This window comes from Saimiri boliviensis, chromosome 6 (assembly GCF_048565385.1).
Source record: "Saimiri boliviensis isolate mSaiBol1 chromosome 6, mSaiBol1.pri, whole genome shotgun sequence".
Taxonomy (NCBI): Eukaryota; Metazoa; Chordata; class Mammalia; order Primates; family Cebidae; genus Saimiri; species Saimiri boliviensis.
The window spans coordinates 98,486,798-98,767,762 of record NC_133454.1 but is presented as its reverse complement, the minus strand read 5'-3'; the positions used below and the strand labels follow the sequence as shown (position 1 = coordinate 98,767,762).

Here is a 280,965-nt window from a genome sequence, read left to right as displayed (position 1 = left end):
GTCAAAGATCAGGAAATTTATGACGATTATCTGCGGTTACAGTGTAGAGTGTTTAAGGATGGTTTAAGCCAAAGAGTCCAGTGCCTGTAAATCTTCAGAGTGATATTAATACCTCCGTGAACGTGTGTGTACAACGTTTCTGAAAAGATTGATTGCAAAGGCCAGTTCCCAGGAAAGACAAGCAGGTAATTGGCATTTAATTAATGAGAATAAGTTATATTAAATTAAAGACTTATAATCCTTGATTATTTATCTTCCTGTAGCTAGTGTGACAATCTACTCTTAGATTATTAACTCACCACTGTCTTTTTAAGCGGCCAAATGAAGCCTTCTGTTCAGACTGTATAAATAGGAATATGTTTGCATCTCAACCATGGGAACAAAATATCCTTTGGGAACCCATGAGAGATTTTTCTTTTAATATAAATGATTTTTGAAAAATTGAATCCATGCAGAGCATCCAAGATATTCTTAGGCCTACTCCATACCTCCAGAATCCAGAAGAATTGACACAATGAACCATTGTGTAGTAGGAAGGGTGTGAACTTGAGAGTCAGCCTGACCTGATATAGGATTGAGTCCTAACTCTGACTTATATTAACTAGGTAGCCTTAGGTATGTTATTAAAATTCTCTAGGGTTCAGCTCTTTTATCTGCAAAAATGAAAAAATAGAACTGACCTGGAATACATTATTTTAAAAACTAAATGATACTGTAAATCCCCATGGTCCATTGGCTATCACATATACAGTGATAAGTATATCACTTATACAGTAAAAGTTTGTTTTTTCTCTTCACATTCTCCTTCTCCTTTTGTAGCACAGGATGATAATGGTTAGAAAATAATTCTGAAACAAAGTTGAAGGGATCATGCTACTTGAACAATTATAATAAATACACATTAATCAAGATACTATGGTACTGGTGAAGGGATAGACACATACTACAATGGAGTAGAATAGAAATTCCAGAAATAGAGCCACACAAGTATGATGAATTGATTTTTGAAAAAGGTGCAGACAATTCAAAGAAAGGCTAATTTTTTAAACAAATGGGCACTGAACAGTTTAACTTCACATGTCGAAAAAAGTAAGTTGTCTCAAAAGAGATTATCTAAATGTAAAGCATAAATCTAGAAAACAGGAGAAAATATTCATAACTTGGAGGTAGAGTTCTTATACATGATACCAATAATATAACACATGATAGAAAAAAAAACTTGTAAGTTGAACTTAATTGAAATGTAAAACTTGCCTGTCAAAGATGCTATTTAGAAAATAAAAATACAAATTACAGAGTGGGAGAAAATATTTGCACATCACATATCAAAGATTTTGTAGCTAGACTATATAAAGAAGTCTTAAAATTCAACCAAATTAAAAATGGGTAAAAAGTTGAATCAACACATTGCCAAAGAGGATATATGGATGGCAAATAAACATAAGAAAAGATTTTTTTACCTTATTAGCTATTAAGAAAATGCAAATTAAAACCATAATGAGATAACATTACATTTCTATTAAAACGGCCATTTAAAAAAGCCTGAGAATGTCAAGTGCTGACAAGGATGCAGAGCAACTGGAATCCCCATGCATTACAGATAGAAATGCAAAATGGCACTGCCTCCTGGAACACAGCTTAGCAGTGTCTTATGAATTTAAAAATACATCTGCAGGTGATATAGCAATCTCACTTCTTTTTTTTTTTTTTTGAGACGGAGTTTCACTCTTGTTACCGAGGCTGGAGTGCAATGGAGCAATCTCGGCTCAACGCAACCTCCGTCTCCTGGGTTCAGGCAATTCTCCTGCCTCAGCCTCCTGAATAGCTGGGATTACAGGCACACACCACCATGCCCAGCTAATGTTTTGTATTTTTAGTAGAGACAGGGTTTCACCATGTTGACCAGGATGGTCTCGATCTCTTGACCTTGTGATCCACCCGCCTCAGCCTCCCAAAGTGCTGGGATTACAGGCTTGAGCCACTGCACCTGGCACAATCTCACTTCTTAATATTTACCCTAGAGAGATGATGTCTCCAAGTTCACTCAAAAACCTGCATTCAAATGCTTTTAATCTCTACTTGTAATCACCAAAATCCGGAAGAACCTAAATATCCTTCAGGAGGTGAAGGGATAAACTGTTACACATCCATAAAGTGGAATACTACTTGGTAATAAAAAAGAACAAATTACTGGTACACACAACAGCCTGGATGAAGCTCAAAAACATGCTGAGTGAAAGAAGACAGTCTCAAAAGGGTACACATTGTATGTTCCACTTGTATGATATTCTCAAGAAAACAAAACTATACTCATCAGTGGTTGCCAGGGATTAGGATAGGGGCAAAGCTTAACTTTAAAGGGGCAGCACAGGGGAGTTTTGGGGGGTGATAAAATTGTTTTGTATCCTGATGATTGTGATAGTGGCTACACAAATCTGTACTGTGTTAAAACTCAGAACTGCATACCAAAAACAAGTCAAATTAATTGTATGTTAACTTTAAAAACAGGATAAAATGAAACAGATTTTTAAAAATGATCCCACCAAGAAGCCATTCTAACTTATGATAAACAAGGCCTAACACCCCAGATCTCTGGGACTCTTTAAATATAATTTATTCATTTATTATTTATTGGAGAAATGTTTATTGAGCTATGTGTCCACGTTGTTTTAGCACAAGGGATGAAGTTCTAAACCTAACAAAAACTCCTGGGAGCTGACATTGTAAATGATAACTATATGGTGTGTCAGATGGTATACATACTACGGTAAGCAGGATAGGAATTGCAGGAGATTGTGCCAAACCATCCCCAGACAGAGATGATGTGGTTTGAGCTGAAGAAAAGGGGCTTTTCTATGGAAAATCTCTTACCCAAGGCCAAGATGGAACTCTGGTCTGGAAATCCTATGAGTTGGAAGTGTGCTTTAGGCCTGAATGATAAAGCCAAAGTCACTTAAAGATCAGAGACTGTCTAGGATCTACTGAGAACAGAGATAGGGTTGTCTATTAGGAAGGACACAGAGGGTGGAACACTGGCTGTGGGCTTCCAGTGATGCCATGAGTGCCCAGAAGGTGTGGTGGAGAGGCAAGACTCTGACCCACATGACCCAGAGTTAATTTGAGAAAAACAACTGTCAGTGGGAGGTGATCTCCAGATTGGTCGCAAATTGGAGGTTCCCAAATACAAGGAGTGAATGTTCAGGGAAGTGGTGACTGCAACGAACCCTAGGATGGAAAGAGGCCAGCAAGAGGAACCGACGTAGGATCAGGACCCAAGCATAGATGGCAAGATACCAGGTAAAGTGTTTGGAAAGAAGCTAGTGGACATGCTTTGCCTTAAACCTTGAGCACAGTTTATAAGAGGCACCACTTCCTCAGATTTTGCTGCTTTCTTCCTCCTGGCTCAATGACTGCTCCTTGAGTCTCTCTTGGAGGTGAGCAAACCTTAAGTGGGGAGCATGAACACTTCCTTCCATCTCTCTGCCCATTACTATCTCACACTCCTGAGCTCCAGCTCAGGGAAATCCAACGGAACCCGTCCCTTTAAGAACCAGTGGCTTACAGGGACTGGCTTCCTGCCAGCTTAGAAAAGTAGAGCAGGAGACATTTAAAGCCCTGTTTGAAAACTGTCATTTTTCCAACGACCTCAGATGGGGTGATTAATCAAGAAGCAATTCCAGAGAGAAGCCATCTTCTTTACCTACTTAAATCTCCCAGGTTAAGTTGTATTTTAAGCCCTGGCTTATTTTTAGACAAGTTTGTTGCTGTTGCCTAACCCTATGTTAAAGTAATTATTGTCTGCAAAGGTCACACAGAGTTCAGTGGAACTGAAAAACTCACAGCCTTTAGTATTAATGGGGTGAGCAGCCTGTTCAGGGTCTTTTCCTTAAAGAGACAGATCGGTGAGAACAGTCAATAAGGACAAAAACGCATTTGACATTTCAAGAAAGAGGAGGCTTATTTTTTTGTGTGGCTTCTGGCAAAGACCCCAAAACCAAACAAAGAAACAGTTAGAGAGGAATCAATCACTATCTTCTATGTGCCAGTGCTCAAAAAAATATTGTAGAATTTGTTATTTGAACTGAAGTGGAAAGTTAGGTATTCAAAGTGGAAGGAAGAGAAATAGTGTAGTTTGAACACCTACCATATAACAGGTGCTTTACATAATTACCTTAATTCTCACATCTACTTATTTGAAGTAGTTATATGTACTATTATTATATGTATCATTGTAGATGAGGAAACTGAGGCTTAGAGAGGTAATTTGCCCCAGATTACACACTTAGTAACTGGCAGAGCCAGGATTAGCATCAAGGTTGATGTGACTAGAAAATGCAGACCTTTTTCATGTAACTTCCTGAATCACATTAATTTAAAACCTAATGTTAGGACTTTAGATGTCAAGGTAACTGGGGAGGTTGAACTTTTTTTAATGTTTGTATTGATATTAGATTCTATAAACATACATTATGAAATTCATTTCAAACAACACTTTTCAGTTTGGCTTCTGTGTTGATTGGAAAATAACAAGAACTAATAGTTCAGACATTGAAGCAAAATGACATGATCTTATTGAATCCACACCTATACACGTATGATTAAAAATTTTAAAACATGCACAATCATCCCATTTTACAGAGAAGAAAGTTGAGGCTTAGAGAATTCTCATTCCTATATCACAGACAATATGTGGTAGAGCCAGGATCTGAACCCAGGCATCTCGATTTGAGAGCCCACTATCTTACCAACTGTTTCAGAGACCATGGCTTCTCCTGCCTGCCCCATTAACTGATAAAGTTGGGTACCTGTCTCAGATTTCCTCAGTGAGTAACCTGAGGCCTGGCCTACAGTCACTTCCACAGTACAGAGTGTATAAGCAGTGCAGGACAAAGGCTGAAATGGCCACACCAAAACACAATTAGCCTAGGTCTTTTAGGCCGTTCGCAAAAATTCTGTTGAGCTTCCCAGCGGGAAGCCACTTTTTAAAGGGAGTGGGGCCCAAAGCCACTGGGCCCACAGTTCAGAATCAATCCCCTCACTTTTTTGAAGTCCCTAGACCGTCCCATCTCTCACTTCTGGGATCTGCAATCGATCTGTGGCCTGGTTGTGGTATGTTGTTTTATGGCTGCAGATTTCTTCCATTCCAGGATCCAGGACCCTGAGCACTATAATTTTGCCACTTCTCTCGTCCGGGTCTAAAGTCTATTTCTCCACACCTTTGAATCTGGGCTAGTGGTGTGACTTGCTTTGATCAGTTCACTTCCACCCTCTTTGAATACTGCCCTGAAACCACCCTACAAAGAAACTGATCTCATTGACTAGAAGATAAGAGGCCCCACGGAAGAGAAGTGAGGTGCCTTAACCAACAAGCAACACCACTGCTGAACAAGTGAGGAGCGGCCATCTCAACCTTTGGACCCAGCTGACCTTGCAGCGGAATGCAGCTGCCAGGCAAAACTGGCACAGCAACCTTGGAGCCAAACCAAAGAATCCTAAAAGATATAACAATAAGTTGTTGTTTTAGGCCACTAGGTTTGGGGTTACTTTGTTACACAGCAAAGGCTAGCTGAAACAGTCTTCCTTTGAAGTTCGGAGTAGTGTAATGGTGCACTTTTGGTTGACGTACCTCCAGATGCCTGTCTCCATTACCATAAACTCCTCCAGGGACCAGAGGATGGTTTAGGGCTTTTCTATACTTTGGTCATCATAGGGGGACACCAAGAATTAGGCTGACAACATTTCAGACCTAGGAAAAGTAATGTCCAGGTATTTAAAAAATATTTTAAAAGAAAGCCGAGTATCAAAGTTAATAAATATCTAGTTGAATGTCTGTAAAACATAATAAATGCCAATTGGTTGCCTGCATTTAAAAATTTACATACTAAATATATTTAGTGTGGACCATTATTCTTGAATAGATGATATAAGAAGCTTTTTCCCAAAAGGCAGATTATCTGGGCCCATGAAGATATTGAGAGTCTGTGGGCACTTTGTGTGTTGATGGGCTTGGGAACTCTGTGTATTTGGCCATTAACTTACACTCTGATGCCCCGAATTATTGCTGTGTTATGTTATCTGGTCTTTAGGGAGAAAATTGGTTGCGAGGTTCCAAAAACTAAGGATTCCCTATCTACGCAAGTCAGTTTCTGAAAAGGCAAACACCTTCCTCAGCCTCTCAGAGACTCCTTGATCCAGAGTCAAGGCAACAAAATTGGGCAGAGTGGCTATAGAAAAGTAATAATATATTTTCTAGAGAAGCAGAGGATTATGGTGGCACAGTGTATGATAGGATACGTAAATGAAACTATTCGGGATTATTAAATTTTTCATTGGTTAGTTGAGAATTATTTTAAACCTAAATACCACCTGAAGAAAGGAAGTAGGGAGTGCCTGAATTTCTGCCCCTCAGAATCATAACCACCGGCACACGTTTTATGAAAACAGCAGCAAAAGCTGGCATAGCAGTTCAGCAGGAGGACCACAAAGAATTCCTATTTTACATTAACCCTCAGTGAATAGACAGTCCCCAGGGCATCATTTTCAAATATGAGGATTGTCCACTTTTGCCTGGGTGGAGCTCTTCGTTTAGTTCTGTGGGTGACCACACACACATTGTTCTACCTCATATTCAATGTCTTATAACTGGGAATATACCCAACCTCAGTCAAGGCTCCCAAATTCAGTCTAAGCAGCCAAAAGGCTCTATTGGAGGAAGAGGTCAGCCTTCATTGCTAGAGGCTGCTAGGATCATAAACTAAACTCATGAATCACTTTTGCAAGACAACTGCTTGGTGGAGGGGTACCCTGTTAAAATCCAAGATTGCTCTTAATCTAGCATGGTCAGTCTTCTAGAGAGGTGATGAGGGGTTGTTTATGAGAATGGGAAAGTAATCAAGACACCATCAGAGACAGAACCGAATAATTTAGATCATGTTCATCTCTCTCTCCCCTTTGGGCATCTCCAAGGCACTGAGGACAAAAATATGTTCTCTGCTTTCCAAAACTTCCTAGTTTAGAGGAAACTGGCATGGACACAATTAATTGATGATCTGATAAATTAGCATCGTGTGGGCTACAGTTTTGATGTGAATCAAGAACTAGAGAGGCACACAAGAAGGAAGAAAGATGCCTCTCCTTGGTGAGGACAGAGGAGGCATGAGGAGGAGGGGACAAGGAAGCTCACCTGGTGATCAGCAGGCAAGGCAGCAGGGAAGGGGTTCTGCTAGAAGAGGAAACAGACTGGGGAGGTGGGGGCAGTGCATAGGAGCCACTGCAAGAAGAAGTTATAGGTGAAAAGGAAAGACAGATCAGCCACCGATCGACTCTCTCACACCCCACCCCAGGTCTGCAGACAGAGCTGATCCCTTCTCTAAGCCTCAGCATCCCCTACCAACAAAGAGTCCCTCCTGCTCCTTTTCTCCCAAGTCCTCAGGACAGCTTCATACCCAAACCACAGAGAGAACATTCCCAGGCCTAAGGCAGGCCTTCCCAACACAGAATGTTTGGAGCCCTCAGTAGGAGAGCGGCTGTCCCCCTTAGCTGTCCCCCTTCCCTCTGAGAGCCAAGACGGGCACTATGCACCTGCCCCTGAATTGTGTGTGGCAGTTGCCGGCCTGGAGCTGAGTGACACAGCAGGTGCCTCCAGCCTGAAGACAATTCCATATTTCAATGGAGCGTCGCCACCAAAGCTTATTATCTAGGGCAATAAAGTTTGGGATTAGGGGGATTCAGGATGATTGTGTGATTCTCCACAAAGCTTATCTTCTAATAGACCAGCTGCTTTATTAGGCCGCCCCCACCCGCACCAGGCCCTTCCCAAAGCATCCCCAGTCCCAGGCAGCCGAGGGGGGCCTTGAAGGCGGCAGTGGTAGACAGCTGGGGGGTATCATATCACCCTCAGTCTCCATCTGTGAGTGTTAAATTACGGGCGGCTTCCAGCTGGGCACACCCCAGCTCCCACCTTCCTCCCACAAAGCCAGCGTCATCGTCGGGCATCTGCCAAGGACACTATGTGGCCACCCCTCCCCCACTGGTCCCCACCTCTGAACTCTGAAAGGGCCAGGTCTGGGTATTTACTTGCTATTAGGGCTGTCACTGTCAGAGTGTGGAACACAGCAGAGTGGAGGGGTGGAGAAAGGGGGAAACCATGGAAATTTCTCTTGCAAATGGGGCTTTCCGGGAACTGTTCACTATAAACAATAAAAAAGAAGATGGAATCATGCACCACAGAACCTCAAGGAAACTGGCATGCTTACCAGACTCTCACATATTTCTCCAAAAATGAAATTCATTAACCCTGGGGTGTTCTGGGGGCCACCCCCACACAATCCCTGATCCCATTGCTCTGTTCCTTTTCGGATGGGAGCAGAGCATGGGACGATGTCTCTCCAGCCCAGTGTGGTCAGCAGCACTGAGGCCACTCTCCTTTCCTGTCCCTCCCTGAGGGCCTCCTGTATCCTCAGCCCCTGACAGACTATCTGTGCAGAGTAGGAATTTATCACTAAGTACTGACAAACATGCAAAGAGGAATATGGGGGACTGGGAATATGCCTGAAACATGATGAATATTTCAAAGAGATGAAATGTTCTGAAAATTGAATTTTCGAAGATTCTGACAAGCACACAGCATCTGCTTGTGGATTTTAGGAAAACTTAGTCATAGAATTATTCAGAGTTCACATTTCAGTCATAGGGATATTGTGTGCCTGTTGACAGCAGAGGTCCCTGTACAAGTTTGTTTTTTACTGTGCCTGTGTGTCATTCAATAAAGAGAGAGTGTGGCATGGATGCTCAGAGTAATTAACTATAGTATTGAGATAATAGTGGCTTTGAAATCCAGCTGTACTTAAATACATGCAGACTGTGCAGTTAGATGCTCCCGGGTTCAGATCTGCTTCCAACGCTACAAGCTATGTGGCCTTGTTTTCTGATCTGCAAGCCATAAATTGAATTGCTTGTTTTGCAGGACTGTGGTGAAGGTGAGGCATATATATATGAGGCAAGTGCAGTGCACATTTGGCAGGTGCTTAATATGTGTTGGCTATTATTATTATTACTACTACTATTGCTTTTGCTATTGCTATGATGTGTGATCTATACAATAATCCTACTAATATGAGTGAGGACAAGAATTATGGACTATGCATCTAGCATAATCAAAAGGGTTTGACTGTTGTGAATGAATTCAAGTGCAGGACTGAGTACTCAAACAGCAACAAGAGTTACAGAAGTTCATCTGATCTGAGTTCTGTTCATTTATTTATTCAGTATCCAAATTCTCAACCCCAACCCTGCTAGACAAGGTTCTAGGTGTTGGGAAAACAGCAGTGTGTTAGTCTATTTGCATCGCTATAAAGGAACTCCTGAGACTGGATATTTTATAAAGAAAAGAGGTTTATTTAGATCACAGTTCTGCAAGTTTAACTCGAGGCTTAAAGTTTACAGCCTCTGAAGCAGCAGCCTAAGCTATACTTTGAGCCAAGGCTGGAACTGGAGCTATCAGGATGCAGGAAGCAGTGTCCCAAGGATGTGCAGAGCAGTGGGGCCCTGAAAGTGGCCCCCAAAACCTTTCTTTTCTCCTAGGCCTCTGGAACTGTGATGGGAGGGGTTGCCTCAAAAATCTCTAAAATATCTTCAAGGCCTTTTTCCCCATGGTCTTGGCTATTAGCACTTGTCTTCTCTTTAGTCATGCTAATCTGTCTAGCAAGTGGTTGCTCCACAGCCAGTTCATATTCCTCTCCTGAAAATGTTCGTTACTTCGCCACCATACAACCAGTCTGTGAATTTTCCAAACTTTTATTCTCTGCTTCCCTTTTAATTATAAATTTCCCAGCCTCGAATGTTCCTTTATAGCAATGCAAATGGTCTAACAGAAGCAACAAATAAGAATTTAAGGGTCCTTGCCCTTCTACAACTCATCTTCCATTGAGAAAGAAAGAAGATAAAATGAAAATAAGTCAAAACAATCAAATTTGATAAACCCTATGAAGAAAATAATTGAGTAATGAGATGGAAGTTAGCTGGCAGGGCAGCGTGGAGTGGATGAGTGACATTAAGGAGAGTGACTACAGAGAAAGTTTCTGATAAGAAACCCTGTAAGTAAAGGTCTAAGTGATGTGGATGAAGCAGCCACAGGAAGACCTGGGAGAAAAGTGTTCAGGCAGAGAAACAGCAGGTACAGAATGTTTTGTATAAGAAGGTAGCAAAAAGGCCAATATGGCTAGAGAATAGAGGAGATAAGGAGAAAGATAGGGGATGAGGCAGGTGCTAACTCATTAACATCCTTGCAGGTTGTGGTGAGAGTTAGGATTTCATTCTAACTGCAATAGGAAGACAGTGGAAGGTTTTAGGGGGCAAATGACATGATTGGATTGATATATTGAAAAAGTCCATGTGACAACTGTGTTCAGTAACAGTCCACTTGCATGAAGACCCCTCACAGCAGCAGACAACACAAGTGCTACCACCCAGCCCGTCATGAAAATGTGGAAAGCCAGGCCAATAGGAAACAAGTTACAAAGACCCAGCCCCTAGAAGGAAATAGAAACAAGACCAGAAAAAGCAGGCGTTGAGGACAAGTTCACGTGGAAGTGAAGCCATATTGACATTGATTGCATTCCCTGCCTGCTTAGGGGTTTTGCTTCACCTAAACTAGTACCCTGAGACAGTGTAAAAGCTTAAGATTTGAGAAAAGCAAGAGACACCCGATTATCCTTTAAATTGGCTTCCGTGTCTGTTGCTGTTTTCCCTAAGTTTCTGTCCCTTACACACACATTACAAAACTTTGTCTCAATCCGTTGCTTTTAAAGGATTTGACTTTAACAAACTCACATTGGGCATTTGCTTAGTAGCAAGGGAAATAAGTGACTCTCACCCCTTATGTTGTAAACCTTTTAGGAGTATTATACGGAGATGCATAAAGGGCACACTGGTATAGCTTGTCGTTTTGTGACAAACTTTTGTCAGTTTGTAGCCTAGTGAAAAACATATGGTATTAGCAATCAAGAAAGGTGAGATTTGGGGTCCTGGCTCTGCTTCAAACTATCAATGCAAGCTTGAACAAAGATTTATTTTTTTAAGGTCTCAGTTTCATTTTATCATGTGGATATAGAGAGTAATACTTTGTTTAAAAAGAACTTGGATATCCTGGCCAGGCATGGTGGCTCATGCCTGTAATCCCAGCACTTTGGGAGGCTGAGGTGGGCAGATCATGAGGTCAGGAGACTGAGACCATCCTGGCCAACATGGTGAAAATCCATCTCTACTGAAAATACAAATATTATCTGGGCATAGTGGCATGTGCCTGTAGTCCCAGCTACTCTGGAGGCTGAGGCAGGAGAATCACTTGAACCCGGGAGGCGGAGGTTGCAGTGAGCCAAGATTGTGTCACTGCACTCCAGCCTGGCGGCAGAGGAAGACTCTGTCTTAAAAAAAAAAAAAAATTAACAAAAAGAACTTGGGTATCCTAAACATGGTTGAGAATAAAAAAAATCCTCCTCAAAGACCAAACTAGATATTATCCAATCCACATTTTAAAATTTCCTAACGGTACATATAGGAGAGGTCTTACCTCTATACCTGCTTTGTCATACATTACACATGCTGCTAGCAGACTTGGTTGATTCCTGAACTCACTACATAACATTACAAAATAGACGCAGATTCAAAGTGAGAAAGATTCTTGTGCACTAACTAATATCAAAAAAGTAAGATTACATGTCTCTGTGAATTGAGACTGTCTTTGTTTTATTGTAATCAGTATGATATCTAACATGTAATAGGCACTCAATGTAGATGTTTGCTGAAATAAAATTGATACTATCAATTGTCACTATTTTCTTAAGGCAAAAATCTCAAGGATTCAAATAGAATTAAATGAATGTATAGATCAGTAGGGCAAGAGCAAAGAAACTTAAATGTCTTGTCTCCTAAAATTGTGGTAGTAAAATACACAACCAAGTATTAATCTTGTATCCCAGAGAAATAGATTACTAACAATATGCTCTATTTTAAAAGACAAGAAAGTCTTTTATATGTCTCAGCAATAAACTCATTTAGATTTTTAAAACGTAAACTGCCAATCATCCAGAAAATAGAGTTATTTAGAATAAATTATTGTTTATTTATACACAAATATTGATTGATACATACTCTATATTGGGGAAAACAGACATTGCATAGACAAACAAAATCCCTTGCCCTCATAAAATCCATTCAATTGGTATAGCTACAAACTAAGCAAGTAAACATGGAAATGCATAAGAAATTTACCTCAGAATCTTGGTGAATGAGGGTGTCTTTTAATAAAACCTCGTAAGTCCATATGAGGAATAATTAGAAAATTAAATGTAAATGTAGTTAAAAGTTAAATGTACTCTAAAAATGTAAAGGTTTATTAAGTAATAAAATGTATAAAGAAAACTGTCAGTTACTAATGTTCTTCTGATTTACTATACATTGTTTGTGCAAAAGTAATTGCAGTTTTTGCCATTACACTGATTTTAAAAGCAAAGTGAAAAAACTAAATTGCAGAAGTATGTAGTATAGTGTACATACATACAGTATGACTTCACTCTTGATTATGTATTGAGCATCTCTTCAAGGGCTCTTATTTAAAAAAACCATATATAATTTATTTTATAAGGGATTCGTATTGCTATTGTAATTTAAATGTTTCTAATGCAAAAAAAAAAAAAAAAAAACTAGTCAATGGAATGTTCATGGGTCTCCATAAATAGCCATGTGTGCATTCAAAAGAATCAGAACGTGTGTAAGATGGCAGCCATTAAACATGAAAAGTCTGCTGTATCCAGCTTGGGTAATGAGGTAGAGAGAAAAATTCATCAAGATGGACTTGGAGATAATTCCTTTAGCACAGAAGGCAGAAACGTTAATTGATGGATGTGATGCCCACGCAGGACAACACATTTAGCTCCCAAACATGACAGCTTCAGATGGCCAATGTAAAAATGAAATGAAATGAAATGAAAGCCTCCTGAATTGAGGTATTGGAGAAGAAGAGAGAGATGACTTTACTGGATACCACATATCTATTTTTCATTCATACGAGAGCCTCAATCAATTAGGAAAAAATCATAGTCATGATCCTTGGGACAAAAATCAAGACAGGATCTCTCTTTTCCTTCTTTCCTTTGTATCTTTTTAAAAACTACTATTATTAAACAACTTCGGGCCGGGCACAGTGCCTCACGCGTATAATCCCAGTGCTTTGGGAGGCTGCAGCAGGAGGATTGCTTGAGGCCAGGAGTTCAACATCAGCTTGGGCAACATAGTGAGACCTCCTCTCTACAAAAAGAAAAGGAACTTTTAAAAAATAGCCAGGAGTGTTCGTACATGCCTATAGTCCAAGCTACTTGGGAGGCTGAGGCTAGAGTATTGCTTGAGAATGAGAGTGGACGGTTATCATGAGTTATTATTATGCCACTGCACTCCAACCTGGGTGACAGAACAAGATCTTGTGTTCTGAAAAAGATTAATGAATTTAAATAAATAAATAAATAACTTCACTCAAGATGAAGTATAAAAAGGAAAAACAAATATTCTCTTTTCATGAGAAGCTTTTTCCTTTGGAAGAAGCTACAAAAATCTATACTTGTGTTTTCTTAGGTGGGTGACTTGAGAAGCATGGTCATGATTTTAAAGATCATAGTCAAGGTGAATAAATCTTACACTGAACTCGCCCTGAGCCTCATATTACTACAGAAGAAAACAAATCTTGCTGATCCTGACAAATCCAAATTGAAGACTGCCTGCCTAGACAAATCCCAGCTTATCAATCAGGCTCCTGGGAGGACGCTAGTCCAAGTGCTGGACCCTTGCTCCCCAGCCTGCTGGCATTCACTGCTCCCTCTTTTGCTTTGTTTCTCTCCTCTGAGAACACAAGTTTTTGAAATGGTGTGCCCATTTTAGACTAACAAACAACCCAAATGACCAGGAAAAAAAAAAAAAAAACAAAACAGGCAGAGGTAAGACGACTGCTTACAGTCTTTATGAACAAAATTCAAGATCTTTTCCTCTCAACAAGTTGCATTTGCATGGAGCAAAAAATCTGACTCTAGAGAATAAAAGGGAGGCAGAGGCTTGAAGTTAAACAGAGCTGGGTTTAAGCTCTGACTTGGCTCTATGCTACCTGTGCAATGATGGGCAAGTTACTTCATCTCCTGAGGCCTCAGCTTTCTCGTCTGTGTATTGGAGGTAATCATACCTACCTGGGCATTATGCGAAGGTTAAATGAGAAAATGCAAGTCACAGGATTGGCACAGCTTGTCACATAGTAAGCACTCAATGTATGAAAGTATTATTACTGAGAGAAAAGCAATTCAATTCTGAGTTGAAATTCTGAAGGAAATTTCTATAATTGACCAAAGAACATCCTGGAATGTGCGATTGTTCCAGAATGGCATGGGTAGGAATGTAAAAATGGGTAGTTTTGTCCCTGTTGCTAAATCATAGTTCCACAGATGTACTGAAAGCTTTGAGTGAATTATATAATTTCTCTGGGTTTAGATATCATTGTCTTTAAATAGATAATATTTATAACTTAATCCTAATGAACTCAGAAATCATGTAGCTCTGCCTTAGAGTAATGTCACCTATCATAAGCACTGATTTCAATAGCCCAAAAGTTGTTGAAAAGATATTCTGGTTTTTGCTGGCATCCTGCCGACTTTATAGAGTATTTAAATACTTGGTTTGCAGCAATATTAAATCAATCTCTGCACTCTCCCATCCATTTAATTTACTCCCTGCAGCTGCTCCAAAACCTCTCCCCTCAAATACTATGAAAAACTAAACCCATCCTCCACCACCATCTCCATGTCATTCTTCCACTCTTTATCCCTCTCTTCTCTCTGTCAGCATCTTATTAATTATCTCAATACGTGGCCTCTCTCCCAGCAAGAAGAAGAAGAATCCTTCTTCTTCAAAGGGAAGGAATACAAGAAAAGTTGAGGTAGCTATTACAGATGTCTCTTCGTTGGGCTAAAAGTCTGTGAACAGTAAAAATGTTTATGCTCTCATAGCTGCCTCATAAGGTTGTTGCGATTAAATGAGATAATGTATACAGAATTTAAGCAAAGTACTTGAACATAGTAAGTGCTCAACAAATTGTATTTTTTATTACTATTACCTTTGGGCTGATGATGGTTCATGCTCAGCAAATTGTATACATTAGAAGAAACGAGCAGCAAAGTCATAAAGCAGAGACCAGGCTTCAACTCTGTTCATAGACATATAGACCTTGTGATCCTTATATTTGACATCTTACCTGACTATACTATTGTAGCTACTTGCTCCTTCTTGTCTTAGCTGACCTCCTTAGAAATGACCTCTTGTTTTCCTGGAGAATGAATGAGGGTTTTAACTGCCCTGGTCCTCCCTGTCAGTACTATCTAATTGTGACCCTTATCCTGGAATTCATAATGTTTTACATTATATCAGCATATGTTAATTAATATCTTTAGCCATGAGTATTCTCATTTATGATAGTCACTAGATTATCCTGACATAAGAATAAGAAATATTTCCTACCAAATCATTTGGCTAGCTTCCTGTTAATCTAAGCTGCTGTTTTCCATGTTTAGTAGAAACATGTTTAGTAGTAGAGAAAGTTCCAGGTTATTGCAATCTTAACTGGTATCCTCAAACAATGAGGTGTTGATTCAGGTCTTCTTGTAGACGAACTTCAGAATAAACAAGTAAAACGCTTGTTTATCTGCCATGTTTTCCTGTGATCATTTTCTGGTAATATTCTTGGGAACTGGTCTTGTAGTAACTGATACACTTGATTGAAGAGACTCCCACCCCTTGCCTACACACATAATTTTAAAAATCAAGCTTTAATTTTGGTAAAGTTTTATTGATATTGTTCAGTTCTGACAGCCCCAGTTCTACTGCAAGACCTGTCCAGAGGTGAAATGGACTTAGTAATGCCTTCAACTTTCATTACTCAGCCAGATCGTGGAGTCTATCAATTATCCCAGCATTGGCAGTTAGGTGAATTAATTGGTACATTTGACAAGGACAGCTATTACCCTGTGTTGTTCTGACAGCTGGTTTTGATATCAGGAATTTGTCAACCTCCCCTTCATAGGAGCGATGGGAGGGATGCTTGAGTGAATTAAGAGAGGACATTCAGAATTTTCTCCCTAACTTCAGCAGCTGCAGCTAGCCCTCCTCCTAAATGGAATTGCTGACATTCTTAACCTGAGCATCCTAGCACGTGACAAACTTTCATAGTACAATAATCTATACCAAATGGGCTGACAAAATAAGAAAAAAAAAAAACAGAAAAGTTGGTAAAATTATTAACACCAAACTGGGAATATTTTAGCAATGATTTTAGTGAGCTTCAGAGACTAGCTATACTCACCATACTCCACTTTCCTATGTTCATTCATCTGACAGGAGTGGATTTTTCATTTCCATCAGTAGATAAGGTGGCTTCAACTGGAAGTCATACATGTAGCAAGTTGTAGTCAACTTTATCTTAGAAGATGCTCGAAACATAAAGATGCAAACAATAAATCTCTTAGGATCCTTTTCAGCTTTACGATTCTTATGATTCAAAAGCCATTTCTATTTTCTATGACCACTTTTTGGAATTATTATAGCCAAGAGACTTGGGCTAGTGAAAAAATAATAATAAGACAAAAGAAGCGGCAAGACAATGTACTGACTTTCTGTGTGACTTTGAAGAAGGTACAATCTTTTCTGTGGTATTCTACAACATGCCTGTAAGATGGGGAAACTAGCCATTCTACAGCTTTCGAATACAATTTTCCAAGATCAGGAAGGTAGTATGACTGGGATAGAAATGTGAACTCTTTGGAAGACAAGCACAGTTAACCCAAGTCATTACTTTCACATTTCTACATTCCTCCTGGGTTTTTGCTAGGCACAAAAGAAGAACCAAAGTGCTGATTTCATTGGGATGTTGTAAGGCCAGGTGTTAATTGTGCTATGCTACAGTCATTTGCTGTAACTCGTCCCAGACATTAATGCTGACCAGGTGAATTAACAACCCAGTAGGTCTGGGATTGTCCAGGGTTGACCAAGAAGTGCTGAGCAGTAAATGTAATCCACAATCCATAAAATTAAGCCTACTGGAGAAATGCAGTTCAAGGACATTTAAAACAGTTAAGCAAGAGGAAAAGCAAAACTGATGTTCAGTTACATTTTCTGGGTGGCATGTTGGGCTCATGGTGTGGAAGTGACCCTTTGAAAAGGTTAATGTCAAAACAACTGCCTCCACCGTTAGTGAGACACTGAGCCTCTCCCTTAGGACGTGATTAGGTCTTTGAGAAGCTTGTAGAGGTGTTTCTGGAAGCTGTCTGCTGTGGATTCCCTCTCAACTGCTGAATGTGCCATGCTATTAATCTCACTTCTGTGCCCTCAGTTCCTCTTCGTAAAAAGATTGTTGTTTCTTGTTTTCTGCTCTCATTATTTCCACCTCTCTCCACCCCCCTTCCCAAGATTCTACTGTGAGAACAAAGTTGAGAGTACCACAGACAGGTAGAAGCAGAGACTGCAGCGTGGTATCTCTGAAAGCTCATTAACACCCAGTCTTCCAAGCTTGAGCCTAGGAGACAATGGCCATGTGTAATGGCTGTGCAGCCTCTACTTAAGTAGCTCCACTGTCATGGAACTCATTGCTCCTATAGCTTCCCTCTGCATCTTTGGAAGCCTCTGAATATAAGAATATATTTTTTAAAGTGACCTGAAATCTGTCCTCCTATAACTCTCACCATTAAAATCTAGCCTTCTGGAACTGTATAAAACAAACCTAACCATCTTTGTTTAGCAGCACTATGAAAATAGCTAACCCAGGCCTCATGAACAGGAATGAATTCGAGTTTTATGAGACCTCCCATTTATCCAATTTGAGAGCCTCTCTTTAAGAAAACTAACATAAAAGTATTTATGAAGTTAGATGCAAAAGTAATTTTATTTTCAATAGAAAAACATAATAAAGTATAGATTTTAAAAAGCTAACAATAATCCAGACATCACAAAAGTCAGAAAAAAATAATTTTATTAATTGCCCAGTAAATCTCATTATTTTTTATTCCCTACATTTTTTTAATCAACTCTTACTTAATAATCATTTTGTAGTCTTATTTTTTAAAGGAGAAATAAAAAGATAATTCAATCTTGTCTCTATCATCAGAATTTTTTTTTTTTACTTTTGATAGTTTAGAATTTTTTTTTTTTTTTTTTTTTTTTAGCTATACCAGTTGTGATGGGTAGTATCAGTAATTTTTAGGATTGTTGCCAAATTTGGGCAAGCCTCCACATGTTTCTTTTATATATGAGCTCTAAGATTTGGAAGAATTTTTTCATAGACCAACTTCTGTCTCTAAACATTGCACACCTTGCTTCTCTACACTAGCCATAAACATCCAGTGCCAGGCACTCTGTGATACTTTGGTAGTGCCACACAGCTTCTGGTCTTGCATTTTCATGACACAATTGATGACGGGTGAGCCAGCCCAGTCAAGGAAAGAAATATTCCTGGAAGACATTTTTACTCCAGGACAGCTAAACCTACTCTGTGTGCAGAAGTGAATGCAAACCACAAAAATATATCCTGCTGCACTCAAACTCAATGTATCTTCATCTCAAGTTCTTCCTAGCTGGAGCTGAAAATATGGCTGCTCCATTGTCCCCTAAAACAAAAGGGCATGTGAAGGAGGAAGAGCCCAAGTGGAAAGAGACAGTAGCCTTAACCTGTTGTAGTGACAATATCTTACTTTTGAAATGCTATTAAAACTGGTGACCATGTGAACTTATTGTTGGCCTTCTCCCTAGGTCTTCGGAGGGACCTGTGTACATGAGAAGTTCTGAATCTTAAGGTTCATTGGCTTTACAGACATCTGCCTTTGCCTGTGAATCCTTGAAACAAAAAAACTACCCACCTGGACAAAGAGACTCCAGTTCCCCTTACAATAAGTCATAGGGATTGGTAAAGAGTGAGAAAGTCAGCAGCTTCATAGGATCAGGAAGTGAGCCAGTCATGTGCAGAGTGATAGCTGTGACATTTGGACGTGGTACAAAGCGTGATATGCATTTACTGGCAAATTGACTGATCTGCACTTTGGGGCTGTTGTATTTTCTTCTAGTAAAAGTCACTACATCCTCAAGATATTAACTATGGAATGGGAAAACTAGTGTTAAATTGTGTCTTATAAAGCCAGAATCAACCATGGTTTCAGGAACCAATATTACTTAGGAGGGAAAAATGTGTGTGCTAGTCACATGTTTCCATTGAGCACATAACCATTCAGCTTCCCATTTCTTGTCTATGGCATGAGAAGGGAAAGGCTATCTAGAAACGAGATACATTTAGATGAATAGATGATGTTACCTCTCTCTTTTTGCACTTAATGGATCTTGGCCCATATTGTTACTCATTTATTTATCTAAAATATAATATATTCTATTGTCCCAACTCAGCTTCAAATTTCTCAGGGACAGGAATGTGTCATACTCTTAAAAATTATTTTTGTATTCTCAGCATTTTTAATATGCCTCTTATATAGGAGGCATGTGACATTATTGAGAACTTTTTACGTATATTTATATTACTCAATAGAGTTTAACAATTGAAACAAAAATTAATTTGTATATTTTTCCTATTCTCATACTGTTTCTCTTTTTTCCCTTTCTCCTCTTTCTTCCTCTATCCTTATTCCTTAATCCATCCCTCTGTCTTTTGTCCTTTTATCTTCACCAAGTTAAGGGCTTTGGAAACAGGAACAGTTTGATTCCTGGCTTTGCCACTTTACTGGTTGTGTGGCTTTGGGCAAGAGACTTAACCATTTGAGCTAGAGTTCATGCACCTACAAGATGGGGCTAATAAGAGATCTTCTCAAAATTGTTGTGTTCAATTGATAAAATAATACAGCATGTCTCAACCCTTTTGAAACAAATGCTATAATTTTATTGCAAATATTTTGCAAATATCTCATTTGTTATCTTGAGATAAAATTCATAAATTATGTAACCTACATACACACACAGTACAAAAATCTATATAATGCCCACATGTGATGTAAAGATGATATAAACGAAATCTATCTATCTATCTATCTATCTATCTATCTATCTATCTATCTATCTATTGAGACAGAGTCTAGCTCTATCGCCCAGGCTGGAGTGCAGTGGTGTGATCTCGGCTCACTGCAACCTAATGATTCTCCTACCTCAGCCTCCTGAGTAGCTGGGATTACAGGCACCTGCCACTGCACCCAGCTAATTTTTGTATTTTTAGTAGAGACGGGGTTTCACCATCTTGGCCAGGGTGATCTCAAACTCCTGATCTCAGGATCCACCCACCTCGGCCTCCCAAACTGCTGAGGTTACAGGCATGAGCCACAGCACTGAGCCAATATAAAATATATTTATAGTGAAATAACTTATAAATGCCGAGGCATAACTACACTAGATGACATAATGAAGCAATGTGATTTTGCACCTACATTTTTCACCATATGTGTGACAGGTGCAAATGCAGACCAGCATGGGTATGGAGGATTAACACCGAAGTACCACGGAGCGCACAATAAAGTGCAGTCTTCCTTCAGTTTACATCATAGTTGCAATCCTGGAAAGTTATATGTATGTAAAAAATATGCATGTAAAATCTAGGCAAAACATACTTCCTAAGTAAAATGAATGCAGATTCTAGGCCTGGATAGTCGCCAACAAGTTTTTATCTCTATAGCTGTTCCATTGGCCCCTTTGAAATTCAGGTAGGATGCAGGATAATTCTTCCTTATGCAGAGTTGTTCCAGGCATTGCAGGTTATAGAGCATAATGCATCCTCGGTTCCCACTTGCATGGTTATTTTTCCAACACCAGCTGGGTGTCCAACAATTCAATTCAATTCTGACACTCTCTGGAGTTAGTGCAGATGCCACAAATTAAGGACTTAGTCCCACAAAACTGCCCCATTTCAGATGGCTGCTGCAAATGGGGTGCTCCAGCTACCCAGACTTCTGTTCAACCGACTACAAATGTAGGGGTTGCCACACTCACCCCCAGGTTTGATAATTCACCAGAACAACTCACAGAACTCAGGAAAGTGCTATACTTAACTATTACAAGTTTATTATAAAGAATATATTGAGAAATAGCCAAATGGAGGAAATGTATAGGGCAAGGTTTGGGGTGGGAAGGAGGGAGGGGCAGAGCGTTCATGCCCTCTCTGGCCTGGCACACCTCCTTCCTGGCACATTGATGTGTTCACCAACCAGGAAGCTCTCCAAACCCTGTTGTTTAGAGACTTTTACGGAGGTTTTATAACATAGGCACAATTGATTAGATCATTGCCTAATGGCGATTGAACACAAATCTCTTAGCTTCTCTCTCTTTCCCAGAGGTTAGAGAGGGCTGGTGCAGAGGTGTGGGGTAGGCTGAAAGCTCCAACCCTCTAATGATGGCTTGGTCTTTGTGGTGACCAGCCCCCATCCTGAAGCTTTCTAGCCCTGACACCTCACCCCAAGAAACATCTCACTCATGTACGAAAGGTAATTATCACTCAGGAGACTAAGAGTTTTAGAAGCTGTGTGCCAAAAACAGGGGACAGAAAACAATTTTTTTATTATATAATACATCAACCCATCAGTGGTGGCAGAACTCTTCAATTTTCATGACAACAAAAAAGTGGTTCCACAAATTTTCAAAATGGTGGATGTGGCATAGCCTTGACTGAGAGCCACTAAAATAACAAACCTCTGGGGCTCAGTCCTGTAATCTCAACACTCGGAGGCTAAGGCAGGAGGATTGCTTGAGGCCAGGAGTTTGAGACACCTTGGGCAAATAAAGAGATCTCCATCGCTACAAAAAAATTAAAAATTAGCTGGGCATGGTAGCGCATGTGCCAGTAGCCCCAGCTCCTCGGGATGCTGAGATGGGAGGATCACTGGAGCACAAGAGCTCAAGATTACCCTGAACAGTGATCATGCCACTGTACTCCAGCCTGTGTGACAGAGGGAGACTTTGTCACTAATAATAGTGATAATAAAGTCCCTAAGCAGCTGGTGTAGTGCATAGATTATAGGAGAAGTGCAATCCAAATTAACTGCTTTCCCTTTTTCCCTTCCTGTCTTTTTCCTCCCCATCCACTGCATGTGCCCTGAAGCTCTGAGGACTTGCAAAATGTATAAAGACAACTGTTTCGAAATCGCTCCACTGGGGATAAAACAATGAGAAAAACAAACAAAAGTTAACTAGAAAAAAAGAATCTATTCCCATCCATGTACCCATAGACGTTCTTTCTGTCCGGCAAGACATCTCTACTGTATCAGGGTACATACCCACCTGATTAACTTATTGGTAGATGGGAACTTCATTATGTTCAAATAATTTAGAAGTGACTGCCAAAAGATTAAGGAAATAGTCTTGGTTGTGTTTGCTTCGAATGGTATTGAAAACAAAAGTGACATCAGACTTCCCTACGGGCTTCTGTTTAGTTTCACAGGGAAACTGAAAAGAAATGGCCTGTTAAGGGAAGAACACATTTGGCAAGAGGAATTCTAGTGGGTACCTTTGTGGTACTGACAATAACCAGTATCAGCTGATTCCTTGTTCAAAGGAGTATGTGTCCTTTGGGGAATGACCACAAAACTTTCAACTTGAGGTTGGGGGCAGTAAGGGGCTTTGGAGAGATAAGGTGATAATAAATTGGGTTAATTAGAATTCTTTCTGAAACTCATTTTGATGCTCTTATCTGCCAGCTCAGTATGCATTATGGACGTTAACTCCTTTATCCTCATAACTTTTCTCTGAATTCATTATAGAACAAGAGACACGATAGTATTTCAAAAGACAAAGTATTTCAGAGGGCAAAAAGAACAACTGTGATGAATATACAGGTGGATTGGTGAAAATCTCTCAGATTCTTTGTTCTTACAGAAGTGGTGGTGCCTTGATGAGATAATGTTGAGAAAAAAAAATCAGATACTTCTCAAGGTTTTCATTAAATTATCACTTGGCATTTGATGTATCATGAATACAATAATAATAATAAAAGGTCTCATTAGTGCCACGTACTGAAACAAGCATTTCAAATCCTCATAGCAGTGCAAGGTAGGTTTTATCGTCTCATTTTGCAGATGAGAAAAAACAGGCTCTGGGAGGTTAAATATTTTACCAGAGGTCCCACAGCTAAACAGAAGACACTGAAACTAGGTGCGAATGGAATCCACCTGACTTCAAAGCCTTTGGGGTTTCCACTTCCCTACTTTCTCTGGTTTAAAATCTCCTAGATAAGCTCTTTCTCTCTTTTGTGCTGCAGTAATGACTAAGACTTTCAGGGATGGGACAGGCACATTTTTTGAAGTATACATAAAATTATAGACAAAAGAAAAGTTTAATCAATCTGACCACATAAAATTAAGAAAAAGTTTGCAGGATGAGAAACACCATTTTAAAAAGACCAAAAGATAACCAAAACTAGGGGGAAAGTATCTGTGATGTATAAGACAGACAAAAGTTGATCTACTTACTACATAAAGAACTCTTGAAAATTGAGGGATAAAGTACCAAAAGCATGATAGGAAAATGAAAAAAAAAAAAAGACATGAACAGATAATTCACACAAAAATATAAAAACTGGTCCTTAAACATACAAAAAAAATGGGCCAACCTGGCTAACACAGTGAAACACTGTCTCTACTAAAAATACAAAAAATTGGCTGGGCATGATGTCATGCACTTGTAGTCCCAGCTACTTGGGAGGTTGAGACAGGAGAATTGCTTGAACCTGGGAGGCGAGGTTGCAGTGAGCTGAGATCACGCCACTGTACTCCAGCCTGGGTGACAGAGCGAGACTTCATCGCAAAAACTAAAAATAAAAAAATAAAAAAAGTTCAGATCACCAATGATTATTAGATAAATGCAAATTAAACCAATGCTTAACTTACATGCCTTTTCTCACTGTGGGGAACACTCCCGTGTGAGACCCCTAAAAGGCGTGAGTCTCACTATACTGTGAGTTTGATCCCAAACACAGTTTCCTACTGGAGGCAGTCGAGCTATCCGGAAATATAGGAACTGAAAGATGAATGATCAGTTTCTAATATCAACCACAATATCGTTTTGGGCCTAAAACTATGCATTGCTGCTAGACCGAGTAACCCCCTACCAGCAACCAGTTCCTGCTTTTAACCTTTTTATGACTTTAAGAATAAGTTTTAACCTTTACTTACCGGAATGCCTTGTACCCTAGATAATGGTTTAACTGTCGATATTTGCAAAGAAAAATGCCACCATAAGGGATGGCTTTGATTCCTGACTCAGAGATTCCCGAATGGGGAAGTTGAGTTAAGTTGAGTCAGGAGTAGACAAAGGAGAATCTGATTAAAAGATATTCTGATGAGCAAAACCAAAAACCTTTTCACACCTCAGTTCTAAAACAAGGTCAAACCAGAGATACCTGCAGCCAGGAGGAATGATGTTTGGATGTAAACAAGCCTTGTGAACAATGTTTGGATATAAACAAGCCTTGTGAATAATGTTTGGATATGAACAAGCTTTGTGAATAATGTTTGGATGCAAACAAACTTTGTGATTGTAGAAAATTTTGTTACTTTTTACAACCATTGATCACATATCTGACTTCTCTATTGTATAGGCAATGTGAGGCGTACATTTGCATTCCTCTTACTATGACGTAAACCAGAGCCAAGAAAGTGTATTTATTCCTGGCCTTCGAAAAATAAAATTTGCTGTTTAGGCACAGCCTATCAGCCCTCCAGACGCCTTGCTTTTTCTCTCTGTCTTTATTATTTTTCCAGGCGCACTCCCTCTTCCAGGTATTGGGACCCTCTTGCAGGTCGAGAGACCCCCGGGCAGACGTGCCTACCCATCCCGGATGGTCCACGACATCTCACCTATTAGATTGGTGAAAACAAGCAGACAACATGTTCTGTTGGCAAGGCTGTAGAGAAACAAGCATTCTTCTGCATTGCTGATGAGGATGTAAACTGGCACAGCCATTCTTGATAATTTAGCAGTGCTTGACAAAACTGCATACATACTTACTATGAACCATGAATTTCAGTTTTAGGAACGTACGCTGAAGATATATGTTCAGTAATCTGTAAATATATAAGTGAAAGGTTATTCATTTCAGCATTGGTTGTAACTGCAAAATATTAGGAAGAAAAATGCTCATGTAAGACAGTCGTTGTGGTTGAATCAACTATGGCTCATTCGCTCAGATTACCATGTAACTGTAAAAAAACACTTGGAGTAATTTTTATATATCCTGTTACATTTAAAAAACCCCATAAAGTGTATTTATAGCAGGCTAACCTTCATGTAAGAAAGGCAGAGATACTGAAAAATATATTGGTATTTGCTAATTTGTGCAAAAGAAATACAGGAAGAATAAACTAGAAACTACTGGCAATAGTTACTGAAAGGTGCTGGGTGCAAACAGGGTGGAAAGAACGGGGCAGTGGGTGTGAGGTAGCAGGGATGATGGAAAATGACTCTTCTCTAAGTATATCATTTTTAATGTCTAGCTCTGACTCAGTATATTTAGCATATCACCAGAACCAATTTAAAAAGTTAAAATCAACCAAGATGTGAGGAGATTCCCAATGGAATACAAACAATAAACATGATCCCAATATATGACAAATTAATAATATATATGACAAATTAATAATATAGGAGAAGAACTAACCTAAGTATCTTTGTCAAACAGTATTTTGACTATATATTATTAGGCTAAAAACAAAATGAATTCTCTACAAACATTGTATTCAAGTTGGCAAATTAAGTGTTTTTTCCATAGAGGTAAAGGCTAGCAATCCTGAAACTCTTCATGTGTGCTCCAGGACCGAGCAAATAAGCAAATATATTGAGGATAACGAATATCAGGTCCCTCACTGTCAGAGAAAGGGTTACAAGTAAGACAATGGAGAAGGCTAGAATGAACATTGCAGTTTAATTGAACTTAGAGGAATTAGTGTAAAATCACGGTTTTTAGATAGAACAGGTAGACTATCAGATTAGATAGATAGAGAGATAGATGACAGATAGATAGATACATAGATAATGGTTAATTTTATGTGTTGGCTTGGCAGGGCCACAGAGTGCCCAGATATTTGATTAAAAATTATTTAGCATACATTTTTAAATGTTTCTGTATGAGATTAACATTTGAATTGGTGAACTGAGTAAAGCCGATTGCACTCGCCAAAGTAGGTAGGCTTCATTCAATGTTTTGGAGGCTTGAATAGACCAAACAGTAGCAAAAAAGAGAATTAGCTCTCTTTGCCAGACTGGGACATCAATCTTCTTCTGCACTTGGACTTACATCATCAGTTCTCCTGGCTCTCAGACTTTGGGACTCAGATTAGAACTATGCCACTGGTTTTCCTACAGACAACAGGTTGTAGAACTTCTTAGTCTCCATAATTGTTTGAGCCAATTCCATATAAGTCTCTCTCTATATCTACACACACACACACACGCACACACACACACACATATATATATACATAAATATATCTATAACATATATTTATATAAGGAATTGGCTCACACAATTATCTATATCTATATAGATATAGATGTCTAGGTATAATAGATATCTATATACCTGTAGACATCCATATACATAGATTTATTGTATGTATCATATGTAGATTTATTATATATTATAATAGATTGGATATATTGTCTATATGTATTATTTATCTCTATATATAGATATGTAATTCCTACTGTTTATAGATATAGCTTTGCTACTGATTCTATATACATAGATACATATTTCCTATTGATTCTGTTTCTCTGAAGAACTCTGACAGATAGATAAAAGATAGATTTATAGATATATATAGTAGATAGTATAAAATATCTATAAAGTAGATATAAAATAAATAGATAAGAGATATTTTAAAAAACCATAAAAACAAAGATACTCCCATGTGAATGTGTGTGAGTATACATAATCTATTTCCTAGCTCTGTCCACTGAGAAGGCCTAGAACAATGATGCCCTGGTAGCAAAGAGCACACATAGTGCCTAGATACTGGTTTATGCAATAAAAGGAACCAGAACTCCTCGGACAAATATTTGATGACAGGGCTGAGAAAGGGAAAGTACAAGATGACTTGTAATATCTCATGTGCCAGCAAGAAAAGAAGTGCTCATAAAAAGGAGGGGGCATGTTATAAGGAAGCGGGAATGAACTTGAAGGGGTTCTGATGGCCAAATCTGGGATGGTTAAAGGAAAAAAAAATCAAAACTCATGAGAAAATAAACAACCATTAGCTTATACCTACATAAAAATATTTGAATAAATAAATATTCCTTACAGTAAATTTCCACTCAATCAATGTGGAAAAAATGATGAAAATAGAAAATCACCGTTAGGAAAGTAGAATAGTGATAACTTTTGCAGACAGGAATTATCGATGGATGCTAAAATTAGTAGGTTACAAAAAGTGTGATAAGAAACAGAAATAGTTTCAAAATATCTTCCCATGGGACACTTATTAGGTGATGGAAGTTAATCAGACCAGTAAGGAAATATACTGACATCATGTAACCCAGATATGATGCACTTAGAAGAACACACTATGCCTTCTGTGACATTTTCCTCAAAATGTCAAAAATGCATGAACCTAACATGAGAACACATCAGACAAATTCAAACTGAGGAACATTCTACAAATAACTAGCCAGAATTCTTTAAAAGTGCCGAGGCCATTAAAGAAAAGGAAAAACAGAAACTGCCACAGCTTGTAGCAGGCTAAGGAGACACAACGAAGTATAATGTGAGACACTGGACTGGATCCTGAACCAGAACAAAAGACAGTGGGAAAATTGGTGAAATTCAAATGAATATCCTGCCAATGCTTTATTAGTTCATTCTCGCATTGCTAAAAGAAAATACCCAAGACAGGGAAATTTATAAAGGAAAGAGGTTTAATTAACTCACAGTTCAGCGTGGCTGGGGAGGCCTCAGGAAACTTACAATCATAGCAGAAGGCAGAAGAGAAGAAGGGTACCCTCTTCACAAGGCAGCAGGAAGGAGAATTGCAAGCAGGGGAAATGCCAGACACTTATAAAACCACCAGATCTCATGAGAGCTCACTCACTATCATGAGAACACCTTGGGGGAACCGCCCCCATAATCCAATCACTTCCCACTGGTTTGCTTCCACAACACATGTGGATTATGGGAACTACAATTCAACTTGAGATTTGGGTGGGGACACAGTCAAACTGTATCAAAGTCTAATTTCTTACTTTCAATAATTGTAATGTGGTTTTGCAAGATGTGAATAAGAGGGGAAATTGAGGAAGAAGTGTATGAAAACTGCTATTTTGTGTACCTTTTCTGCAACTCTAAAATTTTTTTAAAATAAAAAGTTAAAAATATATAGTATTTTTTCTTAACCCTTCCAGTCACCAATTGCCTCTGTGATGTCATCACCAAATTTTATTTTTTGCACACAAACCCAATCTTGTGTGGTCAATCTTCGGGCCAGCACAGATGTGGCACAAACTTCACCCCTGGTGCACCTCAGATATACAACTTTGATCTTGGTGGAGTTGAACTTCGGTGGAAGCCGCTGGTGTCAGATAAACCTGGATTCAGGACAACCAAAGAAAGTTGCACCTTGGCCTCCTCCGAGCCAAAAGCTGAAAGCAGATACATAAATTTATTTAACCCAGTACTTCTTGAAGTATATTTTGTAGAGCCTGTTTTTCATAGTATATTAAGAAGTATTATGTAATAAAGGGGTTCAGTGACCAAAGGAATTTGAGAAGCACTGAGTTAACTGAGGTTAAATAACAGATTTCTTTTTTGCAAAAATTCTTTGAAGAAGATTCTTGCTAATATGCTTTGTGATTTCTCAAAATATGCATATAGTATGTATATCCTAAATTTGTTTCATCACACAACACTCTGTGTGTGTGTGTGTCTGTGTGTGTGTGTGTGTGTCCAGCCCCAAATCTTATGAAGTTTGTTTCTGCAGAACACATTTTCGGAGATTCCAATCTGTTTTAGATAATTTGCAATATTTCACTATCATATGTAATACTGCTGTAACTCTCTTGCCATATACATCTTGCAGTATAACTCTTACAAGTATCTCTAATTTCCTTATGACCAAATCTCAAAAATATAATTGTTGAGTCAATGACTTCACAGTTTGTAGAGTTTCTTGACACCCACTAGCCAACTCATGCTCAATGACTGATTTATATTCTCACCAGCAGTATAAGAAAAGAGAGAAACTAATTGGAGAGAAGATAGGGGACGCTGAATGAGAGGCATTTTGTTGGAGGTAGTGCAGAGGGGGCTGAGTTCATTTTTCTGAACTTCTTAACTAAAAGGGTATTTTGATATCAAACCTAGTCACACTCTTTCTTGGAATTTTTTAACAACGGTGTTCGGTTCTAGTACAGTGTTGATTAGTTATACAGTAGTGGCTGGAATTAGCTCATTCTTTGCCAGTTTATAGCTACCAAAAATACTTCACTCACTTCTCTCCAATTATTTTCTGATGTTTTAGAAACTTTGGTTTCATCAGCTCAAGAACTTCCCACACTTAGTCAAAATCAAGGCTGCTGTCAGTTCACTTGTTTGGTAGCCAGAGGGACACGTGGAAGGTGGTATTGTGGAGGCCATTGTTAGTCTTCTTGACACAGGCATCCAAAGCTGGGAGTCCATCTGTCCTAATGGCAGGCCCCAGCAGAGGCAGGTGAGGATCCAAAACTGATTATAGTTTCAGATCTCAATGTTCAGCCCAGAGGAGACAGTGGACAGTGTTGCTTGATTTTCCTTAGAGGTGAGAGATTTTAGCTCACCGCTAGCTACATCAATCTCTGAAGAAATCAGGAGTCCTGAGCTAGATATTTAACAGAAGTTTGTAAAAGCTGAAAACCGTGTAATGATAGTGTGTCTCTGGACCATAATAGCATATGGAACCAGACACCAGACTTATTTTCAAGACAAAATGACCTTTGTTAAATTACATGAAAATAATAGGGAAGCAGAATGGTGCAAGAATACCACCTTGCAAATGCAGAAGGCAGGGCTTCCCTTTAATCCATCCACTAAACTAATATAATAACAAGCTGTGTGACCTTGAGTAAACTACCTAACATCTCTGGACTTAGGTCTTAAATGGCTTCAGTTTGCATATCAAGATTTTAACAAAAAGTTAAAATTATTGCAATGAAATAAAACACTTAATTTGTAGTCACCATCACCGCTCATAGCATATCAATCATTTGGGCAGCAGCATGGACAATTTAAGTTTCTTCCTGACAGAGCATATCAGATGCCACATGACCTACTTGCTCTCCTTTCAACCCACCAAGTTCTTTCTAGCCTCAGGGTATTTGCACTTGATACTGGATTTGCCCGCAAATATTTCCCTTTAACCTGCAGCTATTTCTCACTTCTCCATCTCAGCTACAATCTCCCCAAAGAGGCCTTGCTTGGACATCCATCAGTCACACTCTAGTCACCCTCATCACTTCATTCTAATTGCTTCAAAACACTTGAAATGATCAAACTTAGGGATTTCTTCATATGCCTAATGCCTGTTTCCCTCCACGGAATATAAGATCCACAAAAGATAGATCTTGTGGTCTTGTTCAGCCTGTGCCTAGAACATTGCCCAGCACTGCAAATACCCCAAGGCAGGAAAAAACTCAGTGGGCTGAAAATCAGAAAGGAGGCCATGTGACTAAAGCTTATAGAATTGAGGAGAAAGTGGTGAGAGGTGTTATCAGGAGGTAGGCAGGGGCTAGATCACGTACGTCTTATTGGCTATAGTGACTAAGTGAGAGTGATTTGTTATTGGTAAACCTTTGAATCTTCTCAGATTATACTTCTGAAAGTAAATCATTTGCAAAACAGCTATAGTTGACCTGTTATTAGTTAGCAGTTACTTGAGACATACATCACAGTTGATCACTGCATCCCAGTGTGTCATGAATTTATAGTTTTACAAGATAACCTCAAAAGCATGGGCTCCAGGGAGGGGCTTCAGAGAGTTTGTGAGTCCTTGAAGAAAAAGGAAAAATTTTGCTTCGAAGTGCAAGTGTGCATGTGTGCTCCTGGAGAGAGGTTCCATCAGCTCCAGCCTATTCTCTATGGGGCCCTATAACCTCCCAATATAAGAATCATTGATCCCTACTCTCAGCTTTCTCTGAACACCTTGACTCTTCCAGCATCTTGTTTTAGGCTGGGAAATATGCTTGCTGTCTATTTAAATTACAACTTAAATTTGTGAACTATACTTTCTTCAGTAAGCAGGCAGAGAAGTAAACATGGGAAACATTTACTTTAAAAAAAAGATCAATTAGCAAATGATAACCCATGATAAATCAGTGTCCATGTGTTAAGTAACCCGAGTGCAGGTGGCAAGGGCTGATTTTCCTCCCAATGACAGTCGCTGAAATATCCACATAAGATGATCTTTAAATATTTGACTGTTGCCTTAAAATAGCTACCCTGGTTTTTTAAAAAGAACATAATTTTAAAACCCTTAGCTTATTTTTAATTTATAGCCCTTGAAAAAAAATCAGTGGCTGGCCCAATCATTTATATGCCTGGCAAAAGCAATACATCTATATAAAAGTACAGTGATATATTTCTGTTGCTACTTTAATGTGCTGCTCCTCGCCCTGTATGTTCTGATTCATTGGAGAGTAGCAATCATGTCGACAGGCGCTGTTCTTCAGTTCCCATCAGCGACAACTAAAGGCCAATTCAAGGTTGTGGTGGGGTCATGAATCTAACACAGTTGCTGATAGAACAATTTCCCTTCCACACAGCATTGTCAGTGGGACACACTGGGAATAGACAGGGAGGCTGGCTGTGTGCATCTCTATCTTCTTGCTTTTCCTTTTGTTTCAGAGCCGGTGTCTGCGGTGTGTGCCAATCCAGCACCATTAGGGAATAGAGGGCCGTCCGTGGAAAATTGATAAGGGAGAAAATTCCTAACGCCTTAAGAATTTGGGACGGGGGTGGGAAATAAGCCTGTTCCTCTGTGCAAACAAGTCATCCAACAATGTATTACAGGAGGGTCAAGAGCAGAGAAACAGAAGGAGAGGCAGAAATAAAGGCCTGCCGGTTGGAAACAAGAGAGGTCTCAGAGCTTTACAAAAGAAAATGTTTACATTCCAGAGACTCAGAGGGTTAATTAAATAACTGAGTTCTCTGTTCTTTCATTGCCCAAATAGTGTCTGAATGAGTAAAGATGCTGTCTCTGCAGCTGCTTTTTGTGTTCCTTCCTCATTCTAGGCTGCAGTCCACAGCTGACCAGAAAATCAACCTTATCTCTGTTAGTCTGGAGGGTGAAGGCAGGTTTAATTTAAAACCAAGTCCAAAGATAGGGCATCTTGGATGAGGCTTTCATAGTTAGTGTCCTAACTTTTGTGGGCTAAGCCTCAAGTTTTGTTGAGATAAAGGCATCTGGAAAGTGGGGGAAGGATGAGTACCAAGGACTAGCCTGGTTGTGGGGGCAGGTTCTGCAAGTGAATGGTCCCAGGTCACAGTGTGCAAAGAGCAAGGAGTCTTTCAAGCATGAACAGCATTCCACAGCGGTTTTAAACATGGACTTCGAGTTCAGCGAGCACACAAAGGGGTTAAGAACTCACTCAAAGACATGGCGGTGGGGGTGCAGTTGTGATTCGATCCAAGTTCTGTTGGAGAACAGAGCCCACACTCTTAGTCCTAGACTTGTGGCTCCTTGTTCTGGACGCCCATGTGAAGGAGATTGACCGTGGCACCCACCTTTCACGTGTCCCTCTGGGTCCCAAACCCCAAATCACTGATGGCAGTCCTGGATGTAATTGAGAGGATTCTTTGCCTTAATAGAATCAAACGTTTTTTAAATATTAGGAAAACACTTAAGATGAGTGAGCAACATGTTTTTGGTAGGTATAAACTGGCAAAGATGGAGTGAGTTCCACCTACTACTACGTAACTAAGCGTTTCTTACTTCCTGTAACAAAGGCAGTTACTTGGGAGGAATAATAAGCATGAAAGAAATAGTTACTTAACCCACATAAGAGGCAAATCCATCATACAGTTGCTGTATTTACCATCTTTTTTTCAGAGACGGGGTATTGCTCTGTTGCCCAGGCTGCAGTGCCGTGGTGTGATCATAGCTCACTGTAACCTTGAACTCACCAAGCCCAGTCTCTTTCTCTTTACTTCCTTTTTTAGGAGAAAAAATCCCCTGATCTTCTAAATGATATTTTCCCCATTATAAAATGAATACATTGTTGCTATATTTTTTACATTATCATAATATTGTTTTGGAAGTACAGTACGGAAAAATAAGAGAAAGAAATTAACTAGCCTTAGTGCTACCGCACTATTAATATTTTAATGTATTTCTGCTTCACTTATTTTGTATGTATAATTTTTGTCCGTTGTTTAATGGTCATACTACTTAAATACTTTTGAAAACAATTTTTAAAATTTAACATTTCTATGTAAGCACTTTCTCATGTTATTATGAACTCTTAATAAATATCATTTTAATGGCTGCTTAATGTTCCAGCAAGTGGATATTCCAGAATTTACTTAATGGTTCCTTTATTACCAGACATTAGCTGGTTTCTAATTTTTAGTATCACAAACAATGTCATGATAAATATTTGGGGGCATTTTCCACATTTCAGATTATTTCCTTAGGCTAGATTTATAGAAGTAGGACTGCAGAGTCAAAAGGTATGAAAACATTCAACACTCTCAAGAAATATTGTCATATTGCTTTATAAAAGGCTTGATGTAGTTTGCACTGCCACTAGCAGCTAATCGAGCAAGACTGCAATGTGACTAAAAACAGTTTATGGAGTTAGACCAGGGTTTCTCAACCTCAGCACAATTGACCTTTTGGGCAGGATAATTCTTTGTTTTGGGAGGTTGTCCTATGTATTGGAGGAAGGTTTAGCAGCATCCCTGCTATCTATCCACTAGAATTCAGTAGCAACCCTCAGTTATGACAATAAAAAATGTCTCCAGACATTGCCACATGTATCCCTGGGGGCAAAATCATCCCTGGTTAAGACCTAATGTGTTAGACAAACTTTAACGTTCATTTGAGCTCCACCACATACTAGTCAGTCAGTGTGGGCAGGTTACTTGATCTCTCTGGCTCATCATTTATTCATTGTAAACTGGGGATGATTATACACAGCTCAGGAGTTGGTTGTGAAGATTAAATAAGATAGTGTGTGTAACGTGTTTCATACAATGCTTGGAGCCTGATAACAGCTAGTAACTATTTGCAATTAAGATCATGGTGGCAATGCTTCCAGTGCCCTGTGAAAGGACCTGGCTTTTATGTGAATGAAGGAGAGATGGGTTTGGTGAATCATCGATAGTCAATTATTATATTTATGCACTCATTCAATTAATATTTGTTGGGCCATTACTACATATCATGAATTGTTCCAGGCACAAGGGATACAGCAGCGTATAAAATACTGTCTTCATGGAGCTTACATTTGAGTGGAGAGATAGGCAATAAATTGAGACTGGAAAAGTGAATTATATGATATGGTAGGAAAGAGGATAGAAATTGTTTGGGAGGTGAGAGAGATTAAAATTTTAGATAGGATAGATCAGGAAGTCTCTATCAAAAAAGCAACAGTTAAGACTTGACTTTGCCAGGTAGGCACTGCAGTAAGGGCCGTTCAGACGGGGGAAGAGCAAGTGCGAAGGCCCTGGAACAGAACGTGCCTAGAATGCTCAAGGACTCACAAGGAAACCAGTGTGCCTGGAGGAGGCTGGAGAAGTAATTAAGACATTGAGTGAGTGGTTGGCTGATTGGCCTGGTGATGAGGACCTTATGGAAACTTTGCTTTTACTCTAAGTGAGATGAGAAGCCATTAGATATCATTGTGTTGTACATTTTAAAGTAGTTTTTTGATAAGAAATCATGGAAAGTGAAATAGGAAAGGTAAGAGTGTCTATCTAGGGGGTACAGAGTTGAGAGTGGAAAAATGTAAAAACTTGCTTTACCATGTCAACAAAGCTTACCCAGCCAAGTTCCATATTATTTCCATCTTATTTTGAAACAATTCTATCTTATTTGCACTGAAAGGTCTAACTTGGCTGAAGGCAAAGCTTCAAGGTTAGTAAGGAGAGCTGATTGCCAAACTGCATTACCATCTGAGTACCTGGGTGTGCTTCATGCTCTCGTGTGTGTGTGACATCAGGAATGCAATGTTCTCCTCAGAACATGGAGTTCAACCTGCTGTCTTCTCTCTGTACCAACACTGAAGCTTTTAAAGCATCCCTGGAAGGTATGTCCATTTCTTTTTCTCCTTAAATATGATTGGGAAGTGAATAATTAGAGCAAAAAACAAACTAACTCGAAAAACAAAGTGGTGTGGGCAAAGGCCATAGTTTGGTCTTACAGAGTGATTGATCGGACAGTTTATTGAAACAAATTTCTCTGTCTTTTAGGAAATTTGGAATGTTAACTTTCTCGGTGAGACTATGTCAGTGGTATGCATTTCTTAATCATCTTTTATTCCAGTATTATGACTCAGATTTAAGGTGTATCTTTCATGCATGTCAACAAGTATAAACACATGCTTGAATGTTTTTCTCCTTTCGTCCAAGGTGATATTAATCAGAATTCATTTCAGATAAAAATCTCAACATGCACTTGAACTCAAAGGTGAGAGTGCATTCCATTCTGTTCTCATTTTGTGGAGCAACTCTTCTGCTAGCTCTGGCTTGGCAACTTGGCTTTTTTGCAAGTCAGTTCTCAGGATCTCCTGCAGAGGGGGAAAAATCTCTGAGCCCAGTCTTAAAGACAAGAGGGATTAGCTCCTCGGTACTTTAATAAAGTTTGCAACATTTGAGGCGATTTTGTGAATTTCAAGGTTTGAAATCTTTTTATATTTTGTGAAACTAAAATTTAAAACTGTTTAATCCAATTCTGCTCCTCCTATTCATTTCAGAGTTGTCGTGGAAGGAGTTGCTAAAGGACCAAAGACAACTGCCAGCCTCTTAAAAGTCAATTTTCCTGCATCAGCGTCACAGAGGCAGATTGCGTGAGACTGCATGTATTCATTTTCCATTTATTTATTTTATTTTTTACCATACTTCACCTTGGATTAATTGCTTGGCAATGTCGGTCCATTTCTCTGTGGGATCCCCAAATGGGAATTCAGTCACTGCCTTTGGCCAAGTGGGGAGCCTTCATCTGCTTGGGATGGCAGAGATCTGTGGTCTCCTCACCCAGCCACCTGTTCATCAGTGAGTCCCGTTGGCAGAATCATCTATGTCACCGGAGCACTTGCAGATAGCCTGATACCCTGTTTGATGACTTACATTTTTCTTTGTCACTTAGTGAGCCTGCATTGTCCAATTTTATAACTTTGAATGTGAAGAAAAACTGGCTGTGTGAACATAAATGCCTCTTCACAACTGAACACTTTCCACCCTTGTATTAGGACAGTGTGTGTTTCTACTTTTTGCCTGTTATTGTCAGACCACAGTTGCTCTGGGAAGCAGTGCAGGAGATTCCCTCCCTGAGTTCTCCAACCACAGTGGATAATTCCAGTGGCTTCAAGAAACATGCACGACAATACCGGGGATCATTTGTTGGTTTCACAGTGTAGAGGCTGGTTTGTGATTCTCTCTAATGGCAGACCAGGCCTCTGGACCAGAAATGAGGCCAGGGAAAGTGGCACAAAGGATCCCAGCAACAGGAATAAACAGATGTGGTTCTAGCAGTGCTTGTTTCATTAGATTAGATATTTCTGCCTGCTTGAGTGGACAAACAGTAGACTTGAACCAACTGAAAAATCCAGAGCAATCCACACCAATTTGCTGAGTCCTGAAAAGAATGCAATTTCAAATATATTTATCTACTGAAACCATGAACCAAACCAATATCACCACCAAACCTATCCACCCCACCAAACACACACTCAGGGAAGGGAGAGAGGGTGCAGAGTAAGGACCAAAGGATTAAAAAAAAAAAAAATCAAATAATTCTGCATAGTAAATCTGAACTAAAGCAAAATTCTATCAATCCTGCTTTTCCCGTCAAAGACTAAGCATTTTAGAAAAGAAAAGAAAATAATTTAAGGTACAGTAATTTGCTTTCACCGAAATACAATTTTCCAACTTAAAAGTCACTTACATTTACGGTAGGATTCAAAGTATCCCTTCAGTCTTTAATAAGCCAAGCATTATAATGAAGATATTGTCTAAACAGCTTTCTGCTTTTAGTGGTCCACACCAAAGAAGATGAATAGATGGGCTTAGCTACAGAAAAGCAGCCTCCATGGACAAGAGGTGAATGCATCCTTCTTCTGCATATGGTGCTGAGAATCCAGAGGGATTGCAAACTTAATGGGATAGGTGTATCCTTCTTTTGCTCTTCACAGTTAATGATCTGGAACATCCCAGCTATGTTCAGGACTGGCAGCAAGGAAGGCAACCAGATGTAAAAGAATACAAAGTGTATCTCTCGAGAAGAAAAGTCTTTCAGGCTCTTGGGATTCTTTGGCCCCTTGTTCGAAATTGTGTGTACCCCACTCTCCTGGCCTAAGGAAGCACTGGTGCTTGGTGAAGGCTGAGGTTTAGAAGTATGGCCACAGTGGCTTTGCAGCTGGTTTTCTGAACCAGTCCAATTAAGAGGCAGATTGAGATTAAGCTCAAAGAGAAGATTTTTAGTCATGAGGTAAAACTTAATTTTCCTGATGAGAGAAACGAGAGCTAAGGCGAGAAAGTGCTAATGAAAGATTCCAGGCAAAGAAAGCAGGGCCAGCTGCCAGTTCACAGACTGAACTTGGCAGACAGACAGTGGAACTCTGACAGGGAGTTTCTCCGTGCATTTTAGAAGAAGGCAGAATAGATCTAAATGCAGCCAACCTATTGATTTATTCTCTTTGTACTGGACATGGCTTTTTATTAAAGAAAGCAGATATTCAATAGTGTTAACTAGTAATGGGAATTGACTTTTCACTAATTGCACAGACCTTGGCATTAATACACTTTAATGGAACCTGGGCTCTGTGTCCCTCAGATCAATCCTGAAGTTTTTCTCTAACTCTTTATGGTCAAAGGATATGAATGGCATTGTAATCGAGGAGACCATTTTTAATTTTTTATTTTTAATTCATGGAATGAATAGGCTGAGGAACTTTCTTTTATTCCAGGATACCAGAGAGAGGGGTATCCTGGAATAAAAGGATAGTGACCTCTAAAGGATAGTTTTGTGACCTCTAAAATACATAGAAACTTTGTGGGTCTGAACCGACTTTGGAGTTTGGTGTTGACTGTTTAAAATTTGGTTGTGAAGGCTGGAAAAGAGTTCAGCTTCCCATGTACCCATTGCTGGATTTTCTGAGGCAGAAGATTCATCACTTATTTATCATTCACTCATTCGATTTATTAAAAGTAAATAGGATCCCTGACAGCTGCTGGACTTACATACAGAGCTGGAACCAAGGATATGAGAATATATGCTGCCCTGGCAAACTTCTACAGCAGAATTTGACCTCACTCAAAGGCAAAGTTGCATGGAATACTGGATCCTGCCATGGACAAGGACATTCCTGAAGACCCCAGGATGGCAAATGTCCCACATCCTGTCCTCCAGAATTTATTGCCAGATTCTTTCTCCAACCACAGAAGACTGGGAGGACCCTGTACGTCAATGATGCTTCATATCCAAAGCATGAGACTTTGAGGTTCTCAGGGAGGATGTTAGTCTCTTATTTATCTTTGAACATAACAATGCCTGGAGTAGGAGCCAGACAAACCCAGTTTAATTTACAGTTTTACCTCTTTCTAACTTGGTGTTATTACGTCAGTCTCTGAGATCCTCTGTGTCCTTATTTGCAAGAAAATAGAAACATATGCTTCAAAGGGTTGTGGAAGGATTCCAATAAAATACCGTATGTAAAGCTTTTAGCTCATCGAGGGCTTCTTCAGTGAATGGTAGTTATGATTATCATCATCTTTGAATTCTTTGCACTTAGACATTGGGCAAATGCAAGTTCAGTGAATGGGTTCATTCTTTGATTCAACTACTTTTGTGCCTGTTACATCCCAGATACTATTCTGCAGTGCACAGACACATCTTCTGATCTCATGGAGTGTACAGTTTGGTGGGGATACAGGAACAGAGAAGTAAATGAATGGATAAACTGTCTGAAATTTAATTTTGGATAGTAATAAGTTTCATCAAAAATATCAAGCAAGAGGATAGAAAGTGACTGTGTGTGTGTGTGTGTGTGTGTGTGTGTGCATGTGTGTGTGTGAGAGAGAGAGAGAGAGAGAATGAGAGAGAGAGAGAGAATAGAAAGTGAAGGTCTATTCTGCAGTGCACAGACACATCTTCTGATCTCATGGAGTGTACAGTTTGGTGGGGATACAGGAACAGAGAAGTAAATGAATGGATAAACTGAAATTTAATTTTGGATAGTAATAAGTTTCATCAAAAATATCAAGCAAGAGGATAGAAAGTGACTGTGTGTGTGTGTGTGTATGTGTGCATGTGTGTGTGTGAGAGAGAGAGAGAGAGACAGAGAGAATGAGAGAGAGAGAGAGAGAGAGAGAGAATAGAAAGTGAAGGTCTATGGAGGAGACAAATGAATAAATATAAACAGGGATTTCTTCAGGTACTTATAATGCACCCTGCCCTACTTGTTTTAATCCCTCTGACCAGGTGTTCATTCAACAACCTCTCTCTTTACTTGATAAACTCTTGTGCTATAGTTTCTTGTTACATAGAGAGGTGAGATCGCTTCCATTACGTGAGCACCTTTATTCTTTTCCATCCTAGGCCTTGGATCCTTTTTCCTAAAGTGTCCCCCACCTCCATCCCAGGACTTCATCTCAAAAATGAACATTACAACCTGGAGATTTTTCTACAATAAGGGAGGCAAGAAAACGCTTCCCTTTTCATATCTGACTTCTGTACTTCCAGGCTTCCTTCCACAAGTGGCCAGCCATGGATTCGAGATGTCTCAAAGTTTGAAGGAGTCTTTGCTTTCTATCTGGTCCTGCAAAGTGTTCCACAAATGGACTGCCATATGGAATTACTTTCAGCAGTAGAAATTCTTCAATGGCCCATTTCAGACCAGGCTGTAATTTGAAAGTAATAACATTTGGGCAAAGCTTAGATGCACTAAGTTGCTGCCGAGGGCTTGGTGGGCTTGGAGGTAATTGGTTTTACTCAGTTGCTGATGTTTCACTTGGACAAATGAGAAGTCAAACTACAGCTCAGTTTGCAGAAAAGCCCGTGTCAGCAGTTTAGTCTGACTACTATTTCAGAGCTTGTTATGTTATTGGCAATAAAATGCAACTAATATACTGTTAATTAATATTGCATCCTACAGCTAATTTATCACATTATTAATCAGAGTGATAAAGCCAAGGAAAATGCAGTTCACCTTTTATGTCCCTTCATTTCTTTTAAACACTTGTATTTCTGCAGAAATAGGTGTTTTGGTCAACACTGCCAAGTGTTTGGGTGGTCCTGGATGAGTGTATTCCATTTTCAAATAGTAACTTGCCCCTCAGGAATATTTTATTTAGCAAGACAGGACTTAAAGTGAAAGGGTAACCATTTCTGAACATAACCTTGGCTTTGTGCTTCTAGTAATTATCCTTTAATTGCATTACCCTATTTGAAATAGAGTTGTAATTGGAAAAAAACAATTTGACATTCCCTGATGCTTACTCTGACATGCACTATTTGCTTTTTATTCAAATGTAAATTTTTGCCATAATACTATCAAAGAAAGAAAAAAAATTAAGCAAAATTGAAATGTCAGTTGCAATTTCTGACATGCAGGCAGTGTCATTCACTGGTCTTGTCTGGAAGGCAAGACTTTCACTTCAGATGGAAAAAAATATCAAACTATGAAATTAGCATGCTCTGAGGAGAGGGAGAGACGGACAGCAGAATCACAGATCTACCCCTTTGGGATACGTGTCCACTTTGCACAATGGCTTCGAAATATCAAACAAGCATCCAGCTATGATTTTTGGATGAATAATCCTTTATGCTTAATATAAAAAACATTTTTCCTTAAAATCAGAAGAGTCACAAACTTACCTCTGTTTTACCTTAGGCATCTTGACGGTGTAATTTTCATTTGGAGTATGTGATAGGCAGTCTCTAAAATGGCTCTAATGAATTCTGTCCCCTGATATCACACTTCTGTAAACCCTTCCCTTTTGGTTGTGGGCTGGACCTTTTGACTTGCTTCTAATAAACAGAACACAGCGAAAGTAATAGCATGTCACTTCCAAGACTAGATTACACAGAGTAGTGTTGCTTCTGCTTTGGGCTTCTCTGTTTTGCTTTCTCACATGCTCACCCTGAGGGCAGCCAGCCGCCATCTTGTGAGCTGCCCTATGGAGAGGGCTTGTGGTAACTGAGGGAGTCTCTGGCCAGTATTCAGTTAAGAATTGAGGCCTCAGGCCCAGTAACCGATGAGAAGCTGAATCTTGCCAACAGTTTGAAAGTGAATCATCTCTCCGTTGAGCCTTCAGATGAGCCCAAAGCCCCAGCTGATACCTATTACCTCATGAGAGACCTTCAGCCAGCTAAGTGGCACCTTGATTCCTGACCCACAGAAACTGTGAGATGGTAAGTGCTTATTGTTTCAAGTTGCTCAGTTTTGGGGTAATTTATTACGTGGCAATAAATAATTAATACAGGGTAGGAGAGAATAAATATTAAACAGATAAATAATTCCAGATATGTTTGGCTCGTCACATAGGAAAAATCATAAATGATGGTGGATGACAACAGCTGTGTCTCTGCCTCAGTATGTTTCCTTAGATAAGTCACATGCCCTTTCTGTGCCTCAGTTTTCTTACCTTGGTCACAGATATAATTTACTCACAGAAGTTCTGTGAATAAATTACTCAAAAAATTTCTAAGTATTGTACATATATGAAATGATTGGTATTAAAGCTACGAAATAACTGTTTCAGTCCAGGACCCAGTGTAGCACTGACAGTGTAGTAGAATGAGCACTGTGCCTCAGTAGACCTGAATTCCAACCCAGGCCCTTTCAATAACCAGCTGGGTGACCTTGAGAAAGCCACTTAAGTTCTATCAGCTTCAATTTTCTGATCTGATAAACCTTTAGACACTGAAAGGAAAGAAAACAGGACAAGTAAGTTTTGATTGATGAAAGCAGCTTAGGAGCATGGGTATAGTAATAGGGACCCTTTGGTTAAAAGTGACAGAAATCCAAGTTGAAACAGATTATCTCTCGGATCTACTTTAGGGTTAAAAATAATGATTTTATTTTTTTTATTTTTGTTTTGGCATTTCTTTTGCTTTCACTAGGTTTCCAATAGAATGTGATTATAATTTTCTTTTACTTCAAAGTCTACTTTTAAGGACATTTGTGTGTTAGAGTGAAAGAAAAAAATACATTTTTGAGAGCATGGTTAGTCAAGTGACTCCATAATACAGGCAGGCACTGAGCAAAGGGATTGAGACAATGACGTCTGGATGCTAGGTGTGGTAGAGTTGACCACCAGCGCCTGTTTCTGGTCTTCTGATTTTTCCATCCCACTTTCTTTCTATGACTAAATCAGCATAGAAGAGGTGTATTTATTTCAGGAAGAATCTCACACACTTCCAGAGTCTGAATTTTGCAGCTATGGCTTTAACGATGTTATGAGGCCAGGGCGGGCCCTTGCCCAACTCTGAGATAAGCATCTCCTTGAATCATTTGCCCCAGGCACTTCACTTGCCTCATTCCAGTTCTGGCCCTGTATTATTTCCTCGGATCCACTGAGCATAAGCCTCAGGACTACTCTCTTCCTGGAAGGCAGAGCAGACAGCTGCTCTACCAGAGCTCTGAGGATCCTCTGAAGGTCCCCTTGACCACATCATCTTTCTCATTGGCCTTCGCCAGTATCCAAAAGTCTAAGCCTGGAGTTACTTCCTAAAGCAAAAGGGCATTGGGAAAAGTACACAGGATTTGGAGGCAAGAGAAAGGGGTTGAAACTCAGGCTCTGGCAAAAAATAACTGGGGGAACTTGGGCAAGTCACTTAATTTATCTGGACCTAATTTTCTATTCCATAAAATGAGGACGGTATTATCTGCTCTCCTTTCCTCTGCATCTTTATGTGGATCAGCTGAAATACTGATTGAAAAATCATTTTGAAAATGGAAAAGCAGTATATAAGTGCGTACTGTGATTGTTGAGGGTTAATATATTATTCTCTATGTTAGAAGGAATAAAATTATCTGTTCAACGCTTGGAACACTGTAAAGAAAGGAGACAGGTTGAGTAAACGTTGATTGATGAGCAAGGGGTGACAGCCTATGAGTCAGGTCCCTTTGTTCAAGAGAAATCCAACTTCGAATAGTTTAGGTGAAAAAAAGAAGGAAATTTCTGAAAGGGCATCACACTTAACCTAAAGCAGAACAAGGTGGGAGATGGTCCTCAGAGAAAGTTGGAAAAGGAACTCAAATCCAACTAAGACTTCATTTTCCTCATGGCAGATCTTCCTTTTCTCTTACGTAGACTGTCTTCTTCCCTGTGCTGGGAACTTGGCTGATGTGTGCTCGCCTCATTCAAATCCTGTTGTGTAAACCAACCAGAGGAGCTGATTCTCTGTTGCTTCAGTTTTGAAGGCTCCAGGGAAGGATGCTGATTGGCTTGGCTAAAGTCAAATGTCCACTTCTGGACCAACTGGAACCAAGGAGGCAGAATCTTTGTGGGGACACATAGCAACTGCCTTTCCCAGAGGAGTGGGAATACCTGGGAGCAGATGTCAAATGTTGTCCTCTATAGTAGGCCCTGACCAGGTCACTGGCTGCCACATACAGTTGTTCAGGTTGTGCAGTGTGCTGTACGCAGCAGCCCCACCTGGCTGGGGAGACAGCTAACATGCAAGGTTCCCAAAAGAAATATACCCCACAGTGTGGCAGCTAAGGAAGTTTTCCAAATGTTAGTCCAAATGAGAGAAGATGGCAAAAATTTCCATTGGAGGAAAAGATCAGCCTGTGCCGGAGAAGCCTTCGTCGGCCCTTTGCTCAGAGCCCATGAGTGCCAGGCAGTGGCCTGGGATGGATGACAGCTCCGTTCTCAGAGGTGTGGCCTCTGCACATTTTATATTGATGCGATGAAATGGGAAATTAAACTCTGACACCAATACGAATAGGGAAAAAAAGCAAAAGCTACAGAGAGACAGTTCTTGCTTCAGACTTCAAAGACATGATTGCCCTGCCCAGTGTTTTTGGCAGCATGTTCCGAATTGTTTGGGTTGTTAATGTGGAGGAATGCCAGTCACCTTTGTCCTCTCCTGCCAGGATGAGTAGGTGTCACTGAACCCACCGTCCCTCCTGCTGATGCTGCCGGGCTCATTTTCTTCCAGCCCACATGTGCTAATACTGACTTTGTCCTGCTCGAAAGCCAAATGTACTCTCACCACTGCCTGCCAGCCAACTCCTTACACAGGCTCCCAAGGCGCTTTACCCTATGGCTCCAATCTGCCTTTCCAGGTTCCTCTCCCACTTCCTCTTTAAGTCCATAAATATAGACTTTCGTTGCCCCCAGATATGCCAAACCAAGTCTCACCTTCGAGCCTGTGCTTGGGTTATTTTTTTTCTGCCTGGAATGTGCTGCCTTTTGAAAACTTCCCTATTCATCCTTTACAAAGCATTTCCTGGTTCCCCTGCAAGTAAATGTGGCTTCTTGTTTTGATCCCCAGAACGCATGGTTTGTGTTTCTTTATAGCACTCACCACACTCTGTCTTAAGTCATGATTGCACTTGGTATATTTCATTCTTTCAGATGAGAAGATCCTTGAAAGGAGATTTTTTTTTTTAATGGTCATGATAAACACATATATTTCTTACTCTGCGCCAGGCCTGCTACATATTTTAAGTTATTTAATCCTCATGACAGACTTTTTCCAAATGAAAAACAGAAGCACAGAGAGGTTTAGTAATTTGCCAAAGGTTACACAGCTAACCTAGGATTGAATCCTGGGTAGTGTGCGTCCCTGAGTCCATGCTATTGACCACAATTATAATCTCCTTTTGTGGAGCCAGTGGAGTATTTACTGGGAAGCCAACGAAAGTTTTTTCAAAGCAGCAATTTATAATTTTGTATACTTGTTCTAAAAGAAGCATTCAAATTTATATTAACTTCAGATCCTAAAAGAACCCTGGATGGATGCACTTGCTTGTGTTTGAATCCTCTTAAACCTCATTTGGTAATAATAATTGCCGTGATGGTGATGATGACGATCATTCCAACCCTTGTACAGAGCTTTTGCAAGACACTCAACTATCTCCCTGGATTCTCAGAACAACCCAAAAGTTAAGCACGATCCTTGTCACTTTTACAGAAGATGTACTAACCTCAAAGAGACGGCGATTTTGCCTAAGGTCCAATAATGGAGCTGGGATTGAATCTCAGAGCCTCTGATCCCATATGCCGTGCCTCCTCCACTCAGACATTTGCTGCCTGTGGGTTCTGGGAGCCTTTGCAGTACTTAGTAGATGGTGCTGCTCCCCGCCCCAGACCCATGCAGACCCATTTGCAGAGAGCACCCCGTCACAACCAACAATTATCGAAATTGAAGTTGTCCATCCTGCCTTTTAAGTTCTTTTCCGGCTAATGAATCTTTTCAACCAACACAGGGCGCTTGATGTTAATCACATAGAGAAATGCAAGCTCAATCTGTTCACCTTCGAATAGATAGCACCTAAAAGGTATAGAAATTGCATTTAACATCTCAAGCCCTAATCTTAAGAATTTCTTAGGGGAAACTTCTTCAACTGCCTGTTTTCAAGAGACTTTCAAAACCCTCAAGCAATTGCTAAAGTGATACTAGAAATACATTTGCCTTTATCTAGAGACTTGGTGAGGACTAGCCTGTAATTTATCATTCTGTATAACAGAAAGCCTGGAGAATCATATTATAAAGAAGTCTTCAGCTTTCATAGCTGATATGTAAACATATTCCTAAGGCAGAAAAGTACTGGATTATTAGTGATGCCTAAACACAGACCCTGGGGAAAGCACTCCTCATACAGTTATTTTTAAGGACATATTATCTCTGTGTCACGCAGGAAAGTACCTGCACCAGAAAGGCCTTGTCTTTCTTCCCAGACTCACATAGTCTGTGGTAAAGAGGTCACTGGAGATAGTGACTGAGAAGTCAAGCTCTGGAGTTAGGCCAGCCCGCATGTGACCTGTATATTTCTGCATAAATATGGGTACGTGCACATATGCATAAACCTGGGCGCAGTTTATTTATACTATTTAACTTTATTCATTGATACAACAAATATGTACTGAGCACCTACTAAATGCCCGACAGTTTGGGAGGTACTGAAGAAAAAGGAGTGAACAAAACTACCTTGGGGTGCTTCCATTCATCTGCAAAACAGGAGTAATTGTAGCACCTTGCCCATAAGGCTGTTTAAAGATTACAACTGAGCCTAGTACCTGACACATACTTAGTAGTATAAAAACAAAATAATGTTTTATCTCATTTCTAGGTTTAAAAAACCTCATGGTTCTTTTGTTTATATTTTGAGCCATTTCAAACCCTGTTTTTCAGAAAATTATTGAGGGGTTTCCTTTGATGGTGCCTGGCAGATATGATATATAGTACCCGGCTCTTTGGGCTAAGTGAGCAGGAGTTGCGGTAGAAGGCAGGGCAGCAGGTCACATGAGTGCATTTGGTAAATCTAGTCATGGTCAGAACGTGTTCAGGTGGCCTTGGCATAGATAATCACAGAAGCTCTTCATTTTCGGTTTTGAAGCATTCAACAGAAATTCCTGATGTTGTGGCTCAAATTCATTTTCTTCCCTCTTGCCCTCCAGGTATTGGTGGTGGAGGGTTGAGTTGGACAAACCAGTCTACTTCTGCCCAGTCTTCCGGGTACTTGTGTGTTATTCCTTGGGCTTCTCTGTGATGCATCAGAACACAAGGCCGATCTTTGTGTGTGGGCCCATCTTTCCCTGGTACACAGATACAGAGACCCTCTGTCTCTGATAGACAAGTGGCCTTTCCTTTCCTCCCACTTCTGGAGTATCACGCTTTCCTGTTTTATTTCCTTTGTCTTTTTATCCTTTGGAATTTGTTTCCCAATAGGGTCTGGGGTCCATTTCTTTGCCCAAAAATTTTGAGATGGGAGGTGAAATAAGAAGCAAAGTCAAATCTTAGGAAATGGCCAATGTCAATTATTTCTGACCTAAAGGAAGAAAGCAAAGGAGGAAGGAAGCAAGGAAGCAAAGGAGGAGGGAAAGAATGAAGGAAAAATTTTGAGGGAGGGAGGGCTAGAATCAGGTGACTACTTAGGTATTCTGTTCTTTAACGACAATTACGGTTTATTGAATGCTTCCTCTGCACGAAGCACTGGCTAAACAAAGTTTTACTTATATCACGTCACTTAATCATCACATCAACTTCATGAGCTTTCCTTCACCCCTAAATTATTTGCATTTTAAGGATGAAGAAACGGAGGGTAAGAGTTAAAGTATTCACCCAAGGTACCGCAACATTTAACCATAAAAGTCATGGCACATCTGCTATGTGAGCAGAAAGAGATACAAATCCTTTGCACCAGCAGCTTCCACTACCTTTTTAATAAAATTATGTACATTTCCATGTTTATAAGAGTAATTATGTTCAGTATAGGAAATTTGAAAATTATAAATATTTGATGGAGAAAATGAAAATCATATGAAGTCAAAGATAACTATTATTATATTATTATTATAGAGTTTCTGTCACTTTGTTTTTCTGCTTTTTGACAAATTTGGAATTGTTTTATTTTCTTATTTTATACTCTGCCTTAAAATAATTAGCATCGTTATGAATTTTGCCCGATTATTTAAAAAATTCTCCAAAAAACTTATTTGGATATATTACATTGGTACATAATATAATATAATAATATACCTTTATTCAATTGTTTTTCTCATGTTAGAAAATTAAGCAATTACCGGATTCTGCTGCTATAAATGTGATGAGCATCATTGTACAAAATCACTACTTTTGATACCAGAGGCAGCTGTGTTTGTCATTTAAAGGTGATTTCTTTTCCACAAGAAGTGCCATCGCTTACATTTTCTGGTTGTTCGTTCACAATGACCTCCATGGCGTGACTACGTCGATGGAACTGATACACTGCATTTGTTGGGAGCTGACCCAGCCAGCCCTGGGGTATGAGTCCAAACCAATGCCAACTCCAGCCAGTGAGAGGACGTGCAGCTATTTCCCTTCTTTGGTGCTGTCCTGGGTTCAGCCTGGAGAGGATTTCCTAGAGGAGGCAGGGATGAGCAGGGTAGACAGCTGTGTTGCTCTGAGAGCTTACTCCTGGCTGCCACACAGAGGGCAGCACCTGCCCTAGCCCCTTTTTCACCTGGTGGGGCCTGAGCTATGGATACTGCACTTCCTGAGACCCCAAAGTGTGGCCTCTGGCACAGTTCTAACCTACTGAAGAGGAAAGAGGAAATAAAAAACAGCAAAACACTTCCTTTTATTTCTTCTTCCTTCTTTCATTCCCAAATTTTATTCTTACTTGGTTAAACTCACTTCGCCTGCCCAAGAAGAAAGGAGGTGGCTCATGCCTGTAATCCCAGCACTTTGGGAGGCAAAGGCCAGCAGATCACCTGAGGTCCGGAGTTCGAGACCAGCATGGCCAACATGGTGAAACTCCGTCTCTACTAAAAATAGAAGTTAGCCGGGTGTGGTGGCAGGTGCCTTTGATCCCACTGTAATCCCAGCTACTCGGGGTGGGGCTGAGGCAAAAGAATTGCTTGAACCTGGGAGTTGGAGGCTGCAGTGAGCTGAGATCCCACCATTGCACTCCAGCCTGTGCAACAAGAATGAAACTCCTTCTTAAAAAAAAAAAGAAAAGAAAAGAAAAGAAGGGCATACCTTCTTTTATTGGGGCAAAGAGAAGAGAATAAAGGGAGGAAAGTAGAAACATACAAATTAGACTGCACTGCCAGTTTTACCTCTTGTTTTGTGCTTTTTTTCTTAAAGTATGACTTTTCTCCATATTCTAAAATATTTTATTAAACAAAATTCATTGAATGTATATTATGTGCAAAGCGCTGTGTTTAATGAAATAGGAAATGGAAATGACTAAGGCTCTACTTAAAGAAAAATATTACATAACTTTGCTTAGATTGGGTGCTTATTCAGAAGTTTAGAATATTGTCTATATTAATTTTTCTATCTACTAGAAATGTCAAGCCCTTTATTAATAAATTCTAAGTTTCTTCAAGTCTCTTCCTTTTTTATTTTAGTTTTCCCCTCTGTGCCAAAGAGCTTTCTGTTTAACATTGTTAAATTTAGCAAATAGAAACACAGGACATGCAATTAATACTGGATTTCAAGTGAACAAATACCTTTAAGTATATTTCATTAAACATCTATACGTGTGTTCCAAGTATTGCATGAGACATACTTAAACTAAAACATTATTTGTTCCTTATCTAAAATTCAAATGTAACTGGATGTCTTATATTTTATCTGGAAACTCTATTTCTATTGAGAGAGATTGCCATTTATTGAGTCTCTGCATTGGGCACTTTTTTTTTTTTTTTTTTTTTTTGAGACAGAGTCTTGCTGTGTCGCCCAGGCTGGAGTGCAGTAGCACGATCTCTGCTCACTTCAACCTCTCTGTCTGCCAGTTCAAGCGACTCTCATTCCAGTCTCCTGAGTAACTGGGATTACAGGTATCCACCATCACACCTAATTTTTGCACTTTTAGTAGAGATGGGGTTTTGCCATGTTGGCTAGGCTGGTCTCAAACTCCTAACCTCAGGTGATCCACCTGCCTCTGCCTACCAAAGTGCTGGGATTGCAGGCATGAGCCACCATGCCTGGCCTGCATTGTGCTCTTAACCTGACACATTTAATGTTTATACATCTCTATAATGTAGGTATTGCTATCCACATTTTATATGCAAGGGAATGGAGGCCTCTAGAAAACAGGTAACTTGTCTGAAGTCCCCAAACAAGCAAGTAGTGGAGATGGCATTCAGACTCAGGTTCATCTGACACCCGGGCCCATGTTCTTGCCCCTGGATTATAAGTACTTATAGTTGAAATACGGACTAGTTCTGGAATACTCCACTTTAACTGTGTTTTAGTAGAATATTTGATTTTCAATTGAAAGAACAATCTATGTAAGAATGAGGTGGGCAAGAAGGTGGACATTTTGCTCTTCTTCCCACATTATTTAGAAGAATCATTTTGTCCCCAAAGCGCTTGAACAAATGACACTTCTCCAACTCCACCTTAAGATACTCATCTTCTGTATCTATATTGTTTTCAGTGGTTGAGCATTTCATTGGAAGTTTGTAGTAAAATATCGCCCTCTTCTGGACACATGTATATCATACAACGCAGATGGATACAAAGGACTTTTTTTAGTTTTTATTTTTTCCTTCCAACTTTTTGATGCATGGGGTACATGTGCAAGTTTGTTATATGGGTAAATTGTGTGTTGCTGGGGCTTGGTGTACAAATTTTTTATCAACCGGGTAGTGAGCCTATAATAGTACCTGACAGGTAGTTTTTCTATTGTCATCCTCCTCCCACCCTCCACCCTCAAGTAGGTTCCCGTGTCTGTTGTTCCCTTTTTTGTGTCCGTGTGTACTCAATGTTTAGCTCCCACTTATAAGTGAAATCATATGGTATTTGGTTTTCTGTTCCTGTGTTAATTCACTTAGGATAACGGCCACCAGCTGCATCCATGATGCTGCAAAGACATGATTTTTTCGTTTTTATGGCTACATAGTATTCCATGGTATGTACGTCCCACATCTTTATCCAGTCCACTGTTGATGGGCATCTAGATTTAGTCCATGTCTTTCTTAATGTGAATAGTGCTGCAATGAACATACACATGCATGTGTTGTGTCTTTTTGGTAGAACAATGATACAAAGGCTTTTTAAGAGTTAGAACAAAATTACAATTCGATTATGTATCCAATCACACAATAATCAGTGTACCTTAAATCGGTACACTGACCAGGTGTACACCTTCTTTGCTGTGACTTCTCAGAATGAAAACAGAAAGACATTTTAGAATTGGCTGAGCAACAAATTCCACCCATGTTTATGGAGCTGGCTGAGTGGTGGGGATGGAGTGGGCAAAATCTTTACTTCCGGGACACACATTAAGTGACCAAACTGCAATAATACCCAAGTCTTAGAATCACATAGCTTCAGAGAATCCTGAATAGGAAGAATTTCACATGTATAAGATGAATGGTGAAAGAAGAATAGAAAAATATCCACCAGCATTGACACTTTGGCGTCAAACAATCTATTCTGATTTCTTCTCTTCCTCTTATAAACTATGTAACCTTAGGCAAGTTATTGAAACTTTTTAGCTCTCAGTTTCCTCATCTGTGAAATGATAAAAATAGCCATTTATTAGGACAGGTGGAATCCATAAATGTGGTAATATCTGCTAGGATCCAAAGGTTTTCATCCCCCCGAAATTCATATATTGAAATCCTCACCCCGACAGCAATGGTATTAGGAGGTGGGGCCTTGGGAGATGGTGAGGTTATGGTGACAGAGCCTGACAAATGGGATTAGTGTCTTTATAAAAGAGGCTCCTGAAAGATCTCCTGCCCCTCCCACCATAAGACGTTTACAACAAAGAAACATTGTTTACGAGCCAGGAAACCTGGCTCACCAGACCCTGAATCTGGAGGTACCTTGAAATTGGACTTCTCAGCCTCCAGAGCTGTAGGGAACAAGTTTCTGTGGATTGTATACTATCAAGTCTATGACATTTTATTATAGCAGCCTAAAAGGACTGATACAAAGTATAAAAACGGGCCGGGTGCGGTGGCTCAAGCCTGTAATCCCAGCACTTTGGGAGGCCGAGGCGGGTGGATCACGAGGTCGAGAGATTGAGACCATCCTGGTCAACATGGTGAAACCCCGTCTCTACTAAAAATACAAAAAAAAATTAGCTGGGCATGGTGGCACGTGCCTGTAATCCCAGCTACTCAGGAGGCTGAGGCAGGAGAATTGCCTGAACCCAGGAGGCGGAGGTTGCGGTGAGCCGAGATCGTGCCGTTGCACTCCAGCCTGGGTAACAAGAGCAAAACTCTGTCTCAAAAAAAAAAAAGTATAAAAACGGTTTCATTTTCTAAAGTGTCCTATTTTCATCCAAATTTTGGCTAATAGCCAAGGTTTAGCAAACCATATTAGTTCTCCAAATGTATCCAATTTTAGAGCTGTATATTTTTTCAAGAAAGTCAATGATATCACCATAAAGATGTTTTGAAGCGGGAACCTCAGGAATATATGAACCTATGAAATTCAAACCAAATATAATCTATCCTTTGTTTTATATCATTTCAAAACTGAAAAAAAGTTTAAAAATACACCAATATACTAAAATATCAAAAAGATGAAAACCTCTTAAATATCCCTGTATCACAAATGATTAAGAATATCCAGCTTTATAAAAGATACTATCAAGTATCAGAAAGTCATTATGCATTTATTTTGGGCAACGTTATTTCTGGAAATGACATAGAGAAAACGTTGAGGTGTGTGCTGGGTTCCCTTTTGTTTGGCAGAAACCAGTTTCACATTTCCTTCTTTCACACCACAGAACTGAGAATCCTGTGAGGGTAAAAGGGAAGAACAGGAGCTGCTGATGGTCTAACTTTATTTTGCTAGCACTGTGTTATAAAGTTAATGATATGCCTTTAACTGCCTGACAAGTTATTTAATTCAGCTACAGCTATTAAAAATTCCTATTCATTTGACCTAGGATGGAGTTCTAGCTATGAAACAAAGAACGACAGAAAAAATCATTCAAATATTCTCTGTGTAGCTTATAAAAAACAGAAATTTAGTTCTTACAGTTCTGGAGGATGAGAAGTCCAAGGACCAATTTTCAAACATACTAAGCTCTTTAAAAACAAATAACACAAATTGGTAACTTAATTACAAGTGCCTTATTGTTATTACAGAATGTTGGCCCCTCATGGTAAATTACCACACACAGGCCATGCTACATTTGTCTAAAGGAGGTTGACATCCATGAGAATGGTATGGAAGATTCTCCAGGGAATGAAGATGTGGCTGTAAGTCACAGCTGTTTGTTCTCCTTTAAAGATATGAAAGTTCCCAAGGGCATGAGTTTCAAACAGGCCATTCTACCCTTGACCTTTTATCCTCAGATGAGTAGAGCTAACTTCCCATCTAGTCACTACCTGGTATTCACTTCATGGTCAATCAAGTGCAAAAAGAGAAAATAACTCATATAACTTAACAGTCCAGGTTTGACTTCAGGCATAACTGGATCGAGATGCCCAAATTCTATCTATCTTGGTCTCTGGCTTCCACGTTCATCTGTTTTCATTCTAAGGCAGATTCTCATTTAATACCAAGATTAGCCACCAGTAGGCCCAGTCTTAAACCTATAAACTTAGCAACCCTCACTAAAAAAAGCATTACTTTTTCCCTAGTCTCAGTGACTGAAGTTGATTGGCTTTGATTGACCTGGCTAGTCATACGCCCACCCTTATAACATTCACTAAGGCTAGTGAGATGCTACACTCTCAAAGGCTAGGACTTGGTGATACAACCACCCTACAACCACAAAGTAAAGCCAACTGCATCTGAACCACATGGGCTGAGTACAAGGGCAGTTTCTCAATGGGAAACTGCAGAGTGCTACTTCCAGAAGGGAAAATGATACTGGGCATGCAAAACACTACCAAACTTTAACTGATGTGGTGGAAAGAAAAATAAAAACAAAAACTCAAAGCAAATTCAATAATTTTTCAAGCAGTGACCAAATGGATTTGATAATATGAACAAGAGAAAGGAGTAAAAAATAACTGACTATATATCTTATTGACTCATCTAAGGCTAGATACAGCAAACAATCTAATAAAGTGTTTATAATTTCTTTGATTTTTAGAGCCAAGACCTAAGAACGAAGTTGAAATAGAAATTAATTAGGTCACTGTATTAGTTGGGGTTTTCCAAGGAAAAAGAATCAATTGCATGTGTCTGCCTGCCTGCCTGTCAATCTATCGATCTATCCATTCATCCATCCATCCATCTATTCATCCATCCATCCGTCATCTATCAATCAAGAGGTCTAAGGAGCCTCTGAACATGGGTTGTGGGTATGTCACACAGTGTAAAGCTTGGTTTGTCAAGGATTTGTAGCTGTGCACTGACCCTAAAATCTGTGTGTAGTTGACACAAAAAGATACAAGGAAGAAAATAAGCATGTTTTTTCAATTATAGCTTTTGGGGATGAGCTGGAAACTTTTACTGAAAAAAGTTAGAAAATCTTTCCTTTTCAACATTTTCTATAGGAAAGTCTATTGTCCAATTTAGAGATATCATGAGCTATTTTGGAATAATAAATTTATTTTCATACACTAAACTCTAAGGCCTAAATTTTATAGAGAATTTTTCTTTGCAGACTCATTCACTAAGCTACAAATGACTAGATGCTTGCTGGCATTTTTTAAAAACCTCAATGATACCAAAATTCACTAAGCAATCCCGAATATCTCTCTTAATGCCAAAATTCAATTTGTATTTTATCCAGAATCTCGTAGTCTCCATTTACATGGTACCAGTACTACCACTACTGCTTACTTTATCTTATGTGACACAATAACCAATTAAATTTTCAATTCAAGCCCAAATCTTAACTTTGGTGTGCGAGAATATAGCAAAAACCAATGATTTAAATTACATTTTTCAAATTCTTCAATGTAACTGATTGTTTATTGTTAACAAAGGGAAATTTGTTAAGTTTAGCAGTGTTTGCAAACATTAGTTTTTTTTTTGTTTGTTTGTTTTTGTTTTTTTTTTTTTGAGACAGAGTTTCGCTCTTATTACCCAGGCTTGAGTGCAATGGCGCGATCTCGGCTCACCGCAACCTCCGCCTCCTGGGCTCAGGCAATTCTCCTGCCTCAGCCTCCTAAGCAGCTGGGATTACAGGCACGTGCCACCATGCCCAGCTAGTTTTTTGTATTTTTAGTAGAGACGGGGTTTCACCATGTTGACCAGGATGGTCTCGATCTCTCGACCTCGGGATCCACCCGCCTCGGCCTCCCAAAGTGCTGGGATTACAGGCTTGAGCCACCACACCCGGCTCGCAAACATTAGTTTTAATAAGTCCATTTACTTCAAAACCATAGGGTAGATAGATTATGGCAAGTTTTTTTTTTTTTTTTTTTTTTTTTTTTGAGAGTGTCTCACTCTGTCACCCAGGCTGGAGTGCAGTGGTGCAATCTCAGGTCACCACAACCTCCACTTCCCGGGTTCAAGTGTTCTCCTGCCTCAGCCGCCCCAGTAGTTGGGACTACAGGCATGCAACACCATGCCTAGCTAATTTTTGAATTTTTAGTAGAGACAGGATTTCACTATGTTGGCCAGGCTGGTCTTGAACTCCTGACCTTGTGATCTGCCCACCTCTGCGTCCCAAAGTGATGGGATTACAGGCATGAGCCACTACGCCTTGCCAGAAACTCTTTAAAAAATAAAATGTTTGTTTGCTTGTAATGACATGAAATCAAGTTTCTAATCACTGTATGTTTAACAAGAAACCATTCCCTCATAATTTCAAGGGGGAAAAAACACGCTTTAGTTGTGGCATTTCAGAACTGTAATACTTCCAAATTTAAACATCTTTTGTATTTGAAGGTGTTTTATTACTATCCCAATTGAGTTAATAATCTCCTTTATCTAGTAAATCTCCTGTATTTCTCTAAAAGTTAAATAAACTTGATAAGAATAGTCAATCCTCAGAAATATACCATTAAAAACACATACTGGGACATATACTTTGCTGAAAGCTATTACCTTTCAAACTAAGTGTTCAGTTGTGTTTCATGATTTTAAAAAAAGTAGATAAAAGCATTACTTCCCAAGTACCTCCACTTTATAAAAATAAGTGGAGACTCAGAATTGCCTGTGTTTATTTCTGTATTCTCACTCATATTCGTGAAACTTAACAGCCAATATGGTTGACTGCTGTTGGTCAAGACCTAAGAATGATAGAGAAACCATTTGATTTTCAAAAACATCCACTTCAGCAGGCTATTACATAACTACATGTTCACAGTTAAATTCATAAGAGATTAAGGGAAACTAGTAATAGCTGAGGGCAGTTTGTTTTCATGAAGATAACAGATGTCAGCAAAAACTTAGGCAGTGTCATGAATTTTGCACAAGAATGTTAAGCTATAAGCAGGGCAACCATAGCGGAGGTAGAAAATCTCTACCAAAATCAAGTCCAGATAACCATCAGTTTTCTATACTGTGACTCAATGTGTAATCACCTTTTGGAGGTGGAGTGAGTCTATGAGGCCAGTGGGATCTGATGTTTCAGGGCAGTCATAGCTCTTCTCAAGGACTGAACTGTTCTGGTTTTGTTTTTCTTTAAAAGAGCCATCCACAAGACTATTTAACAAACCAATCGACACTTTAGCCAACCTCGACTGAAAAAATAAAATGGTTTACAGAATATTTCATACTACCTAGGCACTCTAACGCATGTTCAGGAATTCTGAACATGGATATTTGTGAGTACATGAATGCAGGTATTTTTCTGGGAAGTTAGTTCAGAGTCTTCATCACCTTCTCACAGGCGTCTTTAACTTCCAAAAAGTTAAGACCATAATAAAACTCACTACAATTATTTTCTTATTAATAAATCATTATGGGTATTTCAAAATTCACTTGCTAAAAATTACTTGCTTGAAACCATGCCAGGTAAGCAGTTTTAGAATAGACTGTCAGGTTGTAGAACAGCATGTTATATAGAACTAAACACAGTATTTTAAAAATAGAAGAATCCTGTATATGTTACAAGGTAAATAGCTATTTCCATATTTGTAAAAAAAAAAAAAAAAAAATCTAACATTTTATTCAAATATATACATGCATTTCTACCTTAATATTTGTGATCAACATTGTGTGAGACCAACATATGTAATCTAACTTCTCTACTAGCATCTATATACAAGAGAAACTGTTTATAAAACCTTGCTTTTTAGATTAATAGAATTTTAAAATAATTTAGTCACTTGGAATATTTAGGCACAATATAAGGAAGCTCTAAATGATTTTATTTATATTGGTTATTTCTGTAATTTTATATTACAAAATAGTAAGTAGGCTCATTAATTTTTCCAAAACATAGCTTTATTACAGCTTTACTGTAAATCAGATATATTTTTCTCTGTACACATTTTGTATGCTCATTAAAAGTTTGGTTCCCTAAATGGGTATGAACAAATATTGGCAAAATTGTTCAAGAATATTTTCCTTTGAAAAACTTATTACTATGCCTTTGAAAAATAACAGGTCTACGAAATACTGCAATATGGCAATTTTAAAGTCACTTATTCCATAACAAATATTCCTATTTTAAGTAAAAAACCTAAGATTTTAATTTGTCCCTATGAAAAGCCTAAGCAATGTCATACTTAGAAAAACTGAAAGATGGCAGAACTAATGAAGATCTAACGATCCTGATGTTCAGATAAAACTGGAGTGTTTATATTCTCAATAACAAAATATTTCCTTAGAGAAAAGAAATCTAGCATCTGACTTAAGTGAATAAAGCTGAAACAGTATTTTTGCCAGTGCTCAGGTAAATCACACAGATCAAGGAAGCTAACTGTACTTCTGATAACAGGTGAGTGAACAGGTGAATGTACAATCAAAACTTAAAAATGATATGTAATTCCAAAGTTGAACATGCCATTCCCTCAAACTAAAAGCAATCATTTAAAAAACATAAAAACAAACAAACAAAAACTCTCTAATGGTCAATTCAAACTGGCTGTATAAACTGAGTTTTAATGGCTACAAAATCTTTCAAATTGCTAACAGCACAACTGATTAAACTGAAGGACTGTATTTGGGGTGGGAAAAAAACCCCAAAACCTAGTTCAGTGGCAATGTCCTATGGGACAAAAAGCTTTTAGACAAAATGACAGCTGTCTTTAAAAAAGGGCAAAGAGGCCGGGCGCGGTGGCTCAAGCCTGTAATCCCAGCACTTTGGGAGGCCGAGGCGGGTGGATCACGAGGTCGAGAGATCGAGACCATCCTGGTCAACATGGTGAAACCCCATCTCTACTAAAAATACAAAAAACTAGCTGGGCGTGGTGGCGCGTGCCTGTAATCCCAGCTACTCAGGAGGCTGAGGCAGGAGAATTGCCTGAGCCCAGGAGGCAGAGGTTGCGGGTGAGCTGAGATCATGCCATTGCACTCCAGCCTGGGTAACGAGAGCAAAACTCCGTCTCAAAAAAAAAAAAAAAAAAAAAAGGGCAAAGAGATGATACCATTTCCTCATCTTCCAAACAGCATCCAAGCAAATTCCATCAAGATGCAATCAATTTCCAAGTCATTTATTTATACTCTATATTAACCAGTGCATCTTTTTCATCATCACTCCCTAAGGAGTCTTTTCATAATCCTAATCAACCACCTCCCAAATTTTAATACCAGGTATATTATCTGTTTATGTACAGTGTGTATATTCATGCTTTGTAGATTTTTTTTTGTCCCCCAGAACCATTTTGACAAGGAGCGCGTGGTGCAAACAATGAAAGGTTTATAGTATTAACATGTTTTTATTTGACTAAGTGGGGAGAAGAGAAATATATTTCAGCACTTAGATATGTAGATTATTTCCAAAATAGTTTAACACTCAACTAGTCAGTTCTGTCGAATCAGTTTTCCCCGAAGCAGGCATTGTTCCCAGGTACAAGCAGTCCTCATTTTGCAGGGTATTGTGGGACCATAAAAATGGCCATGCAAAACAATCTTAATAATCAGTGGGGAAAATGACTGTTCCGTGACCTTTAAACTTCTGCTAAAACATTAAAAACTCTTAAGATCACTTGTAAATGTAGGAAAAAAATGCAAAAAAGTTTAAAACTATTTATGTAGTACACTGTAATTTAAAACATTAGAAATAGAATTAAACTGTTTTATTTCATTGTAGAAACTAAGTAGTTTGAATAGGGCTTGCCTTTTCTTCTGCCAAGTAACTTAATGGTACTGAGTAAGCATCCCGTCTATTCATGGCAAACTGTCATACCACCTTTTTTAAGTTTGGGTCAGCTTCCCCCCTTTTACTGCTTGTGCTTTTGAAATATTTCTGTATTCACATTAAATATTCCTTAATGCATTTTTCCTCTTCCTTTGGGACATATTTTTTTTTTCCTGTTGCCGAGGCTGGAGTGCAGTGGTGCGATCTCGGCTCACTTCAAGTTCTGCCTCCTAGGTTCAAGCGAATCTCTTGCCTCAGCCTCCGAGTGCTGGGATTACAGGCATATGCCACTATGTCAAGCTAACTTTTTGTATTTTTAGTAGAGACGGAGTTTCACCATGTTGGCCAAGCTGGTCTCCAACTCCTGACCTTGTGATTTGCCCACCTCAGCCTCCCAATTATGTGGCCCACCTGTAATCCTTGGCTCATGGATTACAGGTGTGAGTCACCGCGCTGGGACACATTTATCTTTATTGCAACCACTTTTCTTACATGTACTGGTAAGTTTGCCTTCACTAAGCTCCTATGAATGCACAGCAGCAGGAACAACATTCCCATGATCAGTGACTTCTACAAATCCATTTATGTTTGATTCAAATTTCACTTCCAGTGTTACCATTTTTCGTTGCTTTGCTGCACTTTGATCTTTGTTGGCTGATTGTTCCCTTCTATAAAATGTCAAGTGGATGACAAAAAGACAGCATAACTACATGCTCTGCTGTGAGTGAACTGAGTACCAGATGCACAGGGACCAGCCACTGGAAGAATTTGAAAAAAGTAACATGACTGGTCACTGATCATGAAAAATATCTGTTATTTACATAGTGATCTGTAGACTGAAGAACTAGCAGAGAAGTTTGTAACTCATGTAATTACTCATAGTTATACTGTGCTAACTAAAATTTTAACTTAGATTTAAACACCACCAGTTTCCTTTCCTTCCTGGTAAGGAAACTGGTGGTGTTTAAATCTAGGTCATTGAAATCTGTGCCCATGGGAACCATGCAAAGTGAGGACTGCCTACATCCTACTTGTTTATACTGATCCAGACAGGCTTAACACTGACTACTGAGAAACAGCCTATCTAAATTTATATCATATAATGAATCTTAAAGCATCCAAGATGAAAAATTACTGCACATTGAGGTGGTTTAAAAATCTCTGTCATTTGACAATGAAGCTTAAAATGTATCTTAGAGTAACAGAATTTTAGAAATAAGGACCTTCAAAGGCCCCATAGTTTGATACCACAGGTTATCCAGCATGTTTATTATGAATTATTTCTCCTCCTTCAATTTCAATTTGCTCATACAGCCACTTGCGGTCACAGCGGCATTCAGCTCCACACTTGGTAGAACCACAGGCAGGACAAGCGTAGAAACATCCTAAGCAATCTTCATCGAGGCAGTCACAGAGGTCCATCCCACTAAAAATGAGGAGCCCCTGGCTATCATAGACCTTACTCTTCGCTGGTATCACCTGTCTGTAAAATAAAACACAATGAATTATACCTCATAAATACGTTATTTTTTATTTAATTGAAAATACGGTACAAAAAAATTAAAGGAGATAAAATATTTTGAGAGGAAGTCCTGCCAAAATGATCTATCATTTATCAGGCTCAAGCCTTATTCTATCATCAGCAGTAAATGAACTCCATGTGAGAAAAGGAGACGTAACTCTAGAGTGTTGAGATAAATCCAAAAAGTCTAACGTGCCTCCTGAAGTCCATTTAAAAGTCACCTCAGCAAAGGAATGAACAAAAGCTTTGTCCAAAAAGTAAGTATAATTTCCCCTTTACTTTAAACAAATGAAAAAGAATGATGGGTTAATAGTGGTTCATTTTATTGGCCACCAATCTCTTCACTGTTTTATCAACGTAGTTTTATTTGTATTACAGTATGCTGCCCCTATAGATTTTTACAGTGCAATTAATGTTTTTTTGTTCTTTAATGGACTCTAGTAAATTTGGCCTAAAAATTTTATATGACTCTATGGTAAGGCATATACAGAAATGTTGACTGAACTTAAAAATAATTCAGATTATGCTAACATTTGTTTTAAAGAGTCATTTATAAACAATTAAATTCTCCATTCATTCTGCTGACTACACAGAACTGCATTTCTATCTCAGACATGTAAAAACTAAAAACCTTGCATTCTCATAAAATAATTACCTTTAGCTAGCACCCACAGAACAGAGATACATGAATTACAGGCACACTTCAGAGGTATTGTGGGTTTGGTTCCAGACCACCACCAATAAAGTGAGTCACATTTTTTTTTTTTTGGCTTTTCCAGTGCATATAAAAGTTAAACTTACACTATAGAGTAGTCTATTAAGTATGTAACAGCCTTCTATCTAAAAAAAAAAGGTACGTACCTTAACTTAAAAATCTCTATTGCTAAAAAATGCTAACAGTCATCTGAGCCTTCAATGAATTGTAGTTATTTCTGCTGGCGGATGATCTTGCCCCAATGAGGACAGCTGACTGATCAGGGTGGTAGTTGCTGAAGGCTGGGGTAGCTGCGGCAATTTCTTAAAATAAGACTACAGTAAGGTTTGCTGCATCAGTGGACTCTTCTTTTACAAAAGGTTTTTCTGTAGCATCTGATGGGTGTTTGATAGCATTTTACCTACAGTAAAATGTTCAAAATTGGAGTCATCCTCTCAAATTCTGCTTCTGCTTTATCTACTAAGTTTATGTAATCTAAATCCTTTGTCATTTCATTAATGTTAACAGCATCTTTACCAGTAGATTCCACCTCAAGAATTCACTTTCTTTGCTCATCTAAGAAGAAACTCCTCATCCATTCAAGTTTTATCACAAGATTGCAATAACTTAGTCATATCTCCAGGTTCCACTTCTAAATCTACTTATCTTGCTATTTCCACCACAATTACTTCCTCCACTGAAATCTTAAACCCCTCAAAGTCATCCGCAAAGATTGGAATCAACTTCTTCCAAAATCTTGGATGGTGAATACTTTCCACAAGGTGTTCAATTTACTTTGCCCAAATCTATTGGAAGAATCACTCACTGTCTATGGCAGCTCTGGCCTCCCAAAACGTATTTTGTAAATAACAAGACTTGAAAGTCAAAGTCCTTCTTGATCATGAGCTGCAGAATGAATGTCACGTTACCAGGCACGAAACATTTATCTCCTGGGACATCTCCATCAGAGCTCTTGAGATCCGGAACATTTTCAATGAGTAGCAATATTTTGAAAGGAATCCTTTCTTCTTCTAGTCAGGAGGTCTGTCAAGTGGGCTTAAAATATTCAGTGAACCATGCTGTAAACAGATATGCTGCCATCCAGGTTTTTCTGTTCCATTTATACAGCAGAGGTAGAGTACATTTAGCATCATTAGGACTCTCGGATTTCTGAAGAGGTAAATAATTGGCTTCAACTTAAAGTCACCAGCTGCATTAGTCCCTACCAAGAGAGTAGGCCTGTCCTTTGAAGACTTGAAGCCAGGTATAGACTTCCACTGTCTAGCTATGAAAGACAGCATCTTCTTCCATTGGAAGGCTGTTTGTTGGTCTGTAATCCCAGCACTTTGAGAGGCCGAGGCAGGCAGATCATGAAGTCAGGAGATGGAGACCATCCTGGCTAACTGATGAAACTCTGCCTCTACTAAAAAGACAAAAAGTTAGCTGGGTGTGGTGGGCACATGCCTATAGTCCCAGCCACTCAGGAGGCTAAGGCAGAAGAATACCTTGAACCCAGGAGGTGGAGGTTGCAGTGTGCTGAGATCGTGCCACTGCACTCCAGCCTGGGCAAACAGAGCAAGACTGTCTTAAAAAAAAAAAAAAAAAAAAAAAAAAGGCAGCTGTTTGTCTACACTGAAAATCTGTTGGGTAGTGTAGCCAGCCACCTTCATCAATTACCTTAGCTAGATCTTCTGGATAACGTGCTGCTTCACCTTGCATTTTTATGTTACGGAGATGGTTTCTTTCCTTGCCCTACTCATAAACGAACCTCTGCTAGCTTCAAACTTTTCTTCTGAAGCTCCCTCACTTCTCTCGGCCTTCTGAGAACTAAAGAGGGTTAGAACCTTGCTTTGGATTAGGCTTTTGCTTAAGGGAATGTGTTATAGCTGGTTTGATCTCCTATCCAGACCATTTAAAGTTTCTCCATATTAGCAATAGAGCTGTCTTGCTTTCTTATCATTTGTGTTCACTGGAATTGTACTTTTAATTTCCTTCTTGAACTTTTTATTTGCATTCACAACTCTGCTGTTTAGTGCAAGAGGCTCTGCTTTTGGCCTGTCTCAGCTTTTGACATGCCTTCCTCCCAAGCTTAATCATTTCTAGCTTATTTAATAAAATGACACACTTGACTCTTCATTTCACTTGAACACTTAAGAGGCCACTGCAGTGTTATTAGTTGGACTAATTTCAATATATTTGTTTCTCAGGACATAGGGACACCAGAGAAGAGAGAGAGAGAGTCTAGGGAACAGCCAGCAGGTGGAGCAGTAACACACACAGCATTTATCAACTAAGTTCACCACCTTACATCGGTGTGGTTCCTAGTGACTCGAAACAATGATAATACTAACACCAAAGATCACCATAACAGATATAGTAATGAAACAGTTGGAAATATTGCAAGAATTATCAAAATGTGACAGAGATAGAGAGTACATGCTGTTAGAAAAATGACACCAGTAGACTTGCTTACCACAGAGTTGCCATAAACTTTCAATTTGTTAAAAAAAAGAAAAAGCACCTTGTAGACAGCAATAAAGTGAAGCACCAATAAAATGAGGCATGCCCATATATAGTAACAATGCTTTTCAAATAAGTGAATTATCTTAATTGTAATTATTTTAACTCTCGTGCCAAAATTATTGTCTTCAGTTTATTGCTACCTTCTTAGAAACAAAGTTTTGGAGTTGACAGGGATACCTTAATTTTATACGAATAAAAACAAAGTCCTTCATAGGTTTTTACTAATTCCAAATTATCCAATTTAAAATATAAACCCAGAAAATTCAAAATTTAAGAGAAAAATAGGGGAATAATACAGATGTGAAGCAGCAAGCTAACACGTCTTCAGTAACAGCCTACCTGTCTGAACCAGCGGTCACATTTTTTGTAAGTCTTCTTTTTTCTCTTTTACCAGTTTCTGGAGCAAATTCAGTTTGCCTTCCTGGATTTGTAAATTGTAACGACCTCAAGGCTTTTGCAGTTCTTCCCTGAAGAAACGTTAACAAATTATCAACTCAAGTCTGGACATCAGATGATAGATTAATGTTTTATTTAATGTTAAAACAAGATAACTCCCTAACCTGGAAGACAGTCTGGGAACACACAAAAAAGAAAACAAGGGCAAGAAAATTCACATGGTCCTAGACCATCTTCAAAACGTACTGGTTAATGTATTCGTAACGTTTCCATTATTTGATTTTAGTCTCTGGTGTATTAGAAGCAGAGGAGGAAGGTATTTTGAAAACTACAATGGCTGCTGCCAACAGAGGCGAAAAGGCACGAAACAGGCTGTATATCCCTGTGGCACATAACAGATTTCCTAAAATTCTTGGGTCCTTATTATTGTATTTTATATATTTCTAAGAGCAGAGAATATGATTTCAAGTTCTAGAATAATATTATAATATTTTAAAAAATCTTTGGCAAAAGGAAATTTTGGTGTTTACGGGTTTATGTTTGTTATTTGGGGAGGAAAGACCCTCAGTTGATACATTCTACAAGAACGTTGGGTAGATAAGGTGAAGACATCTACAGTGACACTATCAGCCAAGTATCTAGTATGAATTGCAGATAAATTGGGCCCTAAAGATGTGCCACTAAAAAGAGAACAACAGGAAAACAGTATCATTTCAAATTTCAACTATCTTTTAACTTGTTTTAATAAGAAGGAGAAAACTGAGAAAAGTATTCCAGCAGTAAGAATTATGAAATCATTAAAAGTAAAAATTCTGAGAAGTGCTTCTTTGACATACTTTTCCCAAACAAAACATGGCTTTATGAAATCTTAAGTTGTTCTGATACGTTTAAATATGCATATAGGCATGTAAATAAGGAATACACGTAAAATATTTAATACTTTACAATGTAAAAATGTATTTTTTTTTTTTAACCACAGGGAGTCCTAAAATTAGCCTTGACCATATCAAGTAGGAATTCAGAGCTAGAAGCAAAGGAAACTCACAAGCATTTAAAAATCTCAAAAATGGCATCGTGTCAAAGGAGAAAGAGTGAAATAAAAAACAATTACTGTGAAATCACCTCTCCAATGTTCCTTTTAAAGGAATGATTTTCAAGTCCTTCATAAAAAGGGGAATTCATCCTGCTACAAAGACCCTTGCTGGTTGCCATGTCCCATGTAGTTATACTTTGGTATCAGAAAAGAAACTAAATCTTGGCTTTGCCAGAATGCTCTCAAACCTACTCCTAAAGTCTTAGCACTAAAAGTTGTAGCTTAGAGTCTAAGGCATATTTTATTATTCCTTTTACAGGCCTACTTCCTTCACTCCCCAGTCTTGACCTTCAGTATATGTAAACCACATTTAGAAACATCATCCACTTTCCCCCTCCTTTTAATTCACTGTACGCTAACAAATACAGTAATACTGTAAATATAGCTTCCTCACAGTTAAGCAAAATCTTACATGGTAGAAATCACATAGTAGAAAAAATAACTGCTATACATACATCTGACTCAGGTTTCCTTCTCTGGCGGTCTTCAGTATCAACATCCACACTTCCGTTGATTATCTGTGTGCATTTTGGACAAAGCTTCCAACCAGGTACAAGCTGTCTTCCGAATTTCGCACTCAGAAAAGTGGCATCATCTAAGTCAATTACATGCAAATTCTTTTTTGCTAGTTTTTTGTGTATGTTAAATGGGTCACAACATGACTTCTGTAAATCCTCAAATCTGTCAATGTAAATTTTTACATGATGAAAGCAAATTGTATTGTTCCCAGAAAGTGTCATTCCAGTTCTAAGTTGAAGTAAAAGCATATCATTTGATGACAATTCTTGCAAAGTCTTAAAACCTGTGTGACGAGTATAGTATGTTTTATGGCACTCATTTGTAGTACGAAGCTGGACTCCAACTGAACATGGATCCATCATTCTTGATTCTAGCAAATTTTCCCTGCTTTATTTTGTCTAGAGGTCTAGGTCATGGGCTGATCACCCTAGAGAAAATATTAAAGAGAATCAAATTTGCACTGCAAGTTTATCTAGGAAACTGAAAAAGCATTTGATAAAATTCAACACTCATCTAAAAGAAAATAAGGGGAAAAAAGAGTTATTTACCAAAGTCCTATTATAAACATTTAATAATCAAACAGAAGCATTCCCCATAAAGTCAGAACTTCACTAGAACACCTGCTATTACAGATATTTAGGACCATATTAGAATTAAACAGGAGGAAATAAGAAATATTATCCAAAGATGATATCAACATCTACATGAGAAATATAAGAGGTTTAACAAACTATTTGAACTAGTAAGAGAATTCACCAGGGATGCTACAAACCAAAAAACACTGTATCTTACAAAATATGTGAATCTTACAAAAGACACACAACAAGACCTTCGTGGAGAAAATTATCAAACTGAAAGATAAAAATCAATACCCTAATAAATGCAGCTATATATAATGGAGTGCTTCACTACAAGAAATACATCAATTCTCCAGGAATTCATCTATAAACTCAGTGCTATTCCAATCAAAGTTCCATCAGATATTCTACTCCCACCCCCTTGGAATTTAGTAAGCTGGTCTAAATGAAAGAATAAAGTTCTAAGAAAGCCAAGATAATGTTGTAGGAAAATACAGTAAGATACTGTACTATAAACCTATTCTAATTCAAACTGTGGATTGGTATAGTATAGACAAACAGATCCATGAATAGATGAGGGCTAGGTAAATGACACGTGATACTGTTTAATCAATAGGTATCACACATTAATGTAGAAGGGAATTTAACCAGTTAACTATATGGAAAAAGATCTCTTCTGCACAAACAAAAATCAATTACAGGTAGATTAAAGAATTAAACATGAAAAGAAAAACTAAACATGTTTATGAGAAAATAAAGAATGTTTTGTGACATGGGAGAGGGAAGAATTTCAAACAAGCAAGCAAGTACCAAAAAGAAAAAAAAGACGGATACATTTGATTATATGTACAATTTACACATTTCTGTATAACTAAAGGAGAAAACAATGACACTTGAAAGGCATTGTTAGGATTATTATTGCAAATATTCAAGTAACTCCTCACTTCTAAAAATCAATTAGAAAATGACAGTCCACTGGAAAACTAGACAAATATAGCTATGCAATTCACAGAGAAAGAGAACAAAAGCCAATACATGCATACAAACTCTTTCCATCATAGTTCCTAGGAAAATGCAAATTAAATATCATTTCTTAAACATTTGCTTGAAATCAATTTAAAAATCTGATATCTGGTTAAGATGTGGCAAACTCTTAGGTGCTCCTTATAATAACTTTGGTAGGAATGTAAATTGCTGCAACTGTTTTAGAATGTTTTTGGCAATTTCTTATAACACTGAGGAAGCACGTACCTTGGGACTGAGCTCTTTTCAGTTTTGGGTGTCAGTTGGAGAAAAATACCTCCAATGTGAGCACAAGTTATAACTTTCAGCACTCACTAAGAAAGATGACAACTTAATTGCAAAGGATGTGAAGTTGTTACTCATACAAAGGACTCCTACATGTTACAACAGTTAAAATGAATAAACTACATGAATTACATGAATAAATCTCAAAGACAATCTTAAGTGAAAAAAGTTGCAAAGGTTATATAGTATCATCATTAAAGGTAAAATTTTTAAAAATAAGATAGTATGTAAGATTTATAGATGAAATGTGAATACATACTAAAATAAACATGAGTGATACTTCTTAGGGGAAAAAACATTCCCCCCTCCTCACAAAATTTACAGAAAATAAGGCTTGGTGACATGTACATAGTGCCTCACTACTGTCCACAGTTTCTATTTGAAATTTTTCATAAATATTTTTCAAAGTAAATAAACAAAACTAATTTGAATTCTCAAGAAAAGATGCAATCAATGCAAGTCATTAGGAAAAAAACTGCTATTGAGAAAAGATGTGAACCACTGAAATCTGAGTGGTACTACTGTGAAATCTGGGATTCAGCAATTTCACAAGTGTTTTTAAGCTTGGAGCCAAATTAAAAAAAAAAAAAAAAAACTGGAGAGAAATCTTAAACACTTTTTGATATGGTTTCTTCAGAGAATAACAATCAGCAAAATTATATAAAAAGACCCTGGCCTCAGGTAACAAAAAATGGTGAATAAATGTCTGCGTTTTAAGTCAAAATACTATATTTAGAAAGTTAAAAAATAAAATACACTTCGCAGTGTTAAAAAATGTTATGGAACATTTTAACTGAAAAAATGTTTTAAAGCTGATTAAAACAGAGTATATTTATATTCATTTATTCTGTTTTAGCCAGATTTTTACAGTGAACAATATAGGCCCCAGTCAAATCAGATAAAATGGCTTCTATCACAGTATTAGAAAATTTTTTTCTAGCCAGGAGCTGTGGCTCCGCCTATAATTCCAGCACTTTGGGAGGCTGATATGGGTGGATCACTTGAGGGCAGGAGTTCTAGGCCAGACTGGCTAATACAGGGAAACCCCATCTCTACTAAAAATACAAAAATATTAGTCGGGTGTGGTAGTGCAGCTACATAGGAAGCTAAGGCATAAGAATCTCTTGAACCCAGGAGGCGAAGGTTGTGGTGAGCCAAGATTGCATCACTGCGCTCCAGCCTGGGCAACAAAGTAAGACACTTGTCTCAAAAAAAAAAAAAAAAAAAGGTTTTTTTTCTTCAAATAGATAATTGAGTTAAGATAAATTAAGGAGGAAAAAAAAGCAAACCAGAGGTAAAGTTGCAAAACAACAAATTGTGGGAATGTATCTTAGCAAATAAGAGATACAATCTGGCTCTGACTTTTCTTAATAGTCAATACAAGGGAAACTAGATCAACTATTCCTCAGCACTGTACAGAAAATGCTTAGTATCTTGTTAATGCCACAGATTCTTTATGTTTGTAGGTAACTATCACCAATTTTTAGCCACAGATCTATAATGGAATTTTTTTTTATCATAAAGCTATTTCCTAGTATTCACAACTTGGGCTACTTCAGCCATAACTGATAGGAAAAGCATCTTGGATTCAGGAATATAATTACTTTAGAAACCGTATCTGTCCATAGTAGTAATACACTGTGACCCTTTAGGCTAATTTCATTTACCCTATTAATTTTAATTTTAGGTAAAAAATTCTTTTCCTTAGTTATTAGGGAGTCTCTGTTCCATTAGTTTCCTTTAATCCTGACTAAATTACTACAAAATTCACAAGAATTCATCATGATTAAAGGAAGCTAATGGAACAGACTCTGTAACTTGTGTCAGTGAAGTTGAATACCTATTTCTGAAATTCCTGGCCTCAAGTGATCCTCTCACTTCAGCCTTCTGAGCAGGTGGGTCCTGTGATTTGTTTACAGGAAGTTCAGGTTTTTCTTAGTAACAGGCAGGACACTGAGCTGGCACCAAAGAAAGATCTCTACTTACTAGATGTAGAAAATGGGGTCACCAGATTTGGCAAATAAAAAACTCAGGATGTCCTGTTAAATTTGAATTTCAGACAATGAATTACTCCTTTACAGGATCAGCTCATTTTAAAATTAAAATATCCTATCAGATAAAAGACATTGTCAACCGTGATAAAAACTAAATTTTACACAGATTAAAACATAGCAGCAAACTAATCCCACTCGCTTGAGTAAAAGTGCTCACACCTAAGTCAAGGTAGTTCTATATTTAGTCTTCCATAGGTCAGCTTTCTGATCTACAATTAGGCAATTCATTCAGGTACTGTGGAAGAGTCCAAGTCCAGCCAGCTCAAGGCACACTAAATTTCAGACACTGATCATAAGTGGTCACTGTCTGCCTTCTAAAAATTACACCGTCTGGTTGCTGCTCCTCTGTTATATTCCTCAATGTCCTCATTTCTAGCTCTTTCTGTCTCCCTCCTATAAGCTAAAGTTCTGCTGAAGAGCTCTTTGGGTCTGTTTCCTAGCAACTGTTTTTGCTCATTTTGGTCTGTGTTCTGGCAATGTGGCCTACAATTTATATTTTATTTTCTTCAAATGAGAGTCCAGCAACTTCATGTTGTTCCTTTTACCTACAGTACAGTGCTAAGTTCCTCCATAAGGATGATTTACCTGGCCCCTTCCTTAATTAACATAGCCGGAAATGCATTACTATTTACTACCCCTGAATCAGCACTGGCATCAGCTGAGACCTCAGTAGAAATGCAGAATCTCAGTATCAGCCCCAGACCCAAAGAATCAGGATTTGCATTTCAAAAAAGATCCCCAGGTGATTTTTAAGCACATTACAGTTTGTCAGGTACTGCTTCAGATAATTCAATTTAAAAAATTTAAATTTGAAATGTTTTGATATCTTCTATATTTTATAGGCAATGAATTACTTCTGTTTTTTTGTTTTTTTTTTTTTTTTGAGGAGGAGTTTCGCTCTTGTTACCCAGGCTGGAGTGCAATGGCACGATCTCAGCTCACCGCAACCTCCACCTCCTGGGTTCAGGCAATTCTCCTGCCTCAGCCTCCTGAGTAGCTGGGATTACAGGCACACACCACCATGCCCAGCTAATTTTTTGTATTTTTAGTAGAGACGGGGTTTCACCATGTTGACCAGGATGGTCTCGATCTCTTGACCTTGTGATCCACCCGCCTCGGCCTCCCAAAGTGCTGGGATTACAGGCTTGAGCCACCGCGCCCGGCTACTTCTGTATTTTATAGAAGATATCAAAAAAGAATAAGAAAAACACAGATATGTATCTGCGCTACAGGAACTCTAACCTAGGGAAGATTATTGGGAGACAGGAGGTTTAAACTGGATGCACTAAGGACAGACAAAAACATGTGCCTCAATAGAAAACTGCACTGTTGAGAGCACAGCCTTTCAGGTTTTCACATTCCGATTATATGGAAGTCTGATTCTTTCAGCATCTTGGAGCAATTTTACAACTGTCAACTGTAGATAACCAACAGCAGTGCAAAATACTTGTGTGTATTCTTGTGAATTCTATCTGGTGAAGGTTCAATGGACTTCCGTCTCACCGTGGAAACAGCCAATTTTGCCTTTACTTGCACATTTATTTCAATATTCATGCTCTATAAGCATGTCTACCTTTTATTGTCAGTTAAACTGGTTATAGCATCTTACCAGTTCCTATGTTAATAATCTTTTAACACAAGAAAAGATTTACTTGCTCCAGTCAATCATTTTGGTCAGTATAAAACCTAGTATTCGTCATAGGAGAAGAAAAAAAATCCAGCTTCTTATAACAATCAAATCAATAACCAAAACCCCAGTCTTCGAAATTCACCGTGGTATAAATAAAATCCAAGTGTTCAATACTTTTCAATGCAAATAACAAAGATGCTTTTTGACAAGCTGAATTTGCTTGAGTCCTGTGCTGGTTCTTTATTAGTCATAATTTAAAAAATCCTCCCACCCTTGAGTTAGGTAAGACTCAAGGATACCTCCTTGTTTACCTATGACCAGGCAAGAGAAAGGCCCTCCGAATTCCCATTTTTTGCTTCAATTATGAATTTATGAATAATATGCTAAGCTGCTTGGCCCTACAGATCAAATGGAACAAAATACTTGTTAATCGAACTTTAGTTTCTCTCCCTCCCCCAGGTCGCTGAAGTTTGGCCAACTCTCAGCCAGAGCCAGCGAATAAGTTTCTCAGATCTACTATTAGATTAAGCCACCCTTATATCCTACTTCCTCACACCAATTCTTTCTAGCAAGTTCACTCCTTGAAGACTCTTGCAGATCTTTTGGTTCTACCCATTGCAAAAGTCCCTTTTCTCCTCCTGCAATAACCCTTTTGAATAAAGTTTCTCCTAAGTCTGGATTTCTTATTTGACATTGTATTTTAAAAATTCTGCATAGGAGAAAATTCAGACTTTCCCCTGCCTTAGGATTGACATCACTTTAGTGCTTAAATATAGGATGTTTTGTAATTCTAGGATTAACATTTAATATTTTTGTAGACTAGCAAAGAGTCAAAAGAGAATGAAATAAATGTAGAATAGATTTATTAGACCTGTTCTATTACCTTAGGTAGCAAACAATAGTATTTGTTTCTCATACAATCTGAATGCTGCCAGCTCAGGGAATTATCCAGCTTTACTTTATAACATCTGCAGTTTTAATGAGTTCTTAAGAATTACCTCCTGCTACCCATTACCAAACGGTAAGGAAGGTAGGTTAGGTTAATTAAGGAAGATGAGAAAACTCATACGTGGCCATGATGCTTGCAAGACTTCCCAATAATGCAAGGTCTAGGACATTATCACAGGGGTTTCGAGGTGTTAAAGCAGAACACCCTCACCACCACTAACAAAACAGCAGAACAGTCACTAACAAAACAACAGCAGAGGGAATTTAGGATTAATCAGGGAACTCACTTTTTCTCCCTAAATTTGTAGGGAGATGTGGCAATACCTGTTCCAATATGTTTTTTTTTTTTTTTTTTTTTGAGACGGAGTTTCGCTCTTGTTACCCAGGCTGGAGTGCAATGGCTCGATCTCGGCTCACCGCAACCTCTGCCTCCTGGGTTCAAGCAATTCTCCTGCCTCAGCCTCCTGAGTAGCTGGGATTACAGGCACGCGCCATCATGCCCAGCTAATTTTTTGTATTTTTAGTAGAGACGGGGTTTCACCATGTTGACCAGGATGGTCTCGATCTCTCGACCTCGTGATCCACCGGCCTCGGCCTCCCAAAGTGCTGGGATTACAGGCTTGAGCCACCGCGCCCGGCCACCTGTTCCAATATGTTAATTTCCCTTCACATAGTTTTTTAGTTTGTTACCAGTCTCCTTATTAGTGGGAAAAGTTACATTTAGAAGAAATTTAACCAAACAAAAAATTACTTCATTTTTAGGTCAACTGATGTCTCTTTTAGGAAAAACACGAAAAAAAAGTTTTCATGAAATGTTTTATGAAAAAAATTAAAGGCTTTTTTTGGCATAGGGTCTTATGACTTATAAAGCATCTTCCCAGACGATCTCTTATTTAATAAAAATATAATTTATATCTACCCCTACCCTCCAAATTAGCTTTAGCAATGGACACATACATCAGTCACACATCTTGCAACTGAACTTTTTGTGCCTGTCATCTTCAAATACTGACTACTTACATGAGAACTGACATTAATCAAAGGGCCCAAAGGAGAAGAGGACAGTCTCAATCCTCAAGATCTTGGCCCAATAATAAAGGTAAAGACAATGTGGCTGGCGCCGTGGCTCATGCCTATAATCCCAGCACTTAAGAATGCCGAAGAAGACGGATCACGAGGTCAAGAAATCCAGACCATCCTGGCCAACATGCGAAACCCCTTCTCCACTGAAAATACAAAAATTAACCGGGCGTGGTGGTGCGCACCTGTAGTCCCAGCTACTCGGGAGGCTGAGGCAGGAGAATCGCTTGAACCCAGAGGCTGAGGTTGCGACAGAGCGAGACTCCGTCTCAAAAAAAAAAAAAAAAAAAAAAAAGGTAGACAATTTAAAACAAAAACATAATCCATAACATCATTCATTGAAAAGATTTGGTTCAAGTGCTGGTAGTTAGGACGTGCCAGGTACAGTGCTTAGGACAAACATCATTTCAGGAACCTTCAAAACCATCCTGAGGTTAAGTACTGTCGTTCTCATTTACAGACGAAGAAACTGAAGCCCTCGGCTGTTGTCATCGTGCCTGACACAGTGCCCAAACCCTACAGCGACTCCCACCCCAACCGTGTAAGAGGCCACATACATTTCGTCCTTAGTCCACGGCTATTTACAAACGACTGAAACCAGCAGATCGGTCCAATGGGCATCTACGCAGGTCACGGTACCGGGATGGAAAAATAACCATGAGCCTCTGGCCTCCAACGGCCGGGGTTCAGAGGATTCGGATCTGACAAATGAAAAACAGAAACAGCAGAGAGATAGGCCGTCTACGGGGTTCAAGGCCACAATCACCCTAAGCAGTTCAACTCGAAATCCTAGCTTCGAGGGCCCTGGGCCTACCCGACAGGTGACAACAACCCTCGGAGAGGGCAGAGGCGGCGGGACCCGCGCTGGGCTTTGACCCAGGGCTCCGCGGGGCAGGGGCAGAGGCGGGGTGAGCGGGCCCGGCCAGCAATGGAAATCCCCTACACGTGCGGGCCTCCGCTCCCACTTCTCCCCCGGGATCCCAGTGACGCCGCCGGGCTCCGTCGCCACCCGGGGGCCCGTGTCGATTCTCCCGCTCCTCCCCCACTCTCCTTCCACCTTAACTCCAGCTCTCCTCCGCCCGGCGGGGCAGGATCCGCGTCCTCGGAGGCTACGCTCGCCAGCCGGCTTCCCAGCCTTTCCCCGCGCTACCACTGAGAGGACGGCAAGCGCGGGCTAGAGAGGCTCAGCGCCACCACAGAGAGATGGCCGGGAGAAGCCTAGAGCGAACCCGAGACTGGCGGCCTCCGGGGGCGGAAGGGGCGGGGCAGCGTGCACCGGTTTGTGATTCAAGGTCAGGCAGGATTTGCTTCAGGTGCTGTCTTTCGCAGTCCTCTCGTAGGTTAGGGTTTGCGGAGGTCCTTGGGGGCCGTCTCTGACAAGGCACGGTTCCCACGGCGTTGGATCGCATTTGTAAATTTCTACACCTGTGCGTCATAGTAAACTTTTGCACCCAAATACCCCTGCCCGTGAAGGAGAGTGAGTTAAAAGGATCTGAAGAACGGACCCTTTGTTTAAGGTCTCACATTTTATTTCTTTCATTCAAACGAAATATCTTCCAAAATGCATCTTTCATTGTAAGCTATAAAAATAACTCTTCGAGTAAAATGGAGGTTCCAGGAAGTTGCTTGTAAATTTTCTTGGGACAGAAACAGTATCTTTTCTTTTTTTCATCTAGAATCCCGTAGAACTGAAAGTCAGGTAGATTGAACATTCTTGGCCTTTTAAATATCTTAAGGTCGGGATGTGGGGAAAAAAAACGGTGAAAAATGTGGAGCAGGCAAGCAAGACAAGCTCCGCTAAGGCCCAAGCTTGCTAGTAAGTCTCTGCATCTACTGTAGGCTGTTTTCTGCAGCGAGTCTGTGATCCTCCCACCACTTTCGTGCTGCTCCCAGACTAGGCAGGCGATGGATGCCTAGGAGGGAATGACAGAAAGGAAAAAACAATGGATAATATCTTCAGCTGTGTCTGCAGGAGGTTGCATTCTGTAATTCTTAGTTTATTTTGTGGTTGCTACCTGGTTAATGACTAGACAAAAGGAATAAAATTTATGTCTGCTTACAAGGAGCTCACAGACTAGTGAGAGCAGAATAAACAATCACAGTGTGGTGTGAAAAGTGTCATAACAGAAACACATGAATATAAACAGGATAAAATGAGAGGGGCTAAAGCAGGAGGGCTCTGGGAGGAGATTAACGCCTGCACGGGACTCCTGTGGGAAACGCATTCGATGCAATGGTGGCTTCCTGGTAAACTAGGCAAGCTATTCTAAAGGTAATGAAACAGAAGGCTCACAGATTACATTAAGATTATTAAATAATATAGCCTATTCAATTTAAGTATCCAGTGAAAAGGTGAAAGAGTTGTGGTAAGTAGACACACTTAGGATAAGGTGCAAGCAAGTGGAAGGACACCTTCACCTGAATCATGGATTAGGTTCGTCTATCCTATCTGCCACAACAGCCTTCTCGACTGATGGTATACTTAAGAGATGAGGTGTCAGCAAAGAGGTCCACAGGTGCAAAGTGCTTTGGGCCAATGGTACACACCTGCTTTGTTGGATAGACGCAGGGAAGTATGCCTGGTCACAGCCAGAGCTTCCTAGGTAAGTTGTTGAACAGATACAGGTTTTATTTGCATTTCCTTGGCAGAGCACATATATTACTATTCTAGATGTGACCAGTGGGTGGCTGATTTAGGGGTGACAGTTAATAGCCCAGAGATGTCATGATTGCTCAAAGTTTAGTTTTTCCATCCCTTTTTGGCTATCAGTGACTCTCTATTCCTTCATATTGCTATTTAACTTTGGCATGTCTTATAGTTTACTAACTTACTATATATATTTTACATAATCCTGCCTATGTTTCACAAAGTACATGCTTACTCATATTCTATATTTAAAATATGCTAGGAGTTTTGCATTTATCTCATAAGCTACTAGCTTACTTACTGTCTATAGTTAACACCTCTCATGACTTTCATCCATCCCTGAAGAAACTGTAAAGCCTTTCAGTATGGCTAGAGTGGAAAGCTGAAAGGAGTGTAGATAACAAATAATGCCCTTTTTATGCCATGTTAGAGATACTGAATTTTAACCTGTGAAAACTGTAAAACTATCAGGAGTGTAGAGAATAGAAGAGAGGTGCAGTCCTAGGCAAGATAGCCAGGTGGAAACGCTTGCCCTAATGCAGATGATTAAGAAGATGGCCTCCGTCAACTAAGGCAGTGGTTCTTTGGAATGAAATGTGATTCCCTCCCACTCACCTACTTCCACTGGATTTGGTAATGTATAGACACATTGTTGTTGTACTAGTTTGGGTTGCTACTAGTATCTCGTAGGGTAAAGGACAGGGTAACCACTAAACATCTAACAATGCACATGACAGCCCCCTCCTCCAACAACAAAGAACTAACTGGCTCAAGATTTCAGTAGGGCCAAGATTGATAAACCCTAAATGAAGGACATTTAAAAGGCAGAGAGGATAGAAGTTAAGCAAGCAGAATTGGTCAGATTTTTTTTTTTTTCTTTTTTTTAACTGATTAGATGTAGAGGTTAGGAAGAAGTAATGAATTATTTCAGGTTTCTAGCTTGGATAACTGGGAAGTCCAAAGAAGGAATGGGCTAGCAAGACTAGAGATAAGAATTTAAGTATTGAATACATTAAGTTTTCTCAAACTTAGCAAGTGTACCTACAAATGAAAATAGGGAGTTGGAAGAAGGGAGCAGGATATGAGAAAGATCTGGCCTGGAAAATAAGAATTTTGGGAAATGTTAGTCTGTGACTGGTAGTTCTATCCTTGGAGGTAGACGGGGTAGGGAAGATGAGTTACCGGTAGAATATATAGGGTATGGTTAAGTGAGAAAGAATGAGGCTAAGGATTAATCTAAATTTCTGGACTCTCATTCTATTTTACTGAATCAGAATCTCTGTTCTCCAAGCCAGTCTACCAGATCATATTCTCTGCAGATAAGATTCAATAATATGCATTTTTGGCAAGGAACCCAGGTGATTTTTGCAGGACACTATGATTTTGGAACAACAGAATTAGGCCTCAGAAGAGAAGTCTAAGAAGGAGCAGACAGTGAGGTAGCAAGAAAACTAGGGAAGCATAGAGACCCACAAACCAAGAAAGGAGAGAGTTTAAAGCCAGACCCTGTCAGTGCAAGAGGTTGCTAGAAAGCAGTACTGGCTAATAGAAATAGAATGTGAGTCAATTGTACGTTTTCTAGTAGTGATATAAAAAGTAAATGGAAGCAGGTGAAATTAATTTTAGAGATACAGCTTGTTTAACCCCATCATTCAAACATTAGCATTTTAACATGTAATTAACATAAAAACTAATGAGGTATGTCACATTCTTTTACTCATATTATGTCTTGGAAACCTGTTGTGTGTTTTACACCTCCAGCCCCTCTCAATAAACTTAAAAGAAGTGTAGTCATTATTCGAACTACTGTCTTCTAACCTCACACCTGCCTTGTCCCTTCCTTCCTTATAACAATAGTTAAGAGTCAGTTGATATAAAGAAACGTAATATAGGGGATTTAACTGATGACTGGACAGAGGGATAGATTGAAACTAGCTACACTTCAAATACTCAGTAGCTGCGTGTGCCTCGTGGCTACCACGGTGGATAGCACAGCTGTAGAAGGTCAAGTAAGAAAAGAGCTCTTATCTTCCAACTCAGACTAAAATCAACTAGAAGGAAAATAAAAAGAACTAAATATATTCCTTAGCTGTACTAAAAAGATAGTCATGGATGGTGTGTAAGACCTGTTTCAGTGATGTGGTGATGGTAGAAGCCAGAATATACACAGTTAAAGAGGGAGAAGTTAGAGATGCTAACAGCTACCTGAGAAAACATTTTCAACAAGCTTTACTGTTAAGTATAAAGAGGCCTCCTTTTTTCACCTCTGAATATGAATTTTAAAAAGAACACAATCCAGTTTTTAATTTCGGTTTTAACAATTGCATTTGGAGCCGGGCGCGGTGGCTCAAGCCTGTAATCCCAGCACTTTGGGAGGCCGAGGCAGGTGGATCACGAGGTCGAAAGATCGAGACCATCCTGGTCAACATGGTGAAACCCCGTCTCTACTAAAAATACAAAAAATTAGCTGGGCATGGTGGCGCGTGCCTGTAATCCCAGCTACTCAGGAGGCTGAGGCAGGAGAATTGCCTGAACCCAGGAGGTGGAGGTTGCGGTGAGCCGAGATCGCGCCATTGCACTCCAGCCTGGGCAACAAGAGCAAAACTCCGTCTCAAAAAAAAAAAAAAAAAAAAAAAATTACGTTTGGATTTCTGCTTCTACAAAATTACCCTATCATTAGAAACACCTGGAAAATTGGGCATACTATATGAAATAAATTGGGCACGGTGGCTCACATCCGTAGTCCCAGCTACTGGAGAAGCTGAGATGGGAGGATTACTTGGAAAAAATATATATATTTTATACGTTATATAAAATATGTAATATGTATATAAAATATAATTTATATAATATACAATATTTACATGTAATATGTATAATATATAATATGTACTATATAAAATATTTATATTTTAGATAGAATATGCATAAAATATATACATGTAATTATATAAATCATAAGTGTATATATACTTATATGTATTTAGGAAGGGGTCGTATATATACGTATACACATTTATGTATGTATATATGAAATCATTGTTTTCAGACATTAGACAACAGGCAGTGCAGGATTGTGATCCCTGAAAGAAGGGAAACAAATGAATTAAGTTCCATGATGACCCCATCTTACTATCTGGAGGCAGTGTCCAGAGCCTAGAACAGGGAGGGGAGCCCAAACAAAAACCAGGGATTTCACTGAATGGAGGCAACAGAGATGGGAATTTGGAGAGGCTGATGGGCACAGTATCCAAGAGGAGGACATGGCTGGCACACAAGAGGGTCTTGGACATCTATGGGAGTGTTCCTTTGTATTGAGTACTTCCCTTTGGGGCCCAATACTTACTTCTGCAATTGAAGGGTGAAACTCTATGAGGCTGGGGAAAAGACACCAAAAAGCAGTGGGCCAAACAATTTCTAGTACTTACACAGGGCTGGGAATAGTTTGTGTTCCCATAAGCTAGAGCAGATTGACAGATCTTGTAAGAAGCACTCATTTGTTTCTACCAATCAAAGTATCAGTAGGAGCCAGGCCACCAGGCTCGTTGCTCTCTCTCTGTCTTTCTGTCTCTCTCTTTCTGTCTCTCTCTCTCTTTTCCTCTTTCTCCGTCTTCCTTTCTCTTCCTGTCTGCATATGGGCTCTTTGCTTAGATTAGTTTGGTCTTCCTCACAGCATGGCAATCATAGGGTAGCTGGATTTATTACATGGTGTCTTAGAGCTCCCAGGTTTTGTACTCTAGGAAGGAAGGTGAAAGTCTCTTTGCCTTTTATGACTTAGCCTCTGAAGCATGTTAACATCACTTCCACTGCATTCTCTTGGTTCTGTGGGAGTCATTAAGCTTGCCCCAGATTCACAGGAAAGGAACGTAACCTCTACTTCTTGATGGCAGGAGTGTCAAAAAACACATATTTCAAAAAAATGCTGCAATACTTACACTAATGCATACAATAGCATGGTCTGGTGTCAAATCTAATAACTACCATAATTGCCAAGTATTAATGAATATGAATATCTCCTGAGATACCTGTAACACTATAATATGATACAAAATATATGTGATTTCTGTTGGTGACAAAGTTGCAGTCACTGTAGACAAAGTTATTAGTACTGTAGCAGTACTAATAGGCACTGCTAATACTATTATTTGTTGCCTATCATTTGTAAGTAAATGAAATGCCGAATTTCAATTCGAGGTTAGGAAAAACAGAGATAGCTCACTAGAGACATAGAGCAGCATTTAGGACCTAGATGAAGTTAGAGATCATGATTATGCAGAGACATAAATTAGTGATGTGAAAATTTCAATTTTTCTTCTGGTGTATAAGTTTCCTTCTGTGGGACCAGTGAAGGCAGACAACAGAATTAATTTAAGGGAGAGCATTTGATGGCTAGATGTGTAAGAAGTATAAGAGAGTTTAGGATTTTGTCCTGGAAGTCACTAGATGGTGAGAATCATCAGGTAAGACATAATGTCGGTTTAATTTACTGTGGTATTCCAAGAGCCTAGCACTGTTAGTTGAGTAAGTGGAATGGTTGAGGTAATAAATCTCTTCAAATAAACAAATGAATGAAAGAGGGAAAGCTTATTAAGAATGAAGAGAAGTGGGGCTTTCAAAATCAAAATTGAAGGCAAGGAGGTGAATCTGTGATCGTATTGAAAGAATCAACAGTTGTAGTCAGAGAGTGGAACTGGAGTTTAGGATATTAGCTGGTGAGGTAGTTTCCTGTGAAAAATTCACAGCTTCTCATTAAAGGCACTTGGGAATGCGCATAGTAACCAAGAATTAGGAAAAATGAAAAACATTTCCATGCAAGAATCCCAAATTTGGGATGAGATGACATGTACTCTGAAAAGGAATAAAGGGGAATGAATTCTTAGTAATTGTTTTCATTTTCTTTGTGTAAGCTTTCATAATAAATTTTGACATACCACAAAGAAGTACAGAAGTTCTAAGTCTATAGCTTGATACATTTTTATATCTGTATAACCACCACCCAGGTCAAGAAATTATGAGCTTCCCAGAAGTCTCTCATATGCTGTCTCCCAGTTAAGAGCACCTTTTGCCAAAGGTAACCACCATTCTAGCTTCTTTGGCCATAGATTGGTTTTGGTTGTTTCTGGACTTTGAGCGTTGGAATTGTAGCACATATGTTATTTTGGTTCTGGCATCTTGTGGTCAATATTATGTCCGTGAAATTCATCCATGTTGTATGTAACAATTAATGCTTTGTCATTGCTGAGTGATATTTCTATTACATGAAAGTGACAACATTTTCTTTTATCTGTTTCAATGTTGATGGACATTGAGTTCATTCAATTTGGGGCTTCCACAAATAATGCTGCAACAAACATTTGAACATTCTGTCTTTTGGTCCACATACGTTTTACACTTTGATTTGGATATGTAGTAGAGAGTGGGGTTGTTGGATTATAGGCAATGTGTAGGTTCAGTTTGAATGGATACTGCTGAAGAGTTTTTCAAAGTGGCTGCATCAATTTACATTCCTTCCAGCACCAATTTACACTCATAAACATACTTACCACCACTTGGAGTTCTTAGTTGTTGTTGTTGGTTTTCATTTTAGTTATTCTTGAGGGTGCATAACTAATTGCTTTCTAAAGTTTCAATATCCTCCTTGGGGCATGAAACAAAACTCTAAGTGGGCTCTGGAATCAGACTGCCTGGTTCAAACCCTGGCTCAGCCACTAGTAGCATAACATGTGGAAATGACATTAATTCTCTAAGCTTCAAATTCTTATCTGTAAAACAGAGAAAGTAGCATCTGCCCTATAGGATTTTTGTGGGGAATAAATGAATGTGTGTGTGTGTATGTGTGTATAACTTTTTATATAAAGAGTTTAGCATAGTGCCTGGCACATAGTGAGTTCCCAATGACTGAATAACAATAGCTATAATTATTCTTGCTACTATTTATGTACCTCCAGTGTTATGTCTGAAAACACTGGAATGATGAGCTCACACATGTTATCTCACTCATGACATGGTATATTTCAATCTTGAAAGATGGATATTAAACTTAAAAGAAGTGGAGTCATTATTTGAACTAGTGTCTTCTAACATCACACTTACCTTGTCATTTCCTTCCTTATAACAATATTTAAGAGTCAGTTGATTTTTTAAAAATGTGATATAGGGGACAGAAGGACAGATTGAAACTGCATTTTTCAGCAGTTCTTCTGATTTGTCTCATTTGAAGTAAAGATCTCAGACTGTTGTGGGGGTGACATAGGGGAAGGAAATACAGATTTGTTCACAGCTGCTACTCAAAATACTAGCCATATAACTAGGAAAGAATTTGGCTCAAATAAAAATTCCAGGGCTCTTTATTGCCATCATGATCATTATTGTACCATTAGGATTCATCTGAGTGTCCACAGTGTGTTTGGCACAACATCAAGGAAGGAAGCTGATGATTACAGGAACCATTTTGGTTACATCTTCAAATGATCCAAATGGTGTGAATTAAATGCAGAAATTAATTTTTTTTTTTTTTTTTTTTTTTTTTTTGAGACGGAGTTTCGCTCTTGTTACCCAGGCTGGAGTGCAATGGCGCGATCTCGGCTCACCGCAACCTCCGCCTCCTGGGTTCAGGCAATTCTCCTGCCTCAGCCTCCTGAGTAGCTGGGATTACAGGCACGTGCCACCATGCCCAGCTAATGTTTTGTATTTTTAGTAGAGACGGGGTTTCACCAAGTTGACCAGGATGGTCTCGATCTCTTGACCTCGTGATCCACCCGCCTCGGCCTCCCAAAGTGCTGGGATTACAGGCTTGAGCCACCGCGCCTGGCCAGAAATTAATTATTAAAAATTAGTAATTCAACAGCACTGGGAATCAAAAAATATTAGAACTGGAAAAGGATCCAACAATTCTGTTGTGTAGCTTCCTCATTTAGAGGTTAATGAAACTTAATTCCATAAATGGTAATGTTATGCAACCAGCATATAAGTGACAATTTGCAAAGGTTACACAACCAGTAGGTAATAGGGACAGTCAAGACACACGCCCAGGTTGTCTAACTAAAAATGCAGTGTTTTTCCTACTCAATCAGGATGCATCGCAATCTGTAAGAATCATTCTTAGAAAACCAGAAAATGCAATCTATATTTGTAATATTGATATCAATTACTTCTTTTGAATTGCTCTCTTGAAAAATTGGTCAAGCCATCAGATTCTACGTGTTCTGCCTTTTCTGTATTCGTCATTATCTGTGATAAGGAGAGAAAATAATGACGGCTTTGGTGGGGATGCTCTAGCTTTGGTGGAACTTATTTAGATAAACATTATGAGCATTTTAAATATTTTTGGAAAAAAATATTACAAAAGCATTATAGATATTTTTGACATTCCTTGAAACAATTTCATTTGGGCCTTTGGACAGACCTGTGAAGAGCAATACTGCCTAAAAGCCAGCAGAGGGAGAACAGAGCATTGCTTTGCTAATTTTCACCAAGTTTCTCCTCATTCTCTTTTACATTTTATTCTTTCACATATTTAATATGTTTCTTAACCATGAGAAAATATTATTCTCTCCTGTACTTTTGGAAAGGGAAGAGGATGCTGCTATCATTGAATTAGAGTTTTATTTAACTTACTTGTCAATAGGTTATCAAATGAGCTGGGTTGGACAGTTTTTAAGCATAGTTGGAGTTTATTTATGTGGCTTTCACATACTTTTCTCTATAATATTGTGTTAATTAGGTGATTTTAAATATTATATGTAATCAAGTCAATTATATAGATTCTCTCACCTCCAATAATTACTGCTAAGAGAAAGTTACAATGTAATCATAAGGTTTGGAATTATTTCATTGGTGACTTGATTTTGCTCTGTAAGAGGATAAAGGTATATTGACTCCAAAGAAATTTGAAAATGATGACTTTTTATAATTAGAGTTTTAGAAATAAAATTCAAATGCCAGTTAGTTGAAGTAATTACCTACTCATTCTTCCAAAAATCTTTTACATTTCCACATTCACTATTGCTTTGTTTTCCATATCTTCAAAGTTTGGGGTACAAAACTGAATATACTGCATACTTGTCCTCAAAGAATTCATGAGACAGACACAGAAACAGATGATCAAAAATGTGAACAGTAGTGTTAGATGTGTTCATGAGGCAGTAAGTGTGCATAGGTCACAGGCACCCACGCCAATAAAGGGACCTGGCGTGCTTCCTGGAGGAGGATCATCTGAGCTGAGATTCCTTATATGCTTAATTTATGCTTTTCTGGGTGATTCCTTTCCCCATCCACATGGTTAAGGTGAGAGCAGCTATTCTGTATATCATCACACTGCATCTCTGAGTTTGAGCTGTGAGTGGGCACATAAAACATGCTGAGCCAATCACTTTCCCTCCCTAAGATTTTTCCACATGGGACTCACTGAAGCTTGAGAGCTGTCAGGGGCTATGTTTTCTGCCATTTGACAGAGGAAAACCAATAATAACAACAATGTGAGTTACACTTACATGCACGAAGAGAAGCAGAGACAAGCTGTGAAGAGAGTGCATCTTCCAGAGAATGCATTCTCCTGTTACCTACAATAGATATGCAATCACTTTGTTGCCCTCCATTTCAGGAAACATCCCAGTTTCCTTAGAGTAAATTTCTCTTTTTTTCTCAAGTTAATTTGAACTGGCTTGCTTTCTTCTGCAGCCATGAGAATCCAAGCTGATATGAAGAGTTACCAAGGCAGAGAAAGGGTGAAGGATGTTTCATGGAGTGCATGAGCAAAGCCACAGAGACATAAAAAAGCAGGGCATGTGTAGATAAATAGAAATAGTTCAGTTCTGTTGAAACAAAATGAAAGACAAAGAGTGCTAAGAGTGTTGGTGAGAGATCTGTCATTTAAAGAGTTTAACTCTACCCTGAAGGCAGTGAAGAGCCACACACTGGTTAAGATAGGGAATGACATAGTCAGATGTGTCATTTTGATAGATCACTCTGGGAGGAGTTTCTTCAATAGTTCTCTCTTATCTCTGGGCTTATCCTATGTTCTCTCACCCAGGACCCTGTGGGGAGAAGATGGGACATAGAAAATGTATTCTTTCACTAGCCAGAGAAAAGTCCAGGGTCATGACTTTTTATTGTTTCCATTTTAAGTGCTATTTAACAGTCTGTCTTTTCTTGCATTTTGAAAGTCCCACTGGAGCACATGCCATGTCTGCTTTGTTTATCATTGAATTCCCAATGCCTGTCTTAGTACCTGGAACACATGGTGATTCAATAAAAAGTTGTTAAGTGAATAAACGACTGAATGAGTAAATAAATAGTGATGAGGTGGAGGAGACAAATTCAAGGTATATTTTGCAAGTAAATAGTCAGGACTTGATGAGTTTTATACAATAGCCACCTTTACTGAGCACTTAGGTGCTTTGCAGGGGACGGAGTGCTTTGCATGCATTAATCTTATTTAAACGTCACAACAGTCATCTGTGTAGTACATACCATAGCACTCTCTGTCTTTTCATACGGGGGAAAAAGAAGCTTAAAGAGACTAAATGCTAGTTTGAACCATATGAAATTGCCACCTAATAATGTGCCCATTATAGTTAATGAGTCAATAATACTCTACAAACTGAATGTGTGTTTCTTCACCAAATTTATATGTTGAAACCTAATCCCAAGTGTGATGATATTAGGAAGTGGAGCCTTTGGGAGGTAATTAGGTTGCACATGTGGAACCCTAATAAATGGAACCATTGCCCTCATAAGGGGCTGAAGAGGTCAAAGTTCTTCCTTCTACCATGTGAGAATACACACCATATCTGCCAGCTCCTGAGTCTTAAACTTTCTAGCCTCAAGAACTGTGAGATATAAATATCTTTTGTTTATAAGCCACCAATTTATGGTTCTTTATTATAGCAGTCTAAATGGACTAAGAAAAAAGTGATACTGAAACAGTCGAATATCCAGACACAAAAAAGTAAAATGTGATTTTTATGCCATACCATATACAAAAATTAATACAAAATAGATCACATATCCAAATATATCTAAACTATAAAAGTTCTAGAATCAAGCCTGTAAGATAAATCTTTGTAGTTTTGGGTAGACAAAAATTTTTTTATATACAACCAAAAAAGCCAGAACCATAAAAGAAAAAAGTGGTAAATTTGATTTCATCAAAATGAAAAACTCTCTTGCTCTTCAAAAGACACTAATGGAAATGAAAAGAAAAGCAACACACTGATAAAATACTTGTAGATATATATCTGATAAAGAACTTGTTTCTAGAATATATCTAGAACTCTTATAATTCAATAATATTAAGACAAATAACACAATTTAAAACAAAATTGGCCACAGAAGTGAAGATATACTTTGTTGAAGAAAGTACATCAGTGGGAATGGTATGTGAAAAGATGTTCAATATCATTTATCATTAATAAAATGAAATGAAAGCCACAATGAGCTGGCACTATGCATCTAATATATGGCTAAATTTAAAAAAAGATTGATAAAACTAAGGCTTGAGAGGAGGTATGTAGCAAATGACATTCTCATACATTTCAGGTGAAAATGCAGAAGGGTACAGCCACTTTGGAAATGCCATATGACAATTCTTACAAGTTAATCAGATCACTTAGAAATCCCACTCTCAGGCATTTATCAGGGACAAGTTTAAGCACCTACCTAATCAATAATTTATATCTGAATGCTCATAGCAGAATTATTCATAATGGTTGAAAAAATGAAAGAACAAAAGTGTCAATTGAATTATGAATGGGTACATAAATAATAGTATGTCCATACAATGGAATACCACTCAGCAATAAAAAAAAGCTAAACTACTGATAAGCATAACATGTATGAATCTCAGAAGCATTATGCTATGAAAAGAAGCCAGATACAATATGTAGTCTTTTCATGATTCCATTTATGTGAAATTTTAGAAAAAGTACAAGTATAGAGATAGAAAGAGGATCAGTCATTACCAGGAGCCAAAGAGGATTGACAGCAATGTGAATGAGGAAACTTTTGAGATGAAACAAATGTTCCATATTATCATTGTAGTGACATTCAAATGACTGAATTTATTTGTCAAAACTTATCAATTGTATACTTAAAAACTGGTAAATATTACTGTCTGTAAGTTGCATTTAAATCCCAGTGGCTAGTGAGGGAGAGAAAAGGAGAGGTGAGAAAGAAAATAGAAGCTAACCTATCCCATTTCACAAGCCCAAGTGGCCCGCTACCCACCTACCTTAAACAGAGGAAAGGAGGAAAAAACTTTACTTTTGAATGAAAGCTGAAGAGGTGTTTAATATTGTGGACTTTGCAGTTCTACTTTCTGAACTGAGACTATGGTTTGTAACTAGAGTGACCATAGAGCCAACAGTTACCTAAACTGAGAAAGTTATGAGATCCATGAAGTCCTCTTTTCAGTCAGAGAGAAAGATCCTCCTCTGAATAACTTTAAAGTGCCATTAGGAGGCAAAGACAAAGTTGAATCCCATAAATCATGCTTGTCTAATGGACTCAGTACATTGACCAGAAAGTATTTCAGAAAGGTAGCCATGAGTGTCAGGACGGGCAGACAAGGAAACAAAGCCAGGGGAGGAGAAAACGACGGAGAGAAAGTTAAGGAAACTAATGAGCAGAGGTTATCAAGATCCTGCTAATAGGAAAAGTAGCCGACTTGAGTGAACTGAAAGGACAGCGCTTGGTGTCTTTTTAAGTATATATCTGCAGGTTTAAGGACCAATTTCATATCATTTTCCTTTTACGTTTTCATCTTTGCAACAAGACTCATTCATGTATTAATATAATCAGTCATTTATGTATTCAACAGATATTGTTACATGCCAGCACACTGCTAAGCACTTGGATCTTGAGGTAAATAAGTAAAACACAGCCCCACCCTCCTAGGGTTTACAGTTTAACAGGAAAGGGGAAGCAAGTAAATACTGGAAGCAATTAGTACATGCGTTGTGTAACAATATTTTGGTCAGTGACACAGTGTATATACAACAGTGGTCTGAAAAGATTATTCCTGCATTTTTACTGTACCCTTTCTATGTTTAGGTAGGTTTAGGTACACAAATACTTACCATTGTGTTATAATTGTATATAGTATTCCATACAGTAACATGTTCTACAGCTTTACAGTTTAGGAGCAATAGGCTACATTATATAGCTTAGGTGTATAGTAGGCTAAACCATCTAGGTTTGTGTAAGTACCTTTTACGATGTTCACACAATGATGAAATCACCTAACAATGCATTTCTCAGACTGCATCCCCATCATTAAGTGATGGATAACTGTAGTTTTGTTTTAATTATATCCATGAAATCTAGCATACTGCTTATTATGTGCTTAATCAATATTGTTAAATTAAAAGACACATTTTATAATGTGTGTATGTGTGTGCATGAATATCAAAACAATCCTTAAAGCTGTTGAAACTTATTTTCTCTATGGTGTATAGATTAACTTGCAGTTTTCTCAATTAAAGAAAAGTCTCTAGCAATGTTTGGTCTTGCCACTGTTCTCTGCATGACTTTTGTGAGTCTAAATGTATAGAGAAATTCTTATTCACCAAAATGTTCATGGCATTGGAGAACACAGATGTGCTTTTGTGAAGTGAGGTCTATTTTCCATTAGGAGAATTCGGCTTCCTATGTATGCTAAAGAAGAAGACATGTAGGAGCATGAGCTTTTGGAAAAGTCAGAGCCTAAGGGGTCTGGCTGAGAAGAAGAAAGAAGGAAGGTTGGAGCAGCAAGATGCCAGATGGCAATGCACACCACAATGAGATTCTCTTACCTCTGTGACTCCACAGAACCTTGGAAAATCTATAAAGAATATAAATGTGATTGGAAATGTTGTGTAAGATAGTGAAGCTTCTAGATCTGAGGGGCATGGGAGCAGGATAACCTGAATAAATTCAGAAGTAGAGGCAGAAAGAGGAGAAAATGTGGTCTAAAAATCATGGCATAATTCTGGGAGTTTGATAGGCTGAGTCTAAGCAGAGCTACTCATCTCTTTAACCACATAGAAGTTATCAATTAAAAAAATAACAAAAGACTGACTTGTCATAAGATAGATGTTAGTGGGTGCAAGAAAAGGAAAATTAAAGCCAGAGCAATAAACTTACCAGCTGATGCTGTGGAGGCTAGGGAAGCTGATGATTGGATCTAGCCACTAGGAACTAGGGGCTGTAGTTTTGATGGTCTCCTGGAGGCAGAAGATAAGGCTTTGACTTGTGTGAGGCAGTAAGTTGGAACTGAGAACCCAGCATAAAGACAGAATCTTAGAATTGTTATCTCTCAGTGAAAGGGGAATTAGAAAAATGAAACACTAAAACTAAAAAAAGAATTTCCCTGATAAATCAAAGCTCCAAAGTTTTTCCATATTCAAATGTGAAGTCTCAATTGACATTCTCCTAGGATTTTATAATAAATAATAATCCTTCACACCAATGAAATTCTGGGGCATCTAGCAGAAGCAAAACTGTATAGCTATACTTCTGACAGTCCAGGGCGATAAAGAACTACCAACAAGAGCTTGGGAATAAAATTTATAAATCACAGAAGAAAATAATTCAGAGGACTGTTACAACTTTAAGGACTTGAGAAACTAGAACAATATGGAAGATATTACAGAATAGTTATGCCTAACATAATTAAAGTGATAAATGGAGTAAAAAACCACAAGGAAAGAATAAGATATTATATAAGAATATGTAAACTTGAAAAACAGGAAAAAACTCCAAAAAATGAATTTAAAAAAAATTTTGAAATTAAAAATTCAAGCCTGGCGCGGTGGCTCAAGCCTGTAATCCCAGCACTTTGGGAGGCCGAGGCGGGTGGATCACGAGGTCAAGAGATCGAGACCATCCTGGTCAACATGGTGAAACCTCGTCTCTACTAAAAATACAAAAAAAAAATTAGCTGGGCATGGTGGCGCGTGCCTGTAATCCCAACTACTCAGGAGGCTGAGGCAGGAGAATTGCCTGAGCCCAGGAGGTGGAGGTTGTGGTGAGCCGAGATTGCGCCATTGCACTCCAGTCTGGGTAACAAGAGCGAAACTCCGTCTCAAAAAAAAAAAAAAAAAAAAAAAAAAAAAATTCAGTCAAAGAGTTAAACAATAGGTAGATCATAGGTAAAATGAGAATTACTGAACTGGAAGCCAGAGGTGGAAAAGCTAACCAAAATGCAGCAAAGATTAAAAAAAATGGAAAACATGGGAAAAAAGGTTAAGACATAGAAGCAGACTGAATGGGCTGAACATGTGTCTAATATAATAAGAGTTGTAGAGAATGAGAAATTAGATTGGAGAAGAGGCAATATCTAAAGAAATGCTTATAATCAAATTTGTGATTGTTATAAGCAGCATATAGTTAAGGTTTGTTTCTCTTTTCAGTATGACAATCTTTGTTTTTCTATTGGAATATATATTCTTTTCTTGTGATTAACATAGTTACTGTTATATTTGGGTAGATGCTGACCATTATACTACAATAGCTGTTTTCTTTTGGTCTCGTTTGTTGTATGTTTCCTTTTTCTTCCTTTGATGAATTAATCAAATATTTCTATTTATTATATTCTACCTTTATCAGCATGAGAATCATGCATTCCTATGGCTACAGCTGTGCTATCCAGGACTGTGACCATTAGGTACACGTGGCTCTTTAAATGTAAATCAATTAAAATAAAAAAGAAAATTCAGTTCCTCACGTCAAGTACTCAATAGCCACATGTGTGCAGTGACTCATATATTGGATTGCACATACATAGAACATTTCTACCATTGTAGAAAGTTCTATTAGATAACATTGATTTTGATAATCTGTGAGTCTTTTGATGTCGTGGACCGTCCGGGACGGGTAGGCACGTCTGCCCGGGGGTCTCTCGACCTGTAAGAGGGTCCCAATACCTGGAAGAGGGAGTGCGCCTGGAAAAATAATAAAGACAGAGAGAGAGAAAGCGAGGCGTCTGGAGGGCTGATAGGCTGTGCCTAAACAGCAAATTTTATTTTTCAAAGGCCAGGAATAAATACACTTTCTTGGCTCTGGTTTACTTCATAGCAAGAGGAAATGCAAATGTACACCTTACATGGCCTGTACAAGAGAGAAATCAGATACACAATGGTTTCAAGAGGAAATGCAAATGTATACCTTACATGGCCTATACAATAGAGAAGTCAGATATGCAATCAGTGGTTGTAAAAAGTCACAGAATTTCCTGTGATCACAAAGCTTGTTTACATCCAGACATTATTCCTCCTGGCTGCAGGTATCTCTGGTTTGATCTTGTTTTAGAACTGAGATGTGAAAAAGTTTTCTGGTTTTGCTTATCAGAATATCTTTTAACCGGATTCTCCTTTGTCTACTCCTAACTCAACTTAACTCAACTTCCCCATTCAGGAATCTCTGAGTCAGGAATCAAAGCCATCCCTTATGGTGGCATTTGCTTTGCAAATATTGACAGTTAAACCATTATCTAGGGTACAAGGCAGTCTGGTAAGTAAGGTTTAAGGATTATTCTTAAAGTCATAAAAAGGTTAAAAGCAGGAACCAGGAACCGGTTGCCGGCAGGGGGTCACTCTGTCTAGCAGCAACACATAGTTTTAGGCCCAAAACGATATTGTGGTTGATATTAGAAACTGATCATTCATCTTTCAGTTCCTATATATTTCCGGATAGCTCGACTGCCTCCAGTAGGAAACTGTGTTTGGGATCAAACTCACCGTATAGTGAGACTCACACCTTTTAGGGGTCTCACACGGGAATGTTCCCCACATTTTTATGTCATCTGGGCTTTATTTTTGTCTTGTTTCTCCATCTGCCTTTGTAGGGAATAAAAGATTTCTCATCCGTCTCAAATTTCACGGCTGAGGCACTTATAATTAAAGACAGATTAAAATGAAGAAAGCATACAAATTTACTTAATGTAAGTTTTCTGTGACACAGGAGCCTTCAGAAATAATGACCCAAAGAAATAAGGAGAACTGTATTTTTATGCTTAGGTTTGCTGAAGAGTGGATAGTCACACGGAAGTGTGAACAAAAGTGGGTATGATCTAAAGGTTACATGCTGGGGGTGGAGGGTAGACTTAGTAAGCGTTGTTTATTCAGATTCTTCTTGGCATGTCTGTATGTTTGAGGATAAGAGGGTTCTTTTCTTCCAGATATAGGGATGGTGCCTATGGAACTAAGGTCTTATGACCTGCTTCAGGGAAAGATCAGCTAAGTTTTTATGGCCTGCTTCAGGGGAGAAGCAGAAAGGGAAAGGTGAGAGTGATCTTATTGCTTTTGTTGTTTCTGCAAATCCAAGGTGCCATATTTTGGTGTACTGCGTCCTGAACTCTATCCCCTTGGCATCTTTTTATTAAATGATGAATATTTTATATGAAAAAATTACATGTGTTCAGATGATTTTGTCAGTCCCCAGCAAGGGTTCACCTTGTTCTCTGTGAGGAAACTACAGTGAGGAAACTACACTTTAATTTAATCAACAACTGATTTTAACATCAGGTGTCTGAGTTACAATTGTTATGAATTCAAATACAGATCTTGTTTAACCTCATTCTTGGGGACATAGCCTCAGATGGTCTTAACTGAGAGGCTGGGGTATTTATCTATTAGGGCCCTTTTTAATACTCTGTTCATATGCTCTAACTTGGCTCTTTTTCACTGTCACACTATGGAAAATGACTTTTTCTTTAAGTGCATTCTGCTTAGATTCTTAGCTGGTTGCTTTGTTTATCTTAAAAATGTGACTGTGTGTCAGGCGTGTTTCTTCCTCTGTCCTTCCTTCCTTGGCAGCTCTGGATTTCACTTTTTGTCTTTTCTGTCCTGCAAAATTACCAGACCCTTTTTCAGCTACTCTGCTTCTCAGCAACTATGCTCTTCCTTAGATACACAGCCTTTCACACAGCATCAAAAATTAGGAAATTCTCCAAGTGGACACTTACTGGCTCACATTTTTCTGCTTCACTTCTCTTTAGGGTGTTGGGCCTTTAAGTGCACTTAAAGGGACTAACTGCCTAATTAGCTCTCAATGCTTTTGAATAGAGAGTTTAAAAAAATCTCTTATTTTTTTTTTTTGGTGGGGGGAGCTGCTATTGTTTGAATGTGAGTCCCTCCAAAATTCACATGTTGGAATTTAACTCAACAAAGTGATGATCTTAAGAGGAGAGGTACTTGACAAGTGATTGTCATGAGGGGTCCTGTCTGGTGAATGGGATTAAGGTCCTTATGAAGGTGCTGGAGGGAACTAGCTGGGCCCCCCCCTTTTTTTTTTTTTTTTTTGCCCATTGCCTTTCACCATGTGAGGATGAAGCAACAAGATGCCATTTGGAATGTGGAGAGCAAGACTTCACCAGACATGGAATCTGTCTGCACCTTGATTTTGAACTTTCCAGCCTCTAAAACATGAGAAAGTAAATTCTATTATTTACAAATTACCTATTCTGTGGTATTTTGTTATAGTGGTACAGATGAACTAAGACAGAAGTATCTTGGTTTGCTACAAGCTATGCTGTTATAGCTGGAAATAAAAGCCCTTCCACTTCATTTCCAGTCACGGTTAATTCTGGTCCAAGTTACCAATATTGACAGGAGAGTCATTTTATTATTATCAATGTTTCTGTGTAGTTATATCTTTTTCTGTGGCATCAATATGACTACTACTATGCTTCTATCTGTAAATTCTCAATGAAATATTGGGAATGTGTTGGAAAAATTCATAAGATTTAATGACCCTTATTTTGGGCAAACTTCTGAGAGCTAGAATAACAGGTAGCATTTATCAACCATCTATCATATGCCTTGTGTGTTAGCTATAAGTTGCTTCCAATTATTAATCATAATTCTGCAACATATATATTATTGCCCTAACTTTACTGATAAGAAAGCCACAACTAAGAATGGTTAGATAACTTCCTTTTGGAGAGGATCCAGGGCTGACTAACTTTTAAGTATTCATAGCCATTTTCCGCCTATTCTTGAGAAGGTAGCAAAACCTTAGGCATACTCTATTCTTCACAGCCCCTCAAGTTTAACTGCAGAGTCATTTGCTGTAATTCAATTCAGTCTTTCTAGGTGATATCCCAAAGGAATAAAAATAGAAATAGTGACAACAGGCCATGCTTATTGCACTGAGAGGCTCTAAAATCATTTTAATGAGCGAAATCTACTAGTATTAGTAATAGTCTAGTGACCACCAGCATGTTGTCTGCTTCAGGCAAACTTTAGTTGGCTGGGCAAAAATACGAAAATCACAGATGAGGACTTTTTCATTTAAATAAATTAGCAGTGCCATAGCATTCATTATTTAGAGTAGCTATTTTTAGCTCAGAGTACCATGCAGAGAAGATGTCAGGCAGAATCTTTGTCTTACTTGCTGGCTTGGAAGAAAGTTCTGTGACCCCAACACTGAAAGGAAGATAGGACCTGAAAACCTCTCATCTCCCTCCCTAGCTCCATGCTAAAGTAAAGATGCTGAACTGCTCATCAGTGCTTGTGACTTCTTACTCCGTAGTCGCCTTCTACAGTTCCCTATATATGTATCCCATTCTTTGTGATGTTTTATTCTAATGTGCAATAGAATGATGAGAACCTAAATTATAATGGTAGATATTCTGCAGTGGCTAAGTCAGATCTTAGCAAAGTAATAGTTGAGGAATAATTCGAATTAAAAGGGAGCCATAAGATGTGTTTGGGACTGTAACTTTACCTAGAAACATCTAGAAAGTGAGAGTCCAGATATTACCAAAAGGAAATCTAATCCTACGAATGGCTTACTTCAATATTTTCATTGTTCAGAGAATGATGCAATACAATTTTTTCTGTTGCCATGGGGTAATCTTTTACTCCAAAATGAGTATGGTACCCATGAGATGGGCACCAATACATACTTTCTTTGTTTTTAGTCTGTTACTTTCTGTTGTTCTATTGCCTCTATTTCTCCACGTTCTATCTTCTGTTAGGTTCTGGTAAATTTTGCTACTCCAGGAAACCTATTCTAGATTTCATCTTTGGATAGCAGTGGTGAATTCCTGTTTTCTTAAGTGGACCACCTATAAGGCAAACAAATTTTTCTTTTGCATCATAAGGCAGCCTTAGAGCATTCACATAGTTGCATTTTTATGAGAAAAGGACTTTGCATCAGAGATGAGAATAGAAAGTGACAGAATAAAGGAGACAGAAACCCCTATGCTCCAAAATTATTAATGAAGAGAGCAAGATGGCATGACTAATGGGAGAAGATTTTAAGAAGTGTTTTCTTTTTATGTTACAAATGTGAATTGTTGTACAACTCCAGGGCTTTAATTTATTTATTCATCCATTCAAAAATGTTTATTAATTGTATACTCTGTACCAGGAACTACATCAGACACAAGTAGATATATATTTGGAAAATAAACAAGATAGGACTCCTGTATTGGCTAATATACAACCTAGTTTGGAAGTCAAACCGCCAACATGTTTAAAAAACAAATAGTAACAAGTGCAAAGAAGAAAAGGTAAAGGGTATGGTCACAGGGATTATGTGCAGTGTGGGTGTGTGCATGAATTAATTATATATCAAAATAAAAGTCATAAGCCTATAGATAGCTTTTAAGCTGTAGTAATTTGAGATCAACAAGGGAAAGATGAGAGAGAGAGATAAGAAAAGAGATTCCTAGACTAAGCCTTTAAGAAGCAATTTTTATTTTTTTGGTCTAAATAAGGCTAAATCTGGTTTGATCCACTAAGATTGCTTGAAAGTTTGTTATCAGGCATTTTACTTTACAGACTCCTTCCCCTTGCTTGGGTTTTATAAGAACCCTGGGGACCTAAAGGTCCTCAAAGGCAGACACAACAATTCATTTGAGGTTAATCTTTCCAGTCTGTGATTTGTTTCCACTGTACCAAATTTAAACAGATGGACCCTCACTTAGACTTCAAGGAGTATAGCACTTCTTACCTAATTATAGCCTTCTGCAGTCCTTGCACTACACAGGCAGTTTAGGTGGGATCAGTCCTCACACCCATGGCAAGTAGGTATACATTAAGAGAATCAATAGCTATCAACTTGTCAGATAGCACTATAAAGCCTCCAATTCTTCTCTCCTTTCCAAATCTTTGGTTCACTAAATAGACCTAGGTCTTTGAAGCACAAAGACCTATTCAGGGTTGTCTTCAGTGGCAGTGGTTCTCTGCCTTGCAATTCCTCCTTCTGGCTCTAAAGCACAATATCATTGTTTATTTATTTATTTTTTTGAACTTAAAAAGAGCCCATACCTTAGAAATCAAGACTGAGCTACCTCCCTGGGTGGTGAAATGAATGATATATTTTTCTTCTTTATGAATACAGAGTAGCCAGAAACAAGACAAAAGTATTACTTCTTCCTTATGAATGTATAGAATCCAGAAACAAAATGAAATCTATTATATTGTAATCTGCCACTTTAGGTGGCAGAATATATTTTAAATGAGCCTAACTTTAAAATACACAATGCATCACTAGTGGGAATAGAAACTAGTATAATATTTCTGGAAATTAATCTAATGGTATAAGTGTCACCATACCCTGTGAACCAGCAATGCCATTTCTGGGTGTGTATTACATGGGAAACTTCCCATGTGGATCTATGATATTCATCACTGATAGTATTCGAAGGTAACCTAGGTGTTTATCACTAGGGAAATTGATACACAAAATATGAGAGACACATGCTGTAGAAATTTATGCTGCAGAGAATATAGCATTAGAAGCAGCCGAGTAGATCTATATATAGCCACATGGATAGACCTGAAAATATAGTGATAAATGGGAAAAATACATACATTAAAAATACAAACATAGAGCATATTTTATAGGCTGTATAATTATAATCAGTACCTTATTTAAAATGCTCAACTGTTATCTAGTTGGGTGTGTGGGGAAAACCTGTTCATCTAGGATGAAGGGAGAAAATAAGTAATAAAATAAGAGAGGGAACCTGCAAAGACAGCCTGGTAATCTTCCATGAATTAACTAGTATATAATACTTATTTTCTTTGTGCCTGAGAGAACAAACTAGCTTCAGACATCAAAAATGATAACCCAAATTCTTAGAAGAAAAGAAGTTACATTTTCTTTCTTTTTTTAAACTTTTATTTTAGGTTCAGGGGAACATATGCAGGTTAGTTATATAGGAAAATTACATGCCACAGGGATTTGGTGCACAGATTATTTCATCACCCAGATAACAAGTATAGTACCTGATATGTGGTATTTCAGTCTTCACCTTCCTGCCATTCTCCACCCTAGAGTAGGCCTGGATTGTCTGTTGTTCTCTTCTTTGTGTCCATATGTACTCAATGATTAGCTCCCACTTATAAGTGAGAACACATGGTATTTGGTTTCCTGTTCCTGTGTTAGTTTGCTTAGGACAGTGTTCTCTGGCACTGTCCATATTGCTGCAAAGGATATAATCTCATTATTTTTTAAGGCTGATTATTATTTCGTGGTGTATATATATCACATTTTCTTTATCTAGTCTATCATTGATGGGCATTTAGGTTGATTCCATATCTGTGTTATTGTTAATAGTGCTGTGATGAACATACATGTGTGTGTGCCTTTATGGTAGAGTGATTTATATTCCTTTGGGTATAGACCCAATAATGGGATTCCTGGGTCAAATGAAAATTTTGTTTTAAATTCTTTGAGAAATTGCCAAACTGTTTTCCACAATGGCTGAACTATCTTACATTCTCGTCAACAGTGTATAAGTGTTCCCTTTTCTCCATAACCTTGCCAGCATATGCAATTTTTAAACTTTTTAATAATAGACATTCTTGACTAATGTTAGATGGTATCTCATTGTGGTTTTGATTTGCACTTCTTTAATGATTAGTGATGTTGAGCATTTTTTCATATGCTTCTTGGCCACCTGTATGTCTTCTTTTGAAAAGTGCTCATGTCCTTTGCCCACTTCTTAATGGGGTTGTTTCTTCTTGGCTTGTTAACTTGTTTAAGTCCCTATGGATTCTAGATATTAGATCTTTGTTGGATGTATAGATTGTAAATATTTTCTCCCGTTCTGTAGATTATCTGTTTACCCTGTTGATAGTTTATTTTGCCGTACAGAGCTCTTTAGATCACACTTGTACACTTTTGCTTTTGTCACAGTTGCTTTGGCATCTTCATCATGAAATCTTTGCTAGGTCCTATGTCCAGAATGATAATTCCTAAGTTTAAAATAGTTTTAAAAAATTCTGGGAAGAATTCCATTGGTAGTTTGATAGGAATAGCATTGAATCTGTAAATTGCCTTGGGCGGTATGGCCATTTTAACAACATTAATTCTTCCTATCAATGAGTATGAAATGTTTTTCATTTGTTTGTGTAAATTCTAATTTCTTTCACTAGTGTTTTATAATTCTCCTTGTAGAGATCTTTCACCTCCCTGATTAGCTGTATTCCTAGGTATTCTTTTTTCTTTTTGTGGGTATCATGAACAGAATTAAGTTTCTGATTTGCCTCACAGCTTGGATGTTGTTGGTGTATAGGCATGCTACCAGTTTTTGTACATTGATTTTGTATCCTGAAACTTTGCAAAAGTTGTTTGTTCACTTAAGGAACTTTTGGACAAAGACTGTGAGGTTTTCTAGTTATAAAATATCATCTGCAAATAGAAATAGTTTGACATCCTCACTTACTGTTTGGGTGCCTTTTATTTCTTTCTCTTGCCTAATTGTTCTGGCTAGGACTTCCAGGACTATGTCGAATAGGAGTGGTAATAGAGGGCACCCTTGTCTTGTTCCAATTGCCAAGGGGAATGCATCCAGCTTTTGCCTATTTAGTATGATGTTGGCTGTGGGTTGGCATAGATGGCTTTTATTAATTTGAAGTATGTTCCTTCAATGCCTAGTTTGTTGAGGTTTTTGTTTGTTTATTTGTTTTTTCAACATGAAGGGATGTTGAATTTTATTAAAACCCTTTTCTGCAGCTATTGAGACAATCATGCGTTTTTTGTTTTTAGCTCTGTTTAGGCAATGAATTACATTTATTGATTTGTGTATATTGAGTCAACCTTGCATCCCAGGGATAAAGCCTGCCTGATTGTGGTGGATTAGCTTTTTGATATGCTGCTGAATTCAGTTTGCTAGTATTTTGTTGAGTATTTTTGTATCTAAATTTGGTTAAGAATTCAGGTCAAGAATAATGTCCTGGAGTTTTCCTTTTTGGCCATGTTTCTGCCAGGTTTTGGTATCAGGATGAAGCTGGCCTCATAGAATGAGTTAGGGAGGAGTCCTTTCTTCTTAGTTTTTAAAAATAGCTTCAGTAGAAATGGTACCAACTCTTCTTTATGTATCTGGTAGAATTCAACTGTGAATTTTTCTGGTCCTGGGCCTTTTCTGGTTAATAGGCTTTTTATTACTTATTCAATTTTGAAACTTGTTATTGGTCTGTTCAGGGATTCAATTTCTTCCTAGTTCAGTATTGGGAGATTATGTGTTTCCAGAAATTTATTCATTACATCTAGATTTTCTAGTCTGATTGCATGATGACATTCATAGTATCTCTGAGGGTTGTTTTGTATTTCTGTGGGTTTGGTGGTAACAACTCCTTTGTCATCTCTGATTGTGTTTATTTGGATCTTCTTTTCTATTAGTATAGCTAGTGATCTATCTGTCTTCTTTATTCTTTCAAAAATTAAGGATTCATTGATCTTTTTTATATTGTTAGAGGGAGAGTCTCAAATTTTGTCAGTTCTGCTCTAATTTTGGTTAATTTTTTGTCTTCTGCTAGCCTTGTGGTTGGTTTGCTCTTGTTTCTTTAGTTTCTCAAAGGGTGATAGAAGATTGTTAATTTGAGATTTTTCTAACTTTTCAATGTGGACATTTAGTGCTATAAAATTCCCTCCTAACATTGCCTTAGCTGTGTCCCAGAGATTTTTTTTTGTTCTCCTTAATTTCAAAGGATTTCTTGATTTCTACCTTAATTTTGTTGTTTACCCAAAGTCATTCAGGAGTAGGCTAATTTTCATGTGACTGGTTTTGAGTGATTTTCTTAGCATTGATTTCTATTTTAATTGCTCTGTGGTCCCAGAGTGTGGTTGGCATAATTTCATATTTTTAGATTTGCTGAGGATTTTTAATGGCCAATTGGGTGGTTGACTGATTTAGAGTATTGCCATGTGCAGATGAGAAGAATGTATATTCTGTTGTTTTAGGGTGGAGAGTTTTGTAGATGTGTTATTTAATCAAGTGTTGTGTTGTGGTCTTGAATATCCTAGTTAGTTTTCTGCCTTGATGATCTGCCTAGTACTGTCAGTAGCTATTGAAGTCTCACTCTATTATTGTGCTGTTATCTAAGTCTCTCTGTAGGCCTGTAAGAACTTGTTTTATAAATCTGGATGCTCCTGTGTTGGGTGCATATATATTTAGAATAGGTAAGTCTTCTTGTTAAATTGAACTCTTTACCATTATGTAATGCTCTTGTCTTTTTTGGTCTTTGTTGATTTGCATTCTGCTTTGTCCGAAATCAGTATAGTAGCTCCTGCTCTCTTTTGTTTTCTGTTCGCTTGGTAGATTTTATTCCATCCCTTTACTTTGAACCTATGGATGTCATTGAATGTGAGATGGATCTCTTGAAGACAGCATACCATTGGATCTTGCTTCTTTATCCAACTTGCCACTCTGTGCCTTTAAACTGGGACATTTATCCTGTTTATATTCAAGGTTAATATGGTTATGCGTAGACTTGATCCTGTCATCATCTTTTTAGTTGGTCGTTATGCAGACTTGTTTGCGTGGTTACTTAATAGTATCAAAGGTCTATGTACTTTAGTGTGCTTCTGTAGTGGCCAGTAACAGTCGTTCCTTTTCATATTTAGTGCTTTCTTCAGGACCTCTTGTAAGACAGGTCTGGTGGTAACAGTTCCCTTGGCCTTTGCTTGTCTGAAAATAATCTTATTTCTCTGCTTATGAAGCTTAGTTTGTCTGGATATGAAATTCTTGTTTGGAGATTTTTTTCTGAGATGTAGTTTAACTCTTTGTTGCCCAAGCTTGAGTATAGTGGTGCGATCTTGGCTCACTGCAACCTCTGCCTCCAGGGTTCAAGCAATTCTTCTGTCTCAGCCTTCTGAGTAGCTGGGATTACAGGCACTTACCAACACACCCAGCTAATTTTTGTATTTTTAGTAGAAATGGGGTTTCACCATGTTGGCAAGGCTGATCTTGAACTCCTGACCTCAGGTGATCCACCTGCCTTGGCTTCCCAATGTGGTGGTATTACAGGCATAAGCCAGCATTCTCAGCCTGTAATTATTATTATTATTTTTTAAGAATGCCAAGGCCAGGTGTGATGGCTGACACCTGTAATCCCAGCACTTTGGGAGGCCAAGGCAGGCAGATCACGTGAGGTCAGGAGTTCAAGACCAGCCTGGCCAACACGGCAAAACCCCATCTCTACTTAAAATAGAAAACTTAGCTAGGCATGTTGGCGGGTGCCTCTAATCCCAGCTACTCAGGAGTCTGAAGCAGAATAGCTTGAATCCAGGAGGCAGAGGTTCAGTGAGCTGAGATCATGCCATTGCACTCCAGCCTGGGTGACAGAGCAAGACTCTGTCTCAAAAAAAACAAACAAAAAAAGAATGCTGAATACAGGCTCCCAGTCTCTTCCAGCATGTAGGGTTTCTGCTGAAATGTCCACTGTTAGCCTGATGGAGTTGCCTATGTAGGTGACCTGCCTCTTCTCTCTAGCTGGCTTTAATATTTTCTCTTTCATTTTGTCATTGGAGAAACTGATGACTCTGTGTCTTGAGGACAGTCATCTGTGTACTATCTCATAAGGGTTTTCTGCATTTCCTGAGTTTGAATGTTGGTTTCTCCAGTGAGGTTGGGGAAAGTTTCATGAATGATATCCTGAAATATGTTTTCCAAGTCACTTGCATTCTCTCTCTGTCTTTCAGAGATGCTAATGAATAGCAGATTTGGTCCTTTATATAATCTCACATTTCTTGGATGTTCTGTTCATTCTTCTGTCTTTATTTTTGTTGTACTGAATTACCTCAGATAACTGATCTTTGAGCTCTGAGACTTTTTCCTCATCTTGGTCAATTTTGCTGTTAATACCTGAGATTTTATTCTGAAATTCTTGAGTTTTTCAGCTCGATCAGATCAATTCAGTTCTTTCTTAAAATGGCCATGTTGTCTTTCATCTCTTGTATTGTTCCATTGTATTCCTTAGAATCCTTGGATTAGGTTTCGACTTCCTTCCAAATCTCTTGATGATCTTCATTTCTAACCATATTCTGAGTTATATTTTGATAATTTCAGCCATTTTAGACTGGTTAAGAGACACTGCTGGAGAACTAGTGTAGTTGTTTGGAGGTAAGAAGAAACTCTGGCTTTTGGAATCAGCAGAGTTCTTGTTCTCCTTCTTTCTTATCTGTGTGGGCTGACGTTCCTTTAATGTTCAAAGTTGCTTTCCTATTGATTTTTTTTTTCTATTATCTTCCTTGATGCCCTTGGGGGTTTCATTGTGATATTAGGTTTGTGCAGTCTACTGGCTTCATTTCTAAAATATATTAGAGGTCAAGTCTCAGCTTTGCACTCCTGGGCTACATGTTCTAACCCTGGGTAGCTGGTATAGGACCCCTGGCTTTGTTCTCTGGACCCTTGAGGTTAGGAACTTGCTGTGCTGAGGGACTGTATTCCCAGACCACTGACACACACTCTGATGGATGACACCAACCAAAGTGCTTTGTCAGGGCAGTTACAGCAGAATCTGTGTTTGTTCACATGTGCCAGCAGTGGCCATGCAGTGGGGTGAATACTTGTCAGCTGAGATAGGGTGCTGGTGGGCACCAGGCTGCTTGGCTCCAGGTGTGCATTCACAGTGAATGGAACAGTGAAACTGGGGCAAGGGAACAAGGCCGCTGGCATCAGTGTGCATGTTTGCACTGGTGGTGATTGGTGTTGGGGTGGGGCAGAACTGCTGGCCTCCATGGAAGGCAATTGTGCCAGTGGTGGTGGTGATGCAGTTCGGTGGGGGGAGTGGTGTGGGACCACTGGCCTTTGTTTGCATGTTGGTGCTGGCAATGGTGGTGTGGGGGTGGGGTACGCTCATGCCAGCAGCAGTAGTGCAGTGGGGTGCACTGCATGCCAATGGAAAAAGGAAGGCAAGGTCTACCCTTGTGTAGACAAAGAAGTGGGGGTGTGGCTGTGGGTGAGCGTGTACTGGCAAAGCAGCTCAGGAGAGGCTGTGGTGGTAGGAGATTGAGGGTGGGCTGGTACATGTCTATCTGCAGTCTGCCATTGGTGGATCTAGGAGGCAGCACCCTAGGAGGCACCATGGTTGGGCATCTGAGGCTGCACTGCAGATGGGTGTGGCCAGGCTGGGACCCTGGAAGAGGCCAGCAGACAGGGTGGTGCTTAGATTTGATTGGCCCCATCTCATGGGCAAGACCACCCTACTCTGTTTTGGGTTGGACAACTCTTCCATGCTAAAGTCTCCTAGAGGAGCATGGCAAGCATTGGGAGATAGGCATCCTGACCATACTCCACTGCGGATGGTCTTGCACCAAACACTCTGGGCTCTGCACATGCAAGAGTTGTGTCCCTACCACCTTTCTAAGCAGCTCTCTCTGCTAACTCAGGTATCTGTGGGTATTATGGGGCCTCCTGCTGCCAGGGTTCCAGACGCCCATGACAATTATGAATGTCTCTTCACCTGTTCAACTTTTTCCCAGTAGTCGTTGGGGGCCAGGAATGAATCCTGGTGGATGTTAGCCCTGTGTAGTGTGCCCAGCTTACTCTCCTTCTGTAGAAGTTATATTTTCTAATCTTGATACACAGAAGAAATTCTTTGGCCATGTTCCTTAGATGAGGGCTATATTACTTCATTGGGTTTAATCACATTTCAGTTTATTTGCAAATCTTGAATTCTGAGAAAGTATACTAGAATGGTTTCTTCAGAGATATGTATTAGCAGGTATTTTATAAAAATCAACTTTGTTTATATATAATTTACATGGAATAAATTTTATCCACTTTTAAGTTCAGTGGCTCTTGACAAATGTATTCCTCTTTGTAATAGCCTCCCCTACTGGGATATAGAACGTCTCTGTTATCCCCAGACAATTTTCCTGAGGCTTTTGCCGGGCAATTTCCCACTCCAATTTGCAGCCCAGAAAACAATCACTATACATCAGTTTTACCTATCTTAGAATTTTATATAAATTGAATCATACGTATTATTTTTGTCTGCCTTTGTTGGCTTAGTATAACGTTTTTGAGAGTCATACATGTTGGCCCTTGAATTGTATGTATTAGTGGTTTATAGCTTTTTACTATTTAGTGGTATGTCAATGTATAAAAATGCCACACTTTGTTAATCCTGATGTAACCTGTGGATTTATATTTAAGTTGCTTGTAGCTTTTGGCTACTATAAATAAATCTTTAAAAATATTTTTGTACAAGCCTTTGTGCTGACATATGCTTATAAATATATTTTTCTATTTGATGTTAGATAGCAGAGATTATGATGATTATTTTGATTATTATGATTATTATTTTGGACCTAGATATTCAAATTTTCCAACATCATTTGTTGAAAAGGCTATTTTTCCCCAATGCATTACCTTGAGATATTTGTTTAAAACAGTTACGTTTTAACAATATGCCTATGTGGGTTTATTTCTGGATTTTTGTTCCACTGATCTGTAAGTAGCATATTGTCCTTATTAATATAGTTTTGGAATAAGTCTTCGCATTAACTGTGCAAGACCTACCAAAATTGTTCCTTGTTTTTAAAACTGTTTTTGCTATTCTGGCTCTTTTGCATTTCTATATAAATTTTAGGATTCCCTTGTCAATTTCTTTAAAAATCTTCCTGGAACTTTGCTTGGTATTGTTTTGACTCTATGTGTCTACAGAGAATTGATATCTTAAAAATATTAAATCCTCCAACTGCAAACATGGCATATCTATTTTTCTATTTATATATTTCCTTTAATTTCTCTCAACATTGTTTTACAGTTTCAGTGCCCAATTTTTTTTTTTTTTTTTGGAGATGGAGTTTTGCTTTTTCACCCAGGCTAGAGTGAAGTGGCACAATCTTGGCTTACTGCAACCTCTGCCCCCCAGGTTCAAGCGATTCTCCTACCTGAGCCTCCGAGTAGCTGGGATTATAGGCACCCGCCACTACGCCGAGCTCATTTTTGTATTTTTAGTAGAGATGGGGTTTCACCACATTGACCCTTATTTCTATTACCTAAGTAATTTTTATTTTCTTGATATTTTCATAAGGTATATATTTTATTACATTTATTTTAAAAATTATTTTGTTTTTAGCATATAGAACTACAGTTGATTTTTAAATCTTGGCTTTGCATCCTACACTGTTGCTATATTCACGCATTAGTTCTAGTAGTTTTCTGTACATTCTGTAGAATTTTCTATTTATGTAATAATAACTATCTATAACTAAGGACAGTTTACTTATTTGTTTGCAATTGTTTTATTGCCAATTGTACTAGCTAGGACACTTATTAATTATGATGTTACATAGAAGGTGACTTAATTTCTTCCTGATCTTAGAGACAGCATCCTTGCTTATTCTGCATTAAGAATTATGTAGTAGTAGGGTTTGTACTAAATGTTGGCAAAGGTTATTATTTTTACTATTATTTTGCATATGTATATTCATTTTTTTCCAGCATCATTTGTTGAAAAGATTATCTTTTCCCCATTTTATTATGTTGAGATATTTGTTTAAAACAATCGTGTTTTCTGCATACTTCTTTTACCTTCTCTCTGGTGATCTGCCTTACAAATTTGAGCTGCTTAGCCTCCAAAACTCTGATCTCCACCTCAGCAGTTCTGTAGATGAGTCTTCCCTGCTTGGCTTGCACTTCTCCATTTTGTGATCCAGACAGTTCTTCAGGGTAGAAACTGGGGGTAAGTAAAGGGATCACAGTCCTACACTGCCTGTTGTCTAAAGTCTGAAAATCGTTCTTTCACAAGTTTTGTTCACTTTTTGTTTGTTTACGATGAAATACCTAGTCCAGCATTAGTTACTCTGTCAGACCAGAGAGGATGGTTTTTCTGTCCTAGAAGTCTATAGTCATCGTCTCTTAAGCCAGAATTACTTATATTTTCATATTAATTCCTGAACCAATCACCAGCAAGTGGCATGAGATGATTATTACTATTATTTTGCCATTTTTGGTGGAAGTCTAACAGTAATCGGAGTCCACTCATGCAGTTGAGGATGGCAAAGGCTACATTCTATTTTTATTTATTTATTTATTGTTGAGATGGAGTCTTACTCTGTCGCCAAGGCTGGAGTGCAGTGGTGCAATCTTGGCTCACTGCAACCTCCACCTCCTGGGTTCAAGTGATTCTCGTGCCTCGGCCTCCTAGGTAGCTGGGACTACAGGAGTGTACCACCACTCCCAGCTAATTTTAGCATTTTTTTTGGTTTTGCCATATTGGCCAGGCTGGGCTTAAACTCCTGACCTCAAGTGATCCGCCAGCCTTGGCCTTTCAAAGTGCTGGATTACAGGTGTGAACCACCATGCCCAGCCAAAGGCTAAACTTTAAAATAGTGCTTAGCAAAGGGATACAAGGGAAATTTTTTGGCCAAGTGAAATGTTTTGTGTCTTGGTGGTAGTGCTGAATACACAACTTTATATTTTCAAAATTCATCAAATTATAAACCTAAAATTGGTGAATTTTATCACAGTTAAATTATACCTTAATAAAGCCATTTAAAAAATATATTATCACCTGCTTTTGTTGTATATGCAGAAAACTGTATTTTAAAAGGTAGAGATATCAATAGAAAAAAGAGCCTTAGCCTGTCTCTCAGCCTCACTGTGAGCCTTATACAGGGTAATATTTTAACTATAGAATGCCTAGTAGCCAAAAATACTCTAGAGGAGTTTCTTAGGCCAGAAGCCTTGAACGCTTTTTTCTTGCATTCTATCTCTTATTTTATTTTATTTTTATTTTTTGTTACTCTCATCTCTCAGGTAGGCAAGTTCTTTCTCTCTCATACCCCACTTGGAGAGAAAGTGCTTTCTTCTCTCTCTAATGGAATGGCCTCTTTTTTTTCTTAAGAGGGGTCTACCCTTCTTAGCCTCCCTTAATAGCCTGCAGACTTAAACAACATAGTGTAGTTTATCTTCCTAGATAAATAGTCTTTTGTTTAGTATCAGAAGTGTCTTACCTTGTTTTACTCGGGATCATTGGTGAAAGAAGTCCATTACGACTTTGAAGTTACTGCCCTGTAGTGGACTGATGGCCTGCAGTGCATCACCTCCTCTTTTTCCTGCTTAGTAGAACTCTGAATGTTTTCCAGTGTCTCCTATATACTTTCATGCAGCCTATGTGACTCAAGAGAAATTGACCTCTTTCCATGTAATATGAACTCAATGAATCTTTGCTGAATAAATTGCATTTATTAAACTTTATTTTAATTTTTCATTTGATCTCCTGTTTCCCCTAGTGTGGCATGATTTGGATGTTTGTTTCCTCCAAATCTTATGTTGAAATGTGATTCTCATTGTTGTTGGAGGTGGGGGCCTGGTGGGAGGTGATTAGATCATGGTGGTGGATCCTTCATGTATAGTTTAGCACTATCCCCTTGGTGATAATGGAGATCTCATTCAGTTCAAGCAAGATCTTGTTGTTTAGAAGTCTGGGGTTCCTCCACCCGACCTAGCTCCCTTGATCCCACTCCTGCCATGACGAGCTTGTTCTCCCTCTGCCCTCTGCCATGATCTGAAGCTTCCTAAGGCTCTCACCAGGAGCAGATGCTGTAGCCATGTACAGCCTGCAGAACTAAAAGCCAATTAAACCTTTTTTTCTTTATAAGTTACTCAGTCTCAGGTATTCCTTTATAGCAATGTAAGAATGGTCTAACTCACTTATGACTGTCTTACTGTTAACATAGTGTATAAAGCCAAGAGACAGAGGCTCTGAAGATGTGAGAGACTGAAAAAGAAAAACCCAAAACCAGAAATGAGGCTTTGTGTTCATAGCATTGGTTAGGTTGTGCTGCAGTCACAATTATTTCCCAGGTATTGGCAGCTTTAAAAAAGGTTTATTTCTAGTATTTACATATTCCTTGGAGGTTAATGATGAGGGGTTGAGGGTTCTGGGCTTTACAAAGTCACTGAAGAACCCAGGCTGATAGAAACTCTGCCATGTCTTATTTGCACCATCTAGAAAACACAGCTTTCCTGATTGCCAAGGCAATTGGGGAAAAGAAAGCCTGAAGACTGGGCACAGACTTTTCTCTTACTCAATATTTACCTTTCACCAGACAGGACTAATCATATAGCCTTTCAGCTGAAACATGCAGCTTTCTATTTGCCCAGAGGAGAGGAGGGCTAGTGACTGGTAGATATTATTTTGTCTACCAAAATATAAAAATAAAACTGAAAAGTCAAATTAATACATTCAAATTAATAAAAATACAAAATAAAATGAAATAAAATCCATATTAATAGTTCATTAAATGTTACTTCATCATTAAATGGGGGCATTCATAAATACTTCTTCGCATTTCAAAAGTTTTTTATTTCAAAAACTTCAGTATGTGTAATGCTATGAAATCATAATTATAAATTATATGTTACTTATATCCGATACTGTCAAACACAAAATTGTAAAACTTTTATAACTTTCTGATACATTTAAAAATGTTTAATATGATGTGTGGTATGGCCTCCAAAATTAAAACAGCCCAATAAAGTATTTTAATACTGTTAGTAGGCAGTAAATGCCATGAAGGCTTGATCTTTTTCTTTTGTTACTTATTCCAGGGAAAATTCTGACATGGTGGAGAAGCTCATCAATATATGTTGGTACAGAAGGAGCAGGATTGAAAAAAAAAAGTTGTTGAACTACTGCACAAAACCATAAAATAATTTAGTCTTCACTTTTGAGGAAAGTATAATCCCAATGAAGAAACTGATGAGTTCAATACATTTCCGTAAATGTTAGCTGTCAAAGTCCCAGTAGAAAAAAGCTGGCAAACACATAAATTGAGCAGTTTGAGGAGAACTTAATGATGATATAGACAGATCTGATGTGGGGAGGAGAAAAAGCAGGTGCTGGAAAGAAGGACGCTTACAGCAAAGGTGACTTTGAGTTGAGGAACTCAGCCAGCCTGCAGACATTCTCCAATTCAGATAGAAAAGGTGAGGTGGAAAAGTCTATGCCAGGCAGAGGGAGTAAGATTTCACATGGCAGAGAGGGGTGAAAATCCCGAATGTGCTGAATTGATGGTGAAGTGCAGAACTGGAAGCAGGCAGAGGTGGCTGGGCGCAGCGGCTCACACCTGTAATTTCGGCACTTTGGGAGACTGAGTGGGCAGATCACTTGAGGTCAGGAGTTTGAGACCAGCCTGGCCAACATGGTGAAACCCCATCTCTACTGAAAATTCAAAAATTACCTGAGTGTGGTAGTGCATTCCTGTAATCCCAGCTACTCGAGAGGCTGAGGCAGGGGAATTGTTTGAACCTGGGAAGCCGCAGTTGCAGTGAAATTATGCCATTTCACTCCGGCCTGGGCAACAGAGCGAGACTCCATCTCAAATAAAACAAAACAAAGAAGTAGGCAGAGCCAGAAGGTTCTGGAGTAGGGTGGAGAAGCAGATAGGAGCTGTGGTGTGAAGCATCTTTGGAAACAGATGTCCCGCTGTAGGTATGGCCTATTGACTGATTAGGAAACCAGACCCTTCAAAACATTCCTGAACAATGTAAACTTCTCCCTAGGAAAAACAGAAATATAACCACAAAGGCTGATAACCAGAGAGATTTTACAGGTTACCTTTTACCTTCTTTTTCAAAATATAGTTCAAAGGTATTTTTTCCTCAGTCCAGTTTCAAAAATTCCCTCCTCATAAATTGAGAGTCTGAGCCAGGCATATGTCTGAATGTAGCCCTCACTATATGATGGCAAGAGAATATCTGGGTGGAGGGTAGTTGATAAAGGATCTATTTGGAGAAGAACGTAGGGGAAGAAACAAGAGTCTGACAGATGAATCTTGAGTCTCTGGACCCAATATCCTGGAACTAGTGCTACAGTTTATCATGGTCCCATCCATTTTCCAGAGTTGCCTTGACTTGTGGTGCCCTGCCTTAGTTTAAGGCTCTGATTCAGTCACTACGGTTTGTTAGGTAGGGCTTCCCAGAAATTGATGCTGCTTGTCTGTGGTTTCCACTCCAGCCAGGTGCAGGCAATTGCCAGTCCCATCAGTTGGTAGAAGAGCCGTAATAGGAAGTTTATGAGTTTGCTCCCTAGTGTCCATCCAAAGGACAGGAAGCCAAATGCAAGCATCCTAGACATGAGCGGGTCACAGGAGGGTAAATGTGTAGACAAGCTAACTTGGAATTGCTCTTTTTAGTGTCTGCAGACTTCAGCTCCCTACTGGACTTACATTGTTGGGCTATTCACATCAGGCCCGTCTCTCTCTTCCAGAGCCTTTCTAGTTCTTCCATGTTCCTGTTTATCTGTTACATGGCAGATTCTCAGCTTGTTTACTGTTCAGCCTTATCATGGTTACTATTTGGAAAGTTCTTTGGTTCAACAAAACTACCGTAGGCCAGACTTGAAATAAGCTTCACCTCGAAGGGGATAAGCCAGGAAAAACAGCATGCCAGGAGGACAGTGAAATGTTTCTGTTTGGTGGGAGAAGTCTTCACAGCAACACAGTCTTTCAGGAGCCAGCCTTTTTTCCCCTACCCCCAGCCCAAGTTTTAGCTCATTTATGAAGAGAGGAGATCCAACTGGGTAAGTACCATATTCAACCTAGCTTCAAGACCTTGCATCACAAATATGACCTACTCTCATATATTACTGTCTTAGGCACAGTTTCCGGGATTCTTGCAAGGAACATGTTTGGTTATAAAAACTATCACTTTTAGAGAAGTCTGAAGATGTGGATTCCAATAAAGTATTTATAGTTCATGCACATAACCTCCACTCCTAATTTTATTGTATATGAATCAGGGTTGTTTTTTTTTTTTCTTTTTACCGAAAGCACGTTGCTTGGTAACAGAGTTGCTCTTCTGCCTTTATTACGTTTCCAGGGGAACAGTGCTAAAATGTTAACCCCAGGTCAAATTTCTGGAAAAAGAGAAAGGGTGTTATTAACCATGTATCCATAAATGGATAGGATAGGATATCATTTGAGAAATGACTTGAAGGAGAGGGAGTTAGCCATGTGGCTTTCTGAGAAAACTCTCTAGGCAGAAGGAACAATCAGTTTAATTACCCAAGGTGGAGGCATGTCTGTGAAGGCTGAGGAACACCAGGGATGTCAGTGCCTCTTGAGTAGAGTCAATGAGAAGAGTGGTAGGAGCTGGTGAGAGGTAAGTGGCGAGGATATAGGCTAAGTAGTGCTTCTTAGGACATTGTAAGAAACTGGATATTTCTTTGAGTAAAATAGAAAGATATTAGAGAGTTTTGAAAAGAAGAGTGATGAAATCTGTCTGATATTTTAAAAGGTCCATTCTAGCTATTGTCTTGAAAATAGATTGTAGCAAAGGGTAGAAGCATGATGACTTGTAGAAGGTTGTTGTAATAATTTGGTATGGGCAGTGACTTGGATTCCTGTAATAGCAGTTGAAGTGAGGGGATACTAACTAGTCACTCTTAATATATCATAGACAAAACATGTACTTTAGCTATTAATTCTCTATCAAATACAATCTTTAAAGCTTATTCAGTTGTCTGTATAAAAGAATGTAGTGCATAAATAACATCAGCAGTGCATCCCGAGAAATTGGAAAAATGGCCTGTAAACATTCAGGCTTTGAGAGTGAAGCAAGTAAAAATAGTAAACCCATACAGCCCAAACTAAAACATGAAAATCGCAGAGAGCTTCATTGTCATCTGAGAGGTCAATGCTGGTGTCTCCGAATGTATGGAAAGTTTATTATGTTTCTTTGATGAAAATTGTGGCCAAACCCAGGTATTTACATGTCCTCTCACCTTTGTTCAACTGCTGCATTCCCTTTCTGTTCACGTTCTTTAAAACTGCAAACTGACCAGGCACGGTGGCAGATGCCTACAGTCCTAGCTGCACAGGAGGCTAAGATGGGAGGATTGCTAGAGCCTAGGAGTTTGAGTCCAGGCTGGGCAACATAGCGAGGCTCCATCTTAAAATAATTATTATTATCATGATAATAATATCAAGCAAACTGCAAACTACCTTCTCCTAACTCCCAGTATTCTCAACCCCGCTTCCCTATTTTTCTCTATAGCTCGATCACTATCTGATATATTCTATATTTTACTTGTTAATTTATTGTCTGTAAACAGGAATGTAAGTTACTTGATGGCGAGTACTTTTGCCTGTTTTGTTCACTTTTATATCACCAATGCTTGACAAGTATTAGGCACACCCACAGTTTTTGAAAGACTAAAGAGTATGTTTTATATAAACTGGTTATTTTTTAACTAGCCTGTTTTTTCCCTCTTTTTTTCTTTTTACTGCATTTTAGATTTTGGGGTGCATGTGAAGAACATGCAAGATTGTTGCATAGGTACACACATGGCAGTGTGATTTACTGCCTTCCTCCCCATCACCTATATCTGGCATTTCTCCCCATGCTATCTCTCCCCAACTCCCCACCCCCTGCTGTTCCTCCGCTATTTCCCCCCAACAGTCCCCAGTGTGTGATGCTCCCCTCCCTGTGTCCATGTGTGCTCATTGTAAACACCCACCTATGAGTGAGAACATGCGGTGTTTGATTTTTTGTTCTTGTGTCAGTTTGCTAAGAATGATGGTTTCCAGGTTCATACATGTCCCTACAAAGGACATGAACTCATCGTTTTTGATGGCTGCATAATATTCCATGGTGTATATGTGCCACATTTTCCCTGTCTAGTCTATCATCGATGGGCATTTGGGTTGGTTCCAAGTCTTTGCTATTGTAAACAGTGCTGCAATGAACATTCGTGTGCATGTGTCCTTATAGTAGAATGATTTGTAATCCTTTGCATATATACCCAGTAATGGGATTGCTGGGCCAAATGGAATTTCTATTTCTAGGTTCTTGAGGAATCGCCACACTGTCTTCCACAATGGTTGAACTAATTTACACTCCCACCAACAATGTAAAGTGTTCCTGTTTTATCACATCCTCTCTAGCATCTGTTGTTTCCAGATTTTTTGATGATCGCCATTCTAACTGGCAGGAGATGGTATCTCAATGTAGTTTTGATTTGCATTTCTCTAATGACCAGTGATGATAAGCATTTTTAAATATGTTTGTTGGCCTCATATATGTCTTCTTTTGAAAACTGTTTGTTCATATCCTTCACCCACTTTTGAATGGGTTTGTTCTTTGTAGATTCTGGATATTAGCCCTTTGTCAGATGGGTAGATTGCAAAAATTTTTTCCCATTCTGTTGGTTGCTGGTTTGCTCTAATGATTGTTACTTTTGCTTTGCAGAAGCTCTGGAGTTTAATTAAATCCCATTTGTCTATTTTGGCTTTTGTTGCCAACGTTTTTGGTGTTTTAGTCATGAAGTCCTTGCCTATGCCTATGTCCTGAATGATTTTGCTTAGGTTTTCTTCTTTATGGTGTTAGGTCTTATGTTTAAGTCTTTAATCCATCAGGAGTTAATTTTAGTGTAAGGTGTGAGGAAAAGGTCCAGTTTCTGCTTTCTGCACATGGCTAGCCAGTTTTGCCAACACCATTTATTAAACAGGGAATATTTTCCCCATTGCTTGTTTTTGTTAGGTTTGTCAAAGATGAGATGGTTGTAGATGTGTGGCATTGCCTCTTAGGCCTCTGTTCTGTTCCATTGGTCTACATCTCTGTTTTGGTACCAGTACCATGCTGTTTTAATTGCTGTAGCCTTGTAGTATAGTTTGAAGTTGGGTAGCGTGATGCCTCTAGCTTTGTTCTTTTTGCTTAGAATTGACTTGGCTATGTGGGCTCTCTTTTGGTTCCATATGACATTTAAGGTGGTTTTCTCCAGTTCTGTGAAGAAGGTCATTGGTAGCTTGATGGGGATGGCGTTGAATCTATAAATTACTTTGGGCAGTATGGCCATTTTCATGATATTGATTCTTCCTAATCATGAGCATGGAATGTTTCTCCATCTGTTTGTGTCCTCTCTTATTTCATTCAGCAGTGGTTTGTAGTTCTCCTTGAAGAGGTCCTTTACATCCTTTGTTAGTTGTATTTCTAGTTATTTTATTCTCTTTATAACAATTGTGAATGGCGGTTTGTTCTTGATTTCTCTCTCTTTAAGTCTGTTATTTGTGTATAGGAATGCTTGTGATTTTTGCACATTGATTTTGTGTCCTGAGACTTTGCTGAAGTTGTGTGTCAGTTTCAGGAGCTTTTGGGCTGAGACAATGGGGTCTTCTAGATATACAATCATGTCATCTGCAAATAGAGACAATTTGACTTCCTCCTTTCCTATTTGAATACACTTTATTTCTTTTTCTTGCCTGATTGCTCTGGCTAGAACTTCCAATACCATATTGAATAGGAGTGGTGACAGAGGGCATCCTTGTCTAGTATCAGATGTCAAAGGCAATGCTTCCAGTTTTTGCCCATTCAGTATGATATTGGCTGTTGGTTTGTCATAAATAGCTTTTATTATTTTGAGATACGTTCTATCAATACCTAGTTTACTGAGGGTTTTTAGCAAAAAGGCTCTTGAATATTGTCAAAGGCCTTCTCTGCATCAATTGAGATAATCATGTGGATTTTGTCTTTGGTTCTGTTTATGTGGTGAATTACGTTTACAGACTTGCATCTGTTGAACCAGCCTTGCATCCCTGGGATGAAGCCTACTTGATTGTGATGGATAAGCTTTTTGATGTCCTGTTGCAATCGGTTTGCCAGTATTTTATTGAAGATTTTGCATCTATGTTCATCATGATATTGGCCTGAAGTTTACTTTTCTTGTTAAGTCTCTGCCGGGTTTTGGTGTCAGGATGATGTTGGTCTCATAAAATGATTTGGGAAGGATTCCCTCTTTTTGGATTGTTTGCAATAGTTTCAGAAGGAATGGTACCAGCTCCTCTTTGTATGTCTGGTATAATTCAGTTGTGATCCCATCTGGACCTGGGCTTCTTTTGGTTGGTAGGCTATTAATTGCTGCCTCAACTTCAGCCCTTGTTATTGGTCTATCCAGGGTTTCAACTTCTTCCTGGTGTAGGCTTGGGAGGGTGCAAGTGTCCAGGAATTTAGCCATTTCTTCTAGGCTTACTGGATTATGTGCATAGTAATCTCTGATTGTAGTTTGTATTTCTGTGGAATCGGTGGTGATTTCCCCTTTATTGTTTTTTATTGCATCTATTTGATTATTCTCTTTTCTTTTTTATTAATCTGGCTAGTGGTCTGTCTATTTTGTTGATCTTTTCAAAAAACCAGCTCTTGGATTTATTGATTTTTGAAGGGTATTTTGTGTTTCTATCTCCTTCTGTTCTGCTCTGATCTTAGTTATTTCTTGTCTTCTGCTAGCTTTTGAGTTTTTTTGATCTTGCTCCTCTAGCTCTTTCAATTTTGCAGATAGGGAGTTGATTTTAGATCTTTCTTTGCTTCTCATGTGGTAATTTATTGCTGTAAATTTTCCTCTAGACACTACTTTAAATGTGTCCCAGAGATTCTGGTATGTTGTGTCTTCATTCTCACTGGTTTCAAAGAAAATCTTTATTTCTGCCTTCATTTCATTGATTATCCAATCAACATTCAAGAGCCGGTTGTTCAGTTTCCATAAAGTTATGTAGTTCTGAGTTAGTTTCTGAATTCTGAGTTCTAATTTGATTGCACTTGTGGTCTGAGAGAGTGTTTGTTATGATTTCCATTCTTTTGCATTTGCTGAGGAGTGATTTACTTCCAATTATGTGGTCAGTTTCAGAGTAGGTGTGATGCGGTGCTGAGAAGAAAGTATATTCTGTGGGTTTGGGGTGGAGAGTTCTGTAAATGTCTATTAGATTTGCTTGGTCCAGGTCTGAGTTCAAGTCTTGGATATTGTTGTTAATTTTCTGTCTCGTTGATCTGTTTAATATTGACAGTGGAGTGTTAAAGTATCCCACTATTATTGTGTGGGAGCCTAAGTCTCTTTGTAGGTCATTAAGAACTTGCTTTATATATCTGGGTGTCCCTGTATTGGGTGTGTATATATTTATGAACATTAGCTCTTCTTGTTGCATTTATCCTTTTACCATTATGTAATGCCCTTCTTTGTCTCTTTTGATCGTTGTTGGTTTAAAGTCTATTTTATCAGAGACTAGGATTGCAACTCCTGCTTTTTTTTTACTTTCCATTTGCTTGGTAAATCTTCCTCCATCACTTTATTTTGAGCCAATGTGTATCTATGCATGTGAGATGGGTTTCCTGAATACAGCACACTGATGGGTCTTGACTTTTTATCCAATTTGCCAATCTGCGTCTTTTGATTGGGCCATTTAGTTCATTTACATTTTAGGTTAATATTGTTATATATGAATTTGATCCTGCCATTTTGATGCTAGCTGGTTGTTTTGCCCATTAGTTGATGCAGTTTCTTCATTGTATCAATGCTGTTTACCATTTGGTACATTTTTGGAGTGGCTGGTACTGGTTGTTCCTTTCTATGTTCAGTGCTTCTTTCAGGAGCTCTTGTAAAGCAGGCCTGGTGGTGATGAAACTTCTGAGCAATTGCTTGTTTGTAAAGGATTTTATTTCTCCTTCACTTATGAAGCTTAGTTTGGGTGGATATGAAATTCTAGGTTGAAAGTTCTTTTCTTTAAGGATGTTGAATATTGGCCCCACTCTTCTGGCTTGTAGGGTTTCTTCTGAGAGGTCTGCTGTGAGTCTGATGGGCTTCCCTTTGTGGGTAACCAAATCTTTCTCTCTGGCTGCCCTTAGCAATTTTTCCTTCATTTCAACCCTGGTGAAGCTGACAATTATGTGCCTTGGGGTTGCTCTGCTTGAGGAATATCTTTGTGCTGTTCTTTGTATTTCCTGGACTTGAATATTGGCCTGCTTTGCTAGTTTGGGGAAAAAAATTCTACTGGATAATATCCTGAAGAGTGTTTTCCAGCTTGTATTCATTCTCTCTTTCACATTCAAATACACATATCAAACTTAGATTAGGTCCTTTTACATAATCCCATATTTCTTTGAGGCTTTGTTCATTTCTTTTTACTCTTTTTTCTCTAATCTTTCCTTCTCATTATATTTCATTGAGTTGATCTTCAATCTCTGATATCCTTTCTTTTGCTTGGTCGATTCAGCTATTGAAACTTCTGTATATTTCATGAAGTTATTGTGTTCTGTTTTTCAGCTCCATCAATTCATTTATATTCCTCCCTAAGCTGTTTATTCTCATTAGCAGTTCGTCAAACCTTTTTTTCAAGGTCCTTAGTTTCTTTGCATTGTATTAGAACATGTTCTTTTAGCTCAGAGAAGTTTGTTATTACCCACCTTCTGAAGCCTGTTTCTCTCGATTCATCAGACTCCTTATCCATCTAGCCTTGTTCCTTTGCTGGTGAGGAGTTTTGATCCCTTTGAGGAGGAGAGGCATTCTGGTTTTGGGTGTTTTCATCCTTTTTGTGCTTGTTTCTTCCCATCTTTGTGGATTTATCTCCCTGTGGTCTTGGTAGTTGGTGGCTATCTGATGGGGTTTCTGGATATCCTTTTTGTTGATGATGAAGTTATTTCTTTCTGTTTCTTAGTTTTCCTTCTCACAGTCAGGCCCTTCTGCTGTAGGACTGCTGGAGATCCACTGCAGACCTTGCTTGCCTTGGGATCACCTGCAGCAGCTGCAGAATAGTAAGGGTTGCTGCCAGTTTCTTCTTCTGTTATCTTTGTCCCAGAGGGATACCTGCCAGATGTCAGGCTGAGTTCTCCTTTATTAGGTGTCTCTGGATATATCAGGGTCAGGGAGCTGCTTGAGGAGACAGTCTGTTCCTTATAGGAGCTCCAGTGCTGAGCTGTGAGCTCCATTGTTCCATTCAGAGCTGCTGGGCAGGTACATTTAAGTCTGCTGCAGTGGAACACATAACCGCCTTATTTTCCCAGGCACTCTGTCCTGGGAAGGTGGGGCTTTATTTATAAGTTGTTGTTGTGCTTCTGCCTCTTTTCAGAGGTGTCATGCTCAGCAAGAAGGTAGCCTAGTCACAGTCTGCCATCAGAGGTGTTGCTGAGCTGCCGTGGGCTCTGCCCAGCTGCTGTGTGAACTTTCTTGCAGTTTTGTTTATAGGGGCATAGTTAGAACTGCCTTGGTAATGATGGTCTACCTCAGTAATGGCAGACTGTCTCTGTAATGGCAGATTGCCTCAGTAATGGCAGACTGCCTCAGTAGTGGTGGACTGCCTCAGTAATGGCAGACACCCTTCCTCTGACTCCTGAGTCCAGCTGTGCTTGCTGTGAAACTCAATCCAGAGCATTTCAGATTGCTGGTCTTTGTGGGGGTGGGACTGACCGAGCCACATCATGTGGCTCCCTGTTTCAGCCCCCTTTTTTTTTTTCAGTTGAATGGGCAACTCTGTCTCCCAGGCATTCCAGCCAACAATTAAAACAGCTCCTTGATTTGTGTGAGTTTTTGTGTAGAGACCCTGCACTGGCTGAAACAGCTGTGCTGGAGACTCGTGACACTTTTCCCCCCAGGAATCTCCTGGTCTGTGGGCAGTAAAAATTCATTTGGAAATGCGGTGATCACTTACCCTCTGCGTTTTTGCTGGGAACTGCAATCCAGAGCTGTTCCTATTTGGCCATCTTGGATCATCCCCCGTGACTCACATTTTTAAAAACAAATTGTTTAAATCAAAATACAAGCAAGGCTTCTATACTGCAATTCAGTGGATGTATTATTTATCTATTGTTATAGTAATATAATGCTTAATCACAAAGCCCACAATACTTCTGAGGTTAAACAATTAGGCATTTTTATTGCTAATATATCCAGAGTCAGTGTGCAGCTTTTTGATTCTGTCTGGGATCATTCATTCACATTCGATATGGCTGGCTATTAGCTACATATGTAGGTATGACTTGGCCTTGATCTAAATGTCTCTCATCATCCACAGACCAACTCTGGCATGTTCTCATATTGATGTCAAAGGAACCAGAGTATGATATGTAGCTTTGAAGTGATTCCAAATATTTACATAGTTTGCTACATGAGTGACATGTTTTGCTGTGATAAGAACATCAAGTCTAATCCCTCTCCATGCAAGAACATTACACCACACCGTATTGTATCACATGTGTGAGTTACTGTCCTCACTGGACTCCAACACATATATAAGCCCAGGGTTTTGACAAACACACTGGCAGCTTAGTCTGCAGCAGGGCTACTCTCTGTCAGACTTCAAATGATTCTCCAAAGCCTTGCTCACCAATACTGGCACCTCTTGCTAGCATAGAGTGACCTTGTGTGTCCAAATCTCTGCTGTATAGGTCAAACCAGTTTCTTGTGAGAACCTCTTATAGAAAGGTATGCCTCAAACTTTGATTAGACTTTACATCTACAGAGGTCTGTTTTCATCCCAGCTGAGCAACTAGACTTTAATAACTGGACTCTAAATAAAACTAGAACTCACTCACTGTGTGGTTACAATATCTCATCTATCAAGTTTATTCCTCATGATATCTATTCTTGTTATTCTTTTGCTTTTAAAACATCATAAAAAAGAAAAAATGTTGTGTGGTAATGAACCATATGATTTGTGAAATCATAATTTGATCATCTCCTTATTTTAGCCATACAAAACAGAAAGCAAGAAGTAGAATGTAAGTCTCTTGAGTTTTGGGCTTAGAAGCAGCCACTCATCACTTCTGATCCATTCTTTTGGACAAAGAATGTCACATTGCCAAGTCAGAGTCAGATTGAGAGGCATTAAAAAGAAACATGGCATAAAGATGGATGAGGAATCGGTGACTTTTGTGATCATCCACAGTGAATACACCAGTCATGTTTTGTAATCTATTGGTTTTCCTCTGTCTCGTTCTTCCTATTTTTCTTCCTGCAAATTATTTGTTGAAAAAGATACAGCTGTGTTTTGTTTTATTCTAAAGAGTTTGATTTTTTCTGATTTTATTCTTTTTTTTTTTTTTTTTTGAGACCGAGTTTCGCTCTTGTTACCCAGGCTGGAGTGCAATGGCGCGATCTCGGCTCACCGCAACCTCCGCCTCCTGGGTTCAAGCAATTCTCCTGCCTCAGCCTCCTGAGTAGCTGGGATTACAGGCACGTGCCACCATGCCCAGCTAATTTTTTGTATTTTTAGTGGAGACGGGGTTTCACCATGTTGACCAGGATGGTCTCGATCTCTCAACCTCGTGATCCACCCGCCTCGGCCACCCAAAGTGCTGGGATTACAGGCTTGAGCCACCGCGCCCGGCCCTGATTTTATTCTTAACACGTTATTTAACATGTACCTATACCTCTCTATTTCCTAGAGATTCTAGTTAAAAGCTAATCAAGCTTAGAATTGGTTTGGTTATTTGTTTTCCTGAAAACATGTTATAGACTGTGCCATGTACTTTTAATAGAAGGCACACAGTGTGTGGTTGTCTCTTTTTGTGAGATTAGAGGCCATCCGTGATCTTTGCCTAAGTCCATCATTTTATTAAGAGTATCCAAATGGTGATCCTCTAATACTGTACCATTGCTCCTGCAGTTCTAGCTGGAATGCCTCTATAAAGGAAAGGGTTTTCCCTCATCAATTATTAATTTTCTCTGAGACATAGATATAATAGGAAAGGCAGAGCAAATGATTTCCCTTTCCCTTCATTCATCAGTTTTCAGAATGGTAAGTTAGTTTGCTAACATTGTCCAAAGATGATAAAAAAGATGATTGTTTATTTTGGACCATCATTATAAATGATGAACTGAAACATATTTGACTCATTTTAATCCTTGTACTTGTCTTTATTATTGCTTATATTTTTCTATATTTGGCCCTGAAAAATTTTTTCATGTTGATCCTTGAATTCTTTTGACCTCATTGTTCTTGAATAGCTTTTTGCTTTCCGACACGACAAAATATACCAGGCTTATCTTATATTTTTCCTGTCCCAGGCAGAGATACATTATTTCTCTAAAAAGCCTGGGTTCTATTTAGTGGAAAGTATGTATTTTGAGAACATACTATAATAACTATGCTTATTATAGCTGGTTTTCTGGCAGAAATCAAAAAACAAATTAGGATTTTATTTAACTTAACTGACTGTATTGTATCTGTATCTTCCTGATCTCATATTGCCCCATCCCTAAATCTCAATCTTGAGTGAAATCAGCATAAAATTTCATTTTCTCTACTCTACAATACATATACACCAGTCTCAAGTAACAATGCCAACGTTACCAGTAACCGTATGATTACTGAAACAAGTTTGGCTTTTTTTGACAGTTCATTTTATCCTTTAGTTATATCCCAGAGTGAACTGACAAATTGCCATGTTTTAAAGTCATTTGAAATAGTTCCTTTCTATGCAGTTAAAGTCATCAACTCAGAATACAGTTAAGTTCACTTGTTTCTGGTTTCAGTATCATTTTTAAAATTAAATTTTATAGAAAATCAGATAAATAAAACTGTATATTTTCAGAGAAGCTGAGTTTTTATTCTATTCTTTCTGCCCTATGTTCTATTTCCTCCTATAGATAACATATTTTTTTTTGTTTTTCATTATATTTCATTTGGTTTTCCTCTTTTTCCATTTTAAACATTGTTTTAAATACTAGCAAATGAACATATATTTTTGTATGTCCTCTTTCTTAGATAAATGGTGACATACTTTACATGCTTTTTAGTAACTTACATTTTCAATTTCCCCCGTAGAAATGTATCTAAGATATATTAAATTAAAAAGCAAGGTGCAGAATAATATGTAGAATACAATAAACAGTTTTGTGAAATTAAAAAAGAGAAATATTTATATATGCTACAGTGTACATGATTTTGAGTACAAGGCAGCACCAGAAGATTAATTGTGAGTATTTGGAGTGAGAGGAACTTGAGGTGGGCTAGGCAGAGGATGAGACTGTCACAATTCATTTTGACGCTTTCTACACTGTTTTTAGATTTATATTGTTTATGGATTCAGACTCCTTGGTTTAAGGGCTGACACAACATTAATAGAGTACAGTGTCACCTCTCCATCCCTTACCTCTTATGTGTGCTTACATTCTCAGCAGCAGGAAGCCAATTCCTTAATTGCTTAGCAAATTTAGAGATGTAAAACATGCCTCTAACCAACTCCTGGATTTCCTTGATTTTTCTCAATAATGACACATCCATTCCTGAACCATTCAGTGTGAGATGTTGATAGAGAGATGGTATGTTGATAGAGAGATGGTATACTCTCTGTTGTCACATCCTTACTCTTCGAATTAAGGGTGTAGACAGAGGGGAGGATATTGTGCAATGAATTTCAGTACACCTTTATCACAAGTTGAAAGAGGTGCGAGTAAGGATAAAATTAGCAGTTGTCCACTCTGCCAGAAGAGGGAGTTATTTGGTTCAAAATCAATTTGTCTGGCTACTCTGGCAGGGATGCCTATTAAATACATCACTGAACATAAGAATCATGTAACCAGTACATTTTTTGAAAATCCCATTTTCACCAAATAACTATATGATTATAATTTGATTTCTCATATTATCTACTGAATTTTTAGTTATGCTTGTCTTGCAAATAAACAACTTCATTCTAGCTCATTTAGGTATATTTTGAATGTGATTAGTGACAGCCTTCTCAAGTCAAATCTACTTTAGGAGTTTTATATTATGTTGCTACAAAGGTGATTGTGGTTTTTTGCCATGATTTTTAATGCAAAATTGCAATTACTTTTTCACCAACCTAATATTAGGGAAGATAAGGACTAGAATCTGCACTATGGTAAATCGCTCAAGGTAGTATGATCCTGGGAGGGCTCTTTTCACTAATGGCAAGCAGATTCTGCCTTTCCATTTAGCTCCTTCCACCTTCACTTGTCTTAAAATGGTGTATTTCCTAATATAAATTGATAAACTGGTTTTTAAGTAACAAGTCAGACTTCACTTAAACTGGCAACTTTTTAAGGGCAAGTTAGTTCTCTAGAGTCTAAACATTTCTAAGTAAACTGATAAAATATAATTCAGAGGACAACAAAACCAAGGATCTTCTTCATCTACCAATATATTATTTTTCTTTTCCAACTTTTATTTTAGAGTGAGAGGGTATATGTGCAGGTTTGTTGCATGGATATTTTGCATGATGCTGAGGTTTGGGGTGTGATTGATCCCATCATCCAGGTAGTATAATAGTAATAGCATAATACTAATAGACAGTTTTTCATCCTTTGCCTCCATCCCTCTTTCCATCGTTCAGTAGTCCCCAGTGTCTGTTGTTCCCATCTTTATGTCTATGTGTACCCAATGTTTAGTTCCCACTTATAAGTGAAAACATACGGTATTTGGTTTTCTATTCCTGTGTTAGTTTGTTTAGGATAATGGCCTCCAAATGCAACCCTGTTGCTGCAAAGGACATTACTTCATTCTTTTTTTGTGGCTGCATAGTATTCCATGGTGCACATGTTCAACACAGTCTTTATCCAATCCACTGTTGATGGGTCCCTAGGTTGATTCCATGTTCTTGCTATTGTGAGCAGCACTGTGATATATACATATGAGTACATGTGTCCTTTTGGTAGGATAATATATTTTCCTTTGGGTATATATCCCGTAACGGGATTGCTGGGCCAAATGGTGGTTCAATTCTTAGTTTTTGGAAAAATCTCTGAACTGCTCTCAACAGTATATAAGTACCCCGTTTCTTCAACTACCTCACCAAAATCTGTTTTTGTGTGTGTGTGTTTTTAACAAAGACCACTCTGGCTGGTGTGAGATGATATCTCACTGGGGTATTGATTTGCATTTCTCAGATGATTAATGATGATGAATATTTTTTTTCATATCTTTGTTGGCCGCCTGTATGCCTTCTTTTGAGAAGTGTCTGTTTACGTCCTTTGCTCACTTTTTAATGGGATTCTTGTTTCTGCTTGTTTAAGTTCCTTATAGATTCTGAGTATTATACCTTTGCTGGATGCATGGTTTGTTAATATTTGTTTTTCCATTCTGCATGTTATCTCTATACTTTGTTGATAGTTTCTATTGCTGTGCAGAAGCTCTTTAGTTTAATTAGGTCCAACTTACCATTTTTGTTGTTGTTATAATTGCTTTTGAAAACTTAGCCATAAATTCTTTGCCAAGACCAATGTCAGCAAAGATATTTCCTAGGTTTTCTTCTAGGATTTTTATAGTTTCAAGTCTTCCGTGTAAGTTTTTAATCTATCTTGAGATAATTTTTGCTTATGGTGATATATAGGGGTCCAGTTTCATTCTTCTGCATTTGGATAGCCAGTTATTCCAACACCATTTATTGAATATGGAACTTCCCCCCCATTGCTTGTTTCTGTTTTTGTGGTTGTAATGTAATCTTTGTTGTTTCTGATTGCGCCATTTGGATCTTCTGTCTTTTTTTCTTTGTTTAGCTGGCAGTCTATCAATCTTGTTTATTGCTTCAAAGTGACAACTGTTGGTTTAATTTGCTTTTATTTGTACATTTTCATCTCAGTTTCATTCAGTTATTCCTTGGTTTTTGTTATTTCTTTTCTTCTGCTAGCTTTTTTTTTTTTTTTCCAGTTCCTCCAGCTGCGATGTTAGATTGTCAATTTGAGATCTTTCTAACTTCCTGATATGGTGTTTAGCACTGTTAACTTTCCTCCTAACACTGCTTTAGCCACATTCCAGGGATTTTGTCATGTTGTATCTTTGTTTTCATTAATTTCAGAGAATTTTTTGATTTCTCTTTTAATTTTATTGTTTACCTAAAAGTCAATCAGGAGCAAATTGCTTAATTTTCCTGAGAGATCTTCTTTGTATTGATTTCTGCTTTCATTGCCCTGTGGTCCAAGAGTGTGTTTTGGTATACCTTCAGTTTTTTTGAATGTACTGAGACTTGCTTTATAGTCAAACATGTGGTCTGTCTTAGAGTATGTTGCATGTGTAGATGAGAAGAATGTATATTCCATGGTTGTTGGATAGAGTATTCTGTCAATATCTATTAGATCCAGTTGGTTGAATGTTGAGTCCAGAATTTATTTTTAGTTTTTCACTTTGATATCTGTCAAATGCTGTCAATGGAGTGTTGAGATCTCCTACTGTTATTATAATATGGCTGCCTAAATCTTCTTATAGGTCAGGAAGAACTTGTTTTATAAATCTGGATGCCCTAGTATTGGATGCTCCAGTGTTGGATGCATATATACATATGATAGTTAAGTTTTCTGGTTGAATTGAAACCTTTATCATGATGAAATGTCCTAGTTTGTTCTTATTGATTGTTGTTGGTTTAAAGTCTGTTTTATCTGATATGAAAATTACTACTTCTATTCTTTTTTGTTTTCCATTTGCATGATAGATCTTTCTCGATCTCTTTACTTTGAGCCTGTGGATGTTATTACATGTGAGATGGGTCTCTTGAAGACAGCAGACAGTTGAATCTTACCTTTTTTATCCAACCTTGCCTCTCTACGCCTTTTAAGTGAATGATTTAGCCTGTTTATATTCAAGGTTAATATTGACATATGAGATTTTGATCATGTCATCATGTTGTTAGCTGCTTGATTTATAGACTTGATTGTGTAGTTGCTGTATAGTGTCTGTGGGCTATGTGTTTAAGTGTGTTTTTGTGGTAACAGGTATCATTCCTCCATTTCCATGTTAACATTTCCTTAAGAACCTCTTGTGAGGCTGGTCTAGTGGTAAGAAATTTACTTAACCTTTGCTTGTCTGAAAAGGATTTTATTTCTTTTTTGCTTATGAAGCTTAGTTTGGCAGACATAAAATTCTTAATTGAAATTTATTTTCCTTAAAGATGCTGAAATTAGGTCCCCAGTCTCACCCAGCTTATAAGGTTTCTGCTGAGAAGTCTCCTGCTTGTCTAATGCAGCTTTCATTGTAAGTTATCTGACCCTTCATCTTGCTGCCTTTAAGATTTTTTATTTTCTGTTAACCTTGATGAATCTGATAACTATGTTTCTTTGGAACGGTTATCTTGTACAGTATCTTGCAGGGGCTTTCTGTATTTTTTCCATTTTTTCATCTACCTATCTAGTGAGATTAGGGAAATTTTTGTGAACTACATCCTCAAATATGTTTTCCAAGTTGCTTAATCTCTCTTCTCTCTCAGGAATCCCAATGAGTCATAGGTTTGGTTTCTTTACACAATCCTGCATTTCTCTGAGGTTTTGTTGATTTATGAAAAAATCATTTTTCTTTATTTTTCTCTAAGTTGATTTGAAGAACTGGTCTTTGAAATCTGAGATTCTTTCCTCAGCTTGGTGTATTTTGTCGTTAATGCTTTGAATTGTATCATAAAATTCTTGTAGCAAGTTTTTCAATTCCAGAAGTTCAGTTTGGTGTTTTCTATTTTGTCTCTAAATTCTTGGGATCATTTTACTGGAGTACTTGGATTAGGTTTCAGATTTCCTCTGGATCTCAATGAGCTTCCTTGCCATGCAGATTCTGAATTATGTTTGTCTCATATTAGTCGTTTCAATCTGGTTAAGAACCACTGCTAGAGAGCTAATGTGTTTGTTTGGAGATAAGGGGGTACTCTGACGTTTTAAATTGCCAGAGCACTTGCTCTGATTCTTTCTCATCTAAGAGGGCTGGTGTTCATTTGTCTTTTTGGGTTTGCTGTTGTTTGGATGGGGACTTTTGTTTTTATAATCCTTATTAATATTTTCATTGAGGGTTTAACTGTGATGTAAGTTGAGTAGAGTAAATTTTATTTGTGGCTAGATTCTTGCCTTGGGTTTCACAAGTGATATATATTGGAAGAATATTTTTGGTGTTGTGATTTGGGCTACAGTCCAGTAGATGAATCTTAACATTAATGAATGGCAGATAGGCCTTTACTCAGCTGTGTGCTTCTTTCGTATTTCAGAGCAGTCGCAGCAGTGGTCTGTGATGGGGTCGAGGGGAGAGATGACCGCCATACCATATGTCCTTTCCTATGCCTTAGGGGAGCCCCCTTCAATTACTGATGCTGCACCTGCATTTCTTTTGTTACGGGCTCCAGGATGCAGGGCTTCCTCAGGCAGAGGCTGTGGCTGGCAGATTGACCACATCTTTTTTGGACCAGCTTTATGGAAGGAGGCGTGTTCTGCTGCCATGCCAGTCCACAAACCCATGTCTCATTCTTAGTATTCTGAGAGTGAGGGCTCTTCCTCTGCTTAAGTGCTGGTAATAGGTCTCAGCTTGGTACTCCTGAGCTATATGCTCTAAGCCTGGGGCACTGGGATTGGATCTATGGCTTTGTCCTTTGGCTCTTGGGGTTAGGTACTGGCTGTGCTGAGGGAGCCAAAGTGCTCCCAGGCTGCTGGGAAAGCACTCAGACAGGGCTGCTGGCAAAGCATTCATGCTGGGCAGTGGAGGCTATGCACATTCTCGCAGGAGCAGTCATGCAGGGGCCTTGGGAGGGGCAGGTAGAGATGAGCTAAAGAGGCATAAGCCAGTCCTTTGGGAGAGATGGCCCTACTCTTTCCTGGCCTGGTGATCAAATGGGGTTAGAGCTACTTGGAGGAAGATGGAGAGCCTTGGGAGATGGATGCCTATTACTGTATTTTGCTGCAGCTGCCTGTCACATAAATCCTCCTAGGCTCTGTACAGGCTGGAACTCTGTCTCTGTCCACTCTCTGGGCAGATGCCCCTGCCAAATCTAATGTCTGTGAGGGTTGTGGGATCTCTGGTAGTTAAGATCACAGAGGTCCGCAGTGAACATGGGTTTCTTTACCATTACTTCACTCGTCCCTTCCCCTTCAGAGCTCTTCAGGGCCGAGAACAAGTCCTAGCATTCGGCAACCCCATGCAGGGTCCCTAGCGTCTTCCCTCTTCAGCCTCAGTGTCTGCATCACCTCTCTGTTGACTCTCAGTGTTTCTTCTCTGAAGATCTTTTAAAAAATATATTGGTTTACTCAACATTTTTATCTATCTCAGTGGTGGAGGCCCTTTCTGGTTGCATCTAATCAGCCATCTTGTCCTCTCTCTTCCCAATAAACTATTATGAGGACTTTCTGAGTGGCCAGTCCGCTCTTCTTCTTTATATATAAAAATAAAAACAGAACAAACAAAACTGTGTGGTTTTCTTCTATTTATAGATTGTCTAAAAGAAAGAAATATAAACTTTATGATAAAATTTATTGAAGCTATGATACATTTTATATGATATGCAATATTCCTCAATTAAAATTGTAAATTTTTTTTGCTACGATGCCCAAGAACTCTAGGTTACAGATGCAGTGGTCACTCCCATCAGTCTCTTAGCATTTGATACAAGTGGTCTCTTTCTTGGAACATGTGACCTCTAGGATGATCCATGCTCATGGTTTTGCTTCTGCTTGAAGTATTGTTGGCTCTTGGTTGCCTTTGTGGGATCATCTTCATCTTTCTGACCTCTAACTGTTGGGGTTCCCTAAGCTGTGTCTCTCTACCTTTTTTCTTCTCTATGTTTACTTCCCAGGTGACTGAATTCAATCCTTTAGCTTTAATTACCATGTAGATGTTTTTCAAATATTTTGTTTCCAGAGCCAAGGTGTTCTCTGAACTCTAGACTTTCGTATGTACCTTGGATATCTAATAACATCTTAATTTTAACATGTCTTAAACCAAATTCTTGATTTCTACTTTATAATCACCCTCCTACTCCTCATCCAAAGGAAAGTAAACAAAAGAAGCTGCTCTTAATACAGCAGGGGTCATACACTTTCATTGATTAACTGTGTGACCTTGGGCAAGTAATGAAAAATTGCAGTGTCTCAGAATCCTTATTTGAGAAGATTAAATGAAATAATATATGTAAAGCATTTGGAAAAGTGCCTGAGCCTGAATAAGGTTAACTATTAGCTATTATTATTATTGTTGTTACCAAAATGATACCAATAACAGAATAATAATAACAATTTTTGTTGGGTTTACTCCCAGGCTGTTTTCTGAATCCTGATACTTTCCACCACTTCCATTGGGTACAACCCAAGTGAAAGCCAGCATCCTCTCCTGCCCGGAAAATGGCAAGAACTTCCTTACTGGTCTACTCATTTTTATTCTTGCCTTGTGTGATAGTTAATTTTATGTCAACATAATTAGGCCATGGGGTACCCAGATATATTTTCAGACATTATTTTGGCTGTATCTGTGAGGGTGTTTTTAGAAGAGAGTAACATTGAACTCAGTAGATTGAGTAAAGTAGACTGCCATCCATCCCTAATGTGGGTGGGCCTCATCCAATCAGTCGGCAGTCTGAGTGGAAGAAAAAGGGGAATTCTCTGGTGAGTAGAAGGATACACATCTGCCTAACTGATTTGCGTTGGAATATTGGTTTTCTTCAGCCTATGGACTTGACCTGAAACATCAGCTCTTCTTGAGTCTTAAGTCTGCTGGCTCTGGGCTGGAACTATAACATGAGTTCTCTTGGGTATCCAGCTTATTGACTGTAGATGTTGGGACATCTCAGTCTCTGTAACTTTCTGAGCCAATTTCTTTTAGTCTCCTTATACACACATGCATACATGCACAAACATAAACACACCCTGTGGATTCTGTTTCTCAGGAGAACCCTGACTAATATATTCCATATGTTTATTCTCTCTAAACAGCTTAGGGAATCCCTTAAGAGAGTAAATCTGATCACATCAGTACCTTGCTATAGACACTCTAGTAGCTTTTCTTCATTCTTGAAGTAAAATTCTGAGTTATTTTCTTGGGGGAAAGACACACACACACACACACACACACACACACACACACACACAGATACTGATATATGAACACACACATATACACACACAGAGAGACAGAGAGAACACAGCGGGTGGGGGAGAGAGAGAGAGAGAGAGAGAGAGAGAGAGAGAGAGAGAGAGAACTTTGTAGTCTGGAGATGTCATGTTTTATTTAATAAGAACTATAGTGCTGAAAGCATTTGTTTTCATTTTTAGCTCCCTCTACATATATCTTGATGAATTTTTGCAAGTGTGGATGTAGGTAAATTCCTTGCAATTAATTGCTAGGTGAAAGGGTAAGCACACTTTAAATGTTGGAAGATAGCACAAATTGCCTCTAAAATGTCGTGTAAATTTACATATCTACTAACAGTGTCAGCATTAGTCATTGTTAAACTTCACAAACTTTTGCCAACCTGTGGACACAACTAACATCTTATTTTCATTTATGTTTATTTAATTGTGAATTATAAATTTTTCCCCAGCCTGCTGGCCATTATTTTTATTTTACTATAAATTATCTGTTCATATTTTTTGGTTGATTCTTTATTAGTTTACTTGTCTTACCTTTGATTCTTATAACTTCTAGCTGTGTTAAAGAAAATTTTTGTCTAATGTATACTATAAATGTGTTTCCAAGTCTTAACTGTAATTTTTATGAACAATTGTTTTTCGTTTTTGTTTTCTGAGACAGTCTTGTTCTGGTGCCCAGGCTGGAGTGCAGTGGTGCAATCTTGGCTCACTACACCCTCTGCCTAATAGGTTCAAGCAATTCTCATGCCTCAGCCTCCCAAGTAGATGGGATCACAGGTGTGTGCCACCATGTCCAGAAAATCTTTGTATTTTTAGTAGAGACCAAGTTTCATTATGCTGGCCAGGCTGGTCTTGAACTCCTGGGCTCAAGCGATCCACCTGTTTTGGCCTCTCAAAGTGCTGGAATTACAGGCTTGAGCCAACACACCTGACCTTCTATGAACAATTTCTTATGTAGCATGTGACTTCTGAATTGTGTCTTACATTTCCCATTCTAAGATTCTTGAATACATTCAATTTCTTTCTTTGAGAATACTGATGATTTCATATTTTGAGAGTTTAAATCTTAGATCTCTCTGGAAATGATTTAATTGCTACAAACCAAGTAGGGATCTTAATATGTTTTCTTCCTAATTGGTTACTTAATTGCTTCAACATCATTTATTGAGCAATCTATTCCTTTGACTACTTATTTCAGATACTCATTTATCAAATGTATTTGCATCAATTTTTGAATTATCTCTTCCTTTCTGTTGATTGATATGCTTCTTTAGTCCCTAAAACTAATTACTATAGCTTTTTAAGATATTTATCAGGGTGAGCTTATCCTTTTTTATAATATTCATGGCTTTTTGGCACATGTTCCTTTTTTCTAGTAGAAGTTATTTGTTGTACAGAGAGGACACTAAAGAAAACTTTGCTTGTTCTAATCTGTGTTTCTTCACACATAAACATAACAACTGTGTGGGTTCATTTCAACTGGGTACTAAATCTTCTAGAATAGAACTAACTGGCTTATCTATTCAAAATGACAGGTGGTAGAAATCTGGGAAATTCAGTTTCCATATATATGGCCTTAAAAGAGAAATAGAAGAGTGATGCAGATGAAATTCTAGAGGCATGGATGTTTGCATGTAGGCTGTCAAAAATCTTATTCTTGTTTCTGCAAGGATAAAACCAGTCAATATATGGTAATGACAAAGGATCCCATAAAAATATTTAAGATTGACCTCTGATTTTTGGGCTAGGATTTTTTCTATCTTCTTCCCCACCTCTCAAAGTTCATTTGGGATAATATAGCATCAGTTTTAAATTTTGCATGTTTTTTGCAAAATTTGATATTTCCCCAACCTCTTTTGGACGCTTCTACTGTGTTGGCACTAAACTTAGAACAGTTTTCTTGGGAATCTGATGCCCTTTCATTTCACTTCTTAAATCACCAGTGAAATCCTAAAATCTTATCTTTCCGCATAGATTTTCTACTAGGTTTGATTTTGTTTCTTATTTGCATTTTCCATTTTAGAGAAAGTGACTGCAAGCATGTTGCCATAAATGCCAAAGCTCCACAACCCCGTTTTATAAACTTGATGTTTTAGCAGGTGGCTTTTCAGCCCAGAGGGATTTCAGAGTCAATAAATATTTTTAGATCTCTCATTAGAATTCTCTCAGTAATCTTCTAAGGTATGTATCATCAATCTTGTTTAACAAGAGAGTAAACAATCTAAATAAGCCAGGGGAGAGAAAACAAAAGGTATATTTATTGTGCACCTATTATATGCTAAGAATTGTTGAGTGCTTTACTCCATGAGGGCAGTGATCATAGTCACTGGTCATGGTTTGTTTTAGTCATCAGTCTATCCTCAGTATCTGGCATGTTGCCTAGGAGATAAGACTTGCTGAATATTATTTGCTGAAAGCTTGAGTGAGCATCCATGCTTCCAGGCTGGGTAGCAATGGCTGGTGAATTAGCGGGACAGTTCTCCCTGTCTTGGCATGTATATATGTGATATAGTCATGTCTCTATTCCTGTGAAAGAAAAGCCTTAATAAACCTGGATTACTTTAAGCTCTTATAGGGGATCTATCTATTTTCAGTGACTTTGGAAAACCCTTGAAGAATTTTTATTTTCCAACCGTTAAGTTTTCACCTTTGCAGTTTTTAGTTCCTCTATGTTAACGATGAGGAAGAGGCATCAGGGGCAGCCCGTGGAGAAATATTTCTTATTCTAGAAGAGAGTATCTGTAATGTATTTTCCCCCTGTGAAATGTTGTTACTCTAACTTCTTTAACACTGTAAAGCATTATTCTTTCTGCATTGTTTGGGTTCAGCTCTAGACTCACTCCCACAGATAACATAGTTCCATCAGGGGAAAACATGTTTCATATCTTAAAATTTCAATTTATATTTTTGTGGCAAACTTAGGCATGATCTTCAGTTGGCATTTAATGATGTGTTATCCACAACAATTCTTTCTGTTAGTAGAATTAATAAAGAGTTGATTACACCTCCTCCACAAAGCCACTCAGTTTTCCCCCTTCCTTGCTGCATATGCCGGTGACACAGCTCATGATTAATCACTCACTTTCAGAATATTTTAACAACAGTGCTACTGTCTTTCTCAACCCTAGAAAACCTGGGAAAGGTTATTATCATTTACCACACACACGGAAAGGAACATCAGAATAGCCTCAGGGGTTCTTACAAATCGGAGATAATTTTTCACAGAAATGTATTTTAAAATTTGAGAGCAGTTGTCTGCCTTTCCTTCTAAACTTCGGAACTATTTAATGTCTTTTAAATGTGAGAAGCAATTTGCATTGTCCTGAAGTGTTATAGCCTTTAAGCCAATCATGAGATTGCACTAGGCTCCATTTGCTCCAAGATCTGATGTGCTATAGTAACAGTGAAGAAAAAACCATATTCATTTCTCAAACAAAGTTGACTGTTTTTGTTGCAACTTATACAAAGGTTTGGGTTTTAATTTGTTGTTGGTTTCTGTAAAGCACAAATTATATTATTGGTTTTAATGATGAGGTATGCTATTAGTTTAGATATGTCAAGAAACAAGACTGTGGTGTGCAAATTAAATTTTAAATTGCTTGATTAATTTATTTTAGTGACATGTAGCAGTGACTATTATTTATTATTCTGGAATAAGCCAATTTACTGTAAATCACTTTAACAAATGAAATGCCTGAAGGTGTCTTAGAAACTGCAGTACTGTTTTTGTTGCAGTGGATATAAATGAATCAAAATGCAAATTTCTAAGGCAGCTTAAAAATGTTTTTAGCAGCATTTGTAAATCAATCATGGACCTGACTTTTATAGTTGATTATATTCACTAAGATTTTGTTTGTTTACATTTTTCTTCTCTCAAAGGCTGACAGAGGTCTGAAGTTGCCAACCATTTCCAGTGATAGACTTCCTTTCATTTGGTTGATAAGGGAGGTTTCACCATGCTTCATTCTCACTGGCTGGAAGATAACTTTAGAGAGTGGTGAAACTTTCAGGAAAATCTGACATATGCACCCAATGCAACATGAATTTTTATAGCAGATATAAGAAATTTTCATATATTCCTTTAAGTGAGAAAAGCAAGACATAGACAAACATGTAAAAAGGATTATTGCATATATAGAGCCATATCATATGGGGAGGTACCTATATATCTCAATATTTAGAGATAAAAATATGTATAGTTATAGATGCAAACATGCTCATTGTTAACATGAGTTTCGTGGAGAGTAGGGTGGGTGCAAAGAGAGCCCAGAGAAGAATGAAAAACAGAAAATACTGCCCTAAAAAACAGATTTTATGTTTGTAAAAATAGGCGTGTTTCATTTACCAGTTGGATTATTTTTAGAGGAGACAGAAATAAGGTACAGTGGAAGCTCTTCTCCATTTATAGAACAGTAAGTAAATTAGATTTCTTTACATTTACATCTTAAACACTAAATATTAAATAAGGCAATCTACAAATGTGATTACATCATTTGAAAAGTAAATAATTTTTTTGTAATGTGAATGAATAATCAACCACCTTAATTATTGTGTATGAAGTGGCAAGCAGAAACCACAAAATAAATGACAGGAATGATTATTCATTATAGGGCTTTATCGTTCCTTTAGTTAACAAGCAATTATTTAGCACCCATTATGGGCAAGGGCCTGTCTTAGGTGCTGGGCAGGCTATGTAGAAATACCACAGTGCAAACTTCAATGAATTTACAGTATAGCTGGGGAGACCAACGATCAACTAATATAAAGCATGTTTGCTGAGTGAAAAAGGGAAGAAGGAAAAGCATTCTAGGCAGAAGAGTATCATGTGCAAAGCCTCAAAGGTGAGAAAGAGAATGGCATGGGGATGGACTTGTAGAATGGACTATGATTGAGCAATACTGGGGAGGAAAGCTAGCTGGATAGAAGAAAGCTTGAGAATATTAGGAGACAAAATTACGGTAGATTTGAATGAGATTGTATAGAGGCTTGGTGGACATGCTATGAAGCACTTGGGCTACCTACTACAAGTAAAGAGGAGCTCTAGAAATTATTAGCACAAATCTGACATGATTACGTTTACATTTTTAGAAAGATGACTCTAACAGCAAGATAGAGGTTATATTTGAAGAGAAAATAATGTGAGGCAGTGAAATCATTTAGGAATATTTTGCTGAAGACAACTAGAAGAAAATAAAGATATTTAGAAGAGGAAGGAGGTATTGTGGCAGAGGATATACAGGAAGATTTGAAAGAATATAGTGATTGACTGATTGTTGCAAGAGGTTGGTCAAGAATCTCAGAAGTCAAATATGCCTCCAAAGCTTCTAAGAATAAAGTCAGTGCAATAACTGGTTTTCCCCATTAACTCCATGAGAAAAGAGAAGAGCTTAGATTTAGAACATGCTGATAAATAGGCCAGTTCTAAACATAAAACTAATTTTTATTGAATGTTTATTAGATATTAGGTAAAACACATTACATGCACTGTCTCTTTATGAATATATACTTCGTATATGTATAAGTGCCAATTACATTCCTGAAAATGTTTTAGACATTATTATTTTTTCATCTTATAAATGTAAACAGCAGCTTAAAATAGATAAGGAACTTGCCGACAGTCAATTGATGGTGGGGTCAGAACTAGAATCTAGACTTGTTCAGCTCTGTAGTTGAGGCGCTTCAGTAACTATGCTGTGTTGTCTTTTTGATGTTATGTAGGTTGGGTAGGCTCCATGTGTCCCAGCAAAGCGGAAGACATATAGCCTACCTAGTTCTACATTTATTTCAGTGCCTCCTTAGTGCCTCTAGATGACATATTTTTATTGATACTTTTTTATTTTTCCAAGCTTTGAATTTCTCTCTGTGAAAGACAATGGTACAATTCTTTCCTCTCCCTACTCTGCTAGATATAAGTAACCGTTTTATTTCCCATTCTGCCAATACGGTGGTGATTTAACTTTGGTTTAATATACTCACTCATTTATTATGAATTTATTCCCTAATCACAACTGCAGCATGTAGAAAAGTCTGATTGCTTTTCTTTTACTACATAATTTTTACATCTGTCTTCTTTTGTTTACTTGTTTAATTTTCTATGTACTTAAAATTAATCCAACATCAAACTATTCACCAACTGCCTAGAATGCTTCTGGATGCATTAATTTATATTCAGATTTCCTGAAGATGTTTCTGCTACATCCTTTTTACTTTTTTCTAAGGAACTGGATGGGTTCCTTTTCTGCCAGGTATACCTTTGACAACCTGGGACTTCTTTCATGATCATCGTGAGATACCCTTTGCCTCTTCTTTGTGTTGTATAGCCTGCTTCTAATTTTTCTTGTCTTTTCTATTTAATTCTTATAGAAGACAAATTTTATAACAATTTTTCATATTTAAAAATATTTTTTTCCTTAACTTAAATAGTAATGTGGCTTGGTAATGAATTCTAGGTTGAAAATCCTTTTTGTTTAGAATTTTGAAAGGATTCTATTGCTGTTATCTACCTTGAAGTATTGAGATTGAGTCATTTGGAATCCTATTTTTTCTTTTTGGCAGCTTGAGGGATCTTCTCTTTGTCTTCAGTATTCTGAAATTGCATGATAGGATTTTGGGTATGTGGGGGTGAATGCGTGGTGGTGATGGGGTTCTTCTCTCTACATATTCTCTCTCTCATTCCTTCCTCGCTCCCTCTCCCTTCCACCTTCATCTTTTAGTTTAGGAGCTTTTCTTAGATATGTGTAATCTGTGACATTCTGTTCAATTTTATGAAGGGGAATTAAAAAGCTAATTAAAAATATAAGAACAGGAATGCAGCTTGTCAACTGAGAGCTCCCTTGCAGTTTGCTCTAACTAGGCCTTTTGAATGAGGAAACTCTGATGTTTATATCCTCTAGAGCTGGGGAGATTCTGCAAAGGAAAATTTTTATTCTCCTTCCTGGAGAGTGAAGTCTAGCTGATAGCCTCTGTGAGCCCAGTGGGATAGAGATCTTTATTTTTAGTTAGGTATCTTTTGAGGTTAACTGTTCTCAGTGACTTCAGTCAAGAAGGGAGCTATCTTTATTTTACCTTTCTTAAAGTTTAAAAAAGAAAATAAATGAAAAAGAAAACAAAAATGGTATTTTGCTGGTATAGAGCATTGCTAGTTTCTTGGCTATAGAGAGTAGGTTGGGGTCTAGGACTTACTATAATTCCCTTTTTAAAGCCTTTACCCCTTTACACTCATTTTCATGATAACAGATACTACTAATTTCTGAGTCTTTTGATGTTCCAGAGTGTATAGCTACCAGCTAATGATTCAGTTTTCTTATATCTGCTATATTACTTATCTATTTTTCTTGTTTTATATCTCCCCCAAATTTATTTTTGTTGCCTTATGTTTTTTAGTTTTTTTTTTTTTTTTTTTTTTTTTTTTTTTTTTTTTTTTTTATGGGTTTGGTCCTTTAAAAACATATCTATACTCTTTTAGTAGATTTTTGATAGATAGTGAAAGTAAATATGTGTGTTCATTTTTCCATCTTTACCTATAAATCAAAAAAATGCCAAGAAACTCTATTGTGATGCTGTTATGCTTTTGGTTCCATTTATTTAGCTACTTTCTCTTGTGATCCTTACGGCGATGAAGAATCACTAGCTAGAATACACTCACCTAGGGAAGATCACCTGAAGTCAAGGGTTTGAGATCAGCCTGGCAAAAATGGTAAACCCTGTTTCTACCAAAAATACAAACAATTAGCCAGGTGTGGTAGTGGGCACCTGTAATCCCAGCTACTCAGGCGGCTGAGGCAGGAGAATTGCTTGAACCCAGGAGGCTGAGGTTGTAGTGAGCCAAGATCGAGCCATTGCACTCTTGCCTGGTGGGTGACAAGAGTGAGACTCCATCTCAGACAATAAAAATAAAAATAAATTAATAAGAATACACTCGTCTAATGGACTAGAGCAGCCATGTTTTCTTTTTGTCTCTGCCATCAGTTGACTTTGTGACTGCAGTGAAATCCCTTAAACTCTTTTCCTTAGTCTTTGTCTCTATAAAATAGAAATAATACATTATACTCACAGATTATTATGAAGATAAAATCAGATAATGTGGCAGTGTTTTGTAAAAGGGCTTTAATGTGCTCCATAAATGCAAACTAATTCAAACATGAAGACACCTTAGTGCTCTTTATAGTATAAACAGTGCCAATTCATAAACCTTTTTCCCCACAGATTCTTTTTTTTCAGTGTCTGATTATTTTTGTTGCTCTTCCCTGAAACATCTCTTTCTTTTCCAAGAGCAGCCTACTGCTCTGCCCTGAGCCAAGAGGAATGAAGTGATTATGCTCAGCTCTTTCATGTCAAACTTCTGCCAACACCTCTCATGGCATTCTACAACATAAACAATGAGGGAATAAATTCATCTTTAGTTCATTATGTCTTCTCTGTTTTCTCTGCCTTTGAGTATTCCATCTGGTTATCCTAGTTGAGGGATTTTTCCTTGTGCCATCACCAAAGTTGCAAACCAAATGATAGTGTGACAGTGCCTGTCATCAGCTTGTCCCAAATGCCAAACAATGGAATATACTTGCTTTACTAGCTGAAGAAAAAATCTTGACAAAAAAGGCCTGGATTCAGTGACCTATGCCAAAAATAGTTATGAGCTGAAAAAAAAAATCACTTGTGATTCCCAGCGGGCAGCAAAGAATTCCAAAATAGCTGTTCTTCTCCTGAACTTTCTCTGAAAAATTGTCTCATGATTGTACAGCATCAGTTCCTGAAATGTATATGCCAGAGTCATGATTCTTGTGCACCTTGGCTAAGATGTTTCTCTTGAGGCATTTGATGGTTGGAGGCTATAGTTTTTGCAGTATATAAAGAAAATGAGATGAATTTTGACTTCTGGATTTGGCAGAATAATTGAGACTATTCTAGCCCTCCAACTTTAAAAAACTAGATGGATAAAATATATGGAACAATACATTTTTAAACTTTGGGTAATAGACATTCCAGAACTCTGATCCCTTAGAAGGGAAATAAATAGGATGAGTCCTAAAATCCCTTTGGTTTTCTGCAGAGATACATCATTTTCTGCCAGGATGAACAAATGATTCCACTGATTTGAGGAGACAGAGATCACAGTGTGAAGAAATGAGGCAGCTAGGGTTTGCAGGGAAGACTACAGGAGAGGAAAGAATTAGTCAGAGAAAGAACTTCAGAAATCTACATATGGGTTATCTTGAGTCTGATGCTGTATACAAATCTACAGATTGATACAGTGGAAATCAAGAAGGCTGGGGCAAGATAATTGGGTAATATGCTGACAAAGTTCTCATTATTTACATAAGGCTGAAAGATGTTGAAATCTTGACCCGCCAGAGCAGAGATTCCTCATCGAGGACATTGCTGTAGACCATCCAGAAAGTTCGTACTTTAGAAGTATGGCTAAACTAGTTCTAATGTAAAGGCTACTCAAGACCTTCCACCACAAACTGAAAAAGAAGCTTTGAAAAGATCAACATTATTGACAAGTAAATTAAGCCCTTGTCAGAACCATGCCCAATGCCATTTAAAGGCTGAAACAAAATCTAGCATCATTCCAAAATGTAAAATTAGCAATGGTCACCATCCAGTAAAATATACTAAAACAGGAAAAGCCTCTAAAACATTTATTATTAATAATGTTCAAAGATATAATGGAAGACCTGACCTGAAAATAATGATGAGAATTTTAAACTATTAAAAAAAAAAACTCACAGCAGAAAAATGTAATATCTGCAATATTGAATAGATGAAAAATTAGGAGAAAATAAAAACTCTTTTAGTAGATAAACAAAAAATCGATCACCAGGCACTATAAAATATAATACTTAGGGAAAATGTTGTCAGATGAAAATTTGTGTGTATTTAAAACAAATAAAGAGGTCTAGAAGTGGCAAGTAAGAGTAGAGATCAAATATTTTTTCTAATTTAAATTTTGTTAAAAGATTACTGTTAAAGACAAATTATAATAATCTATTGTCAGTTTTATGTTAAAAATAAAAGTAAAATGTGTAAAAGCAAGGATAGCAGGCTGATATGGAAGTATGCTGTTGTAAGATTCTTATAAATAAAATAGTATAATATTATTTGAAAGTAGACTGTGATAATTTCAGGATGTGTATTATAAACTCTAGCACAACTTCTAAAACAATACAAAGAGGAATAGCCAGTAAATGCAATAGGGGACATAAAATGAAAACCAAAATATAATCTATACATTCAGAATGATAAAAGAAAGCTGGGGATGCAGAAAACAAATTATAAGGGAAATCAGGAAATAATACGAATGGGATGAAAATGAAAACACAACATATTAAAATTTGCAAAATGCAGCTAAAGTTGTTTAGAGGGAAATTTTTAATTTAGTTGCTTATAATAGAAAAGAAAGAAGGTTTTAATTGATAATCTAAACTTTTACCTTAAGAAGTTAGAAAAAGAGTGAATCAGACCCAAAGTAAGCAAAGGAAAGAAAGAAAATTGTTAAAACAAGAATAGAAAACAATAAAATATAAAATGAGAAAAATAGAGAAGAATCAATGGTACAAAAAACTAGTTTCTTTTTGAAAATAATAACAAAATTGATGGCCATCTGGCTAGACTGATCAGCAAAAAAAGATGGAAGACACTAATTATAAATTACCACATAGTACAATATGAAAAGAACAACAAGGGAATATTAGGAACAACTTTGAGCTTGTAAAATTGACAAATTGATGCATTTTATTTTATATACATTACGCTTCAGTAAAGATGATTTTAAAAAGAAAATAAGCAAGTAATTTTAATTGCTGTGTTTACTGAGATCCTATCTAGGTATTTGTCGTAGATCATCTCATTAATTTCACAAATCATGGTGTACCTTAGTGGTTTGGAGTATATACTCTCCATGCCAAGACCAGCTGTCTTTGAATTATGGTTCTGTCACCTAGTAAGTATATGTCCAGGAAAGTTATTTAATCACTAGAATGTAAACTGTATATGGACAGTGAATTTCTTTTTCATTCATTTAGAAGAGTTCCTGGCACATGGCAGGCATCCAGTAAACATTCATTATTAAACTCCAATTGACAGATGAGGAAATTGTGGCAAGGAAGAGATTTAGTGACTTTCAAAGTTTTCCAGGACGACAGAAACTCAGGACTGAACTTAGATCTGTCAGATTCCAGAACTAGTATTTTTTTTTTTCCTCTGTTGATATGGCAGACAAATGAGAAATCTTAAATGGTTGCCCAGTAGGTAACTATGAATTTTCTATGTAATTTACTTATGAGAAATGAAAATCATGTGTATTTATTTTCATTATCAAATTAATTCTTAGAATAGGTACCTCTCTCACTTTAGATAGAACTGTTATTGTAGAAGGAAAAGAAAGCAGGCATTATTTTTTTTTCCAATGCTTCTATTAGATACTGCTGCTGAAATTGTGCAGTGAGAGTTCAGAATGTAAGCACTGACTGCACTAGAGTTTTTCTAAGGCAAATAAACCAAACCCAAGTTAAGAGTTTTGATTTCTTGAAAAGCATGCTATTTTGACCCATATTACAATAATCTAATATAGGCCATCAGAGTACTATGTAACTAAATCCTATTCAAATACTTTTAAAATGTGAAACACATGCTCAGTAGCTGGCTGGGCATTTGAATAAGGGATGAAATTGAAGAAATAAGATTAACCTCTATGTGTCAGATATTTTGCTGTTATTTCTAATATTAGTCCTTACAAGTGTGAAGACCTTACACTTCACAACCACAAATCTCATTTTAACCAAATTGCATAGAGTGTAATTGTATAGAGTTATAAGCCTAGTAAATAATACATTTGTGATTTTATTTTAAGACTATAAACCATAATAATGATGTGCCTGGTATGTTTTGGTAATTTTTTTTTTCTTTCTAATAAGAGAACTCAATTGAAGCCTGACTTACCAGCAATAAATGGAAACCCATGAATATCCTCAACCATATTTCTTCAGCTCTTGGTTTCTTCATGTTACAAATGTTTTCTTAAACGTTATTGTAGAAAATTTCAAATATACAAAAGTGAGAGGCTAGTTCAGCACACTCCTTTACAGCCTTCTCACATTGCAACAAGCATCAACTTGTGGTCGACATTGTTTTACCACAGCTACCGTACGTGTGCCTACTCTCTCACACCTCCAGGAATCATTTAGTTTTTAAATTTTTTAGTATGGGTTTCTAAAACATAGAGAAACAGTTTAAATAAGTCAAAATTATAATATCATCAAACCTAGATAAAAATAAATAAATTGATACATACTTAAATGTGTAGAATATATCTCATAACATATATGAAAATGTGCTAAAATGGATGATATAAATATTAAAGTTGAAACTATAAATGTGAGAAAAAAACTATGGGAAAAATATTTATAATCTTGGGCTAGATAACAATTTATTAGAGAAAGCACAAAAAACATAAACCATGAACGACAAAGTGACAATATGGTCTTCATAAAAGTTAAAAACATATTTTTGAAAAGACAGTGTTAACTATAGAAAAAATGCTATAAGCAGAAGTCAATCTTTTCAAAATTTGTATCTGATAAAGGAATTATATAAAAGGAATTATATCAGAATATAGAAAGATCTTTTACAACTCAATAATAAACTCAATTACAAATGGGTTAAGATTTTGATAGATATTACACAAAAGATACACAAATGGCAAATAAGCTTATGAAAAACAGGCTCAACCATCATTAGTCATCAGGGAAATGCAAAAGATGACATTACATAACCAATAGACAACTACGATTAAAGAGACTGCAATAACAAAGATTGGTGAGGATGAGGGGTAACTGGAACCTTTGAACATTGCTGTAGGTAATATAAAATAGTATAGCAACTTTAGAAAACAGTTGACCTGTTTCTTATAAATTTAAACATACTCTAATACACTTCCTAGCAATTCTTCTCCTAGGTATTTACTCATCCCTGTAAACTTATTTTCACAGAATCACCTCTTTAAAGTCCTTATCTCTGAACACAGTCACATTCTAAGGTACTAGGAGATAGAGCTTCAACGTATGCATTTGCAGGGAGGTGGGCATAATTCAGCCTATCCATACAATTTCATGCTTTTCTAGGGTCCTCTGCCATGTAGTACTGCAGAGCACTCAAAATACTACTTCTTGTATTTTGTAAACTAATTTAATTTTTATTCTTAAGTTCCAGGGTTCACATGCAGGATGGGTAGGTTTGTTACATAGGTAAATGTGTGCCATGGTGATTTTCTGCACCTATCAACCCATCACCTAGATGTTAAGCCCAGCATGCATTATCTATTTTTCCTAATACTCTCCCTGCCGCAACCCTCATCTTTGACAGGCCCCAGTATGCATTGTTCCCCTCTCTGTGTTCATGTATTTTTTCTGTTCAACTCTCACTTTTAAGTGAGAACATGCAGTATTTGGTTTTCTGTTCCTATGTCAGTTTGCTGAGGGTAATGGCTTCCAGCTCTATCCATGTCCCTACAAAGGACATGAACTCATTCCTTTTTATGACTGCATAGTATTCCATGGTGTATATGTACCACATTTTCTTTGTGCAGTCTTCCAGTCTATCATCTTTGACAATTTTTTTTCTTAAAAAAAAAAAAAAAGCAAAGCAAGAAAGAAAAGACACACAGACTTGTACCCAAATGTTAATAGAAAGATTATTTATAATGGCCCAGAATTAGAAATAACTCAAATGTTCATCAATTGGTGAAGTGATTAAAAAATTATGATATATCCCTAAGGCAAAATATTACTCAACAATAAAAAAGAAATGCAGTACTGATTCACACAGCAGCATGAATAAATATCAAATGCTTAATGGAAAGAAGCCAAGACACAAAAGACTGTACTTTGTATGGTCCCATTTATAGGAAATTATAGAAAAGGAATATTATAGTGATGGTAGATCAGTGGTTACCAAGGATTGGGACTTAGGAAGGGGACTGATGGCAGAGAGGTATGAGGGAACTTTTTGGGGTGATAGAAATGTTCATTATTATGATGGCTTTACATGACTATGTTTTTTCAAAACTCATCAAATTGTACACTTACACCAGGGATACAACAATCAATAAAATAGGTTAAGGGCTTTGTCTTCATCCAGTTTATATTCCCTTCTCTGCACTTGACCACATATGGTGCCAAACTAGTGTAGAAGTCTACTAATAATTTATGTTAATCATTGGCCAAAACCTACTTGTAAGGAATCTTCTAGGCTGCAAGACCCATGAACACAGCTGCTGCTCCAAATCCCATGCAAATGCCTCTGGTTGTTGCCATAGTTTAGTGTGCTAGGGCTTCCATAACAAAATACTATAGACTGGGTGCCTTAACCCATAGATATTTATTTTCTCATGGTTCTGGAAGCTAGCAGTCCAAGGTCAACGTGTGGGTAGGGTTGGTTTCTTCCGAGGCTTTTCCCCTTAGCTCAAAGGTAGATGCCTTCTTGTTGTCTTCTCATGGTGTTTTTTTTCTGGATATATAACTATGGGACATCTCTGTGTGTGCAATTTTTCTTCTCTTGTAAAGACGCCAGTCATATTGAAGTAGGGCTCATTCATATAAGTTCATTTTAACGTAATCACCCTGTTAAAGGTTCTGTCTCCAATTATAGTTGCATTCTAAGGTACTGGAGGATGGACCTTCAACATATGAATTTACAGGGTGTGAGAGCAGCATAATTCAGCCCATATATATAGTTTCATGCTTTTTCAGGACCTCCTGCCATTAAGTCACTGAGTATCAAAAGTACTACTTCATAGGTCCCTGAGAAATAAATCACAGAAGTGATTTTGGAAAAATTTCATACATTTTACACTATTTTGAATATTGCAAGGAAAATGAATAAGAATGAAAAAGAAGCACTAGTCTTTGTTCTCAAGACTCAAATTGAAGAGTCCCCTTTTACAGGTTTCATGGTCTCTGTAGTGGGGGAAAATACATGGTATTTTTCTTTCTGCTTCTTCAAGTAGAAGTTAGGCACAGCAGGGAATCTCTGAGAGTTTATCTTGATTTTCACCTGTTATTCCTTCTCCTTTAAGTAACATTCAGTAACTCAAAAGCATGAGTAATGGGTATCACTAAAAGAAATGTGGGATCCCTACATCCGGGGTGTATGGGCCAACACCAAATTGGTTTGGAGCTTCTTGAGGGCAGTTATCAGGCCTGTTATATTTGTTGATACCTTTCATAGTACCTATTGCAGGTGAATCCCCAAATTGAGGTTCACCCCTGGAGGCCACATGGGTTCTTGGCTTCATGCAGGAAAGAATTCAAGAGCGAGCTGACAGAGTAAAATGAAGGCAAGTTTATTGCAAAGCAAAGGAATGAAAGGATAGCTGCTCCACAGGCCGAGCAGGGGTACCCCATAGGTAGAATAGCACTAGGTAGGGGGCTGCTAGCTGGCTATTTTACAGCCATTTGTTGATTATATTATAAACAAAGGGTGGATTATTCACAAGTTTTCTGGGAATCGGGCAGCGAGGTCCCAGAACCAGGGATTTCTCCCCAGTGTTGGCCATACAGTGTAACTTCTGGACTTTGTCATGGCATTTGCAAACTATCATGGTGCTTGTGGGAGTGTTTTTATTAACATATGTTGTAATTAGCACAGCGGAGTTCGCTTTAGTTGCCATTTTGGTTTTAGTTGACTTAGGCTGTTTGTTTACTTATCCTCTCTTATCAGTGGGTCTCCTGATTTGTTGTTGACGGTCTTCTATTTTAGCAACAGGGTCATGTGACCCATTGTCTTAGAAACTAGTTCTGTTGAATTCCTATTTCAGTACTGAGCTTGGTACTATGTCCACAGTAGCAAATAAACTATCTGCTTAATAAATATTTTCCAGAGGAAGTTAGAAGACTTTCAAAGGTATGAACTACATTTCCCAGAATTTCCCTTGCCATCTGATCCTCAGTGGACATCTGTGGAGGTGGAAAAAGAGAAGCTCCAGGAGAAGCTGCAGGCAGGTGTGTGAGCAGACTGGAGATCCGAGCTGCTTCTAGGTGTTCTTGAGAATTGTCACATTGATACTGCAGACAGAACTGGTTGGTGGAGCTGTCCATGAAATTCTTGAGGTTCATGACAGCTTTAAGTGAATGCTTGTGACCACCACTTGTGTGAAGAATGCTTGTGATCGCATTCACTTGCGTGAAGAATGAAGAGTTTGAGTGAGGAGCTTTTCAGAGGTTTGACGGATTGGCAGCAGTGTTTGCCTCATCTGTGGAGAACCATCTATGTTGGTGCTTCAGGCTGGCATAGTTGGTAGTGGATTTCCTGACTTTTGCATCCCTACTCTTCCAATCTTGGAAAAGCTTGAATTCTCATACTAAAAACCTTCCTATCTTGAATAAAAGAGTGTCTCTGCTTTACCCCCCGGGAAGCCTGGTTAACACCTGAGGTCCCACAATTGAGCACAGTCAGAAACTACTCCAAAATTGCAGTCAGAGAAGGTTAGAGTTAGGAAAAACCTCAGAGATCTCTATCTAAATTTCTTATTTTACAAATGAGGAAATGGGCTCCATATAATATAGTGACTTAGATAAGAAAGGTAGAATTGCATTTAGAATCTGATTTCAACCCAATGCTTTTTAAATTTTTATCATACTTCATTTGCCTTTAAAAATACACAGAAATATGAGCTTCAAATCACTGAAATATTTAAAATATATACAGAAATAAAGAGGGATTATTTTGTTTAGGTAATCACTTATATATTTATTTTGTGAATGTGAACTATTCATGTGCATGCTCTCTCTCTCTCTCTCGCTCTCTTCCAGTGAGAGCACCAGAAAGTATTTGATGGATTCCAAAGTTGAAATGTACCTGTTGAGAGAAGATTGTTCCAGGTTCTAGGGACAATCTAGAGAAAAATTAGCTATAGGAAAGGAGTGGGTTAGCATGGAATTGAAAGGACCATGTTAAATACATTTTAGAACCCAGGATAAATAGGAACAATAATGAAAAAAAATATGGAATAAAGTTGAATAAACTCAGATATGTTATGATGATAGAAGACATTAACAAGATACTCTATGATACCAAGATAGTCTATGTTGGAAGACTGCATAAATAAATAAATGATAGTCTATCATAACAACTGAATTTTGTGTGCATATTAAAATGATTTTAACAATGAGTTTTTAATAATATGAGAGAACATTTTTGACATCATGGTGACTGGAACACAAGAAATATTCAGAATTATAAATGGAATATCATCTCAGCTATATTTTAAAACTACACAGAAAAAAAGGACAAAGGAAATTTGCCAAAATCATGCTGGTATTCACTTGGAGTGGTGGGACTGTGACAAAACTCTCTCTCTGTTTTTTGTTTTTTGCTTTCATCTTTCTCTTGTTTAAACCTTCCAGATTTTCTCCAGTGAGTGTATTACATTTATTATTAGGATTAAAATGGAAGAGGAAAAACTTGTAGTTTCAAGAAGTTAGGATAGTTAATCAAGGACAAGGTGAAGTTTTTCCCTAAGAAAATCTTAGCTACATCTTTTTCATTTCATGAACTGCTCACTGTTTCCAACAGAATATTTGCAATAAAACCTGAATGCCTGAACGACTGTGTGACTGGCAGGTTTTCAAAGGTTCTGTCGTGTAGTCAGAGAAGTGCATGAATTCTTTCTTCCTGTGTGACATGCAGCAAATGAGGATGGAGGGCTATTTTCTTACAATTTTAGAATAGGTGTAGCTTCTAAGTGTTGCTTTTTTCTTTAAATTAGATTTGGAATTTTAACATATACTATGGGAAATCTTTCATGTCCTTAGCAAGTTCATGAAAAAGCATGCTGGGTAAAACAATCCCTTTCTCAGAAAAAGAAAACATGCTGCTGATTTTCGCAAGCTCCCTTTTAACTTCACAAATATTAATGACCATTATTAAGGTATCTCTTTACAGAAATACTCAAACATCTTTTTGTAGATTAAAAAGCCTCTAGGGTTGGTATTTGATTTTGATTCATTTTGTAGAAATGCTCAAAAGGATGGAGCCAGTGACTCTCATTTCTCATATTATATGGCTTGTTGACATTTGAATTTTCAAAATATCAAGGATTTCTCCAGTGTGACTCATGTGAATCATGTGCCTTTTGTTTTTCTTTGAATGATGGGCTGCTGATTCAGAACTTTATTATAAAATTAGAAATGCCAGTATTCCATTCAACCTACTTTAAAAAATCTGTTCTTTCAACTTTTGGCTTATTAATCTGCAAACTCATTTGATAATTAAATTTGGTACAGAACTTTTATTTGTATTTTAGTTTTATTCTTACGAACAAAATAGCCTGAAGTATGCTAATGAAATGTGTATGGGAAAATGCCAGCAGTCTGGGATTTTTGCTAGGCAGGTCATAGTGATGTCTCCATCATTAACTTTGTAGGTAGCATGAACTATAACCCTTGGCTTTAGTGGCTGTAATATGAAAGTTTTCTTCTCTTGGTTTTAGTGGCTGTAATATGAGAGTTTGTTGCCCTATATATTAGACAGGATAGATTAAATTATGCTGCAGTAATAAAGAGCCTTCACAATTTCAAATTTTGAAGCCATCAACATTTATATCTTGCTTATACTATATAACCATCATGGGTCAACTGGGGTCTCTGTTCCCAAGTCATTATCATCCTTACTCTGGGACTCAGGCTGACAGAGCTGCCACTTCCTGAAACACTGATGGTTTTCGTAGCAAAGATAATTGAGAAGATGCCAAAGTATGCATTGACTCTTAAAGCTTCTGCCCAGAAGTGACACATGCTACTTCCTTACATATTCTATTCATCAAAGCCAGTCTTATGGCCAAGCTTAACTTCAAGAAAGGGAAACTCAATTTTGGTAAAACTTAATATACTATAGATAATCTATAAAGGTCATTTAATGTCTAGGAGTCTACGTTTCCCAAATGCACTGAGAGTGGTTATGATAAACATTTGCCTTAAGAACGAATATGTACCTAGCAAAGGTAACTTGTACCTGACGATATTTTGGGGGAAATTTTTATGGAGAGCATTACAGATTCACATGCAGGTGCAGGAAATAATGCAGAGATATCTTTTGTATACTTTATCTTGTTTCCCTAATGATAATATTTTGCAAAACTGTAATGTAATATCACAACCAGGATATGGACACTAATGCAATCTACCTTTTTTATTAAAACTTCCCCAGTTTCGCTTCCATTCATTTATATTTGTGTATGTGTGTTTAGTTCTTTGCAATTTTTATCAAATATGTAGGTTTCCTGTGTTTTCCACCACTGTGAAGGTACTGATCAGTGCTAACACTACAAGCATCCTTCTCTCCTACCACTAATGTGCTCTCTATTTCAAAAATTTTATCATTTGAAAAATGCTATTTAAATGCAATCATACAATGTACAATTTCAGAGGACGGGCCTTTTTCATTCAGCTTAATTCCCTGGAGATTTATCTAAGTTGTTGAATATATCAATAATCTGTTATTTTTATTGCTATGTATTATTCATGGCATGTATATCCTCAGTTTGTTTAACAATTGCCTGTTGAAAGACATCTGGGCTGTTTACAGTGTTTGGCTAATATGAATAATGCTACTCTGAATATTTGTGTGCAAGTTTTTGTGTAAAAAATAAGTTTTCATTTCTCTGAGATAAATGCCCATGAATATAATTGCTGGATAATATGATAATTACATGTTTGGTTTTATAAGAAATGGCCAATTGTTTTTCAGCATGGCTTTACCACTTAACATTCCCACCACCAATGTATGAATGATCCACCAAATGCTCATAAGCATTTGGCATTTTCATTATTTTTTATTTTAGCTATTCTTATAGATGTGTAGTGATATCTCATTGTAGTTTTAATTTGCCTTTCCTTGATACCTAATGATATTAAAAATCTTTGCAAGTGCTTATTTGCCGTCTGTATCTTTATGTAAAGTGCCTGTTCATATCTTTTACCCATTCTTTATTGAATTGCTTTTATTCTTATCATTGAGTTTTGAGTATTCTTCCTGTATACAAGCTCTTTGTCAGAGTGATGATTTGCAAATATTTTCTTCTGATCTGCAGTTTGTCTTTTTATTCTCTGAACAATGTCTTTTGCAGAACAAACATTTTTAATTTGAATGACATATGAGTTATATATTTTTTCTTTTATGGCTTTTGCTCTTGGTATCATTTAAAAATATTTTAAAAATAGAATCTATTTAAAAAATAGATTCCAAAGATTGTCTCCTGGATTTTGAGGAATCCAGATACAGGTGTGATTGTTCAGATGCAACTATAGACAATTACAAAGCTTAGCCTGGCAGACCTGATGGGGAGAAGCTGATCTCCCCACACCAGATTTTGTATATAGCCAGTGCATTACAATTTCCTGGAGCAAGTTGAAATCAAGGACCTTCTAGGTCCAATCATGTTTATATGCCTATCTGCATTTCTAGTCCAGGCACCTTCAGTGGGAGGTCTCCTCACTGGGGACCTAGGCAGAAGCACTTCCCAGGCATCTCTGCTGAGACCTCCGTATTGGGAGCCTTGGCTGAAATGCTTCTCTCCACTTAGCTTCAGTATCTTTCTACTCCCAGCCTTTCCCTTTTCCGGCTTCTCAGCCCATGAAGCCATAGAGAGGCAAGAATCTTTTGTTTAAGGTTTTTCAGCAGTGAGACAATTCCCTTTGTAAGTATTATATCCTCCTGACCCTCAGGTAGTGAAATAATATAGGAAAAAAAATGGAACACTAGGGAGCTAGTGCCTCTTGCTTGCACTGTCACTATAAGTAAACAGAGTTTGGACTGTTAGTTTTCGTTTGGCTAGCTGTCCAAATTGAGCACCTTCACAACTGATTGCTTGAATTATTTTTTAAGTTTCATGCTATTACTATTTATATTTAATTCCATGATTCATTTAGAGTTAATTATTTTATAAATGTCAGGTTTAGGTGGAGATTCATTTCACTTTTGTCTGTGATTGTTTAATCACCCCAATACCACTGGTTGAAAGGCTCTTCCTCCACAAACTTACCTTTGCATTTTTGTGGAAAAATGGTTGAACATATTTGTGGGGTCTATTTCCCTGTTTTCTATTTTGTTCCATTGGTATATATGTATATCTCTCTATCAATATCACATTTTCTTGATTGCTGTAGCTACCTAGTGAGCTTTAGTATCTGGTAGAATAATTCTTTTCACTTTATTCTTCTTTTTCAAGATTATTTAAACTAGTTGAGAGACTTTACCTTTTCTAAAATTTTAGAATAATCTTGGCTCTGTCTATGAAAAATCTTGCTGAGAGTTTTGTAGAAATTGCACTAAATATATAGGTCACTGTGGTGGAGAACTGATTGCTTTACTATGTTGATTCTTCCAATCCATAAATTTGGTATGTCTCTCCTTATTTAGGTCTTCTTTGATTTCTTTCATAAGCATGCTGTAATTTTCTGCCCATAGTCCTGTGCTTCTTTTTTATTTAGGCTTTTGAGACAGAGTCCCCAGGCTGGAGTGCAGTGGCACAGTCTTGGCTCACTGCAACCTCTGCCTCTCAGGTTAAAGTGATTCTCATGCCTTAGCCTCCCAAGTAGCTGGAATCACAGGTGCATGCCACCACACCCAGCTAGTTTTTGTAATTTTAGTAGAGATGCAGTTTAACCATGTTGAGCAGGCTGGTCTTGAACTTTTTGCGTCAGGTGATCTACCTGCCTCAGCCTCTCAAAGTGCTGGGATTACAGGCCTGAGCTACCATGCCCAGCCTGTCCTGTGCATGTTAACTGTTTACTAACTATATCATTTTTTTGGAGCAATTGAAAACTGTATTGTTTTTAAATTGTGTATTTTATATATTCATTGTTAGTGTTTAGAAGTGCAGTTAATTTTTGTGTATTGATCTCATATTAACTGTCACTGATTGTTCTAAAATATTTTGTTGTTGTTGTTGTTGATTTCTTGAGATTTTCTTTTTTTTCTCCTCAAGCAGAAATTTATTATTTTGGGTCTGGTATCCTTGACAGCTTTTTCTGTAACAACAATGGCATATTGAATGGTATAATACTTCCAGACACTTATGATGTTCTCTCTATCGGGCTTGTCTTCCATAGCATTGACAATCCTTTCTGTAGAGTACTATGTGTAATAAGCCTTAAAAGGTTTTATGACCCTCTGATATAGAGGCTGATTTCAAGACATTGTATCTGGGGAAAAGTAGATGCCTTCAATGTTGAACTCAGGGGTTTTAAAATTATTATTATACTTTAAATTCTGGGGTACATGTGCAGAAGGTGCAGGATTGCTGCATAGGTACACACATGCCATGGTGGTTTGCTACTTCCAAACACCTACATCAGGCATTTCTCCCAATGTTATCCCTCCTCAAACTCCCTATTCCCCCACTATCCCCCTCCAGCCCCCCAACCCCCAACAGACCCCAGTTGTGTTGTTTCCCTCCCTGTGTCCATGTGTTCTCATTATTCAATGTTACGAGCCAGAACATGTGGTGCTTGGTTTTCTGTTCTTAATGTCAATTTTTTGAGACTGATGGTTTCCAACTTGATCCATGTCCCTGCAAAAGACATGAACTCATCCTTTTTATGGCTGCATAGTATTCCATGGTATATATGTACTACATTTTTTTTTTATCTAGTCTATCATTGATGGGCATTTGGGTTGATTCCAAGTTTTTGCTATTGTGAACAGTGCCACACCAAACATATGTGTGCATGTGTCTTCATAGTAGAGTGATTTATAATCCTTTGGGTATATACCCAGTAATAGGATTGCTGGGTCAAGTGGTATTTCTAGTTCTCGATCCTTGAGGAATCATCACATTGTCTTCTACAGTGTTTGAACTAATTTACACTCCTACCAACAGTGTAAAAGCATTCCTATTTCTCCACATCCTCTCCAGCATCTGTTGTCTCTGGATTTTTTAATGATCACCATTATAAGTGGTGTGAGATAGTATCTTAGTGTGGTTTTGATTTGCATTTCTCTAATGACCAGTGATGATGAGTATTTTTTCGTATGTTTTTTGGCCACATAAATGTCTTGTTTTTAAAAGCATCTGTTCATATCCTTCACCCACTTTCTGATGGAGTTTTTTTTTTTTTTTTTTTTTTTTTTTTCTTGTAAATCTGCTTTAGTTCTTTGTAGATTCTGGATATTAGTCCTTTGTCAGATAGGTAGCTAGTGAATATTTTTTCCCATTCTCTTAGTTGCCAGTTCACTATAATGATGGTTTCTTTTGTTGTGCAGAAGCTCTTAAGTTTAATTAGATTCCATTTGTCTATTTTGGCTTTTGTTGCCATTGCTTTTGGTGTTTTAGTCATGAAGTCCTTGCCTATGCCTATGTCCTGAATGGTGTTGCCTAAGTTTACTTCCAGGATTTTTTAATTCTTTTTTTTTTAATTACATTTTAGGTTTTGGGGTACATGTGAAGAACATGCAAGATTGTTTTATAGGTACACACATGGTAGTGTGATTTGCTGCCTTCCTCCCATCACCTATATCTGGCATTTCTCCCCACACTCTCTCTCCCCAACTCCCCACCGCCCACTGTCCCTCCCCTATTTTCTTCTGACAGACCCCAGTGTGTGATGCTCCCCTCCCTGTGTCCATGTGTTCTCATTGTTCAACACCCACCTATGAGTGAGAACATGAGTTCTAAGTTTATTGCATTGAGGTCTGAGAGACTGCTATGATTTCTGTTCTTTTACATTTGCTGAGGAGTGATTTACTTCCAATTATGTGGTCAGTTTTAGAGTAATCTGTGTGCTACTGAGAAAAATGTATATTCTGTGGATTTGGGGTGGAGAGTTCTGTAGATGTCTGTTAGGTCCACTTGGTCCAGATCTGCGTTCAAGTCCTGGATATCCTTGTTAATTTTCTGTCTTGTTGATCTGTCTAATATCGACAATGGAGTCTTAAAGTGTCCCACTATTATTGTGTGGGAGTCTAAGTCTCTTTGTAGGTCATTAAGAAATTTCTTTATGTATTTGGGTGCTCCAGTATTGAGTGCATATATATTTAGGATAGTTAGCTCTTCTTGTTGCATTCATCTTTTTACCATTAAGTAATGACCTCCTTTGTCTTTTTTTTTTTTCTCTTCATTTACTTGGTAAATCTTCCATCCCTTTATTTTGAGTCTATGTGTGTCTTTGCATGTGAGAAGGGTCTTTTGAATACAGCACACTGATGGATGTTGACATGTTATCCAGTTTGCCAGTCTGTGTCTTTTGATTGGGGCATTTAGCCCATTTATATTTAAGGTTAATATTGTTATGTGTGAATCTGATCCTGCCATTCTGATACTAGCTGGTTGTTTTGCCTGTTAGTTGATGCTGTTTCTTCATTGTGTCGATGGTCTTTACCATTTCTTACGTTTTTGCAGTGGCTGGTACTGGTTGTTCCTTTCCATGTTTATTGCTTCTTTCTGGAGCTCTTGCAAGGCAGGCCTGGTGGTGATGAAATCTCTCAGCAATTGCTTGGCCATAGAGGATTTTATTTCTCCTTCACTTATGAAGCTTAGTTTGGCTGGAAATGAAATTCTGGATTGAAAGTTCTTTTCTTTAAGGATGTTGAATATTGGCCCCCACTCTCTTCTGGCTTGTAGGGTTTCTTCTGAGAGACCTGCTGGGAGTCTGATGGACTTCCTTTTGTGGGTAACCTGACCTTTCTCTCTGGCTGCTGTTAGCATTTTTTTTCTTCATTTCAACCCTGGTGAATCTGACGATTATGTGCCTTGGGGTTGCTCTTCTTGAGGAATATCTTTGTGGAGTTCTCTGTATTTCCTGGACTTGAATATTGGCCTGCCTTGCTAGTTTGGGTAAGTTCTCCTAGATAATATCCTGAAGAATGTTTTCCAGCTTGGATTCATTCTCTCCATCATATTCAGGTACACCTATCAAATGTAGATTAGGTCCTTTTACATAATCCCATATTTCTTGGAGGCTTTGTTCATTTCTTTTCACTCGTTTTTCTCTAATCTTGCCTTCTTGTTATATTTCATTGAGTTGATCTTCAATCTCCGATATCCTTTCTTCTCCTTGATCAATTTGGCTGTTGAAACTTGTCTATGCTACATGAAATTCTCGTGCTGTGTTTTTCAGCTCTGTCAAGTTGCTTATGTTATATTCTGAGCTGGTTATTCTAATTAGTGTCTTGTGTAATTTTTTTCAAGGTTTTTAGTTTCTTTGCATTAGGTTAGAACATGTTCCTTTAGCTCAGAGAAGTTTATTATTAACCACCTTCTGAAGCCTGCTTCTGTCAATTTGTCAAACTCATTATCCATCATGTTTTGTTCCCTTGCTGGTAAGGAGTTGTGATCCATTGGAGGAGGAGAGGCATTCTGGTTTTTTGTGATTTTGGCCTTTCTGTGCTGGTTTCTTCCCATCTTTGTGGATTTATCTACCTTTGGTCTTTGAAATTGGCAATTTTGGGTAGGGTCTCTGAGTGGATGTCCTTTCTGTTGATGTTGAAGTGATTTCTTTTCATTTTTCTTTTTTTCCTTCTCACAGTCAGTTCCCTCTGCTGTAGGACTGCTGGAGGTCCACTAAACACTTTGCTTGCCTGGGGAATCACCCATTGGGGCTATAGAACAGGAAGGATTGCTGCCTGTTCTTTCTATTGATAGCTTTGTCCCAGAAAAGTACCCAGTAGATATCAGCCAGAGCTCTCCTGTATGAGGTGTCTTTTTGGTTATACAGGGATCAAGGAGCTGTTTGAGGAGGCATTCTGTCCTTTATTGGAGCTCAAGTGCTGTGCTGTGAGCTCCATTTCTCCCTTTAGAGCTGCTGGGCAGATATATTTAAGTCTGCTGCAGCAGAACTCCCAATCACCCCTTTTCCCAGGTACTCTGTCCCAGGAAGGTTGGGTTTTATTTATAAGTCCCTGACATGCTGCTGTCTTTTTTTTCAGAGTTGTCCTGCCCATCATGGAGGGAGTCTAGTCACAGTCTGCCTGCATAGGTACTGCTGAGCTGCCACAGACTCAGTCCAGCTGCTGTGTAAACTTCCTCTGGCTTTTGTTACACAGGTAAGGTTAAAACCACCTTGGCAATAGTGGATGCCCTTCTCCCCACTGAGCTCAATCATTCCTGGTTGAGCTGGAACTGATGTGCTGGCTGCAAAACTCTCAAGCCAGAGGGTTTCAGTTTGCTGGTCTTTGTGGAGGGTGGGACCCACCAAGCTGTATCACTTGGCTCCCTGCCTTCAGCTCCCCCTCTTTCTGGGGAGCAGGAAGTTCTGTCTCATAGGCACTTCAGGTGCCAGCCAAAATGGCTACCCAGATTTGTGCTGATAACCTGTGGCACTGGCTGGAATGGCCACTCAGATCTGTGGTGGTAACTTTGTAGCACTTGTTGGCCTGGCAGGGATCTCCTGGTCTGAGGGTGGTAAAGACCATGGGAGAACTGCATATCTGAACCAGAGTGCCAGGGGGGAAAAGTTCCTGATGGCCTCTGTTGGGTAGGAGGGGAGTCCTCTGGCCACTTGCACTTCCCTGGTGAGGCAGCACCCTGCCCTGCCTTGGTTTGCCCTCTTTGGGCTCCACCCAGTGTCCAACCAATCCCATTGAGATAAACCTGGTACCTTGGTTTGAAATGTGGAGATCACTTACCTTCTGTATCACTCACGCCGGGAACTGCACACCAGAGCTGTTCCTCGGCCATCTTGGCAGAAGTCTGAAATTTCTTGAGATTTTCTATGTAGACAGTCATAACATCTGCAGCTTTTTGTTCTTTTATTTATAATCTGTAGGCCTTTTCTTTCTTTTCCTTTATTAAACTTGTTGAAATTTCTAATGCTATGTTGATAAAGAGTGGTGAGACTGAACATCCTTGTCTTACTTCTGATTTTAGAAGAAAAGTTTTAAATTTTTTTATTAAGCAAGACATTGCTGTAGGTTTTGTAGATGTTCTTTATTGAATTAAAGTAATTGCCCTGTATTTCTAAATTGCTGATTTTATTTTTAACATAAATAGTTACTGGGTTTTATCAAATGCTTTTCTGCATTAATTGATAGGGCCGTATAATTTTTTGTTTTTTAAACCATTGATGAAATAGATTACATTGGTTTTAAATTGTGGGTCATATTTGAGTAACTGAAATAAATATCACTTGGTCATAGTGTATAAATCTATTTATACATTGTTTGGAATTGATTTGTTAACATTTATTAAAGATTTTTGCTTCTAAGATGGTGAGAATTATTGATCTGTAGTTTTTTCTCTTTATTTTCCTATTTTTGTTTGATTTGATATACTTGCTTAATAAAATGAGTTAATGTGTGTTATCTCTTACTCTACTTTTTGATAGATTGTGTAAAATTAATGTTCATTTTTCTCTAAATATCTGATAGAATTCTCCAGTGAAAGTATCTGGGCCTAGAGAATTTTGGGGGAGAGTTTTAAGTTCTAGATTCAGTTTCTTTAATGGTTATAAGGATCTTTCTATTACATATTTCATCTTGATTGAGTTTTGATTGTACGTGGCTTTCAGGGAATTGGTCAAGTTTTCTTACTTTTTTGAATATCTTTGCATACAGCTGTTTGTTGTATTTCATCTTTTTAATGTTTACTGGGTCTGTAGTCACAACCTCAATTTAATTCCTTTTTTAAAATTTCTGTCTACTCTATTTATTTTAAAAATCTTATTAAGGATGATCAATTTATAGATTTTTTTGAAGAACCATATTTTTGTTTCATTGATTAATTTCTATTATTTTTCTATTTTCAGTTTTGTTCATTTTTGTTCTGATTTTTATCTTCTTTTTATTTGGGGCTTGTTTTGCTCTTCTTTTTCTAGTGATTTTGAGGAAAGAACTTAGGTTATTGATTTGAGACCTTTCCTCATTTCTAAGCATCTGGTGATATACATATCCCTTTAACACTGCTTCACTTGTGGCACATAAATTTGCGTATGTTATTTATGTATGTATGTATGTATTTATTTGAGGCAAGGTCTCTCTCTGTTGCTCATGCTGGAGTGCAGTGACATGATTATGGCTTACTGCAGCCTCAGCCTTCCAGGCTCAAGTGATCCTCCCACCTCAGCTTCCCAATTAGCTGGAACCGTAGGCCTGCACCATCATGCTTGGCTAATTTTTAAATTTTTGTCTAGAGCTAGGATCTTCCTATGTTGACCAGGCTAATTGTGGAATGTTGTAGTTTTCATGTTCATTCAGTTTAATGTAGTTTTAAAAAATTTCCTTGAGAATTGCTCTTTGACCCATAGATTATTTAGACGTTCTCTGTTTAGTTTCCATATGTTAAAAGATTTTCCTATAGTCTTGTTTTTTAAAATTGATTTTTTGTTTTACTCCATTATAGTCAGGGAACACGTTCTGCATGATTTCAGTTCTTTTAAATTTCCTGAGGCTTGTTTCATGGTCCAGGATATATTCTATCTTGAGGAATGTTCCATAGGCACTTGAAAAATGTACGTATTTTGTTGTTGGTGGTGGTGCAGTGTTCTATACACATAAATTAGAAGTTCTTAGTTGATTGTGTTGTTCACATCTTTTAAATTCTTGCTGCTTTTATTTCTGGTAGTCCTTTCAAATGCTGAGTATGGGGTGCCTGAAGTACTCCGCTTAAATGTGATTTTGTCATTATGTCATTCCCGTCTTTGTTGCTGCTATTTTTCTTTGTTCCAAAGTCTATTTTTTTTTTGCATATTTATGTAGCCATGGTTGCTTTGTTTTTTAATAGTGTTTCCATGGAATATTATTTAGTATCCTTTTAGTTTCAGCTTGCCTATGTTGCTGGATTGAAAGTGATTTATTATAAACATATGTAGTTGGGTCATTTTAAAATAAACTCTTGTGTGAAAAGGAAAGGGGTGGTGGAGGAGTGGAGAAGAATCCTTCCCCTGACCACTTTTTGTCAATCAGAAAACAACAAAAGGGGCTTCTGATCAACTTGGTGGTGTAAGTCCTGCCTGATGTTGTCAGAGGGACCATGGTTTGATCATGGAGAGGAATGAGCCTACCTACATTGAGATTGGCAAATACGGGTCTGGGTTGCCTTCTTCTCTTAGGTAGAGGGCTGGATGTATGATGCCCTGCTACTGTATTACTCCAATCCTAAGATCATCAAGTAAGTTCACTTTCTTTTTAGAACCATACAGAATTCTCCTTTAGTTGTCTCTTTTGTTATTTTCCAGCTTTATAGTTGGGCTTGACAGGGAGGAGTAAAGAGAAGTGGATTTATGCCCTCTTATCCAGACTGGAAGAGATAGTTTATATGCTAAATTACTGAATTACAAATTTACTGAAGTTAAGATCCATCTTATGCTCCTCAGCATCTTTCACAGTCCATAGTGTCGTTTGTAGCGTATGGTAGCTTTTCAATGATTACAATTTTAAGTGAGCATGTTTATAATTGTGAACTCTTGGCTATTTCTAGACCCAACAACTGTGAGTTCAAATATCTCTTTGTAATTGTATTTATATTTAATAACAATCCTTCTTACTGATTATTAAGTGTATGCTTCTGTGTCGTTTTAGCAAACTTTACTTGTCACCGTCATTGCAACATTGCTTTAGCCTACGTTTCTTTCAAGGTGTCTATATGTTGGTTATCGTACTTCGAACTTGAAAATTTTTTTAGCTTACTTATAGATTCTAAGAAAATATAATAAAGTAAATTTTTAATGTGAAAAGTGATTCTGTTAGAACTAAATTTGACATCCTAAAATAGATGAAACATTTATTTAAAACTCAGCTACAAAAGACGGAGAAAAAAATCTAGAGATTTAGAAAGTAGAGCATAAGAGATTGGTTCTAAAAACACCTGTTTTCAGCTAAAAGTAGATTGGCCATGTGGCTTGGTTTAACATCACTGAGTTCACCTGACTTGATTCTTGCTGAAGTTGAAATAGACTGGTTTACTTTCCTGACTTCACCTCACACACTGTATCTTGTCATATGCAATTACATTTCCCACAAAAATTTCAATTGTTCATTTGCCTGTCATGTTTCAGAGAACTCTAAACCTTTTTTAGTGTAATTTTTAAGTGGATCCAAAATGCTCATCCCCCACCCCACCCTGGCAGCTATTATTTAATAAAATACTGGATTATTATGATCAGTTGCTACATATTTCAGTTACCATATTTCTTTCACAAATACGTTTCACTTAAAGGATTTAACTTTTGGATTTACTGAATTCATTTTTAAGATGGTTCTTTTACAAATGAGTAGAATGAAAAGTCAACTCTCATAGCTTGTCATCTGGAAAAAAGGGAGAAAAAGAGTCAGGTTATTATTGTTTAACAAGGAGTCCAGCTACTGAGTTTGCCAGAAGGCTCAGATGAATGGTTGTGAAAAGAAAAAAAAAAGTGAGGAGCTTAAATAGGAGTTAACATCAAATATTTGAAGTGAATGGGCGTTTCTCCTTTCTTTTGTAACTTTCCTCATTTATAGTATAAATCTAACATTTGATTATACTTTGTTTTCTACTGTTTACTTCCTCTGGTTAAGTATTATTTTACTCACTCTTCTATATAAGCTTCTTCATGTGTCAGAAGGAAGCCTCATACTTCATCTGCTTTCTCCTTCATTCCTTCAACTCTTCCTCTTGATAAAAATGACCTTGTATTAAAGGCTTTCTGGCCAGTTCTAATTTTAATTGTTCTATCTCACTGTTCCACAAACCATCAGCCTGTCTCGGAATTTTAACTCTGTAGTATATAAGACAGATTCAGCAAACTGGATTTCATAATTGAATTAATACTGTAATTCTTTAGTAAGATGAACTGTCTTAATAGTTACAAAGAGAGGTAATTTCTATTTTAAATTTAAAGCAAAGAATTGCCAATTATGCTGATATTGGAGGCAATGGCTGAAGTGGTGATATGATTTGGCTGTGTCCCCACCAAAATCTCATCTTGAATTCCAGCTTCAATAATTCCCACATGTCATGGGAGGCACTTGGTGGGGGGTAATTGAATCATAGGGGTTGATCTTTCCCATGTTGTTCTCATGATAGTGAATAAGTCTCACAAGATCTGATGGTTTTATAGAGGGGAGTTTCTTTACACAAGTTCTCTCTTGCCTACCACCATGTAAGATGTGCCTTTCTCCTCCTTTGCCTTCTGCCATGATTGTGAGGTCTCCCCAGCCATGTGGAATTGTGAGTCCATTAAACCTCCTTTTTTTAAAAAAATTTTTTTATAAATTACTCAGTCTTGGCTATGTCTTTATTAGTCACATGAGAACTAATACAAATGGTATATTTTCTGAACTTTTGATTCAGAAAATACATTTTTTATACCCACAGTGACTAGTAAATTACCTTGTTACATTATAGAATGTTAGAGGATAGAACGTCTGTATAACATTTGGCATAGTTTTCATTGTTGCTAAAGTCTAGGGGAGATAAAAGAAGGCAGATGCTTTCACCCATGGAATATTCAATTCGATACTATAATGATAATCTTACAAAATAATTTTCTATATCTGCTGATTTTAAGTGTGGGAAATGAATATCTGTAAGTGTAGATATGACAAAATTCTATTTTGTTGGTGTATCTTTGAAGACATCTTTCAGATATGTAGACATTTTAATGTTGTTTTCCCCTGGTGAGCAAGTGACATTCTTTTAAGAAACAGTAAACCATTAGAATGAAATAATTCAGGCCGGGCGCGGTGGCTCAAGCCTGTAATCCCAGCACTTTGGGAGGCCGAGGCGGGTGGATCATGAGGTCAAGAGATCGAGACCATCCTGGTCAACATGGTGAAACCCCGTCTCTACTAAAAATACAAAAAATTAGCTGGGCATGGTGGCGTGTGCCTGTAATCCCAGCTACTCAGGAGGCTGAGGCAGGAGAATTGCCTGAACCCAGGAGGCAGAGGTTGCGGTGAGCCAAGATCGTGCCATTGCACTCCAGCCTGGGCAATAAGAGCGAAACTCCGTCTCAAAAAAAAAAAAAAAAAAAAGAATGAAATAATTCAAGATTGCCCAGTTTATTAACATATATTTTAAATTTTAGTAATGAAGCATTACTCAAACAAGAGAAAAGATCCTGAAGACCTAGTACAAGAACTGTTTTCAACTTAGGAATACTTAAAGCTGGCACCATGCTGGCCCTTATTGATTGTATCCTACAAATTTCTTCACTTACTTGGGTTTCTAGTTCTTGTAAACTGAACATTTTTTGACAAATGCAGGAGCTTTATTTACAGTAAAATAAAGTCAAGAGTAAAAAATCATGAAGTACCTTAAGGCATGAGTACCCTGTCAAATACCAGTTAAAGTCAATGATAGTTATTTTGATCTTCAACTAGTGTTTCTTGAGAAACCTACTGTATGTTAAACCTAAAACTCCTATGTTCTGAAGATGAAATTGCAGACAAGAAGTAGTCCCTATTCTCAAGAAGTGCTTATAGTCTAGAGGACTTAGCATCAGGAGCAAACATTAAATTATCTACTGAAAGCATCCTGAGCTTTTAAAACAAATAAGTTTGTACTTTTTCCAGTCTGTTTTGTAAGCTATGATGGAATTGTGTAGACAGCTCATAAACTGCTCTGATTCAGGTTCCATGTATCATGAGTTTAGTTAGTGATGCCAGTTTGTAGCTGGAGGTACATCCCATGTAAAGCAGAGATTTGGGCTATAGATCTTGATTGGAAGGGTTAGAACCACTTTTTGAGGAGGAGGAGGGTGAGAACTTTTGACATGTGTATCAGTTTTCTATTGTTGCCATCATAAATTATTACAAACTTGCTAGCTTATAAGAAACTCAAATTTATCGTCTTGCCATTCTGTAGATTAGAAGTCTAACACAGGCCTCACTGGGCTAAAATGAAAGTGCCAATCATGTTGTGTTTCTTTCTCAATGCTTTAGAGGAGAACCAATTTCTTTTTCCAACTTCTAGGGGGCTACCCTTATTCTTTGATTTGTGCCTTTCTTCCTCCATCTTCAAAGCCAGCAATGGCAGGTCAATTTCTTCTTACATTGTGCCTCTCACCTTTCTTAGTCACATTTCTCTTTGATGTAATTCTTTTTTTTTTTTTTTTTTTTGAGACGGAGTTTCGCTCTTGTTACCCAGGCTGTAGTGCAATGGCACGATCTCAGCTCACCACAACTTCTCCCTCCTGGGTTCAGGCAATTCTCCTGCCTCAGCCTCCTGAGTAGCTGGGATTACAGGCACAAGCCACCATGCCCAGCTAATTTTTTTGTATTTTTAGTAGAGACAGAGTTTTACCATGTTGACCAGGATGGTCTCGATCTCTTGACCTAGTGATCCACCCGCCTCAGCCTCCGAAAGTGCTGGGATTACAGGCTTGAGCCACCGTGCCTGGCTGATGATGTAATTCTTCTACCTCTCTCTTTCACTTTTAAGGACACTTGTAAAATATTGGAGCCACTTGGATAATTCACGGTAATCTCTCCATCTCAAGGTCTTTAATACCTCAAGGTCCTTACATCTGCAAAGTCCGTTTTGCCATATAGGGTAATATATTCACAGATTCCGGTGTTCAGAGCATGGATATCTTTGTGGGTCATTATCCTGCCCACTGCCACAGGTTACATAATCTTAAAATTAAAGAACCCTAATATTGCCTGAGAGTCACTAGAAGAAATGCAGCACGATGGAGCCTTTGCATTTAGCCATTCCTACTGTAGATGCTACTAGTCCTATCACAACATTGACCAAATAATGCTAAACTAGCTGGTGATACAATCATTCCTGCTGTGGACTGAATGTTTGTGCTTCTCAAAATTCCTGTTTTGAAGCCACAACCTCCAATGTGACTGTATTTGGAGATAGTGCCTTTATGAAAGTAATTAAGGTTAAATGAGGTCATAAGGATGGGAGTTTGATCTGATAGTATTAGTATCCTGATAAGAAGAGATGAGAGAGCTTGCACTCTCTCTCTCTGTCTTTGTATCTCCTTGCCATGTGAGGACACAGAGAAGAGGTGGCAAGTTGGAAGAGATCTTTTATCAGGAAGCAAATTGGCCAGCACCCTGATTTGGGACTTCTAGCCTCCACAACAGTGATAAAATAAATTTCTGTTACTTAAACCATCTAGTCTATGGTATTTTGTTTATGAAAGACCGAGTCAGGTAAGACAATTCCCAAAATGGCTTTGTCTCTCTCTCTTTCTCCCTTTTTCATTCTCTGGCCCATGCATCTTCTTGCAGCTCCTGCCCATTTGTCTTTGTCCCAACGTTTATTTAAGAAAATAAAAGGAATAAAACATGCTCAAGGCTAGATGAGAATGTAACATTTTACCCAGAGGAACATTAAATTCTGAGAGAGCATTCTGAAGGTGCATATGCAGTGGATTGGTGGGGAAAATGTAATTTAGGAGATGGTGAAATTGCATTTGAATGGAGGTGCAGTCATCTCGCGGCTCTATGTCTATCTGGAGATCATTTCCATTTCAGTTTCCTACATGTGTCATGTCCTGGTACTTCCCCACTACATTTCTTTTGAGACCATCAGGAATAGATAACTCAAGAATGATCTGCAGGTCAGTGTACAGGTAGAAGAAGTTTCTAACATTGGAATAAAGATAGGGCAAACATAAAAATCATGAGCATAATGTTTGTTTTCATTTTTGATCAATTGATTTCTTATAATGTATTAGGCAGTATAGTAGGATGGTGAAAGTGAAAGTTTCAAGACATCAAGATGAATACATTTCAGATATCAAAATGAGTCAGACCATCCTTTAGGAGTTTCAAAGTAGATGGCCAAAAAATTCTTGGAGAGCCTCACTATCAGTAAGAGATTTTAAAAATGTAGGTGTCTGAAAATGAGAATATTTTATGAAGAGGAATGCTTTGGAGGAGTTTGTATGAAATTCCCACCCTATACCCTGTTGCTAAGGAGGCAAGGTGGAGAGGTATATACTCCTTATTTCAAATTCAAGGGAGGGAGGATGAAGTGGGATCATTCAGGGAGCTTCATAAACAGTTCCTAGAATTGTTGGATACAGTGACTAATATCTGACTCATGCCCGGGAAAGCTAAAAGTGAAGAAGTTAGCTAAAGCTTCCTGTTGCTTAAAGTAGAGAAATGGAACTGGAAATCAACTACTCTCCCTTCACCCTCTCCTTCTTTCAATATTGGGCCAATGTGTCAAAAATTCTGAGGCCTGAATGGGAAACCCACCTTAAGAATGTCTATTGAATAAAGGCTCCTGCTCGGTACAATTCTTGATGGAGATTTGAGGTCTATAGTGCTGAATGAAGAAGGCCTGCCTCCAGGGGTGACTCCCCGTGACAGTAGAATTATGGTTGGAGGGTCCCAGGAGAGCACAGACATGTGCTTAGAAAAGAGTCACTGTCAAACAGCTATTATTTCTTAAGGGGATGCAACCATTTGTTTCTTCCTCTTTTCCCACTCAGTATTCTTTTTTTTTTTTTTTTTTAGACGGAGTTTTGCTCTTGTTACCCAGGCTGAGTGCAATGGAGCGATCTCGGCGCACCGCAACCTCCGCCTCCTGGGTTCAGGCAATTCTCCTGCCTCAGCCTCCTGAGTAGCTGGGATTACAGGCACACGCCACCATGCCCAGCTGATTTTTTGTATTTTTAGTAGAGACGGGGTTTCACCATGTTGACCAAGATGGTCTCGATCTCTCGACCTCGTGATCCACCCGCCTCGGCCTCCCAAAGTGCTGGGATTACAGGCGTGAGCCACCGCGCCCGGTGCCCACTCAGTATTCTAATCCAGAAGGACCAGTGACCTAGGAACAGAAAATAGAAATCCCAGACTGGGGGAGAGAGAGAGTTAAAAAATTACTCTTCCACTCCTCCAAGGGTGGGAAGTGTTTACTATTGACTCAGGTTTGATTGAAACTGTTGTTATTAGTAGGGACTGGCAGTTTTTGGTTACTGTTGTGTCTATGAAGCAGAGAAATGATGGGTTTTTGGTTACTATTGTGCTTATGAAGTCATAATTAAAATTTTATTATCAAAAAGTGACCATCAATGCATCAGGCCCTGTAGCCTGATAGATTTCCATCCAGTGGCAGGAGAAGGACAGCTTTCTTTGAGCAAATTCAAAGGGACAATGGGAGAGCAAAATAAAGTTGCTTTTAGGATTGCACTCTGTGAGTACTGTTTGTTCAGCATACTGATGACAGCAGCATACAGTATGTATATGTTGGGGCTAATGCCCATAAAATTGACTGCATTTAGATCAATATGCCTATCTTCAAAAGGATGAGTCACTTTTTTCTCCTCAAATACAGAAAAACTACTTACTTTTCAAGGCCATTAAAATTCTTGGTTTCGACTTCAGATAAATATTTGTTTTAGATATGGAAATCAATCTGCCTGTCATAGTCAACTTCTCTTTTTAGATTCAACTGTCTTTCCATCTCTCTTTTGCTGAAAAAGAATAACATCAGGCTGTTCTTTGCTCCTGGGAAGTCACTGAAGAGACAATGATTGTTTCTGGCTTTCAAAGGCAGCCTATCATTAGGGTACCCAGAAGTGTAGTGCTGGGGTATTAGGGTTCTATAGGGAAACAGAGCTAATAGGATAGATGTGTGTATGAAGGGGAGTTTATTAAGGAGTATCGACTCACACGATCACAAGGTAAGGTCCCACACTAGGCCATCTGCAAGCTGGGGAGCAAGGAAACCACTCCGAGTCCCCAAACCTCAAAAGTAGAGAAGCTGATAGTACAGCCTTCAGTCTGTGGACTCACTGGTGTTAAGTCCAGGAGTGATTTAGACTCACTGGTGAAAGACCAAGAGTCCAAAAGCTGAAGAACTTGGAGTCCAATGTTCAAGGGCAGGAAGCATCCAGCACAGGAGAAAGACGAAGGCCAGATGACTCAGCAAGTCAGCTCCTTCCACCTTCTTCTGCCTGCTTTATTCTAGCCATGCTGGCAGCTGCTTAGATTAAACCCACCCATATTGAGGGTGGGTCTGCCTTCCCCAGTCCCCTGACTCAAATACTAAGCTCCTTTGGCAACACTCTCATAGACACACTCAGGAACAGTACTTTGTGTCCTTCATTCCAATCAAGTTGACACTCAATATTAACCATCACAGGTACCTAATGGCCTTCATCATGGTCTGTGTAAAAGACTTTACCCAAAGAGAGATGATGACTTTTGAATGAATCAAATCCTTTCTTTTGGTAATTTAGGCTGAGAGATTCAAAGAGAAGTTCTGATTATTTCTGGGTGCTGATGTTGAAAGATTCCTGTAATTAACAGTCACATCCATACTGAGGAGATTGGAACTGCTGTGCAGGGAGAAAGAGAACTGTTAGGAAAGAGAACCTTAAAGCAAGAGTGACTATTTTGGTCCTTTAGCTATTTTAGTTTTAGTTCCAATTCCATGAACATCATTACAATAGAACCTTTCTTTCATGTAAAGAATCTTGCTTTCCTTTGCCACTAAAAGCCTCTGATTAGAGGATTGCCATAAACTTGACCCAGTGGCACTGATTTCCTTGTATATCCCCAACAATTATACCTTCAAAATTCACTTAGATCTTAGCTGCTGTGATGGACTTTTTGTTTTCTGCTTATTTTAAGGGCAGCTGACATTCTAATTGGAGCATCTATTATTATTTCAGTAGGTTCTCAATCATTATTACTTTCATCATTTAATCTGGGCTGATTGTCTAAATAGCTGCATCTTCACATGGACAAGCAGACCACCTTCTATATATAGACTTTTAATATGATTAATTAATATGATTACATTGCTTAAAAGAGGCTGAGATTGTTTTATTATTGTGGATTTTATTGGCTGATCTTTTTAGCTGATCTTTTTTTATTGGAAATTGAGAAAGAAATGCTAACATAGTAAAAGTATCTTTTGCTTTAGATTTTGGAAAATTATATTTAAGCTGGAAATAAATATACTCCATGTAAGGCAGTCTTTGAAGAATTATTGTTTAATAACTTTGTTTCCTGTCTCCTCTGTACTTTCACTACTTTCTCCCTGCTCCTCATCTCTGTCATTTGGTCTAACCAATATTATGTATCCCCCAGGGTTACCCTCTGTTTTCCCAGACACATTAAGGCTTTGAAGTAATCTCATTTGGAAATGTAGCATTTTATCCTGGTGTGATATGAGTTTCTAGGAAGTCACTGAAGGTGTGATGGTTATATCCTGCTTTCCAAGGATCAAATTTTAAATCCCAGCCCAAGGTTATCAAGTAATCTATCTCTGCATGGACCACTGAAATACCCCCATGATAGTGCTTGTAAAGAATGTTGGAGTGTGGTAGATGGTACACAGGCTCTAAAGTCATGAGAACTCTCCGAATTCTGGATTCCCCACTTGATAGTTCTGTGATACACTATCTCAAGGATATGTACTTTACCAGTGGAACAGGTAGGCGGCACTAGCTTGCCTTTTCGTGTGGAGTATTTCATATGAAGTAGCAGTCAGCGATTCCCTGAGCCACTTTGAGACAGAAAGAAGGAAGAAGTTTTATTTAGGGAAATCTCTCTCTCTCTCTCTCTCTCTCTCTCTCTCTCTCATTCACACACACACACACACACACACACACACATACACACACACACACACACACACACCCTCCCTCTAGGCTCAAACTTAAAGTACTAATTAGCAAAGCTGTTTTTCTTATTTGAACAGAAGCTTGTGATCTGGGATACATATGTGAACATTATTAGATAACTAATTTTATACTTGATTCATGTGAGTTGATCTGAAACATTATATTTAAGCTCATTGAATATTGTGGATCCCTACATTAGTTGAGGTAATATTACCTGTTGTAACAGATAAACCCCCAAGTCTCAGTGACTTAAGAGAAATTTGTTTCTTGTTTATATAAAGTCCTTTCAGAGGGAACAGGTGTTTGGGCATGTGTGGGTTCTCTGGTCATTCTGAGATTTAGGCTGATGGAGTCTCTGCTACTCTCTGTGCATGGCTTCCAATCATCAGTACTCAGTCACCTGAGATGAGAAGAGAGTATGATTCACCTGTCGGAGGGTTTATGAGCCAGACCTATAAGTAGCACACATCATTCTGATAACCTTGGTTATTGGTAGAACTCGGTGACATAAATATACCTTTCTACAAGTGGGGCTGTAAACTCTGACCCCAAGAAAAATAGAGAAGCTTTCTGTGAACACATAACAATCTCTGTCACAATCCAACTGTCTGAGAACAAATACCAATTTCATCTTTCTCTCTCATCTAGAACCACCTCCTCCCCTTCCTTAGTCCAATTCCAGGCCCTTAATACCTTTAATACTGTTTTTTGTATAATGTCCAAATGAATATCCTTAATACAGTTTTCTCTATAATATCCAAATGTGGCTTCCCATGAGCTGGCAACTCAACCTGTGGACAAAAAGACATGTTATCTTTCTTGTCCATCTCTACCCAGTATTCAGGGATGAAGTAGGGACACTTTGCACAATAACTCTGTTCACAACAACACTTCTATTCGTAAGAAGAAAGAATGAGAGATACAGCTCATTGGATTAAGCAATGATGAAACCCTACTGAGCAAACTTTATGAAATCTTTTTGCCAAGCCAGTGAAGAGAGTTCCTTGATTAGATGCTGATTCTTCTCCCTAGGGGGAACATTCTTCCCTTGTCCATTGTTCTCCGTGGCTCCTGGCTCTATCATCTGAAAAGTTCTTCCTTATCCATTATCTTCCATAATCACACTCAAAGTGGATGTCAGAGAGTCATCCTCCTAGGTATTGTACAGGTTTAGTAGTCTATTTTCAAATTTGGGGGCCCAAAGGCATTTTTAGTCTGGTTTCCTAGTTTCTTTGACAATCAGCTCTTTCATATATTTCCATTTAGTTCTTAGTGCCTATAAACATGTTCAGAGTTTTTTCTTATTCATAATGTTTAATCCTGTTGTTATTGTTGTTGTTGTTGTTTTTGCTTTCTTATAACTTAGTGAATCTACCATGATACTACCTGAGATAGAAGACCTAGCTGGGAAGACCATACCCTAAAATCTGTCTTTGCCTCAGAATCCAGTTTTAATGAACCTTTCTTTCTCAAATTCGTCTTATCTCTTACTATTTGGGATGAGGAAGTAATAGACCTTTACAATACAAGAGGTAAAAATTTCTGGACTTTCTCCATCCCTTTTTGCAACAACCCCATCTCTTTAAAATCTACAAAGAGAAAGCCAATCCTCTTAACATTCTGGTCCTTTTAAACCTTTCTCTTAGAGCAGGGGCTGGTAAATTTTTTCTGTAAAGTTTCAAATTATAAAGATTTTATTTACATTGTGGGCCATATGGTCTTTGAATTCTACTTTTGTAGTACAAAGGCAGTCATAGACAATATATTTAAAAATTAGTATGACTGTATTCCAGTAAGTTTTGTTAAAAAAATAATAATAAAAAGGTAATAGGCCAGATTTGGCCTTCAGGGCATAATTTGCTGACCCTGCTGTAAAGCTAAGCTAAGGTATGTGGCCAGTCTTCACATTTTCCCAGCTGAAAGGTGTAGTTTTTTTTTTCTTAGATGGAATCTCGCTCTGTCCCCCAGGCTGGAGTGCAATTGTGTGATCTGGGCTCACTGCAAACTCTGCCTCCTGGGTTCAAGCGATTTTCATCCCTCAGCCTCCCTAGTAGCTGGATTACAGGTGTGCACCACTACACCTGGCTAATTTTTTGTATTTTTAATAGAGACAGGGTTTTGCCATAGAGGCCAGGCTTGTCTCGAAACCCTGGCCTCAGGTAATCTGCCCCCATTGGCTTTCCAAAGCACTGGGATTATAGGCATGAGCCACCACGTCTGGCTGAAAATTGTACTCTTGAGAAATAACAAAATTTTAAACCTCTAACTGACTAAATAGACTCTTTTCTTGGCCAAGGGGATCCCATAGAAAACTTAGAAGCTGAGTTCATGGCATGATGGGATGGGAGGTCAGAAAGGCTTCATGATATTTCTCCTGTCTATTAGGCTTTCTTCCCTAAGAGCTAACTAGACACCAGCTTTTTCAAAATATTCCGTACTGATAATATCTACTAGTTTATCTTCCCAGGTACAGACCAAAAAGAAGATGAGAGTAATTATTCCTTCACTTTACTCTGAGATGTCTTCTTCCTCCGTTTCTGTTTTCTTTGTTCACCTTATTTTATATAAAGTGTAGAATTACCGAGTACTAACTGAAGTCTCACAAGTGTGCAATCATTTGTCTAATTCCCATGCCATCCCCTCTATCTTTGTAAAGAAAAATGTATAAATATTAATCCTCTTGAGAACCTCTTTGGAAAAAACAGCCATAAATGTGTCTGTTACTTGAGGTTTTCCTGGACTCATTCTCAAACGGGCACAATAAACCTTGGTGACTGAGATTTGTCTCTCAGTCACTTATTTTGGTTGCCACTCTGAAGATTACTTTTCTTTCCCCTCTGTTGTACAACCACTAAGCCGACGCCATATGTGCTAAGCTGTTCGTTAATGCGACGTTCCACTTCCAGTACTAATATACATAAGTTAAAATAATGCATTTTTTAAAACGAATAAACCCACAAATGTCAGTGACTTAGAAGTTTACTGTGTTGGTGCACAGAGTCCATACAACTGCTATAAGGGGTTGTTGATGTTGGACACAGTGCTCCATGGAGACATTCAGGGATCCAGGTTGACAATGGTTCTGTGATCATCAACACAAAGCTTCCAAGGTCACCCTCGTATTGACATCCAGCAAATAGAGGAAGAGAATAGATGATCACTTATGAGAGGATTTTATGGGCCAGGTGTGAAAATATGTACAGTACTTCTGCTCACATTCCATTAGCTGGAACATAGATACAACTTGACTGCAAGGAAGGTGGGAAAATGTTGTAGTCAGGAAGCATTGTAGTCAGGAAGACATAGGCACATATTTTGGTAAGTAGATTTGAATTCTCCACTTTTGTCACTAAATGCATATTCATGACTTGAAGCTTCACACACTAGCTGTGTGACTTTAGAGCAGGCTCAGGGCCCATTTCACTTTTATTACATTAGGCATAAAATCTAGATTAAATGTGCAATGTATAAAGAGATGCCTTGTTAGTTGTCAACTAGTAAGCACTGAACACATCTACAGGAATATGGTAAACATCTGTATGGCCTTCTCCCAGTTTTATATCTATTAACATCTTATCATGTTTGTAAAAAATAAAGCATTATAAAGACAGTTTGAGGTTCTCTGATTACTTTTCCACAGTTCCTTTTCTCCTTCATCTTCCTCACTACCATGTATTCTGTGTTCATTATTCTTATGTACTGGCCTCACGTTTTTGTGATTCAAGTGCTGCTGACTTACTGACAGTTTCCCATTACAGTCTGCCAAATCTCTCATGGGATGAATGGGATGGTATATTCTGGTTAAAGCACTTCAGAAATGGAAGGTTCCCAATCCTTCAATCCTCAGAACTGATCTCTAGGTTCAGCGACCCTTGGCAAGGGGAAGAGGTATGAAGTTAAATAATCAGAGATCAGACTGTGATAGGCCTCATGTTTCAGCTAAGAATTAAGATTTTTTTTTTTCTTCCTGAAAACAATTGGAAATCTCACTAATTTATTGGCATGGTCAAAGTTGTGGTTTAAACATACAGTTCTTAAAGTCATGTGAGGACTTCCCAGAGCCAGGAGACATCCACCATAGTGCTGGTGAGGGATTATCGGACTTCAACTAAAGTGGCAGCACATGTAGATGGAACTTTTCTTGGCCTAGGCCTAGAGGGTTCACAGATTTTCATTCTTGCTGCTTCAGAAAGGAGTGTACTCCCATTTGGCATGGGAGTGCCATCAGAAGAAACTTCTGCTTTTTGCTACTGGCCCTTTGAGCTAAATGATAAAGGGGCCTCTCTTCATGAGGATTATAGCTCTGTTGGACTCCTAAGTGCTTCCATGCATTATATTTTTTAATCTGCACAGCAACTATGTGAGATAGCTACCATTTTTACTCTATTTTAAAAGTGAGAAAAGTGAGATCCAGAGGGGTTAACTAGTTTGCTCAGACCAGAAAGAGTATGAGCTGGGTTGTCCTTAACTTAAATCTGACTTTACCAATTCACTGCATTCTCTTTTTCAAGGGATAACCGTCACCTAATCTTTATTGAGGAATTACTATGTGCCAAGTACTGTTCTAAACCCCTTATATCTGTTATTCCATTAATCATGAACACAACCCTCTGAAGCAAGAAATATTATTGTCTCCATTTTGCAGTTGAGGAAACTGAGGTCCAGAGATTTTAAGTCACTTGTTCAAGATAACACATCTGGTTAAGATAGCTGAGACAACATGAATCTGATGCCATTGCTCTCTACTCTCTCTAATGTGAAGGTTTATTATTTTGATCTGCAAAACTACAGGAAGAAGTAAAAGGCTATAATTAAATATTGTTATTATATATTTATATTAAACATTGTTATTATATTAAACATTGTTAATAATATTAAGCATTATTAAACATTATTATTATAGCCCTAATTTCAATGTGTTGCTATAAGCCACACCCAATACCAGATTAGAATGGACCGAGGTGATTATTATTACAATATCTATAGTTTTTCTTCAATCCTTGCCAAAATACTTCTTATGATAGAGTAGTCAAAGGAGAGCTGGGTTAAGAGCGAGGAGGCTAGGGTTCTAATCCTGGCTCTGCCATGAATAGTGTTTGTGGTTTCTTTGGTCTGAATGTTTATGTTCCTCCAAGATTCATGCAGAACCCTGATCCTTATTGTGGGTGATATTAAGAAGTGGGGCCTTAGGAGGTGATTGGGTCATAAAAATGAAGCCCTTATGTATGAGATTAGTACTCTTATAAAAGATGCTTGAGGGAGCTTTCTGCTGTTTTCACCATGTGAGGATGCAGCAAGAAAGCACCATCGTTGAAGTGGGGAGGAGGCCCTCCCTTCCTAGACAACAAATCTGCTTCTCCTTGATCTTGGACTTCCCAGTCAACAGACTGTGAGCAATAAATTTCTGTTGTTTATAAATTACCCAGTCTAAGGTAGTCTGTCATAGCAGCCCAAAAGGACTAAGACACTGATCTTGGGTAGGTCACTTAATATTATTGGTCTCTAATTTTTTCATCTCAAAAATTCAAGAAGTAAACTAGAGAACCTCTAGTGTCCCACCTACTCTGTGATTCTCTCTATGCCTTTTTTTCTCTCCCATTACATCAAAAAATGGCTTCAAAAAATGACAGGAAATTTAAGTGACAAAACACTTCTGGAAATCCAACGAGATTATTTTTAGTATCTCCAAAGATGAAGAAAGGTAATTTTTGTAGAAGCACTGGAAATTATATTTTAAGATTTCATTCTGCTAATGTTATAAAATACACAATGTCTAAGTCATCTGTTTGTACATAAAACAATCCAAATCTATGACTCTGGTGGCCAGCATCTTTATTAAAAAAATAAGATTTAAATAATTTAGTCAATATGAGTGTGAAACTAAGTACATAACCAAGACAGTTAACATCTTTAAAATAAATCAACTCATGAAATGGTTAATATATAACCTGTTGAAAGAAATCACAGATTTGGGAGAACATGGATAGATGAAAGAGAAGACTGATACAGATAGGATCCTAGAGGCTAATTCTTTCTAAAGGAGCTATTTCTTTATACAAATATATTTGTAGACAAGTTAAATACATTTATTCAAACCTACTTTCAAATCCTTTGTCATTCCAAAGAAGGGGATCCATGGGAGGGAAGAATGAGATTGTTGTTTGTTTTTTTTCCTTTATCTCAAAAAGGAGTTTTGCAGGAACCTAGTAACATGTGATCAATTTGTTTAAGTAATGATTAGAGGCAGCCTGATTTCCACAGCCCCGGATTAAAATTTCTTGCTTTAACTAATAGGCTTGGTAGTGACAGCTGGGAAATCCTGAGCTGTGTTACTCCCCATCTGTACCGAACAATTCAGAGACATACATCATGCTCAATACTCCATGTGTCAGAGGGGAGGCTGGGTGGAACTCATGCCACTACTTTCATGGGACTGGTGTGGCTGGGGGCAGCCTCAACAGCTTACTTCAAACATCCTCTTCCGGCATTTTCCTACGTTTGACCTTTCTGATCTAAAGAAGCCATCGTCACGAAGTTCCAGGCAGAGTGCTAGGCATTGAGGCTACAATGCTGAAGAAGACGCTGACTTGCTTTAGAGGGCCCAAGAGTCTACCAGAAGACTGCTGCAGTCAGTTCTTTCACCCACTCCCATGACCACTTCCTCCTTCTAGGCTTATGCTTCCCCCTTTCTAAGAGAAAGGCATTGTCTGAGAAGACTTCTAAGATTTTTCAGGAAGAAACCAGGTACAACTCTGTGAGTTACGACTGAATACACCTTATGAAACCAGACCTAGGAATACAGAGCTGAATGGTGATAGAGTCCTGGCCCTAGCACTCTCAATTCCCGGAGTTCCCTCTGCCTGTAGACCAGGGATCCCTAGAGTCTGACAATCCCCTGGTCCATAAAAACCCTGGGCACATTGCACACACACAGACTTTTTGAATATCTGCGTCCTTCAGGACAAGGGTAGGTGGCCGAAAATGTCCTCTGTCCTTTATTCTTTCATTTCACTGAAGGAGCAGTAGTCGGGTCCCAGGCCTTGCGTTGTGCAGTCAGTGCTGTCACTGTCACACTTGCCACAGTGACACTGGGTGGCCACTGGGTACGTATACAAGGAGTCTGCGTGGTGAGCACAGCCGGGCACTCTCACTGTCTCGTACACCAGTTCCTTGAAGGTACACGTTGTCTGGATGTTGGGCGTGGCTGGGTCCTTAAACACCAAATCCTGAGTAGTTTAAGAAGAGAGTTAGGTTACAGTACTGTGGAAGTTCCTATTTAGCTTAGTCAAAATGAGACAGAAATTGCATACTCCTTGCTCTAACCTTTACCCATTAAACCATGACATCATAAATGACCTATATGCTTTACTACATTTCCAAATTGTTCTTGAAATCTTACATAAAATATAAGTAATTCCTTTTCTTCCTATGACTATACCAAAATATTATTTTTCAAAATATAAACAAACTTAGAATTTTAACATAGAAAAATGATGAAAAAAATGACAGAATTTTAAGTTGACTTTTCATATTTAATTGAAAGCTGTGTTAATGACAACTTAAACCATAAACAAAGATGTCCAATGTCGCAGAAAAAAATATTTTAAAACACACTGTATGATGTATTTATAAAGGTCAAAAATATATAATTTTAAATGTTAATGCTTAATTTAACATGTTTGCTAATGCTCACATAAGATTTTAAATATTCCAATTCTTTGTAGACATTTTTCTCAGTTAAAAACCATATACTTTGGAGGGTTCTTAATTTAAAAGGATATGCAGTTTGCATATAAGAACTTTTAATCCAGGTAGAAATTATTTGTTGTAGCAGTTACCAGTGGAAAAATTATTTGCACTGCAGAAATAAATTTGGGCTGCTGTTTTATTTTCATATCATTCTACCAAGAGAATATCCCAAGAAGGTGCAACAAATTGTGTAATAAATGGAGTTTGATCAAACTCATTTACCATCAAATAAAGTATCTTTGATTTAAAAAGTTGCCATTTTCAATTTTAGTTAAAGAATGAAATTCTTCTGCATAGATAACTAGGTGCTGCAGGGAAAAAAGAAAGCACTGTGGAAACTATTTCTTCACTTGAATTAGTGCAAGGAAACTGCAAACACAGACTAGCAACTGATGCCTCTATGTCTTAGTTTTCTCAATGCTATAACAAAGGAAGTGGGTTTGCTGATTCATTTTTCTTCTAATAGTCTACAAGAAATTGATTGTGTTCTCAGGCTGTTTGTTGGCATTTGTATTTAGGAGGGTCAGGAAGACAGTTTTTATAATGTGACTGTGTTTTTATGTGACTTGGAAACATATTTTGGTATTATTTTTGTGTCAAAGATATAGCATCAGTTAAAGGAATTCCCTTTTTGAGAATATTGTAGGTCCTTTATGATTAAATATATGTATGTTTCCATGTTTATCTCTCTATATGTAAAAACATAACATAGAAATACTGTTTTTCCTGTAAATGCAAAGTTGGGCTGTTACCAAATTGATCAGATTAAATCTAAGGCTTTTCTAAATTTACCCAAATCAAATCCAAGCCCAAACATCTAACTGATATCATAGTCATTAACTTCAATCACCACACAGACAATATTGGCTAAAGGACTCATGACTGTTACTTAGAATACATAAAATATTGATAAAGTAAAAACTAATGAGACCTGCCTCATACAGAGTTTCAGCATCCTCACTTTCAGCAAAGCATGATACCTACCCTGGTGTAACAGTAGCCAGCACACCAAGTGGTGTTGATGCTTATGCAGAAATGACATTCTTCGTTCTCTATTGCAATGGTGATGTTGGTCAGCTCACAGCTATTGCAGCAGATTGCTTTCCAGCAACAGAAAAGGAAGCAAAACTGGACTGTCTTCATCCTGATCTGGGAAGCAAACAATTAAGGCCATTAGAAACTGAGAAACCAAAGAATGATAATCGTTATGTAAGCTAAACAACCCAGAAATCACTGGTCTGCTCATCCTCCTCAATCACATTTTGCTTCAAGGTTTTTTTTCCTTCCTTATGCCTTTCTACTTACGTCTTCATTTCTTGCAACATTTTTCCTTGTCCTTCTTTTTTTTTTTGTTCAGGGTGGGAATAGATTATAGATCAAAACTCTAATATAATATTTAAGCAGAGGAGTATTTAAAGACTAGAATCTTATTGCTGTCATAAAGTGATTACTCTGAAGAAAGTAATTGTGATCATCATACTTCTTCCTCCATTATTTTAAAGACTATTTTTGTCTGAAAAGAAAAATAGAATTCTTTTCTTTTCTTGAGACGGGGTCTTTGTCTGTTACCCAGGCTGGAGTGCAGTGGTATGATCATGACTCACTGCAGCCTCAACCTCCCAGACTCAGGCAGTCCTGTGATGTTTGCTTCCCAAAGTATTGGGATTACAGGCATGAGCCCCCACGCCAAGAAAATTCTGTACTAAAAAATTATGTCTTCATTTTAAGAATCTAATAAATATTTGCTTTTGCCCACATTTGTTTAAAATAAGACTATTTCAGAAGTGAGGCATATTGGTCTATAAAGTCAGCTGCTTGCTAACAGAGATTACAGTATATTAACCATATTTTACAATGGTTGTAAAATTTTACAAGCTAGGTTGACAAACATAAATTTCCTATACAACAGTAGTGAAAAGCTCTAGTTTTGTCCTCCAGGTACTGAGAAATCTGTAATTTCAAAAGTAGCTGTCACCACTTGCAAACTGTAGATGCGAAGACTCACCTGTGGTCGACTGCCTTGCCAGGGAAGAGCTGTAGTCTGAGTGAAATCTCAGTTCACCTTTTATACAAAATTATGTGCAACTAACACCTTGTGGATTTTCTGGGTATTAATATGGTCAATGCTAGCCTGAAGCTTGCTGTAAGTGAATCACTGTTTAGATAGACAGGGAGATCAAGCTTTGCTAAAGTAGTCTAAACGCAGTAGATTAGAAATAATAATGTTACCAGAGATGATAATTTTGTACAAATTAAATTTGATACAGTAGCACACCCACTCCTTTACCTTGTCAAATTAAATGTGACTCCAGATTTTTCTTTTGTATCTTTAACTGAGGAAATTCAGAGTCCTTTTTTCCAAGTATTGCTTTGACCCTGTTGAGATGCATTAAAAAATGTGTTTAATAAATTGTTCCAAGAGTCTATCAAAACCTATAAAGGAAGAAACAAACAAAAAGAAAGGATTTCATGATCTGGCTCCTGTCTAAAGTGTGAACTGTATCTCTCTTTCCCTCTCACATTCTGGTCCTCTAATCTCAATTTTTTATTTTTTGATGTTTTAGCAAGAACTTTCTACTTTACTTGTAATTCCATAAATATGTTGCTGATTAATTTCTTTAGATCTTTGCACGTAATGTTCTTTCTTTCTGAAATGTCCTTGCCTCCTCACTGCCTCCTCCAACACCACCCTGAACCCTGACAAATTCCCCAACCTTCAACATCTAGGGGAATTTCACCTGTCAAAGTTTAGGATGGTAGATGAGGGAGAACTATAATCACTACCTTCTGTGTGTAACTATTTATATGCTCTTGTTTCTTCCAATAAACTTTATTTCCTTGGAGACTAGGATTGCTTTGTTTAATAAATTAACAATTTATTAAACAAACAGTGTGACTTTTGATTTATTAATCAAACAGTGTGACTGAAGCAAAAGGACAACAGCAGTAATATTATTATATGATGTCAGAGAGATAGCAGAAGTTAAATAATATAGGACCTTATAGGCCAATGTAAGGACTCTGGTTTGTACTCTATGTGTAATGGGACCCATTGAAGGATTTTAAGTAGAGGAGTGACATGATCTGATTTAGGTCTAACAGGATTCCTCTGACTGCTATGTTGCTAATGTAGAGGAACAAAGAAATAGGAAGACCTGTGAGGATGCTATCAATAACCCAGGTGAGAAAAGACATTTGTTCAGATTACTGTGGTAGGAATGGAAGTAATGAGAACTCTTGATGATTGTTGATGTGTTTTGGAAGTAGAACCTACAACAGTTTCTGGTGGATAGATGTTGAATTTGAGAGGAGAAAAAGAGTCAAGAATGGCTTTAAAGATTCTGATTTTAGTAGCTGGAAGGATAAACTTGCTATCAGCTGAAAGGGGATGACTATAGATGTAGAAATTTGGGGAAAGGAAATGGAGTTCAGTATGCATGCATTGAGCTTGAGGTATTTGTACTACATCAAGGAGATAATGAAGTTTCTTTTTCCTCTTTCCAAAGAAGACTGAGGAGGGCCATTGAGGAAAGTAGGAAATGGGGAGAATATGGTGTCCCAGAAGCCAAGAGAGGATCTCAGAGAGGAAACAGTGACACCTGTGTCAGATACTGCTGACAAGTAAGATGAGGATCAAGAATTGTACAATGCATATGTGATGTAAAGATCACTACTGTCCTTATCTATATAAGTTACTTTGGAATGATGGAAACAAAAACCTGGTTAATGTGCGTCAAAGTGATTTGGAAGAGATGTCATAGTGAATATCGACAACTTTTTCCAAGAGCTTTTTGTCTTTACAAAGATTAACAAAGAAATGGGTGTTTGGGTGATGTGGATGTTGGGTAAAGATAATTTTCTTTTGTTTTATTTTTGTTTTTTTATTTTTTGAGACAGAGTCTCGCTCTGTCGCCCAGCCCATAGTGCAATGGTGCAATCTCAGCTCACTGCAACCTCTGCCTCCTGGGTTCAAGCCATTCTTGAGCCTCAGCTTCCCAAGTAGCTGGGAATACAGTCAGGTGCCACCATGCCTGGCTAATTTTTGTATTTTTAGTAGCAATGGAGTTTCACCATGTTTTCCAGGCTGGTCTCAAACTCCTGACCTTAAGTGATCCACTTCCCTTGGCCTCCCAAAGTGCTGGGATTACAGGCATGAGCCATCCCCACCTGGCCGCAGATGATTTTCTTCTGATTTTTCACTTTAAGGTGAGAGAAATAAACGCGTTTGTATGGTGATGGGAATGATTGAGTAAAGCGAAAGAAGGTGGTATTAGAAGTAGAAAGGAGGACCGGGCCTGGTGGCTCGTGCCTGTAATCTCAGCACTTTGGAAGGCCGAGGTGGGCGGGTCATGAGATCAAGAGATCGAGACCATCCTAGCCAACATGGTGAAATCCCATCTCTACTAAAAATACAAAAATTAGCTGGGCATGGTGGTGCATGCCTGCATTACCAGCTACTCAGCAGACTGAGGGAGGAGAATTGCTTGAACCCAGGAAGCCGAGGTTGCAGTGAGCCAAGATTGCTCTACTGCACTCCAATCTGGCAAGACTCTGTCTGGGAAAAAAAAAAAAAAAAAAAAAAAAAAAAAGGAGAGAGGAGAATTTCTAGAGTGTTCTTAAAGAGGTAAAAGGAAATAGGTTATAGAACAGTTAGAAGAGGAGTGGAAGCATTATCTTGTCTTTAGACAGAAGCATAGAGCGCTCATCCTATATTAGGCAGGAAGGCAGAGCTTGATGGTGCAGATGCTGGTTAGTAGGCAGGTGTGATGGGTGCAGACACTGGGGAGTGGGGAGGGGTGGTAGGTGCAGATGCTTATGGGTGGAGAGGTGGTGAGGGAAGATGCTGGTAGGTGGGGAAATGTGGTGGGTGCAGATGCTGGTGGATGGGGAGGAGTGATGGGTGCAGATGGTAGTGGCTGGAAGGTACAGTGCAGGCGTCCCCAAACTTTTTACACAGGAGGCCAGTTCACTGTCCCTCAGACCGTTGGAGGGCTGCCACATACTGTATTCCTCTCACTGACCACCAATGAAAGAGGTGCCCCTTCCTGAAGTGCGGCGGGAGGCTGGATAAATGGCCTCAGGGGCCGTAGTTTGGGGACGTCTGGATAGTGAGTGTACGTGGTGGTGAGGGGGAGGTGTGGTGGGTGCAGGTGCTTACAGGTTGAGAGGGGTGGCTGCTATAGATAATGGTGGGTGGGGTGGGGTGGTGGGTAGAGGAAGGTGGTACAGATCTGTACCTACCAAACTTTGCCTGTTAACAGCAGGGGTTCAGCAGGGTGACCAAAAGTTGGATTTATCTAGGATTCTGATTTTATAAAATATGTTTGACAAAGATAAAACTTAGCATAGCAGTAGACATTGTAAGCACTAAATCAATATTTATGTAAATGAATATTGTGAGTAGAAATATTTTGAAATCTGTCAGCAAATGGTAAGCAAGCACATTTCTGAGTTATAGAATGAATACTTTTATATTTTAATATATATATTGAAGAAAAATACTAGTGATTCTTAGAAAATTATAAATCCTTTCAATTTTTCCAAAGGAATGCTAACATTATTGTATCTATTGGTAATACCTTGTATTATGAAATAAAGTTTTTCATATCACCTATGTATAATCATAAGATTTATTTGTGTGAATGTAAATGAACTACTTTGTTTTGATGACTAATGTGTATATGGTATTAGTTTCTTAAATTCACTTTAAAAATATTAATAGGTTCTTTTTAATTGAGTACCTCCTACATCCCAGGTGAAATTGCTCTTGCAAAGGCTATGACAGTGAGATAAATCTAGCATGGCTAACTCTACCTTGCCTCTAGCCTCGCAGGCTGGCTGTTCTCACTCATTCCTGGGCATAGGCCAAGCTAACCATGGGAGGAATTTAGTTTATAGTTTAATTGAAGCAAGGATAATAGTCCTACCCTAAAACTAACACCCTCCTTGTTCAGGGACTGAAAATGGCCTTTCCAAACAAATGAAATGCTATGAGATTAGGATTATGGAAGGGACCTGAATTCTGATAATGTATAGGCATAGTTCTTATAATCTCCTACTAGTTCAGGAGACAGGACGCCAGAGGACACAAGATTTGTGACTTCCTCTATTGCTCCTATTGTAGAGTCTACAGTAATTTTTGAGATTTTTTGAGACTTTTGCATTCTGGCAACAAACTGACTCTAGTTGGACACATGCTTCATGACTCAAGTGGTCCTGTGGCCTGCACCTGAGAGCACACTCAATGAAGGAGGACAGTTTTCCACAACTTTACAATTTCATTCCCCAACCGATCAGCAGCATTCATTCGCTAGTCCCTTGCCCACTGAATTATTGATAAAACCCTAGCCTCTGAGTTTTCAGGGAGACTGATTTGAATAATAACTCCAGTCCTTCCACTTGGCCTGCATTAATTAGATTTGTTCTTTACTGTAATACCATAATTTCAGTGAAGCAGTTTTGTCTGTGCAGTGGGCTAGAAGAACACATTGGACAATTACACAGGCATTTAACTAAACTCACTAAATGTAAGTTCATATAAAATGTTTACAATAACAAAATAACCTTTTGTTTTTTTCGACAGTCTCATTCTGTCACCCAGGCTTGAATGCAGTGATGTGATCTTGGCTCATTGCAATCTTTGCCTCTCAGACTCAAGTGATGCTCATGCCTCAGCCTCCTGAGTAGCTGGAATTACAGGCATGTGCCTCTACACTCAGCAAAATTTTGTAATTTCTTTCTGTAGAGACAGAGTTTCACCATGCTGGCCAGGCGAGTCTCGAACTCCTGGACTCAGGTGATCCTTGGCCTCCCAAAGTGCTGAGATTACAGGTGTGAGCCACCGCATCCAGCCTGCAATAACCTTTTTTAAGAAGTTACTATTCTTCTTTGAAAGGTGAGGAAACTGAGGACAAATGCAACTTGGAAGTAGCAAAGATGGGGTTCATATTAAGGTGGTTTGACTCCAAAGCCAGAGGCTATGCACTGAACCATGGTGACCTCAGTGGCCTACATTTTTCATCAATTCCATTAACTGGAGAGAGGCCAAGACAGACATCATCCAAAATTTGGGCCAATATTCTAAATGCCCACATTTATATTTCCACCTGCAGTAAGGTCAGAGATTCCCAAAAACAGCCCTTTTCTTGGCCTGCCAAGAGGCCCCCAAATCTTTCTCTTAATTGTAAGCCTCTTATGGCTAGCTCATCTCATTAACGTATTTGCTAATTAATGCCATTACTCTCATTGAGGTTTTTGAAATATTTCATTGACAAAAAATTTAGAATTCTGGCCAGGCAGAGGCTTACGCCTGTAATCCCAGCACTTTGGGAGGCTGAAGTGGGCAGATCACCTGAGGTCAGGAGTTCAAGACCAGGCTGACCAACATGGAGAAACCCCATCTCTACTAAAAATACAAAATTAGCCAGGCATGGTGGTGTATACCTGTAATTCCAGCTACTCAGGAGACTGAGGCAGGAGAATTGCTTGAACCCAGGAGGCAGAGGTTGTGGTGAGCCGCGATTGCACCAATGTACTCCAGCCTGGGCAACAAGAGGGTAACTCCATCTCAAAAAAAAAAAAAATAAAATAAGAGTTCTTTTTATTCACCTTTGAATCTCCCAAAGAAATAGAATTTCTATTACATAATAGGTACTAAAATACTTTTGTTGAACCAAAGGAAAAAAAAAATTACTCATTGTTTCTTTCTATGGTGTGTTGGTCCATAGCCTGTTTGCTATCAAATGCATTTCTTGCTTTTGCTTGGATACACGCTCTGTTTTGTTGGGGAACATACCTCAGCAGGCTGCTTTTCCCATTCGCATTAGCAGGCTTTTGCCTTTGTGAAGGAAGATTGGAAAGTGAATGCTAGGAAGAAGTTAGGGTATTTCTCTCTACCTTTTACATTCTGCTTCCCATCCTAGCAGTGACTACATGATTTTCCTGGCTCCAGGTCTCATTGGACAGGACAGCTCCTCTCTTCGTGATCCCAGTTTTTGTGAGGAAAGCCCAGCTGTGGTTTGAGCTTCTGCTGGTTGATCTCACCTTCTGGCTTCTGGGAACCCCACCTGTGTTCTTCCAATCCTGCGGATAAATAGAGCTTCTCAGTATTATTTATCTCTGATTGCCTCATGACCCCTGTCTGGCTTTTCAGCAATCTAATACTTGAGCAGTGAAATCACTGGATTAATGAAGTTCCTGAATTTCTTGTTTTGCCTATCAGGTGTGATTTCTGCTTTCCTGACTAGAAACTGGTGATATACCTTCCTTTATTTTTATTCCTCTAGAAATAAAACTCTCTTGGGCTTTTTATTTCTTTCTATATAAAAGCAACTCTTGGGCTTTAATACAGTAATGTATAACTCAATATTTAACAAATAATTGAACATTATTTAGGGAAGTCCTATGTCAAATTCACCTTTATTGGCTTAAAACACCCCCCCACCACCTCAAAATCACATGTATTCTCTTTGCTTCTTCTTTGAAGGTAATAAGGTTCTAGTCCTTCTGCCTGATACATATTTCTCCTCTCCTTTTCACCTAAGCTACTCCTACAAGTACTTCAAAACTCCATCTAGAAGTAACTTCTCGGAAACATTCACCTACTCTGCCTTACACAGCCTCCAATGCCCCACTTTCAGCTCAGCACTTTCTATTTTATGCTTCCTTAGTTCCCAGTACCTACCTCAGTGGTAACACTCATCACATTCTACTTTAAATGCACAGCTGACTTCTTTTGTGAATTCTGGTAAACCAGTATCTTCAATTGCTGGAAGATCTCTGGAATTTTTGTGCATATACTCAAAAGCCTATGTTGTTCTTTCATTTATGAAGATTTTCCCCCAAAATTATTCCTTTATGTTTAGTTTAAAATATATAGCCATATATATATATATATATATATATATATATATATATATATAAAGACAGAGTCTTGCTCTGTCACTTGGACTGGAGTGAAGTGGCACAATCTCAGCTCACTGCAACTTTTACCTCCCAGGTTTAAGTGATTCTTGTACCTCAGCCACTGGAGTAGCTGGGATTAAAGACACATCACCACCACGACTGGCTAATTTTAGTATTTTTAGTAGACACAGGGTTTCACCATGTTGGCCAGGCTGATCTTGAACTCCAATACTCAAGAAATCCACCCGCCTTGGCTTCCCAACGTGTTGGAATCACAGGTGTGAGTCACTGCACTTGGCCTTAAAATAGGAAATTAAGCACCTGTGTTCATGTCTTGATAAATTACCTACTCCTTCTATGTTCTCATATCATTTCCTCCTTTCCTTTGCCCATGTGATACATGTTTTACGATGTAGTTTTAAATGTTTAATATTTTATTTTCTAATTATTTTATGTCATTTAAAATTATTTAGACATATCTACTTTATTTAAATTATAAATAAACATATATGATATATATTTCCATAGAAAATGCCAACATTTAATTAAGTTTTTACCCTATCTAATAACTCAACAATGGTAGTACAGCACTTCACTGTCCAGTGTGGTAGCCACCAACCACAGGTGGCTATTAGCACTTGAAATTCATCTAGTCCAAATTAAGATATACTATATGGGTAAAGTACACACTGGGTTTGAAAGACAAAATAAAGCATGTAAAATATCCCATTAATAATTTTTGTCTTATTTGAAATGAAAATATTTTAAATATATTATGCTAATAAAATTTGTTATTAAGATCTCACCTGTTCCTTTGTACTTTGGCCTTTAAAATGTGGTTACTGGAAGAGTTTAAATCACATAAGTGTTTCACATTACATTTCTATCGGACAGCACGTAAGTGTTTCACATTATGTTTCTATCGGACAGCACTGATGTCGAACTTGACGGCTGATGAGTAAATTTGCAGCAGTCACAAGATGTGCTTACTAGTCTAATGTCTGGTGCATGTGCATTACACATTGCCAGACTGGGTGAAATCATATAACCATAAAAAATAAAATAAGAAGCCTATTGGTTGCTAATGTTTATTAATATGAAGACACAATAATGTACTGTATAATTTTCAGTGAGATTCAATCTTCACATTAGCAGGAAAACTTCTTATTCTCATGCATTGAGGCAGTCAGATGGAACTCTATTTCATCAGATGAGACACTAGAAAAACAAAACAAAATCAGCCGGCCATCTCTACTGTATTTTCTTTCCTGAGAGCAAGATGGAGCAAATGGCATAGAGTGCTCCTGATAGGAGCTCTTTTAAAAGCAGGTGATGGCACTCAGAATATTCCATGATGATGTTCCAGTAAGAAGTGAGTGCATTTGGTATCAGTCAACTGATAATGCATGAAGCTAAAAATATTTATTAGGCTTGATAGCAATTGGAAACTGCATAGAGTAAGCATTCAATAAATACAAATTTGATTTTGTTTTGATGCTGGTTGGCAGCTTTCTAGCATAAAGCACTGAGAATAATGTGTACATCCAAGTGATTAACAATATATTGATGCTTCACATAAGCTATGTTTAAAGGGTAGTAATCTACTGATGGACTAGCAATTAACACCAGCACAAAACGTAGATGCCAGTTGATTTTGTATCTTTGTGTTTGAGGAAAGAGCATAATATATAATGCACACACATACATATAAAGTACTGAAGTAACAGTTTATGGTGCGTTCACATCTTAAGTTCATGCATATCTTTTGAGGAAAGAGTTATTGTCCTCATGCTACATAGTATAAACGTTGATTGAGCACTTACTCTGTACCAATCACTGTGCTAAATGTTTATATGCATTGTACCACTGAATGCTCTCATGCGCCATATGATGTGCATATTATCATTATCTGTGCATTACAAATAAAGAAATGAGGGTCAGTGAAGTGCATTAAAGTGACCAATATCATAGTAAGTAGCAAAGCATCCATTCCAGACTATGCAAGAAGACTCCAGCATCCTTCATATTATTTTACTCACGTAACTATTTGCTAGACAGACTGACTCAGTGGATGAGAAGCATATAGGGACTGAAGGGCACAATTACTATTTAACATCAACATGGTGTGGTTTTTAAAATTTTGGATAAATTCTATTTGATTCTTTTACCAGGAAAAGGAGGATCAACTGGGGAGACTGGAGAAACAGAATCTTAGAAAGAAAACTGAAGAAAAAGATTAAGGAAACTGTACAATGAATCATTAATCCAAGTAGGTGCATTAGAAAGTTAGAGACTAAAGAATGAGTTGTCTTTTATTGAAGATGTAAGTGCCAAGCTTAATGCTAAGCACTTTTGATATGGCATTTCAATTTATTTAATCCTCACAACCCTAAAAACATACTGTAATTATGTCTAGTTTAGAGACAAGGAAACTGTGACACAGACATTTGAAGTATCTTTACCAAGGCCACATGTCTGGTAAATGGGGTAGCTGAAATTCAAACCCAAGCTGTCTGGTTCTAGTGCCTGCACTTTTACCACTATGCCATTCTACCACCCACTCTTACCAGAATAAAATCCAGCCCATTTTAGAATAAATATATGTGCCCCTCCATGCCCTCGACAGTGAATTTTTACTCCTCTGTGTGCATATGTGCATACACATCTGTGTGTAGAAGGAATTGTGCTAAAAGATCAAGGTCTGGTTTTCCTCCTACAAAATAAAGTTTCTCATAATAAAACCTGTCATTGTCAGAATGCATGAGGAAAAAATGGAGTGCAAGTATTTCTTAGATAATTTAACCATCACTATGGCATAGACAAGTAACCCCAAATATTCCATATACTGGCCAGCATCATCTGGCTTCCTTGTATTTAGATTGGGGTCATTGACAAGTCCCAGCCAGTGTGCTGTGTGGAGAACTGAACTGTATTATACATAGGCTGAGGTGGTAAAAATCTCTTCTGTAAGTACTGTAGGGACTTTATTTTCCAGGTGTTACAGCTAAACGTTGATAGAGATACTGGCAGCATGTTTCCTTGAGCGACTGTGTGAAGCAAATCTCCTCTGACCCATATTAGATATTTAGTATAGAAAAGAAGTTAACCTTTATTGCATTAATGGCTTGAGAATTTCAGGATCTTTTGTTCCTGCACTATAACCCAGCATATTCTAACGAATAGGTCTCTATCAGGTTACCTGGAGGGCATCTTAGCAATGCGCTTGACTTTGTATGATGCCAGACCACCGGGATGGAAGATATATACAGTGTATACATGTATAGCCTGGGATCTTCTGTAACATAATTTTCAGAATTGTCCTCTTTGCTTTTCTAAGGCTGTCAATCCCCGTCACAGCTCTGTCCACTCTATGCCCTACCTGATCCTCCAGCAGAGCAGGAATAAAACTGTAGTGTCTACCTAAGTTACTTCCAGCAAGACTCCCTTTGCCTGGATTTGTTCCCTCCTTTGAAGCAGTTTAGAATTACTAGGTGCTTTCCATCTTTCCATCGCCTTTAAACAAACAGTGACAGAAGCAACAATGACAGCAAAATTAAATACTCCAGAAAATTACAAAAAATAAAAATAAAAATAAAAAAAACAACCACCAGCTGATTTTATAATCTTGTCCTAAACGGCCAAGGGCAGTGTTCTTTGTAAAGCAAGGTTGCTAGAATCTGAAATTTTGCCCAAGGAAAACAATTTATATTATAAAAATCTAATCCTGTATACAATAATAACAATAAAAGGTAGGAAGCAGGTTGAGACATCAGTTTGATTCCATGAGTCTTCATAAATATTGGCGATTTCTATGAGGTTATTTTCCCTCTCTGATAGACCAATGGCCCCCTCTGAATTACCTAATATTAGACCAGTTCCTTTGTTTCTGGTCCCATGCTCTCTTGACACTTACCTGCCACATTCATTAAGAAATCCCAAAAGAGAATGGAGATAATTTTGAATGAGAGAATAGATTTTTAAAGGAGATAATTAATTTTCTGCTTTAATTCTACTTTGTTTCTAGAATTATTTGTATCACATTTCAAAAATTGCTTTCAACTTTTTAATCTCAATTTGTTCCCAAATATTCCTCAGAACAGTCTTTTAAGGTGGCAGGGTAAACATTACTATCTCAATAAGGCAGAAAGTTAAGAGGTTGAGTGACTTACTTATGGTTACGTTGAATGGCAGACTTTTTACACAACCATGTAATTTAAAACATTCTATTTTAGGTGGCTCCAGAGTCTATTTTTGGCACAGAAAAAGGTAGCAGTGTTAGGATCACAGTATGGCAGACACTGCCAGTTGTCCCGTGATAGTCAATTTCCCTCTATTCTGCTGCAGGAATAGAATTTTTAGGCAGGCATATGGCTGCCCAGAAAAAGAGCAAATGCTCCACCTTCCACCTTCCTTGCAGCCAGGAATGGCCTTGAGTTGAGCAACAAGATATAAGTAGAATGCTGTGTGGCAGCTTTCAGCAACTGTAGGAGATAGGTGGTAAGCTACTTTTGTTCCTTCTTTTTCATCCTTTCTCCATACTACTCCTTGTAATGTGGCTATGTCATCCTGAGCTAAGATACTGGGTGGGTTGGGTAGTCACCTAAAAGGTACCTGAGTTGTCAAGAACTTTTCAGAACTACCAGTCTAGCCTTAAACTTCATAACTTTAGAATTTTACATAAGGCAGAAAACAATCTTTATTCTATTTAGGTCACTAATATTTTGGGTCTCTGTTACTTCTAGTTGAGTAAATCTAACTCAAAAATGTAGTCAGTCATCATATCAGGGAAGAGATCCCATTCTTAGGTCAAATATGTATGGTAACCATCCTTGAAAGAATCTATGGAGGGCAGAGGATGCTTGTCGTTCCTTGAGATTAGCCTGAGAGTGAAACCTGGCCCCATGATCTTAGAAATATTAAAACTGAATGGGATGGAAATTGTCATTTTTAGACTGCCGCTTTTTGTCTTCCAAAATCTGGATGTTTTCATGCATCTTTGGTGCAGAACTTTTTAAATGAACATACATGTGCCATTAGGGATTTTCCATCTCTATTTCCTTCTTCCTTCCAGTGCTGGTTAGAAAACAGTCTTTTAGCATAGTACATTGATGTATGCTGTAGAGATAAGAAAGGAATATTTGGATTGTAGATGCCCAGCTATGAAGAATTTGAAAAGTCCAATTTGCAGCTATGGAGGAACTAGGAAGAAATGTATCTGTGACTTTGATCTGAGAGAAGGGAAATAGGCCAGAAGCAGAAGGGTAGAAAAGGGAAGCTGGGGAAGATAAGAGAGAGAATATTCTGTATTGAGTGCTGACTCAGTATGTATCAAAAGTGATCAAGAAAAATGAAGAAAGAATCTAAATGGCTTTTTATGTGTATTGCTGCAGCATTAACAAGATGCTTGCTTTCAGAACTGTATTGTATTCATCTGCACTTATGTCTGCTTAGTGCCATGGGTCTAGGAAAGGGGTTACATAAAGTAGAGACTTTCTCATATAATGGACATGTTTGTGGCAGTGTGACTTAGAAGGAAAATAGCCTGTTGGTAACATGAGAACTTAAAGTAATATATTTTTTAATGATCAGACTTAGGCTATCCTGATGAGGAAGAACTGTTGCTTATTGTTGGAGAAAGGTGTGTGTGTTCTCATTTGGGGTCTTGCTCAAAGCAGATGAAAGAACTGTTTTCTTTGGAGCTCAGTGACAAAGTAGGGCACAGGGTTAGAGGGAGAGGAACATTCTTCTATTTCACCAGGGAAGCCAGCATCCCTCTTTTTCCCATCCATGTAGTTCAGCACCAGCATTCCTGGCAAGAACTTTGGCAGTCGTGCACCTGGCATCATCTGCAGTGCAGACTGCTCTCAAGTAGTTTCCAGGTCCTAGGGAATGAGAGCTGAAACAAGGGTAGGAAACATGGCAGACATTAGGGGGAGGATGAAACTAGATAACTGGTTGATGGGCATGTAAGTCACCTTTTTGTAGACCTCCTAAAAAGTTGAGACATTTTGGAGAAGGGAACATTAGGATTCTCGCTGAGATGGTGGGAAAAGGAGAGGAGTAAGGGCCATCAATGTCTGGGCATAGGGTGAGTTATAGGGTAATAGAAAGGAGGACTCATCAAAATAGCAGACTTAAGGTATTGTAGACAAAAGGAAGAGTCTGCAAAGGCTTAAAGAAAAGTGAGAACACAGCACTTTCTCAGAGCTCACGGGGTAAGGAATTCTAAAAGGGCATGTGGTTGACAACTGTGCAGCAGAGACCACGACTTTACATAGAGACGAGTAAGACTGCCTGCTAACCAACTTAATGGCTTCACTCTAGCTCCTTTTTGGAATTAATTCTGGGGAGACTAAGAGGGTTTTCATTTTTAAAAGCAAAAAGAACCAGGCTCCAGTCAATACAGAATCTTAACTCAGATTAAAAAATATGAAGTGAATGGAATACTGTGAAGTCACATAAAAGAACAAAATTATATCCTTTGCAGCAACATGGATGCAGCTGGAGACCATTGTCCTAAGCAAGTTAACACAGGAACAGAAAACCAAATTCCTCCTGTTTTCTTTTACAAGTGGAGCTAAGCATTGATATATATGAACATAAAGATGGGAACAACGGACACTGGGGATTACTACAGACAGGAGAGAGGGATGGGGATCAAGGGCAAAAAGTCTTCCTATTGGGTCTTATGCTCACTACCTGGATGATGGGATTCATCGTATCCCAAACCTCAGCATCACACAATGTGCCCATGTAATGAACCTACACATGTAGCCCCTGAACTTAAAATAAAAGTTGAAGTTTATTAAAAAATAAAGGCAAGGCTGGGTGCAGTGGCTCATGCCTATAATCCCAGCACTTTGGGAGGCCAAGGTGGGTCAATCATGAGTTCAAGAGATCAAGACCATCCTGGCCAACATGGTGAAACCCAGTATCTACTAAAAATACAAAAATTAGCTGGGCATGATGGCTCACATCTATAGTCCCAGCTACTTGGGAGGCTGAGGCAGAATTGCTTGAACCCCGGAGGTGGAGGTTGCAGTCAGTTGAGATCGCACCACTGCACTCCAGCCTGGTGACACAGTAAGACTCCATCTAAAAAAAAAAAAAAAAAAAAAAAAAAAAGAGGGCAAAATCAAGATGTTTTAAGACAAACAAACAAACAAAAAAATGAGATGAAATTTGTATAACATAAATAAATAAATAAATAAATAAATAAATAAATAAAGTAATTAATCTCCCTTTTGGCACCATGATATTTTTATTCAGTATCAGTCCTTTTTCCATCCTCAAACCAGTAAATTTCCTCTCATATAATAATAAAAAAGCTAAGTATTTCTATCTCTAAGCAATTTCTTTTGATATGACATTTTTACTGACACTACTATTTTTAAAGGGACAACCCTGAAAGAATAATTTTTTTTAAAGAGTGCTTTTCTGTGAGTTGGCACATTTAAGAATTCAAAAAACATAGGTCATAGGGCTTTTGAAGTAGGTGGAAAGAACATATATTATAGTCTTGTGTACCATTCTGAAAGATGACAAGCAGCTTAATTTTAAGAAACGAAGTTGACCCTACAATGATGAAAGACCATAAAAAGCCCATTGTGAATTGTAACTTGAGCAGATAGGTTGTGAGGTAATTAAGAGTGTTTGCAGCATCAGAAACTGCCCTGTTTTCATTCCTGTCACCCCTCATCCTGCCTCAGAATTCTTCCAGATGTTTAAAACAACACAACTTTTGCACAAGTAGATCTCTGAAAATTCTTACTGATTCCTGAGAATCTTTTCAGTTCTTTAGGTCACATTACTAGAGGGAGAATTGCAGGAATATATCTATATCTATATCTATATCTATATCTATATATCTGTATCTATATCTATATCCATATTTATATCCATATCTATATCTACTATGGGGATATATATTATATATATAAATATACATACATATATATTTTATATACACATATATATTCTTTGTTTCTCCCCATCTTGTGCTTATAAGAAAATATATATTCTTTTAAGATATTCACTGTACATTGCCAGCAGTGTATAGAAGGATGCTTGTCATCTTAATTTCATCAGTTGAGTGCGTGTATACACACGTTTATATTTGCCAGTTTTTGATTTAAAAAAAATTGTAGTTTTTTTTAATAGTAACTAGTGAACATTTTCTCATTTGTTTCTTTACATTTCTTTGCAGAATTGTTGGTTTATCTAATTTGCTCACTTTTAAATGTGTGAAAGAATTACATTTATTTTTAATGAAGAATCATTAAAGGTGTAAGGAAGGGATCCAGTTTCAGCTTCCTGCATATGGCTAGCCAGTTTTCCCAACACCACTTATTAAGTGGGGAATTATTTCCCCATTGCTTGTTTTTCTCAGGTTTGTCAAAGGTCAGATGGTTGTAGATGTGTGGTGTTACTTCTGAGGCCTCTGTTCTGTTTCATTGGTCTATATATCTGTATTGGTACCAGTACCATGCCATTGTTACTGTAGCCTGGTTTGAAGCATACTGTAGCATAGTTTGAAGTCAGGTAGCATGATGCCTCCAGCTTTGGTCCTTTTGCTTAGGAACGTCTTGGCTATGTGGGTTCCTTTTTGGTTCTATATACGATTTAAAGCAGTTTTTTCCCAATTCTGTGAAGAAAGTCAATGGTAGTTAGATGACGATTGCTTTGAATCTATAAATTACTTTGAACAGTATGGCCATTTTCACAATATTTATTCATTAAAAGAAAATTATGAAGAAAATGTTATATTTGGCTATATTAATATTTAAAGATTTCTTTAAATATTTTAAAAAATTAACTCAAGATGGATTAAAGAATTAAACACAAGACCCAAAACCATAAAAACCCTAGAAGAAAACCTAGGCAATACCATTCAGGACATAGGCAAGGGCAAGGACTTCATGACTAAAACACCAAAAGCAATGGCAACAAAAGCCAAAATTGACAAAGGGGATCTCATTAAACTAAAGAGCTTCTGCACAGCAAAAGAAAGTATCATCAGAGTGAACAGGCAATCTACAGAATGGGAGAACATTTTTGCAATCTTTCCTTCAAAGGGCTAATATTCAAAATCTACAAAGAACTTAAACAAATTTACAAGAATAAAACAACCCCATCAAAAAGTGGGCAAAGGATATGAACAGACACTTCTCAAAAGAAGATATTTATGCCACCAACAGATGTGAAAAAGTGCTCATCATCACTGGTCATTAGAGAAACATAATGAGATACCATCTCACACCAGTTAGAATGGTGATCATTAAAAAGTCAGGAAACAACAGATGCTGGAGAGGATGTGAAGAAAAAGGAACACTTTTACACTGTTCATGGGGGTGTAAATTAGTTCAACCATTGTGGAAGACAGTGTGGCAATTCCTTAAGGATCTAGAACTAGAAATATCATTTGACCCAGCAATCTCATTACTGGATATATACCCAAAGGATTGTAAATCACTCTACTCTAAAGACACATGCACACACATGTTTACTGTGGCACTGTTCACAGTAACAAAGTCTTGGAACCAACCCAAATGCCCATCAATGATCAAGTGGATAAAGAAAATGTGACACATATACACCATGGAATACTATACAGCCATAAAAAGATGAGTTCATGTCCTTTGCAGTTCATTCTCAGCAAACCAACACAAGAACAGAAAACCAAACATCGCATGTTCTCACTCATAGGTGGAAGTTGAACAATGAGAACTCATGGACACGGGGAGAGTAAAATCACACACCAGGGCCTGTCAAGGGGTGAGGACAGGGGGAGGGATAGCATTAGGAGAAATGTCTAACGTAGATGACAGGTTGATAGGTGCAGCAAACCACTATGGCACATGTATACCTGTGTAACAAACCTGTACATTCTGCATATGTACCCTAGAACTTAAAGTATAATAATAAAAAAGAATCTTTAAATATTAATATGGCCAAATATTACAGTCATTTTCTTCATAATTTTCTTTAAATGAGTCAGTGCAAATGAGTTAAAATTCAATTTGACTAGATTACCATGTGCTAGGTTAAGATTAGCAATACTTGGTACCTGCTTTTGGGAAAGTTACAATCCATCAAGGTAGAGAAATACATGGATAACAGTAGGCAATAATGCAATGTGATGTGGGCTACAGGATGCTCTGCCTGCTATAAGATCACAGAGAAAGGAGCAACTAATCCCTAGGGTCACAGCAGCCTTCTCCAAAGATGTTCACAGATATTTTCTGATAGGTACATGGGAATATATGGGGAGAGTTGGAATGTGATCTTCAAGGACGTCTTAGAACAAGAGGACTGCCGGGAAACAAAGTTGGAAGACCTTAAAATCCCAATTTCTTGCTATCAAACTTGTAGCTGGGGTCAACCCTGTGTTTCTTCAGAAGATGCTTAAGAGCTAATGTCAGTCTAATTGGTGTGAGATGGTATCTCAATGCTGGAGAGGATGTGGAGAAATAGAAACACTTTTACACTGTTGATAGAAGTGTAAATTAGTTCAACCATTGTGAAAGACAGTGTGGTGATTCCTCAAGGATCTAGAAATAGAAATATTATTTGACCCAGCAATCACATTACTGCATATATACCCAAAGGATTGTAAATCACTCTATTATAAAACACATGCACACATATGTTTACTGAGGCAGTTCACAATAGCAAAGACTTGGAACCAACCCAAATGCCCATCAATGATAGACTGGATAAAGAAAATGTGGCACATATGCACCATGGAATACTATGCAATCATGAAAAAGGATGAGTTCATGTCCTTTGCAGGGACATGGATGAAGCTGGAAACCATCAATTTCAGCAAACCGTCACAGGAACAGAAAACCAGACACCACATGTTCTCACACATAAGTGGGTGTTGAACAATGAGAACACATGGATACAGGGAGAGGAACATCACACACCAGAACCTGTTGTGGGCTGGGGGGCTGGGGAGGGTTAGCATTAGGAGAAATACCTAATGCAGATGATGGGGTGATGGATGCAGCAAATCCCCATGGCATGTGTATACCTATAAAACCTGCACATTCTGCACATGTACCCCAGAACTTAAAGTATATAAACAAAAAGAGCTAAAGTCTGTAGTTTTCATTTCTTCTAACACTTGGCTATGCAAAGATCTCCATCAAGTAAATTACAGAAGACAAACCCCACTGTTCAGCCTGCAGTGCTCAGGTGCCCTCGAATCAGCTGCAGAGGATGAGTCACTGAGCAGTCCCTGGTGCTTTGTTGCCTGGAAATGGGAAAGATGACCATGGCTGTGGCATTTTGGAGGAATCCAATTAATCGTTTAGTTGGAACTGTCTCAAAGCTCACCTCCAGGTCATTTATATTCTTGACATTTAAAGAGAGTTGCAGTCTAAATTTCCAAGGTGACGTGATGGGTGGGAAGCCCAATCTGAAGTCCCTGGCACCTCTGTTTTGACTGTGCTATGTTGTTATGAAAGGCTTTAGAGAACAGAAATCAAGGGCAGAAATAATGGGAATAATGGGCTTGCAGAGGTAGTGAGATGTTGATGATGGATTTGATAGGTGAGGGCGTGAGTAAGGGGGGAAAAAGCAAGATATAACCATGTTTCAAACTCATTAAGAGGACATTAGGACCAACATATAATATATGACAGGTATTGGTCTTAAACTTGACAAAACTGTTTCATGAACTTCAAGGATGGAGAATAGTTTTGCCTTGTTATTTCTTAAACAGTCAGCAAGCATTTACTGAACTGAGAAACCAGATCCATTCTAGGCACTGCTTATGACCACGAGAGTTAGGCTTCACAAAGAAATATTCTTTAAACTGTAAACTGGCATTTGAAATCAGAAATGCAGGTAGCAACATCAGAGGCTGTCTTATTTCCTTTGTGCACTTGGAGTTCTGAGGTTTAAGACTTTAAAACTGCAATTAAGACTTTTAGTTTTTCCTAGTAGATTTACCCCACTGCAGGTGGCTGCCACCAGGTGAGAGCTAGAACTAGATATTGTCATCAGCTGCTCAGCCTTCCTGCTCTCTGGCAGGTGCAGCTGAACACACAGACACCACAACCTGGAGCCTCACTGTGCCTACCCATAAATGAAATGCGATGGACAGCAAAAGTGATCCCCATTTACTAAATCACAGATTGCTACTGCTGAGAGCACAGTTGCAAAACAACAAGAAAATACCTAATTGCTTAAATCATCTATTACCTATTTGAGATAACTCCGACTTTTTTCCCTGATAGCATTTTACTTTTACTCAAAGCCCCTTTTCTGTAGAAACTTTACCCACATTTGCACTGTGTATATTTTGTTTGTTTCCCCTCACTTGTATACCATTAATTTAGACAAAAGTCCTTATTAGAAGTATTAGCCTGGGTATACTGTTTTTGAAGATTCTGTAAATCCATTTTGGAATAAAGTGGGGTGTTAATAATTAGTAATGGTCTCTCTTTGTCAACCTCTGGCTCTTCCAGGCGTGGACTGACACTGAATGCATCTGAGAATATCTGGCCCTTAGAAGAGGTACTGGGAAGAACATACATAGCCAAGGCTGAGGGTAGAGCTTGCATGATACTCTAGGATTCTGTAAATCCTCCCTCAGAAGAGCGTGGTACATGCACTACAGTGTTTAGGAAGCTGGAAGTGTCCTAGTGTCAGGACCCTCTTGCCATCCTGGGGTCTTAGAGTCACTACTGAAGAAGGAATCAAAAACAGGGCTTGTCAGAGGTAGGGGAGCTTTTGAGACAATCTATTCTAGCAAGGACAAATTCCTGCAAGTAGGCTTCTCCTTGTTGCTCAAGGAATATGGTTGATGTTTCAGTCAATCATGATGTCACCACTTGTCTTTGTCCATTGAATTGCAACAATTTCTCAGAACCTTTCCAGGCCAACACACCACAGAATAAGCCCTGTGGCCAAGACAGAGGGAGACACCTGCCCACGTCTCCCTTCGGGAAAGGACTTGCTGCCTACCTGCCAAGAATAGAGTTACTAGCAGCCTTCAGCTATTATGTCCTTTAGAATCGGTTTCAGCTTTTGAGTTGAGGTAGTTGTGTTCTTCTGTGGGCAGCTCCTTTCCAATGTTTGAGCAGAGCTGTGGTGCAAGGACCCAGCCATTTCTCCCCAGTGTGGGACACCTCTAAAGGACAATCTGTCCTCCTGAGCTCCCAGATAGACTAGTAGAGATCACTCCCCCGCCCATTCCTTCCTCCTCCTCATTTCCATTTACAGGTATCACTGTCTAATAAATCTTTTGCATTCCTAACTCTCTATCCTGTCTGTATCCCCAAAGCCCCAACCAGCATAGGTACTGATCAGCTTAGCAAGAACCAACATTTATGGAACACTTATGTGCTAGAAATTATTCTAAGTAATCAACATGTGTTCTCTTTTTAAATCCTGGAACAATGATACATGCTAGGTACTGTATTATTTATATTTTAATGAAGAAGAGACAGGCACAGAGGACTTTAGTGACTTGTTCAAGGCCGAGCAACTAGGTGGAATCAAGACTTGAGTGTCAACAATCTGACTCCAGGGCTTCTCATTGCTTTGCTGAGTTACCTTATTTGTCATTCCTCGGCTAGCTTTATTCATCTTTTGCTACTATTTGTTTTAGTGAGGAGATTTGCCCCAGTGGTAAATGGTTAGTATATATCTGGGAGAAGATGGGTTCTTTTATTCTTTTCCAATATTTCTAGCTCATGGTATGTTGCCTGGCACGTAGCAGGAGCCCAGTGAAGTTTTGCTGATGGATGAACAAAGAAGAATAGAAAATCCTAGCATCCTGACTGAGATAAAAAGTACATGGTAGGAAACAAAATGGTTTACTGTGTAAGGGGTATGATGACTGCATATCGGGTAGGTGTGATAGAAAAAGTGATAATTTATAGGCTATAAAAACTCTTTATGACTTACAATTTTGGATTCACTCTAATTTCAGCATAGCATTAGCCTGCATTATTTTGGGTGGTGGGACATTGTGGGAGAAATTATAAAGCAGTTAATTCTAATTTGTCTGATCCTTAAGATCCAGTTGTGTGTATCTATGCTCGTCTTTAACCAAAACAGAGCAGTTTTAAAATTTAACTGAGATATTGAAAATTAATAGCTATCTCTGAGAAGAAAGTTGACTTTGTGTTTTAAAATATAGTTGGTATTCATTTAATTACCTTCTCATCCTTATTCTGTAATCCATAATGGGTGGTAATGCTGTAGGTACTGGTTTTATAATTAAATTATGTGCTTTTTATTGTAGTTTAATAAATTAACATTGCTAACTAATGCAGAAAACTGTAATACCCATAAGCTTAGGGAATAATAGAGTCTGATACCTTAAAGATTACTAAAGGCAAAATGTTTTTATCTTAAAAAGTAAATAGATAAAATTCAGAAATGCCCTAGAGATCAACCCTAGGTGGCCACTTAGGGATGGAATTGCTGGGATTCTAACACAATTAAGTCGTGATGCTCTCTGAGTTTGCACGCTTATAAATCTATATGTGCCATAGGTGTGTCTTTGAAATTGCAACCCCTTTTTAGACCTGTAATGACAGAACAGCTGTGAGTTTCAGCTGCTCTTCTGTGCTTCCTCTTATTAGTGTTCTCATGGCTGTCTTAACACATTTATTGGTCTCTCTTCCTAGGCTATGCACACCCAGAGACTAGAAACTATGTATTACCATTGTGCCATTGTTTCTCCAGCTGTTTCCTAATTGACTTAAAATAATGCACTTCTGTAAACTTTTGTTGAGCAGTTGAAAAAGGACAGCCTGAGGTAGCTGAAGGGACTCAGGTTTGGGACTTGAATTCACAGTTGTGTTTCACTAGCTATGTGACCACAGGCTATTCACTTCTCTGAGTCTCTGAAGCATTTTAGATTGATAAGAAATAGCATTCTTTTGTTATAAGGTTATGTGAAGATAGATTGATAAGATATGTGTATTATTTGGCTCATTATAGAGACTTAATCTTCATCCTTTGTGTCTATGGTAGAAATATTGTCTTAAAGCTTTACTTTAATTGTATTCCTAATAATCAAAAAGTCTTCCTCTTTTAAGAATGCACAGGAGAAACACTTCCTCTTTGGCTGTCTTGTTTACCTTTCACTGATTTGTCAATTTCCATCACTGATTTTGAAGCTTATGTGTTAAGGCTCTTCTTTTTATAGTACAAATAACAGAAAATGCTGCAACCAAATCCCAAGGGCCTGGAACCAGAAAGGAGACTTTCTAATTTGGGATCTGACAGCCATTTCAGCTGAGAGTAATGTTTGGTAAATATTAAAAATGGATTACATTTCTTCAAAGAACTTCTACCGAATTTTATAAAGGAAAGATCAAAGCCTTCAGATTTAAGTTTGATTCTACATATTCTACTTACAGTGAAATTCTCTGAGCCTTTTTCTCCTATAGAAAAGTTTTAATAAATCCTTGGTGAACCATTTCCACTAGAGAACTTGACTCTCACAGTGAGGAGGCTGGATATTTTAATTCTTATAGTTGGTTGAATTCCAGTTCCAGAGCATCTAAATACTCTATCTTCCAAAACGATCAATTACCTAATTATATGTCATGATTCTGGTTTATATAAAATTCATAAAGGGAAGACATTTGACTAATTAATCCTTAATATCTTTATAACATTGTTTAAAAGTACAAATATAGCCTAGAATGTAGTAATGATGATAATAATAACAGCAACATCGGCCAGGTATAGTGGCTGATGCCTGTAATCCCAGCACTTTGGGAGGCTGAAGTGGGAGGATTGCTTGAGCCTAGGAGTTTGAGATCAGGCTAGACAATATAGTCAGACCTCTTCTCTAAAAAAAATATAAAATTTAGCCAGATATGGTGGCATGCACCTCTGCTCTCAGCTACTTGGGAAGCTAAGGTTGGAGGATCACTTGGGCCCAGGAGCTTGAGGCTGCAGTGAGCTATGATCATGCCACTGCACTCCAGCGTGGGTGACAGAGAGAGACCCTGTCTCTGAAAAATAAGTACACAAGTAAATAAATAACCAAATAAACAAACTTTTTTGTATCTAAGGTTTTTGTAAGGAAAATGGTGACAATAACAGCCAAACTAACTCAAAGCATTGTCATCTGTGTCAATGGGCATAGAAAGGTTTTGAACAAAATCATACAGAGTGTATTAGAATAATGAATGCCTTAACACACTTACTTCACAACAGAATTCCAATTTTACTTTGAGAAAGGCCTTGAAGGAAGCAGTACCCTACATTATTTCTACACATAGTTATCACACATAGAAAAAAAATTGTATACAAGCCAACAACCTAATACATACATCATCCTCAATATTCAGAGATTAACAGCATGTTAAGAAGAATGTTAACATTTTAAGAGGATTAAAATATTAATAATTTAATTATTGCCTCTGAATGTATTTGAGAAATATGTCATCAAAATCAAACAAATCATTCTTAAATCTTCAAAACCCAGTCTGTGGCAGGTCTGATGCTCCTGCTAAATGGTTAGATTGAACAAAAACACGGAGTGAGGATGGTTGCATTTCTATTGACCCTGAAATAAATATCAAAGAGCAGAGTGCTATTAAATTCCAGACATAATAATCCACTGTACAAAACTACCTGAATCCTGAGTAACTGTTTCTCCTTGCAATCAGCAACCCCCATTAAAGGAGATACGACCTGTCTGACAGATGTGAAAGCCACTAAGTCATCAAAGAAAACTTATCCTTCTCCCAAACAGGTGAGTCAATAGCATCGACATTTTCAAATGTCAGCTGCTGGATTCTTACTTAATTCTGTTTAGTGTAAAACAGCATTAGTTCATTCATTCAAAAAGCCATTTGTTAAGCACCTGCCAGGTACCAGGAACCATGGCAGGCTTCAAGGGGTGCCAAAGATAAATAATAGACAAGATTTTCCCTAAAGAATCCATAGAAAAATTGCTAAGGGTTGTGTTGTCCTTGAAGGGTGTGCAGGATGAATGGGAAGGGCATTCCTCTGTGAGAGGGTAACATGCATGAAAGGAAGAGACCATAGAGTTGGGGTCAGCGCTTGGGAACAATGCTTTCACCAATGCTGAGAGATGCTGAAGGGTACTAAAGGTACATAAAGTTTAAAAGGGGATTTGAATCATACTGTGGAGGGCATTGAATGATAGGCTGAGCTTACGGTTTGTTTTATTGCCAGTGGAAGCCATGGTGGGAATTTGAGCTGAGGGTGGAATTTTAGTCAAGAGGGGCCATAGAAGGATCGTTTGTAGGGTACGTTTTCAGGATCTACAGTTTGACACTGTTGACCACCATTCTTGAAACTTGCATGTCCACATTCTCTTCTAGTCTTCCTCCTACTGCTTGGCCCACACCTTCTCTATCTCTTTCTCAGGCTTTTCTTCCTGCTTCCCTTTATCATTGACATTTCTCATGCTATAAGCTCTCCTAGGGTGAGCTCATTCATATTTATAGATGAAGGACTCTAAAGTATTCACCTCCCAGCAAGTGTGCTAGACTGAACTGCAGAGTCATGTTTCTGATAACCTCTAAAACTGTCCCTGCACTGTCCAGCATAGGTAGCTTTTGCTATTGGCTGAATTTTGTCCACTGCCCCCCACATATTTATATGTTGAAGTCCTAATCTCTATTATCTCTGAATGTGACTATATTTAGAGATAGGTTCTTACAGAGGTAAATGAGTTAAGCTAAGGACATTAGGTGGTCCTAATCAAATATGACTGGTGCTCTTAGAAGAAGAAGAGATTAGAACACAGACACACAGATAGGAAAGACCATGTAAAGACACAGGGGAAAGATGGCCATCTACAAGCCAGGGAGAGAGGTCTCAGAAGATTCCTTTGGACTTCTAGCCTTTAGAATTCTAGCCTTTAGAATCATCTCTAGCCTTTAGAATTGTGAGAAAAATAATTTCTATCATTTAAGCCACTCAATATGTGATGCTTTGTTATGGCAGCCCTAGCAAACCAATGCGAACATCTCACACTTAACGTATCTAAAATGAAGCCATCACCTTCCTTCCAGGCAGGGAAAGTCAGGCACTCACAAGGATGAAGTCCAAAGTTCAAGTCTGAGGGCTAGTTGAACTCTAAGGCATTTGTCAAGACAGCCAGATATAAAGGGTAGTAGGATTTTCTGAAAATTACACCGATTTGGAAATCAGAAATAATGTCTGGTCAATTTTTAAAAAGTGAGAATATATAAGTAATCATTTAGAAAAGATAATAAAGTCACCTGATATCTCACCACATTCATATAAATATTTCCCAACGTTCTGTCATGTAAACAATGTGCATTTCTTTTCCTGGAAAACATGATAAGTTACTATCACACTATTCTTTAACCTGCTCGTATATTAGACTTGTAAATCTGTACAAAAAATCTAAGATTTGTTTCCAAGCCAGCATCTTCTCTTGCTTGAATTACTGCAATAGCCTATTATCATGTACCTATTTTTTCCTTGCTTTTCCTAAATTGCCCATTTAGCATATGCTATTAAAAATGATGATAATATATTAATGTAAAAGATTATCCTGTTCCCTTCCTTACAACCCCTTCCCTCAGCCCTCTGTATTGGTAGCCCATTGCATGTCAAATAAAATCTATACTTCTTGCCATGACTACAAAGCCTTCACAACTACCTTTCTAATTACATCTCTCATCACCTTACTTGCTATGTCTTGGGCTAGTTTTTGGTTCTTGCAGTGTTAAAAGGTCTCATGGCCTTTGCATTTTCCATTTTTTTTTTTTTTGTGGAATACTATTCTTATTTTTTGAATGACTTGATTTTATTATACACATCCCTGATCAAATGCTACTTCTTCAGTGATACTCATCTTTCTGTCTATCTCAAAACGTCTTCTGGGTCACTTTTATCACATTTTTTTTGTTTTATTCCTTCAGACTGTTTAACATTTATGAAGTGACCTTGTTTGGTTTCTGTCTGCCTTGCCTAGAATGTAATCTCCATGAGGGTAGAGACTGTGCAGGTCTTTAGCTTCTAGAAGTGTGTCTAGCTGGTAGCCAGCACCAACATACTCATACTTAATGAATAAATACAACCTACTTTTCAGTGTGAAGTTTAGATTATCTTCTTGCTTTTAAAATTTCCAAATAAGGAGATATTTTTAGTATGTAGGAAAGAGTATACTATAAAAATCCCTTTATAGCTATCAAACAGTTTTATGTTTCATAATATTGTGTAAGTCGTATTTTTATACAGGTGTTTTATTTTTCTGTAAGACTAAATATTATAGTTTTAGTTGACAGTCTCTATGAAGCTCTTTTGATCCTATTCTCTTTCCTTCCCTCTTGGAATTGATCATAATCATGAAATAACTTTTTGATATCAGGTGTGCTAGTCAGGGTTCTCCAGAGCAACAAAACTAGAGGACAGATATAGATCTAGATATATAAAGGAGGATTTATCATGAGAATGGACTTCCAGCATTATGGAAGCTGAGACGTCTCAAAGTATGCAAGCTGGAGAACCTCGAAGCTCAGTGGTGTTCAGACTGAGCTCAAAGGGCTTGAGAACCAGAGAGCTCTTGGTATAAGTTCCGGAGTCTGAAGCCTAAGAACCAGGAGTTCTGATGTCCAAAGGCAGAAGATGGATGTCTCAGCTCAATAGAAGAGAATACATTTAACCTTTCTTGACTTTTGTTTCATTCAAGCCCTCAGAGAATTGGATGATGCCTGCTTACCTCAGTGAGGGAAGATCTTTACTTGCTTTATGGATTCAAATGCTAATCTTTTCTGAAAAGACCTTAACAGACATACCTGAAATAATGTTTTACCAGCTATCTAGGCATCCCTTAACCTAGTCAAGTGGACACATAAAATCAGCTATCACACCAGGGAAAGGGAATGATCATATTTTATAACTAATAATATAAATTGCCTTCAATTTCTGAAGAGTTTGTCATTATGCAAAGCTTAATTTATTTTGGCAGAAGATGAATCATACCCTGATTCAAGAGTTCCAGAGGTAAGTGGGCAAAAAACATACACTTTTTTCCATGCTTTCCTTTGTCAGTCCTCAGACATGGCCTCATTCAATGGCCACAGTCATTGCAGCTTGGCTGCCCTCCTTCGGATGCTCTCTGAGAGAGATTTGGGAAGTTCGAAACTACTAGCATCTAGCTAGTGCTGATTATCCACTTACTCTTGCAGCCAAAAGAGAGAAGAATGGGACTCTGGGCTTATACTTTTGCCCACTATATGGGTTTGGGCACATCACTTAATCTCTCTCAGCCTAGGAGATAGTCTCCTTATCTTATAAATGGTAATGGTAACTTTCATCCTTTGTATCTATTTAAAGTAATAATTCTCATGCAGGATTTATTCATGCACCCTAGCCTCTTTCCTTTACATGTTGTGTGCCTCTGTTTAGATGTGACTGGTTTTATGTGCCCTATTTGGATTCATAGAGCTTGCAGAAATGAATAATTGTCCCAACACCCTTGTGACTGGTAGGTTGCTCAGAGTTAGGCAGACATTAGACCATGTCTTTGCCAAAGATTATTTACCTCCTTATCTCCCTGCATCCTTGCTAGTTTGTTTCAGGGAAGCAATGCACTTAGCTCCAAGCAATGAATTATGATTGGGCTGATCTAGTCTTGATAATGCTATTAGTCTTTACTAGATACTAGAATTTCCACCTTCCCTTGCAGCTAGGTATAGCTATATAACTCAGTTTCCAGTAAGACATAAAGTCATATTGGCAATGAGGAATGGGGACCCTGAGTATCTGAGTCCTTCATAACTCCACTGAATAATAGCTGAACTCCCCTGCCACTAACTCAAAACTTCTTGTTATTGAAAACCATAAGTCCATATTTATTGAGACCATTAGTTTTTGTTTTTTTATCACTTGCAGCTAAAAGCGTTTCCACCTAAAGTAAAGGTTAGAGATTGTTCTCCAGTGTACTTTATTAGTTTTCTATTGGTGCTGTAAAAAAATATCACAAACTTAGTGACTTAAACAACTCAAGCCTATTATCTTACAGTTCCAGAAACTGAAAATCAGTGTCAGTGGGTTAAATTCAATGGGTTGGCAGGGCCATGTTACTTTCTGGAGGCTCTAGAAGGATATTTTCATACTGTTTCCTGCTTGCAGAGGTCACCCACATTCCTTGACTTGCAGCCCCTATCCTTCATCTTCAAAGCCAGCAACATTGCATCTCTCTGTGCCTCTCTTCTGTGGTCGCATCTTCCTTTGACTGCTTCTCTTTGACCTTGTTCATCCACTTTTAAGAATTACTGCAATTACATTTGATCCACCTAGATAATCCAGGATATTCTCGCCCATTTCAAGGCTGTCTGATAAACATTAATTCCGATGGCAACTTTAATTCCCCTTTGCCTTGTAACCTAACATAATCACAGTTCCAAAGATCAAGATGTGGACATCTTAGGGGTGGAGGAGAGGGCATTATTCTGTCGAGCACAGTGCCCAGTGTTATACTCTACTGTAAAACAACAACAGTAACAGCAACAACAATGGACCTTCCTTGTGTAGTATTGCAGTGTTGTGGAAGAAAAGATGATCTGGGGTCCTGAGGTTTGGGTCTTGTTCTTGGCTCTGCCACTAAACTGGGCTACTTTCTAGCTCTGGATTTCATTTTCTTCAGCTCTCAAAGAAAAAAATCCCTTCGATCATGAATTTTCAAATTTTTAAAGCGGCAAATCCACTTCAAATAAAATAGAAAAACATGACACCCCTATAGCTGGTGGGATACTGTGATTTATGCAAGAAGGACTCAATTCCTCATTCTTTTCTGTATCCATACCCTCTGCCATTGTACTTGGTTGAATAATGTCCCCCCAGAGTTCATGTCTATCTGGAGCCTCCAAATGCAACTTCATTTGGAAATAGGGCCCTTTGCGGAGGTCATCCTAACTAGCTCCATTCACAAAAGGCCCTCTTTCCAAATAAAGTTACATTTGGAGGTCTCTAATTCAGTGACTGGTGTTCTAATACCATGAGAAAACAGAGATGCAGACACATAGGCAGAACATCATGTGATGATGGAGGCAGGCATTGAAGTGATGTGTGTACAAGTCAAGAAACACCTAGGGTTGCAGGAAACCACTGTAAGTTAGGAGAGAAGTAGATTCTTCTCACAGCCTCCAGAAGGAACCAACCCTGCTGACATTGATTTTGGACTTCTAGCCTCCAGAACTGGGAGAGAAGAAGTCTCTATTGTTTTAAGTTAGGGGTTCCCAAACTACGGCCCATGGGCCGCATGCGGCCCCCTGAGGCCATTTATCTGGCCCCTGCGCACTTCAGGAAGGGGCACCTCTTTCATTGGTGGTCAGTGAGAGGAGCACAGTATGTGGCGGTGCCGCAAAGCGTGGAGTTGCTCACATACAGTACTACTTCCGGTGATGCGGGCTGCACGTGTCATGGCTCCGGAAGCGCATCATATGACACACATCCGGTCTCCGGCTGCAGCGCCCCACATCACCGGAAGCGGTGTGAAATAACAGCAGAAGTAGGAAGAAAGGCAAAGCACTATAACCGTTACTACCCAGTACAATGGCCCCCAGACTCCCACAAATGTACAACAACATAATGGCCCCTATAACCTCCCTTTGCCCAAAAGTCTCCCCCCACATTACTACACACCATGTTTCCCCTATTATAAGACCCTGTCTTATATTAATTTTACCCCCAAAAGACGGGGGCTGTCTTATTTTTAGGAGGTGTCTTATAATAGGGGAAACATGCAGCGGTGGGCTTCCCACAGAAGAGGCCCACCGTTGCTGCAGATGTCCAGGACGCTGTATACACAGTGTCACAGGCTGATCACTGCCATCCCTGTATACAGCACTGGAGGCGGTGCTGGGCCTGTGACACCGTATACCGCTGTCTGGGATAGTGGAGGCAGCAGTGCTGGCTGTGAAGGGTGTCACACCTTGCATAGTCCGGCCCTCCAACGGTCTGAGGGACAGTGAACTGGCCCCCTGTGTAAAAAGTTTGGGGATCCCCGTTTTAAGTCATCCAGTTTGTTACCAGGGATTGTTATGGCGGCCCCAGAAGATGAATACAGCCATAGACTTTGTAGTGCTCTCCCACCCTGACTCTGGACTCAGCCATGTGTGTTTCTTCAGTTAGCGGATGTTGCAGAAGGTTGAAAAAGGTATTTGTGTGATTGGACTTGACTTTGCTTTGGTGCCTCTCCTCTTGCTTAGTAACATACCCAGCCTAGCCTGCCAGAGGATAAGAGGACTAGGAGCCACCCTAGATAAGCCAGCAACTGAGCCTCCTTCAATCATGTGAAAGAGCCCAGACAGATACTAAAACTACCCAGTCAAAAAACAGTTGATTTCAGACCTGTGATCAACAAATGCTTTTTGGCCTCTGTACCGTTAGGGCTTTGTGATCCTTTGATACTCAGCATCATTGTGACAGCAAATCATTGATACAGAGAATGATGACAGGAGTGAGGTGATAGGACAACTGAGGTATCTCTATGGAACCCAGATTGCAAACCCTGCACTAACTGGGTTTGAGCTCTCATCGGTTTTGACTGTTTTTCACTACCTAGGATACTTTAGTTTGTATAATACACTTTCTAAAAGGTCAGATTTTTAGGAATCCAGTTTTTGGAGCCAGACTAATGAGACTAGAATTATGATACCACCATTTATTACTGACTATAAACTATGCACGAGTGGCTCAGCATCATGAAGCCTCAATTTACGCATCCCTTAAATGGGGAAAAATTATACAAAAGTCACAGATCTATAGTGGGAAATAAAGAGGCTGAAACATCAGGAGTTAGCCTGGTTCTTCTCTACCTGCACCCCATGCCAAAGACTGAAGACCACGTAGTTCTTCTAGTACAGTGATACATTGACAGTGGCTTTTGTTCCCCTTCTGTTCCTGGAACGTCATATACATGCTGCAAATATCCATTTACTGACTGTGAATGTTAAATGTTTTGTTCCATATACAAATATATTCTAAATACATATATATAATATATATGCACACACATGTATGTGTATATATATTTACTTGTGTATACACACATATATTTAACAATATTTACAATACTGCTTAATACATACTATTTCCCTGGTTTTAAAGGAAGAAATAGAGTCTCTGAGATATAAAGTGATTTGCTCAGAACCACCCATTTTTTTTTTTTGAGACAGATTCTCCGTCTGTACTGGAGTGCAGTGGCACGATCTCGGCTCACTGCAGCCTCTGCCTCCTGGGTCTTGAGAACCACCCATCTTTAAGCTCCAAATCCAGCTCTGTTTAGACAAAGTCCAGGAGCTTTCTGCTTTATGGTTTGCCTCTTGATTTTTAAATTAAAGGTAATCTTGAAGTGCTAGAAGGTGGCTATTTTTGAAATAAAGATGAAGATATTTTATTTTGACTTTCTTGACCCGGAGAATTTTAACCCCTTCAAGTTTAATTTAAACTTGCAGCAATCAGGACTCTTGCGAGGCCAAGATGAGGAAGAAGAGTGAGCTTTGGGAAGGTGACCACGAGGTGGCAGTGGTGCACACCCACAGCAGAGGTAATCCATGTTATGAGCCAGTGCCTGGGAACCAGATGCTGGATAACCTTGTATACCACCCTACCTCCTGTCAGCATCAAATCACACTGAAAGAGCAAGGCTCTGGTGTTTTGATGCAGAACACTAATAACATAAGTGAATGAGAAACCTGAGAACTGAAAATGCCACTTTAGTGTCAAGCCTCAAGCGTGAGACCAGCTCACTGACTCTGTGGCTACCATTGCTTATAAGCAACCAAGATTAACTGTTCTGGGCCATCTGGGGATCACTTTGTAGCTCTGGCTTTGCATTATTTTAATTTTAAAATAAAAATGAGCCATGCAGAAAAACAAGAGCTTCCACAGTTTGGAAGTACATTCATTCTCCCTTTGAGCAAGTTTCTCCCTGTTTTTCCTTCTTTCCTTTCCTTGACCACATTTAGACCTGCCATTCCTTGCCATGCTCCTATTAGTACAGCTAAAACTGAAGTGTATATACTTTGCGCAAAATTATGCATGTACAAGATTGTTTTATTTTTTTTTTCCCCTTCCCTCCCTCTTCTTACCTCAAAGGTGCGGCTTTCCTGTAGCAACCACTGAAAGGAGACACAATGTAGTGGCTGAGCCATTTCAACCACAACCCGAATGCTTTATGCTTCTCAATTAAAGCTGTCCCTCCTGATTAGGATCTTAGCAACAACATAATTGACCAACATTTGGGACAGTTTGGTTTGGTGAGTTTAAGTTAATGTATCCCAGTGTTTCAGACTGTAATACGAACGCTAAAACAGTTGTTTCTTTGGGGAAGTTTTGTGTGTTATGACAAAAGGACTCCATTATCAAATCCATTTGGGGAATCCCATAAGTGGTGTTTTGTGTTACAGCTTCTGAACTTTTCAAAGCTATTAATTTCCTCTTGTGCAATGGCAATCTTTAACCCCTTTATTCCTAAGGTTGCAGTTTTTGAATTTTGCAACCAGACCTTGCAATGTCCTTGAGCAGTAGGATATAAATAACTCCCACATGCTTAGCATTCCAGTAATGGAACACTAGGCATATATGGGATTAAGAAGCAGATTTAGTAGGGGTGACCACAGAACTACCACCTCACCCCTGCCTTTATGTTTTCTTCCTTAGGAATCTCAGTATCCTCTGGGACACCAGGGTTTCTCTAAGAGTGGTGTAAGAAATGTTGGCCAAACTTACTGCTTGTTGAATCATTTTCTATTGCTGCATAATAAACCACCCCTCACATAGTGGCATAAAAGAATAACCATTATATGACACTCAATATACTGGGGGTTAGGAATTGAAAAAAGACATAGCAGGGACAAGTTCTCTCTGTTCCATGACATCTGGATGCTCAGCTGGAAAGACTCTGAGTCTTTGGGTGACTTGCTGGCTGGCATCATCTGGAGCCTCTTTCCCTCACATACAGCTGGGCTGTTGGTGGGACACTTATACATGGCGGCTCCTTGTGGCTGTTGGGCTTCCGTACAGCATGGTGGCTGGGATCCAAGAGTGAGTATCTTGAGAGACCCAGACAGAAGTTGTATCACCTTTTTTGATCTCTCCTTGGAAGTCACATAGTATACTCCATCTGTAGTCACAAGGTCACCCAGATTCAAGGGGAAGGAACATAAGTCACACCTCTAAATGGGGAAATTGTCAATGTCACCTTGTAGAAGCACATGTGGGATGGGAGATCTTGTGGCAATTTTTGGAAAATGCAGTCTGGTACACTTATCCACACTTTATCTTCAGAAAGCCATGGATGAGCAACTGGAGGGATAGCTGGGATTCATATCTCTGTAATATCAAGCATTCCCTATATATAGTTATATCTTGAAGGATGTATTATTACAGAACATTAGAACTGGAAGAAAGTTTATATAGTCCTACTGTCTATAAAGTATAACTTTAATTTCTGAAAGGAGGCTGCACAGCCAGGCCCTGAGGATATCAAAACATATAAAGTTTTTAACTTGTTTGTAAGGAGTTCACAGTCTACCAGGGGAGGCTGATTTGTAAAGAGAGTAAATACAAATGCAGAGCTAGCACTTTGGAGTTTGCCAAAGAAAGTTTCAAAGACATGGTGAAGTATGAATTGGGATTTGAAGAATGAAAGGATCTCTTGTGTTTTCCGATTTTTTTTTTTTTTAAGACAGGATGGAGCAGGAAAAGGCATACCACTCTTTTGAGACTTATGTGAGAAGGCAGGGATTGGGAAGTGAATCCACAGCTGTGTTTTAGGAAATCCAGGTGATTTATAAATAAAGTGCAGGTGATGAGTAAAAAGAATGCAAACTGAAGAAGGCTTGTTCATAATCATACTAAGGAATTTAAATTTTACCATACAGCACCCAGAAAACCACGTAAGGATTTTGAACAGAGAAGTGACAAGGTTACGGTTTGGTTTTAGAAAGTGCCTGTGCACAGAAAGAAAGTAAAAATAATCATTCAAAAATGATAAAAAAAAAAAAAAAAAGAAAGAAAGTGCCTGTGCCACATTGTGGAGGAGACACTGCTGATTGGCATGGCCGGAGCAAGAGACCTGATTAAGAAGCTATTGTCATGATTCAATGGAGAAATGTTGAGCCCGTGAACAAGAAAGTTGGCAGTAGGAGTGGAGTGGAGGGAAAGTGGATTTGGATAATATTTAAGACAATGCATGAATTAATGTGTGCAAAGCACTCAGAAAGAATCCTGGTTCACAGACGTGCTCAGAAAGTGTAAGTTACTCTTGCTATTGCTATTCAATGTTTTTGTAACACTTGGACTTTCTTAGTGACTGGTGGAGGAGATGAGGAAAAGACAGTGTCTAAGATGGTACCGTATTTCTGACTTGGTCGTGAGGAACAGTCAGTACCGCTTCCCAGCATAGATAATAAAGGAGAAGCTAGTTTGATAAGCCATGTGATTGGTTTAGTTAATGACATGTGTATTTCGGTGTCTCTGTAATCCCACAGAGATAAATCTTAGTAGTTTGTTGGAAATACAGGTCTGGAGCACAGGGAAAATATTTGGGCTTGACCTAAGGATTTGGTCATAATTACCGATTGCCAGTGATAGTTGAAACAAAGCACATTTCATTAATCAAATGTTTTAGGACATCTGTCTTGTCTTGCTCATTGTATTCCAAAATTAGTTATTTGGTACAAGGACACTGGATTTTTTCAATATTCCTTTAAAACAAACTTTCAATATACCTCTTAAAATATGACGTTATTAGAAGGGAGCCTGGCATAATTTTAACCTTAACACACTTGAATGTGAAATACTATAAGCTCTATTTTAATAGAATTCCATTGCTCTTTGCAAATAGAAAAAACAACAACCTAGGTTTCTATTTTTTGTTTCATGAATTATTATGACTCCATGTTCTGATAACTTTGGTTACATTGCTTTGGGTTTAAGACAATTTTATTAAACCATAATTTTTGCTTTGTAAATATAAATTGTGCTTTGCTAAAGAAATTTTATACAGCTAATCAATGAAACATTGCTGGGACTAATGCAAGATATGGATAGATTATGTGAAAGCAAGCTAAGAGTTTCCAAAATCCTATTTGACTCAAAATATCTGCATGGCCTGCTACTGGGCTGAGTAGAAAAAAGATTCTTTGCTTTGGGATAAGGTCCTTAGACAGAATTGGCAAATATATGACAAATATACTGTGACATACTTCAACTTCTCTCTTCCATATCTAGACAGGAACTATAGATCCTAGAAGTGGCTTCCAAACCTGTCATAAAGCATGTCCCTTGTAGCCACCAACTGATTAGTAGGTACTTGTAATAATGCCAATATTTATTTCCATCCAATCTAATGTCTTCATAAGGTTCCTATCAAAATACTTGAAAGGATATTTTACTTTAATATTTGTCCCTATCAACGTGTTAGTGAGAATTATTTTCACAGTTGTTAGATATCATTGACACAGACAATTAGAAAATGATTCAGAGCAGTACTTGTCCTGTCCTTGAGGCTGTTCTCCCTAATATATTTGCCAAATTCTTGGAGAAGACAAAATAAAATTAAGCTAATAGGCTTTTCAGGAGATGAATCTAGGATGAACACTTAATCGTAAGATCTTCCCAAATTGCATCAGCTGGAATAAAAGACAGGAAGATAAAAGCTAAAAAGATAAGAATGAGCAGAAAAAAAGGTAAAGTTCTGCCAAAACTTTCAACAAACCAATAATACTAGCACAGGATGGAAGTGGGGAGGGAGGTTTAACAGATGTTTCCAAGGAAAAGTGCAGCTCATGACTTGATTTCGCAAACTGGTGTCTTTAAAAACATTATGTTAATAGGAGATAATATTGCCCAAAGTCTGTTGTAAATGAAGTGCCCATAGAAAAAAGTTTTGGAAAATGCTTAGTTCAATAAAATTCAACAAGTTTCTTTATTGCAGGACTTCTCAGAACTCTATTATATACATTGCAACTCTAGAAGAGGAACGTTTTTCAGCCATTTAATTGTGAGCCTTTATTGCTACAGGGAGAACGTACCAATCATGAGGCAAACTCCTGCAAGCACTGATCTAGTTAGTTGACTCAAGTTCAGTTTTAGCTATTGGTCTGGTACACTGGTAATGTGGAGTGCACTTGATGTTCTTTCATTCCATCAAAAGTATAATGCATAAAGGTAGAAGATAATGCTGCTATATTTTAACTGACTAGGCTATTTATTTATCAGACACATATATAATGTTTACTCTGTGTCACGTATAGTACTATAATAATGTTATTAATTATGCCATTTTATGGATGAGGAAACTGAAACAAGAATGACTTTTTAATATGGCAAAAGTCACACATCTAGCAAGTGGCAGAACCAGGATCCCAACCTGAGCAATTGGTTTTGATATGGTTTGGCTGTATCCCCACCCAAACCTCATCTTGAATTGTAGCTCCCATAATTTCCACATATTGTGGGAAGGACCTAGTGGGAAATAATTAACTCATGAGGGTAGTTCACCCCATACTGTTCTCATGGTAGTGAGTAAGTCTCACAAAGCCTGATGGTTTCTAAAGGGGTTTCCCCTTTCACTTGGCTCTAATTCTCTCTTGCCTGCTGCCATGTAAGACGTCTCTTGCTCTTCCACCATGATCGTGAGGCCTTCCCAGCAATATGAACTGTGAGTCAATTAAAGCTCTTTCTTTTACAAATTACCCGGTCTTTGGTATGTCTTTATCAGCAGTGTGAGAACAGACTGGTATAGGTCCCCAGGGTCTGTATGCTCACCTACCACAGCTGGAAAAATGCTTCCCACCTTGAGAGCCACACTTAGCCACCCTAGTGAGACCAAAGTGGCAACAGTATCACATCAACAGTAGCAGGAGGAGATGCTAAAAGGAGAATGAGGACATGCCAGTGGCAGAACATATCTGTGCTTAGCCTTAAGTTTAATATCAAGTCGCCAGTGAGAACAATGCCAAACATCACTAAGAGATCAACTGATTTTCACTGTGTTTAAAGGAACCCTAGAAATATTGCTGGAGTGTGAACAAGAAAGAACAGTAGCTTCTGAGAGGTGTGCTCACATGATTACCATTTACAAACTCCCAGGACTCCTTAGCACATTAACTTAACAGCTAACATTTTGGCCTTACTGTTTATCAAAGAGCTTTCTGTAGAAAAGCAAACTCATCCATTTCGTCCAGGCGAGGAGGGCAGGATGTGTGTTCCGAGCCAGGGCTCCCTTTCTAATTGGCAATGCCTTGTAGAAGTTTATAAGTGTGAGTGCCCTTTGACTCTGTAAATTAATTAAAAATTTAAGACAGTTATGAAGATATTCAAGAATATTCAATGTAGTTTTGGCTGTAATAAATGGGAGCGGAGGGGAAGGCCATGCTTAACATTTGGTTACAGAAATTACAGAAAAATACTTTGTAGTCACCAAAAATAATATTATAGAAGGATGAATGTATGAGATGTTCATGAGAAATTAGGAGAGATGTGAGGTTACAAACAGTATGTACAATTAATCCTATTATTGTTAGGATCCTATCCTATATCTACATATATATCTATATCTATTATCCTATATCTATATACATATATATTATATTATTAGGATCCCAACCTAAGCAATTGGTTCTCATATGGTTTGGCTGTGTACTTATATATGCATATAGCTAATATAAGTGTAAACATATATACTTATATATAGATATATAATAGCATTTAATATGGAAGATCATATTAAATATGAAATTTTCTCTAGAGCAGGACCGTCCACTGGAATTTCCTGTCATAAGCCTTATGTAGCTATTGAGTGCTTGAAATGTGGCTAGTGTGACTGAGGCACTGGATTTTTAATTTTTAACAATTAATTTAAATTTAAATAGCTATAAAGAACAAGTGGTTACCTTATTGTATTGCACAGTTCTAAAAATTAATAGTCTTTTTTTTATGCATTTGTATCTTCTGAATAGTCCAAAATTTTGTAATAATTTTTTAAAGACAAGAATTCCACTGTCCGTCAAAATGAATTTTCAATCTGGTGAAGTTAGGAAGGGACAAAGAGGATTTCCAAGGTCAGAGGGATAGAGTTAAGAAACCCACTGGATAGAAGGTTGGGGGATATTTCAGAGTATTCCAATAAATAACAGCTTTCTTCCTAATCTGAGTTCTGAGCCAAATGAGAAACCAGAGAAAAGATTAAGTATGGATTACTACACGGCTATAAAAAATGAGATCATGGTCTTTGCAACAACATGGATGGAGCTGGAAGCGAATTAACACAGGAACAGAAAACCAAATACTGCACATTTTCACTTACAAGTGGGAGCTAAACATTGACTATACATGAGCATAAAGAAGGATAAATAGACACTGGGGCCTATTGAGGGTAGAGAGTAGGAGGAAGGTACAGATTGAACAACTACGTATTGAGTATTATGCTGAGTACCAGGATGACAAAATGATCTGTTTACCAAACCTCTATGACATGCAGTTTACTCATGTAACAAACCTGCACATGTACTCATTGAAATGGAAATGAAAGTTAGAAAGAAAAGATAATGGATTAAGCAAATGGAGGCAAAATGTGACCTTTATTACAGTTAAAGTTGATATCGAATCTCTATCTATAAAGCTATATGCAAATGGGCGTATGTCCCTGCGTAGAGAGACTTACCACCTGATCACAGGCAGTGCTGGTCTCTGAAGCCACACCCATGGTCAGTGGGACCATGAAGGCCATGCTTCCTGCATGGCTGAGGACAGTGAAGAACACATATTCTTTGCATAGGGGCCACTTCCCAAGAAGAGGGGAGACAAGGAGCAGTGCTAGAAATGTACAAACAGGGTTCTTGCTCTTCTTCCTTGGTAGATAAGCAAAGGGGCCAAAGAATTTCAGAAGCGTGGTGCCAGCGGATCTCCCACCACAGGAAAGGAATATCAGGAGTGGAAAGAACATTCTCTACTCCCTTTCCTGACCCTACCCTAGTGTCAGGAAAATTTAGGGTGGAGGGCATTAGTTGTTTTCCAGATGTTTGTCGTACAGCAAATAAGGCCATACGCAGGGAACAATGCGTCTTTACCAAGATAGAATGATTGAAAAATAAATGGAACTTTCCTTTTCTAAAAATGACTCTTTATTTCTTTGAGTTAGAGTAACATAGGTTAAAATATTTGTAGGTTAAAGACACAATGAATTCTATCTCCCAAATTTAGGCTTCTTGAAATAAGCAGAGTTACCCCAAAAATGTGATCTCACAGCACATTAAGTACTGCCAAAGAAATGGATAATGGATCCAAATGTAAGAGCTAAAACTATAAAATTTAAAACTATAAAACTATAAAATTTTCTATAACAAAATATAGAGAAAAAATTTTGTGAACTTGGGTTAGAGACTTTTTACATAGGACACAAAAGCAAACTATAACCAAAAAAAAAAAAAAAATCAAAATTTAGGTTTCGTCAAAATTTAAAATGTTTTCTATTTAAAGATTCAATTAAGAAATAAAAACTCAAGCCACAGACTGGGAGAAAATGTTTTTAAATCACATATTTGATGAAGAAAATATAATAAAATTATAGCAATAAAGGACTGTGTGTGGTGGCTGATGCCTGTAATCCCAGCACTTTGGGAGGCTGAGGCAGGTGGATTACCTGAGGTCAGGAGTTTGAGATCAGCCTGGTCAACATGATGAAACCCTGTCTCTACTTAAAACACAAAATATTAGTAGGGTGTGGTGACAGAAGTCTGTAATTCCATTTACTCAGGAGGCTGAGGCAGGCTAATTGCTTAAACCTGGGAGATGGAGGTTGCAGTGAGCTGAGGTCACACTATTACACTGGCCTGGGTAACAAGAACGAAACCCCATCTCAAAACAAAACAAACAGATAAAAAACAATAAAAAATGGGCAACAGATTTAAATAGAATTTTTTTCAAAGAAGCCCATTAAAGCAAATAAAGAATCTTCATCATTCATCAATAGGAAAATGCAATTTAAAACCACAATGAAATACCATAGTACACTTACTTGGAAGGATACAATTGAAAAGAAAGAAAATGCTCAGTGTTGATGAGAATGTAGAGAAACTAGAACTCTTACTCATTGCTGATGGGAATGTAAAATGATACAGCCACATTAGAAAACAGTTTGACAGTCTCTTTAAAAAGTTAAACATGCCTTTACATAAGCATCCACTTACCTAGATATTTACCCAGGAGAAACATAAACATATGCCCACAAAATGGCTTTTATGTAAATATTCATAGCAGAATTATTCATAATAGCCCCAAACTGGAAACATCCAAAATGATCATCTACTGGTGAATGGATAAACAAAATGTGGCACATATACATAATTATATATATTTATAAAATGTGGCATATATAATTCTTTATGTATGTATAAAATGTGATAAACAAAATGTGGCATACACACACCCCCACATATACGCACACTGGAATATTACCCAGCATAAAAGGAATTAACTAGTGACACACACAACATAGATGAATCTCAAAAAAATTGTACTAAGTGAAGAAAGCCAGACAGAAAAGACATTTTGTATAATTTTGTTTATAAGAGATTTCCAGGAAAAGCAAAGATATAGAAAGTAAATGGTTACTCTTATGGAAAGTGGTAATTATAGTGTTTGCTCTGGCCCAGGATAGCAGAGTTGTTTGACTGAAAAGGAACATTATAGAACTTTTTAGGGTGATGCTAGTATGCTAAAATTCTATTGTGGTGATAATTGCATGACTGTATACATTTACAAAAACTCACTGAATAACTCATTTGAAATGGATGGATTTCATGGCGACTTCAATAATTCTGTTTCATTTTTGTTATATTTTAAGCTACCAGGAGCTTTGGTGTTCCTTTTTCAGGATGCTAGGATTGGCTTCTCCAAATGTACTGTCGCACGACTCCAGTCAATTCTTGACACAGAAACCAAAGAGATGTTTTTAAAACAGGAATCAGTTTGTATCTTTCTTTGCTTAAAAACTTACAATAGTTTTCCACTCACTTAAAAAATTCCAAACCCTTTATTATGGCTTACAAGGTCCTCGATGATCTTCCTCTGTCTCTGACTCAACTTCTCTCATATTGCAGTGATATCAGGCTTCTAATTGTTTCTCAAACGCATCCAGTTTATTTCTGCCATAGGGCCTTCATGCTTGCTGTTGCTTCTGCCTGGATTGCTCTGACACCAGTTTCAGGGCTGTTTTCTTCTTTTCACTTAGTTCAAATACCATCTTTTCATAAGACCTTTTCTTGACCAACAGTCTAAATAATCTTTCCCACAAAATCAGTCTGTTTTAGGTATCCATTTTGGTGTAACCAACCACCCCACATTAAAGTGGCTTATAACAGCAATTTATTATTGTGGGTTTACAGGGTGTGGCTGGGTGATTCTTCTGCTCCTTATAGCATAGGCGGCTGAATTCAACTGTGATCTTGTTGGAGCACCAGTGTCCTAGACGTGGCATCTTGGGAGGTAGGCTTGAGCATCTTCAAAGCATGGCAAATGATTTCTGAGAGAGAAACTTCTCTTAACACCTGGCTGGAAAATCCTAGAATGTCATTTCTGCTACGTTTTATTGGTCAAAGTAAGTCTCAAGAACCACCCAGATTCAAGGGGAAAGAAAATAACTTTGCTTATTTAGAGGAGGGAGATGAATGTACAGGAATGTGAGGAATTGTTTTGCTGACATATTTTCAAGCAGCCCAGGAAGATCTCTATCACCAAGTTTCTTTTCCCCCCAGCATTTATAACTATCAGATACTTTATTATATGTTTCTGTGTTTGATGTTTTATTGTTACTTTATCCAACTAGACTATAAATTCCATGAGAACTTAGCCTTTGTCTAGCTTGTTCACCACGACATCCCCAGTACTGAAAACAGTGCTGGCACATACTTGGTGCTAATGGATGACTACTCATTTCCCTTGAGTTTTGAGAGGGTCCTCTCCTTGAATAACTTCCTTGCTTTGCTCTACTTCTCCGCATGAGAAATGAAATGACTTTTATGATTGGGGTTCTTCTAAAATGAACTGATAATGTTCATCTCAGAGTCTTTTCTCTCCTATGCTCAGAGCTAGCCAGTCATCTGCATTCCAGTCCTCCTTCTGACTTGTGGTAAAGGGCCTGGCCCTCTGCGTATGATCTGCAGTTCACCAGCTAGTCCATTGACCAGATCGTTGTCTATTTACTTCACCCAAGTATTAAGACTTTGACAAAGATATAAAGTCACATTTTCTAATCAGCTTTATCAATAATGAAAGTGATGTTTGGATTTCCTTACTCCTATAATTATCTTTATATTGATTCCAGTCTTATAAGTGGAAGAGGGAGATATTATCTCCGAAACCCCAAACATGAGTATTTTTTACATTTTTGCAGATTGTACAGATGAATTTAGCCCATCTCCTGATTAATTCCCTAACCATTCCTTTGTTTCTAGGTTTTCTTAGTTCCTCATGGTTCTCATTCATACCTGAGCTCTTTTGTCAGGACCTGAGAATGATGACCTATTTAGAACATTATTTCCCAGCTCTAATCTTCATAACTCTCTGAAGAAAAGACTCTAGTATTTATATTCTGGTGATATACAAAGTGCTCATTGGATAATAGCACTTGCTGTTTACAGCTTGCCTTAAACTTTATGGAACCAACCACTGGACCATGTCTTGCCAACCTTTTTTGTTTTTCATCACAGTAGATGAACTGGGTTAGGAGTCCTTCTGTAGTTGGTGAACCTTTATAAATTATCTCAAAAGTATTTAGTGATCACCAAGTGAGCATAATACTGTGTGGTATTGTAACTAACCATGTTATTGGACAAAGAGAACTAACCAGGATACATTTTACTTATTTGTATTTCTTACTTATTTGTGTTTCTTGACTTAACTCTTATAATATTGCATAAAATGCTACAGTTGTAAGACATTTTCTCTTTGTTCAGGATTTGGATAGCTTGGTTCATTAACTCTGGTTAACTTAATATTGCCATCTAAATCTCATGAAGATTACCAAATCTTTCTTACATAACCCTTAAGGCTTAGGTGTTGTAATTATGACAATCCGTTATTTTGAGTATATATGCTGAAAACTGATTCCCTTATCAAGTTAATGAACCAGAATTTGTATGTGGTCTCTCCACAAAAAGGAAAATAAAGTTATGGCTCTTTGCTTGGTTGATTTCCGGGTGAACAGGAGTTTACAGTAGGTTTAAATTTTTTTGTTACTCATTTTATATTGTATTTTTCTTTTAACCTTCAATGAATTTCAATCACCTTAGGCACAAGTAATTAAGGTGCTTAATTCATATTAGAGCTAATTCTTCTCTAAATTCTAATCTATGAATAGCCCAATATGGAATACACATTTGCCTGATTTATCTTAGAATGCTTAGTGATGGCAGTGTGTGCTTTAATCTGGTCACCAAAGCAGAAATGCAGGCAACTTTATTGTATGGAAAATAAAATATAAAGGTAGATTTATCTCTCTTGAGCTCCTTTGAACTTTAATTTGGTTTAGGAGTGAGGTTAGCCAGACTTTTTCTATAAAGGGCTGAATGGTAAATATTTTAGTCTTTGTATGAAACCTCAACTCTTTGCAACTATGCAGCTCTGTTATTGTTGCACAAATGCATCTGTGAACAATACATAAACAAATAAACATGATTGTATTCAAATAAACCTTTATTTAGAAACCTTTATTAAAAAGCCCCAGTTTGGTCTTGGGCTATAATTTGTTTAGTCATGGTTTAGGATATTAGGGACAGGAGTGGAGACACTAAGTATACTGAAAGGGAAAAAGTCGGGTGATCTGGTGTTCAGTCCTGAGTCTTCCAGTTTGGTCATTTACTGAGCATTTACTCTAAGGATGGAAATATTAAGGCCTGTGCTGCTATTTTCCCCTCTCTTATCTGTCATCAGGCACCTCAACTCAGTCATAGCACCTCTTCCCACAGAGTCCAGATACATTCTTGATATCTTTCTTAATACAGTATTACAGGCAGCCACTATCCATATATTAGAGTTGCTGTGTGAGATAAAATTACTTTGTCACCCTCAAGTGCTATGTGTCAGTTACTGTGCAGGGTGATTAACATATCAATATGGTTTGGCTGATTTCCCACCCAAATCTCATCTTGAATTGTAGTTCCTATAATCCCACGTGGTGCCTTGTGTCCCAGTCATTCCAGCCAAGGTTCAAAGGGGTTAAGGTATAGCTCAGGTTGTTGTTTCAGAAGGTGAAAACACCAAGCCTTGGTGGCTTACATGTGGTGTTGGGGCTTCAGGTGCACAGAAGTCAAATATTGAGATTGGGGAACCTCTGCCTAGATTTCAGAGGATGTATGAAAACGCCTGAATGTCCAGGCAGAAGTTTGCTGCAGGGACAGAGCCATCATGGAGAGCCTCCGCTAGGGCAGTGTAGAAGGGAAATGTGGTTTGGAGACCCATACAGAGTCCGTACTGGGGCACTGCCTAGTGGAGCTGTGAGAAGAGGGCCACTGTCCTTCAGACCCCAGAATGGTAGGTACACTGACAGCTTGCATCATGCACCTAGAAAAGAAGCAGACATTCAACACCAGCCCATGAAAGCAGTACTGTGCAGAGCTAAAGGAGTGGAGCATCCCAAGACCGTGGGAGCCCACCTCTTGTATCAGTGTAGTCTGGATGCAAGACATGGAGTCAAGGAGATCATCTTGGAAATTTAAGGTTTAATATAACTATCCTGTTGGATTTCAGACTTGCATGGGGCCTTCTGTCCCTTTGTTTGGTCCAATTTATCCCACTTGGAATGGGAGTATTTACCCAATACCTGTACTCCTATTGTATCTAGGAAGGAACTAACTTGTGTTTGATTTTACTGGCTCGTAGGTGGAACAGACTTATCTCATCTCAGACGAGACTTTGGACTTGGACTTTTGAGTTAATGCTAAAATGAGTTAGGACTTTGGCAGACTCTTAGGAAGGCATGATTATGTTTTGAAATGTGAGGACATGAGATGTGCGAGGGGCCATGGCTGACATAGTATGGTTTGGCTGTATCCCCACCCAAATCTCATTTTGAATTGTAGTTCCCATAATCCCCACATATCATGGGAGGGACCTGGTGAGAAGTAATTGAATCATAGGGGCAGTTTCCTCCATGCTGTTCTCATGATAGTGAGTGAGTTCTCTTGAGATCTGATGGTTTTATAAGCATCTGGCATTTCCCCTGCTGGAACTCATTCTCTTGCTGCTCTGTGAAGAGGGACCTTCTGCCATGGTTGTAAGTTTCCTGAGGCCTCCCAGGCATGTGGAAGCAAGGGTCAATTTAACCTCTTTTCTTTGTGTATTACACAGTCTTGGCTGTGTCTTCATAGAAGCATGAGAATGGACTAACACACATATTAAGGTTATCTCAACTTGATAGTTATTTTTTAGGGGCTCAGTGCCATATTATTCAGTGCCACTTTCATAGGTCAAATAATGTAACTCCTCTGAAATCTGTAAAATGGGAATACAGGATCTTGCCCTAGCTTTCTCACTGGATAATTGTGTGCAAACATATTCTATTGAGGCATTGTGGACAAACATATTCTGTAAGTGGAATACATTGAGTATATCTGTCTTTACATACTTTCAATAGTTGTTTAATAAGTGAAAGCACCAAATATATGTATATTAAGCTCCAATTTGTTCTTTAGAATTTGGATAATGTCCAGACTGTAGATAAATTCCCTGCAACTTTCAAGGTTTAAATGAAAGGATTCAGCTACTGGAACTTGAGAAAATTAGCCACTCATAAAAATGACTTTATTTTGAGAAATTAGGCCAAACATTTCACTGCTACTACTCTGATGTGAGAGTTTTGTTGGCTGAGTGTCCTCTGTTCTCCAGCCTTACAGATGCCAGGTTTCAAATCCTTTTGAAATAGTTCCTAAAGGACAGAGATCTGAATGCAGTAATAGTGGAAGACATTTTTAGTGGAGACAGCAGTGGGTGGGAGCCTTCAGGGGAAGCTTTTTGAAAGATCTCAGGAAACTATAATGACTTTTGGTTTCAAGTAATAGAGGCCAACTTGTTATCATCTAAGGAAAGACAGGAAATTTATTTTAAAGAAACAGGGCTGGCTCTTGGAACTCAGGCAATATTGCAGCTGAACCTCAGGAAGTGACTGCAGGCAGAAACGTAAAAGCCATGAGCCTCTCTGGGTATCACTTTATTCTCTGTGTGTGATGATTTTGTGTCTTATTTGCTCTCTCAAGTGATTATCTCCTTATATCCCCAGTCCACAATGGGAAAAGGTGATCATGTTTCTACTTCCAAAGTTTTATGTTAGAGGCTTCAACTAACTTGACTCTTGATTTTGATTCTAAATGTGCAGGGATGGAACTAGTCAGAAATACAAAGAGATGCTAAGAATGCATTTCAGTGAGTTAAAAAGAGCTATATTTTCCTGAGAAAATGGGTAGGTAATTGATTTACATATGATAGAGATACTCCAAAAAATGCTCAATTGGTTTATATATGGTACAGTTACTTCTAAAGGTGCCCACTTTAGGGTTCCAATAAAAGATGCCCTTCCTGCTTGATAATGTATGGCTGTAGTACTCAGGTGTAAAGCTTAGGTTAGAGGAATAAAGTGGTCCTGGTTGGGTGACCCTCAAAAGTTTCTTATAACCCTCATCTTGGGCCTGTGTTTTTACAGTTTGTTTCTTCTCTAGTGTAGATTATTGAAGTCCTATTATGTAGGAATGCTGACTCATGAGTGTTCAGTCAAGTGTCAGTAAATGATATGAAACAATATTCTGCAAAAATAAATGTGTACCTTCCAATTTTTTCCCTCTAGATCTAGTGAAAATCTTTAAAGTAAAGTGAATTCTTAGAGCATTGCTCATTCTGTAATTCTTGTCCTTTCATAAGTACAGCAGAAAGCTTTGGAACAGAAAAGAATATCTGTTCTTTTATAATCACTCCTCCCTTGTGTTCTTAGCACACTACTGGGCACATGACACTTGCTTTACAAATACTTGCCAGAGTGGCTTCTCTGATAGGAGGCCAAGAAGATGGAATCGTAAGAGTGACTTATGTGGTTAGGACTGAGATGGGAAAGAATCTTTTCTTATAAAAGCTGGAATGGAAATTTGCTTCTAAACTAATGTGGTAGGCTAAATGATGACCCCCTGACAAATGTGCACATACCCTAATTTTCTGGAACCTGTGAATGTTACCTATATGCCAAAAAAGAATTTCAGATGTGATTAAGGATCTTAAGATGGGAGATTATTCTGAATTATTCAGATGGGTCCAATGTAATCATAACACTTCTTATAAGAGGAAAGCATGAGGCATCAAGTCAGAAGAAAAGGCAATGTAATTAATAACAGAAGCAGAGATTGAAGTGGTGCCCTTTGAAGATGGAGCAAGAAACGAGGAGGCCAAAGAATACAAGTGGCCACTAGGAGCTGAAAAAGTTGAGGGAATAGATTCTTCCCTGAGAGCCTCCAGAAGGAACCAGCTCTGCTGACTAGCCCATAGAAACTAATGTGATTGAAGATCACAAACGGAAAGTCACAGGCCAAGTTCCATGAGCATGTCTGTCTTGTTTGGCCAGAATAGTGTTTTGAGAAAGAAAAGAAAAATGAGCCAACCTTTAAATATTGGTACCTTTCACACTTACACACACACACAATCTAGATTTCTAGATTCTCTGAAAACAAACAAACAAACAAACAAAAAAAACAAAAAAACCCCGCAGACATAAAAACTAATAATTTCTTCCCCTCCTCAGAGACCTAGAAATACAAAATAATGCATTTTGGTGTGGCAGACAGCAGCTGACCTTGAGTTCTTTCCATAGCTGGGATTTGTGCCTGTTAACTGCAGTCTCCTCCACTCCTTATTGTCTCTCTAACTGGGTTTAGTAGAGAAGTACTCCTGTGTATTCACCTCTGTAGATAGGTTGAGAGGGTGGCATATTTTAAGATAAAGGAATTTTGATAAATGTGCAATACTAATGTAGGATGTTAACAAAAGGGAAAACTGGCCATGGGGCATATAGGGACTCTAATATTTTTGCAACCTTTCTGTAAATCTTAAGCTATTCTAAAATAAAACATTTATTAAGAAATGAAATTTAGCATATTTCTTTATAAAAGTGGAGAATATTATTATGTATTAAATTTGCAAAGTGTTTTTCTGTTGAAAGAGGACTCCTTAGTCGATTTCACTCATTGTATTATTCTCTGGGCTTCTCTAAGCATGAATTCTATGCTTAGAGAACCTCCAGATGTTATCATTTTACAAGTGAAGATTCTGAGGCCTAGAGAAGTAAAGTAACGTGCCCAGGGTCAGAGAACTACTTGGGAAGGAGCTGTGAACGGAGCCTAGGCTTTCTAACTGACTTTTGTCCAGTGTTCTCTTTTCATTCTTGCTGTTGTGGGGACTAATGGCAATAGTGAGGACATAATGCAGTTAATATTCTGGAATGTAGTGGGAATCCCATTCACCTTTCTAGATAGAGTCTTCTATTTGAGGAGAGAAGCAGTGCTAGATACGAGGCTCAGTGTTGCACTGAACAGCCTGCTTGTTTTTCACTTTTCTTTTTTACTTAACTCATTTATGTTTCATATGTGGTACACAGGGAAAACATGTGACATTTGTCCAAATACCAAATGTACTTTGGATTTCATCACTTACATGTTAGCAAACTCCAGCAACACACGAGAACATTTATTCTGAAAGCAGGAAGTGTAGGGTTTGAGAAGTTTGGAGCAGAGGCTTTATGAGTGGGGCAGAGAGGCTAGACTGGTCTCAGGTCCTTGATGATGCTGTCTGATGAAAGCTGAGGCAGGCATCCTGTGTGGGCTCCTGCCTTGCTGGGAGGTGGGGATTAAGGGATTAAGTGGATTTGGGAGGTTATGACTGCTTCCAGAACACTGTGCTTTTATAGCCTTGGGTCTAAAGAGTCTTCTGTGTGGTTGGCTCAGAGCTGGCCAAAAAGTCAAGGTCAAGCTGCTGGAAGACTAAACAGGCTCAGAAATGGGCTGGTGGCTGGTTTGCTCTGGTCTTTCTCTTCAAGACTATTTCTATACCAATAGCTTTCTCTGGGATCGTGCTGTGGTGAGGGTAGCAGAGATAAAGCATTTCTAACTTTTCTGCAATTGAAAACTCTAGAGGTGTAAGGGCTGGAATAGAGAGGGAAAAGTAATGATAATGAGAGCTACTATTTTATTGAGTGCTTTTATGTCTTCATGTAATTTATGTACTAAATATGGAGGTAAAGTGTTTTTCTCTTGCAAGAGTTTACCTTTGTGCCTTACTGTTTGGATATCTCTAAGCATGAATTCATGACTTCTGGACATGCTTTCTTAATCTTCCAGATAAGGATTCTGAGGCCCAGAGAGATAAAATAAGTTTCCCACTGTCCCAGAACTAGTCAGGAAGGAGTTGTGAATGCCTTCCTTTTACTAGTGCTCTCTTTTCTTTCCTGTTGCTGAGGGGAATGTGGCAAAAAAGAAGGAATAATAAAGTTGATATCCTGGAGTTCATGCTCATGCTAGTATAGGCAGTATGGTGCACACTGCCAGTAGACAAAGACTCTAGAGCTGATTGCCTGGGTTTAAATATCAACTCCACCACTCAATAGCTGTGTGTCTTGTGCAAGTTAGTTAACCTCTCTGAACCTCTTTCTTCTATAAAATGAAGACAATAATAATACCCAATTTAGGGTCTATATGAGAATTCAATACCCACTTCAAAGTCTACATGAAGATTAAATGAGTTAATAAATCAATAGTACCTTGTTCATAGTAGCTACTATATAAATGTTAGCTCTTACTGTGAGATAGTTATGTAAATATTACCTCTATTTTTAAAATGAGGACACAAACTCAGAGAGGTTACATAGTTTGCCCAATAACATACAGAAAAGGGTCAAGTTGGGTTATGGATTCACATTTTACTCTAAATCAGCTACTATATTACCTATTTGTCACCTAGGGTTTTCCAGGCTGGTATTCCTTGGCTACCTTTCTGGATGGACCCTGATATATAAACAGGGTTTCTGTGTTTATATTAGCAATATTGACATTTCCATAGGTCTTAGATCTTTCACTTCCTTCTTTCACTTGCCTTGAATATTTTTTTCCTGTTTTTCTAGGTGAAAGGAAATTGGAAGGAATAAATTACATAAAATCTGAATTCAGGAAGTAGACTGAATTACATTGGCAGGGAGTAACAGTGAGTGCAAGAAAAGAATGCTTATCTTTGAGATGGGTGAAATGCTTTGCCTTAGTGGCTTCGAGCTTTGCTATGTAAAGTTAACTGAAGTTTATGTGAAAGGGAGTGGTATTTGACCATATGCTCAATATGAAAAACATTAGTACCAAGAGAGCAGTAAGACAGTGCTGGGATACAGTCATTTAGACATCATCACCAGAGCCTAGCATGTGTCAGGAACAGGACCAGCTGCTCAGGGAATATTGTTAAGACATTCTATGTCTTCAAAGACCTCTCATTCAAATCTGTTGTCTGCAGGTATTCGATGTCTCGAGTCTGGGTCAATTCTGCTCTTCATAAATCTCCACACTTTATATAAGCCCTCAACACAAAAGAATATTGATCAGGATTGTGGAAAAGCTAGACTGAAAACTGGATGATTCAAAGAATAGTTTAATGAACTGTTAATCTTCATGCTACAAGCAAGAACATGGTTTTCTCCTTACTGGAATAGTGTTCAAGCCAAAAGGAGATTAAGTTTGGTTTGGATGGTTCTTGGAGATAAAACTGGATGGGAATTTCAGGAGAAAGAGCTTCTCAGTTTAGTTTACATCAGTCTAATTTAACCATCCCGTTAATGAGATCTACTAATGCCAAGGATTTACCCAGAAGTGAGTGACGTTGATGAAATTCCTATTTCCATAGAGCCACTATGTTGTTATTATTTTGATCATCAGTGCTGAAGCTTAGTTTGGCATAAAAATGTTGTAGGGAAGACAAATATACATGTTGATCTTTTGTGTCACAGATAGCCATATTTAAATAAACTAATTAGGTTGAGAAAGTGTTTTTTTTTTTTTTTTTAAATACTTGAAGTGCTGGGGTACATGTGCAGATCATGCAGGTTTGTTACATATATATACACATGCCATGGTGGTTTGCTTCATCCATCCTTCCATCATCTACATTAGGTATTTCTCCTAATGTTATCCCTCCCCAATGCCCCAACCCCCTGCTATCCCTCCCCTAGCCCCTCTTACCCCTACAGGCCCCAGTGTGTGATGTTCCCTTCCCTGTGTCCATGTGTTCTCACAATGTGGTGGGGAGAGTCCAAAGAGAAGCTAAACCTAAGGAATATGTGGGGTTCTACTTCTGATCATATCACAAACAGCCCATGTGATCTCAGGTTTCAGTGACAACATCTAATAAATGACAGTATTGAACTGGATGGCTTTCAGTCCTCTCTCCACTTCATGATTCAACTTTTATTTTTGTCCTTATATTTTTGGACAACCAAAAAGTATAGTTATATCTGTTCTTGAAAGACAAGGCAGATCAGATGATTCTTAGGAGAGGCCAACTGATATAATATGTACTCAAATTTGAGAGTTTCAAATTGGATGGAAAAAAGAAGTCATTTGGAAAGAATAATCCTTCCTATCCATGTGCTGGAAAATATATTAGCACTAGTGCTTAACTAGATTTCAAAGGTTATAAGGAAGACTTCCCGTTGATTCTAAGCTGCAGGCAGAGAAGATATGCTAAGGGCTTTCAGAGACTAAATCAAATTTAATGTACACCGGAAGATGGGAGCAATAGGCGTAAAATAAAGGATGACTTAAATAAATGACAGAAATGTTCACTGAAGCAGTGTTTGGTAGTTTCACTTAAGGGGGAAACAAAGGGGGGACCACCAAAATCCAGCAGGATTCTTATTGATAGTTCCAAGTGAACAATGGCACAGGTGATATTTACAGAATCATTTAATAGATTTCTAATAATGTCTCCACTAGTACTATAAAGATACACATGCAATTGTCATGTGAAAGTAGTTGCAGAATGGGAAAAAATCTGAAGTTGGGCCTTTGGTGAATAACATAGTCGATCTGTATGTTTCAAAGCAGAGGTAAAGAGGAGTTAATATCTTTAAAAGCAATTTGAGTCATGAGGCATTTTTCAGTGTGTACTCTTTGGAAAGAAATCATAGATTTGGGAGAACACGTAGTCAAGTGATAAAGCAGATGTAGAGAAAGCCAAGAAAATACAATTATTCTCTCGAGACTTCCAACACTTTTTAAGAGAACTATCCCTCTGAAAAGTTAATTGCAAGTAAGTTAAATGCAGCCTGTTAAGTTGCCTGAAGTGCTGTCACATGGATTTCAAGTTTCCCACCCCACTGATGGAAGGAGATTATGATCCAGATGGCAGAGCTACAGGTGATATATCTTATTGCCTGAAAGGGAGTTTTTTAGGAGGCTGTAAATTCTTAACCAAATTTTTTAAAGTAGTGATATATGTAAGGACTAACAATTCAGGAAAATGAATTTCTGCAAACCCCAAACAAACACCTCTCACCTGGGCTCTTAATTCGAATCTGAAATAGAAATTGCTGAAATGTGATATTCTAGCCTGTAAATCCTAAATGTTTGCACTGCCTCCTGGCTTACCACCTTTTCACCTCAGCTCCTACACTCATGGATCAATAACAACCTCTCTGCTAGAAAAATACAGGCAGGTGGAAGTGATGTCACCACCTCTAAGGATAAGCAGTAAAGAGAATGCCTTTGCCTCAGTTGCCTTTCTTTCCTGAATATCCCCTCAATAATTAAACAATGAGACATAGAGCTCCATAACACTAAGAAATGTGTGTGCGAGGGGAACATCACACACCGGGGCCCGTTGCAGGGAGGAATCTGAGGGAGGCATAGCATTAGGAGAAATGCCAAATGTAGATGACAGGGTGATGGATGCAGCAAACCACCCTGGCATGTGTATACCTATGTAACAAACCTGAACATTCTGCATGTGTACCCCAGAACTTAAAGTATAATAAAAAATAAAATAATAATAAAGAAATACAGGCCCTGTATTCCATTTAATTATCTTGCCTAATAAGGCCTCCTTCCCCTAAGTCTAAGTTTTCTCATCTGTATAATCAAGAGGTTGCTCTAGAGGACCTCAAAGTTTATAAAAAATGGCAGACAACTTATAGCTCATGAATTCAGGTTGAAGGAAACTTGCAGAGCCCAAATCTAGGGATGCAGGGCTGAGCGGAGATGGGGTCCTGACCACAGCACTCCCAATTTTTGGAGATCCCTCTGCCAGTAGACCAGGGATCCCTAGGCCCAGAGGGATCTGATAATCCCCTGGCCCAGAGGCTTACACCCTGGGCACATTGCACACACATAGACTTTTGAATATCTTGGTCCTCAAGGCAAGAGTTGATAGCCCAAAATGTTCACTGTCCTTTATTCTTTCATTTGACTAAAGGAGCAGTAGCTGGGTCCTAGGCCTAAAATTTCTGTTTTACTTAGTCAAAATGAGACAGAAATTTAGTACTTCTTGCTCTGTATTTGCTTCCTGAAGAACAGCTTTTAGGGTTCTTAAGCAGAGGAAACTTGACCTCATTAAGGAACTTATATTTTGCCACTTTTATGAACTGTACTGGGAATGTTATAGATGATAAAACTGCCTTCTTTCCATACCCTGATAGCACTCCCATATTTATTATTTCTAAAACCGTATAAAAACTTTGAATGTGTGTGGTATAAAAGGATGTAAAGATACAGGTATAAAGAAAATATGACCTTTCGAACTGTAAGTTTTTTTTTGTACTTGCTAACCTGAAGCTATATTATGACAGGTAAAATTGTATAATACTTAGGTTTAATTGTTTGGAAAGATATTTCTGAACACTCTTTTCTATGTCTATTTAAAAGAGAAATCAGAGTCATAAACTTAGATATTAATACTTTGCTTAAAATATTGGGAAATCTCATATTAGATTCTGAGGATACTATTGCCTTTTAGGTTCTTCCTTGCCCTCTGCCTTAAATTCTGTATTTGCAGAGTTTCTAACACAAAAGTATATGACACAGTTTCAACAGAACATTTAATTGAGGCTGATTTATTTTCCACTCCTTTACTTGTCCAATGAGAAAAATAAATGGCTTTGAGGAAGAAAGGGGGCTGCTGGTTAATTCCTTTTCCTAACTGGCTAGTGGATCTATTTCCCACCAAAAGTGTAGTAAACTATGTTATAAGCTGAAATTTATTGGTCAAGTTCATTTAATATCAAATAAAGTGTATTCACTAAAATGCAGCCACTTTCAACTTCATTTTACAGAGTGCCACACAATCAGCCAGATGATATAAAAATGGCAAAGAAGACTATTCCCCTATTTAACTGACCTATTATGAAGAAGCTGTTGAGGATGCAGACAAATGATTTAATGCCCCTACACTCAATGTTCTCATAAAGAAGCAAACATAAAGAGAGGAGTGGGTTTGTTTATTCATTTTGTTTTGAACAGATTACAAGGACTGATTGTACTCAGGCTGCTTGTTAGCATTTGTATTCAGGCAGGCCAATAGAATAAATTTTATAATTGGGTGCTTCCATTTTAATTTGGCTTTGAAAGGCATTTTGGTACCATCCCTATTGCAGAGGTATGCCTATTATTATTGCAACTGGCTTTTTGAGACTATTGACAATATTCCATGGTCAAATATGGATAGGCACCCATGCCCATGTTTCTCTCTCAATAGGTAAAGCTAGCACAGGAATGCTTTTTTGAAATGCAGAGTTGGCATATTAGTAAATCATTCATTCACATCAATCTCGACTGCTCCAAATTTGTTTTACCCAAATCAAATCCAAACCCAAACATCTAAATGATAACATGGTAATTAACCTCAATCCCAAGGCAGACAGTTTTGGCTAAGGGGCTCATGGCTATTACTTGGAGAGAGGAAATATTGGTAAAGTGAGACTTATGAATGTTTCCTTGTATAGACTCTTAGCGCTATCACGTTCAGCAAAGCAAAATTCCCACCTGTGTTTAACAGTAGCCATATACCCAGTGGTGCTGATGCTTGCATAGAAGCAACTATCTTTCTTCTGTACTGCAATGGTAATGTTGATCAGTTCAAAGCTATTATTTTAGATTCCTTTTCAGCAACAGGAAAGGGAAAAAAAAAACAAACCTTTATCCTGGGCTGGGAAGCAAAAAATTAGAAACCAAAAGCATTGCAACTATTACAGACACTGGCCTAACCAAACTGAACTGAAATTAGTGCTCCCCAAATTCCACAGTCGCATTTAGCTTCAGCAAGTGCTTTTTGGCAAAAGAGAAACACATCACAGGTCAGAACTTCCCATATAATTCTTTAAGTGGAGCGTTTTTAAGGATTAAAATGCCATAGAAGATTATTTAAAATGAAAGTGATTAGCATGGAGCAAGGCAAATGTTGTTATAAGTGGCCTCTTCATTCTCATTTTAATGACCATTCGATTTTACTAAAATAAATTTTGTGCATGATAATTCATTTTTTGTTTTTTAGTTTAACCTAAATATAGGCATATACTTTTGCTTACATTTGATTACTAAAAGCATATTTTAAAGGCCACATTAACTGGTCTATGAAATCAGTTGTTTGATATTCCTGCTTGTAACAAATACATAAATTTTATTTAAGAAATAAAATTGACATGCCTGGACTCCCTACAAAACAATAGTGAAAAGCTCTTCACTTTGAGCCTCCATTTGTTTTTCTTTTGTTTTGATTTTTAGATCCTGTAAATAAGTAATTTCAAAAATAAGCACCCCCACTTATACCTATAGAAGCAGAGACCTGGAGTCTACTGGCTTGGCTAGGAATGATATAGACAGAGGCAAGTCTCAAGTTTACCATATAAAAAATCATGTGTGCCTAACATCTGATGGATTTATTGGGTATTAAAATGTTCTGGGGCTTAACTGTTGCTTAAATGAACAAGTATTTAAATAGATAAAGTGATCAAACCTTGTTAGAACTGCCTAAACACAATATGTTAAGAAAAATAATGCTAAAATAGATAATCTTTTAGAATTCTATTCAATATAATAGCACATCCCCTCCTTTCCTTGCCAGTTTAAACATGACTGCAACTTTTTCTTTGGTGTCTTTAATTTGGTGAACTCAGAATCCCTTCTATGCATTGCTTTTGGCCATGTTGAGGATGGTAGGTCATAAACATGAATAATAAATTCCCCAAAGAGCAGATTGAAATTTTATAATCTGCCTCCATCTGCATTACTGGCTTTAACACATTCCTTACTTAGGCTCCTGTCCCAATTGGTCTGCTTAATCCCAATCCCACTTACCAGTTTAGCCACAGATCACTACTCTATCTTTAGTATCCTAAATGCGCTGTTGACTCATTCCTCCTACTGAACCATGGGTCCAAAACCTAAAGAGAAGGAACAGCATATAAAGACTGTGCTTCCTGACCCCATGTCATATGTGACCTTATCCCTAACTGTATCTGAAGCAGGGGAGCCATGTGATGGAGAGTCTTCATCATTCCCTCCTCCTCAGACTGCCTTGGCACCTGGTCATATGCCTGCTGTGTTGTAGTAATTTGTTTCCTTGTCTGTTTATCTGGTAGATTATAATATATTGTATTTGAAGGCAGGAATGATACTTATGCATGCATGATTTTCGCATCTAGCAAAGGTTGCACATAATAGGCACATCATTTATGTTGAATAGTCAACAAAACTAAAGCTACAACTCTTCAGCAAACCATTAGAAATGGATACATATGGACAAATAAATATTTACAGCTTGAGAATGAACATATAATTAAATTGTACATAGTGTTTATTAATCAAATTATACACATAATTTCTGAAAAAACAGATAGCTCTTTCCAGTTTTTCTAAGTAGTATCAAATATGGTTATAAAATTAGAGCTACTTTTATTATGAAGTACACTTTTTAAATTGCATATGTGTATGTATTATTTAATTACATTGAGTTTAATATACTCTTGCTTATTTCCTAAAGTAAAAGCTCATATAATTTATTTTACACCTATTTTGTCATGTAAGCATTTAAGGCCAATCACATTTAATTCCAAATCTATTATCATTCCATTAAAAATATTTTGTTTTTCTTATGATTCCTTCTTTGACCCATGGATCATTTGATTTGGAAGCATGTAGCTTAATTTCCAAATTTTGAAAGATTTAAAAGATTTTTTAATTGATGATTTGATTGGTTAATTTCATTTTATTTTAAAAACATACTTCATAAAATTTCTATCAACTTAAAAATTTTGAGGCATATTTCATAGCTTAACTTATAGAATATTAACTCATTAAACATATGAATGCACTTGGGAAGAATGCACATTTCACTCTTTAGGGACAAAAGGTTTTATAGATGTCAATTAAGTTAACTGGACTAGAGTCCCTTCTTGCTGCACAGGGCTCCTCTGAAAAAAGGCAATAGTTTATCAGGGACTTATAAATAAAGCCCCACCTTCCCAGGACAGAGCACCTAGGAAAAAGGCTGGTTGTGAGTTCCACTTCAGCAGACTTAAACATCCCTCCCCAGCAACTCTGAAGGGAGCAACAGAGCTCCCAGCACAGCACTTGAGCTATGATAAGGGGCAGACTGCCTCCTCAAGTGGCTCCCTGACCCCCCGTGTATACTAAGAGACACCTCATACAGGAGAGCTCTGGCTGACATTTAATGGGTATCTTTCTGGGGCAAAGCTACCAGAGGAAAGAACAGGTAGTAATCCTTGCTATTCTGCAGCCCCCATGGATGAGTCCCAGGTAAGCAGGGTCTGGAGTGGACCTCCAGCAGTCCTACAGCAGAGGAGCCTGACTGTCAGAAGGTAAACTAAAAACCAGAAAGAAATAGCTTCAACATCAACAGAAAGGATGTCCACTCAGAGACCCTTTCTGACAGTCACCAACTTCAAAGACCAAAGGTAGATAAACCCATGAAGTTGGAAAGAAAACAGTGCAAAAAGGCTGAAGTCACCAAAAACCAAAATGCCTCTTCTTCTTTAAGGGATCACAACTTCTCACCAGCAAGGGAACAAAACAGGATGGATAATGAGTTTGATGAATTGAAAGAAAGAGGGTTCTGAAGGTGGGTAATAACAAACTTCTCCGAGCGAAAGGAGCATGTTCTAAACCAATGCAAAGAAACTAAGAACGTTGAAAAAATATTAGACAAAATGCTAACTAGAATAACCAGCTTAGAGAAGAGCATAAACAACTTGAGGGAGCTGAAAAACACAGCAGGAGAATTTCAAGAGGCATATACAAGTTTCAATAGTTGAATTGATCAAGCAGAAGAAAGGATATCAGAGATTGAAGATCAACTCTGAAGTAAAATGAGAAGGCAAGATTAGAGAAAAAAGAGTGAAAAGAAATGAACAAAGCCTCCAAGAAATATGGGATTATATGAAAAGACCAAATCTATATTTGATTGGTGTACCTGAAAGTGATGAAGAGAATGAAACCGAGATGGAACGCACTCTTCAGGATATTATCCAGGATAACTTTCCCAACCTAGCAAGGCAGGCCAATGTTCAAATTCAGGAAATACAGAGAACACCACAGAGATATCCCTCAAGAAGAGCAACCCCAAGGCACATAATCTTCAGATTCACCAGAGTTGAAATGAAAGAAAAAATGCTAAGGGCAGCCAGAGAGAAAGGTCGGGTTACCCAGAAAGGGAAGCCCATCAGACTCACAGTGGGTCTCTTGCCAGAAACCCTACTAGCCAGAAGAGAATGGGGGCCAATAGTGTTCTTTGACTCTTCTATATAGTTTCTTATTTTCAGCCTCCTTGATCCATTAATTACTGGAAGAGCAATGTAGAAATTTTCAACAACAATTGAATTTTTTTTTTAATTGAAAGAAAAGTTTTTAAAAAGTCTATTGGCTTTTATTTTTATTTATTTATTTTTTTGAGACAGAATGTCATTCCATTGCCCAGGCTGGAGTGTAGTGTGGCAATCTCTGCTCACTGCAACCTCAGCCTCTGCTGACTGTGACCTCTGCCTCCCAGGTTCAAGCAATTCTTCTGCCTCAGCCTCCCTAGTAGCTGGGATTATAGGCACCCACCACCATGCCCGGCTAATTTTTATTTATGTATTTATTTTTAGTAGAGACAGGGTTTTGTCATGTTGGCCAGGCTGGTCTCAAATCATGGACCTCAGGTGATCCGCCCACCTTGGCCTCCCAGAGTGCTGGGATTACAGGCATGAGTCACTGTGCCCACCCTCAAGTCTATTGGCTTTTGTTTCATATATTTTTAAGCTCTGTTATTAGGTGCATACATAGTTTTGATTTTTGCATATTCTTGATGAATTGACCCTTTTGTCATTATAAAATGTTCATCTTCATGCCTGGTAAGTTTTCCTTTTCCTAAGCTCTATTTTATCTAATATTAATATAGCCACTCTAACTCTAAGATTAGTATTTGCAAGATATCTCTTATTCCATCCTGGCATCTTTATAGTTAATGTACTCTTCATCTAGGCAACATATAGTTGAGTCGTGCCTTTCAAAAAATCTGGTTTGATGATTTTTGCCTTTTAATTCAAATGCTCAGAACCTTTACATTTAATGTATTTTTTATATTCTTGGGTTTATGTCTACCGTATTGCTATTTGTTCCATCTTTTCTTTGTTCATTTCCCCCCTTTTCTTGCTTTTTTCTCGATTCATTATTTTTTAGTATTTGTTTTGTCTGCATTTTTGGCTTATCAATATCTATGTATCTATCTATCTATTTATCTATCATCTATTTATCCTTAGTTTTAAAATACATATCTTAACCACTAATAATATTATTTCACTTCAAACATAATGAAAATATCATATAACACAGGGGTCCTCAACCCTTGGGCCATGGACAACTATGGGTTCCTGGCCCATCAAGAACTGGGCCACATAGCAGGAGGTGAATGATAGGCAAGCGAGCATTACAGCCTGAGCTTCACCCCTGTCAGATCAGTGGTGGCATTAGATTCTTATTGGAGCTCGAACCCTATTGTGAACTGCACATGTGAGAGATGTAGGTTGCTTGCTTCTTATGAGAATCTAATGCCTGATGATCTGTCACTGTCTCCCATCGCCCCCAGATAGGACCACCTAGTTGTAGGAAAACAAGCACAGGGATCCCACTGATTCTATATTATGATGTGTTATTTCATTTATATATTATGATGTAATAATAATAAAAATAAAGTGCACAATAAATGTAATGTACTTGAATCATCCCAAAACCATCCTGCCTCTCACCTCCACTCCACTACCTGGTCTGTGGAAAAATTGTCTTCCATGAAACCAGTCCCTAGTACCAAGAACAGTTGGGGACCACCGTTATAATGGTATACTTCCATTTTTCTCTATTTCCATCTTTGTGTTATTGTCATTTATTTTACTTCTACATTGTCCTAATCCCCCATTACATTATTATTTTTGTTCTAAATAGTCAATGATATATTTTTAAAATTAAAAAATGAAGAAAATCCTTTTCTATTTTCCCATATATGTACCTTTTCTTAAACACATTATATCATTTCCTTACTGATGTAAGATAATGATAATATTGTGTTCCGAATAAACATCCTTTCAAATTCTTAGACATAAACATTTTCTAACAATACGTTCTCTCAACCTTAACTTTATTTTATTTTATTTTTGGGATGGAGTCTCACTCTGTCACCAGGCTGGAGTACAGTGGCATGGTCTTGGCTCACTGCAACCTCCACTTCCTGGGTTCAAGCTATTCTCATGCCTCACCCTCCAGAGTAGCTGGGATTACAGGCACCCACCACCATACCGAGCTAATTTTTGTATTTTTAGTAGAGACAGGGTTTCACCATGTTGGCCAGGTTGGTGTTGATCTCCTGACCTCATAATTTGCCCATCTCAGCCTGCCAAAGTGATGGGATTACAGGTGTGAGCCACTTCACCTGGCCAACATTAACTTTATTAAAAATAACCTAGCTCCATAAAGTTGGGAAAAGTAGACACTGGGAGCAAATAGATAGAGAAGAAAGGAAGGTAGGAAAGGGTTGAAAACTGCCTGTGTACTCTGCTTACTCCCTGGGTGAGGGGATCAAGTGTACCCTGTGTAGAGAAAACTCTCTACTCATGTTCTTTCTGTACTCTCACACCATAACAATCATCAACACAGAAGACTTCTGTGAACAAACTGTGGGGTTTTGTCCCCACACACCAAGCAGCAGACACCAGCTGGGTGTCCTGTAATTCGTTTCTGACACTATCTATCCAGAGATGGTGTCAGATCCCACAGTTTGAGGGCTCAGTTCCCAGGACTATCACCCCTGCCCCACCACCCCATTCACAAGTCTCTAGAACTTCTGCCTGACTGGCTTCAAGTCGGGTTACTCCCTCTTTGGGTTCAGTTAATTTGCTGGAGCAGTTCAAAGATCTCAGGGCAACACTGACATTTGCCTTTATCAAAAACGATATTGCACAGGATACAAATAAAGAGACACATAGGGTCAGGTATGGAAGAAGGAGCGTGGAGCTTCCATGCCCTCTGTAGGTGTGCCACCCTCCAGGAACCTCCATATGTGCAGCTCTCCAGAATCTCACTGAACCCTGCCCTCCTGGGTCTTTATGGAAGGATTCCTTTCCCCAGGGTGTAGGGTGGGACCTTCTCATAGGTGGAACAAATAGCAATATGGTAGACATAAACCCAAGCATATAAAAAAATTATGTTAAATGTGAAGGTTCTGAGCACTTGAATTAAAAGGCAAAAATGATCAAACCAGACTTTAAGATCCACAATCAGGAAGACAGAGGAACATTAGAGTCCTGTTTTGGAGCAGGTAAAGGGAAGGCATATCAGAAGGCTGCCCCCAAGGCCTACCATATCCAGCCTTATAACAAAAGACTATAACAAGGGCTATAAGAGTTATGAGGTGGGACCCACAGATGGGAACCAATGTATAATCATAACACCACATACGCCCAAACTCAGCATCATGCAATATAGCCACTTAACAAACCTGTATATGTAGCCTCTGAATCTAAAACAAAAATAGAATTTTTGGAAAAAAAAAGTCCTAACTCAATTTTTGAAGGATTTTTTTTTGGCTGGTTATAGAATTTAGATTAGCAAGTTGATCACGTGTTCGTTGGTTATTTCAGTACTTTGTCTTCTTTGTTTGCATTGTTCTGATGAGAATACTGTAGTCTTATATATATTCTCCTCAATGTAATGTGTCTTTTATTCTCTGACTGCTTTTAAGATTTTGTCTTTATCACTAATTTGCAGCAGGCTTTGCTAAACTTATGCTAATTTATGACATATCTTCGTGTAATTTTCTTGGGGTATATGTTTCATGTGATTCAGTGAGTTTCTTTAATATATAGTTTTACAGTTTTTATCAAATTTGAGAAAATTTCAGATATTATTATCCCAAATATATTTTTCCTGCTTATTTTTTCACACCCCTTCCTCCTTCTCTCTTCAGAGACTCAACTTAAGTGGCTTAGACAGTTTGCTATTGTTCCCTAGGTCACTGAGTCTATGGTTTTAAAAATAAAAATTCTTTTTCTTCTTTGCCTTATAGTTTGGCTTTTTGATATTGCTATGTTTCATATTTACTGATCCCTTTTTCTGCAATATCTCATATGACCATAAGTGTATCCAATGTGTTTCTTTTTTATAAGGTGCATTTATTTCCTTATTATGTTTATTATTTTCTTAATTTCTTGATATTTATAACTTTTAAAGTCTTCAACTGCTACCTTCATCCTCTCTTCATTTCTTCTATTTGTAGATCATATTTTATGCTTCTTGGTATGTTTAATAATTTTTGTTTGGATGGTATACATTGTGAGTTTCACCATGTTGAGGGACTAGATAGATATTACTGTCTCCTTCTAAAGAATATTGGGCTCCTTTGGAAAGCTATTAAGTTATTTGTGTAAGCTCAATTCTGATGTTCATTTTAAAGCTATAAAGCTAGTCTAGAGTAGCCTTTAGTGTGGTTTTCTTCTACTGTTAAGATGTGACGCTTCTGGATTCTCTCTTGAATGCTTAAAGTCAACAAGTCAACATGTCTCTCCATTTTGGCTAGCTGGAAGTGAGCTGTCTCATAGCCTTATGTGAGCAATTAGAATTTTTCAGTTTACAGTTCCCAATAGTCCTTTGCCTGGCCTTGTACAATCTCGCCCTATGCTTGCATATTGCTTTTTCAGCTAAAGAATCCAGGGAACCTCTGTGCAGGTTTCTGGAGCTTGTTTTCTGTGTAGTTTCCTTCTCTCTGGTACTCTGGTCCACAAATTTCAGCTGCCTCAGCTTTCCTAGACTAATTTCTGTCTCCTTAATCCAGGAAGGCTGCCTAGCCCTGCTTGGTTTCCCCTTCCCTGGCCTGGAAAATGCTTCAGTTAAAAAAGAGGGGTAATTATGAGTCTCACTTTGCTTCTTCCCCTTCTCTCATAGGTCATACTTACGCGTTGCCTACTATTCAATATCTAAAAATAGTTTTTTTTTTTAATTTAAAAATATTGTCTTGTTTTCTAGTTGTTTATGGTAGAAGCACAAGAATAGTTCAGAGTTAAAAGCTTCTTGGATATTTGAAAAGAGACAAAATCTCAACAGCAGAGTTCTGGAAAAGCAGTACAGATAATTGTCAAATACTGCTTATCATTCCCTCTAATACAAAGTAAAGAAAACAATTCAATAATCCTTTGGTCTCCATCTCTTGGTAATCTGAAATATCTATCTTATTGTTTATTTTAAAAAGAAACACAGTAAGGCTTAGAATAGCAAAGATCAATCTTGATTTTGAAAAGATCCTAAAACAAGCCTATAAAATGTGCTTGTCATAATTCTAGATATAACAGTTTTCTTGATACCATTTTTCTCTGTGAGGCTGTGAGCTCCATGAGAGACTAGTAGAAAAAGGGAAGGTTTTTATTAAGTATATTTTTAAGTGAATGAATTAATAACACATGGCCTGCTAATTCAAAGGCTGAAAACAATATGTATTTCTCAGAAACATTAGACAGGTGAGGAAAGGGTCAAGCCAGGGGAAGGTGTGATTTCAGGGAAGCCATAGCCTCTAGACATACTATTCAAAGCATCTTCATAATGTCAGTCCAAATCCAATAAAGGTCTGTATGAAGGTGCCCAACTAAGTGCATGGACTCTGTCATGCCCAGTCGACCACATCACCAATTGGAAAGGGATAGATTTTGGAGTCTAATTGTATATGTTTGTTAGGTCTGTGATAACAAAGTACCACAAACTGGGTGGCTTAAACAACAGACATTTAGTGTTTCACAGTTCTAGAACCTAGAAGTCTAAAATCAATGTGTCAGCAGGGCTGGTTTCTCCTGAGGACTGTGAGGAAAAACTTATTCCATGCCTCTCTCCTAGCTTCTGGTGGTTTGTTGGCATTTTTGACATTTCTTGGTTTGTAGAAGCATTACTTTGATCTTCTACTTGAAGCCTTTGGCTTCACATAGCATTCTCTCTGGGTGCATGTCTGTGTCTAAATGTTTCCCTTTTATAAGAATACCACTCATATTGGATTAGAAACCCACTCTATTCCATATGACCTCATCTTAACTTTCCTAATTTCATGTACAACAACCCTATTACTAAATAAGGTGACATTCTGAGGTACTGTAGGTTAGGACTTCAACACAAGAACTTGGGGGTGGTGGGGGCAAAATTCAATCCATATAATCAATAGACCTAACTTTGAATCTTGTCTCTTTCTTTTGCTGACTTGACTTATTTTCACATTTTAAAACAGAGATTAAGTCACCGTAGTGTTTGCACACAAAAAATTAAAAATGAAGATAATGCTTTCCTTGCAAGGAAGCTGTAAAGATTAAATGAGATAATGTTCACAAAGCACTTATTTGGAATTTGACACATGATAAGCACTCAGTACATGGTGGCATTCACTGCTCTAAGCTAAATGCTTATTGATTGATTAACTATATTGTGCTACTCCTGAGTATAATTGAGAAATAAGTCAATTTTTCATTTGTTTCATTTGCCCATTGGAAATAGGTCTACCTCTGTGAAATGTTTTTCTCAGATTGGTTTCTGGAGGAGGCAGGAAGAAAACTGCTGAATCACAAGTGCTTAAATAATCAAGCCTAAGAGAGAGAAAGTTCATAATAAACACTTTTTCTTGCATTATAATTGTAGAGCAGTATCTTGTAGATAGTTAATTCTAGAGGCTTTATTGATTTAACCAAAACCTAATCAACTAACAACTCAGATATTGTGTTGGAAGCATTTCTCCAGAGTGATTGCGATTAGGAGCTGGCTTCCTTCTGGGCTGTGGAGCTGCCACCCTGCTTGCATTTGGTCAAGTAGTTTTTCGGCTGAGTGATCATCCCAGAGGACATTGTTTCCCTTACATTCCCTTACATTCCCTTACATGACTCCCTCCATTTCACTAGCCACAGCAAATTAGCCCCAGCTCTGCTCCTCAGAATGGCCAAGGCTTTCATCTGAGACTCCCTTTCCTTTGGATATGAAGGGCATACATTTAGAAATTCAAAGAGTTTAAAATGAAGGTCTTATAACTGTCATTGCTTCCATAGGATCATGGTATAGTTTCTATTGCCTGAACCCCTTTTTCCTAGTGTAACTGCAAAACTGGTTTTTAATTTGTTTGTTCACTTTTTTCTTTCATTACTTTCTGGAGGGAACATCTTTCAGAAATGAGGGGAATGCATTTTTACTGCTCCTGGGATCCATATTGAGGGATTTTTTTTTCTGGGCACATGATATGGTTTGGATTTGTGTCCCCACCCAAATCTCATGTCAAATTGTAATCCCTGATGTTGGAGGAGGGGCGTGGCAGGAGGTGACTGAATCATGGGGTTGAATTTCTTCTTGCTCTTCTCATGATTGTGAGTGAGTTCCCATGAGACCTGGTTGTTTAAAAGTATATAGCACTTCTCTCTCTCTTCTTCCTTTCCAGATTTGTAAGACGTGCCTGCTTCCCCTTCATTTTCCACCATGATTGTAAGTTTTCTGAGGCCTCCCCAGCCATGCTTCTTATACAGCCTGTGGAACTGTGAGTCAATTAAATCTCTTTTCTTTATAAATTACCCAGCCTCAGGTAGTTCTTTATAGCCATGTGAGAGGACTAATAGAGGGAGGTACTAGCCTCTCAAACTTTCTCCTTGGGGTGATGGAGTATTTTAACTGACTGTAAACTTGGAAAGTATCCCTGGGTCTGCTCGGCCTTACTCTCCCTGCCTTTCTTTTACCAACAGAGAAAATTCCTCCACTGTTCTTCTTCCTTTGTAGGTAAAAACCAACTTCCCTCTCAGTAGGTATTCACCTAAGTTTTGCGAGAAGCTTGCAGGCCAAGGTGGCTTATCATGCCATAGTCTGTGCCCTTTAACTTAGTCTTTATTAGTAATAATGGGGATATGTGGGGTTATTTCTGATTTACTCTTGGTTGTATTTCTCAAAATTTTTGGAACTCAGAAAGAGATGTGGAGTGAAATTTTGGAGGGTCTTGTAGGAGGCCAATGTTGGCCAACCTGAGAGTCATTGGCAAAGTAGATCTCTTTAGCTGAGTGGAGATGTCTGGGAAGGAACAACTTTCCTATATATCCCATTATTATTTTAACCAGAGACTAAAGAATCTCTACTTAGAATGGGCAAGTCCAACAATGAAGTGAATATTAGATACTCAATACCCTTAGAGAAAGCAGAAAGAAGTAGTATTTATTGAGGAGCCACTAAGAGCCAAGTTCTGTGTGAAATTATTTACATAATTTCATTTATTATTGAAGGATGTGGAATCTGGCAGAAAGTCATAGAATACGCCATTTGCCTTCATTAATCTTTTCTGGTTTGTGAGAAAAGGGTAAAAAAATCAATTTTTTGTCATGAAACATAGACTTTTAAAGGGAATGATTACTTTGAATGGACTGCCTCAGGCAGCGAACCAAAGGTTTCCTAGTTTCCTTCTTAAGGAAATGATTCTTCAAACAGTAATCCTGAATTTTATCTCTTGAATAGCTTATAGTTTAGAGATAGAAAGAATATTGCAGATAATGAAGTCCTGGTACTGGATTCTTTTTAGAGAGGAGGAACAGATCAAGAAGGTTAAGGCAATTGCCCAAGATCACAGTGACATCTAGTAGGAGCTCTGGAATCAGAAGTTCAGTCTTTGAGACTTTGCCTGGTGCTCATACCAGTCTGCTCTGCTGTCCCCTCACCAGGCAGTTACTGACAACAGTTGACCACTTCCACGATCTATTTTTAGGACTATCTTTTTCTGGTGGATGGGTAAACACTCAGAACCCCAAAGCAGCCTTCTAAGGTGAGTCCCTCACTTAGAAACTATTTTTCAGAAGCTTATGTCATTCTTACTGTTCCTACAAATTAGCATCTACTCTTTCCTTTAAGATGCCAGGCATCACACAGCTACCCGATGGCAGCTACAACTTGTCTTTTTGACAAGATAGATAGTATTTCAGCAGAATTATGTTCTGTAGCATCAATCACCCTGACAGGATATATGATAATAATTGGGAGACTCACCATGTACCCCATTAAACTTTTAAGTTGTTAATCGAGATTTACATTTTTCCTATTACGCTGTCTTGTTGGCAATTTGTTGAAATTCTCTGATGATGTAATAATTTCTTAAGTGCTTTGCCTCTGGTATAGCTAAATAAATTAGTCAGTGTGTATAGTTGCTGAAATTTATTTTGGAATGATTTGAGAATCATCTGGGATTAAGGACCAGATCAAATGTAACCTTCTTTGGGAGTGTATTGAGAAGCTGTTCTTGAATACCCCCAGACTTGACAAGATGCTCACTTTTTGACTACTATGTACCCTGCATTTCTCTCCATCAGAACCCTCATCTCTTAACACTATTACTGTTTCTTTATGAGTTTTTCTCCTTTGTTATAAGTTATTTTAAGATAGAATTTTTATAGCCAGATGCACCTAGGTTCAAGTCCTGACTCTGCCACTTACCAGCAGTACATTTTGTGACAGTTATTTAAACTATCTGAATTTCAATTAACTCATCTGTAAAATGGGCATAGTAGTAACTCCTTGAAGAGAAGTTTTAAAGATTAACTGAGGACCTGTGTATAAAGTATACAGCATAGAATTATATAAATGAAGCATTCACTAAGTGAGAGCTAGCATTAGATTTTTAAAATTATTATTCCATGGCAAAGCACAATGGGGTGGATGTTAAAAACAAATGCGTGTTGAATAAACAGTTGACCACCAATGTTACTTAAACTCTTCTAGTGTGATTCTGTTTTCCATATTATACCTGATATTATAGTTATGTTTACTTGCCTCAGTATCCTTCTTCAAGTTTTTAGTCCAAGAGAGGAGACATTGATTTTATCCTTGACAAATGGAAAGGTAGATGTGAGATATGTGAGAGAGGTTTAATGTTAATATTTTCTGACTTCTATCCCAGCATCTTCCCTAGCTGCAAAAGATACCAGATGCCTGTGAGAAAGTCAACTCAAGCACCCTCCACACATGTTTAACAGTTAGAAGCTCCAGGCTACAATCAGCAGGGCTCAGAAGAAGTGTTAGAGCCTGTTTCTGAGCCTTGAGTATTGTCCCTTCTGAGAACCAACTGGGGAAGGTCTGATATTTTCTGGTGCACAATAAAATTGCTATGCTCGTTGTCAAAATACCGAAATAATTATTTTCCAGGGGAAAATACTATGTTTCTGCCCTTAGTTCCTTAAATGACCCCATGCATGGGCACTCTGGCCACCATAGACCCTCTCCTGGATCTCATGAACCTTTTCAAGGTCCAGCAACTTAAGAGTTAATCCCTGGCATGGCAAAGGGCCTCCAGGACTGCATACATTCTAGCTGCTTGGTGCCTGCTTACCAGCTGCTAAGTAGTTTGAATAGCACCTTTTTGCACAGGTAATTGAGCTGTTCCCTGACCCGCTTCTTGCTCTCGCAGGTTTTTTTCCTCTCTTTGCATCTGGCTGATAATCTGTTTTGGTTCTGCCAGCTCCTGGGACCACCCTTCCCTACCATTCAGCTCTCCCCAGTTCTCCTCTGTCTAGTCTATCCTTGACACCCTCTGCATATGGTATGTCTGGCAGTGGTTGAAGTCTCCTCCCTTGATCAAAGGCTCTTCTCAAACCTCACCTTAAGGGTGCAACTTAGCCTTTGATTATGGGCCCCACCGTTTGGGGTAGGTTAACCAGGTATTCTTTGTATACAGGACGTGTCCTGTATGTAATGATTTTGACTTGTATCTTACAATGATTTTGTCAGGATATTTAAATGTCCTGATTTCAGCTTTTATAGAAAAATACAGCAATTAAAGCTATTTTTCAAATTTAGCTGAGCTTCTTGCTTTTTTTGCCTCCTTAAAATCTGGTAACCTTACTTTCCTACCATGAGGAACACAATTTTACCCTCATTTTCCTGCAGGTTTTTTTTTTAAATCTCTAGGCTGATGTTTTGTTTTTGTTTTGTGTAAGATACTGTGTGTTATACAAACTAGGGGGTCTGCACTAATTCCCTGATAATTAGGAAACAAGCAATAATTACTGAATAAATGAACAGATGAATGAAAGAAAGTAGTTTGCCCAATACAATCTCTTTCCCTTTAGGATCCCATTTAGAATACAGCAGAGCCTTTGAGTCTGAAAAAACAGTAGCTATACTGGAAGCTAAACTCTATTGGGAGGAAGCCATACTGCTTTTTTACTGCCACTGCTCTCTATATTTAATTGCCTTTTGTTTTTCTGTTAGCAATTAGTAAAGTGCCAGTCTATGTCAGATGTGGTTCCAAGAGAAGATGTTTTTGCCCACACTTGAGCCAAAGTGTTAAAGGAACAGCAGCACACTTTGGGTGGGAGGTGAGGGAGAGTGGAGATGGAAAGTAATTAATATTTATTGAGCAACCATCATGTACTTTTTAAGACATGATCTCATTTTATCCTCACAGCAACCCTGCAAAGTATATTCTAAATAAAGAGTCAGGTTTAGCCAGGCTAGGTAACTTGCTGAAATCCTAGAGTTAGTAAATGGAAGAACTTGGATTTAAACCATGGTCTTTCCACACAAAGCCATGCTGCCTCTCATTGCTAGGAGTATCATGGTGGCTGATGATAGCAGGAGTGATCAAAGCCAGAGAATTCAAGGAGAAGATAACACCTTAAGATGGTGTCATTCTCTATCCCTTCCCGTCTCTATTTCTTGTTTCTACCTTCCATTTATTCATTTATATTATATTTACTAAGGACCCCTTGGTGGCAGGGATGGTTCTAGATTCTCTGGATCATGATGAGCTGATAAATAAGATATACATAGTCCCTGATCTTGTACAGTAATATTCAAGGATAGATTACAGAAACTGAAAAACTGATTTCAAGCATGATATAATTGTTAAAGTTATTTTGGAAACATGTAAGAAGATAATAGAGTATGGCAGTTGTTGGAGAGGTGGGGATCAGCAAAGGCCTTGTGGAGATAGGAATATGTGGGTTGCAGTGTGAGAGATAAGAATTTAGCTATGCCAACAGTTGGATATGTGTTGTTTCAGGCAGAGGAAAACTGCAAGAGGACAAAGATATGATGCATTCATGAAAATATAATATGATTGGCTTATCTTTCAAATGAGAAAGTTAGAGAAACCCAGATTTGTTTCATTAATGAAGACAGCCCATTACAATAGGGAGAGGTCATGAGCCCTGAGTGCTCAGGAAAGGATATTACATGGAGAAATATTTGGGTAGAGAACAGGGCAGCCTTACAGGCTAGTTTGATTACAGCACCTGAAGAAAGCAGAGGCAGAAATTAAGAATAATTAAATGAGCAAATCAAGAAATGAGGGACTGAAGGGACGCTTAAGTTTGGCTCATTTGATAAACAAAATCTCCAACTGCAGTGGCAACTCCGACTTTGCTGCTTTTGAAATTGCATTTGGAATGAGAAGACAGCAAAATTGTAACAAGCCACTTTGTACTGGCAAAGACTATACTGAGCAGCAGTTGGAATTATAATCAAATTCAGTCTCCCCAATTCTGTAATTATAGACTGTTTTTCAAAAGTGTAGGTAGGTAGGCTGATTAAACTACATGCTCTAAAATAGCCAAATGCTTCCTTCAAGTGTTTAACATACAAGCAAGGCCCTTCATCACAAAATACTTTCTGTATTAAATATTAATTGAAATAATTTTATTTTGTATATTCAATACTTAAAATACCAATTTAGATGATGGATCATGAACTTTAAAGCTGGAAGAAACAGTAAATGTGTCTTTCTCCCTACTCCCTGCAGTGACAGCTGAGGGAGCTGAATCCAGGGAGATACGTGAGTGTCCAGGATCAAAGCCAGATTATGAAGTTAAACTGGGATATTGTGTCTTTTTTTTTCAGATTAAAATGAAAAAGAAAATCAGGTTGATACGGAGCCTCAGTTCTAGCTGAAATGTCAACTAATAGTACATGGAACTTTCCTGATATTTTCTTGCTTTGACAAATATTTATTTTTCTGGCTTTTATCTCTAACAAAATCTTCAGACTACAGTGATTGTTGCTATTAGAAATCTGGATGACATCCTATTAAAAGTGTGTGTGTATGGGGGATGACTTTTGTAAACATGGCAAGTTGAGCTAATTATGAATGGTGGAATATTCCAGAATCTTCTGCTTCCTTTTGTACCATGAGAAAATGCTTTGCAAGCTTTAGAATCATAAGAAAGTAATGTGCTTCTCCTTTTTATTCAATCCATACTAAGCACCTACTTTGATCTCAGTTGCATCTTGGGTACAAAATGTTGTAGTTGGGGTGGGGTGTAGAGACATACTCCAGTCTCAGGAAAGTTACCATTTAGATGACAATTTTGGTAATGAGTAGACAAAAATGGGTGTCTGTATTGGAGGATTAAAGGGACAAATACAATTGCTAGTAGAGCTGGAATGGATATTTTTGCAATGCAGGCTTAGGAATGAAAAACAGTGAGCAATCAACAACTGGTTAGAACTATTTCTCCCTTTGTCAGGGAGAAGGGAGTTGAAAGGTACATAAATAAAGCCAGCCAAGACAGTTCTGTTGTGCTCTGATTTGAAATTAGGTGGGGGTTGGAGGAGTTATTCAGAACTTTTCCTAACTTCAGGATTTAAGTGAAAGTGAAAGTGATTCCATGTCTCTGTACTAAGAAAAGACTGGGCTATGGGAATAATGTAATATATTGGCCACACACACAGATTACATGGACTGATGCCGAGAAACCCATTAGTAATAGCTAAGTAAGTCTCTCTCTGTCCCCATAGGTCTACTGGCAGACATTGCTAATCAATCATGACATTTCTTTCCCATCTGAGACTTAGAATCTTTCTCCACACCACGTTCCAAACACTAACACGTTACAAAACTGAGCTCTAACCTTGTGCTAAGTTATAAGGTACAAAGTAAAGGGACATCAGCAGTGCTTGGAGTAGCCCCCCCCAAAAAAGAGATGGCATGAGCTGGGCTTTGAAGGATGGGTACAATTTGAGAAAATGGAAAAGAATCTTGGGAAACAGCACCATAGACACTTAAGTGTAGAGAAGGTAATGAGTGTGGCAGTTTCGAGGAGACTAAAGATGCTGACCTACATAGAGGAAATAGAGTTGGACAAGAACCATAAGTCAGGTTGTGCCAAACATTCTAAAAATTTGTTGTATTTAGAAATAGGTTGTTATTATTGGCTGATGCAGAATTGCTGAATTGTGATGTGGTAAAAGTTGTGATCGACCTCCTTTGGAGAACAAGGCACTGGAGTTAGGGAAGCCAGCTTAGGAAGGTATTAAGGGAATGCAAGAGTGAGGTGAGGATGCCCTGTTTTGAGGATGATGGGCAAAAGCTGGAAGAAATGCAACTTCTTTTATTTACCAAATATGTATTGAGTATAATTTCTGTGTCGAGCACTAATCTATGTGCTGGGATACAGCTAAAAGCAAGATAAATAAGATTACTACTTACTGGCATTTACACTGTAGTTAGGAGAGAGAGACATGGTACATGTTGGTTTGGTTTACTTCAGGTACTTCTTATCATGGTATCTCTTATTTTTATAAATAAAACTGAATAATTTGCAGAGAGCTATGGAAGGGAAGGGTGCACTTTAGATTTAGCTGTCAGCAGCACCTAAGCAGATGACACTGGTATTGATACATCAGTGATGAGAATGAGCTTGATAGGGTTTGGCTCTCTGTTCCCACCTAAATCTCATCTCAAATTGTAATCCCCATGTGTTGAGGGAGGGACTTGTAATTCCCATGTGTTGAGGGAGGGAGGTGATTGGATCATGGAGTTGGTTTTCCCCATGCTGTTCTTGTAATAGTGAGTGAGTTTGCATGAGTTCTGTCATATTAATTAGTGTTTGGAAGTTCCTCCTTTGTTCTTCTCTTTCCTGCCGACTAGTGAAGGTGCTTGCTTCCCCTTCACCTTCAGCCATGATTGTAAGTTTCCTGAGGCCTCCCTAGCCATGTGGAACTGTGAGTCAATTAAATGTCTTTCCTTTATAAATTGCCCAGTCTTGGGTACTTCTTTATAGCAGTGTGAAAATGGACTAATACAGAGATACCATGAAAAGATTGGGGTATGAGCTCTGAATGTAAAGGACCCAGTAAGTGGGAAGGTTCTGAGACAGGTAAACTAGGATACATGGTCACCCTTCCTCTGAGGTCCTATCTGCATTGGTTTTATCATCTCCTGATCTCATTTTACTATTCTTTCTCTTTACCCATCCTTCTGAGCTACACAGACCTCCTAACTGATTCTCAGACACACTAAACATGATGCTCTTTCTCTAGATCGCTTCATAGCTCATTCATTTTTTTTTTTTTTTGAGACATGGTCTTGCTCTGTCACTCAGGCTGGAGTGCAATGGTACAATCACAGCTCAGTGCAGCCTCCACCACCCGGGCTGAAATAATCTGCTCACTTCAGTTTACCAAGTAGCTGGGAGTCCAGGCATGCACCACCATACTTGACTGTTTTTAATTTTTTTTCTGTAGAGATGAGGTCTTGCTATGTTGCCCAGGTTGGTTTTGAACTTCTGGGCTCAAGCAATCTTGCCTGGGTATGCTGATGTTTTGGGATTATAGGAATAAGCCAGCATGCCTGACCTGAGCTTTATGGTAGACTGCTTGACCTAACCTAAGTCTCTGCCTCATTTCCCATTATTGTATGTCAGGCTGCTTGTATTTATTCAACAGGAAAGGAGTCACTTCGACTTCTCTAGGAATGCCCTGATTTTCTAACTTCGGGATGCAAGTTATTCCATGTCTCTGTACTAAGAAGGAACTGGGTGATGGGAACAAAGTAATATATTGGCCACACATGCAAGTATTTCCTAGGAGCTTTATGGCAGACAGCTTGGGATACACTTACACAGTATAAGAGTCCTGGTGACTTTGCAATATTATTTCTTCTGTTTTGAATATTCTTGGAAAATTCTGGTAGCCCTTTAATTATTTAAAACTCAACTCATGGAACTCTACCAAAAGCCTTTTTTGGCTCATTTAAAAAGAGATGATTCATTTTTCCTTAATTTTAATCACTGTATTTTATTACATGTTTGACATACTCATCATACTCCATTGCAAATATTTCCTAAAATATCTTTCCCATTACCCAATGTCCTCTCTAAGGGCAAAGACTACATACCATCTTCTTTGCTGAATGGTACCTGGCACATATAATAGACAATAAAAGATCATAAAAAATAATAAATAACATGTCAAGATGGCTTTGAGTTCTAGAAATAATAGAAATGTTTTAGCCATCCCTAACTTTTATTGATACGACTAAGTTTGAAGTGTTTGAAATATGCCACATCTATTAACACTTTGATACTGAGGGGGTAGCACAGAGAAAAGAAGTGCCTGTCATTCATATAGTCTCTAATTTTATTACCATATAGAACCTTTGTTCTTATTGATCAGACTGTTATGTTAGATGGCTTTATTTTCCACAAAGTCTTTTGCTGCTATTTCTCCTCCAGGGCTCAGCAGATGATAATTCACTTTTTTGCTTGACATAGTATTTTCATACCCTAACCAGTGCAGAAATGGGGTAGTATATTTAACTCATAAGAAACACAAAGCATTAGCACACACAATGTAGTTTATAACTTCCAATATAAAAGGCAGTGTAGCACTGCGGTGGAGCAAGGATTTTACAACCAGAGAGAGCTAGTTTTAAGTCCTGGCTCTGTGATTTTCTGCCCTTGTGAAGTAGGGAACCTCAGAACTTCAGGTTCAACATATATTAAATAGAATAATTCATTCACAAAGGCAGTTGTGAGAACTTGGTAGAGTTCTTGGCACATAAACATTTAAGTACATGGTTGCACCCATTGTTTTCAGGGAGCTTAGGTTTTAATGATAAGATAAAGGTCATACCTAAGATATTTGGAAAATAATCTCAACATTGGGTGGTGAAATGTGGTACCCTGAGAAAATTTGTTTGTGGCCTTGTAATAATCAGAAAATCTTTCTAAAACAGAAAGAATAATTTGAAGAGGACTATAAAGGATGAGTAGGAATGGACTAGACAGAAATAGACAGGGCATCTCAAGAAGCCAGTGAATAGTTTATGAAGGTTGGGTGAACATTAATTCATAAGAAATTTAAACTATGTCCATAGAAAACAGGGTCTGTTGCTGCTGTTGCTGTCACTTCCCTCCAAGAGGACATGTAAGGCCAGCAGGGAGCCAGGCTCAAAGACAAAGAACAGATGCAGAGAGAACTGGATTTACAGTCTTCCCTGGTTCCCTCAGGGCTGCTCCTGAAGCTCCCTGATCCTAGAGCATGAGAGCTGTGTGCTCTTCCAGCTGTCAGTCCAGACAGAGAATACCTGCAGCTAAGGAACTATGGGACTTCCCTTCAGCCTGGCCTGGTTAACACATGGAATTGGCCTGAGTAAATGCTCTTTGTGGTCAGCAACAGGAAACTCCTACATATTAGGAAAAAGCTGCTCAAGCTGAGGCATTTTGAGAGCATCTTTCAATTCCTGCTCAAAGGCAGCAGAAACAAAGATATGTGCATGTGAAAGAATAGAGCATTTAACTGCTCTCTGTAAGGATGAAAAGTAGGAAGTTACGCAAGCATATTTAACGCATTGCAATGATGTAGTTCATGAGATTTTTCTAAACTAAGTGCTTTCTGACCAAATGACAATAAATTTAAAACTTGGGTTGGAGCCAGGCTCAGTGGCTCGTGCCAGGTGCAGTAGCTCATCCCAGGCATAGTGCTTCTCAGCACTTTGGGAGGCTGAAACTGGCGCAACGCTTGAGCTCAGGAGTTCAAGATCAGCTTGGGCAACATGGCAAAACCTCATCTCTACAAAATATACAAAAGAAAATTAGCCAAGCATGGTGGCATGTGCCTGTAGTCCCAGCTACTGGGGAGGTTGAAGTCGGGGAATCACTTGAGCCTGGCTGCAATGAGCTGTGATCATGCCACTGCTCTCCAGCCAGGGTGACAGAGCATGACCCTGTCTTAAAATAAATAAACAAACTTGGGTTTGAGTGGAAGTGCATGTTCTTAGGTGTATATAGTTATGTATTAGCCCTTTGCGGTGGACTTTCACGGCCAACATTTTACAATAGTTGCTCTCTCCAAGGTCACTAGTCATCTCCAGATATGAAACTCATGATTTTTCCTCTCAGTTCTCAGGCTTCTTGCTCAAGCTGCCTCACTGTCTCTTTCCTCTGACTATTTCCTTTGGAAGATTAAGATAATGTACCTTGTCTTGAAGCTGTTAGCTACTTTCCTTACCCAGTTACTTGAATTTAGGGAATGTATCTTATTCGTATTCCTAATCTGTCCACCACAGTAATATTCAAATTCAAATGTTTAAACCAAGGAATAGCTTTGCTTTTTAAATACGAGTCAAGGACTTCTACAATGAGTTATGTTGCTTTGCCTTTCTAATATATACTCATCACAAATTTCTGATGGGCCTCTTTTCTAAGCATGAGATGGTGCCTTTGATTCCTCTTGTTATCTATCCACATAGACTATTCTTACGACTATGTGCTCATCCACAAGTTTGGAAGAGAAATACTGGATGTACCGACTGTGAGCCATGATACTGTAGAGCTGAGTGAAAGTTTTGAAGCATGTGTCTGTGTGCCAGGAGCCAGCAGAATTGCAATCTCACCTTTATTCACTGAGTAACATTAGGCAAGTCATTTATTTTCCCAGTTTTTTTGAAACAAGCAAACAAAGCACAAGGAGATACTTGCCTGAGAGGTTGGTTGCAAGGGTCAAATTAGGAAATATTTGTGAAAATGCTCTGTAACACATGAAAGGCTACGTAAGTTGGTTTAATGATGATATTACAGAGTTCCACATTGAACTATATCTTAAATTGGGGAAGATTTAATAGGGGAAATGAAGAAACATCAACCTGTTCAAAATACATTTTAACATAAATCAAAATATATGTTACTGTCTTTTTCTTTTATTTTAAGTTCTGCAGTACATGTGCAGATCATGCAGGATTGTTACATAGGTATACACATGCCATGGGGATTTGCTGCATCTATCCCCCCATTATCTACCTTAGCTATTTCTCCTAATGTTATTCCTCCCCAATTCCCCACTCCCTGCTATCCCTCCTCTAGTCCACCCACCTTCCAACTGGCCCCTGTGTGTGATGTTACACTCCCTGTGTCCATATGTCCTCATTGTTCGACATCCACTTATGAGTGAGAACACGCAGTGTTTGCTTTTCTGTTCTTGTGTCAGTTTGCTGAGTTAGATGTTTTCCAGCTTCATCCATGTCCCTGCAAAAGACATGAACTCATTCTTTTTTATGGCTGTATCGTATTCCATGGTGTATATGTGCCACATTTTCTTTATCCAGTCTATCATTGATGGGCATTTGGGTTGGTTCCAAGTCTTTGCTATTGTAAACAGTGCTGCAATGAACATACGTGTGCATGTGTCTTTATAGTGGAACAATTTATAGTACTTTAGATATATATCCAGTAATAAGATTGCTGGGTCAAATTGAATTTCTATTTCTATGTCCTTGAGGAATCACCACACTGTCTTCCACAATGGTTGAACTAATTTACACTCCCATTAACAGTGTAAAAGTGTTCCTATTTTTCCACATCCTCTCCAGCATCTGTTGTCTCCAGATTTTTTAATGATCAGCATTCTAAGTGGAGTGAGATGGTATCTCAATGTGGTTTTGATATGTATTTCTTTAATGACCAGTGATGATGAGCATTTTTTCATATGTTTGTTGGCTGCATATATGTCTTCTTTTGAAAAGTATCTGTTCATATTCTTTGCCCACATTTTGATAGGGTTGTTTGTTTTTTTCTTATCAATTTGTTTAAGTTCTTTATAGATTCTGGGTATTAGCCCTTTGTCAAATGGGTAGCTTGCAAAATGTTTTTTCCATTCTGTTAGTTGCCAGTTCACTCTAATGATAGTTTCTTTTCTGTGCAGAAGCTCTTAAGTTTAATTAGATGCCATTTGTCAATTTTGGCTTTTGTTGCCATTGCTTTTGGTGTTTTAGTCATGAAGTCCTTGCCTATATCTATGTCCTGAATGGTATTGCCTAGGTTTTCTTCTAGGGTTTTTATGGTGTTATGTATTATGTTTAAATCTTTAATCCATCTGGAGTTAATTTTTGTATAAGGTGTAAGGAAAGGATGCAGTTTCAACTTTCTGCACATGGCTAGCCAGTTTTCCCAACACCATTTATTAAACAGGGAATCCTTCCCCGTTGCTCGCTTTTGTCATGTTTGTCAAAAATCAGATGGTTGTAGATGTGTGGCATTGCCTCCGAGGCCTCTGTCCTGTTCCATTGGTCTATATTTCTGTTTGGTACCAGTAGCATGCTGTTTTGATTACTCTAGCCTTATAGTATAGTTTGAAGTCAGGTAGTTTGATGCCCCCAGCTTTGTTTGTTTGTTTGTTTGTTTGCTTAGTATTGTCTTGGCTACCAGGCTCTTTTTTTATTCCAAATAAAGTTTAAGGTGGTTTTTTCCAGTTCTGTGAAGAATGCCTGTGTTAGCTTGATGGGGATAGCATTGAATCTATAAATTACTTTGGGCAGTATGGCCATTTTCACAATATTGATTCTTCCTAACCATGAGCATGGAATGTTTTTCCAACTATTTGTGTCCTCTCTTATTTCCTTGAGCAGTGTTTTGTAGTTCTCCATAGCTTGACATTTGTGAGGAAATGATATTGTTGGTTCCAATCAACAATTTCAAAAGCATTTTCTGCAGATATATGAATGAGTATTTTCATTTATATAAATTTGGAAAATACTAAATTAAAGCTCATCAAAATTCTGTATTATAACTCCTTATACCTTTTAATTCAGTTTCACTGAGAAATTTCTAAAATGGCAGTGTGGAAGGTGTATGTGTTTGTGTGTGTACATATGTGTGTGTGTGTATAGAGTATATCTTGCCATATTTCCTAAAAGTAGATGAGTACAGAATGTCCTTCCATTTTTTTTATGGAGAATCATGGGTCTAGAATTCCATATAACATTTTAGAAAACACTACTCTTAGGGTCCAAACTATTGTGTGACCCAATTATTTAACTGGAAGTTAGGCCTGCAGGAATAGTAGGTAACCTGTCAAAAGTATTATATATTCTTGGGATGTGACCCAAATGCATAATCTAGCTTTAATTTGTTTTATCAGAGAAAGTAATTGCCATGGTATTCATTACCCTCAAGCACATGGACATCCTGAAAAAGAGACCCAGGTGGCTGAGAAAAACTGTGGATGAGATTGGTTAGAAGGACTTACCAGGTTTTTCAATGATAACACCCATGCAACCACAGAAATCATCCCTGTTAACTACCCTGAATTATTTCTCCATAGTTGACCTTCTCCAATTAGACCTATGAGAGATTTTAAAAGAAAAATATAAGTTTATAGAATTCTATTTGGACACAGTTTTTTTGTCATTCATTCTTTTCTGAAAGAATTTGAACCAATGGAAATAATAAATCTTAGATTCTAAAAGGCCAAGAATAAAACTTGGGTTGGGGTGGCTTTTACCATACATTTGATGACAAGGCCTCTCTGCCAAGACAAGCTGAGAGTACTAAAAATATTAGAAAAAGGATCACACATAGGCAGTTCGCTGGCTGCCTTTAGCACTCAGATATTATCTGTTTGGGCCAGAGTGTTTTGAAAACTAAGTAATTATGTCACAATTGAGATCTTGAAAAATTCAGAGACTCAGCAATATAGGGCTACATTTACATGTGAAAACCAACAGAGATAGCTGAGTAGTACTAGTTTAGAGAGGGCATATGCTTCCAATATGCTCTTGGTCTTAATTCTTTTTGTTTTCAGATGTGAGCTATTTCACTCAATTATTTTCATCTACTTGGACCTATAGCACTTTATAGTTGGTGTCCTCTGTATTAGTAGTATTGTTATTCAGAGCTTTCTAGCATGAATACTTCTTCCAGCCATTCTACTTAGGAGCACACACACTGTTGGTATGAATGTAAATTAGTACAGCTACTATGGAAAACAATACAGAAGTTCCCTGAAAAACACAAGTAGAACTACCATATGATCCAGCAGTTCCACCCCTGGGTATATATCCAATACAACGGAAATCAATATATGGAAGAGCTATCTGCACTATTTCACTACTATTGACCATAGTAAAGATATGGAATCAACCTAAGGGTCCATCAGAAGATGAATGGATAGATAAAATGTGGCATCTTCACACAATAGAATATTATTCAGTCATAAAAGTCATAAAATGCTGTCGTTTGCAGCAAGATGGATGAAGTTGAAGGTTATTATGTTGATTGAAATAAGCCAAACACAGAAACACAAATATTGTGTGTTCTCACTTACATGGGAGTGTAAAAGTGGATCTCACAAAGAAAGAAGTAGATTGGTGATTATCAGAGGCCAGGAAGGGTAGTGGGGAGGAGGGGATAAGAGGGTAAATAATGCAGGGGTCCCTAACCCCCAAGTCTTGGACCGGTACCCATCTGTTAGGAACCCAGTGGCATAGCAGGAGATGAGTAGAAGAGTGAGCATTTCCCGCTGAGCTCTACCTCCTGTCAGATCAGCTGCCACAGTAAATTCCATAGGAGCACAAATCCTGTTATGAACTGTTCATGCAAGGGATCTGGGTTGTGTGCTCTTTATAAGAATCTAACTAATGCCTCGCAATCTGAGGTGGATCAGTTTCATCTTGAAACCATTCACACCCTTTCCCCCACCCCCACCTGTGGAAAAATGGAAAATTGTCTTCCATCAAACCGGTCCCTGGTGCCAGAAAGATTGGGGATCACTGGACTAATGGGTACAAATATACTGTTGGGCAGGGTGCAGTGGTTCACACCTGTAATCCCAGCACTTTCGGAGGTTCAGGTGGGTGGATCACTTGAGGTTAGGAATTCAAGACCAGCCTGGCCAACATGGTGAAACTGGTCTCTACTAAAAATACAAAAATTAGCTGAGCATGATGGTGTGAACCTGTGATCCCAGCTACGCAGGAGGCTGAGGCAGGAGAACAGCTTGAACCCAGGAGATGGAGGTTGCAAGTGAGCCAAAAGTACGCCACTGCTCTCCAGCCTGGGAGACAGAGACTCTGTCTCAATAAAAAAACAAAAAATAAACAAATAAAAAAAACCAAAGATACAATTAGAAGAAATGTGACAGTGTTCAGTTGATCTGTAAAATGATTATATTAACAATAATCTACTGTGCATTTCAAAATACATGAGAATGATTTGTCTACCATAAAAAAAAGACAAATACTTAAGGTGATGGATATTCCAATTATCTTGATTTGATTTTTACACATTATACGAATGTATTAAAATATCATATGTACTTCCAAAAATGTACATCTGTGTCAGTAAAAGAAAAAAATAGTATTTTTATGTTTGCCAAAATATTTACCATTTCTGGTGCTTTTCAATACTTCTTTAAAATTCTAAGATTCCATCTGGTATCATCTTTCTGCCTGATAAAGTACCTTTACCATTTCTTGTAGGGCATATCTACTGGTAAAAAATTGTATTAGTTACCAATTATTTGGAGACGACGTTTTCTTTCCTCCTTTCCTCTCCCTCTCCTTTTCCTTTCCTTTCCTCTGCACATTAAAGGTGTTGTTTCACTGTCTTCAGAATCTAATTTTTTTAACATTTTATTTATTTAGTTGACAAATTATATATATATATATATATATATTTATTATGTACTTTAAAATTTGTGTACATTGTGGAATGACTAAATTGAGCCAATTAATATATACATCACTTCACATACTTGTGAGAATTATTAAAATTTAATCTTTTGGCAATTTTGAAGAATATGATACACTGTTATTAACTACAGTAACATATTGTGCAATACATCTCTTGAACTTATTCCTAGCTAACTGAAGTTTGCATCCATTGAGCAACGTCTCCCTAACTTTGGCTACTACTGCCCCTTCCTCCCAGGCCCTGGTAATACCACCATACTACTCTTTACTTCTATGAGTTCAGCTTTATTTTAGATTCCAAATATAAGTGAGATTATGTGCTATTTGTATTTCTGTGCCTGCTTTATTTCACTTAACATTATGTCCTTCAAGTTCAACCATGTTGTCACAAATGACAATATTTTCTTCTTTTTTAAGGCGGAGTAGTATTCCATTGTGTACATACTACCACCTTTTCTTTATCCATTCATCTGTTGATGGAGACTTAGCTGATTCTGTTTCTTTTTGAACAGGCAATTAACTTGGATTCAAGCTGCAAACTGTCTCCTTAGAAAAAGATATGCAGCTAAGGAGACAGTTTGCAACTTGAGTCCAAGTTAATTGGCTGCTCAAAGAAGACACCATGTAGTGGCTTTTATTTCTATTGGTCTCCTTGAAAGATTGGGCTACATATATTACAGGCTTAGCATCTACTTGTTAATTTAACTTGCAGACCTCTCAGTTGAAGTGCTTTGCACTCTCTTCCCTATCCTCCTCATTACAATGACCTAACAATTTCACTCTTCAAATAGATCATGCAAATTTGCCAATTCAAAAATACAAAGATCTATTTTAAAAGATGTTCTTTGAAGCTTAATTGGTAATTGCTATTGGCCAAAAATTCTGAAAAAATGTCAGCCTTGGTCTGGGTAAATAAATCATGATATATGTGTAAAAATTCATGATATGCAACTAGCTAAAAATAGATTTATAAGTTTTGTGATAAAGATCTCCAAAATATATATTATAGAAAAAGCAAGAGAATGGGTTTGACTTCTGTATATACTTACATACATAAAGCTGTATGTACAGTGTGTGTCTGGAGATGCTAGTGAAGGAATTTTGTTGTTTCTTTTTTAACCAGGGTATATATTGATTTTTATAGTGAAAAAGTAAAATTCATGTCTCAAGGTTCTACTTCAGTATACCAGTGGGGAGAAAAATAAATGTGAAAATTAAATCTTTAATATAGCCTTTTTTTTTGCAATGTTTCCCTCTCATCTTTGCTTAATTTTACCTCTAAAGTCATTTTTGCAGAGCTAATGGGGAAAACCAGTCTAAAGAGTAAAAAAAGGAAAAATAAAACAACTCACCATTTTACTTCTTCCTTAACATGGAAGTCAGTGTTTCATTTCATACCTAGAATTTTCTCTTTTAAAGTCTGGATTGAATGGTACTTTCAGCAAAGAAGAAATTATTTATTTATTTTTAAGTATGATGGCCTACAATCTTCTCTGTTACAAACACCCACACCAAAGAGATGACAAAATGATTTGCTGAAGGACATAATCCTGAGAAGATAAATAGACTTTAAAATGGTTTTGCCCTGAAAAATCAATTCAGTTGTCTATAGGCCTCATGGGAAGAAAATCACCTCTGCTGAGGAAAATATTATTTTTACTTCTGAGAGGACCAAACCAGTATCAGGGAGGAAGGAAGGCTTTTTTTTTTTTTTTAAATAATGATGACACTTTGTCCAACAAAAAATGAGTGTTTACAGAGAAATAGGTGATACATACTTATTTTTCTCAGCATTGAAGTAAAACCTTGTCCTTCTTTATTGTTCACCTAGCTATAGGGCATTACTGACTTAGATAGAGGCAAAAAGAAATGTCATGCTGTGAGGGCAACGGACTGATGTCTTGGTGAAGAAAAACAAAACAAAAAGTCTTCGAAGGTGAGAGAAGAATAGGAGGAAGATGTAGGTAAAGAAGGACCAGCTGAGCAAACTGTCTTCCTGGTTGAGAGTCAGCAGCTGGCTGCAACTTTCTCCTGTGTGGCATGACCCATGGGAAGAACAAGCACTATAGATTTTCTGTAAAGAGCAGGCAGAAGCATGAATTGCCTTCCAGCAACTTCTGGAAAATGACTAACCAGAGACCTGTGACTTGTCACTAATAGATTGGAACCGGTTGATTTCTTGGGATGAGGAGTGTCAGAATAAGAAGCTGGGGAAAAGGGATTAGGAAGATTTGGATGAGTCAAGACCTACTTCAAGTGGTCTAGTAGAAAAGAATGGATTGTTTGAGCTCTAAAAGCAGCTGAGGGTTTAATAGAGATGTTAGGAAGGGAATCACCATCCAAAAACATCTTCTAATGGCAATAGCCATACATGGAAGGTGTAGCCATCACCTTCTTTTTAATTGATGAAGGAACAAAGATTCTGGGAGGGTAAACCTTTTTTATATTGTTGAGCCCTATCAATTAGTGGAGCCAGCTTTTGACCAGCTTTATTCCAAAGCCTGTATCCTCTTCACTTCACCAGGACATCTCTTTGTCACATTGGGGCAAACTAAGGAAGCTTATGACAAGCTCATGTTTACCACTTACCATCTTTACTCTTTCCTATTTTAAGAATCTCTCTCCTCCTCTTTTGCCTCTGTTCTCCATTAACCAAATTCACTCACTCTAGCATTTAAAAGTTATTTTAACCTGCATAACAACCCTTAGCAGCAGCTCTTGCTATTCTCCATTTTATAGTTAAATGAGATTTACAGGTCAATGTGATGACAAAAAAAAAAAAGACGTTTGATTTTGCTCACTGAACAAAGGCATGCTGAAATTTTGGAGCTGGAATCGGCATTTGGATTGAGCTGTTCGTACCAGGATAAGGACTAGAACCCAGGCAGAGACAATTGTGCAGTAATTTTCATCTCCACTAGATGGCACTGTAAAAGTGCTTTGAAAAGTGGCTTCCTTTGGGAGCGCTCTATTTTCTATTCAGCAAATATGTTACCCTCCTGGGGTATTTTACAGTCCTGGGGCTCCGTTCTGATGAGTAGCTGGCATCCTGGCTTTTGCACAGAACTCTCTGTTCTGATGCAGCCCTTCATCCATCGTTGTCGGGAAAGGGATCATGAATGATTTATCACTAATGACTCATCATTAATGAAAATTACCAATAATTAATCTTTAAAACCTCTCCTTCTTGGGAAGTTTGCTTATGCATTCACACTCCTTGGAGTTTCTGTTCACCACAAACAGTACCAAGTTGTCCTGGATACCATCCTTTCTCAATTCACAAGGCATAACCCTGCCTTGGATTTATTTTGAAAGTTTGGGAAATTGTCTCAAAGTCAATAACAGGATATCCACCTTGCTTTAAGTAAGAAAGAGAGGGGGATCTATGAGCTCTGCTTTCTAGAGAGATACCCTTCGTCAAGGGTTAAATTATGTTATTAACTAACACATTGCATTTTTGTCTTTTGGGTTCTTGATTACAGTGATGATGAACTTTAGCCCAAACTGCCAAGTTTGACATATCCAGGGATCCATTAAAACTATTGCAGCAACAACATATAATTAATGATGACTATGTAGCTAGTTCCTAGCCATATGTAAGGATGGTTTGTAATTTTTATCTGTATTTTCTATGATCTGATCTATAATCTGATCATACAAAATCAAATCAAAATCAACTTCCTCACTTTGGAGACTTTGCCTGGAATGCTGTTGTTTTCCAGATTTGCTTAGAAGGAACTGAATATGCAAATTTCTATGCCCTGTACAGTTTCAGCTTAATTATCATATCTTTCTATCTCCATATTATGTTAAGACCCACAGTCATACTCTCCCACAACACTAACTTCTGCCTTCAAAGCCACTTTACACACTGATGAATTATCTGTGATGTTTAAAACATGTCTGCTTTCCCTAGAACATCTGAAGGACCATTGCAACAATAATCCTTTCTGGCTTGTTCAGCAAGCCAGATTCCTTGGAGCCAGGCATATACCTTATATCAGTGCTAAATAAATATGTACTGAAACAGAAATAAGTGTGTGATTTAGCTTTTTCTATTTAGCTGTCTTGGAAATAAATATTACTTGAGGAGGTCTATAATATATTTTTACAAGGTACATTTAGTTTTGAAAATGTACAGAGAGCCTCACAGGGTCAAGAAGAAATGTATGTTCTCCTGGTAAAGGGATAGGAAAATTGCCTTCTAGACTGTATGTTGATATCCAAAAGAAAAATGCTTATCTTTGTGTTATTTGAACAGAGCACCAAATAAATGATTGTTTGTTGGAACTATTGTATTGCCTTTTTTCTCTTGGGTTCTTGATCACAATGATTAAGCAAATGCTTTATTTTTTTTTAAACTAGAGATTGGATGTGATAAGCGTATTTGCTCTTATTCCATCAGAAAATGTTTTATTCTTCTGTTTTCAATTGATATATTGTTTGTGATGTCTGCAATAGAGATCAAATGGAGAGAATTTTCCAATGATGTAATAGAAAGGGCATTAGAATTCTAGTCAGGGAAGTAGACTGGCTATGTGATCTTATTTAAGCCACCTGCTCTCTCTAAGCTTCAGTTTTCTCATATGTGAAATGAAGAGTTGAGTTTACATGAGTAGTGTGGGCATGCAGTGTCTGATGTGGGCCTCATTCATTTCCACTCTTGGAATTTATATCATTGGGTAATCTTCTTTCCTTGAATGTGGGCTGAATCCAGTGTCTGGCTTTGAACCAATACGCTATGGCAAAGGTGATGAGATGCGACCTTCATAGTCAGGCTACAAAAGATCGTGATTTCCGTCTTGCAAATGCATTCTTGCTGCCTTGATCTCCCTGATTATGATGAAGCAAGCTATCCAATTGGGAAGGCCACATGTCAAGGAACTAAGGAAAGCCTCTGGCCAATAACTAGTGATAAACCAAGGCCCTCACTCCAAGAGCCCCAAGTAACTGAATCCTGCCAAAAACCATGTAAGTGAACTTTGAAGCAGATCTTTCTCAGCCAAGTCTACAGATGGGACCTCAGCCCTACTCAACACCTTGATTGGAGCCTTGTGAGAAATCCCGAAGCAGAGTATTTAGTTAAGCCATGCCTGGACTCTTGCTGCACAGAAACTGAGATGTATGCTGTACTGAGCTTCTAGGTTTAGGGGGAATTGGTTATACAGCAATAGGTAAATAATGCAAGTGATTTCAAACTAATTGATGGTTTTATGCATGGGTTACTACCTTTAAAGCCTCCCTGTCCAGATACGTCTCCTTTCCCCTAATCTATCCATGTACAAAAATATAGAACACTTATGTGCCTATCATTATGCTTTCTTTAAGATTAATAAAATGAACATATCTGATATGATACTCAGCTTATCACAGAGGGGCAGCAGAGTAATAATGATAGGTGGGGGTCAAAAGAATGAATTATTGATAACTTTGTAGTCATATTAGTTTAGCTTTCTTGAGGCTCAATTTCTTATTTGTAAAATGAGGAGACTGGAATATAACAGGGTTCTCAGAATGTGATCTTAGACCGGCATCATCACCATCATCTGGGAACTTAGAAATGCAAATTCTCAAGCCTCAGCACAGACTTGTTGAATCAGAAGGCATCTGGCATTTTAACAACCCCTCCAGGTGATTCTGATGCACACAAGTTTGAGAACCACTGGGCTAGAAGTTCTCTGAAAACTCTCACAGCTCTACCAAGTAATGATGATAGTAATAACAAGAGATGGTTATTGATCATATTCCTTATGATCATATTCCTTAAGTCTTGCACAGGCCTCATAGTTTTTATATATGTATGTGTATGTCAGATGATAATTGTTTGGAAAATGAATGAATGAATTCAATTTGTGAACAAAATTAATTTATGAATAAAAATAATAGGAAGACAAGATTGAAGTGTCAGAGGCTCTCCAGAAGTTGGGTAGATGGAAGTCTGGAGCAAGTTGGTTATTCTAATTACCACTGAAATCCATATTAGGAAGGTTACACCAAGTCTGCTTACCTATGAGACTGGCCTTGATCTCAGAGTAGCCAACCTCTTGATTCCGTGACTTCAATTTGCAGGCTTCAGCTATTGAAAAAATCTAATATGACTTTTTTTTTTTTTCAGGAGAGTGACCCTGGAAGAAAAATTACTTTACAGAAATAATTAATATGACAAGGGCATAAGCAAAGATGTAAAAGAATATTTCAACATGTTAATCAGAATATTCCTTATGCCTTCCAGAATCTAGAGAGGAGTACCTCCAAAGAGTTAATAGCTACTGCTTCTCATTCCTTGGGCCTTGTAAATGAATTAGCAGGACCATTCGGATTTATCTCTATGTCCTTTCCAGACTTAGTTTCTTTGCCAACCACAGTTAAAAACATGATTTTTGATGCTGTGAAACATTTCAGTAAATAAGTATACAGTTAGAATTTACTCTGAGCTCAGCAACGTCTTACATGTTATTCGGAATTACTGTAATGTCACTCCTGGGGTGTGTGTGTGTGTGTGTGTGTGTGTGTGTGTGTGTGTGTGTGTGTCTAAGTCTATGGGTGGGGATGTGTAAACATATTCCTTTCTTTCTTCTCCTCTCTTCTGTAATAGTGTCAAACACTGTTCTAATCACTGTGCACATCTTTTCTCACAATTACCCTATAAGAAAGGTCCAGTCACTATTGTGATTTTGCAGATGGGAAAACTGTGACACAGTGAAGTTAAAAGCATCTTACTCTAGATCTCAGTGGTAAGTTGGGATTTGAACTCAGGCAGTCTGACTCCACATGCAGAGCTTTTTAACTATTATATTGAATACTATCCTGATTAGATCAGAATGTAAGCTAGAAGTGCATGAATTTGTAAGTGTGGCTCTCTCATTTTTCTTGCTTTTGTGCAGAAGTTACATGTTTTTTTTCCCAAAATACGATGGTGGAACAGGGATAGCATACCAGTTACAGTCACATTAAAAAGAAAGACAGAGAGAGAGAGAGAGAGAGAGAGAGAGAGAGAGAGAGAGAGAGGAAGGGAGAGGGGGAGGGAGGGAGAGAGGGAAGGAAAAAGGAGTTACCACTTTCAAGCAAATTAGAAATCCAAAAGGGTAAACTCCAGTAGGTTTCAAGACCTGGGAATAATCTATGACTTGAGGCTTCACTTTCTGAGCCATTCTTTTATAAGAATAGCATGTGTTTGTAGCAGAGTGGTCTTATTAATCTGTGTCCTGCCTGTAGCATTTTAGGATTCCAACAATCTTTTTTCATCTCATCATCTCTCTCTTTCTCTCTCTGTCTTTCTGCTGGTGTAAAATTCTCAAGAGTGTTGTGGGTTTTCTGTGAATATTTTGGGGATTCACTCCATTAGATAAGAGTCTCTTCCATATGTCTTTCTTGGACAATCCCATCTCTATTCCTGGCTTCTACTTAGATGGCCAAGATCTGTGAGTTACATGATTAACCTCTTGAGGATACCTCTGTGTGATTGAAATTCTCACTTCTTGATACTTCTGAGCCACTAGCAAAAGGTGGTCCAGCCATACCCTTGACTTTCTTTCCAGAACAGTCTTTCCTGACAATGATCTCCTAATTTTGGCCTCTTTTCCAGTTGGGATAGAATGAGAATTTCCCAATCACCAAGTTCCAGTTTCTTTTTCTTTCAAAATTATTTTGTCAACCTTTCTCTATCCTCTTGCATTTTACTATAAGCAGTGTGACAAAACCATTCTGCACCTTCAATAATTTGCTTAAAATGCTTCTCAGCTAAATACCCAATCCCATTGCTTACAATTTCTGCTTTCCACATAACTAAGATGGATATCCAGTAAGCTTTCTGCCACTATAAAACAAGGATCTCTTTTTCTACAGTTTCTATTTGTTCCCTATTTCCTTCTAAACCTTCATCAGGAGTACCTCTAATACCCATATTTCTATCAATAGTCTTTTATGAAGATTTAGGGATGCTGTAAAGTCATATATATTTTTTCTGCATAATGATAGCTATTTAATGAACTTGTGACATATTCAGCTCAATAAAGTCTTTGCATTTTTTTTCCTTTTTTTAATTGCATTTTAGGTTTTGGGGTACATGTGAAGAACATGCAAGATTTTTACTATGTATTTTCTCTAACATGCTCTTCACTTCCTTCTGCATCCTCACTAGTAGAGTCATTATCCATATTCCTACTCACAGTCTATCCCAGACAATCTAGACATTTTCTTCTATGTTCTTCAAAATCCTTTCAGCTTCTGCCCATTGTCTATTCCAAAACCACTTCCACATTTAGTTATTTGTTCCTCCACTTCCAGATACCCCAATCTATATCAGTCAGTGTTAAACTAGAGAAACAGAAACTAGTAGGAGATACACTTTTTACTTTCTGGGAAGAAATTTGTTTATGTGATTTTGGGGGCTATACAGCCAATTCCAAAATCCGTAGGGTAGACTGTCAGGAACTTCTGGCTGGAATTCTTGGGCACAGGCTAAAGCTAAAGCTGGGGTCCACATTTGGAATTTCTACTCGTGAGAAACCTCAGTTCCACTCTTAAGGACTTTCAATTGATGAAATCAGAGTGTCTAGGCTAGTTGCCCTTTTGAAAACCCAACTGACTGTCTGGGCACAGTGACTCATACCTGTAATCCCAGCACTTTGGGAGGTAGAAGCAGGCAGATCACTTGAGGCTAGGAGTTCAAGACCAGCCTGGCTAACGTGGTAAAACCATGTTTCTAATAAAAATAAAAAAATAAAAAAATTAGCTGGGAATGGTGGTGCACACCTGTAGTCCCAGCTCTACTTGATAGGCTGAGGCAGGAGAACCACTTGAACCCAGAAGGTGGAAGCTGCAGTGAGCCAAGATAGTGCCACTACACTCTAGCCTGTGTGACAGAGTGAGACTCTGTCAAACAAAAACAAAAACAAAGAAACAAAAATACCCTGATTATTGACTTTAATTACATCTATAAGAAATTTTCACCTAGACTAGTGTTTGACTGAATAACTGCAGAATGTAGCTTATTTAAAACGACACACAAAACTAACCATTACAAGATGGTACCAGAATTCCCATTTGTCTTTGTTCCTTGTTTAAAATGTTTCTCTTAGGGTCTTGATGACAAGGAAAAATAACTAGACCAATGGGTCCCCTATTCATGATATCATCAAAAATCTCATCACTGGACTCACACCTATAATCCCAGCACTTTGGAAGGTCAAGGCAGGAGGACCTCTTGAGTCCAGGAATTTGAGACCAGCCCAGGCAACAACGCAGGACCCTGTCTCTAAAAAAAATAAAAATGAAACATTAGCCAAGTATGGTGGCATGCAGCTGTGGTCCCAGCTACTTGGGAGGCTGAGGTGGGTCCTTGAGCCCAGAAGGTCAAAGGTGCAGTGAGCCATGATTGTGCTACTGCACTCTAGCCTGGATGACAGAGTGAGACTATTTTTTAAAAAATGATCATTATCACGCCTACAATTCCAGCACTTTGGGAGTCCGAGGCAGGTGGATCACAAGGTCAAGAGATTGAGACCATCCTGGTCAACATGGTGAAACCTGGTCTCTACTAAAAATACAAAAATTAGCTGGGCATGGTGGTGCACGCCTGTAGTCCCAGCTACTTGGGAGGCTGAGGCAGGATAATTGCTTGAACCCAGGAGGCGGAGGTTGTGGTGAGCTGAGATCGCACCATTGCACTCCACTGGGTAACAAAAGCAAAACTCCATCTCAAACAAACAAACAAACAAACAAACAAACAAACAAACAAAAACTAACACTGAACATTATCGTTTATGTAAATATACTTAAATTGATTAGAAAACAACATAAAATAGCATGTGTTCTGGAGGCTGAGGCAGGAGAATTGCTTGAATTCAGGAGGGAGAGGTTGTGGTAAGTCAATATCATGCCATTGCACTCTAGCCTGGGCAACAAGAGAGAAACTCCATCTCAAAATAATAATAATAATTATATTCAATGGTTAAATTGTATGGAAGATACTGAAAATGCCATTTAAGTTTATAGGAAGAGTTAAGTATGGGTTAATTTAAGAAGCAAAATGTTGAGAAGGCAGAATATGAGCTGAACAGGGCTCAGTTATAGACAGAGGGAAGATGATATGACATATCAAGCCAGGGAATAGCTTGGAGGTAGAAACAAAAATGACATGTGGATGAAGCACTGAAAAGACTGCTCTCTCCCATGCATGATCTTTAGGACAATTGAGATTGGGTGTATATAGTATGGAGATCATTAAAACCTGTGCCACTGAATTTGTATTTGAAGTAATAGGTTATAAAGAGTCATATGATGGAAGCAGTCTATAAGAGAGTTGAATCTGGCAGAGTGGTGGAGGATGAATTGGAAGGGGCAGAAGTTATCATTGGCATGATAGGTCAGGAACTGAGATGAATAGAGTAGGGATAAGAAAGTAGAGCAGGAGAGAGATACAAGTGGCATTTTGAGGCAACAAACTAAGGGCATGTGATAGAGTGAACACTGGAGATGAAGAATTGGCATGCCTCTAAATTTATGCCAAGAATTTGATTATTTATGTTGAACTGGGATTTTTACCTTAGTATAAGCAGGAGTCCAAAAATTCTGCTTTTTTCCATACTAATCTCCCGATTCTGATGCAGGTTAGAAACAAGGGTACATGACATAGGAGGCAAGAGAAAGTGCAGTAACACTATTATTAGCAGCGACTTCTGCTTGAAGCTCCAGTGCAAAACTAGGAAGCTAAGGTGAACCATGTGGAATAATTTTTAAGACATCAGAAGCAGTCTATATATAGCTTAGATCTGAAGCAAGTCGAACAGCTATCTATGTTTATCAGGTTCAGCCTGGATAGCAGATCTTCCATGGATGGTGTCGAAAAAACAGTTAAAGGTGTACCCAGTGCCAGAGCAGGGAACAGTACTGGTGGCTCCATGCATAAATGAAGAAAGAATGTTTACAGAGGATAGAATGAAGGCTTGCCCAGAGCAGCCCAGTGCACTTATCCTTCTAGTCTAATAGAAAAGAGGGAAGAGAAACTCCAGCCACAAAATCAGTTCCACTTGAAATTCCACTCCTAGAAAATGTAGCCAACTCAGTATCCTTGAACTTAAGCAATCCTTCTACTCTTTGACAGGCCAAGTTTCTTTCTTTTTCCTGGCTGCTCATTTTTAGGGATGAGTGAGGGAGAAGGATCCTATGGGAACCTCCCTTTCTACTAGAGAACCATCACTTTATGCCTGCTTCATAGGATAACGGTGCCATTGGTTTAGAAAGGAAACAGGAGGGGGGCTCTATCTGGGGTGAGGAGTTAGTGTGTTAGACAATGATCACATATTTTCTTATGTTCCCTCATTTGTTCTTCGCTGTAACTATGGAAAAATCCTATTAGCATTCTGAAAGATTTCCTAGATCCAGGGTCTCAAGATGATATAGCATATTCAAATTGAATAATTCATAAGTGAATGAACAGAATTTAAAAGAACATGAGAGATATTAACTGCCTCTCAACCTGAAGGGTCAATAAGAAAAAGTGGTTAAATGGAACCCAAAGGGAAGATTGACTGCTATGGACTGAATGGTTTATGTCTCCCCAGATTCATATGCTGAAGTTCTAATCCCCAGCATGATGGCAATTGGAGTTCGGGTCTTTGGTAGATAATTAGGTTATGGGGGGGTCTTCATGTATGGGATTAGAGTGATCATAAGAGGAGACAAGAGAAAGATGATTAGTCTCTCTACCATGTGAGGCTAAAACAGGGGGGCACATCCATCTGCAAACCAGAAAAAGGGCCTTTAGTAGGAAGAAAATTGGCAGGTGCCATGACTGTGCATTTTTCAGTCTTCAACTGCAAGGAATACATTTTTATTGTTTAAGTCGCTGAGTGTGTGGTTCTCTTCGTTACAGGAGCCTAAACTGACCATGGCTCTATGGAGCCAACAGCCTGAAGACAGCTATGGCTTTAGTTCACAGTCAAGCCTTGTGACTTAGCAGGTGGGGCACTGGGAATATAAATACTCCAACTTCACTCTTCATTCACCCTCCAGTCTTTTGTTGATGTCCACGTTGGCTATACACAACAGGAAGTCATAGGATAAAAAAGCCTGTCCATAAAGTTCACATAAGTCAACCTACCTAGGCATGGACTGAGCTGCAGAAAGGTAGAGAAAGCATCTGGGAAGGGGAGTGACCAAAGATTCCAACACAGGACAGATTGTCAACTCAATGGGAAGAAATGACTCTTTGCTTGCAAGAAATTTAGGGCTAGTGGTAGAGATCTGGGATACAAGTTAGAGAATGTTTAATCTGGAAAAAGAGAATTTATTATATATCAGGCACAGTGCAAGCATTTTCTTATGCTCTCTAATTTGTTATTCCCAGTAACTATGTTTTAAAAACTATTAGCATTCTGAGAGATTTGCTGGATCAGGAGTCTCAAACCGGCAGTTGAAAGGCTGAGTTTCTGTTTTGTTTGGCCTACATGATGCTTTAAAAAGCAAATTTCCCATAACAAATCTAGGTTTCTGGTTTCTTTGGAAAAATCAGATCATGTGGCAGTGGCAAGTTTGCATTCTTGCAAGCTAGTCTGGATGGTAACTTCCTTCTTTAGACTGGATATGAACATTGGCACAATGCCCAACACTTCCCGTTGTAGAATTGTATCATCCCTTCCAGATTAATTCTGTTACATTACCTGCCAAATACTTTAATTGTCAACTCAGATCTACTCCCTCTTAATTTTCAGGTAAATAAATTAAGTAATTGAGAAACTGGATGACGTGTTCAAAATTTCACAGCTAGGTAATACCAAAACTGGTCTTAGAATTTAGGTCTTGGGCCTTTGCATCAAGTAATCTGTTAAACCTAAGAGTGGATAACTATAAATTTTACAGTAATCAAGGCAGTGTGGTGCTGGCATAAAAACAGACACATACATCATCAGAACAAAGTAGAGTCTGAAAATAAAACCACATATATAAAGTCGACTGATTTTCAATAAATGTGCCAAGGTAATTCAATGAGTAAAGTAAAATCTTCTCCACAAACGGTGCTTGAACAACTGGGCTAAAAGAAACACTTATCCCTATATCTCATTATATACGTAAATTAATTCAAGATGGACTGTGAGCCTAAATGTAAAAGCTAAAACTATACAACTTCTGGAAGAAAACATAGAAGCATATCTTTGTGACCTCAGACAAAGCAAAGATCTCCAGGAGAGGACACGGAAGATACCATCTATAAAATAAAACAAGTATTTAAAAGAATGGATCTACTTTTTAATGTGGAGAAGGTCCAGAGTGCTTAGCACTGAGTACTGGGGTTGTAAGAAAACAGGCTTAAAGAAGAAGGAGCAAGAGAGGAATAAAATGTGTTGACAGAAGTATTCTAAGTGGTTTGGATATTCTAAATCTTTCCCAAGACTCTAATATCCAACTATTTAACTTGGGTTTATAAAGTTTATTTGGAACCTTACTAAAAGCATCTTTCTCTTGCTAGGCTTCAGTAAACTAATGACTCAAATTACTGAAGCTGTTTCTTTTTGAAAATTTGAGCCCTCTCCTAGGCTTTGTTTAATTCTCTGTCTATGGCATGCTCTGAAGCCTGTTGTTTTTGTTCCTAGTCGGAGCCAGACTGGGTTTCTGGCCTTGACCATCAGACTCTGTTAAGGCAATAGCTCCACACAGTGTTGGTTTAAAACCACCCTGTGTTTATGATGGCGTGAACTCTGGGCTCGTTCACTCCATCATAAAACACCCATAGTCCTTTCTGCTGACTGGATCAATTTGTGAGGTGCAAAAAAGGAGAGCACTTAGTTAAATGAGGTTATTTTTCATTTTCCCTCACCATTTGGACGCTAGGTCTCTTCCACTGCAGAAGGAGATGTTTAGTTTCCTAATGGTGAGAGTTTCCTCTCTTTATCCCTAAAATATTCCTTTTAGCAAATTACTGTATTCTTGATTCCTTTGCAGCAGTCATTTATTGTTCTGTGTCATATACAAAGTTAAGAATAGAGTTCTTTTTGGATTGCGCTGCTTTGCTTCTGAAAACATTTAGTAATGAAACTTCTTTATTCTTTCTTCTCCTGTTATTTCCAGAATATACTGGTATTTTTCAATAGAACAAATCTATTTCCACTTATCAGTCATCTTCTTCTGTTTTCTTAAAATAGTCTCTTGTTCTGATCCTACGTTTGCTCTCGCTCTCTTCTGTTCTTTAGGTTTTTATCATTTCTGTGTTTATTATATCCTGAAGATATTTTATGTGTCTTTTATGACCTGAAGATTAATAGACATTTGAATTTGGGTATCAAGATGATGACCACCATCTAATCTCCTTTTCAAATTCATTTCCTTTTAGAATTGCTTTTTTTCATTTCCTTTTATTTTTTTCTTTTTTAAAGATGGAAACATAGCTTCATCCCTTGAAGAAACGGGGACAGCCAAATGGGAATTTAGCTTCTAAGATACAAAGCATGCAGAAACACATAATGCAGAATATCATGCTTGGCAAAACTCTCCACACTGCTTCATGCACAGCTCACATAGTATCTTTATGTTGTGGCTCTAAGCTATGTTCATGTGAATTATGGCTCTGATGAAGAACTTCAAAGGTATAAAACCAGCTGTATGCTGTCCACGTAGTCATGTTGTATGACAGTTTGCAGGAAGTATAAAGTGTATAAGCAAGAACTAGGGACCCAACACAGTGACATTTCAATATCAGAACATTCTGTGGAGTAGCCTCTTGTGTATGTTGAGGCTCCTACCTTCTATTTTAGCCCTCCTGTAGTGCTATTACTACAGTCATTTCAGGTCCCAGAATAGTTTAGGATGCCATGGAAAATGCAGAGGACAGCTAGGAAGATTTTGTGTAGTGAAATTGCAAACAAAAAGAGATCAGCCAACAAATATAGCCGTAACCTGCCCTTAGAACCTCTCCAAGTTTTATCCTCCCTAATCAGAATCTGACCTGTTTTTCCAAGACACATTTTTTCCTGTTTCCTAGTTTTATTTTATTTTATTTATATTTTTGAGATGGAGTCTTGCTCTATTGCCCAGGTTGAAATGCAATGGTGCACTCTTGGCTCACTGCAACCTCTGCCTCCCGGGTTCAAGTGATTCTCCTGCCTCAGCCTCCTGAGTAGCTGGGATTACAGGTGTGTGGCACCATGCCAGGCTAATTTTTGTACTTTTAGTAGAGATGGAGTTTCACCATGTTGGTCTGGCTGGTCTTGAACTCCTAATCTCGTGATCCATCTGCTTGGCCTCCCAAAGTGCTGGGATTACAGACGTGAGCCACTGTGCCCGGCATTGTTCCGTAGTTTTAATAAGGTAATACACTTACCTCCTTTTTAAAAATTAATTTTTAAATATCAAAGCACAAAGCAAATCACAGACTATTTGGAAAACATTATGATTAATAAGCAAAATATCTTATCAGTGAATTTTCAGCAAGTGCCAGGTTGTGTAATACTGGGCATTTTGGACACATTTTGTCATTTTCTCATGACAGCTCCTGTGAGGTTTGGTATTATAGTTGTTTTACAGATGGGGCTGTGAAAATTAAGAGTTGCCACTGGAAGCAAGTCTCTTTGACCTGAAGTGCATGTTCTTATTGGGGTTGGGCCTTCTCATGGCTTGTTGGTCCAAGATTAAGGGAACATATCCTGACCTGAGCTCAGTTCTCAGTTCTGTGTTGATGTCTAAGGACAGCTACATAGATGGAGCTTACTTTCTAAGAGTTACAGAAAGTATACATTTTCCTGAGCACAGATAATAACATGAAGAAGGTAAAGTTTCATAAGATGATTTTTCCAGCATTATGCAGGATGGACTCAGAGAAGGGTGACTAGTGACAGGGACCCTGGCTGGCAGGCCATTGTTATGATCCAGGTATAACTCTACCAGGGTCTTAGCTAAGAGTCTTATCACCTTATATGGTTTTCAATTTTTACTTAGAGGTCACTACAATTTTCCCAAGATATTATTGGTCTGAGATATACCATTTTGAATTTACTTTGGTTCTAATTTCTTTTCTTCCTAATATGCCTCAGGGTGACCGCAGGTGACATATAGTCCCTTAACCATTCTTTTCTTTTAATCCCCTGATCCCAGTCATCCTTTAAGCTTGTTCAGTTCACTAATTATGACACAAGGGATTCCTTTTTAGCATAGGCTGAGGCCCCAAGTCCTCAGCCTGATAAGCTCTGTACAGTTGAGGGTGGAGGTGTTTGGGAAGAGGTAAAGGAGGTTATTTCTATTCTGGCTAAGTATTTATTCTGCCTTGGAAACTGTAAAACAGCTCAGTCCCTTTCATTGAGGATTTGGACCTCCAGGAGCCTCTCTGCCATCCCCAAGCACTCCTGGCGTTGCTATGTAGTATCAACCCAGATGCTCTGGGATTTCAAAGCTGCAGCAGGCTGGCAATATTACCTCCTGGTTTCTCTGCTTCCCAGGCTGTAACTTGGGAGCCCCATTTACCTGCAGAGAATGGTGGTTTGCATGTCAGCTGTCAGCCTGAAGCTATACTTTTTCTGTCTGATTCTACTGGTGCTCATTATTTACTATTCTTTTTAGCCCAGTATTATGTGGAAACACAAAGATGTTGCAGAGAACCAACCAAGTCTTAACAAACTATCTAGGAGTTGCAGACTCCATGCAGCTGTTTCCTAGCCTTGCGTTGGTTAGAGCCCACCAGCTCAAATGTCTGCATCTCAGAGGAAACTTCAAAGTGAAGTTGAAAGTGTCTTACAAGATTGGTAAAGTCTGAAGGTCAAGTCAGGCTGTGCAACTCCCTCTTTGCTCTTTATGGCCTTCCTTTTCTATCACCATCATAGCAAATGTTTTGTTAAGGTGGAATTAGATATATTAAGGTTAAGATAAGGCAAATTTAAAAAGGGAAAGCAGTATCCCTTTGAAGAACAATTTAGGAAAGCAAAGTGCAGCCATTATTTTTCCTGCAGTTGGTGTTTATGAGCTGAGGAAACTTGTAAGTCTTTCTTCTCTGTGAGTAGCTTCCTTCTTCGCCTTCATGGATGAATTGCCTTCCCACATCACAGCCCTTGGGCATCATTATAGAGCTAGTGTACAGACAAATAATAATGCCCAATAATTTATCAAATCTTGGATACTGAAAAATTTCCATATTTAACAATTCCTTGCCTACTACATTAAGAAATAAGACAGTGGGGTTAGCTCCCTCTAGAGGTGATCACTTGCAAGTGTTGTTGAACTAGGGGATGAGCCGGTTGGTAATTGGAAGTTTCCCAAATTGCAGCATCTGAAGGCAGAGTTCCCATTCCTTGCTCCTTTGGGGGATCCCACGGTGATGTCTGGTGGGCATAAATTCAGAAAATGGATCATCAGTGAGAAGGAAATGTAAGGTAAGAGAAATGTAAGGTGCTGTGCACAGACATCCCATTGCAATGCTAAAGGATCAAAAGAATACCACTCACTTCCCATTAGACTCTAGGGTCATATTTCCCCTCCTCTGTCAATGCCTTCAGATGCATAGTTTACCTCAGGGATAGGAATTAAATGGAAGATTTTGGAGAACCTTTAGTTTCGCGGAATTTTCAGGATGATGAGCTTTTTCCTTGGGTTTATGCCTTGATTACAATATATGTTTATTTTGCCATATGGTCTAGATGTGGAAAAGCAGACACAGAACAGATGAACACTTCAATATATAAGACTGTCCAACTTGACAAAGGCAGTTGTATTCCTTTTTATTCTTAAAAAGAGAGGTTCCAATTTCCAACACACCGAGTTTAGTCTGTCCAAGCAATCTCAATGACCATTGGCGCTCTTCTGTAATTCTACTCCATGACTTCAACATCATTGTTCTGGGTCTATTCTCCCCAAACAGACATTATTGAGAAGACCAGTTAAGTGAGAACATTAAGGGGGGCAGAATTTTTTAAATGAAAACCCTGAAGATCTGGCTCCAGAACTGGAAAGTGAGCAAAGTAACCTAGCCTCAGGACTGGAAAGTGATGTAGCCTAGTCGACATTTTCACTGTTTCTTGTTTTCAAGAACTACTCATGCATGCCTTTTCATGAGAGTAGACACTTGGGTCTTGGTGTCACTGTCATGTAATCCTTATGGATGTTTCCCATGTTATGTGCTTGAAAATATGATTTGGCTTCTTATTAGTGATGGAACCTCACTGAGTTTGGGTTATAGACAGAAAGGCCACTTGACCAGGTAGCCCATTTGGTCTGCACCTGGCCTGCAAGAGTCCCATCCTGAAGTCAGATTATAGTTACCTCCCCGGTGACTGACCCTGTAGCTGGCCTCCAACAGGGACAGCAAATAGGTTTCATCTTAATTTTTGGCTTTGATTGGAAGTAGCTGCCTGGGATGGTACTGGGAGAAAAATTATGAAGCTGTGTCTAGGCTCAGAGAGAATTAATTCCATAGTTGATGTGAAATGACTGTCATAGACATTAAAAGCCAAGCATTTGCCATGCTAGGACATCCTGTCTGTCTTTGAAGTGACTCCTTGTACACACTACACCTAGATCCATATCCATATTATTTATTCAATTTATTTGCTAAATTTCCTGGAAACTACCATTAAGTGATATTAACAGCGATCACCTATATACTGCTTATTACATATTGGGTGCTAATCTAAGCACTTATATATACTTACTCTCACCACAACCATGTGAAATTCTTTTTATTACCTTCATTTTAAAGTTGAGGAAACTGAGGCACAGAAAGGTTTAAAAAAATTGCCTGAAGTCACAACTAGTAAGTGGAAGACTGAGAATTTCAACCTAGGCAGTCTGGACATAGAGTTCCTGCATGCAGTAGCTGGGTGATTCTGCCTCTCTAGTGTGGTGGGTATTCTAATTTGTCCAGGAGCCCTGCCTCTCACACATCTCAAAGCCAGCCTCTTTTTTCTCCCATCCACCTCTCTCCCTTCTTTTTAGAAAGAAGCACAAAGATACAAACTCTAAGCCCTCTCAATAATTGTTTTCATATTTTTCTTATTAGAGCTCCATTAACACTACTTTCTAAGGCTAATGTTATTCTAAGACTAAAGCACATAATAATAAGTTTATGAATTATACGAGGGTGAAGAGAAAATGTTCTAAGAAGGATGGATTCAGAATCCTGAGTAGGGAGAGAAGAAGAAATGAAGAGTAAGAAGAAATGGTAGCATCAAGGCATCATAATTGGGGGAAGTAGCAGAATATCAACATTTCTAGAATTGGAAATTTTAGGTTGTGAAGTTAATTAATTCGGTCATCAAGTATTTTGTGTCTGTGTATCAGGCACAAAGCTGAGCACTGGAAATTAAAAGGAGATTAAGGAAGAGCCTCTTTTTCTAAACACTTTACATTTATGCCAAATGAATAAATATGTATACAAACAAATCTTACAAGTTAAGACTCCTGGTTCTGGCCCACTCTTATCCTGGGAAGAAAAGTGACTTTTCAATTTGAATCTGCATTGAATGTGGCTTAGTCCCTTCTAGGATCTTCTTGGTGTCTGTCTGCCTGGAAAGAATACATTCTGATCTGCTGTCTGGGCCATGAGTAGAGTTACTGGGGTAGGCTTTGACCTTGTAGCCTAGGCTGTGATTTCCCGGTAAGGCTGATGGAATATGTTACTTTTTGGGTGCCATATTAATTAATAAGACCATTTTGTGTCACATACATAAAGTAAATATTCCTCTAACTTCAAATAGTAACAACACTAATATTTTGGTAACCATATGTACACCCCTTCCTCACTTTTAATTCTATCTGAATTCACAGAGGGTTATTTCTTGGATGTACTCACACCTCAGTGGTTCATGTAATACTCCTGGGGTTTTACTGAACTTATTAGTTCATTGATGCCTCCATTAGTACAATTGGGCTGAAGAGATTATCCAACTCTGGCTCAGAAATATCCTCACTGCCAGGGTGCCAGGAGTAATAGTTGTGATTCATGGACTAATTGGTAATCACTATCAGGATTACCAGAAATTCATCTGGAATGCTTTGTAAAACTTAAAGAAACATTTTTATAGTGTGTGTTTCACTGTTTCAGTAGCTTGTAAACACTGTGGAAACTGAGGTTCTAGCTGACAAAACTCTGAGAGTGAGTGTACACTGAATTAGGTAACACCCAGAGAATGAATACCAGGATACTTCTCATGGAGGAGGAGAGGGCTTTTCCAACTGACCTGCCTTCTCTTTGTAAGCTCATTTGTCACAGAAAACACATTTTGGGCATCTCCAATAAGTTCTCCGTGCTTTCCTTCTGTCATTCTACATCACTCTGTGATATGGTGTTTATGGCATAGTAACATCACCATGTGTTTCCTTGTCTGCTACCAGAGGGTTAACTCCTAGAGGGAAGGAATTCTGACATAGTTACCTTTGTACTGGCTTGCAATACATAATTTTAGACAAGAAGAAAGGAAAGGTACAAATATGCTAAATGAGTTTGAAGCATTCTCAACCAGGCTAGACCAGGGTATCCAAAGGAGATAACTAGGACTTTAAAAAATATACTTCAAAAGGCAGAAGATAAACCCTCTGGGCTAGTGTGTCAGAGGGAATCAGAATCTCATTCATTTTGTTCTCTAATTCAGGTCCTGGCACTCAGTATGTTCAGTATGAAATTTCAGAATGAAAAGACTGTGGCCAGTATGAGCAAGTTAAAGACCCTGAGTGGTTATTAACTACCCCAGTCCAAGCAGTATTCATGGCAATGATGA

At 38.2% G+C, this 280,965-nt stretch overlaps 2 protein-coding genes and 1 long non-coding RNA gene across 3 annotated transcripts; 1 reads left to right on the top strand and 2 right to left on the bottom strand.

Annotated features, from left to right (window-relative positions):
- Positions 1-58,416: 58,416 nt before the first annotated feature.
- On the bottom strand, positions 58,417-74,591 carry ARL14EP (ARF like GTPase 14 effector protein). Its single transcript, XM_010332062.2, has 5 exons — positions 74,482-74,591; positions 73,982-74,125; positions 65,763-66,253; positions 64,158-64,285; positions 58,417-60,562 (listed from the first exon to the last, which is right to left on the bottom strand). The coding sequence occupies exons 3-5, from the start codon at positions 66,186-66,188 to the stop codon at positions 60,334-60,336; spliced, it is 783 nt and encodes a 260-aa protein (XP_010330364.1). The 5' UTR covers positions 66,189-66,253; positions 73,982-74,125; positions 74,482-74,591; the 3' UTR covers positions 58,417-60,333.
- Positions 74,592-74,727: 136 nt separating this feature from the next.
- Positions 74,728-244,086, top strand: LOC141584754 (uncharacterized). Its single transcript, XR_012517959.1, has 3 exons — positions 74,728-74,941; positions 155,766-155,882; positions 244,001-244,086. It is a non-coding gene; the product is annotated as an uncharacterized LOC141584754 (long non-coding RNA).
- Positions 174,240-178,124, bottom strand: FSHB (follicle stimulating hormone subunit beta). The gene is made up of 3 exons (XM_003919949.3): positions 178,110-178,124; positions 177,089-177,253; positions 174,240-175,581 (listed from the first exon to the last, which is right to left on the bottom strand). Exons 2-3 carry the CDS (start codon positions 177,245-177,247, stop codon positions 175,351-175,353), a joined length of 390 nt encoding a protein of 129 aa, XP_003919998.1. The 5' UTR covers positions 177,248-177,253; positions 178,110-178,124; the 3' UTR covers positions 174,240-175,350.
- Positions 244,087-280,965: the final 36,879 nt, after the last annotated feature.

Coding starts and splice junctions, on each gene's coding strand:
- FSHB (XM_003919949.3), bottom strand. CDS start 177,247: ATGAAGACAGTCCAGTTTTGCTTCCTTTTCTGTTGCTGGAAAGCAATC. Junction 175,582..177,088: donor CTGGCTACTGTTACACCAGG/GTAGGTATCATG, acceptor TAAACTACTCAG/GATTTGGTGTTTAAGGACCC.
- ARL14EP (XM_010332062.2), bottom strand. CDS start 66,188: ATGATGGATCCATGTTCAGTTGGAGTCCAGCTTCGTACTACAAATGAG. Junction 64,286..65,762: donor GAAGGAAACCTGAGTCAGAT/GTATGTATAGCA, acceptor ACGTTTCTTCAG/GGAAGAACTGCAAAAGCCTT. Junction 60,563..64,157: donor GTGACCGCTGGTTCAGACAG/GTAGGCTGTTAC, acceptor TTTATTTTACAG/ACAGGTGATACCAGCGAAGA.